The sequence below is a fragment of the Zootoca vivipara genome, chromosome 11, assembly GCF_963506605.1.
Source record: "Zootoca vivipara chromosome 11, rZooViv1.1, whole genome shotgun sequence".
NCBI classification, from domain to species: domain Eukaryota; kingdom Metazoa; phylum Chordata; class Lepidosauria; order Squamata; family Lacertidae; genus Zootoca; species Zootoca vivipara.
The window spans coordinates 4,522,835-4,750,565 of record NC_083286.1 but is presented as its reverse complement, the minus strand read 5'-3'; the positions used below and the strand labels follow the sequence as shown (position 1 = coordinate 4,750,565).

At 42.0% G+C, this 227,731-nt stretch overlaps 2 protein-coding genes across 6 annotated transcripts; one reads left to right on the top strand and one right to left on the bottom strand.

Moving 5' to 3' along the window:
- The first annotated feature begins 11,423 nt into the window (after positions 1 to 11,423).
- Positions 11,424 to 50,365, top strand: LOC118077035 (guanine nucleotide-binding protein subunit alpha-14-like). The gene is made up of 7 exons (XM_035100327.2): positions 11,424 to 11,562; positions 37,389 to 37,573; positions 45,329 to 45,483; positions 47,453 to 47,581; positions 48,019 to 48,148; positions 49,257 to 49,410; positions 50,175 to 50,365. The coding sequence occupies exons 1-7, from the start codon at positions 11,436 to 11,438 to the stop codon at positions 50,363 to 50,365; spliced, it is 1,071 nt and encodes a 356-aa protein (XP_034956218.1). The 5' UTR covers positions 11,424 to 11,435.
- VPS13A (vacuolar protein sorting 13 homolog A) lies at positions 44,569 to 212,380 on the bottom strand. 5 transcript variants are annotated; one of them, XM_035100322.2, is made up of 72 exons: positions 212,039 to 212,380; positions 209,515 to 209,558; positions 208,526 to 208,568; positions 203,512 to 203,607; positions 202,311 to 202,412; positions 200,615 to 200,721; positions 198,715 to 198,774; positions 197,166 to 197,225; positions 193,884 to 193,964; positions 193,382 to 193,439; positions 190,033 to 190,160; positions 187,271 to 187,377; positions 184,795 to 184,966; positions 180,693 to 180,755; positions 178,479 to 178,608; positions 175,430 to 175,524; positions 174,179 to 174,321; positions 168,570 to 168,771; positions 168,366 to 168,480; positions 167,627 to 167,763; positions 163,935 to 164,061; positions 162,892 to 163,009; positions 162,066 to 162,201; positions 157,755 to 157,842; positions 153,299 to 153,468; positions 151,106 to 151,262; positions 148,218 to 148,297; positions 147,337 to 147,396; positions 147,097 to 147,247; positions 143,553 to 143,669; positions 143,342 to 143,445; positions 142,601 to 142,768; positions 136,465 to 136,772; positions 133,686 to 133,833; positions 132,242 to 132,392; positions 129,752 to 129,879; positions 128,573 to 128,745; positions 127,216 to 127,439; positions 123,806 to 124,038; positions 122,724 to 122,816; positions 122,023 to 122,379; positions 117,236 to 117,337; positions 116,091 to 116,249; positions 115,547 to 115,808; positions 113,197 to 113,357; positions 112,772 to 112,875; positions 110,761 to 111,058; positions 109,309 to 109,704; positions 108,273 to 108,377; positions 94,949 to 95,095; positions 92,595 to 92,723; positions 91,612 to 91,745; positions 90,036 to 90,165; positions 89,076 to 89,308; positions 88,297 to 88,450; positions 85,806 to 85,952; positions 83,601 to 83,682; positions 82,787 to 82,856; positions 79,579 to 79,687; positions 77,360 to 77,473; positions 74,666 to 74,811; positions 74,491 to 74,572; positions 74,000 to 74,113; positions 72,422 to 72,497; positions 72,150 to 72,313; positions 70,572 to 70,617; positions 68,837 to 68,960; positions 65,403 to 65,517; positions 56,385 to 56,470; positions 54,459 to 54,582; positions 53,593 to 53,667; positions 44,569 to 53,284 (listed from the first exon to the last, which is right to left on the bottom strand). In XM_035100322.2, exons 1-72 carry the CDS (start codon positions 212,136 to 212,138, stop codon positions 53,234 to 53,236), a joined length of 9,573 nt encoding a protein of 3,190 aa, XP_034956213.1. In that variant the 5' UTR covers positions 212,139 to 212,380; the 3' UTR covers positions 44,569 to 53,233. The 5 variants fall into 5 exon arrangements, with proteins under 5 accessions (XP_034956213.1, XP_034956214.1, XP_034956215.1 ...); XM_035100323.2 differs by having other exon boundaries at positions 128,573 to 128,742; positions 212,039 to 212,379; XM_035100324.2 differs by lacking the exons at positions 190,033 to 190,160; positions 193,382 to 193,439; positions 193,884 to 193,964; ... (6 more) ...; positions 209,515 to 209,558; positions 212,039 to 212,380 and adding an exon at positions 187,726 to 187,825.
- Positions 212,381 to 227,731: the final 15,351 nt, after the last annotated feature.

Here is a 227,731-nt window from a genome sequence, read left to right as displayed (position 1 = left end):
GTGGGAACCACTCTGCAGTTTTAATCTGAAATCTTAGGCAGAGTATTGCACCCAGAGTTCAGAACCTGTTCGCGCTAATGAAATTCCCTCTTGCAAAATGCACCTAGAACAGGGGCAGTTTTGAACACTGATGGTGTGTACTCGATATGTTAACATGGCCTACCAAAGACCAGCCTTAGCTAAAAAAGAACCCTAATGTAGCCAGTTCATGTCTTTGAGATTCCATCACAGTGCCACCATCAAATTATGAAATATGTTGCATATACCTGACTGCTGTATTCTAGACATTCAGATAACCTAGTTTTGTAAGTAATAGCCCTCCCAACACACTCCTATACCCCTCACATCATAGTAGGCATTAAATGTGTACCTTCCATTCTTTGCATAGCCTTATGCTAATTCAGAAATTACACACTTTTCTTCAAATCAAGTTGGCCCTGATCCAGAGCTCTGTGACTATTGGTGTGTACCTGGGTTTTATTATTTTGTTTCCTTTCTGACTGGGACTCGATTAAAATATTTGTTGAAGCAACCCAGAAATGGCAAGAAAATCCCGTAACACTGAGGAATTGCCATATCAGGCTGCGTTATATCCAGAAATCACAGTTTTTCTTTATCCTGAAAGGGAATTATAGCTACATTTTGATCATTTAGTGGCCACTTAAGTATGACCCAGGTGGTGCTGTGGGTTAAACCACTGAGCCTAGGGCTTGCTGATCAGAAGGTTGGCGGTTCGAATCCCTGCGACGGGATGAGCTCCTGTTGCTCGGTCCAAGCTCCTACCAACCTAGCAGTTCGAAAGCACATCAAAGTGCAAGCAGATAAATAGGTACCGCTACAGCGGGAAGGTAAACGGCATTTCCGTGTGCTGCTCTGGTTCGCTAGAAGCGGCTTTGTCATGCTGGCCACATGACCTGGAAGCTGTACGCCGGCTCCCTCGGCCAATAACACGAGATGAGCGCGCAACCCCAGAGTCTGGACCTAATGGTCAGGGGTCCCTATTCCTTTAAGTATGAGTGGTTCCATTAATTTCTTGTGTTAATTGCTTAATGCCAATTGGTCACTCATTTTATAAATAATTTTTAATTAGTTTTTACACATGTTTTCCAGCATAACATCCTTTTAAACAGCATTTTGAAATTTTTGGCTATCACAGCCTAAGACTTCCTTCAACCTCAACTGATGGTTTTCTAAAGTCTTTCTAATTACTGTATACATTTTGTTACTATAATTATTGCTATAAACTCAACTCATTTAAACATTTGGTGGCAGTTTTTACAATGTTACAGGCAGCGCATCTGGTTTGAACAAGCTAATTCTGAAAAATGGGGAAAGGAATACAAGTGAAATAGATAATGAAAGATTTAAAATTCCAGGCAGCTTAAAGATACAGCTGCATCAGAAATTTTCCAAAGGATATGATGTGATTTGTTAATGGTGTCTTTATACCACCATTTTGGAAGTTGGCCTTACGGGACCTGTAGATTTAACAGGTGGGACTCATAACTTTTAACTTAGCAGTATTTTATAAATTGCACTTGTTCTTAATGTCCTTCAAATGCATGTATTGTGTGTGATTTGGGGATTTAAAGTTTTTGATGAACTAATGTTGTATAAACCTCCCCAAATGACTTTGCTAGTTAAAATTACAACATTTTTGGCCATACTTTTGTACTCCAGTATCTTTGTTTCTTTACATTTGCATCTCTTGAAGTACTTTTGGCTTACTGTTCTCCTTAAATGCTTTTTTAATAATAATAATAATAATAATAATAATAATAATAATAATAATAATAATAATAATACAATATTGGAATAAATACATTTATCCCAATGATTACCTTATAGTGCCATGCTTTATCCTCTGTAAAGAACAACATATCCTGAATATATTTGTAACAGCTCAAAGGTTCAAATATTCCTTTCTGCGTTGGAGGACATCTATTCTACATGATTAATAAAAATGGATTGGTTTACACAAAAAACCGTCAAGGTATGTCCATACATGCATAGTTGTGCAGTTAACAGAGAACTAAACTAGAATGCGACACAACGGTTTTCTAGAGAACCTCTTTAAAAAGTAACGGCAGAATAATTTTTTTCTTTGGTGGTGGACTTAATAGAGTGATAGATTTGTATTGTATGCTCAGTAATTGGTTTTTCTTGAAACAGCAACTACCACTTACAGAGATGACTGCTAGCTCAAGTGCAGTAAAAATGCAGCTTCAAGAAGCTGATGGAAATCTACCAGATTTAATGTAAGAGCATTTGCCCTCAAGGGTAATCCATAGCAGTCTATTCAATAAAGTGTAGCATGGACACATGCAGTACATTGAAGTTAGTGGTTTGCAACAGCCAATTTCCTGCCTTCTGGGTAGTTTGTTTAGAGGAGCATTCTGTAGTCCCCATCCCCTGAGGAACCTGGTCATGCGGCAAATAAGCTGACAAGGAACTCGGTAGCACAGCCAGAACCCAGTAGGCAAGCCTCCATTGTCAGTGCCCAATCGGGGACAATTTAGGGCTCCCCATTGTACATTGGCAGTTGAGCCTTCCTGTCCCAGAGACGTGTGATGTTGGGTGTGAAGCAGGTGTGTGTGTGTTTTGGGGAAAACCCTCTAATGCAGGCATGTCAAACCTGCGACCCTCCAGATGTTTTGGCCTACAACTCCCATGATCCCTAGCTAGCAGGACCAGTGGTTGGGGAAGATGGGAATTGGAGTCCAAAACATCTGGAGGGCCGCAGGTTTGACATGCCTGCTCTAATGGTACCCACGCTGGGTGAAATTAGGCCTGCTGCCTGGGGTTCTTCCCTTTTGCTGCAAAGGGTGTGGTTTGTCCATGTATTTTTCCAGAATGGAAATTTTGAAATGTAAAGGGAAAAGAAACTGACTCGCATCTTGCTTTTTTGACAAAAAAGATAAAAATGTTTCTCACAGATGGTCAAATTCTAATCCAGGTTGTATCAGATTTAATAGTATTGGTTAAGGCTCACAGCCAATAAAGCTGAATGTTTGGAAGTTGAGGACAGACAGAAGGAAATTGTATCTTCATACAGTACATCCTTTCAACCTTTTAGAGTTCACGGCTCCCTTGGCCAACCACATTCTTTCTGTGGCTCCCCACTTAACACTGGGGTTCCATGCCATTACACATGTAAGTGGGGATTTCCCCATTCTGCCTCTCTGCCACACCCTTTCCAGCACAATTTTTGGCGCATGTGTTGTCAACAGGAACCCATCAACACCACTGCCTTGTAGGGCTGAGCTGGCACACTCCACATGGGAGCCCCAGCCTGCCTTTCCCAAAATTAGGGTGCACATAGCAGGGGGTGGAGAGGGCAAAACAAGATTAAGATCAGAAGCAGAAATATTACGTTATTGCAGGGAAGGGAAGCAAGAAACACACAGCACAGGACTCATGTGCAGACTTGGAGCCATAGAATCTTAAAGAGTTGGAAGGGACCCAAGGGTCATCTAGTCCAACCTCCTGCAATGCAGGAATCTCGGCTAAAACATCCGTGACAGATGGTCACCCAACCTCTCCAAGGAAGGAGAAACACCTCACAAAGGACACTTACACCCCAGAGGGAAGCTGCAAGGGAGCCTGGACTCAAAAAGGTTTAAACCCACTGATGTACAGTATAATGTTGCAATAGAAAATGATGTAGTAGTAGTATTTTACAGAACCAAATGAGTGTATGACCAATGCACTAATAATGAAAATCAACTGATTCCCTTAAAGCCATCTACCACCTGTTTGTCCATAGCATTTTAATAATTACTGATGGCCTACAAGCAATCCTCACTTAAAATCTTCTAGCATGACACAGCAAGACTTTTTCTCAATCAATATTTTAATCAAACTTGCAACTATTTTTGTTCTGCTTGCAATAAAAATGGTTCAAATGTTACTTAAGACATTACATCAGGTGCCACAAACTGCCTTCTAGAAGGATGAATTTGCATCAGGGGTGGCTAACCTGTGGCCCTCCAGATGTTGGACTACAACTTCCACCATCCCTGGCTATTAGCCATGCTGGCTAGCTGCTGGTGTCACTCCAAAAACATCTGGATGGCCACAGTTCCCTATCCCTGGTTTTTGAGATGACTGCAGTCATCTATTGATGACCTGTTTTCAATTCATTGCAGACTGTTGATTCAAGTTAAGGCCAGTGCTGAACCAAAGGATCCATGCTAGGATAACAGTCACATGGTATTAAGCATGTCCTACTAGAGTTTTGATACGAGTCCTTAAATTGATTTCAGTTGGTAGATGAGAAACCAAATGGCCACATCACCAGCACCTTGGGAAACTCCCCACCGGATAGAAATCATATATCGAACAGATGGAAAGCTCTGCAATCTGAGCAGGCTAAAAGCAAAAAGTAAGGTTACCGTAACTTCCGTCATAGAGCTTCAGTATGCTGATGACAACGTAGTGTGCGCACGCTCAGAGGATGACCTCCAAACCATCCTAAATATCTTTGCAGAAGCTTACAAAAAGCTTGGCCTATCAATCAACATCCAAAAATACAAAGTGCTGCACCAACAATTACAATATAACCCCTCTGCAGCGCCACAAATCCAACTCAGTGGTGTAACATTGGAAAACGTTGATCACTTCTCCTACCTAGGCAGTTACCTTTCCACAAGGGCCAACATTGATGCCGAAATCCAGCATTGCCTGAGCTCTGCGAGTGCGGCTTTCTCCCAATTGAAGTGCAGAGTGTTTGAGGACCGGGATATTCACAGGGATACCAAAATGCTTGTTTACAAAGCTATTATACTACCAACCTTACTATATGCTTGTGAAACATGGACCATTTATAAACGCCGTCTCCAACTCCTCAAAAGATTCCATCAATGGTGTCTCCGAAAAATTTTACACATCACTTGGGAAGACAGGCAAACAAATAACAGTGTACTGAAAGAAGCAAAGATCACCAGTGTTGAAGCAATGATTCTTCAACATCAACTTCGTTGGACTGGTCATGTTGTGCGGGTACCTGATGTTCGTCTTCCAAAGCAACTACTCTATTCCAAACTTAAAAATGGAAAGCGTAATGCTGGTGGTCAACAAAAGAGGTTTAAAGACTATCTCAAGGCAAATCTAAATACTGTAAATGTAGTATAAGCACTGACAACTGGGAAACACTGGCTGCGAGCTTTCCAGTTGGAGAACAGCCTTTACCAAAGGTCTCATGGGCTTTGAAGAAACTCGATCTCAGGATGCAAGGGAGAAACATGCTAAGAGGAAGGCACACTTTGCAAATCCACACCGTGATCAACTCCCTCCTGGAAGGACGTATGAAGGACGTGTGGATCCAGAATTGGCCTCCACAGTCACGGACCCATTGTTAAAACCATGTTTATGGAAGACAATCTTACTCGGATACGAGTGATCGCCAAAGAAGAAGAAGGAGCCATGATTACGTTACTGTCTCTTGAAGAGTTCCCACCTGGCTAATACTGAACTACCTGGCTCATTTTCATGCACTCAGATTGTTCACTTGAAACATTAGGAGTGAATATATACATTTGGCTGCAATCTTATGCACACTGTGAATAAGGTCCATTCAACAGCGGAACTTTAGGACTGCAATCATAACACACCACAGAGTAAGCCCTTTGCACACAACTGGTGTTATTTTCAAGTAAATGCATATAGAAGTGCACTCTTAAGTACAGTCCATAGCATTCCATCATTTGCCTCCAGGAGACACATCACTTCTGACTGGCTGCCTGTGCTCCACCCACCCACCCACCCTGTGCCCCCATCCTGCTTCCTGCTTTCTTCTAGGTGTTCCTTTCCAAAAAGTAACAGGGAGTGTGGGAGGGGGAGTCATGTGTACATTGAAACACAATTACAGCTGATATAAATAAGTCCAGTTACAATAAAGCAGTGATGGAGAACCTCAAACTTGAAGGTCAGATTAGGCCCAGCAAGGGTGGCAGTTTGAGTTGGGATGCCCTTTTCCCAGCCCAGTCCATCTTTCAAATTTAGCCTGCAAGGAGTAGAGGTGATGAGGTATAAAGTAAAAGCCAATGGAGATAATAGGTTGCCTTTCCATTTCTCTTTGCATGTGCGGGCACACACAGAGAGACACAGAGAGAGAGGTTGGGAGATGGGTTTTTAGCTTCTTTGACATGAGAGCCTTTATGCTGAGGCTTAGCTTTTGCCCATGATGTTATCTCATCTAGGTAATTTTTAACTGAATGTTTCTACACCCATAATATAATGTTACTCTCCTTTAAGGGAATCCTGAGAACTCTAGTTCTTGGAAAGTGCAAGAGATCTCCAACTGAGAACCTTGCACTTAACCACTATTCCCAGTATTATATGGGGAAAGCCATGACTCTTTAAATTCCTATACTACTCAGATAATTATTAGCGTGAATATGTCTTAATCTTTGCTGTGTTGTAAAGGTAAAGGTACCCTTGACCGTTAGGTCCAGTCGAGGACAACTCTGGGGTTGCGGCGCTCATCTCGCTTTACTGGCCAAGGAGCCGGGATACAGCTTCCGGGTCATGTGGTCAGCATGACTAAGCTGCTTCTGATGAACCAGAGCAGCGCACGGAAACGCCATTTACCTTCCCACCGGAGCGGTACCTATTTATCTACTTGCACTTGACGTGCTTTCGAACTGCTAGGTGGGCAGGAGCTGGGACCGAGCAACGGGAACTCACTCCATCGCAGGGATTCAAACCACCGACCTTTTGATCGGCAAGCCCTAGGCTCTGTGGTTTAAACCACAGCGCCACCTGCGTCCCCTGCTGTGTTGTAGCATGTATCAAAGTTATGTAATGAAAGGAGAATCTGAGCATAGTAGGAAATTTGTTGTATAAATTGTGGACTTTCCTTTAGTGAAGGACTTGGTGGACAACTTAATAGGGGAAACACCCCCTTCCAAGGCCCTGTGTTTAGGGGGCTCCTGGGTCTGGTGGCCAACCCAGCTGCTCCTGCTTCCCTTGCAAGGTTCTCCACTGGAGACAGTGGAGCTTATCAACACTTTCACCACTAAAACAGAGGTAACAGGAAAAAAATGTAATATGAAGGTAACTGTCACTAAAGTGGTGGCAAAAATTGAGAAGCTGGGACCATCACTTGCCACCATTGCCATGAAGAGGCAGAGGAATGCTAGAGGCAGTGGAAAGGTGAAGGCAACAGGAGGCCTTAACTGTAACACTTTCTAACTAGAATTCACAAGAAAATTCATTGATGAATAAGGCAGTGGTGGGAGAGACTACACTTAGTCCGACTTAGAGGGTTTTTTTTTTACAAAACAAAAAACAAAAGAACACATTGAGCCATAATGTATGTAAATTGATTAAGGCTTGCCAGCTTTGGACTAGCTCCTCTCCTCTGCTTTAAAAGCAGCTTGATATGCAAACTTTGGGTTTTTCCAAACAAGGTCATCCCATTCATACAATGGAACTTTCCCTCCCTCTTCTCTCCCCCCCCCAAAAAAAAATCTGTTCTGGGTTTTACCCCAACTCTCCTGAGGAGATTTGTGGAGAAGGAAGAGAAGGGAAGTTCCCTTGATAAAGCAGAAGCCTTTGTGGAATGGGAGGCATCTGTTAGATGCAAAATGTGTTTATTATCTACATATCCTGAAGACCTTCACCTGCTGATTTTTGCAGAACAAGCTGCTGTTAAAAGGCACAAGTGTAATTCCAAGTACCACCCTGGTCAGTTTGCAGCCCTACCTGCAGCACACACAACCACCATAAAACTTTCTCGCCACCTTCCAAACTTTTGGTACTGCCCTTAGATTCTGTAGCTACTTTTTTGTGGATCAGTGCTACCCTTTAGTCCTTGTCAGGCTAAACAAGGGATAGGGAAGCATGCGGCCTTCCAGATATTGTTAGGCTTACAGTTTTCAACATCCCTGACCATTTGCCATGCCGGCTAGAGCTGGTGGGAGTTGGGAGTCTTAACACCTAGAGAACCACAGGCTCCCATCCCTGCATTAAACTCTATGCTGCTGTCATCTGTTTTCAATGCAAGTTTCCTTTCCATTCCAGTTGTAGTTTTCTCATGCTATCTTATTGACTGTATCTCTGTGTAAGTGGAATGAGTCATTGCCACGGGTTCTACCCTGTTGGGATGACTTTCTTGGGAACCAGCCAGTGGGGAATGGTTTAATCTAGGAGTGGGAAACCTGCGGCCTTCTAAACTTTGTTGGACTACATCCTTGACCATTAGTCAAACTGCCTGAGGCTAATGGGAGTTGGGATCCTATATCATCCAGAGGTCTCCTACCCCTGGCCTGCACAGTCTCTCTCCAAACTACTCTTCCAAACAGTACTGCAACTTCAAAGGCTGGTTTTAATATTTTAAAAACCTTTGAAAGAGTATTATGTGTAATGTATAATTTATCCTCTGGGTGGGAGTCACAGTACCTGAACTAAGAAGAGTTTAGGTATGTTGGTCTTAATGGATTAAAAGGTTACAGGGAAACGTCCCAGAAATACTGTTAATATGCTGGATGCAATCCAAAATATATATATTTGAATATAGGAGCCGGTCTTCCAGTACAATTAACCGAAGTGTTACTGTCATGAAGGCAAACGTTGAAGAGTACACTATGAAGAATGCACCCTGTTTTCTGAAATTCTTTTGAAACCGGACAAGCATCTCCACCCATGAATACTCTATTTAGATGTTGATGCCCTGAATAATTTCATGCTCTTCCTCTTTATAATAATGACTTAATGGCTTTTATTGATTACTACTAGCCAGAATGACAACTGCAATCTCCACATAAAAACTTGAAATCTAAATCTAAAGGGAAATCTAAAGATTATGCATGCCCTTTGCATCATATATCAATTGGGTGCCATGCAAAAACATTCTCTCAGGCCTTTGGCTAATTAAGCAACCAGTAGTCTTTTAAGCGGGGTGTGTGTGTGTGTGTGGTGTTTTTCTTTGTTATTATGTGATATATTGTTTCATTTTTATATTGTAAACCACCCTGTGATCTTCAGATGAAGGGCAATATATAAATACAGGACAAAATAGAAGAAATGAAGCACAGTAGTGATTTGCATAATTGATGGTTGTGATTTTATCCTTCTATCCCATATTGATGCTTAGAGTGGCTAACAGTGTAGATGAAAAGAATCATCATAGCAATTAACAGTATAAAACATAATATATTATCACAGGAAAATCACAATGAAGTCAGGCAGCAGTGAGGTCTACAATTGCACATTAAAAGCCTACTGCAATAAAAATAAAAATACCTCCAGTTTCCGGGGGGTGGGGGTGGGGAATCAAGGAGGGTCACTAATGGATTTCAACAAGGAGACCAGAAACATGGCACCACCACACAGAAGGCCATGCCTCTTATGTTTGCCTGAGACAAAGTAAGTGTCAGTGAGAGCAGGGACTCATTTCACATGTAACCCTAACCATGTCTACTCAGAAGCAAGTGCTATTGAAGTCAAGGGGGCTTACTCCTAGGTAAGTGGAGCTGGAATTGCAGCCTTGGTGCCCAGGCCCTCTTTAAGGTGACTGATTCATAATCATTTAGAGATTTAAATGCCAAAAATAGCATCTTGAATTAGGCCCGGAATCAAATGGGTATGCAATGGAACTAATGAAATATCAGAGTTATGGTTTAGACCTGCATATTGGGCCCTGATTCTGCTGCGCTTGCTCTCCCATCCTGGGCATAACATGTCACTGTTGGCCAAAATATACCAGGCTCTATGAAGATCAAATGATTTTAAAAGTTTTGGTGGAGCAGAGCAGCAGACCACCGAAGTAATTACAGTCAAAGTCAAACCTTGGTTTGCGACCGCCTCCATTTGCGACCGCTTCGGTTTCCGACAACCGCTGACCCGGAAGTGTTTACATCCGCGTTCTGCAGCACTCAGATGCGCAGAAGCGATCTGCACATCGCATGTGTGCGCAGGAGCGCTATCGGCGCTTCGCACACACGCAGAAGCGTGCCCTGGGGAGCGACGAACTTGGGGAGCGACCGGCTCCCCAGAACCAAATTGTGGTTGTAAACGGAGGTATGACTGTATCTTGCCTCTGCATGTTTAAGATATATGCAACATCCTTGGGCGTTCACCATTGATCACTTATCCCTTCCAGCTCTAGGCCAATGGATGTCTTCAGCAGCATCCTTAGAAGATTTTGTTGCTATGAATATTAATATATGAGACAAAGTCCGAGCTAGAAATTTGAGGACTACAACCCTGCAGCTGGTTGTGCCATCCTGTGCCCCATACTTAACATACATAAAAATAAAATAAAACCATGAGATGCCTTACCATTGTGTCTTGCCGAAAGCTTCCAAGTAATAAAGGTTATTGTTACAATGTTCGAGCCCTTAGGCGTTGAGGGCAACATACATGGTTTTTCCCTCTCAGTTTATCCTCACAACCACCCTGTGAGGTGGGTTAGGCTGAGAATGATTGACCCAAAACAAACAGCAAGGCCAAATCCTTCCTCATTTTATTTCCGAACTCCCAACATAACTTGCATTTCTCTAATGAAACTTTAAGAAGACTTAGAGTTTAAGAAACTCACAAAGAATAATAATAATAAAATTATAATGCATCCTATATGCATCATAGGAAACATGATACACAACAGGTCAATGTTATTTCATAAAATTGTAGAACTAGAGTTGGAAGGGACCACAAGGGTCATCTAGTCCAACCCGCTGCAGTGCAGGGATCTCAACTAAAGCATCCAGGACAGATGGCCATCCAACCTCTGCTTAAAAACCTCCAAGGAAGGAGTCTTGTGGGAGTCCGCTCCACTGTCAAACAGCTCTTACCATCAGAAAGTTCTTCCTGTTTAGTTGGAATAGCAATTGCTCAGTTTGTGGGGCACTACAAAACCTGGGTTTTTTTGCTGCAAAGCAACTGCAATGGTTTGGCACAGCTTTGGAGGGGATTCCAGATTTTGGGGTTTGTAGTTTATGTTAAGTATGAACCCCATGTTTGATATATTACCGTAATTACTGCTGTATTAATTAATTATTGTGGGGTGCTGCAAAATGCAGGGTTTTCACGGCAAAACACTACAAAAGAACTGCAAAAATTTGGCAGTTTTGGAGGAGACCCCGAATTTTGGGGTTCATAGTTAATTTTATTGTCGGAATCTCCAAAGAAAGCCCACCCCGCGACCGGTCCTGAGCAGCGCCTCCGGCTCGAGGGCAGGGGGCGGAGCCACCGCCGGGGGCGGGGCTTGGGCTGCGCGGGCGAGCGATAGCGTCTGGCGCAGAAAGCAGCCCGCGCGAAGCCCGTCCGCCTTCGCGCCTTCCTTGCGGCAGCTGCGCGCGCTCTGTGGCTGCCTCAGCCCATAGAAGAAAGTGGCTCCGGGACTCGAGAGCCGGAGCAGGACACGGCGGGCGGGTCGCGGCTCTGGCAGTCGAGAGTCCGGGGTGGGGGGAGTCGTCGTCTTCCTCCTCGGCATGGGCGGGCAGTGCTGCTGCTTATCCTCGGAGGAGAAAGCGAACAGGATGCTGAGCTTGGAGATTGAGCGCCGGCTGCGCCAGGACAAGCGAGACTCGCGCAAGGAGCTCAAGCTGCTGCTGCTGGGTGAGTTTCTGGGCGAGGAAAGCCTCCCGCGCTCTCCAGCCAGGATGCTCAGCCGAGAGCTCTCCGCTTGCAGGGATATTCCAATTTCCGGCTCTGCTTTTCGATGACTTGAGTCAGCGAGAATCGCTCGGCCCAACCCATCTTGCAACAGGTGGAACGATGCTCGAGGCTCTGGGGGTGTGCAGACGACATTTTCAATACCGTTGGCACATTTGCAGTGTTTTTAAAAGTCACTTTAGTGATTCAAAACAATCTGGACTGCAATTCATAAACCTACTTCTTATTCATTTAAGATGTTACCTTTAATGTGCATGCATGGTGTTTTGCATTCTTGCTTGGGTAGGCTCCTACTTTGTAAATTAGATCATCATTCCTCTAAGCTTAGACAGAGACTGAAGTTGCTTCCAGGGGCTCCCCCTCATTTTTATTTTTTCAGGGAGGTGAGATGACATTGGCTGTTAATTGAGCATTCACTCTGATTTGTTTGTGGCAAAGTTTGGCAATGTTCCATCAAGCATCATCCTACACTTTCCAATGTGCTTTCCCATCACTTTCTGCATTGCAAAAACATTCTATCTCTTTTGGAAGCAGGTTAGCTCTGCAGGACCTCCAAATCAACTTTAATTGCACAGCCTGAATTTGCAGATATACGACTGAAGCTCAGCTGAAAACGACTGTCTGGAAGTGAACTTAGTATACTAAGAGGAAGAAACTTGTACTAGGCCACTTAGAACTGTTTATAGCATTACATCTCCTACCTGTTTTGTTTTTAATGCAGATACAGAGAGTGGAATGCAGGAAGCTGCCTCACTAATTGTCTGGGGACAAGCAACAGTCCCTCCCCTGGACTCTATCTGGAATGGCTAAGTAATTCCATAATCTTCAGGGTGGGCCTTGAAGGCCAATTAACTCAGGTTTGAAAGTGAGCTTTAAAAAGTGGGTTAAAGGAATGGGGGCAGAATTTGTGTGTACTAGTTGGGTTTGTTGTTGTTTAGTCATTTAGTCGTGTCCGACTCTTCGTGACCCCATGGACCATAGCACGCCAGGCATTCCTGTCTTCCACTGCTTCTCGCAGTTTGGTCAGACTCATGTTGGTGGCTTAGAGAACACTGACCAACCATCTCGTCCTCTGTCATCTCCTTCTCCTTGTGCCCTCCATCTTTCCCAACATCAGGGTCTTTTCCAGGGAGTCTTCTCTTCTCATGAGGTGGCCAAAGTATTGGAGCCTCAGCTTCACGATCTGTCCTACCAGTGAGCACTCAGGGCTAATTTCCTTCAGAATAGGTTTGATCTTATTGCAGTCCATGGGACTCTCAACAGTCTCCTCCAGCACCATAATTCAAAAGCATCAATTCTTCGGCGATCAGCCTTCTTTATGGTCCAGCTCTCACTTCCATACATCACTACTGGGAAAACCATAGCTTTAACTATATGGACCTTTGTCGGCAAGGTGATGTCTCTGTTTTTAAAGATGCTGTCTAGGTTTGTCATTGCTTTTCTCCCAAGAAGCAGGCGTCTTTTAATTTCGTTACTGCTGTCACCATCTGCAGTGATCAAGGAGCCCAAGTAAGTAAAATCTCTCATTGCCTCAATTTATTCCCCTTCTATTTTCCAGGAGGTGATGGGACCAGTGGCCATGATCTTAGTTTTTTTGATGTTGAGCTTCAGACCATATTTTGCACTCTCCTCTTTCACCCTCATTAAAAGGTTCTTTAATTCCTCCTCACTTTCTGCCATCAAGGTTGTGTCATCAGCATATCTGAGGTTGTTGATATTTCTTCTGGCAATATACAGCCTTGTCGTACTCCTTTCCCTATTTTTGAACCAATCAGTTATTCCATGTCCAGTTCTAACTGTAGCTTCTTGTCCCACATAGAGATTTCTCAGGAGACAGATGAGGTGATCAGGCACTCCCATTTCTTTAAGAACTTGCCATAGTTTGCTGTGGTCGACACAATCAAAGGCTTTTGCATAGTCAATGAAGCAGAAGTAGATGTTTTTATGGAACTCTCTAGCTTTCTCCATAATCCAGCGCATGTTTGCAATTTGGTCTCTGGTTCCTCTGCCTCTTCAAAATCCAGCTTGCACTTCTGGGAGTTCTTGGTCCACATACTGCTTAAGCCTGCCTTGTAGAATTTTAAGCATAACCTTGCTAGCTTGTGAAATGAGTGCAATTGTGCGGTGGTTGGAGCATTCTTTGGCACTGCCCTTCTTTGGGATTGGGATGTAGACTGATCTTCTCCAATCCTCTGGCCACTGCTGAGTTTTCAAAACTTGCTGGCAAATTGAGTGCAACACCTTAACAGCATCATCTTTTAAAATTTTAAATAGTTCAGCTAGAATATCATCACTTCCACTGGCCTTGTTATTAGCAATGCTTTCTAAAGCCCATTTGACTTCACTCTCCAGGATGTCTGGCTCAAGGTCAGCAACCACACTACCTGGGGTGTACGAGACCTCCATATTTTTCTGGTATAATTCCTCTGTGTATTCTTGCCACCTCTTCTTGATGTCTTCTGCTTCTGTTAGGTCCTTTCCACTTTTGTCCTTTATTGTGGTAATCTTTGTACGAAATGTTCCTTTCATATCTCCAATTTTCTTGAACAGATCTCTGGTTTTCTAGTTGGGTAGCTATATGATTTATTCACCACTCTGTTGCCATTTCTAGTTGGGTAGCATTTTTCTTTAAGCCAATATCCTTCCTCTTAATAATAAATTATATCTCAACATCTCTTTAAATTCGTATTCTCAGAGCCTTTTTTGTGGGGAGGGGATAAGCTCTAATTTCGCAGTGACATCTAACAAAACAAAAAGGCTCCCCCTCTTCATTCCTTTCAGTCCACACACAACTTCAATTTTTTTAATATCAAAGTTACATTGTGAATCAAACAATCCTCACTTGTCTCTATTTAAACCTTATATTGGGAGAGGGTTGCCAAATCATAGACCTAAGGACTTCCATAATACAGTGGTACCTCGGTTTATGAACACAATTGGTTCCGGAAGTCTGTTCATAAACTGAAGTGAACTTTCCCATTGAAAGTAATGGAAAGTGGATTAATCTGTTCCAGGCGGTCCGCGGGGTACTTAAACTGAAGCATTCATAAACTGAAGCAAACTTTCCCATTGAAAATAATGGAAAGTGGATTAATCCGTTCCAGATGGGTCCGCGGAGTACTTAAACTGAAGCGTTCATAAACTGAAGCATGGGTGTAATTGGTTCCGGAAGTCTGTTCATAAACTGAAGCGAACTTTCCCATTGAAAGTAATGGAAAATGAATTAATCCGTTCCAGATGGGTCCACGGTGTTCATAAACCAAAAATTCATAAACCGAGGTGTTCATAAACCGAGGTTCCACTGTATAGCAGAGAGCCCACTCTCCTCCATCCACTGTCAACACAAGTAGAATCTTCTCCTGATTTCAACCCTCAGTTCCACACAGCTGGATAATCCACAGTTGTCCACACAATGTCCACATCTCCTCTGGTGCACACCTTTACTTAATGGCAATTGACTCCCAATTATTAGAACCTCCACTCTTGATGGGAGGTTTCAGAAAACAATTTAACCCCATTCATTTTCTTCTCCTTCATCTCTGCCTCTCTCCAGTGTTGAGAGAGCCATTGTGCAGGACCACACCTGGAAGCCTGCATGGACCAGCCTTGACTCGTCACACAAACGTGTGGAGCTCTGCAAGCTTACAGAAGCTACAATCTTAAATGATTCTTTTGGGAAGATACTTGTCAGGGGATTGTTGCAGCTACTCTTGAGTAAAGACACTCCAGTCTGATCTGTTAAGGTTTTATTGTGCATACTGTTTACAGTGCAGAGATAGCAGAAAACATGATCTCCTAGTCACTCGCAGAATCCGGCAAAGGCGCCCTTCTGCTTTGGGGCCAGCATAATAGCTTGGGGACCCCGAAATGCTGCCCCCTAAACCTGCGTTTGGGCGCGTGCCTCAATTTGGGTGCCAGAAGCAGCTGTGCTCCCTCTTCCACCTGTTGGCTAGGGCAGTGCAGCGGCTCTGATACATCGCTGAGCCTTCCTTCCTCCACTAGATGGCTGGGGCGGTGCAAGGACTCGGATGCCTCCCTAAGGCCTCCCTCCATTCTGCTCCATTCCTCATCCCCCCGCCTGACCCACTGCTACCGATACCGCTGTCGCTGGACGAAGTGCTGGTCAGGATGACGGGGGACGAAGTGCTGGTCAGGATGACGGGTCAGGATTCACTTAAGTTAATAAGAGAGCTCTTTTTGTTGTTGCCCCAAATGAATGTGAATTTCATTAGCCGATTTTCATATGCTTTGGAAAAAGGTGGTTGAGATAGAAATTAAATTTCCAAATGCATGTGGCTTGAGCCAAGGTCAGTTAATTAAGGATAATTCTGTGTACATACATGGAAACAACATTGTCAAAGAAAATATAATTGTTAACAGCAGAATCCTTTGCCCACTTACTTGGCAGTAAGTCACATGGCGACTCCCTTCCATGCATAGAGTCAGGGTGGCTGGCTGAAATACGGAAAATGCTTACTGGGAAACAGGGCTGTGCAAAGCTGGTAGACCCAGGCCAGATAGGAAATGTAGGCCTCATTTAAATAATCTTTACCAAAGGGTTCCCCTTTGCGTTTACCAGGGGGATTTGAATAAGTCCCCTCAAATTTGTAGGCCCATGCCAATTGGCTCTCCTTGGTCCCCACTCCAGTCTCGCCTGCTGGGAAACATATGCCATTGAATGCACTGGAATTTGTTTGCAAGTCTATGTTTGTTTGTTTCAGGCATTTATATGCCACTTAATCATTAGCATTTTTAAGTGGCTTAAGTTTGGGCCTTAACTTTGCACATGCGCACACATCATCAGCATCACCAGCATCAGCTTTGTACCAGTCAGGTACTGAAGGGTGACCTTAGAGTCAGTGTTGAATGGAGTATACATAGAATCATAGAGTTGGAAGAGACCACAAGGGCCATCCAGTCCAACCCCCTGCCAAGCAGGAAACACCATAAAAACATTCCTGACATATGGCCGTCAAGCCTCTGCTTAAAGACCTCCAAAGAAGGAGACTCCACCACACTCCTTGGCAGCAAATTCCACTGTCGAACAGCTCTTACTGTCAGGAAGTTCTTCCTAATGTTTGGTGGAATCTTCTTTCTTGTAGCTCGAATCCATTGCTCCGTGTCCGCTTCTCTGGAGCAGCAGAAAACAACCTTTCTCCCTCCTCTATATGACATCATTTTATATACAGTGGCACCTCTACTTACGAATGACTACTTACAAATTTCTCTACTTACGAAGGGGGGGGGGAGGAAAAAACGAAGTTCTTCCTAATGTTTGGTGGAATCTTCTTTCTTGTAGCTCGAATCCATTGCTCCGTGTCCACTTCTCTGGAGGAGAAGAAAACAACCTTTCTCCCTCCTCTATATGGCATCCTTTAATATATTTGAACATGGCTATCATATCACCCCTTAACTTTCTCTTCTCCAGGCTAAACATACCTAGCTCCCTAAGCCGTTCCTCATAAGGCATCGTTTCCAGGCCTTTGACCATTTTGGTTGCCCTCCTCTGGACACTTTCCAGCTTTTCAGTATCCTTCTTGAACTGTGGTGCCCAGAACTGGACACAGTACTCCAGGTGAGGTCTGACCAGAGCAGAATACAGTGGTATTATTACTTCCCTTGATCTAGATCAGGCATCCCCAAACTTCAGCCCTCCAGATGTTTTGGACTACAATTCCCATCTTCCCTGACCACTGGTCCTGTTAGCTAGGGATCATGGGAGTTGTAGGCCAAAACATCTGGAGGGCAGAAGTTTGGGGATGCCTGATCTAGATGATATACTCCTATTGATGCAGCCCAGAATTGCATTGGCTTTTTTAGCTGCTGCATCACACTGTTGACTCATGTCAAGTTTGTGGTCTACCAAGACTCCTAGATCCTTTTCACATGTACTGCTCTCAAGCCAGGTGTCACCCATCCTGTATTTGTCCCTCCCCCCCCCCAGTGTAGTACTTTACATTTCTCTCTGTTAAAATTCATCTTGTTTGCTTTGGCCCAGTTGTCTAATCTGTTAAGGTCATATTGAATGACCTTAGAGATGTAAACATTAATGACCTTAAACATGTAAAGATGCTTTGTTAACAGGGGCAGAGGAAGGTGGGGGCGGGGTGCCCCTGGTGTCACCACTGAGGAGGGTGACAAAATGCTGGACGGCACTCACCACGGGGCCTGCAGCGCGCCAGAGCCATGCGTCTCTCCTGGGAGCGACATGGTGGCTTGGGCACCCGTAGGCTCCACTGCCCCAAAGGGTCTGCCCACTGTCTCCCCCTCAGCTGTAGGGCGGCTGAGCGGGAAGAGGCAGGCAGACACCTTGGAGGCCCCGCGGAGCGTCCTGCCCCGGCTGGCCCCACCCCATGGCACAGGGCATGCGCCTGATCAGCTGCTCTTTGTCAATGGAACTCACTAACTTTTTAATAACACATTGCTTTGTCCTTTTCATTTCTCTCTCTCAATTTAAGACTCTTCATGCAGTCATTTCCTAGTTCTTCAATGTGGTTGCACAATGTATACAATCAGCAGAAATGACAGAACAGTGGGTTTTGGCAAGGCGGTAATAGAACATTATTAGAAGTTTTAGATGTTTCTTAAGCAATTGCTTTTAAATAATTGTTTAGGATTCAAAGCTATAGTACCCACAGTTCAATGTATGCAAAAATGTCCAAGTGAAGTTAGTTGAGGATGTGTACTTTGATTGCTATAAATGGGCGGTGCTCTTCTAATATGTGTCTGAGCTCTCTGAATCCATTTTGCTAGGCAGATTAAGAGGACTGGTAAGGCCACATTCAGCTGAGGACCAGAGACTTCCCTCTCCTGTCTGGTACTGGCTCTCCACGTTTTGGAGAGGAGTCTTTCCTGCCTGAACAGGAGATGCCAGGGGTTGAATCTGGGACCTTCTACATGCACAGCACGTGCTCTGCTGCTGAGCTACACCTCTTGCCAATTGAATCATAGAATTGAAGAGTTGGGAGGGACCCTGAGGATCACCTAGCCCAACCCCCTGCAATGCAAGAATATGCAACTGCCCCATGCGGGAATCGAACCTACAACCTTGGCATTCTCAGCATCATGCTCTAACCAACTGAGCTATTGGTAGAGGCTAAAAAGTTGATCGATCACTCACCCGGCCCACCCAAAAAGGATGAGAAAACTGCCCCTGCCCCAATGTGTGTCCTTAGCATCTGATACTCATTTTCTATCCCTGAAGATGAACTTGCTTGGACAGTTCAATATCCAAGGAGGGAATTCATGGAAGATAAGAGCAGCTTCTGTTCAGTGTTATATAAAAAGGTGCCCGACAGATACTAAAACATAGTACTGCTACTACTGCTACTACTTTTAAAGAACAAAAAACTAGTAGATGCAAGAGGACAGACAAATAGCCAAGAATAGCTACTGTATTCCAAACAAGGAACCATGTATTCTGTATGTAAACAAAAAAGCACTGCCCATATTCACATCCTTTGGAAAACAGACTGCAGGTTACTAACCATCTGTTATACAAGTTTTATGGAAATGAAGTGGATGGTTTTTGGTGAATATTCATTTTAAAGAAAACAAATAGTTTAACACTGGAGTCCTTTTCCAGCTACTGCTATGTTTTAGCCACATTGAAAGCAGGGGGACTTGAGTTATTCCCATCAATTTACTTCATTCATTTCAAAGCAGACTGGGGCCCATATATTAAGAAGAGTCCTGCTAGACCAGGCTAATGGTCCTTCAAGTCCAACCTCCTGCTTTCACAGTGGCCAGTCAGATGCTCATGGGAAACTCACAAACAGGACCCAAGTGCAACAAACATACTCTCATCCCGCAGTTTCCAACAACTTCTGTTCTTATGACACTGTAGACCAGGAGTGGGGAACTCCGGTCTCAGTGGCGGAGGAACCCTCTCCGTCACCTGGGGCAGGACGCCGAGGGGCGGGGGGAACTGCCCGGTGACGCATGCGTGGTGTCCATACAGAGTGTGCACATGCGGCATCCCATACGGACGCTGCACGAGCAGCACCCATACGGACTGCGCATGCCCTTGGCTGCTCTACAGCTGGGGGGAGGCAGGGGCCATCTTGTCACACACATACCAGAGGGGCATCCGGGGCAGACCGCCCCCTCCACCCTCCACTTTGTACACTCCTGCCTAGTCCTGAAATGAAGATGGTCCACCAGGCCTTTCAATATGCCCTGCAAGACTCTTCTCTCCCCACTTCTGTGATTGGCCAGTGAAGCAGGGTGCTGGGACATCGGGGTTGGCAAAACAAAGCATACAATTGCTTCTTCCCCTGCCCCATACTGGTCGCAGAGGAATTGACTGTTTTCCCTGCAGCCGGTATGGAAGTGGATGAGGCTGGCAAAACTGTGCACCTTCCCTGCTCCATGAGCCTGATAAATTTCAATTCAAGCACCTTCTGAGTCAGCTCCATCTTTGTTGGGGTAAATGGTGATAGTGGGCACAGCTGGAGTTGCCTTAAGTGGCCTTCTATCAGACCTGTACATAAGAAAAGAAAGAGAAGAGACACTCTTTTGTTACCAGGTGAGTACCAGTAGTGTGGAAGAGAAAGTGAGTTGGGGAGTGCTTATCTTTCTTTCTTTTTATTACTAGCACTGAACTATTCTTCTGTTTATTGAGTCAGGTGGGACAGGCAATACTGAAAGGATGGGAGGAGAAGTTGAACTACCTGGTGCAGGTGGGCAGAGAGAGAGGGATGAAATACCTCTTGAATTGAGCTGCAGGGAGCAGTAGCCTAAATACTTGTTTTGGGGGTGGAGGTTTGTGAGTGGGGTGTGTATATGGTTTTGTCCCTGCCTACATTTGGGATGTGGGTGGCCCTGTGGTGTAAACCACAGAGCCTAGGGCTTGCCGATCAGAAGGTCGGCGGTTCGAATCCCCGCGACTGGGTGAGCCCCTGTTGCTCGGTCCCAGCTCCTGCCAACCTAGCAGTTCTAAAGCACATCAAAGTGCAAGTAGATAAATAGGTATCGCTACAGCGGGAAGGTAAACGGCATTTCCGTGTGCTGCTCTGGTTTTGCCAGAAGTGGCTTAGTCATGCTGGCCACATCACCCGGAAGCTGTACGTCTGCTCCCTCGGCCAGTAAAGCGAGATGAGCACCACAACCCCAGAGTCGTTTGCGACTGGACTTACCTGTCAGGGGTCCTTTACCTTTACCTTTGGCTTTAGCCCTGCCAAGCATTGGTGTGCAGCTCCTAGGAGTTGATCTATGAGGAATGATGCCCCAGGCTCAAAAGGGATTCTGACTCCTGGTGCAGACAGTAGTGAGCTAGATGGACCAATGGTCTGACTTGGTACAACGCAATTTCCTATGTACCCAAATTGGGATTTCAAATGAAAGCTTAGAGCCAGCATGAAGTAGAAATGCAAAAGGCTATTGTCAGCCAATGGAGGTCAACACTTCTGGTATCTGATGAAATCAAAGAAAGCTCTTCAAGAAAGCTGCTTTTAAGGTGCCACAATGCTCTTCATTATTCATATGATTACAGAACAACTTCCAGGTCAAGTTACATGTACAAAAGCTCTAAAAAGTTCTGATGAGACTTCCTAAATCATGTAAGTGAAGCTGACTTGATGGTTTTCTTCCTTTCTGGGAGCAACTGCATCTTCCTGACTGGATCTTTTGGAATCTTATTTCCATTTCTCAATGCAATTATTTTGAAAATCAATCAAAGCAAGAGCATTTATTTGTCATACAATCCATTGTCATTATGTTTACTTAAAAGTCTTTTATGACTAATACCAACAAGGTATTTTTCAAATCTTGAAAATTGTTGATAGTGATCTGAAGTGGTACAGCTAAAATATTCAGAAGTATAACTACAATCTCTGCAAAGACCAACTGATCTAGAAACCTTTATTTATTTATTTATTATTTCTTCTGTTCTTGCTGTGGCAGGGTATGAATGTGCCAGGCATAAAACATCTAATAGCTGTTTTTCACTTTGTGGCTTTTATGACTATTCTGTGAAAAGTCTGTTGAGACTATATTTTCATATTTTGTGATATGTGCTTGAGAACATTTTCCTTGTTACTTTAAAGGGAGAATGATTGATTTATATTGATACCACCCAGGTTACATAATCTAATATTGATTTCCATAGGAATCAGGCATGGAACATGAAAGCCTTTGTAAGAAGGTAGTAAACTCTCTGGTTGCAATCATTTAATTAAGTAAACTAAAGTTCTCTCATATCCTGTTTCTGCAAAGTGTTGATTGCCAATAGTGATTTAGGAAGTCTATGCTAAATAGTACATCCATAAGGACATAAGTTTGCATTTCAAATATTATGGTATTGTATACCTGTCCTTGGTGACAGAGGGGAAGAATGGAATTTCCATTAACAAAAATGGCTATCCTCTTAGCTCTGTTGTTTTGCATAAATCTTGTTTAAAAGTCAAATGGTCAGTCCTTAACAGATTTAAGGGACTGAGAAAACATTAAAAATGTCAGTGTGAGCAATTTATTTCATTTGTGCTAGCTTCAGTTGGGTGGGCAAGCAAAAGGCTGCAAAACATAATTTTAGGTGCTGATGCTGAATATCAGTAGGCCTATAACTTTAAAACACTACCGTACATGAGCAAAATTAGATGGAGGAATGTTTGCTTCGACTCTTCGCTGGCTCAGCCATACACAGGGCCGTCTTAACCATATCTGGTGCCCTGGTGCCAAGATACCTCCGGCGCCATGGGCGTAGGCAAGGGGGGGCAGGAGGGGGCAGCTGCCCCCCCTAGAAGCAAAAAATTAATGTATTTTACAGACCATAACCAGCACTTTCCCCCTCCAAAAACTGAAGTGGAAAGGGCTTTGCTTTAGCAAGAGCAGCTAAGTCTCCGCTTGCTGGGGGGGGGGGGACACACAGCTGTAACAAAAACACATCAAATAAATAAAGCAAAGTGGCTACCAGTAGTTAAGCAGTTAAGACAATGGAGCAGATATCCCCAGGCAAGTTTGGATAGCTGACCAATTCACCCTATTGTTCTTGAGTGGGAGTTGTTAATGAGCATTCAGGAATCACATTAAGAGTTCTATTGACGATTTAATGAGGGTGCAGAGGATTCAATTTGACTAAGGTGGCTCTGCAAGGCTAAAAGGAAGTGAATAAGAAAGGGGGGGGCTGTAGCTTTGACAGACACAGTGATGTTTATAAAAAGCACAGGTGTTCCAGCCTGCCCCTCCTCCTGCATCTGTATACTGTAAATCAGGGGTGGCCACCTCCCAAGAGACTCTGATCTACTCACAGAGTTAAAAACTGGGAGTGATCTACCCCCTTTTGGGGGGTTCAGGTCAAAGCTGTTGAGTTTTTTTAAGGAAGGGAAGCCCTGTTTTTTTGGGTTTAGGTCAAACTTGTTGAGCTTCTTTTAGGAGGGAGGGAGGCCCATTTTTGTTTAGGGCTTCAGGTCATAGTTCAACTTTTTTTAGGGAGGAGGAAAATTTTGGGTGAGCTTTTTTTAGGGGTGCCAGTGACCTACCAGTGATCTACCACAGACATCCAGTGATCTACTGGTAGATCACAATCTACCTGTTGGACGTGCCTGCTGTAAATCAAGCAGAGAGAAAGCTGCTTACAAGACTCCTCTTGCTGCAGAGTTCCAGCATCACAGCGTCACCCAGAGGCACCCACAAATATGAGTTATCCCTCTCTCTATTTCTTCCTTCCTTCCCTCCCTCTTCCATCCTTAATAAAATACTGGGGGGGCAGATAAGCCCCACATAGAAAGCCCATCAACATGGGGGGGGGGTGACTCTTTCAAATACGGTATTTACCAGTAATTGGGGGGGGGAGGGGAGAGGCACCTAGGCCTCTAGGAGTTGGCTGCTATGCCTAGGAGTAGGACAATTCAAGAAAGCAGAATGATGCATATGCTATGGTAATATATCAATAGAATCATAGAATTGTAGTCGGAAGGGACCACAAGGGTCATCTAGTCCAACCCCCTGCAATTCAGGAATTTTTTCCTAAGGTGGGGCTTGAACCCAAGACATGGTTGAAATATTATGCTGATATGCAGCAACGCCTTGGAGCCGTCGTGGCTGCGGCCGTGCCTTGCCTCGCCCTCGCCCGCGCTGCCACCCCCTCTCGCCTGCCCGACCCTCCCATCCTCTCCAGCCAAGCAGGGTAGCTGCCAACGCTGCCAGCCCCAGAAGCACAAGGTGGCCGCTGCCGCCGCCACAATGTCATTGGGCCCTCTGGCCCTGTGGCCCCACCCACATTCCCACTTCGTGGCCCCTCCCCTCCCGTGCCTTGGCCCCGCCCCTGAACGACCATGGCTTGCCCCCCCTAGTTTTGATCCTGGCTACGCCCCTGTCCGGCGCCCCCCGTGAGTAAGGCAGGCAGGAGGGGCACGCGGGGAGCTGAGAGGCGCGGAGGAGGCAGCCCCAGGGTCCCCGCACGAAGCTCCGGAGGCGCATGGGGAGCGCGAGCCTGGGCTTGCTGCGCCACGCTTCTCAGCTGTTCAGGCAGCCCCCGGCCAGCGCTCCCCGTGCACCTCCGGAGAGCTGCCTGAAGCCGCTCAACAGCAGAGGTGCACAGAGGCAGACACCAGCGTTCAGCGCCCCTTTCACGCCCCTGGTGGCCAGGCGCCCTGGCGCCTTGCGCCACCCAGCCCGGGCCTAGGGACGGCCCTGGCCATACATTCCAATAATTATTTTGCTTAACAACAGCAACAAACACGTAAAAGTAATGACACTTGGAGGGGAAAAAATCCCAACATCTGGTATGGGTTTGGGGGTGCATATATAGAATAAAAATTTGAAGGTGTTTGTTCATGTGTGAGACATTCTTAGGACAGAACTAAAAGGAAGGGCCATAGAGCAGGGGTAGAAGATGTGCCTAGCCTGTGAAAGATTCCAGGTTTGATCCTTGGCATGATCTGGGAGGGCTTGGATTGCATGAGAATTACATAGTGTATTTCTTAATCATTAGCCCAGGGGTCCCCAGACTTACCGGGCTTCGGGCCGGTGTCCGCCGCGCTGGCCGCGCGGCGGGCCAGAGGGGAAGGGGAGTGTGCGCGCAGCGGGCCGGAGGGCGGGGGAGTGCGCGCCCGTGCGCATGCGCACACGCACACGGTCGGAAAAAAATCGCCGAAAATCGCTTGTGCGCATGCGTATGGGCCTCCCCCGACCCGGAAGTGCATCGGAAATGACCTCTTCTGGGTCGGGAGAGGCCCATACGCATGCGCACAAAGGATTTTCGGCGATTTTTTGCCGATTTTGAAGATCGCCGCCGCGCGCCGTAAGAGCGGGCGGCGGCAGCGGGCGGCGGGGGTTGTCGCGGACTGGATTGGGAGGCCAATTGGGGGCCGTAGTTTGGGGACCCCTGCATTAGCCTATATATTATATAATGTGCTAGTGGTGGTAAGAATGACTAAACATGCATAAGTATGTGCCTTAATACATATTATATTTTTTATAGTTTGGAGCCACATCAGGATATATATTTTAAAATACAGTATGATCACATTTTACATGTATTTGATTTACACAATTTCAACCATATGCAGTTGAAATTCTGCACATTAACTGCAGCAAGGAACAAGGAGCAAAAAGCTTAAAAGCTTTTTTAGCTCCAGGTCTGCATGGGTTAAAAGGTAAAGGGGCCCCTGACCATCAGGTCCAGTCGTGTCCGACTCTGGGGTTGTGGCGCTCATCTCGCTCTATAGGCCGAGGGAGCCGGCGTTTGTCCGCAGACAGCTTCCGGGTCATGTGGCCAGCATGACAAAGCTGCTTCTGGCGAACCAGAGCAGCGCACGGAAACGCCATTTACCTTCCCGCCGGTGCGGTCCCTATTTATCTACTTGTACTTTTTCTGCTTGGGTTACCCACTGTGAAAAAATCCATTTAAGATCTCTGCCTTTCTTGGCAGGGCTGGGCAGCACCAAAGGGGTGGTTTGAGTATATGCATTTTTTAGTATACATGGAACCCTTGGAATCGAACCCCTGTGTAAGATGCACTTATTCTCTAACAAGGATGTGAATGCCATCAACAAGACTGCAGTCCACAAGGAGCTAAAAGGGGGGGAAAAGCTTCCACTGGATTGCAGTTGGAGAGTAAACAGATGTTTCAAAACCAAGCTCACTACTCTAACTATACCTAATTTTTCTTTAGGCAAACAATGTTCTCTGGGTGAACATGATACATATGTAAATTCTGTACACCTAGCTCTGTTTAGTCAGCCCAGGAGAGGAATAAAATATTATCTTACCTGTATGAAAACACTATGAAAATTGTTTTCAAAGAACTAATAGGATACATACTAGTGTCGAAATAGCAAGACTTATCCAAAGTATATGGGAAACCAAATGAAGGAGTATGGGTTGCCATCATATAATCACATCACAAGGTTTTATAGAATCATAGAATTGTGGGGTTGGAAGGGATACCAAGGGTCATCTAGTCCAACCCCCTGCAATGCAGGAATCTCAACATGCTGTCCCCATCCAATTTAAAACTATACTGGATCCTGCTTAGCTCTGCAAATGTGCTAGCAATTTTACAGCTGCACTTCACTACCGTGAGTTATGCCTTTCCCCTTTTGCTCCTCCTCAGGGTTTTCTGACTCCCCCCACCAAACCCTCATGGGATTGGTACTTACTCAACTATCCCTGTTAATTGATTGGATCTACATTGGATCTACTGTGTAGATTGGATCTACTCAGCAGGTAGTGCTGTGGGTTAAACCACAGAGCCTAGGGCTTGCCGATCAGAAGGTCGGCGGTTCGAATCCCCACGACGGGGTGAGCTCCCGTTGCTCGGTCCCAGCTCCTGCCAACCTAGCAGTTCAAAAGCACGTCAAAATGCAAGTACAGTCGTACCTCGGGTTGCGAACAGTTCGGGTTACGAACTCCGCACCCCGGAAGTGTTTTCGTCGCGCGTGCGCAAAAATGGTGCTCGGTTTGCAACCTTTTCGGGTTACGAACTGCGACCCGGAACGGATCGTGTTCATAACCCGAGGTACGACTGTAGATAAATAGGTACCTCTCCAGCGGGAAGGTAAACGGCATTTCCATGCCCTGCTCTGGCTTTGCCAGAAGCGGCTTAGTCATGCTGGCCACATGACCTGGAAGCTGTACACCAGATCCCTCGGCCAGTAAAGCGAGATGAGCACCACAACCCAAGAGTCGTCCGCAACTGGACCTAACGGTCAGGGGTCCCTTTACCTTTACCTTACATTGCCCCCAAAGTAGAGCTGCTCTATCAATAGCTACCCTCATGCCATTTCCTGCAACATCGTGGTAGATGTTTTATGCATCCTTAAGATGTTGGTTCTGGAAAGTGGCATGGAGAGAAGAGTCAGCTGAACTCCCTAAGTTCAGAACTAATATATTTGTTAATTCCTTCCAGAGGACTCCAGGGTTGTAAAAGGCAAATGATAAAGCAATAAAAACATGTTTGAAATGCCTTAAGAACAATTCAAATACAGATGCATTCTGGGAAAAATCTCTTCTTAAAAGGCTTGTTGGAAGATGGAGACCTTCAGCTGAAACCAACAAGATAGCAGAGACGGTGCCTGCCTAATATTTAATGGGGAGGATTCCAAAGGGTGGGTGCCACAATGCTAAATACCTGTTTCATATATTGTACAAAACAGACCTCCTGATAAGATGGTAACTACAGAAAGCCCTCACCTGCAGAGCACAGTGGTCCCAAGTAGTATAAGATTTATGCATGAAAACCAGGACCTTGAACTTAGCTTGGTAGCTAATTGGCAGCCAGTGCAATTCTTGTAGTATATTGTTCTCAAAGAAGGGGCTTTATATGATGATTTGGATTAACTCACTCTTTGAAAGAAGGAGTGTTTTGATAGCCTCCCATAATGGATTCAGCTCATCAAGGTCACCTGATACTCTTTCTTTCAAAAGTTAGCTATTGCAAGAGAGTAAATGTTATTGCCGTATCAACTTTTCTCACTATAGCCATTTTATTCTTCCTTCCAGTAGCACCTTAGAGACCAACTAAGTTTGTCATCGACTACGGCAGACCAACACGGCTACCTACCTGTAACTAGAACATTTTATTCTTGTAAGCAGAAAAATAAATGTAATCAATGCTTTTTCTGAGATATAAAAAACCATTCAGGGATGAAGAGGGAGCTATAACATGTTTCCTTGGTAACAAGAAAAGCAGCTGGTTTTTCAGCTCCACTAAGAATGAATATAAGCAGTTGATACAATCTCTCTCTCTCTCTCTCTCTCTCTCTCTCTCTCTCTCTCTCTCTCTCTCTCTCTCTCTCTCTCTCTGTGTGTGTGTGTGTGTGTGTGTGTTGTCAAATACCTACTTTTCTTGTAATTTTGTTATTTTGTTTATCTGTTTGTGACTAATATTTTTATACATGAAATGGTTGAGAGGGACCCAAAACAGATATTTTCACATGAGGGTTTTTCTTTTCAGGGGCGTGGAAGGAAGCCAGTAAATGTTGGTTTCGGATATTATGACCTTTATTAGTTTTTTTTAGTGGTTGTGCATGTGAACTACCTTGATGGCGTTTGTAGCTGAGAAGTGTGGTACAGATGCAATAAACTGTGTGAACAACTGCAAATTGGCATATGCTTTCCAGACAAGGGCCCAGTCATTCCAACATTTCAAGTTCTTCAGAAGCACAGATGGTATCTCTGTTGTGTAGTTAAATGTGCCCAAAGATATTCACTAAGCAGTGATCAACATATGGAGTTTCAAGTTAATGCTGCAGAATATGCCCAAATGGGTATGCACTAATGCGGTTATGCTAACACCATGGTGACATTCCAGCAACTGTGGAATAATGGTGCATGGTTTTATGTTCTAGGCTAGTTAATCTCTCCATTCCTGCAGAACATGTACAGTCAGAAATATAGGTCCCATGGTTTGTTTTTAAAACCCTTGCTTTCTTTGATGGAGGGGGGAAATCCATCTGTACAGCTTCCTGCAGATGTGAACACTGGCAAACTGTGGAAAGCCCCACTTCCTTGTTCCTACGGTAATTGGCTCTCTGAAAGGATTTCTCTCAGAATAATGTGTGCACTTTTTTCACATAGACTGCTCAGGGAGGAAGCCATGAACTCTTATCAGGCTCACTTAGAAATTAATAGTAATAAAAAGCGAAGAAAGGTTAAGGATGCTGGGAATTGTAGCTCTATAAGGGACAAGCTACAGTTCCCGGAATCCTTTACAGAAAGTAATGTGTTTTAAATGCAAGACTTCCTTCCTCCAGCGGCTCTGCTAGCAGAGGGACTCAGGAGCGGTGGTGGTTTCACCAGTGATATATCGCTGGTGAAACTGCCATCCCACTCTGCCCTTGTGCAACGGAGGGGGAGAAACAAGCTATATCGTTGAGGTGCCCGATACAGCTTGTTCCTCCCTCTGCATCTTTAACAGAGCTGTCTTTCCTATTGGGCTTACTGACGCGTTGTGCCAGGGCGCTGGCCTCTCAGGGGCGCCCTAGTGAGTGGGGGAGCTGCATGGCTTTGCCAGCGGCCTCCCCTTTCCCTGCACGCCTGCCAGCACTGCCCCATCAACTATATGGCTGGCGGGCGTGCAGCTTGCCTCTCAAGCCTCCGCGGGAGGAGAGCGATCCCCGCAGAGGCTTGGGAAAAGGTCAACAACTCTGGGAAACCAGGAGGGAGGGATCTTTGCACCACAGTGCCGGATATGCTTAAGAGGGCCCTCATCTTTAAACTGCTCCACTGAGGAGTGTGCAGCTGCCTTTGCCTCAGCCGAGCAGTTAAAGGAGCCCCTAGCCCAGCACTGGCTCCCACAAGCAGGCGGGAACTGTAGCTTGTGCGTGAGCGGCGAAAGCATCGGGGCTGTCTCAGCTGGGGGGGGGACCTTCCCTCCCCCCAACTGAGTGGTGCAAACGAGCTGCATTGTCCCAGCCTGCGAGCCTGGATGAAACCGCCTCAGCTCTTGAGGTGAGAGCTAGGGTAGTTTCACCCGATGTCTCGTGAGCAGAGGCCGGTGCATCTTGTTTCTTCAACATCACGGTATATTGCCAAACAGTGATGTTTGGCTAGCGATACACCATGATGTTGAAAAGCTGATACCGCCCAGCCCTACTGCTCATTAAAACAATTCTGCATCAAAATGTACCGTGGAAGTAAACCGTGCTTCATTGTAGATGATGAACCCGAATCAATGGAAAAGCCTTTATTGTTGCTTTTGGAGATACTCTTGCCTGCTGATGTTAGAGGAAAATGGTGGGGCTTCAAAGCCTGCATGGAGACACCACTATTAGGATTTACATTGTATATTTACATTGCATACTCGGCCCTCCAGATGTTTTGGGACTACCACTCCCATCATCCCTAGCTAACAGGGCCAGTGGTCAGGGATGATGGGAATTGTAGTCCCAAAACAGCTGGAGGGCCAAGTTTGGCCATCACTGGCCTAGTGGGAGGCCGGGCAGGCAGGCGCCACACTGGCCTTTCTTGTGCCAGCTGTGTGCAATGCCTGTGTAGGAGCTGAGTGCCCGGTGCCAAAAGGGACCCTTGCCGCCATGCAGGTCCAGCGGCGCCTGCTGCCTCCACTGTAGCCTCCCAAGGTGAGTAAGGTGCTGGCCTCACATTCACCTTTGGCCACTTTCCATTGGGCTGCTAAGGCTGGAGGCACCTCAATGCGGAGTGGGGGTGGGGGTGGCTCACAAGGGGAGAGGAGAGGAGCCTGAGGGAACACTCCACAAGGGAGGGTGTTCAAAAAGGGATGAGGGGCTGCCAGCTCTGCAGGCAAGGGGTGACATAACTGTGCTTCTGAGGCTCGAAGAGCATTTCCCCACCCCAGAAAGCATGTAGTTGGTCAAAGAAAGCCTTGGGCTCAAGAAGGTTGAAAACCTCTGGCATATGCAGATTGCGAATTCTGCTTGAGGTCATGGTACGGGGGAGCAAAGCCTTTCTTTCAGATTGTGTGTTTTATTAGAAAACAGACAAGCAGAATGATTGAGGGATAATATGTACTGATGCCTAAAGGAACTGGAGTAGGAAACTGTTTTTGTAAGTAATTATCTTTAAAGCAAGCTGTAGTGAAAGTTCTGGGGAGGGCCAAATGTTGTGGTGGTAAGCTGTCTTGGCTTAGTGCTAGAGCACAGGAGTTGTATGCAAAAGGTTTCAGGTTGAATCCCTAGTACTGTATGTAGGACTGGGAAAGATTTCTATCTGAAACCCCAGAGAGGCATGACAAGTCAGTAGAGCTGATTCTGGGCTAGATGGACCGATAGTATCAGGAAGTATTCTATATTCCTATTAGAATCGGCACATCCAGGAAAACGTGAGTTCTCTGTACTTGGCAGATTTGTTAAGATAACTGCAGGTTGATGCAAATTAGCAAAATCCAAATTACGTAGACATTATTCAACTGGTTGTTCATTATTCTGGATTGTATCCAACTAAGTTATGGTTAGAGTAGACCCATTGACTGTAACGGACCTCAGTTTGTCGTGTCCATTAATTTTGTTGAGTCTTCCCATCAAAACATTGGATAAACCCTCTGTTTTTTAATGCCAGCCAAGGTACCCTGGGATTCCAGTTTTATCACTTTGGTCAGAACATAGTAACACACTTTCTTAAACTATTTACATGAACACAGCATATATAGAAACTTTGAATTCAAGTGCTAAAATGAGCTCAGGGCTGTAATCAGTTATCACTGAAGTCTGGCTCTCTGTGAGGTGGTAAACTTGAATTTGAGACATGTTCTGTTTTAGTCTGCAGGTGGTGGTTCACATAATTCAGGCACGTGCAACAGGTAGATCGTGATCTACTGGTAGATCACAGGATGTTCCTGGTAGATCCTGGTAGATCTTTGGCCCCTCAGTGATCTCCCCCCCAAAAAAGGGAGGGACAACTGTGGCTTCCTAAAATAAGCTCAACAACTTTGATCCATGCAACAACAATGGGTAGATCACTGCCAGTTTTTTAATACTGTGAGTAGATCACAGTCTATTTGGAGTTGGACTTCCTGGATCATAATTCTATTCACTTGAAAGCGAGGTGCAGAGAAGGGTTGTAGCCTTGTCTTGTCCATGGTAAGGTAAAGGGGCCCCTGACCATCAGGTCCAGTCGTGTCCGACTCTGGGGTTGCGGCGCTCATCTCGCTCTATAGGCCGAGGGAGCCAGCGTTTGTCCACAGACAGCTTCCGGGTCCTGTGGCCAACATGACTAAGCCACTTCTGGCGAACCAGAGCAGCGCACGGAAACACCGTTTACCTTCCCGCCGGAGCGGTCCCTATTTATCTACTTGCACTTTGATGTGCTTTCGAACTGCTAGGTGGGCAGGAGCTGGGACCGAGCAACGGGAGCTCACCCCATTGCAGGGATTCTATATTATATAGAGCAAGAGAGGGGGCAAAAATAATGAGATATGTGAGCTGTTTCCTGCAGCCCAATCTAAAATGCTACTGCCAGACACATTTTGCTACCTCAGCAAGCGCTGGCCTTCAGCTTCAAGGAGCTTCTCTGATGCTTCTGAGCGAAGGAACAGTAAGTCCCATTAGAAGCTAAATTGCTCAAATTTCTGGATTAACAAGGGGGGGGGGACTTGCTAAGCAGTTGTTGTGTATTGAATAGCAAGCACAACACAGGAGCAGAGTAGCCAGGAAGGAGTTAAGGCTAGGAGTGACTGTTTTAATTAGTTTCACCTGGAGTTTGTAGGCTAGCCCAGTTGGCTACATATATATACACCTAGCAGTAGGCTGGGAGTTGGTCTTTGTCTTTTACTTGTCTGCTGTGAATAAAGAGATTGTTACAACCCCATTGCCTGGACTTATATGCAACAGCAGTCTTAAGGGGAGATAAGAAAGAGGAGAATTAAATTATATATATTTTAAAACACTTTGTAATGTAAACATATAACTAAGCATAGTGAATCTTTTAAAGTTTGTTCAACAACAGATTTCTAGATGACATTTCACTTTATTATTGAATTTTGAAACAGTTTATAGACCACACAGAGATGCATGTTTCTGCAGATAGAAAGCAGATATGAATCTTTTACTTCTCAGTATTTCTCGGCTCCCTCGGCCAGTAAAGCGAGATGAGCGCCGCAACCCCAGAGTCGTTTGCGACTGGACTTAACTGTCAGGGGTCCTTTACCTTTTTGTTTCTGCACTAAGGTATTTTATGACCTCTAGTGGTGGTATGTGGGAAATGCTAAATAGTTTGGTTAATATGTCAGTAGTGATACTGACAAGCATCTTTTATTTTTTCTTCAATTTTTTTTTTTTGCAATAACATGACGGTGAGAGGGGGGATTTCTGGTTCTTCCTCTTCTTCTTTCTTTTTAAAATAAATGTTATTAATTTAGATTTTCAAGATAGCCTACAAAAGAGAACCAAAAAACAAATATAAAACAGATTAAAACCGTCAGCAACAAAAGCAATTATTGTAGCAACAGTAAAAATACAAAAAGCAGTAGATATAAAATCAGTTAAATTAATTCTTTAGATTTAAGGGTGGAGCTGCATGTTTATCTAGCAGAGACATCAGTGGTGAAGGCCTAGGAGCCAATAAAGGTAAAAAGGACCCCTGGCAGTTAAGTCCAGTCACAAACAACTCTGGAGTTGCGGCCCAATACTGAGTTCCAATTCTGCCATGTCATCAACATTACTTTTTAAAAGTGGGTTGCCCACCTTTTCTTCTTCTGTGTGAGGCAGCTTCAGGAAGAGCAGAGCATGTACTGATGGTCTTGTGTGGGCACTTTCTATCTGTACCCATTTCTGGTTCTTTGACAGACACAACTCCAATTAATTGGGGGCAGATGAAACACTGGTGTCCTCTAGCTGCATTACTCTTGAACATCTATTATAATATTCTGTGGTTTTTAATTTTTTTCTGCCCTCAACTGGTCGTCTAATTTCTTAGAAGACGCTTGTGGAAAGAACAAAGTCTGCTGTTTGTAGAACCATAGGCATTATACTAAAAAAGGAGTCATTATTAAAATGAGAACTACAATAGAATTATAGGAATTTTGGGAGCTTTGTTGGATTGTTGCCTTGTCCCAAGTGAGATCATTGGTCCACCTACTGACTGGTAGTGGTAATGCAGAAATCCCAGGCAAATGTCTTTTCCAGCCCCGCCTGGAGATGCCAGAGAATGAACCTGGGCTAGATCATGGCCACCGGTCCCATCACCTCCTGGCAAATAGAAGGGGAAGAAATGGAGGCAGTGAGAGATTTTACTTTCTTGGGCTCCTTGATCACTGCAGATGGTGACAGCAGTCACGAAATTAAAAGACGCCTGCTTCTTGGGAGAAAAGCAATGACAAACCTAGACAGCATCTTAAAAAGCAGAGACATCACCTTGCCGACAAAGGTCCGTATAGTTCAAGCTATGGTTTTCCCAGTAGTGATGTATGGAAGTGAGAGCTGGACCATAAAGAAGGCTGATCGCCGAAGAATTGATGCTTTTGAATTATGGTGCTGGAGGAGACTCTTGAGAGTCCCATGGACTGCTAGAAGATCAAACCTATCCATTCTTAAGGAAATCAGCCCTGAGTGCTCCCTGGAAGGACAGATCGTGAAGCTGAGGCTCCAATACTTTGGCCACCTCATGAGAAGAGAAGAATCCTTGGAAAAGACCCTGATGTTGGGAAAGATTGAGGGCACTAGGAGAAGGGGACGACAGAGGACAAGATGGTTGGACAGTGTTCTCAAAGCTACGAACATGAGTTTGACCAAACTGCGGGAGGCAGTGGAAGACAGGAGTGCCTGGCGTGCTATGGTCCATGGGGTCACGAAGAGTCGGACACGACTAAACGACTAAACAACAACAACAGTCTTATTCCAGAGCAGGTGTTTGACCCTTGAGCTATGACTCCCCCCACCTTGCTTTAAGGTAATGAAGTGCTGTAATGGTTTTATTTATTTATTGTACTTCTGAGTCACCCCATAATAGGTTTTTTGGGGGGGTGACATGCAGTTCAAAGAAATAAAAACAGTTATAAAACATAAACAAATCAGTCAAGTAAAACAATTACAGAACAGTGCCAAAATCAGTAAAAACCATAGGGCAAAACACATGAATCAGTCACCACAGCGACTCAGATAATTAATATAAGAAAATGATGTTTAAAAAGTATCATAAAAAACTGGGAGGATGCCTGGTGCTTAGAAGATAAGCCTCTCAGGGGGCTGCTGAAATGGTTCTCTCCCTTGTGTCCAGCCAGGGGCAGAGGAAGGGGGTTGCGGTGTGTCACAACTGATGTGTGTGTGACAAAATGCTGAGCGGCACTCACCACAGGGCCTGCAGCTCGCCCAAGCCACGCGTCTCTCCTGGGAGTGATGCGGTGGCTTGGGCGCCTGCAGGCTCCGTGCTGCCCAAACGGTCCGCCCGCTGCCTCAACCTCAGCTGTAGGGTGGCTGAGTGGGAGGAGGCAGGCAGACTCCTTGGAGGCTCCGCAGAGTCTCCTGCCCCAGCTCACCCCGCCCTGCGGGTGGTTGGCCCTGCCCCCGCAGGCAGCTGATCCTGTCCCTGGGCGCAGGGCACACACACTGATCAGCTTGCTCTGCCGCTGGGTCCACCCTCCACTTCAGAATAAGGAGGCTCTTAGGGAGGGGGACAACCACTTCATGTTGTTTTTCAGGGCAGGAATGATGACATCAGCTGCTGGAACACCAGGGTAATTTACAAGCTTTCTATGCATTGGCAAGTGAATGAGGTGATATTAAGGCCTTCAAGTTTGGTTTTTGACAGATTAAAAGGTAAAGGGACCCCTGACCATTAGGTCCAGTTGTGACCGACTCTGGGGTTGCGGCGCTCATCTCGCGTTATTGGCCGGGGGAGCCGGCGTACAGCTTCCAGGTCATGTGGCCAGCATGACAAAGCCGCTTCTGGCGAACCAGAGCAGCGCATGGAAACGCCGTTTACCTTCCAGCTGTAGCGGTACCTATTTATCTACTTGCACTTTGACGTGCTTTCGAACTGCTAGGTTGGCAGGAGCTGGGACCAAGCAACAGGAGCTCACCCCGTCACAGGGATTCGAACCGCCGACCTTCTGATCAGCAAGCCCTAGGCTCAGTGGTTTAACCCACAGCGCCACTTGGGTCCCTTTGACAGATTAGCATAGACTAAATCAGAAAATAATAACAAAGCAGAGATTGAATACTACCTTCCTTTCTTTGAGGAGGTTCCTACTTTATACTAGCTTTAAATAGTGGTACTTTTGGGGGAAGAATATCTGCATTTCTAAAGAAGAGCTTACCATGTCAGCTGGTTGAAACTGTGTTAAACTAGTGTCTTGCTAGTTGAAATGATGCAGTCAGAAGTAAGCGCAGCTGAATTCAGCGGAGCTTGATCCCAGGAAGCAATCCATAGGATTGCACTCATGCCAATCCAAGTAAATTAGGCACCAACACTGTGTACTACCACTCTTGGGTGTGTATGAGCATAATGCGTTCGTAAAGCTGCCTGAAGTTTGGTTTCTCATTAGGGAGGGATCTTCATTGGGTCTGCAGGGATTTTCATTTCCATCTGCAGCACTCTATGCCAGTGTTTCTCAACCTTTTTTGGGCCACGGCACACTTGTTCCGTGAAAAAAATCACGAGGCACACCACCATTAAAAAAGTTAAAAAAATTAACTCTGTGCCGCCCTATATTATAATTATGACTGTAAGAAACACTTGCCAAATATTGCTTTCCGGCGGGTCAGCGCTGCCGAGTTCTTAAAAGATCTGGGTTTCTGATCCACCCCACCCGACCCCGCCGTCCCGTATCTTACCCTGTGCGTGTTCTCAGACTTGTGAGAGGACAATTTGGTCTTCATGCCTCCGTGAATTAGCAACAAACTACCTTTTTAATGATGGAGATTGAATATTTTAAAAGTAGCTACTTGAAGTCCGCTCGATTTTCCAAAAAAGAGACACACGTGCGGCACTATTAGCTGCTGGGGGCTGCCATCTTGGCTAAAGGATTCTGGGATGATCCTGTCACGTGAGGCATGGGGAAAATGGAAATAATGAAAGCTGATTGGTCTGTGGAAACTAGAAGGGGCGAAGAGAGTTTGCAGCTGCAAAATCGCCCTTCTCGTCGCCGCACGTCGCGGCACACCAGCCAGCGTCTCGCGGCACACTAGTGTGCCGTGGAACAGCGGTTGAGAAACGCTGCTCTATGCCATAGCTGCCAAGTTTTCCCTTTTCTCACGAGGAAGCCTATTCAGCATAAGGGAATTTCCCTTTTAAAAAGGGATAACTTGGCAGCTATGCTCTATGCCATATTCCATACTGTTGGAGAGGGTCTACTAATCCTCTTGGACAGATTTTTTGGGGGGAGGGGGGGCTGCAGCAGAAGGGGGGTACTGGCAAAAACCACCTCCCTTTCTCTTATGTCAGGAGACATGTCTGTGAGGGGAGCAGCAGCACAGTTAGGAGCCTTCTCTGTAACTGCGGAGCTTTCTCTCTAAATGGGCCTTTCCTAAGGAATCTTATTCCTCAAGATGCACAGGAGGCAGGGCTTAGGAATGTTTAGAAGGCTTTTTAAAAACATGCTTGTTTCTCCAGGCTTTTGGGTGTCAATCAGGTAATTTTATTGGTACTGTGTTCTTTAATCGAGGTTTATGGTGACATATATGCATATTATAATTTTGTTTAATATTGTCTATATGGGTGTTCTATTAACTACTTTTAGGGCTCACTTGATTTATTTACAAATATCCTGCTTACACATACCATTGTGTGCATTACTTGATTTTGATACATCAAGAGAATTTGTTGGTTCTTCTCTTCTGCTGCTGTCAAGCTGGACCTCTCTGTGCTTTGTTGTGTTTAATTAGAAAGATACGCTTTCTTCTTGTGCTTTCTTGCAGGTACAGGAGAAAGCGGAAAGAGTACATTTATTAAGCAGATGAGGATTATTCATGGATCAGGCTATACAGAAGAAGACCGGAAAGGCTTCACAAAATTGATTTATCAAAACATATTTTCCGCTATGCAAACTATGATCAGAGCTATGGATACTTTGCAAATTCCATACTCATCTGAGCATAATAAGGTACTAAACTCTTTATTGGTGTCAATAACACAGAAAATACAGTGGTACCTCAGTTTATGAACACAATTGGTTCCGGAAGTCTGTTCATAAACAGAAGCGTTCATAAACTGAAGCAAACTTTCCCATTGAAAGTAATGGAAAGTGGATTAATCCGTTCCAGGCAGGTCCGCGGAGTACTCAACCTGAAGCGTACTTAACCCGAAGCATGGGTGTAATTGGTTCCGGAAGTCTCTTCATAAACTGAAGCGTTCCAAAACTGAAGCGAACTTTCCCATTGAAAGTAATTTAATCCGTTGCAGATGGGTCCGTGGCGTTCGTAAACCGAAAATTCGTAAACCGAGGTGTTCACCAGAAGCGGCTTAGTCATGCTGGCCACATGACCCAGAAGCTGTACGCTCCCTTGGCCAATAAAGCGAGATGAGCGCCACAGCCCCAGAGTCGTCTGCGACTGGACCTAACATTCAGGGGTCCCTTTACCTTTACTCTTTAAGTGATTACACAGTTGCAACCTAATCTACGTTAGGTTGACAGTAAGAGCTGTTTGACATTGGAACAACCCTTTGGAGTTTGTGGACTCTCCTTCCTTGGAGGTTTCCAAGCAGAGGTTGGATGGCCATCTGTCATGGATGCTTTAGGTGAGAGTCCTGCATTTCAGGGGTTGGGCTAGATGAACTCTACAATTCTATGAAGTTGTTGAAACATAGAAATTTATCAGAATACATCTGATAATACAAAGCACAGGGAAAATGTTGATCAATCTGAACAAATTATTAAAGTGAATGAAAATTGCTATGGTGGCAGTAATGCTCCCTGTGAGACACATTCCAGAATTCCACAACCAACCCTTTCCAGATGGTGGATAATTTCACAATAATTATTAAAACATCGAGAAAAACATTTCAGTTAAAGTGGGCTCAAATTGCAACAAATGAAATGACACCAGTTATTTATTCAACAGCGTAATTGCATGTCCCTTCCCACACAATTCCAAATTCTGCATCTTTCTACTAAAACATAATATTTGTGCCAAAAGCAATGGCAAATACATATCTGTGATTGTTACTTACAAAGTGGTATGGCTGGAACGTAAAGTTAAGATGGATTCTCAAGTTGAGCTGATTTAGATATAGGTAATATATGCAAATCAGCTGACGGGGTGAGCTCCTGTTGCTCGGTCCCAGCTACTGCCAACCTAGCAGTTTGAAAGCACATCAAAGTGCAAGTTGATAAATACCTCTGGCGGGAAGGTAAATGGCGTTTCCATGTGCTGCTCTGGTTTGCCAGAAGTGGCTTAGTCATGCTGGCCACATGACCCAGAAGCTGTATGCTGGCTTCCTTGGCCAGTAAAGCGAGATGAGCACCGCAACCCCAGAGGCGGTCACAACTGGACCTAATGGTCAGGGGTCCCTTTACCTTAATGCAAATCAGCAGACTAGGATTTAAGGCAGAGGTGAGAATTAGGGGGGGGCAGGGGCTCATTCCTTCAGGGATACTGTAGTAATGTGTCTGGGGTCATGTGGTTATTGTAAGCAGGACCAGGAACATTCCTTGCCAATTTATCTCTTTCTGCCACAGCCATTTCTCTTCTGATCTTAAACTTGCTGTGAGATCAGCAGGTTCTTTTTTTCATCTTCCTACGCCTTCCCTCCAATCCATGCCATGATTATCTCCCTTCCCTCCTGTTTTTGAGCAAATGGTGGTTTGCGTTTACCCTGCAAATCAGAATTATATGCCATAATTTATGAGGTCTTTCTTGAGACCTCTTTGCGTGCAAACCTATGTTTATCCACTAAGAGGCATCACACCTTGTGCCTGTTGAAAATGCAGTGTGTCTCTCAAGCAGAGGGTGAATGCAATTAAACGACATTAAAGGCCCATCTAGGAATATGACTTGTGTCCTGTGTGCTTGGTTGTTGTTTTTATAAAAAGAAGTCAGTGAACTGGAACTAAGAAGTTGGTTAAGGAAATAAATAACAATTTGTCATTGGGTGGTTTCACTTTGAAAACCACTCAGATATAATTGTCAAACTAGAACAAGTAAAGGGACTTTGGAGATTTTTTTTTAAATACAAATCCCACCATAAATAGCTTCTAAACATATTGGTGTGGTTCACATTGAATTCAGTCAATTGTATGCAGGGCCGGATTTAGGTTTGATGAGGCCCTCAGCTACTGAAGGTAATGGGGCCCTTTATATGTCCAGCTGTCCTTTGTCAACAACAAATGGTTGCTGTTTTTTTGTGTTAAATATATGCTATATGGTAATTTATGGACCTAATAGGTATCTCAAGCCATTTGCACATAACAAAATACATATTTTATCAAAGTAATTGTTGAACTTATGGTTTGGAAATGTACATCCAGGTTTCTTTTCCCTTAAATTTTTTTGGGGCCCCTAGAGAGTGGGGCCCTAAGCTATAGCTTGTTTAGCTTATACATAAATCCGCCGTATGGCTAAATAATAAAAGTGGAGCGCCTCAGGGGTCCGTCCTCTCCCCCTGTCCCCCATGCTTTTTAACATCTACATGCAGCTGCTGGGAGAGATCATCAGGGGGTTTGGGGTGGGTGTTCATCAGTATGCGGATGATACCCAGCTCTACCTCTCTTTTAAATCAGAACCAGTGAAGGTGGTGAATGTCCTGTGTGAGTGCCTGGAGGTGGTTGGAGGATGGATGGCGGTTAACAGATTGAGGTTGAATCTTTGACAAGACTGAAGTACTGTTTTGGGGGGACAGGGGGTGGGTGGGAGTGGGGGACTCCCTGGTCCTGAATGGGGTAACTGTGCCCCTGAAGGACCAGGTGCACAGCCTGGGAGTCATTTTGGACTCACAGCTGTCCATGGAGGTGTAGGTTAATTCTGTGTCCAGGGCGGCTGTCTACCAGCTCCATCTGGTACGCAGGCTGAGACCCTACCTCCCCGCAGACTGTCTCACCAGAGTAGTGCATGCTCTAGTTATCTCCTGCTTGGACTACTGCAATGCGCTCTATGTGGGGCTACCCTTGAAGGTGACCCGGAAACTGCAATTAATCCAGAATGAGGCAGCCAGGGAGCAGCCGCTGGGACCACATAACACCGGTCCTGAGAGATCTACATCCAGTACGTTTGCTCCCAGTACGTTTCCGAGCACAATTCAAAGTGTTGGTGCTGACCTTTAAAGCCCTAAACGGCCTCGGTCCTGTATACCTGAAGGAGCGCCTCCACTCCCATCGTTCAGCCCAGACACTGAGATCCAGCGCCGAGGGCCTTCTGGCGGTTCCCTCACTGCGAGAAGCAAAGCTACAGGGAACCAGGCAGAGGGCCTTTTCGGTAGTGGCGCCTGCCCTGTGGAACGCCCTCCCATTGGAGGTCAAGGAGATAAACAACTACCTGACATTTAGAAAACACCTAAAGGCAGCCCTGTTTAGGGAAGTTTTTAATCTGATATTTTAATGTATTTTGGTATTTGTTGGAAGCCGCCCAGAGTGGTGGGTGAAACCCAGCCAGATGGGCGGGGTATAAATAATAATTAATGATGATGATGATGATGATGATGATGAAAAAGTGAAGGGCAGCCGCAAGCAAGCTCCTCCTTCCCCTTTTCCCCATGAAGCTGAAGAAGGCTCCTTGATGCAGGAAGAGGGAGAGTTGGAAAATCTGGAGAGGATTCATGGCTCTCCCCAGTGAAGCAGAAGATGGAATGCCCTGTGGGTTTGCCACTGCATGAAGAAGAAATTATAGAAAGAGGGAGAAAGGAGTGGGAAGCTGAGGAAGAGAATCATAGAGTTGCAGAGTTGGAAGGGACCCAACCCCCAGAAATATCCTTTTGCCTTTTCCTTTCCCCTCTCCTGCACATCTCAGAGATCAATTAAAAGTGATGAAGAGATCAGATCTCCTCACCATGTCCCTTTTTATGAAACAGGAGCCTTTGTCATGATTAAACAATTTATATGGCAAGTTCACAAGATAAGCACTTCATGTGTTCTCTCACACTGTATGTTTGGATGAGAGGACAACAGACAGAGGATGGAAATGCAATGTAAAGGAGAGCAAGATATTTGTTCTAAGCCTTGCACATGGCAGGGGCAGGGCAGGAGTGAAGGAAGGCCATAATTTAATGAAGCCTGGAATGATGGTCCAAACCAGACCATTATTTCTGAAACAGAAGCATTAATTAGGGATTCTGTGTGTGCTGCTCTTGGCTTGTGGTAGCAGAAATAAATCAAATATTTGGAAAAGCAAACATCTAATGTGCTGTTCAAGATTCAGAATGTTTGGAAACTGATAGTCAACTATGTGCACAAAATATTGCTACTAAAGAGAAGGTACTGTACATTGTCGTTGATTCAGCATGAAATATTTTCTAGCATTTGGCTTGGGAGGAAGCCTCTGGTATTTTTCTGCAGTCCTGCAATAAAAAGAACTAAATGGCCATCCTTAATGTGTGGTTTACAGATCAGGTGTATCTCTCAGTTTCTAAAAAACTAGAATGGAAAGTGTGATCAAAACAGTTTTCTGTATCTCAGCTAATGTGCATTCAGACAAAATGTTCAGTGCTTAGTTTCTATGGTGATAGCAGTCTGTATATGACTCTTTAAACAGAGGATCCTGATTCCTGATATTTTTCTCCAAGGCAAGAAGCAGATTTAGGTGCTTAGCTCCAAATCTGGGGGAGTTGTGTACAGCTATTAACCAAATGAAAAACAACAAAGCCAGCAGACCCGATGCGAAGTCTTCAAAATGGGCAGAATTGAACTGACAGCTTCACAAGCTCATTGAAAAAATCTGGGAGAGGGAGGAGATCCCAGCAGACTTTAGGGATGCCAAAAGTATCAATCTCTTTAAAAAAAGGTGACAGAATGAATTGCGGAAACTATTGAGGCATCTCTTTATCAGCTGTGGCTGACAGAATTCTTGCAAGGATCTTAGCAAACCACCACCTAACAATTCCTGAATCCCAAAATGCCTTTCAACTTTATAGGGGAACAGTGGACATGATTTTCATCGCTCAACAGCTTCAAGAAAAATGCAGAGAGCAAAACCAACCCCTGTATATGGTGTTTATTGACCTAAGACCTACAATACTAAATCATAATGCCCTGTGGACTGTGGACAAATTGTCTGCCCAGATACGGTAAATTTGTGGACATCCTTTGGCTCCTCCATGATAATATGGCAGCAACAATTGCAGATAACAATGGCTCTCAAAGTGAACCATTCACAGTGGGACCAGGTGTTAAACAAGATTGTGTTATCACCCCAACTCTATTTATTATTTTTATTGCCATGATCCTACACTTTGTTGAAGGGAAACTCCCCACCGGAGTAGAAATCATTGAACAGAGGAAAAGCTCTTTAATCTGAGAAGGCTGAAAGCAAAGCGTAAGGCAGGGGTGCCCAAACTTTTTTCAGAGGGCTAGATTTGATGAAGTGAACATGCGTGAGGACCGACCAGGTTGTTGAGCTCTTTTTAGGATTGAAGTTTTGCTGAGGTTTTTTTTTTAAAGGATTTTACCCCAAGACATATACTGCCATGGGAGCCAGATTAAATCGACTGGCGGGCCGGATTAGGCCCCAGAAACAGACTTTGGACGTGCCTGCCGTAAGGTTACTATAACTTCCATCATAGTTTCAGTATGCTGATGACAACATAGTGTGTGCATACTCAGAGGATGACCTCCAAACCTTCCTAAATATATTTACAGAAGCTTACAAAAAGCTTGGCCTATCACTCAACATCCCCAAAAAACCCAAAGTGCTGCACCAAGCACAAAACAAACCCTCTGCAGTGTGACAAATCCAACTCAATTGTGTAATCATAGCTGCCAAGTTTTCCCTTTTCTCGCGAGGAAGCCTATTCAGCATAAGGGAATTTCCCTTAAAAAAGGGGAGAACTTGGCAGCTATGTGTGTAAAGTTGGAAATTGTTGATCACATCTCCTACCTGGGCAGTTATATTTCCACAAGGACCAATACTGATGCCAAAATCCAGCAATGCCTGAGCTCTGTGAGTGCAGCTTTCCCCCAGTTGAAGTGCAGAGTGTTTGAGGACCGTGGCTCATTCGCAGGGAGACCAAAATGCTTGTTTACAAAGCTATTGCAATACCAACCTTACTGTATGCTTGTGAAACCGTGGACCACTTTTAAATGCCATCTCTAACTCCTTGAAAGATTCCTTCAACAGTGTCTCCAAAATTTTTTTTGCATCACTTGGGAAGACAGGTGAACTAATGCCAGTGTACTGGAAGAAACAAAGATCACCAGCGTCGAAGCAATGATTTCAACATCAACTTTGTTGGACTAGTCATGTTTGAATGCCTGATATCGTCTTCCAAAGCAACTACTCCATTCCGAACTTAAAAATGAAAAGCGTAATGCTGGTCACATATGGATGGCACAGATCACACCATTAACCTAGGCTATTGGCAGCCACAGTAGGTGGTGGTGACTAGAGTAGATTAGACGAATTCCTGGAGGACAGGCCTTTCTATGACTATCATGGCAGATTAATAGAACTGCCCATGTTCAGAGGCAGAATCCCTCTGACAGTTTAGGGTGTGGGTGTGTGAGACAGAGAATAAACACTAGAACAAGACTGTTGTATTTATGCCCTACTTGTGGGTTTCCTGGGGCCAAGTGGCAGACCATGTGCACTGGCGGAGGAACTGGGGGGGGGAGAGTGCACCACTCCTGGCGGCACGATCTCAATGGGGTGCCATCATGGCTGCCCCCCCTGCTGGGCACTGCTGGTGGCGCACCACACCCCCAGGACACATTCCATGCCCCCACCTGCTCTCCGCTCCCCCCAGCCGGAGCTTGAAGCTCCGTCACTGACCATGTGAAAGACCTCTCAGTTGGAAACATAATCCAGCAAGACTGATCTTTCTTTTTATGTTAGGATTGAAGTAGCTGATAGTGTTTCCTGGTATGTTACAGCAGAGCCGTAGCTATGGAGAGGCAGGGCTAGTGAAGACTCCAGAGGGGTGCTATTGAGGCTTTTCTTTCTTTCTCTCTCTCTCTCTCTCTCTCTCTCTCTCTCTCTCTCTCTCTCTCTCTCTCTCTCTCTCTCTCTCTCTCTCTCTCTCTCTGTGTGTGTGTGTGTACACAAATGTGCATGGGGGTGCCAAATTGGGTTTTCGACCCAGGTGAAATAAAGCCTACTTTCATCCTTGTGCCACAGTGGCCAAAATTAAATGCAAAAAAGCATTGTCTAGACCATTGTCCCACTGCAGAATTATTTACTTGTCGTTGCTGTCCATTTTCTAAGCTTGCACAGTTATAGAGTATGTACATACTGATGTACCTACGTACAAGGACCAGTGTATTATTTTTTCCTGCTGCAAGATGAGCTCATCTTCCCCTGACCAAAAGTGAGTAGTTCTCCAGCACTTTCCCACCTAGCTATGTACATCCGTATGCAACCTAATTCAGAAGTGTTTAAAAATAAATAAATAAACCATCCAAATAATGAAGTAGGAACAGCAATGTTATTTATGCATCATAGAAACAATAGAAGAGTTCATTGTTTCCCATTGATTCAGTCATATACAGCGTGCAGGGTATTTTTGTTTCACTCACCCTCACAACAACCCCCCCCCCCCTTTCCCCAAGTGGTATCTTTCTAGTTTCTAGGTCAAAGTCAGTCCATGAAGAATGAAATGAACCTGGCATTTGGGACTGTTGGTTATGCTTCGAATCCCTAGCAGTGTCTAATTTTGCAGTTTCATGTTGACTAAACTGATTCTAAATCAATAACTATCATCCTCCACCCTGCTGCAGGAGGCTGGCCAGATGATTGAAGAACTGAATGCAGACACAGTAACAACACTGGAGAGAAAATTTGTGGAAGCAGTTAAGAGGCTGTGGGAGGATCCAGGAATCCAAGCATGCTACGACAGGCGAAGAGAATACCAGCTGTCAGACTCGGCTAAATAGTATGTATCTTACTGTAATAGATCTTGAGCCTCCTCCACGAAAATAGCTGTTTACTTGGCCGTTTTCCTACGTCATGAAGGCTGAAATTTCAATTCAGTGGAGCAGGGTCAAGATATTAACTGATATGCATGAAATTTATAATCCCTAGTATAGTAAGATAAGACCTTTGGAGCAGGCTTTTTTTTTAAATGAACAGTTTTTTTTAAATGAACAGTTCATTTGCTATCTGGATCATGCTTCACTAAGAAACTATAAAGGGACGCAGGTGGCACTGTGGTCTAAACCACAGAGCCTAGGGCCTGCCGATCAGAAGGTTGGCGGTTGGAATTCCAATACACATGGATCTTGATCACATTTTCAAAGTCTGACACAAGTCTACACAAACACTACTTAAACACCTCAACCCCTTTGCATAACCCCCTTTCTAAACAGCTATTTTCGTGGAGGAGGCTCAAGATATTAACTGATATGCATGGAATTTCAGGTATAGCTATATAATCCCTAGTGTAGTAAGATAAGACCTTTGGAGCTGGCATTTTATTGTTAGGGAGCAAGGGGGTGATTCAACAGTTGAACTTGGCAAGCAAGACATCTTTGGCTCAGCTGAAGGGTATGTATGAATAGTCTTGAATAGTCAAGGGTCTGGCAATTGGGGGCTGTGCAGGATAGTGGAGGTTTTAGGATTTAAATCCTAAGACCAGCAAGCAGAATATGTTAAATAAGATTACTTTCTTATAGTGATGGACTAGTCTGGTATTTTTTGTTTCATTGTTCCAAAATTAAACTCAGTTGAACACATTTCTGCAATACTTTGCATTTTAGTGGATTCAGTTTCTCTGATCAGGTTCATTATTCAATCTTTTACAGCACAATAGTGCTGCAAAGAATTTTATCAGAGAGAGGGCTCTATGGGCTTTCTGTTTGATCTGTGCTGTACCCCAGCTCAAGAAACTGCTTATTGAACCAGACTACTAAAAAGTCCACCACATCCTGCTGTTCTGAGCCCTCTTTAATCCCCCTAGCATTAGGTTCAGTCTGTATGAAATATTTTCCAGTTGCTCCAACCTTACATCAAGCATAAGAATTGCACTCTCCATTTTTTTGAGAACTTTTTAAATCTTAATGCTGATGTCCTATGCTTCCATTATAGCCACCCCATCCATTTGCCCAGCAACTTCATGTACCCTTTCCTCCAGTGGTTTAATTATTTCAGTAAGATCCTCTTTGATTTCTGATTTAAGGTCTTTACTTGCATTATTTGCAATGTGATCTCAGAGAGCAACTCTTCTTCATCTTTGGATTCTGTAGTTTTTGAGTTTAGGGCACCATTATCAGTTCCATCAAACAGATTATCAGGCCTAGTTATTTTCCTGGTCTTAGAATAGTTTCTAAGCTCCTTAGTTTAAAGCAAATGTGAATGCCTTGCATTAAGCCTGAAATTCTTGAGTCTTTTATTCTTTTTTGCTTCAGAAAAGTTCTTTTTTAAAAAACAAGAATGCTTGTAACTAAAGAGAGGAGCTTGGAGACTTAAGTCACAATCTTGGTCTGCACTGTCACCATCGCCACTCCCTCCTCCGCTGGGTTATGATTTTAGTTTTATACAATGAAATAGTATAAAATAGTATACAATTAAAATAAATTGACAAGTTTCTTTTTGATACAGTCAGCTCAAAAGTAAATAGCTTAACTGAAAGTAGGCCACTATTGTTATTCATACATGGCAGGCTGGGGGAGCACTGTGGCTGAAAGTGTCTCATGTAATGGTAGTCGTGCATTAACAGTAGCACTGAGTTTTGAATCTAGAATGTCCGTGTTCTTCCATCTTTTACCTTGTGTGGTCTATTAGCTCTCATTTATTTGTGAATTAATCTTCTACTTAAATAAATATTTGATTTCAGCGTATTTTAATTTGTTTATGACAACATGTAAAACTTTGCTAAATAAGTGTGTTTGTATTGGACTTGGAAGTTACCTTTCAGACTTTGACCGTATTGCTGCACCATCATTTGTGCCAAACGAGCAAGATATTCTCAGAGTGAGAGTGCCAACCACTGGAATTATTGAATATCCTTTTGAGTTGCAAAATGTTACTTTTAGGTAAGTTTGGTTATGCAAAGTTACTAATCGAGGTAAAGCAGTATTGAGTAGCCAGATACAGCAGCACCAAATATGAACCAAATGGGGAAAGTTCATCCTTGACAAGGCTTGGTTGCAGTTATTAACATCATACGTAATTAGATTTCAATCTAAACCTGAAGAGTTTGGTGGCTATAAAAGGCCCTTATGAATGTGGGCTTTTGTGAGCCTCTAACATGGCTTCTGAGTTTGGTCCTGGAGCAACTTTATCAGCTTCTCAGGTTACTGTAAACAGGACCAGTGGTTGGGGAAGATGGGAATTGTAGTCCAAAACATCTGGAGGGCCGAAGTTTGGGGATGCCCGAGTCTTCTTCACAGCAAAGTTGAGCTGGATTTATTTTGTTTGGTTGGTGCCCTGGAAGCTTATTGCACACAGTTACTCCTATTTCTATTTACAGAATGGTAGATGTTGGTGGACAGAGATCAGAAAGAAGGAAATGGATACACTGCTTTGAAAGTGTTACCTCAATAATATTCTTGGTTGCTCTTAGTGAATATGATCAAGTCTTGGCAGAATCCAACAATGAGGTAAAAGAACAGAGTGCTCTAGATTATTTCAATTAGTGCATTTTACTTTGGGAAATTATTTTCTAAATACCTCTCTCCATAGAATGGTCGTCCTCTCCTGTTCGGTGCAAAATATCAGTTTTTGTAGGTGTATCCTGACAAAATTCTGGCACAGAATCCATTGCATTGTATTTCAGATTATTTTATTGCATTTATATCCTGCTTTTCCTCCATGGAGCTCAAAGTGGTGAACATGGTTATATTCCACCCCATTTGCACTTTGTTTGCAGCACTGGAAGAATAGTTAGTGTTATAATTAATTATAATTGTATGGATGGTAATCGGTTTGGGGTAGGGCTTGCCGATCAAAAGGTTGGCGGTTTGAATCCCCGCAACGGGGTGAGCTCCCGTTGCTTGGTCCCAGCTCCTGCCAACCTAGCAGTTCGAAAGCACGTCAAAGTGCAAGTAGATACAGTGATGCCTCGCAAGACCAAATTAATTCGTTCCGCGAGTCGTTTTGTATTGCGATAATTTCGTCTTGCAGTTTTCCAATTTAAACAAATCAAAGCAAAATAATAATAATGCAAACATAGAAAAATTCGTCTTGCGAGTCAACAAAAAGATCGCAAAACGCTTTCGTCTTGCATGTTTTTCGTTGTGCGAGGCATTTGTCTTGCGAGGTACCACTGTAAATAGGTACCGCTCCTGCGGGAAGGTAAACGGCGTTTCCGTGTGCTGCTCTGGTTCACCAGAAACGGCTTAGTCATGCTGCCCACATGACCTGGAAGCTGTATGCCGGCTCCCTGTGGCCAATAAAGCGAGATGAGTGCTGCAACCCCAGAGTCAGTCATGACTGGACCTCATGGTCAGGGGTCCCTTTACCTTTATGAAATAATTATACTTTAATCTGAGCACAGAAATGGGGTGCGCAGGCAGAGTTCCACTCACACATTCCCCCATTATGTGCTCTTGAGAGTCCCCCAAACCCCTGGAGGATATTTTAAGTGTAAGCAGTGAGTGGTATGAAGGTGAAGTTCTGTTACACAAGCAGAAATCAGTGTTGGATACAGCCCAGCACCCACTAATTTCTTTAAGAATACTTTGCTAACATGTCATACTTTTCTTGCAGAATCGGTTGGAAGAAAGCAAGGCTTTATTTCAAACAATAATCACATACCCTTGGTTTCTGAACTCCTCAGTCATCTTGTTCTTAAATAAAAAAGATCTTTTAGAAGAGAAGATTATGCATTCCCATTTAAGCACCTATTTTCCAGAGTTCACAGGTAAACCAATAAGCAATTATTGTAGCTGCTTTGTCAGTTCACTAATGATCAGCACTCTAATGTGAAGTGTTAGCTACCCCAGTTGTCGTCTACACTATAATAGACAACATTTACCTATTATTGCGAGCAAATGATTAAAATTATATGCACATCCATATTCCCAATGTGGGAAGTTAGCATTTGTTACTACACACAAGTCCTACTGTCCAAACGCTTGTTACATACCCAAACATAAGGAATGAGTACCCAAACCTCACTACACACACATCACAGATTCTGATATCCAGACAACCAGACACAGTTGTAGTGCTGTAAACAAATTAGCAGCCTTAAACAAGTGCCTTACTTTTTGTGTTTTGCTGCTTCATGGCAACCAAAAACCATGGCGAGTGGGGGAAAGATCAGACAAATAAGAGAGCATCCTTTTCCCTCCCTCCTTGCCTTTTGCAAGGTTTCAGAGGGTTTTCCTGGTTTTGGTTTTTTTAAAATTTGGGGGTAAACATTCTGTGGCAGGGAACATGGTATAAATTTCAACATAGGAATCAATGGAAATTGTTGACTCGTTATGCAAACACCCACTTAACAAATGATTTACTGAGAACACATTGTGTTTGGATAGCAGGACCTGTGTGTATTTGTATATTTGAATATAGTTAATTGGAATTAACTCTGCATACACTAGTGAAAATAGAAATTTATTTGAAGATTGCAAGGAGTCTCTCTCACTCTGTTTAACAAGGTGTCATTTTTTTGCTTTTGAGCAGGACCAAAGCAAGATGTTAAAGCTGCCAGAGAGTTCATTCTGAAGTTATACCAGGATCAGAATACAGATAAAGAGAAAGTGATTTATTCCCATTTTACATGTGCTACAGACACAGAAAACATTAGATTTGTCTTTGCTGCTGTCAGAGACACAATACTACAGCTGAATCTAAAGGAGTTCAATCTGGCATAAACCATAGGGACCCAGCATTGTATTTAAAACTCCATGTATGTATTTGCAGCAATTGTTTGTGTCCCTGTTGACCATAAAATATTTACTTAACAAAAATGGAAATTTAGATATGATACTTACAGATTTTAAATGTATACACTTTCAACATGTTTTTTATTCGGTTTTGATCTGAGGTGCATAATTTTAGTTTTGAGATGATTTAAGAAAAAAATATCTGCTATTTATTTATAGATACTTCCTGCACCCGCTAATTTAATTGCATTTGATAATCTTTTAGCCAGTGATGTCTTAGTTACAGAAGATTGTATGCTATATAATAATAATAATAATAATTTATTATTTATACCCCGCCCATCTGGCTGGGTTTCCCCAGCCACTCTGGGCGGCTTCCAACAGAAACATTAAAATACACTAATTTCTTAAACATTAAAAACCTCCCCAAACAGGGCTGCCTTCAGATGTCATTTGACTAAGATGCATGACTAAGCTGAATGAAAAATAGCCTATATTTATATAATTCTTTAGGTATTTAAAGCCTCTTTGAAGGCTATGGCATACATCTTATTTTCCTTGAAACACGACAGCTTCTTGTGCAATTTATGATTCATAAGTTAAATGCTAGCTGCCAATATGTTTAATATTTGTTGTTTTCTATCTACTTTGGGGCATAGTTAGTTTTTTAAAAAAATAAAAACAAACTCCCTTCTGCCCTTTGCTGGAGCCTATAAAAAGTAACTGTTTCCGTGACTGAAGGAGGGAAGGGGTGCACTTGTCTCAACTCCAAAATGTATAAAGGCACCCCTGAATGGCATCTCCCATTCACCAGTTCCATTGGGGTGACCATACCTTTTGGTGGCCATTTTTGGCAAAGGCAGTGAGTGTTCATTTCCCATTTTATTTGCTTTCCCTTTATTTTATATTTAATAAATATACAGTAGTTAAGACCTACCACTTGTTTGGCATCATTTACACTATTATTGCTATGTCACGCCGTCATATGAAGTAATACAGCATAAACTGTTTGACAAAAGATAACATGTTGAATACAATGTTTGAAAGAGTGGGAAAATTACATGAACCAACTCAGTATTTGGGACAGCTCATGTGTTTTTCTCTATAGGTCTAGCAGACACAGAGATAGGAATCTAATAAGCACAAACAAAAATAATGTGTAACCAGCCCAGGAGGCATCACGCTCTTTATTGGTCTGTATGGTTGGTCTGCCGCTTAAGGCCACAGCTCAAAGTGTAAAGGCTCAAGTACGATATGACTGTCAGTGAAACCAATGAATGTGGAAAGAGTTCGTTCATGATCTTGAGACACAACACAAGTTATATTTTGGCATATCCAGTAACCATTAATTGAATATACATTTTGTATAGCAAGAAATAAAATGTTATGGGGAAGACTGCAATGTATTCCTGTAAGCACCTCAGCTGGTTACATAATGGAGCAAGCAAGACTTTTATTATATAAATACATACAATTACATTTGGCATGCCATTTACTTTATTTAGCTTTTACAACAAAGCTACAGTTTGAGGAGTTTAAGTACCACCAGCAAATTCAGGAGGGCCAATCTCTTTCACCTCAATCCTCCAAACAGGAGTTTGGAAAGAATATTCTGGAGCAGACATTTACTACATGCATCAAACAAGTCAAATCTGGATTAGACAATACACTTCCATACATTTGCATTCTTTTCCATTTTATGAAGTGATTTCTTCATCTACATGTGCATTTATAGGGATTATTGTATAGCCTAGCAAAATCAAATTAAAAGAAATGTTTATGCAACCCTCCACATACTGAAGTCTTGTTGTTTTCACACAGAACTGAAAAGATCTTATGAATTGTTTTGGGTCTAAATGCTGAAATGGGTTGTATTCCCACATTAGTCATACTCTGAGCAGACCCACTGAAATTAAGAGTCTTGCTTAATTTACGCCCATGAAATTCAGTGGGTATATTCTAAGTTGGATGCAACCCAAAGTTAATGAATGTTCTCAATTTTTTTTAAAAATTAATGACAATGCATTCAGCATGAGCATGGAATTTAAATTCCCCTCACTAAAAATAGTTTTTCATTCAAGAGTGTTTGATGTATTTGATGTATTGAAAGTAAAGATCATGCCATTCAAAGCACTGTTGCAAAAACACACCCCTGCCTAGGTTATCCTTTCAATAATTCATGTTTGTCTGTGTACATCTACCCATCATCATGAGGTACCAGAACACCTTGCTATTTTTTTGCATCATATAAAAAGTGAGTGTTAAAAATAATATTACAGTACCACAAACTGTTTATTTGTATTTAAAAAACTAAATAACCTCATGATATATATATTGGTAAATAAAAAGGCTTCTTGAATAAACAGATCAGCAAGATCATATAAGAGCATTGCTGGTTAAATCAGTCTTTCCCTGAAGAATTTAACTGAATTTCAGTGAATATTAACATGTAATGTGGCAATTATAGCATATTAATTAAAATCCCAATGACAGGAGAAATAAAGCTTAGATGATGGAGGAACCCTGATTATCACATAAAATCACAAGACTAATCTAGACTTTAGTCTTTTTAAATCATGTGACAGAATATGCATGAAAACATCATTTTTACTCCTGATATAAGTAACACTGTATTATTTGTAAATAAAAAGATCAATAAGCCACAATTTGGCAGAGGTTCTCAGCTCTAGAACAGTTTAAACGACACTGACCATGGCAGATTTTTTCTACTCTGGCTATGTAGAAGACTTCAACAATCCCCTTCATAGTCTTAGCAATGTCACATGCTAAGCTTCAATCAAAATGTTCAATTTGGCACACTCTTGTTTTGTCCACCTTGGAATCTTGCACAAATGGTCATAATTTTGGGTGGTTCTCCCTCACTTCTTCCAGTTTTGAGAGAACCCACTATGAAAATTTGAGAGAAAATTTAGACAATGAAAGTAAGTCAACATATTCCTCTAAATATTAATAGCATAGAACATTAGTCTAACTATATGGTCTTATCTACTGAAAGTCAGTGCACATGTTGGCAAATACCATTTTCTGGGGCTGCTGCCAGACTCCCAGCTGGGCTATACTTTCATCAATGTGAACTACTGTCACACATGTTGGCGCCACCCTCACAATCAATATTTAGGTTATCTGAATCTAGGACTATGGTTGTATACTATTTTTAAGTAAACATATTTAGATCAGTAGTATTCAATACTCACCTTAGCATCATCTGGCGTTTTAAAATTAATAATTTTTCCAAATTCTTTGGCATGGAATACAGACTTTACTCGTTCCTACAAAATAAATAGTTTCCTATTAATTTGGCTTTCCAAGGCAAAATTAAATGTAATACTTCTGTTATTTGGATTATAACAAATTATATATTATATTATATTTTATATAATATTATATATTAATTATATATTATTTGTATAAGAAACAGGAGGGGGGAGATTTGAAGCGCCCCTTTATCTGACCATGAAACTTTGCATTAAAAACTTTGCATTAAAAACAACACTCTAGTAAATACAGGTGAAACTTGGAAAATTAGAATATCATCGAAAAGTGCATTTATTTCAGTAACGCAACTTAAAAGGTGAAACCAATATATGAGACAGATGCATGACATGCAAAGCAAGATATGTCAAGCCCTTGTTTGTTGTAATTGTAATTATTTGTTGTTAGGTGGGTCAATTATAAATGGAATGTAATTAATGAAATGTAATAGCAAAGTTTAGTTTGTTTATTTTTGTATTATTGTAACTATTTGTTTTATTACTGTGTAATTTCCAAAAGAAAGCATTTGTAAAAATTAAAAGAAAAAGAAAAAAGAATAAGTTGCCTTACTGAAATAAATGCAATTTTCGACGATATTCTAATTTTCCAAGTTTCACCTGTAGCTTCTGAAGTAAGTTTTCATAGGTGGTAAATTTGACTTGTTATATAACAACAATATAATAAACTAGCAAGTTAAGGAGAACAACATGCCATTTAAGTTGCTGGATTCTATTGGAGACAAATGACTTTTATTTTTAAAATATACTCTGAAGCTAATTCTACAACAAGCTGAAGTCTCTCACGGTACCTTTGCTTCAATGCGCAACCTCCGCCCGTCAACAATGAATGGCTCCTTGGTAAATTCATCATAGGTGTACTGCCATTCACATGTCAACTGTCCAAAGGTACCTCTGGTCACAAATAATATACCACTAAAGAAGAATGCAGAATAAACCATTAAAACAAAGCAAGCAGAAATACAACAATTACTTTTTAAATAAAAATAAATAAAAAGTTGCCTCGTTACAGATCACCCAGTTTGATGGTTTATTAATTCTACAATGAAATACACACATATGGATTTGCACAATGATGCCAGTGGAACCTAATAATATATGTGTGAATATTAATTCAGTCAAAGAAGACAACTACATTCTACTTTAAAGATGCAGAAATCAATATATAATAAGGAACAGCTGGCATATTACCAGGCAGCAGCAATAGTTGAAGTGAACACATACTTTTGTTCAGTCAAGTTCTAATAATTAAGGTCAAATACATACTACAAAAAAACAAGTGTTCCCGCGTCTTCTCTGAATTGAATCTGAAGGCTCAATTATGTTAGTTCCTTGAAAAAGCTTGTAGGGTTTCATGTCTCAATAATATTTTAGTTAGAAAGTAAAGCAAGTTTTGTCAACAACATTGTGGTCAGGATCCAGAGAGGTGCTTTATGAATGGTTAGTAACATTATCCGTCTAATGGTAGCAGGATATTTATGCCATATTATGAAGTGTATCTGAAATTTCCTTCAGTTTCAGAAGCATGATGGGGGAGGGGATGATGTTTGAGAAACATTAAGGCGTAAATTCCCTTGTAAATGTGGAATTAGTTATGTGGAATGGTATCCAATTCTGCCGATCCTGCCAAATTTGCTCTGGAAATCTGAGAAGCCCTAGAGAATATTTGAAGTGGTGTGGGAAACTGCAGTGCGGAATGAGCTTGCACAATATTGGATAGCAACAGTGGCTTGGGGAAAAACCTTAGCTGTATACTTTCAAAGTGACACAGTATTCCCTATGCAGGGGTGCCAACATGAATAAAATATGGGATGCGGGCAGGTAAGCCCCACCCTGCATAATCAATCACACAATGTGGTGCCCCCACGCCCCATGGGAATTGGCTCCTATGTTCTATGTAAGAATAAAACTAATTCACTACCACTAAATATATATTCTGCAGGTTTCAAGGTGCCTGCTCTAATAATCAGAGTGCCTGTTGCTTTCCTATTCTGTTTCGTTGGGCCCACTGAGATGTGAGTACAGGGAGTACTGATGTATTGAGCCCACATCATGAAGGGGGCCCAGACTCTGAGCTTCCATTCATATATTTTTTAGAAGTCTCTAGCCCTCCTGGAAAGTAAGTTATGAAACAAAATGTGCAGGTACCCTTCGAAGTGATTTCTCCGAGATGAGCCAACCTGATGCTCCCACCTTTTAGTGTCGCCAATGAGTGAAGTAAGGGCTGAGAGAGGTGGGAGTGAGTGGTTTGGAAATCAGGTGACTGGAATCCAAAGGAGCTGCTGTTTCTCCCACCCCTTCAGTGCACTCTTCTGTCTCATTTTCCAGCCCTTTGTATCTAAACAGTTTTTTTTCCATCTAAGATCATATACTTAAATGTTATTTTCTGCAAATGGTACTACACAGTAAGTGTTAAAGAATCCACCTCCTCCCTGCAAATGGCAAATATAAAATGTGAAAACGTTGCAAAGAGGCATGTTTTCTGCCATGTCATTCTTGTGCCTTTGAGGAGGCAGTAATTCAACAGGTTAAGTATTTTCTAGTAAGTATTTTCTAGTATGAAAATGCAAGGAAGATTGGAGTTTCTTTCATTTAAATGCTAAGGGAAAATCTAAACACTATCGGAATATTATTATTGAATGAGCAAAAAAAAAAACCCACCAAGTATAACAAAGCATGCTGCTTATAAAGCTTACCAGACATATGGGGAACCTTACCTCTTTGTTACCATTAGTAAATCTGTACTATTAACCATTGCATGTGTAAAGTATCTCAGTTTGGCAAATCTTCCATTTTCAATATTCTAAAAGAGAAAGACAGTTGTATAGAATTCCCTAGAGTATAGAAAGTTCTTTCTGAGGAAAATATTAATGTCTAATATTATTATTAATTTCAGCTTATATTATTAATAACTTCAGCTTATTATAAAACATGTATACATCACATAAATTGAGGACATTTAATATCTGCCATGATTAAGAAGCTCTTTCACACCTGGTAGTACTGTAATAGAGAGTTGACAGAATTGTAAACATCCTTCCACATGATGCTTCATCATCCTGGAATGTGAAAAACCTTTTATCTAAAATTATGAGTTCATAATATTGGGCTATTCAGATGTTTGTAACCTTGAAAGTACTATGCATTTTCAGATTACAGAATGCTGTAATACTAAAAAGAGAAGACCATTCAAATTCAACCTGAATTGTTGCAGAAACCATTTCTTATTGTATTTCTCAGTAAATGGAATACAACTATGTAAATAATCATGGTTTCAGACACAAGAATCCAATCATATATGATGGCTTTAAAGGACTAAACTGTGCTTGAGGCATGCAATCCAGGCTCGTGGATCTTCCTTAATCCGTAGCTGATTCTTTTTAACATGAAGTGAATAAAATAAGCTGCTATTTTAATACCATCCCATGCTAAAATGTTCCTCAACTGTTTATACAGTATTTTCAAAAAGTCTCAAACACAAATGTTACACCATGTTATCAGTCCCCCCCCCACCAATGAGAGAAAGAGAGAGAACAAAAAGCCCCCAATTCATACACTCCCTAAAGTCAAATAGCAATACTTTATAATGCATTAAAATTCAATCATAAATCTATACATAAAATTGGTGGTTTGTTTTTACAGGACAGGCCTGATATATTTCATTATGTTTTCATTATGTTATGTGGATTGTAAGATAATTAAAGTTTATAAAAATGCTAATTTTTCACTGCAAGTTTATTAGAATAAATTCTACAAAACATACAAAACACTGCAAACCATAATATATTCTAAACTAGCCACTGATATAGAACCATTTATTATATAGTAGACAAGGTGAATATGAGGATTCCAATACACTAGTAGGTTTGCTTTGTAGAACTTATTTTTTAATCCAAGTGATCAAATTATTTCACAAATTAAATCTCAGCAATCCTCACAAAACATTATCCACACATTGCATATGGAGGGGGGAGGAGGAGACAGAGATGGCACTGTTGAAATGCACACTTCATGCCTCCCGGCTCACACTCTTAACATGGCTCTAGCTCTCTTTAACTACAGTCATCAGAAATACTTCATTCAGGTTATATGTGAACAGACATTTCAGACTTACAAATTTATGTGCAGTGACAGAACAAAGGAAGTAAAATAGCAAATATTTTAGCTGCTTAGGGAAGTTCAGCGCATCTCTTTTCCCAAGGGAAAAAAGCAGTTACCAGAGAGGTCTTGTTTAAGGAATCTTGGCACTGAATAGGACTGATGAGCACCCTAAAATACCTCATTTCAACTATATGATTCCATTGTGTATAGAAGATTGGATGGGGCAAAAAAAAGTGCATCAGAAACCTGGTGTTAACTGGGTTGAATTATAAAGAGTTCTGCCTCATCATCCAGCTTTTCCTTTGTATTTTTCCTTCCATGTTTTTCACAGCTCTTTGCTGCTTGTTATTACCACTCCTTTCAAATGCCACCTTACTGTCACTTTCATAATTCATTTTGAAACTGAAAGTTCAATACTCAGCAGAGCCCATTATTTGCATGAAGTGCTTAATTTTTGAATGCTTTCATGCATCTTGATTATATCGCTTAATTTACTCAGGCACCCCTCCCCACTAAGCATTCACCCCTCTTTATCCTCCAGTAGCCATTGAACAACATGCCTGCTGCTCTCTTCAAGCAAATGCAGGAATGGCTTACTTGCTTGTAGCACTGAAAGACAAATATTCTTTCCAAGGCAAAAGAGGAAGGACGCAATGACAGCATTATTCTGATTAGTAGTGCCACTAAACCACATCCTGAGGCTACTCCTTACTCCATTAACCACACTTCTTCTGGATTACGTTATTTGAACTGGAATCACAACGGTGCTTTTGGAAAGATGTTCAGAGTAAAGAAAAGTAAGGAGAACAATAGAGAATGGCAGCCACATAGTAGTGCCACCATTGGTTACTACTATATCAAAAGTGGAGACAGGGAATCTGTATAGTGGTTCACCATTTTTAACACACAGATCTCCTTTGATGGATCATTCTTACTGTCTCTTTAAGGCTTTGACATTGATGAAGTTATACACCAAACAATATACAATTTATATATATCCCCAATCACTTATTCTGGATATTATTATTTTTTTGGGGGGGGGTCCTAAATACATATAAACCTTTCATATATTGAACTCTTTATTTATAAAGGCTGTTGTGTTGGCAACATGTATCCCGTAGGAAAAAAGACCAAAATTCATTGAAGGGGTGGAAATGGAAAAGAGCACCTGGGTAAAATCTTCCAGTGTAATTACAATCATCTGTCAGACAGCTGCAAAAAAGGGATTCTGCAAAGTCAGCTACTGCGGAAACCAGGCCGCCAAATGTAAATAGATATGACCCTGAAGAAGGGTGCAGTTGAACCTTCGTTCTCACTGCAGTCAGTCTACTTCACCGTCAATAGTTTTTATCCCTCAACATTTCTCATAACCATTTCCAAGCCTGGACTGCACCATCACTAGGGAGAGACTAGCTTGTTTCTGTTCTGTACAAAGATGCTTACATATTTGCCAATTTCCAAACTAGGTGACAAGATTCTCTTCCCTGAAAATCTGTTCTTGGCCTTTAGGCAAGTTGTCCCCAGTGGGCTACCCTGCCTAGCATTGTCAAGACTGCTCATTTGCTTGCCCTCTGCCTTCAGGCCCAATCTGCATTACTACCTACAACAAGACATGGCAAGCAGAGGTTACTTCCCCTGCTGCTCCTTTTACTTCCTGCATGCTTAAGAGAACAGGGAAACAGGTAACAACAGCATAAAGGAGGAGGGCAATGGGCTTCAGCGGCCAGTAGGGGGTCCCTGCAGGAATGTTCTCCTGATTCTAGCACTGAATGTGCGAATCTAATAGAAATCTTATAATTAAAATATTCTGATATAAATTGGTGTTGGAATTGTAATTCCCATTGTAGGCTCCTACCTCCACAACTCACTCAGGGCGGATCTACACTCATGGTTTTGAATGCTGAAAAGGAGTTAAAGAATGGTTGGGATAACCATATAGCCATATGAAGTTGTTTTCTAATGTTAATACAGTGGTACCTTGGGTTACAGATGCTTCATGTTACAGATGCAGCTAACCCAGAAATAGTACCTTGGGTTAAGAACTTTTGCTTCAGGGTGGTGGCGCAGCGACAGTGGGAGGCCCCATTAGCTAAAGTTGTGCTTCAGGTTAAGAACAGTTTCAAGTTAAGAACGGACCTCAGAATGAAATAAGTTTTTAACCCGAGGTACGACTGTAATGCGCTATTAAAATGTGACACCAGATGGCACTGCAGAGCTATCCCCTTCCAGAAACTGGGTAGACCTTGTGGAAAACGAAGCAAGGAGAAACCAAATGTATTGATGTTTTAGAATAATTTTAATATCATTTTTAAAAAAATTAAAATGTGAGTGTAGTTCCAGCCCCTCCTCTCACACATGTCCGTTGATTTCCTAGGGTCTACTCTGAGTAGAATTTTGGCTATCGCCCTCAATTTTTTGAGAATGAGAAAACTGGCTACAGTGGTACCTCGCAAGACGAATGCCCTGCAAGACGAATTTTTCGCAAGACAAATGCGTCTTGTGATTCTATGGGTGACTCGCAAATCAAATTCATTTTGCAAAAAAATTGTCTTGCGAATAGCGGTTTCCCATAGGAATGCATTGAAATTTAATTAATGCGTTCCTATGGGCAAAAAAAGAAATTTCAAAGCATTCCTATGGGAAACCGCGATTCGCAAAACAAATTTTTTGCAGAACGAATTGACTCGTGGAACGAATTAAATTAGTCTTGCAAGGTACCACTGTATTTATATTTCCCTCACTGTTTCTGGCCTAGTATTTTGTAATGTGTATACTATTTTGTTTTACAACTCCATAGCTGATCTTTATTTTTAAAATGCCCAAATATTCCCCCTTTAAAATATTACTGTCAATTTATACATGGAATTTAGTGGTTCTGACCCAATCAGACTTTGCTCACATTGGATAACCTCTTATACTGAACACACACTTACAGCCAAGCAGCTCATGGATTTGCTTAAAGAGGAAAGCCTCATGCTGTATGATATTTCTGTAGCGTAATTTTATATTAATACATACCATTTAAAATAGTCATATGCCTTTTTGTATTAATCTTTTTATGTGCTTGGTAGTTTAGGAAAACTGGAGTATACATGTGTATAATATTCATACAAGTTTAATAATAAATATATAAGTGCACAAATGGATCATTCTGTGTGTGGATCAATACCCTTGCTTCTTATTATGATTATGGAGTGAGACGGTTGTCAGAAAAAAATATGTGCAGGTAATTCTGACATTCAGATTTCGGAAAACTCCCATCCCTACTCATTGGTCCATAAATCTAAGGGAATAAGCTTTCACAGATGCCCACTTTCTGACTTTGGCTTATCAGCAGCTGAACTACTACAGAGATGACAGTCCATTCCCTAGGGATTACTGCAAAGAAAAAGCATTAATTTCTAAGTCAAAAATTTCTTTTATCTCAGATTCACAAGATAGATAAACCATGCAATGTTTCAATGATATCCTTACAGAAAGCATATTCTTATAGTATCATAATCACATGGTATAACTGAATGGAAAGAAAACATTATTAAGCACCTATAAATAAAACATTTAAGTAGAGTAGCAGCTCCTGTAATAGTGATACCCAACAACAGACACTGTTATGCACAGTCCACCACCGATGCTTCTCTTCACCTACTAGCACAGTGGCAATAAACTCATTTAGGTCTTTTATATGTCTTCAGCTGCCTTAGTCAGGATGACATTGGTTCCCTACTTTACCATTTCCGTGTATTTTCCAATTGTACACTGCTCAGAAGAAATGAAGGGCATCTACTCTCTCTATGCAAATTTCTGAAATTCAGTCAAAAGCCTTTACATGTTCTTATTTTCCTCTGGCAAATTGGTTGATTAGTGCCTGGACTAGTGACTGATCATCAAAATATTTCCAAGCGAGTTTCTCTTCCACTGGCTCTCTTCCACCTTGCAGCACCTTGTGGTTGCATCCCCTTCACTTAAAAGTCCAATAATCAATAGTTTCAATTTGAACCACAGGGTTAGAATTAAAGTCTCATATTTCATTCTATATTTCACAAGATGTTTGAACTAAATGAAAGTTTAAGGCAAAAATGTTAAACTAAGTTTCTGAAAATGAAAGGATGTAAACTATAAATGTGTTTTAAAAAATAAAAGTTGATAAAGCAAGTGACAAATAGGTAAGATAATAAATAATGGTAGGGGTGTTTGAACAGATCAGATCAATCTTTTTTTATATAGACTCATTTATTGTTATTACAGAATATTCATAAACAATTTTCAATATCTAAAAGGAAACTAAAATTTAACAACATCAATAAACACAAATATAGGAAAACACTGAGTACTTACTCTCATCTAAATGGCATTTTGCGCAAAAATGCACAAATGATTTTAAATTTAAAGCATAAAATTAAAATAATGATGTAAATGGAAAATATACTCTTTAAAAACAGTATATATTTTGACTGGGGGGAAATCATAGTTACAAGATTATTGTCAAAGTACTGTCAAAGCAACAGTGTTTAAATAAAGACAATTAAAACAACAATTTCCTTTGTATTTGTGCTTAGACTTCATTAGTGTATATTTTTAAAGGTACATTTAAGACACAATTGTAAAACAGCTACTATAATTTTTGCTTTTCTGCGGCAGTTAAACTTAAAGTGGCAGCATTTAACTTGATAATTCAGCAGAGAAAGTACATATTACTCTAACTGTCATCATCATCATCACTATCACTAATATGACACACAGTCCATTTTCTGCAGGCCTGTCTTTTCTGCCAGCATGGTAAGAGAAGAAAGAAGCAGAAGTGTTAGTTGAAGCTGGAAAGTTTAATTATTTGTTATTTTTAAAAATGCAAAAAAGAAAGATGAGATGTCACTTTTGAATTTTTAGTATGCAGAAGAATAATTTCAGTTAGTACAAATGTAATCCTATATTAACCACTCACTAAAGTTTATTTTTTCTATAAATATATGCAAATCTCAAAACCTATTGCTCAAAAAACTTTGGCACTTACAAAGCACAGTCAAAGCTGAACCATAGCTATCTGTACTATATAAAATCTACTCTATTTGTGTTTTCTATTTTTAGGCCATATAGATTTTATAAATTAAACTATAAAACAGGAAACCTGTGAGTAAGAGAGCTTTATTTACACTGATCTGCACACAGATTTGCTTAATACCTTGGAATGCATAGATAAGTCTCCACAGGCAGAGGAACTCTGCATATGAAAGTTTCTGTACTCATAAATTGCTGGTATCAGACATTATTCAGTTCCAGAACTACAATGTGTAAATCTGGTTTACAATAACTGCTTGGGTTTACCACAGCTGCTTCATCTTATGGTGGAGCACATGTAAGCACTCCATACATAAGCTGATCAAGCCACCTTGTGAGCCAATTTTACAACACTACATAAATAAATTAAGTACTGTGGGATAGGAGAAGATGGTGAAGTCCACCTCATCATTGGCCAGAATCATACCTGCCAAGTTCCTATCGGAGAAATAAGGGACCGGACCGGAAGTAGCAGACCGGAAGTAGCGCTGCCGCAATTTTGGAACTGGGCAGAGCATGCTCAGAAGCAACTTTTGATGCTGCTTTACCCAGTTCCAAAATGGCCGCCATGCCAGAAGTCGCACTGCAGCCATTTTGGAACCGGGCAGAGCTGCATCAAAAGTCGCTTCTGAGCATGCTCCGTCCAGTTCCAAAATGGCTGCCGCGCCAGAATAAACCGGGGGGAAACCAAAAAAATCTGTTTTTTCAGCTGGGAACAGCTGGAAAAATGCGGGTTTCCCGGGGAATATGGGAGACTTGGCAGCTATGGCCAGAATCCCCTTTGTTTCCCAGACTAAAATGAACAGTCAATTGTAATGATCCTAAATTGCTTCTCCCAGTAAATTGTCAGCAGGAAAGGGGTATCAGGACTGAGCCCAAGTGTCCATTTATCCAGTTCTAATATGTGATCACAACAGACTAAATCTAAGAGTACCGGTATATGTACTACTAGGGATGGTGGTGCCAATACCAGAGTTCCCTTCCTGCCAAAATCGCAGGTGAGTTATAGAATGTATTTCTATGTATGTCTCACTGTAGCCTCAAGTACAGTAAATCTACTTAGGGAAACCTTTATCTGAATAAGGAGTGCCTAAACTATTATAAAATCTATTAATTAAGCAAAAATACACCATTCTGACCAATGCTTGCACAACCACTTTCAAATAGTGGGACATGAACCGAGTGATTGAGGGATGTTCTCCATGCACATGGGGAAGCAGTTGCTCAATTACTTGGGAATATCCTCAAATTCCCATTTTTCACTATGAGGCCACAGATTTAACAATTTTGAACTTTCCAAAACTTTACAAAAAGGATCTGGGAGATGTTCTCAATTCAACTGTTCCAATTTATCAAACAAAGATGGAAAATAGTAACTACACAGTGGCTTGGTTCACACATTATGCTAAACCAGACTTAGCAGGTAGGCATGAGTATGTGGGCTCCCAGAGAGAATCTTGCAGCCAATTTGCTCCTTCCACCAGTAGTCTTTGTTCCTCAACATTTCTATACACTTATTTCTCACAACTAATAGCCACTATCATGTTTCAATTTCATGGTAAAATAAACCTCTTTATTTATTCATTTATCTTTTTAAATTGTTCTAGATAAAAACTAGTCAACAATGGCCAATATTCAAAATACTATGAGTTTTATAGACTATAAAAATAATTTTAAAATAAAATAAAAACCTGTATCGAAATAATATTTCAAATAAAGACTTCTATTAATATATAAATTTTCAAAAAGATGAAGCGCATTTCTTTTCATCTCAATATTTATTCTTTGTTGCATCCCTTCTCATTAAGGCATTTGTGTATGTTATATAGTTAAGGCTTTAGAAAACATTTTTTTAAAAAATGTTGTTGCTTTTCCCCACTACTTTGGATCTGTTATCCTACTTACACCCCCTCACACTGGCCATTTCTCAAATCTCTATTTTTATTCAACAATAAAAAATAGCACCTAGGATACCTAACTTGTACAATATCCAAGATCTCTGCAGTAAAAATCCCACACGCTAGGGTTAAAACGAAGTGAAATTAGCTGCAGTGACTGATTTTTTTGTTTTGTTTTTACATTCCTTCAAACCGAAGACTGCTATTTCAGCGGCCTCTCTAAGCTACATTTCTAATGCATATATTGAACTCTAGCAGCTTTCTTAGGTCTATTAAATATATCTGTCTTGCTATCACAGAGAAAATGAGAGGGACAATACAGGCTATTTGGAGCATGCAAAAATGTGCATCTATAGTTCTGTACACAGACACACATGCAACAGATAGAGAGAGAAGGATGCGCCAATAGACTGACTTATTCCCTGTTATTACGAAAGCAGATTATTATTTTCAAAAACTTAAATAAAAAATGTCAAATAATCTTGAAACCAATAGGTAACATGTACTGTTAAAGCAAATTCAAAAAATTGTCTCCACTGACTAACTACTAAAACATTCCTGAATGCATAAATTAGGAATAATTGTTCCTGATACTTTTTTTTAATGTTTAAGTATGAAAGAGGAGTGTATGTGCATGTAAAAAGTGTATTATATTACGTCTCCTTGAAGATTTAGTTTCTTCACCTGTAACATTTGACTTCCAGCACCGTCTCTTAATCTGTATGGTCGAATGACTCCATCCTCACCAAAGAAGCGGGGAGGACGCAAGCTCATAACATCTTCGGAAGCATTTGTAGCTCTGAGGGGGAGGAAAGTTAAGACCTTTGCATTACAGAAATAGAATAAATATTTTTTATGAATATTCTAAAACGTTTTAATAAATTATAAACATCCATATAAAACAAGGTTAAATAGCTAAGCAATACAAACTACTAGTCAGCTGTGACGGGTTTAACAGAGTAACACTGTCCCTGCTGCAGTGAGATCTCTGCTGCTTGCGCTGGTCAGGCCAGGGGGGAAGGCAGGGGAAAGGGTTGCTATGCCACCTCCATGGCTGGCACAGCAAAAAGGCTCAGGTGAGACCTGTTGCCATCACAAGGTGGCAGCAGGGCCAGCTCAGAATCCAGTGGATCCTTTGCCTCCTCCCCATTTCAGAGGTTTCCACTATCTGCCAGTCTTTGGGTGAGCATGCTGAGCCACTGGCTGAGAGAAGCATTATCCCAACCCACTCCAGCCCAACTGATTGCAACTAAAGATAGATAAGATATTATTTATTCTTCAAAATTGTTTCCTGGGGCCAGTGTTCTTTAGTGATTTGTTAATAAATATATTTGAAGAACACTGGCCCCAGGAAAGAATTTTGAAGAATTGTAAAATGACACACTGCCTTGGATAAATAGAACTATATTATTCTCGGTGTTGGCGTCCGCCCTGTGGAACACCCTCCCATCAATGTCAAGGAAATAAACAACTATCTGACTTTTAGAAGACATCTGAAGGGAGCCTTGTTCAGGGAAGTTTTTAATGTTTGATGTTTTATTCTGTTTTTAAACTGTTGGGAGCCACTCAGAGTGGCCGGGGAAACCCAGGTGGATTAATAATAATAATAATAATAATAAGCCATCTCTCTGGGTGGCTCCCAACAGTAGTAGTAGTAGTAGTAAAATTAGGGCTTAGGAGAGACAATGTGACAATGTTTATAGTCTCTATATTATAACCGCTGAAAGTTGAGGACCAATACCCTCTTGACTGAAAATTGGTAATACAGTGGTACCTCTACTTACGAATTTAATGCGTTCCGAACACACATTCGTAAGTTGAAAAAATTTGTAAGTCGAATCCAATAGGAATGCATTGGGAGAAAAAATTCGTAAGTCGAAGCAACCCTATCTAAAAAATCATAAGTAGAAAAAATCCTATCTAAACAGCATCCAAGATGGCGGACGGAGCTCCATTCGTAAGTAGAGGTACCACTGTATACTTTAATAGGAAGTGGCCCCACAAATAAATGTATTTTTACTCAAAAGAAATAACCATTTCAAGGAGAATTCACAGGACTCCAGTCCTGACAGTCAAACAATATGAATGTATTTTAAAAACTATGTTTAGAACTAGCTAATTTCTTTTAAAAGAAAAATCTTGATCAATGCTCATAACGTAGTCTGTGGCAGACAGACTCTCTTCCCCACACTACTTTCCCCACTGAGAGTCTCCTCTCACCCCCTACTCCAGTTTCCACTTACACCAACAACCTTCAGGAAAATAGTAGCTTGGGGAGATATATTAACCAGCAAGGGCACCATTTCTGGAAAATGTATCAATATAAGTAAACAACTAAGGAATAAAAGCGGAATGACGAAACGAAAAAACCACAATGTGTGTGTCAGAGGTTCTTGTGGCTACTCTTGAGTAACGACGCTCCACACCTGCTTGTCTTTAAGGTGTTTTTATTGTGCATTTTATTTATAGTGCAAAGAGTCTGGAAAACATGTTTGCTTAGTCTGAGTCAGAACCTTGCAATGGCTTCTTTCTGTTTCGCGCCCAACGTAACAGCTTGGGAACCCCAAAGCGCCTCCCTCTCGTCCTACGGGGTGCCGTGTGCCTCAATTCAGGCGTCGGGGGGAAGGGCCGTCCTTCTGACTGCTCTCCCGTCATTTCCTCGCCAGCTGCCTCTTTCTCTGCTCGGTGTTGAGGCTCTTTTATGCTGCTAGAGCCTCTTCCCTCCCTCTCTGCTTCCTGTAATCTGATCCGCTACTGGATTTACTGCTCTGAGAGGAACTCGACCTGATGAGGGGGGGCTGTTCCCTATAAGCCCTCCCCCTTACAGTGTGGAAAAACAAAGAACTGTAAAACTAAAATGATGATAAGGTAAATCTAAAGAAAAAAAGGGGGTTCAGAAACTAGTAAAAAATTTACTAGTCAGGAACGCCGGGAGGAACATACTGCCTGCATCTAGACAGGAGGAAAACCTGAGGGAGTCCAGCCTGCTTCCCATAAGTCTTTGCTGCTGTTTAGTGTCTCCCGACAGGGTGAAACCCTTTCCATTGAATATGATGCCCCTCAAACTAAAACTAGCTCCAGTAGGTTCAGGTAGAAAGCACATGGAAGTAAGATCAAACTTAGTAGGTCTCTAAGGTGCTACTGGACAATTTTTTATTTTATTTTATATTTCTAGCTCCAGTAGGTGTATTTCCCTTAGCATGGGTGTACCAAGAGCCAGTGGAGATCTGATTAATCAAACAGTACTTTTCCTTCCTTCCTTCCTAGCAGCAGCAGCATGGAATGCTGGGAAAGAACACTGAGAGCAGGGGGGCCTGAATATCTCTATTATGGGGGAGGCTCTCTCACAACAAAAGAAAATAAAACACACTGGTACAAAATGGTTCATAACAGCAAATTTCGCATAATTCTCTTCGTATGCTATGCTTTTTTTCCCTTTGTAGTTTTTACTGGTATGAACTATGACAATCTGAAGGCACAGTAAGAAAAGATTGGAGTAAGAGGTAAGGGTTGTTGTTTTTTAGTAAAACTTTTTTGAAAAGGCAAAAAGGAATAAAGGAGAGGGAAATACTGTACAGAGAAAAGAAAGAACCTGAGCTCAAAAGACAAATAAATAGTGTACTGTAGAGTAGAAAAAAACACATATGCCTTGGGAAATGACAGGAACTAAAGTGAAGGAGTCCAAAGGGCAGGGCACATGCAACTTAGCTAACCCCAACATGTGCCTGTTTTGGATAAATTACAGAACACAACTGTCTACATGGATGTTTCCTATGCCAAGCTGAGAAACATACAGTAACACACAATTACAATATTTAAAATTATATTATTTCAAGTACTTCTATTCCAAGCTAATAATATGTTAAATATTTAGGGGAAATATTTCAAGCAAAAGTAATACAAGTATTATAAAATGAAATTATCATGGGTGCAACTGCTGATTTTTTAAAAAAGAAGTTGATCTCATTTTATTTAAAGTACCTGTGTTATCAGTGCTGATAATTTTATTAAGGAATGTTTAAATAAAATTACTGATCAAGGGCTGAAATGTGAATAGTATGGCACAGTCACTTTGTGATGGTGGTGATCACAAATAATGGTAATAAATACATTCTTACCTTTTAATTCCCTGAAAGGTGCTGCTAGCCATATCTATTATTCCTCCAGTGGGTCTTGCTACAGCTCCCACTAATCCTTTCCCAACGCCTTTGAAGAAACCTGTTGCTCCTTCTTTCTGGGCTCCTAGAAAACAATGACAGCAGCAAACAACAAAACATGAAATAGAATCACAGAATTGTAGAGTTGGGAAGGACTGTGAGGATCATCCAGCCCAACCCCTTGCAATGCAGGAATATGCAGCCGTCCCATACGGGGATTGAACCTGCAACCTTGGTGTTATCAGCACCACACTCTAACAAATAAATGAACATCTTTTTAAAGAAAGCATCTCTTTATGATTTGCTACAATTAAGGCTGAGGTGTGAGTTATTTCATAAACTTTTCCAGCTTAAAGGAGGGCTGTGGGAGAGGAAGAGTACAGTATAAAAGGTTTCACAAAATGCACGTGTCAGGGAAGGTTCTAGCGGTGAACATTCCCTGACTACCAAACTTGAGAGGCACCAAGGCTCAGACAGCATCCTAGAGCCATTACTGCAATCTGAGACAGACACTCAGGGGGAGGGGGAGGGAGAAGTGTCCAGCGAGGAGATGGCCCGCCCTTTCAAGTTCAAGCCTGAATTGAGAAATTCCAGGGCCTTACCTTCCAAGTTCCGGACTGCAGAATCCGGGACCGGCAGCCATTTCACACCGGAAGTTGCGTCGATGTAACTTCCGGTATCGCTTTGCCTTACTATGGGCACCCAAAATGGCTGCCGCCGGCTTCGAAAATCGCTTGTGCGCATGTCAGGAAGTGCTCCGACGCAACTTCCGGTGACGCTCCACCCATCTATGGGCACCAAAATGGCCGCCGCCAACACCGGAAGTGACGTCTATGCACTTCCGGACATGCGTACATGCGGCTTTTGAAGCTGGCGGCGGCCATTTTTGGTGCCCATAGAAGGGCAAATCGGAAAGAAAAAAAAAGGCCGCCGGCAGGAGAAAATAACGGAGAAAAACGGGAGACGAAGTGATACGGGGGACCACCGGGAAAAGGTAAGTAAAAAGGGGGTTTTCCCGGGGAAAACGGGAGACTTGGCAGCTATGTCCAGGGCATGTAAACGTAAAGGGAGGAGATTCGGAGTCCCACGGTTGTTATGTTGGGGGAGGAGCAGGCAAGGGGCATTGGGGGAATCTGTGTCAGATTGAGCAGACATGTGTTCTTGAAATTAGAATTGCACTGTATATATCAGGCACAAATAAAAGTCTTAAAGACAGAATGGCTGTGGAACTCGTCTCTCAGCAGTAGCCAGAAACGATCCGTGACAGCATGCCTCCTGCATCACTGAGGATATCTGGATCCAAATCATAGTGCAAACAGTACTTCAGTCTGGCCCTGAAGTTAAAGGAATAAGGGGGAAATATTGTCCCAACAGCAGCAGGGAATGTGGTAAGTGCTGGTAATGGTGGAAAAACTTCACCCCTCTCTGTAAGTTCTCCTAAATATTATCAAAATGCACTCCCATCCAATCACAGCCTGCAAACTGGTAGATAGACAGGAGGCTGTTTTGGCTTAGCGCTAATTAAAATTATGACACACCATTATAACAATTGTAAACACACATTATTTTTTCTTTTTTGCTTCATTTGTCAGCAGCAAGTAAAAAGTAGCTTGTTTGTTTTTCACATAAAGTACATCTCAGCAAATAGCAGCTTTAGGTTCAAATAACACAGTACGAACTTAGAGAACGATCATACCTCTTATTGGCTTTGTTACTATTCCTGTTATTCCACTGACAAAACCCTGTAAGTTAAAACAAAATGGTATCTCAATTTTGTTCTCAAAATGGATTTCTCAGTGTGATTTAAGACTGCAAAGTTGATTATATAATAATAATAATTTATTATTTATAACCCCCCCCCCCAAAAAAAATCTGGCTGGGTTTCCCCAGCCGCTCTGGGTGGCTTCCAGCAAAATATTAAAATACAATAATTCATCAAATATTAAAAGCTTCCCTAAACAGGGCTGCCTTCAGAAGTCTTCTAAAAGTCAGATAGTTGTTTATTTCTTCAAAGGTAGCCCCACATAGAGCGTATTGCGGTAGTCCAAGCAGGAGATAACCAGAGCATGCACCACTCTGGCAAGACAGTCCGTGGGCAGGTAGGGTCTCAGCTGGCGTACCAGATGGAGCTGGTAGACAGCTGCCCTGGACACAGAATTGACCTGTGCCTCCATGGACAGCTGTGAGCCCAAAATGACTCCCTGGCTGCACACCTGGTCCTTCGGAGGCACAGTTACCCCATTCAGGACCAGGGAGTCCTCCATACCCACCTGCCCCTTGACCCCAAAAAACAGTACTTCTGTATTGTCAGGATTCAACCTCAATCTGTTAGCCACCATCCATCCTCCAACCACCTCCAGGCACTCACACAGGACCTTCACCGCCTTCGCTGGTTCTGATTTAAAAGAGGTAGAGCTGGGTATCATCCGCATATTGATGAACACCCAGCCTAAACCCCCTGATGATCTCTCCCAGTGACTTCATGTAGATGTTAAAAAGAATGGGGGAGAGGACAGAACCCTAAGGCACCCCACAGGGGTCTAAACACTCATTTGCCAAAGTACTGGAGCAGGCATAGGCAAACTTTGGCCCTCCAGATATTTTGGAACTACTTCTTCTTTGGCGATCACTCGTAGCCGAGTAAGATTGTCTTCCATAAACAAGATGTTGGGTTTTTGGAAAACGCCTGTGCGTGATTTTGTTTTATGTGTGTAGATCAGTGCACGCTGACCAAAACAGTCTTCACAGTAAGGCTCTGTTCCGATGGCATGAAGTAGTCACAACTTTTTTTCCCATCATCCATAGCTAACAGGACCAGTGGTCAGGGATGATGGGAATTGTAGTCGCAAGACATCTGGAGGGCCAGTGTTTGACTATGCCTGTATTGGACCATAAAGACAATGGAGACTGAATTCATAATATAAACTTTCACTTACTCTAAATCATAGCCAATATTTTCAATCTTACCTTAATGAGAGCATGGATCAATAGCAAATGGTGTGGTGGGGCCAGCTCCCCTGACCTCCTGACTGTTGAGTCACTGCTGTTTGCACCTACACTATTTGCATTACACCAAACTCCCCACTGCTGTGCCTCTTCCCTCTTTTGCAAGGGAGCAGCAGCAATGCTGTCAGAAACCCATTGTGTTCCCTTCTGGTGTGAATGAGAATAAAATTTATGCAGCTTGTGACTGCAACTCTGCTATCTGCCAAAGAACTAATGTTGGAACCATTTAACCTATCAATATTAAAATATGTTATGTGATGTTTCTTACAGATACCAAGCCTTTTCCACCACGAGTGATACCCTCTTTCAGGCCAGTAGGCTGTTTATTCATGGCTTCCCTTCGCTTCTGCTGATAGTCTTCATCCATAGTTATTGCTGCTACTCCTTTAGCCATAGCACCAGTTATTCTTGATGCAGCACCAGCTAATCCACCTATTAGCATAAGAGATTTAATGAAAAATATTCAATGTTTTAAAGAGTAAAACATGCTAAGATTACTTTTGCAGCTTTTACCTAGGTGTAAACAAACTGACTGCTTACCAACAGCACCACCAACTAGGGCTTTAAGACCCAGTGCCATTCCTTCTACAAACTCTTCTGGACCCTGGATAGCCCCCTAAGAAGAAGAAAGACAAATATCTTTTAAATATTTTGATTGATAACCTACTGCCAATTCTTTTCTGCCAAGAAGAATAGAATTGTAGAGTTGGAAGGGATCTCTAGGGTCATCTAATCCAACCCCCTGCAATGCAGGAATCTCAGCGAAAGCATCCAGGGCAGATGGCCATCCAACCTTCCAAGGGAGACTGTTCCACTGTTGAACAGCTCTTACTGTCAGAAAGCTCTTCCTGATGTTTTAATTGAATCTTCCATGTGACAGCCCATCAGATATTTGAAGATGGGTATCATATCAATCTCCTCTTTTCCAGGCTAAACATACCTCTTTCAACCTTCCCCCATACGCCTTGGCTTCCAGACCCTTGATCATCTCAGATGCCCTCTGTGGCACACATTACAGCTTATCCATATTCTTCTTAAATTGTAGTGTCCAAAATTGGACACAGCATTCCAGGTGTGATCTGACCAAGGCAGAATAGAGTGGTACAAATACTTCCCTTGATCTGGACACTTCTGTTGATGCAGCCTAGAATAGCATTAGCTTTGTTTTTGCTACTGTATCACACTGTTGACTCATGCTAAGCTTGTGGTACTCCAAGATCCCTAGCTCCTCACTCCTCAAATATTTATAGAGAGTCCAATTTAGCGGTTTGTTGTTTAGTTAAGTCGTGTACGACTCTTTGTGACCCCATGGACCAGAGCATGTCAGGCACTCCTTTTTTAAAAAATTATTTTTATTAAGATTTTTCAACATATAAACAAGAAAAAAGAGAGAAAAAAGAAACAACATTCTCCTATAACATATATCATCTTCAACCATCCAACTTTAAGAAGGAAAAAGTAAAAAAGAATAATTGACAATAAAAATAAGAATAAAGATCAGCATTCCAATATCCTAATTTCATAGTTGTCTAGGTTTGTCATCGCCTTTCTCCCAAGAAGCAGGTGATTCAATACTGCCCTCTCCACATGGATATAAACTGTTTTCCAGTGGAATTTTTTGAAATCAACCTTCAAGTAGAGTATGTTCAATCTTGCATAAGTGAAAGCATGTCTGTATTTTGGAACTGTTGAATTTTGCAAGTATGGTGTCAATGTGTCAAGGAGACTAGGTGAGAAATAATCATACTATGGACAACATTTCCTTATGGTGGCCAAATTATTTTGTCGTTCAATGTCATATAGGCACTGTCCAATTAAATTCTTTGCTTTGCTGAAGCCCAATGCTAATCATTGTTGTGGTGATAAACCAGAGGAATAAAGCTTTTGGATGACAAATTTTAGTCCAGGTGCTTTCATGACAGTCTTGCAATACTCTAAAGGACATCTACCACAAATTAGTTCCTTCCACAGTTATTAGGCCTTCGAAAAAACTCAGCATCTTTCTACACTTTTGGCAGAATTTTATGTGATGTGGCTGTTGGCTTCCACTGTAAGTATTTACACACTAGTACAGCCTGTCTTAGATTGCCTTGAGGAAAAACTAGGTGGAGAACACACCTGGTAAGGTTCATAGAAGAATGCTTCAACTCCTTCAGACAAGTCTCTTATGAATCCAAATGGATTGCCCAAAACATCCAGTCCAAGAATAAGAACATACATTTGCTTAATAGCCTAAAATGCAAATAAACATGTTATAGAAAATATATATTTAAAACATATAATTTCAATCTACAAATGAATCTACAAATAACTCATTTTTGTGAGTCTGTCTACGCAGCTATTTATTATTATTAATTAAATTTGTATACTACCCTTTAGCCTATGCTCCCAGGGTGGTTCACAACAGAAAAATACAAAACGAGAATACAAAATATATAATAAAATGACTACAAACCCCCAAATCCCTCCCACAAGCACGTTTTAAAATCCATAGAACCATCCAAATGCCTGGTTAAAGAGATTTTTGGGGGCCTGGCTGGCACCTAAAGTTATGTAATGAAGGTGCCAAGCAAAATGGTCAATTCATGTTAGGTTCATGATATACTAACCTGCTTTGAATAATGCATAACTACAGCCCACTGCAGTTGCTCTGTAGTACAAAAGTGGTAGTTGAGCTCAAAGAATGCCAATCTAGAACAAGTAAATTACATTTATAAGGCAAAATAAAATATATACTGTATGTAATATTTTAATTAAAATTAACTGAGTGAATATTCTACTTACTTAAGAACAACATCCTGCACATCTGTGAGTGTGGCCCCAATACTCTTTAACAAGAGGTTTAAGGACTGAACTGGAATTAGCTCCTTGCGTGTCTCTCCCTTGTTGCTATCTTCTGGAGGAGTGCTAAGTGAAAAACTTAAGTGCAACTGAAATGAAAGGGGGGGAAAGAAAATATGGAAAACACCAGTAGTATGTGGGATGCTACCTTAGACTTATATCTTACATATAAGTCAGCTTGTTAAGAATGTTTACCTCTGTATTGTACAAAAATATAAACCATAAACTAGTATGGTACAAAGTGTATGACTAGGACTATGGATATGAGGTTTCAAATCCTCATATCCTTGGGGTAAGGATATATATAGCTGGATATATCTCTCACTAGATGTCCTGGGGTGCTTCCATACGAGAGCTGTCGTGCACTTTTGAGGCACTGGTCTTGCAAGATCAGCTGCAGCAATACTAAAACTATTATTATTATTTATTAAATTTGTATGCAGCCCTTCAGATAAAGATCGCAGGGCGATTCGCAACATTAAAATATAAAATGAGAATACAAAATACATAATAAAATAAAAACAAACCAATAACTCCCCTTCCACAAACATATTTAAAAGGCCATAGAATGTTAATCAGCCCAAGGCCTAGTGACAGAAAAATGTTTTCCCCTGGTACCTAAAGACATCTAATGAAGGCACCAGGCGTGCCTCCCTGGGGAGAGCATTCCACAGATGGGAAGCCACCACAGTAAAGGCCTGTTCTTCTGTTGCCACCCTCCACACTTCTCATGGAGGGGGCACACAAAGAAGAGCCTCAGGTGATGATTGCAGGGCGTGGGTTGGTTCATATGGGAAATGGAGGACCTTGAGGTATTGTGGTCCTGAGCCATTTAAAGGCTTTATAGGTTAAAACTAGCACACTGAATTAGGCCTGGAAACTAACTGGCAGCCAGTACAGTCAGGCTAGAATCTGTGTAATATACTCAAACCGACTTGCCTTGGTGAGCAACCTGGCCACTGAATTCTGCTCCAATTGAGGTTTCCAAAGTGTCTTCAGGGGCAGCCCTAATCTAACCCAGAGGTTACCAGACCATAGACAGAAGTTAGGCTACCCTGGCCAGGTAAGAGGCACAGCTGAGCCACCAGTTGAAGCTGATGGAAGGCACTCTGCGTTACCAAGCCCATCCCAAATGACAGCAAAGGATCCAGGAACACCCCCAGGCTGCGTACCCACTCCTTCAGAGGGAGTGTAGCCCCATCAATAGCAGACATCTCCCATCCATCAGGCGGTACAGAACCACCCCCTAACAGTGACTCAGCCTTATGTGGATTGAGCTTTTGTTTGCTGGCTCTCATCCAGTCCTTCACTGAGGCAAGACAATGGTCCAGCACATCCACTGCCTCACCTGCAGATGTAAAGGAGAAGTAGAACTGTGTGCCATCAGCATATTGCCGACATACTCCGAGACTCCATCTAACCCCGCTCAGTGGTTACATGTAGATGGTAAATAGCAAAGGGGATAACATTGAACTCTGAGGAATGTGACATTGAAGGTTCTACAGGACCAAAGAGCATTCCCCAAGCACCATCCACTAGAAACAACCATCCAAGTAGGACTGGAACCACCACAAAGTAGTGCCAGCTACCCCTAACTTGGGCAGCCCCTCCAGAAGGATACAATGGTTGATGATATTGAAAGCTACTGAGAAGTCGAGGATAATTAACAGGGACATATTTCCCCTGTTTCCCTCCAGACAAAACTCATCATACAGTGTGACCAAAGCAATTTCTGTGCGAAAACTGGGCTTAAACCCTGACTGAAATGGATCTAGAAAAATCAGTTTCCTCCATGATCTGGTCCATGATCACCTGCTCAAGAACCTTGCTGAAAAAGGGGAGATTGGCAACTGGCTTACTGGCAACTGAATCTAGTTACTTAGACTTTCCGAATCCAAGGAGGATTTCTTAAGGAGTGGTTTTACCAGTGCTTTTTTAAATCACTGATCAACATTTAAACACAATAGCATTTTAACTCTATTTAAATTATAAAGGTAAAAGTGGGTATTACGAACCAATAATCTCAGGCTTAAAGTGAGATCTTGTATTTATTCAGAAGTGAACCCCTTTCAAAACCCCTGTACTATGTGGGTAGGATTGAAGCCTTCTCTAGCCAACCAGCATTAGAATATGAATCAAAGTAGTCTTAAAAGAGCTAGTTTGGCTTAATGTTTAAACATGCTGTAGGGTGCTCAGAGCTTAATTTTTTTGGGGGGGGGGAGATGAGGTAAAGGGCTAGAAATTCAAATATACACACAAGAGTCGCTCTGTCAAGGAATCAGAATCTGAGTCCGCTCTGTCCAGACTGTCCCTCCTGTCCTTTTGGGGCACGTCTCCCACAGCAGCAACGGGCATTGACTCCAACTTAAAAAGGGGCAGTGTCTGTAGCAACATGTGCAGCACAGATTCCCAGCCTTCTTCCGGTAGAAGGGTTGTGAATGCATTATTGCTCAAAGGAAGGGCTATGGATGTACAAAAATCACTGCAGTTGGGCTGTTTGTAGGTAGAGTATGAATGGGCTGGAAGCTGTGCTCCATTCTGGGGTTTCATGCATTAATATAATCACCTTAATCTTCACTCTTGTTCATTGGCTGCGTATTTAAATATCCAAACATAACAGTTTTGACATACACATACCTTGATTGGAGAAATATGAAAATATTCATATAGGCTGATTTGTGATGTGTCTGTTGATGATATATTCTTCAATTCCTCGTGTACAGATTCTACATCCTTTTTGAAGAGTTCTATCTGTGAAAATAATAATAATAATAATAATAATAATAATAATAATAATAATAATATAGTACTTAGAATCATAGAGTTGGAAGAGACCACAAGGGCCATCCAGTCCAACCCCCTGCCAAGCAGGAAACACCACCAAAGCATTCTTGACATATGCCTGCCAAGCCTCTGCTTAAAGACCTCCAAAGAAGGCGACTCCACCACACTCCTTGGTAGCAAATTCCACTGCCGAACAGTTCTTACTGTCAGGAAGTTCTTCCTAACTTGTGCCCCGCCCATTTGGCTGGGTATCCCCAGCCAGTCTGTGCGGCTTCCAACAAGAGATTAAAAATACATTAAAAGACCAGTCATTAAAAACTTCCCTAAACAGGGACTTCTGGTCTGCTGCAGAGGAAATGGTGGCATGCTCTGTGTCATCTGAGTAAAGGACAACACGGTTCTGGCTGATAGGGCTCCGGGGCAAGTGCCAGGGCTAGGCGCCCCCCCCCAAAACCACGGACGAGTGGGGACCCCAGGGGTCCAGCAGAGTGTCAGAGAACTTGCCGGAACCCCGATCTCACTGCTGCCCTACAGCCGAAGCCACATGCTGTCACCATAAGCAGTGGATTTTCCAATTAGAGGTAAAGATCAAATAAAGCTTTAAAGAGTAAGTTAGGTTTAAATTTATTGATTTGGCAAAACAGAAGCAAAAACGGAAGTCAGCTTCTGTTTTCTGTGGACAGGCTCTGCCAGGGGACTTTTTGTGAATGGGAGAAGAGCACAGTAGTAGCAGCTAATAGACTATTTAGCAACTTTGAAATACAAGAGATTTCCCTTCTTTTGGATACATATTGGATACAATTATGTCTGGTTGCTCTTCAATAAAGTAACTTGGAGATACATGTTGACAGTTGGGCAGAGATACAATTTGACAGACTGAGTGATATCTAGCAGAGCAGCAAAAGACTCCTGTTTGAAAAGAGGTTTGGAAATACAGGAATCAAAACTTTAAACCCTGGAACTTGGAGGCACAAACCCAAGCTAGCAGGAGAACTCTCTACCTATTTCGGGGGAAGAATCTCCCAGAAAGCGAAGAGAACCTGGAACAGCTGGAGTTGGGTTGGATCAAAAGTGCTTACTAAAGACTAGGGATTTTATTGCAATACTATCTACCAGTAATTCCCTGACGCTTTTGGAAGCACACCTCTTGAATCTTTAAATCTGGAATTTGGATCATAATATATCATAACATACTGGATTATTAACATTTTGGAGAAGGACAACCGTGACTTCAAAGAATGGGAACTTTTTACAAACTATTTAAAAAGACATAAAAAGGATTTGGACTCCTTGGCAGGATTTGAATAAACATCCACAATTTATTAGTAGAACACATGATAGATAAGGCAATGATAAGTACAATTTTATAACATGAAGAAAACAATATGTACAAACAAACCAGAGAGGGGAGCTGAGGGAAGCCCTTAGAGGGTGGGAGAGGGAGGGACGAGAAATTGTAATTGGCTATTTATTGGCAATTTGTATTGTTTTAAAAATATTTTTTAAATAAAAATATTTAAAAAAACAAAAAACTAAACAGGGCTGCCTTCAGATGTCTTCTAAAAGTAAGATAGTTGTTTATTTCTTTGACATCTGTTGGGATGGCATTCCACAGGGTGGGTGCCACTACTGAGAAGACCCTCTGCCTGGTTCCCTTTAACTTTGCTTCTCACAGTGAGGGAACTGCCAGAAGGCCCTTGGTGGTGGACCTCAGTGTCCGAGCAGAATGATGGGGTGGAGATGCTCCTTCAGGTAAACTAGGCCAATATTAACTTAAAACCTTTCTTAAAGGTAAAATATACACTACCAGTTTTATGGCAAATGGAATATATAGCTATTCTGTTGATTTTAAAGAACCTTCTGGGTTGATGTCAATGTGTAGAAATATTTCATGTTCTATTTCTTATTTGATGACAGTGTTTGACCTTGTTAATATGTCCAATGTAGCACATGTTCCATATTTCTCATTAAGCACCATTTGGTACAAAATATTCAATACAGTATATGAAAAAATTGAGCCCACACATATTATGGTTTGTTGCTTTTTAACTCCATTGAACAACAATTCGTACCTCTTGCTCTTTGGGCACTTCATCTGCAAGTGTAAAGAAATCAGCCAATGCATAAAGAAAACCAAGATCTAATCGGAGATCCATCTCTTGAATTAGGACCTTAAAATACCTGCAAAAGAGTTTAAAACTGTCACATTGCAGCAGCTTTTTTGTTTTTGTTTTGTTTTGTTTTGTTAGTAATGTCTTTGTCTTTAAAATCCACAAGTTCATAAAAATATATAAAAAAATCTAGTAATGAAAGACATTAAAGTACAAACTTATGCACATTTGGGCAGATATTACTTCCACACTGTTCAATGGGGCTTATTCCTAATATGGAGTACACATGATTATAGGCCAAGTGATTTTAAAAAGTTTGATTGGTACTTACCTGGGTTGGGTAACATCCCTTGTCATGTGACAAGGCAGGAGCCAAGAATTCTGGGAAGTGGACTGTCCTATCTCCAGTTTACACCTTCACCAAGCTCGACAGTCACCAGAGTCTCGTGTGAAGGAAAAGTTAGGAAAGCATACAGCAAAGAAGCACCCACTTCCCACAACTAATGAACCTTAAAACTAACAACTGTAATGCAGATATTACTTTGACCCCTTTGTAGTCCATATTAGGGAGAAGCCCAAGTGCATGCATGACACCCTCACAAATCTACGCTTCAGATAAGCACCAATTGTACTAGTGATACCTCGGTTTTTGAACAGCTTAGTTCCCGAACCACTTGGATCTCGAATGCTGCAAACCCAGTAGTGTTCCAGTTTGCGAACTTTCCTTCAAAAGCCAAACGTGCTCCGTTTTGAGTTCTGAGCTTCCGTTTTTACTGTTGCGCTGCTAATTTGCATCCCCCCATTGTAATTCAAGTCTGTCGTTTGCGATTGCAGTGTCCTGAGGTGATATTTGGAGCTTATTATTTGGTAGTTTTGTTTTTGCTTTTTATTTTGCATTTTTTGTTTTTGAGGCTTTTTCAGTTAATTTTTGTGACTGTGTAGAACCCAGTTCAGCTACTGATTGATTGACTGTGTGACTGTGGAAATGGATAAAAGCCCCCCATCCAAACCTATCTATCATCAGTGCAGGTAAGAAAAAATGTAATTTTAATTTTTATCATCTACAATACTATTTTATTTATTTTATAGTGCAGTACATTGATTACTGCTTTCATTGCATGGATCAATGGTATCATTAGATAGTAAAATCCATGTTAAATTGCTGTTTTAGGGGTTGTTTTTAAAAGTGTGGAATGCATTAATCCATTTTGCATTACTTTCTATGAGAAAGTGCGATTTGGTTCTGGAACACTTTGGTTTTGGAGCAGACTTCCGGAATGCATTAAGTTTGAGAACCAGGGCACCACTGTATGTTTATGGTGTCATGCAGGCACTGGGTTGGGATATACCGCAGCTTTCCCAATTAGAGCAAAAACAAACATTAGAGGACTCTACTTCCAACAAAGACCAACAGGTCTATTTTGTAGGGCCTGGTAAAGGTAACAGAAAGTAGCAGAAGTTGCTGCCAATCTAGTGGAGTGCACTATCAGATTAGCTGGAACAGGGCAACTTTAGGGTGCCATAAATTAAACAAACACAAGCCCTAGTCCACCAAGATAGAGTAGCAGAAATAACCTTCCCCAATGTAAGCATGTGAAAGGATATAAACAGAGCATGGGTATGTGTGATGTCTTTTGTCCTGGCTAAAAGCACTTCTAACATCTAAAGAGTGTTATGCCTTTTCCAGAGGATGGGAAGGATATGGGTAGAAAGTTGGAAGTACAAGTTCCTGCGGTGCCTTATGGCTGCTTACACGTTGGGGTGGGGGGTGGCGATGGCAATTGTGGATTGGTGGACCTGGCACTGTATTGGAGATGATAAATGGACTAAATCATTAGACAAGAGCCAATAAAAACTTTTAAAATCTGTTCCAGGACTCGAGGAGACAATAAGAAGCCCCTTGCATTGCCCAGTTGCTGAGGCTGAGTACTAGGATTTCCTAGGGGAAAACTGTTTCTGAAAAGCCCGCAAATTCATCCACCTCAGAAGAGGAAGAATGAAAAGCACTAAACAATTCCTCTGATGGTGGAGGTAATCCCCACACATTTAGCCGGGATTGTGCCCTAGGTACTTCAGAAGACATTGCAGCCTTTCACAGAGGGAGAGGGGGAACAGAGGTAGATCTTACCGGGTCCCCCAGTTCTTGCTTCTATATCAGTACAGTGTGCCCCTTTCTGCCTGTGCAATGCCTCTTCAGCAGAGTCTACGTGCTCAGACTAGCTTTCCTTGTATCCACGAGAGGGTTCAGGTACCATTACCGCTACCAGCTCCTGCTCTGATGCCATTTATGGGTAGAGCGGAGAAAAAAAATCAATAACATAGCCCTTCAGCAGAGCTAAGGCTATACAGTCATACCTCGGTTTAAGTACCCTTCGGTTTGAGTACTTTCAGTTTAAGTACTCCGCAGACCTGTCTGGAACGGATTAATCCACTTTCCATTACTTTCAGTGGGAAAGTTCGCTTCAGGTTAAGTACAGACTTCCGGAACCAATTGTGTACTTAAACTGAGGTACCACTGTACACGTGTCTGTACTGGGAGGGGAGGGCTGGGAGGCCACAGACCACAGCAAATGTTTTTAGTGGGAAACTGCTGGCAAGCAGTAAAACTACGCTGAGGCTTTTTTCCTGTTTGATTGCTCCCACTCAATAGCAGCAGCAAGGAAAGGGAGCAAAAGAAAAAGAAAAGGAAGAATTTTGGGGGGGCGGGGGATCATGAAGTTTTTTGTGGAAAAATTGACTCCAAAAGAAAAAGAAAAAAAGTGAGGGGAAAGGGTGTGTGTGGAGGGAAGTCAACAGCTACTCTGGAAGGAATGGAGAGGGGCCCTGAAGGAGCTCAGCTGTTAGGCTCAGATAAGCCTAACTGGTGTGAATGAGAGGATTAAAGTCAAGTAGCATGAAGACATTATCCGCAGGTAAGAGAAAATGCCAAAGTAATGAGGAGCCAACCAAAAGCTGACTACTCTCAACAAGGCAGGAGAGAAAATTGGAGATAGGATGAGCTTAGTTTCCAGAATTCTTTGATCCTGCCTTGCCATGTGACAAGAGATATTACCCAACCCAGTGCCTGCACGACACCAGAAATAAATTAACACCAAGTTCCAACTGAATTAATATGGATTAAGTAGAAAGGCAGTCTAGATTTAAGAATGAAACAGGAATATATACTTACTTTATACGTGATATTTGAGAATGCCCAGCAGTTCTCATGACAATACTGACATCAGTAAAAGGTTTGGGTTCTATGAAAATTCCAAACAGAAAACAGAAGTGGGTAAAAATGACTCATACTTATGTAGGATTCAATTTATTTTGACATGTAAACTATAATATATAGAACTGAGTTCATTTGCAAAGGATATAATGGAAGGGTTGGACAAACCAATGGTCTAAGGTACTGTGAACAGTTTAATGAAGTTACATAGAAGTTATTTTCAAATTCCAACTGCATCAATTGTATAGTTTTCAAAATAAGTTCTAGGTTTCCTAAGGGCACTGAGTTCCTTGCTGTTCCCAACCCATCCTATGAGAACATTCTTGCTTGACAATCATACATTGTCTGCAAGTGTTATCTACAGCTAACAGATTTCAGGGAAAGGTGGTGAATGCTTCATAGCCCCAGAACGAGGACCATGGAAAATACAAATGGCAGAAGCTGTGTCTCGCAAAACCACAGATTACGAGTGGAGATCACTTTGCTTCCTAAAGAGACTATATATAGTAATGTCTGACTGGCCTTGTTCTTTGACAAGAACCTATTGTTGTTAAAAAAGAAAAGACAAATGTTTGCATAATATGCTTTCATGAAATGCTGAGACATTTCAACTTCTAGCAAATTTAGGACTATGCAATCCCGTCAACAAAATGTAGTTTATTTTCTACTCTTACTATGAATGACTTCCCCCCAATGAAGATCTCAATGTTTTCTTCTTCTTAATTACAGATGCAGAAAAATAATAACAATGCATTAAACTGTATTAACAAACCTGAATCCAAGGAGATGGACTTGGGAGGTTTAATAGGATAGAACACAAAGGGAAATATGGCTCCAGGAATCTGGTTTTGTATCTGATAAGGGTAATGACAATATGATGCATGTTAGATGTTCATTTGCAAATGCTTATTTTTGTCCTAATTTACAATTATACAGGCTATACCCTAACTTCCTATTAGCTTCTTCATTACATGAAGGCTGCATTCTAAATGTTGAATGTCTGTACATCATTTAACCTATATTATTCTGAATTCTGATATTTGTAAGATGAATTGAATAAAATACTTGGAACTTAATACACTTTACACAAACTTCTATTTTCAAATTTTTGTCATTTGAAAATTAAAAAATGTTTTTATTTTTAAAATGCTGTCAAGAAGCCCAGTTTATACTGATTGTGTTATTTCTGAAATTTATTTTATAAAATTTATATACAGCTTGATTGTAGAAAACCTCAAAGTGGTTTACAGAAAAAATAAAACAGAAAGGTGTTAGACATTTAAACATTCAAAAAAATAAATCAACTAAAAACACAGCATTCTAAATATCTGGGTAGGCCTGTCTAAACAAAAATGTTTTTAGCAGGTGCCAAAAAGAGTACTGTACAGGGAAGGAACCTGGCTAATGTCACAGAGTTCAAAAATGTAAATGCTGCCACACTAAAATATTGATTTCTTACAAATTTCTTACAAATGAGGAATGGATATTATCAAATGCGGAATGGATATTATGTGGCACCTGTAACAGTGCCAGTTCTTCAGACTGAAGTGGTTAAGAGGGCATAATTGCATGGGTTTGATCACAATCAGAGAAGCCCCACTGAAATTAATGGTCATGACCAAGGCTCAAGGACTATCCCTGCATCCAGTCGGGCAACTCATCATGTTGGAAAGTGGGGCAGGCAGACTGGCTAGCCATGGCTGTGAGAGCAGATCCGATTCAGCAAATACTGGGCTGGCTCAGCTCTGCCCTCAGGACACCTCATTTTGAGGTTATGTGCTGGGCCCTGCCAGTAGGGATATCTCCAGATACCTTCTGCATGCATGTTCAGCACATGAATGGGGCTATCTGTACCGCTGGAATGATGGCAGAAGCAGAAGTGAGCAGAGGGATGCCTCTGCTGAATCCCACACCTCATCTCCACAGCCCAGAGTAATTTTGGATTACAGCCCAACATAGCACATTAATTTCAGGTCCTGAAAACAGAATTTTGACTTACTGTGAATTTAATGGGAATGACAGATGACATTCCTCATATACCTCCGGGATGGTGCTTACTCTTTTCCTTATGGGCATTCTATGGGCCTTATGCACTTCTGACTTCTGTGTTTACGACAAGGGAAGGAGTCCTTAACCTCTTTGTGAATGCAGAAGTGTGCCCATGAGAGGAAACCAATATGACTCACACAGAAAGCAGCATGACTCACCCCACCTGCAGAATGAGAGTGTGAATCAGAAGCTCCTGCCTAATAATACCAGGCACTGCAAGAGAAGGTGACATTGGAGTCTGACCAGTAGCCTCCTGTACACTCTTCATGGTCAGAGGCGCAGAAGCAACAGGCAAAGCCATAACCACTTAGGTAGGTTGTTTTATGAGCAACAAGTGTTTAAACAAAATGGTGGCTCTGCTCAGTATTGTAAATGAGGGACCTGCTAAGCTTTGTGCTCTTCAGAAATCAAAGTAAGGGCTCCCAGGGAACTGTGATGAAGTCAAAACGCCCCTTGTGAAGACACATTTCTCCCTCAGACCACAAGGGGAAAACGATGGGGGAAGGAATAAAAAAAGAAATGAAGCATACACACAAACACACACAGGGCAAAGAAGTAATGTACTGAAATAAAATACAACCAAAAAAAGTTAATAACAAAGTAACCGTTAAAAACACCGGCTCATGAAATATGCAATAAGAAAAGTGCAAGACCAAGAAAAGCCAAATATTCGAGAGAGAACAAGAGGCTCCAACCATCACCATCTGCAGGCAGGGTCAGTCTGGTGAGCGGGAGGATTCCTTCCCTTGGGGTAGGAGGCAAATGACTTCCCTGCCTATTCTTTCCAGCAGGAGGCATCCCTATGAGAAATGTCATCCGTCATTCTCAGGTATAAACCCTGAAAGCTACTTTATTATCTTTCTTGTCTCAATTATGATGTTACATTAAAGGGTTTTGAATATTCTTTATTGGTAACCTTGAAACATACTTGTATTCTATAAATCTGGACTCTGAAGGATGACTGATGTTCAGATGTACTGTATTGTACTTTTAAAGCTGGCAAGAAGCTTCTTCTCACAGGGATTTCATTTGGTTGAAGCATTTTCATGTTATTACCAGTAGGTGTCAAGCAGACCTGTCATATTAAAAGGAAAAAGATGTCTAGATCTTAATGCCATTTCTTATAAATCTTTCCAATACCACATGAGTCAGAATCTAGCCAAATATAACCACTTGTGTCAATGATATTTAAGGGACACATTTAAGCAAGTACTCGAGCAGCAGTAGAGAATCATTTTTCTTTCAAGCGCTACTGACACATGACAGAAGTCAACTGGGGTGCTTAGTGGATGTTAGATGTGGTCAAAACCAAAAATACGTGCAGTCTGTAACATGACAGAAGTGTACAACTCTTTCTCTCTCTCTGTCACCTCATCCTTTTAGTACGGTACATCTCGTGCACATATATGTAAAGCAGAAGAGGAAGAAGTACTCAGGGGAGCTTGTCTGGAGAGAATGGGTGGTGACAGAAGAATGCTTTGAATAAAAGCCCTTGTAGAAACAGCAACAGTTCCACTACCTCCTTTGGGAGAATAGATTCAATCTTTTCCTTTAAAGAAAGAGTAGAGCTGGAGGTATTTAACAGAAAAATAATTTGATCACATACATGGCCTTTGGGTGCTCATCCCCTTTTACATGGTGTATGCAATCAAATTATTATTGTTTTCTTAAACATATTTTTTTGTTTGTTAGGCACCTCCAACTCCTTCTTTAAAGGGAGATGGAAGCTAGGGAGGGGTGTGTGAAGAAACTAGCCTACTATATAAAAGTACAATTTACATTAGTTGCTCTGCCCACATTTGCCTCTGGCACCACCCACCACTAACATGCAGCCCTCAAGAGAATGCAAGTCATGGACTAAAAAAGCTTCCCTATCCCAGTTTATGATGATGACATGTCACATTGAACTGAAGTTCCAGGCAAACACAAGTGGTTATGGCACATATCTATCTACCTATAAATGTAAAAAGGGCATGTGGGTGTGTTTCCACTTTTCACTGAAACCGCTTCAAATTTGCACACAACGTGTATCAGAACACACAACTCACCCAAAAGTGCATGCTGGGGAAAAGAAGCCAAAAGAGGTTGCAAAACAGCACCCTCTACCCTGGTACTGCAGCTAGAAAACCTTCGCTCTCCACAGCACCTCGGCTCGCCTTTACAGACTAGGCCGAATGAAGGTGGGGACTCTCCTGGGTGGGTGTTGGGGGGAGGTGACGGAATAGATCATGGGTTGGGACAGGGTGGGGGAAATCACAGGGATGAACTGGGGGGGGGGAGGTCATGGGTCCGGACAGAGTGGGGGAAATCACAGGGATGAGCCAGGGGTGGGGTGGGGTGGGGGAGGAGACGGGATACGTCATGGGGGAAACACAGGGATGAGCCACAGCAACACATGGCCGGGCCAGCTAGTGCCTGATAAAATGCTGGCAATGGGGGCACATATTCATTATACTTCTATCACGAAGGCAGAGGGGGCAACAGTTGGTGGTGGTGGGGCAGTAAGTTACTATAAGCAGAATCCTTCTAAAAATGTGTCTGTTGCAACACACGTGCCCACTTGAGTGCAGCAAAGGCACCAACAGTGCAAATGGACCAAAACACAAATATTCAGAATACGTAGAAGAAACAAATTAAAAAGAAAAGAAGCAGGAACAAAGAACCTACCTCATACTTTCTCAGAGGAAAGGTGGCATTCATTCTTGTGGTGTTCAATAATAAACTTTTACCTATTACTAAAAAGTTCTAAATTTTGCTCTGCCCAGGTGCAGTATCCATGGGTGGAACCCAGCATAGAGCCAATGTAAACGTTTTATCAGCCGAAGGATTTCTCTTTGTACAACAGGATGTTCTCCTCCCCTATTCCCCGCCATGTGCCCCCCTAAATCTGGAGATTTGGGGAATGGGGGGGAGGAAAGGTGGGAAAGTCCCATTGTACAAGCAGAAATCCTTATGCTGACAAGATGCATTGGTAGAATATTGTGGGACAATTTAGAGATCATGAAGGAGAACCACAGCTGCTGAGAACCAGGGGCCAGGGTGCTCATGCCTCCCCCCCCCCAGACACCAGGAGGCAGGTGAAAATTGTAACTCTATGCAGTTACTCTTGGTAGAATTTATCCCTGAGTAAACAAGATCAGGCTATAAGCCTCTGTTGTGGAACAAATTACAGCAGGACACAAAGTCAAGGCAAGGGGCAGAAGATTCAACTAATTTTACTCAGAGTAGACCCATGGAAATTAATGGAACTTTCTTAGGCATGCTCATTAATTTCAATGTGTCTGCTCTGAGTAAAATGTAGTTGAATATGACCCCGTGCTGACAAGTTTCTAGTAAAAGAGCAATATCCAATTATGCCAAGCTTTATGTTATGAATGTATTTTAAATGGACAAACAAAGAAAATTCCCCTTAACATTACCGGAGTATTATCATCCAGCTCCACTATTTTATTTTCTGTGGGTGAGTGCTCACAGTAGTCATTAAATTCTTTCTCCAGCATTTCAGTTTGTTTCAAACTCAGTGGCCTCCATCTTGACTTTTTCTTAGGTTTTGTTTCCCAAATGATATCAGAACTTGCAAACAAAAGAATAGAACAAGTAAACTTCACCCTGCCTGATAGTTATCAAACACAATATATTTTGCAGAAAAAAAATATGAACAAAACTATCACCTGACAAACCAATAAATGTTTCATGATACCCCTGAAATTTATTTAACCTTTAAAATTGAGCTATTTGTTAGAAGCAAAAAGAACTCCAGTTCCAAAACTATCTCTTTAATCTTTAATAAAACTTTTTGGAAGCTCCAAAAATTATTCTGCATTTTTAGAGTACTGAAACTAATACAATTCTAACTTGCCCCAATTGAGGCTTTACTGTATTTATACTGAGCACAATCCAGCCACACTTAAGTATTTTCAAATCCTAATCATTTTGACAGAAGATTTAAGCATGTGTCTAATTCTGTTCCTCTGAAATGAAAGCAATACTGTACTATATGCACTTGCCTGGATGTAAAGTTATATTGAGATCAGAATAGAAAGTCATAGGAATGCACTGTTAAAAATATTTAACTGGCTGAATCATGCCCATATTCTTATGTTATATCATCCAGAAGCAGGTTCATTTGAATCCAAGTGTTTTAAGCATATGTAGTTAAAATGAAAATATTGTGTTTTAAAAATTAAAGCAACACTACCTTGTGATGCCAATGTAGCCTACTTCCTGTTTTAAATAGTTATTTACTAAAGAAATCCCAACATCTTGCAATGATATAATGATTTCTTGTTCTGCCAGTTCAGCTTTTTCACTTTCATATGTTAGTTTGAAAACCTTTTCATCTTGAGTGAACAGAATAATTCGCTGCAAGCCTTCAAAAAATGAAACTAAATAAATAGTTTTGCTTCCCACTTGGATAGGTGTCATCAAGTCCTAAAATGGAAGACAAGCAAATGTTTATTTTCAAGACAACCGTCTCCGGAAAACGCTTTCATTCACCAAGGATTCTGTAGATTACTGATACCATACATTGAAAGACTGCTTGGTTACTGTGATTACCGGTATTTTTCTTTGTATTTTACTATGTTAATTCATTGTGAGGTGCTTTACTTTAATATCTTATTTTCTGAAGTTGGATTTTACTCTTGTAAACTGTATGAAAGCTGGGTATAAAAATATTTGAAACAAATATATTTGCAAGTTTGGATACACTTACAATCTTTTCAAAAATGGTTCTGGCTTATCTCCATCTACTGTTAAGTGTCAGCTGCTGCAAGCCACATCTGACACAGCTATTGGTTATCAGGCCCCAAATCAATCTGCACACAACCAGAATTATGTCACTTGATCCAGATGAGGCCTTAACTATGCATCCAATAAAGAAAGTCTGGTTTCAACCAGCTACAAACAAAGCTCCCAATTAGCTGGGAATCTTTTATAACCTTGTAGGTCACGTTAGAGCTAATCCTGTAGAAGTCACTGCAAACCATCTTACAACAAAAGGTATAGCTCAGATCCAATTTACTCATGGATTTTGTCTGTAGTTGCTGGATCTTTGCTCCTGACTATGGCAAAACATTTAAAAACATTTTGAGTATTAGATCCTTTGACTGTTAATAAGCAACGCTGATTTTAGCGTTATTAATAGTAGCATACATACATCTTTCTGAGTTACTTCCCCACTGCTCTTTCCACATTTCCATTTCAATGCTCTAGACCCTACAGGATCAGCCCATGTGTACAGAACTGCTTTATTTGGGGACAGAACATCTTCCATTGCATTGTGAGAACTGCAACCAAAAACAAGAAAAACATAGTAAATCACAATACTAGAAAGTTAAAGGATATAGGAGGGAACAGTAAATAAGTAGAAATAAAGTTCTGTTGAAGTTAAAAGCACTTAGCTGACAGAGAAGGTCAGAGAGAGCCGGGGGGAAACAACCTAATCCATCAGGAAGGAGAGAAAAACTAAAGAGAACTGTGCCTGCCTCCCAGAATTCTTTGCTCTCCTGCCTCTGTCACATGACGAGGGTTACAACCCAACCCATTCAGGTCCTCAGTTATCAAATTTCTAGACGGCTTGGAGACAGACTACTTGAAGGATGACTTTTTCCTGCATATACCAGCCAGTCCTTGAGATCTTCATTGAAGACACCTCCTCAGGTTACTCTGCCAAGTGATGTGAGTTGGGTAGCAACTATGGACCTTTAGGTACCAAATGAAAATCTTTTTGCTTTCCCAGGTATAATATTAACAATAATATCTATTTTAGTGGTTTTCGATTCTTACACGAAGTTATTTCCTTTGCTTGCTAGATGTTGGCCTAAACTACTCTGTTCATAGAGGTTTTTGCCATTTTAATTTATTTAACATTGGTTTTAGTGTTTTTTTTTAACATTCAAATGTTGCGTTACACTTTGTATTTTAATGGTCTGTAAACTGCCTATATAATTGTTTTCTCGATTATATGGGCAGTATAGAAATGTAACAAATGTTTAATCTTCACTTTTTGAATGGAATTCAAAAACCAGCATGCGTAAAGTGTCTGAGGCTGGGAAAGATTGCTGAATTAGGGTCAGACGTTAAAAGCCATAAGACAGAACCAACTTCTCAAGTATCTTGTGGTCTTCTCTTGCTTTGCTAAATCAAACAAATAACTTATTTAAGATACCCAATTCCTGTTTGGCAGTGAAGCACTAGTAAGATAATACAGGAAAGAATTTGTATTATTGATTACCAGCATTTACTCAGATAAAATCATAGAACTGTATAGCTGGAAGGGACCATTAGGGTCATTAGTTCAATCCCCTGCAATGCAGGAATTTTTTACCCAACATGAGGCTCGAACCAACGACCCTGAGATTAAGAGTTTCATGCTCTACCAAGACCGAGTTATCCAGCCACAACTATGTGACAAAATCCTACAGTGTTCTGTGTTCTATAGAATTAGAAGGAAATCTTGTATATCATGTGAATAAATTCTCTTTATTTGAATTAAGTTTTAATGGGCATTTGTGTAATAAATATATTTCCATACCTCTGACAAATGTAGTACCTGTATCTGACTAGCTTTGTACCATGCCTGTATCCCACCAGGTTCTTGGTAAGTTAAAGATTCAGAGGAAATAAGTGAGACTGGTGGCAGTGGTGTGAGTTTAGGGGAACCACTGGAGAGGGAGCTGCGTTTTGTTATTGTAAAATACATAAACCAACCCCCCTACCTTCACCACTCATACCTTTGCCCGTATTCAACCATTTCTTCTTTGGTATGGTTAATGATCAGGAAAGGAGCTGCACCATCATGATAATTAGAGAATGTAATTGCTGTTGAATGTTCAGCTGGTGTAACATCCACAATAATGCCTCCAAGCTATCAGATATGAAAACAGTGCATTAAAATTGATTTTATTCATTAGTCTAATTTATTATCACAACAATTATGTTAGTTCTAAAAGCTGAATTAGTTTGGCATATTTTGCTCATTTAAAAGTATTCATTTGATTTCTTTATATGGGGCTGGTTGTTTGCCAAGGGAAGGATTTCTGGCAGTGCAATGAAACATCCCCCTTTTCTCTTCTTCGTGATCATCACTGCACCTTCCTTAAAACTGTTCTGGAAGTTTCCCCAACTCTCTGGTGCAGACTTGGAGCAGGTGCACAGGAAGAGGAGAAAGAAGGAGAAGTTCCTTTGCACAAATGAAATGTAACTTATACTAATTGAACTACAGTCGTACCTTGGTTCTCAAACAGAATGCATTCTGGGAGTCTCTTTGACTCCTGAAACTGGTCGAAAACCAAGGCACAGCTTCCAATTGGCTGCAGGAGCATCCTGCAGCCAATCGGAAGCTGTGCTGCATGTTCGGCTTCCAAAAATTGGAACATTCACTTCCAGGTTTCTATAGTTCAGGAGCCAATTTGTTTGGGAGCCAAGGTGTTTGAGATCCAAATTACGCCTGTACTTTGCTGGATTCCACTCCAAGTTAGTAGTTGGATTAAACTCCAAGATAGTTGCACTTAGTTTCCAGTGAAATCAATATGAAAAGATAGGTTATCATGACTAACTTACGTCTCAGTTGTTTCAATGGGACCTAAGTGCAACTAACTTGGGTGGAATTGGTATCAAACTCATGGCAATCCCCTTCATTTCTATGCATTTTGGATAGAGGAAAAGGTAGAACATGCATTTAAAAGTTATGTAGCTAGTAAATTATGCTACTCACCCTGTTGTCTAAATGTAGCAGCAAACAATTTTCTTGCTTATCAAACCGAATAATTTTTGGTGGAATGTCAGAATGTTCTACTCTAACACGTAACTTGCTTTCATTTTTTTCAGGCCAAAAAGGAGTGCACTGGGGAAGAAAAGGATAAATACATACTTTTGTAAAGGATACACATAATGGAAAATAAAGAGCAGCCTCCAAAAATCAACCCTTTATCTTATTCACCTTAATATTAAGTAATTTTAAGGATTGTGATTCTATTACTAAACATCATTTGGACATTGGAGATGAAACAATTATTTAAAAAGTCAACTACACTCTCAGCTTTAGAAATCTGCATGCATCTGTTCTTTAGAAGATGAATAACATTAGTAAGAGTAAAGTAAAAACACTTCTGGTCTACCGCCAGCGCTGATCGGCGAGGAATCGAGCTCCGAGGTTCCTGGCACTGTGAGGGAGGGGGGAACCGCGAGAGCGCCGCAGACCCCCCCATAAAACCCAGATTGAGCTTTATGGGGACATGAGAGCTCGGCTGCGCCCAGAAGTGACTCCTCCGCTTCCCGGCAAGCTCTTTTAAGAGCCTCGAGAGCGAACAAAGTGCAGAGTCGCGGGCGCCATTTCCAAGCAAATCGCTACCCTCACAGAGCGAAGCTCCAAGCCGGCAGTGGAGGAGCAGTGGGTTTTCCCCGAAACAAATGATTTGAAGACATTGGACACCGTGGGTAAGGGAAAGAATTTTTTTAAAAATAATAATAATTGAAAGGAATTGGCCACAGGAGGAGATTAAAACAGGAAGTCAATCTCCCCCATTGAGAGAACGGTGATGCAGTTAATTTGCCTGCAGCCGGAAAGTTTGACAGGAATTTATTAACTTCCAAGGATTGGACTTAAAACTTATGCCATCACAACTTTGCTCATCCAGCTTAATCACCCTCATCTCCCTCAACCCCATCCTCTGTTCTGTGATGTCCATTGTGTCTGGAAGAACCTCCTAGAATGCCTTTGTGAGGCTACCTCTTAAACATTCAAATCTCCCCTCAAACTCCACCTTTCCTTCAAAGCCTTTGGTAAATAGCCGAATAACATGAGGTAGTCAATATGATTCCCTTCAAATGCTGTTGGACTTCAGTTCTCTTCATTCATGACCACTGGTCATGATTGCTAGAGCTGATGGGAGGCACAGCTCAACTTTATCTGAAGCCATGTTAGCTACCTCTGCCCTACAGTAACTAGTGTAAGAACATGTAATAGAAATAATAAATTATTATTCTCTTGTTTACCCCTCCATCATTTTCCTTTCCCTTCCTCTGTTGCCTTCTTTGTGTGCATTTTTAAATTGTGTGTGCTACGGGCAACAGACCCATTCCATCCTTTTTGGAAATCATCATGTACACAAATGGTGCAATAACAACAATAGCTTTGATAAGTATGTGCTTACTTGGAGAAATGTAGTGACTTGGCAAGCACAACTATGATTTAGCTGGTTAAGTACCATTAAATACCACGATTTTGCCCATTTAACTTAGTTCAGTGGAACATAGAAGAACTTAAATTTGACCAGATTGTTTTCATGTTTAGTAGCAATTTTAATTAGTCTGATACTTCTTTCCCCCTCAACCACTGAAATCATAGGAATTGCTGCCAATTACAACCACTTTCCATTTCCACACATTAATTTTGCTCAAGTGAGTACATTTTCAAGAAGGGTCAGGACGGCTTGCAAAGACAATCAGTAGATTGAGCCTATTAACCCTTAGTTAATTTCTGGTATGAAAAGACGAATACATTAATGTCATTATTTAGAGATTAAGAAAGTGGTACCAACACTTTGTTCCAGAATGGTGCTTAAAAGGGAAAAAAAGGGAGGGGGGAGAACAAATGAGCTGAAAATTAACCAAGGCTACAGAATCCTATATTGAAGTTAATGAAGACATGTTGTTGTTTAGTTGTTTAGTCATGTCTGACTCTTCGTGACCCCATGGACCAGAGCACGCCAGGCACTACTGTCTTCCACTGCCTCCCGCAGTTTGGTCAAACTCATGTTAGTAGCTAATGAAGACTAAGACAGCATAAATGTTGCTATTAACATAAGCTACTAATAGGGTACTATATACAGTTTGTAGTGCAACTGTTTCCTTTGCTGTGTATAGCAAAGGAAATAGACAGGCAAAGAAAAAAGCATTTTAAACCTTCTATTATTTTTAAGCTTGCATAGTATAGTTCAGAATCAGACAACTTGAGAATGAGCAACACTTTGTGTCGTGAACTGTGTGTGTGATGGGAAGAAGAAATGATATACAAGTGCCCCAGATACTAGAAGAAATTCAAATTAAAGAAGATCCCAAAAGACTTACCTGCTGGGAAATTATTGGTATCCACTTTTCATTGTCCTCTTCAGCTACTTCTAAAGTATGCATACTTCTGTTTGTGATCATAAAAAAAGGCGTGAAAGTCACTATTCTAGTGATGTTGAAACTGCTGTTATGTATGGTGACACCAACCTGGGAAAGACAAAAAATGTTTAGTGTACATCGGTCTCATTACTATTAAGGGTGCCCCCAAACTGTATGTGTGTAGTTATTGTTGGTTGCACCATCTGTGAACTTTTTTGCAAGAAGAGTTGGGGGATACAATTCACACTGCATTCTACAGATCAATGCAAATTCTGCCATAAACATCCATATGATTAGCTCCCCAACACCACTTGGAGCAAATGAATATATATTTAACCACATGAAACTGCTTCACACCAGCATAACACTGGTCCATCTAGCTCATTATTGTCAGTACTGTCTATACTGTACTGACTAGCAGAAACTTTCCAGGGTTTCAAGCATGATTCTGAGGGAGCACACAAAGGTAATCAGACTAAGAGACCATACAAAGACCAACAACTAGGGAGGAAGAAGTTGCACAAACAAAATACTCAGAAAAACACTCCATCAGGTTAACAAAAAACAAGTGCCTGATATAGAAGAGGCCAGAAAGGCAGCACAAGCTAGAAGTGAGACTGCTTTGGACAAAGACAAGAACAAACTGCCACTCCAGAGATAAGAGACAGATCAACTGCCTTTGAGTGAGGTTTCCTGCCTTTGAGCACTAGGAGGAACAGAAAGCCACTTCCGCGCTTGCGTCGGAGGTGGGATTGTGGGCTGCCCGACTGTACCATCGCGTAGGGGCTGCGAGTTCAGCCCCTGCGCGATGGTGCGCTCCCGCCTGCGTCACACCCCGACCGGCCAATGAGGCTGGGCGGGGCGGGGCCACGCCGTTTAAAGGCCTCCGCAGGCGGGAAAGCTCCCTCTTTCCCTCGCTGTTTGCCGGAGCGAACAATTCACCAATTCCTTTGGCGTTTTTTCTTGTTGTTGCTCTCTACCTTTATTTGAGTCCTTTTTACTCGGGCAGGGTGTTTGCAGGCTGGTTCGCGATCGTCATCGGGAAGCGAGGCACGCTTATTTTCTTCGCCGGGGCAGTTTGCAGCAGCGGCAGGGACCCGCCAGTCAGCTGCTAGCGCCAGTCAGCTGTGCAACCAGCATCGCGTTCAGGTTTTTTCCTCCGGTGCCCCTGGGAAGCACGCCACAGCTGCGAGGATCGCCCGCCTGCCGCTGGCCCGCCTGTCAGCTGTTTCTCCGCGCGACGGTGCGCGGCGCCCACTTTTGGCTTGCCGGGCGGAGGCGGCTGCCTCCCCACAGCGCTTAGTCTTCCTGCCGCTCGAGGCGGATAGGCAGAGTCGGTTCCCGTTCCCCGGCGGCGGTGATTCCTGCAGGGTCGAGGCGGCTGCCTCACTGCAACAGATTTTCAACGCGAAGTTCTCCGTTCTCATCCGGGCGGTCTGGTGAGTTTGCTGCTTCGGCGGCAGCGGTCACGCTATTTTGGTCTTGTCGATTAGCTGGCCTCCCCCCTAGTCGGTTCTCTGGTAGTGATTCCCCTGCGTGATTGGTAGCTCCTTGTTGTGTGAGTGAAAGCTTAGCGGTGTGTGTGTTTGGTCTATAGCGGTGAGGGCACTGGGTTCCAGCAGCGCCATCTTGGTTGTGGGCAAGGACGCCACCATTTTGGGAATCCTTAAGACCCACGTGGCCGGCGCCATTTTGAGTGGTGCAGTTGTATTAGCGGGAGGCTGTGTGCCAGCGCCATTTTGAGTGGCACGGTAGCCATTTTGAGTGTGGCTTGTTGCAAGCGACTGCCTCACAACCGACGCCATTTTGAGTGGGGAACTTTAGTGTAAACAGCAAGTCGCGGTGGCCATTTGAGCCATAAAATAGGCCGGAATTTCGCGCAGCAGGAACAGTATTAGCGCGACTTTATTTCATACTGAGAGGGAAAATAAATAATTAATACAGAAGGGAGTTAGATGCAGAACTCTTGAGAAGCCTTTAGGAGGTTCCTTTATTCGGCAGTCTTTTGGAGTGCGGTTTCTGCTTACCCGATAGGATATAGTTGGCAGTGATTTATTTTATTTACATTGGCACAATTCCCTTTTGGAATAATGGAATAATTGATTAATTTGCACGGTCTGAATTTCATTGCTTACCTAGGTATATTATTTGCTACAGTGGATGCATCGAATTAATTAATTGTGAATTAATTAACTGCCTACCCGTCCCAGGCTTTAATTTACAGGGGTGAATTAATTACCTAACATAATTCTTTTCTACGAATAATTGACTATCAGGTTAGACTGTATAATCACTACCCTTGAATTTATTTGAGGGAATTCCTGAATGTGCTGTGACTAATTGTCTTCTTTATTCCTTGTACTGGTGTATGCTCACATAATTAATTGCGCAGCTTTTATCTAATTAATTGCGTTAGTCAGATTGCTTAGCAGCATTAGATTGGAAGTATTAGCACCATCTGGTATAGTATCAAATTTATAATATTAAATACATATAATATTAAATTACACTATAAGTTAAATAACAATATATATATATATATATATATATATATATATATATATATATATATATATCAATCAATACACGCACGCACACACACACACTCATAAACGTATATACATATATATAAACAAATAACAATAATAATAATAGTAATAATAATAATAAAATAAATAAAGCACATACACACGCACACGCATACACGCACACGGACACACAAGCACATCTAGGACAGAGCAAAAAAAAAAAAAATTAGGCTCAGCACCTTTCCGAGAATGGCTCCTAAGCGTGCGCAGGGTAAGGCCCCCTCCAAGAGCCCTGCGGCCCAGGACAAGACTGAGGCCCTGGTACGAGTGGTCTCCACGCTGCAAAAAACTCAGCTGGACGTGTGCAAGCAGCTGGCGGCCATTGCAAAAACGCTTGCGCCCATGGCTGCCACCACTCAGGAGGATCCTCGCGAGTTGCAGGAAGAGCCAGGTGAGTCACAGGATTTCATCCTCGACACCGGTTTAATGGAAAGCGATTCGCCATGTACCTCTGCTTCTCTATTTTCCACCTCTAGTTCCGACCGGGGTAGCAACGTGAGCCAAGCCCCGCGGACACGAAGGCAGAAGGCGCGCGCTAATGCCTCCAACTCCCAAGGGCAGGGGGAGGGGTCTCATTCTGCAGGTTCTTCCACTCAGTCGTCGGCAGGTCACCGGGCAGACCAGCTTGGGCAAGCCCTGGTGCAGCAGGGGACCGGGGATTCCGAGACGTCCGGGGACGAGGGTACGTCCAGACCTGGAGGAGGTACCGAGAACGAGTCAAGGATCGAGGGAGAGCGTCAAGGAGGGAAAGCCAAGAAGAAGACCGGCAAGCGCAAGAGGAGCAGGGACGACTCGGACGATTCAGGTACGACCTCCGAATCGGATGGCGACATCCCGATGGAGGATTATTGGGGGATTGCGGAAGACCAGTAGGGCCTTCCTCTTTGGATACATAGGCGGAGATCGAGCGCCCATCGCAAGGGTTTTAAAGGGACTTTAGAATGGAGGGACGGCGCCTTAGTGCCAGATTCAAAATATTCCACCAACTCTGACACCGACATTTTCTTGGGTTCGCATTTGTCAAATAAAAAGAGGGAAAAGATTTTGAACGGGGACTTTGTTGACATTTTCACCCTTTTGCCTTTGTCGCATACATTGGGAAAGGGTGAAAAGATGAAGAACTACGGTAGGCGCAGATATAAGACCCCCCGCGCCGACCGTACGTTCGAAAACTGGCTAGATGGCATCCACATCTGGGCGGCGGTCATCTCAGCTGCATACCCCAAGAGGGCCTTGCACTTGTGGGCTTATGTAGCTGACGTTAGGTTGGCAAATAAGATGGCTGGGGAGGCGGCGGCTTTAAGCTACGATGAAGACTTCCGTAGGAACGCGTCTCAGAATCCAAAGACCAGATGGGATCAGCGCAACCAGCATTTTTGGAGTAACCACGTGGTCCCATATGTGGAAAGGAAACAGACGGATCCCCCTAAGTCTGGCAGGTTTGAACCCAGGAGGGACCCGCGCCGCAGGGTCTGCTGGGAATATAATAAGGGCATCTGTCAGCGGCCCAATTGTAAATATACGCATGAATGCGAAAAATGTCTAGGACAGCACCCTGGAGTGTCATGTTTCAAAGGGAGGCAGTCCTTTCGCGGCGGGCGAGGCAATTCACACCAGGGCCCCAGACACGCAAGTGGCGCCCCCCAGGGAACAGGCAGTAATCGGCTCTAATACATCACTCACTCTGGCTTTCTCCCCTATAAAGCTCGGCCCCCTGAAACTCCTTTTAGATCACTATCCCAATAGAAAGGCGGCTAACTACCTCTGGGAGGGGTTCTCCTCCGGTTTTAGAATCCCAGTAAAAAGCCCACCCCTTTCGAGCAACCCCCCCAATCAGAAATCTGTTAGGGAGAGACCCGACATAGCGATTAAGAAAATCAACAAGGAGATTACTGCAGGTCGCGTGGCGGGTCCTTTTGCAGTACCACCCATACCCGAACTCCACATTTCCCCTTTGGGAATAGTCCCTAAGAAAGCGCCAGGCGAATTCAGACTCATTCATAATCTCTCTCATCCGAAGGGCAGATCCGTAAATGATGGCATACCTCAGGAGCTTTGCACGGTGAAATATGCCTCCTTTGACCAGGCAGTGAAGCTTGTAAGGCAATTTGGTAAGGGTGCCTTGTTGGCAAAGTGCGACATCGAATCAGCATTTCGCCTCCTGCCTGTCCACCCGCAAGACTTCAGATGGCTGGGCTTTCGGTTTGACGGGGCATATTTCATCGACAAAGCCATGCCTATGGGTTGTTCCGTGGCATGCTCTGCATTTGAGGCCTTTAGCACGTTCCTGGATTGGGCCCTGCGCTTTAAAACTGGCCTGTCCGGAGTCTCGCATTATTTGGATGACTTTCTCTTCGTGGCTAGGGCAAATAGTCCGGAGTGTGCAGGCCTTATGCAAGCATTTTCGGCCCTTGCTTACGAGCTGGGGGTGCCGTTAGCAGCAGATAAAACGGAAGGGCCCGTCTCACGTTTAACTTATTTAGGCATAGAATTAGACACAGTAGAGCAAACGTCTCGTTTGCCTGCGGACAAAATTAAGGGCCTTAAGGAGACTATTAGACAGCTCATCCCCTGTAAAAAACTTACCCTTAGACAGATCCAATCTCTCCTGGGTCACCTGAATTTCGCGTGCAAGGTAATATCACCAGGCCGCCCCTTCTGCCTGCGATTAGCCAGACTTACGGCAGGTTTAACAAAACCCTTCCACAGGAAGCGTCTCCCTCGAGGCGTTAAGGCTGACCTGGAGTCCTGGCTTACATTTCTTGAAAATTATAATGGGGTATCCCTATGGCAGGACAGCTTGGTTCTGCATTCCGATTTTCAGGTACAGTCAGACGCGGCTGGTTCTTTGGGTTTTGGAGTCTATTTCAAAGGTAAATGGTGTGCGCAGCGTTGGCCGGCCAGCTGGCAGGGCACGGATATTACACGCGATTTAACATTCTTAGAGTTTTTCCCTATAGTTGTAGCAGTGCACCTATGGTCCGTGGAATTCAGGGATCGGCGAGTCTGCTTCAGAACCGACAACCAAGCGGTGGTCAGCGTCCTCGCTCGCCAATCATCAAGATCTCCGAGAGTGTCATCTCTCTTACGCCATTTCGTCCTACTAAGCTTGAAATTCAACATGCATTTCTCAGCCAAATTTGTGCCTGGGCTTAATAATAATATCGCAGATGCTTTGTCTCGCTTCCAGATGGACCGCTTCCGCTCGTTGGCACCAGAGGCACGCCTGTGGCCGGAGCCGTTCCCGGAACATCTATGGAACCTTGGGAGCGCGAAATTCTGAAGGGAGTATTTGCGTCGGTTGCCCCCTCTACCCTTAACTCGTATAAGCGGGCTTGGTCAGATTTCACTAAGTTTAGGCAGAAAGGAACCACGGGTCCTACTCCTGGTCCGCCTTCCCAGGAAGAGGTTATGCAATACATGGTGCATTTGAGGAATCTGGGGCGAGCCGCTAAGACCCTTCAAATTCACACAGCAGCCATAACATTCTTCTCAAAATCACTTTATTTCATAGACCCGTGCGATAACTTCCACTTACGCAGGGCTATGGAGGGCTGGCGTCGGCTCCAGCCTCCAGCCAGTGACAACAGGCGGCCTATCACGTTTGACATGTTGGTCCAGATACACAAGCAATTGAGAATCCTTTGCTGGTCGAAATTCGAGGCGCGCTTATTTTCAGCTGCGTTTTCGATTGCCTACTTTGGGGCTCTCAGAGTAGGGGAGGTGGTCTGCGAGGACCAATCGGATGGTGTCACTCGGGGTATTTTGATAGGGGATGTGTCACTGTCCGACACACAGGTTCTAGTACACATCCGACGTTCAAAGACCGACCAGAAGGGAAAGGGTGCCGTTGTACGCCTCCCTGCGACAGGGGCCGCGGGTCCGTGTCCAGTAAAGGATACCAGGAGGTTCCTTCACCTGCGTCCGGCGGGCCCGGGTCCCTTCCTTATTCACCAGGACAAGGCCAGGCTTACCCGCCAGCAGTTCACCAGGGTCCTGCGCAAGGCCATCGCCTCTTGCGGGTATAACCCCACCGAATTCTCCCCCCACTCCTTCAGGATTGGTGCAGCTACTTCAGCCATGCACCTGGGCCTTTCTTCCGAGAGGATTCAGGACCTGGGAAGGTGGAAATCAAACGCATACAAAAGGTACATTCGTACGTAGCATTCAGCTGATCCCGGGTTGTCACTCTTTGTTTTCCAGGTGGCCGGATAGTGCGCGTTTGGATAGCCGGGCACAGCGTAGTTCACTGGGCCCGCGAAAGGGCGATTGAAGTGGGCCTGGGGCACGGGCTGGGCCTCCCAGCATCGGTGAGAGTGTCCTGGATTGCAAAGAGAGGCATGAAGTGGAACGAGCTGTTGCCGACCCTCGAAAGCCGGGCTGCTTCACTCGGCTACCCTGACCTGCTGGTGCTGCAGCTAGGGGAAAACGACCTTGCCTACCGTAACGCAGTGGACTTGAAGTTGAAAATATTCAGTGATTTTGATACCCTATTGGATTCTTGCCCGGGGATGACGCTGCTTTGGTCATCCCTGCTGGAGAGGCGCATTTGGCGCGATGGACGTTGCCCGATCGCTATGAACAGAACTAGGCGGCGCTTGAATTCTTTTGTGATCCGCAGAGTGTTAGCCTTGAACGGCCGAGTAGTCTCGCACCCAAGCCTAAAACAGAGTGAAGCAGCCCTGTATCGTCATGACGGTGTACATCTGTCGCCTATGGGGAATGATATCTGGCTCGGAAACATAATTACGGGAATCCACGATTGGCTACATGTTAGTGTACATAACTAGGCGAATAAGAGACTAGGACCACAGCCCCCATTAATAACGTTATAATATTAAATAATTAAATAATGTTTATGTTATACCCACGAATTGGCAAGAGGGTACTACATGTGAGCGGATTGGCGGCGAGCCAGGGTGGGCTCGAGTGGCGGTTAGGCGTTGGAAATTTGCATAACAATCAGTGGAGGAGGGGCAAGTACGTCATCAGCCGCCCTATCTTGGAGAGGTAATTCCGTTAAAGGATTCCGGGGGCGAGGCTTGGTCCTGAGCCTGGAGTTGCCTGGGCCGTAAGGCACGCCCCATCGGTGGCCACAGGAGGAGCTCTAGTAGATCTACGTCGCGGGGCTCCTTTCTGGTGGTTAACTTCTCACAGACTTCAACACACAGGTTGGAGTCGGATATAGTCTGTTAGGTTCCAACGCCTAAGCCAATTCCGCTCTACATGCATATTTAATAAAGTTGTGGCCTTAACCACCCAATTAATTAAATCTTAAACCTGGTGTCATGAGTCTTTATTCCGGGGAAGGAGGGCATATAGCCACACAATTCATATTTCTCATTCAATGGTGAGGGGAGAAATTTACCTTTGGACACGTTTTGGTTTAGTATGTTTAACAATTCACTGTCTGTGTCCCTCTGCTGTTCATTTTTCTCTGAAGACTCCTGAATTTCATCCACGTTTTGGGGGTGGGAGGAGTAGTCAGTCTTGTACATATTCAGCCCAAAGGTCTCCGTTTGCCACTCCGTGGACCAGGAGAAAAGGCAGGCAAAAGCCTTAGGCCAAACCACTCAACTCGGTTTGGCACACCGTGGAGCAAGAGTGGGAGGGAAACAGAAGCTACACACTCTCTCCTTGTCACAGCTGCCGACTGGGGGGATGAGGACGAGGGGCAGGCACTCCAGCGCCGCCAAAGCAAACTGGAAGGCAGGCAGGCAGGCAGGCTTCAAAATCAAAGGCCAATACAAGCAGTCAGGCAGGGACATAAAAACAGCAAACCGGGCACAGGTGGCCAAGCTGTTTTTAAATCAGGGCAGGAGAATGCAAACGCCACACCACCAGTCACACAAGTAGCGCACACACCAAAATGAAAGACAGAAATACACTTGTGACCCCAGAAAAATGGCAGTGGCAACAGAAGCAAAGAATAAGAGCGCGCTGGCAGTGGGCCGCTGCGCCTGAAGGCAGGAATGGCAATTGGTACTGCGGCAAGGACACCGGTTCTGGAAAATTTATCAATGTAAGTAAACAACTAAGGAATACAAGAAAGGCGGCATATAAGTGGAACAACCAAATGTAAAAAGCAACGTAAAGGGTTTTGTGTGTGTGTGTGTGGGGGGGGGAAACCACAACACGCGGACAAAGAACTGTAAAACTAAAATGATGAGAAGGTAAATCTAAAGGGGAAAAAAGGGGTTCAGAAACTAGCTGAGTCAGGAGATCCGGGAGAAACGTACTGTCTGTGTCTAGAAAGGAGGAAAAACTGAGGGAGTCCAGCCTGCTTCCCACAAGTCTTTGCTCCTGTCTAGTGCCTCGCAACAGGGCGAACACCCTTTCCATTGGATATGATGCCCCACGAACTAAAACATCTCACCTACCGTGTTTCTCATATTTTAAGGCATCCCTAAAAAATAAGGCATGGCAGTATTTTCATGACCTGGCGAAATATAAGGCATACCCCGAAAATAAGACGTACCAGTACCGGGTTGTGGTGGGAGCAGGTCTGTGCAAAATATGGTACCGTAAGAAAAGGAAGATGCCTCCTCGGAACCGGATGCCGCTGCCACGTGGAGCTCCGTCCGAGTGGGAGCCAGCAAGAGCTGCAGCACGCACAGCAAGAGCTGCAGCAGGAGCCTCAGCGCGAAGCCCGGCTACGGTAGAGCCTCAGCGAAGGCTCAGCAGGAGCCGCGGCGGGCAAAGAAGAAAGGATCGGGACCCTGCTAAGCAGCCCGGGAGCTGGCTGGAGGCGCAGCTCAAAGCGCGCGATCGGTAAGCCCCAGCAGCCAGCAGGAGCCTTAGCGGGCAGCGCGCGAAGCCCGGGAGCTGGCTGGAAGCGCAGCTCAAAGCGCGCGATCTGATAAGCCCCGGCAGCCAGCAGGAGCCTTAGCGGGCAGCGCGCGAAGCCCGGGAGCTGGCTGGAAGCGCAGCTCAAAGCGCGCGATCTGATAAGCCCCGGCAGCCAGCAGGAGCTTAGCAGGCAGCGCGCGAAGCCCGGGAGCTGGCTGGAAGCGCAGCTCGAAGCGCGCGACTCTTAACTGTAAACACAGGTCTTCTTCATCCATAAAAATGCTGTTCCTGATAGCAACGCTGATAAAGTTTCTGGTGCAGACAAGACAGTGATGTGCAGCCTGCAGTGTTAGTTCAAGATAAGGAGGTTAGAGTGCCCAGGAAAGGAATCTCCCAAATGCAAATCCCCTGGGAGGAAGGCAGCACTTAACAGTGCAGATTATCCAGCCTTTGAGCTGTCCTCAAAGGAACGTGACTAACAGGCCAAAAATGGCATCAATAAATTATACCTAGCACGACAGGAAAAGTTTTAATAGCCAAATGCTATTAAATAGCCAAATGCTATCTGCTTCCCACTCCCACTGCCATCACCCAGTGAAACTGTAAAGTAAAAATTGTTTCTGAAAAGGGTGTTTTAGGCAGCAGTCCTATAATTAATTACCTTGGAGTAGATCCTATTAAACTCAGTGGGGGATTCCAGGCAGAGAAATCAGCTTTCTTTTCCTGTTTTATCATATAAACTTTAGTGTAGGTCACAACAGGCAATATGTGAAATGCATGAATGCATTTCTCATCCATTTTTTTTGGGGGGGAGGTAAATGAATAGTATTAGAGCGGGCATTGGGGGGGGGAGCGGCTGCCTTGTTGGTCCCTGCAGCTTCATTTCACAGGGAAAACCTCCTTTTAACGAAAGGCTTCACGGCCATCCCGTACCCGACAAGTTGGTCGTCCCTTCTTTCCCACGGCTGCTCTCCCCCGGGGTAGCTTTGAAATTGGCCCCGTGGCGTTTCAGTGCGGGAGTTTCTGTACAGCCGTCTCCCATAACCGCTAGTCCCCACAATGTCATATTCTCAGCATACACTACCAACAGTTGCTTAACAGAATTTTTCAAGAATGCACAGCTTCCCATTTAAGCACCAATAGAAAGGTCAGATTTTTTTCAAAAGTGCTGAGCATGCAGCAGCTTCTTTTATGCCAGCTATCTACCGGTAGTTGCACTGCCTGATAAATGCCCCCTTCTCCCTTCTCGTATCAGGCATTTAGTGCTGCACTTAGTACCTGAAGGCACCCCCACAAAGCTCCAACTTCCATCATTCCTCCAGCTCTAATCCTTGTCTTTTTCTGGACCCACAACTTGCCTTTTGCCCTGCTTACCTGTTCTAGTTCTCTGCCAAGCTATTGACTTATTTCTGTTGCTTGTTTTGCCTGCTCACCTGATTATGCAGGTCCGTGAGTTTAGGAAGAGGCTATAGCAAATTGGGAGAAAATAGGCTTTTCCATTCCTAAGGTCCTATGTTAAAGGGACCCCTGACCATTAGGTCCAGTCGTGACCGACTCTGGGGTTGCACGCTCATCTCGCATTATTGGCCGAGGGAGCCGGCGTATAGCTTCCAGGTCATGTGGCCAGCATGACAAAGCAGCTTCTGGCAAACCATTTAATTGCATGCAATTGCTCCCCCTCAGTGTGCTTTTGCTTGGTGCAAAAGTACAATATTTATGCATGGTTTGTGCACGCTTTAATTGCATGCATGAAAGTACCGTAAAAGTCTGCCATTTTACTCATCACTGTTTGTCTCTCTCCCCCAGCAACAATCCCCCAGACAAGATGAGTGGAAAAAGAAGGAGTTATTCTGTGGATTACAAGAAGAGAATTGTAGAGGACTCCAAGGGCAAGAATCTTGCGGCTTTCTGCCTGGAGAAGAAAATAGATATGCGACTGGTCCAAAAATGGCGGGCAGATTATGATAAACTCAGTCTACAGGTGCTCATGGGAAATTCTAAGAAGCGCAAGTGTGGTTCTGGACGGCAACCTTTACTTCCTGAGCTGGAAGACATGATCAGTGAGTGGATCGCTGACAGGAGAGCAAAGGCTTTGGTTGTGCGCAGGGCTGATATTAGAGCATTTGCCCTTGAAATGGCACCACAATTTGAAATCTCCCCAGAATTCAAAGCATCACATCGCTGGCTGGATGGCTTCCTTCAGCGATACGACATGTCTCTCAGAAAATCAACAACATTGTTTAAGTTGGAGGATGCTGAAGTTGTTAAGCGAGCACTTGCATTCAAGTCCTTTGTTGATGGAATTGACTTTTCTAAATACCAACCTTGCAACGTGATTGCTATGGATGAAACTGCAGTGTTTATGGGTCAAGGAGCCCAAACGACAATTGAACAGAGGGGTGCCTCCTCAATCTACGTTCCCTCCACTGGTCACGAGAGTACACGCGTTACCTGTGTTTTGGCAATTCGTCTGGATGGACAGAAAGTCACACCTGTTATCATCAGTAAGGGCAAGAAAAATAAGATTGAACGTGTTTCTGGCATTTATGTTCTTGAATCTGAAAAAGCCTGGTGCACACAAGCAGTTATAAGGAGGTGGCTTGAATTAATGCTGCCACTTGTTACGCGAGGTGGCCAAAGAGGTCTGCTAGTCTGGGATTCAGCCAGCACTCATCGTGCTAAAGACATGAAGAAGTTCCTTGCACAGAGAAGAATAGATCAAATAATGATTCCTGCAGGAATGACTGCTTATCTGCAGACTCTTGATATTGCAATAAACAAGCCATTCAAAGACAATTTGCGTGTAGAAATTAACGACTACATTGAAAATAGAATGACAAGAAATCAGCGTGGAAACTTTGTGAAACCTGGCCTGCAAGAGGTTGTGAATTGGGTGAGGAAATCATGGGATAAAATCAGTGACAGTGTTGTTGCCAAGGCACTCCGAGCAGGTTACCTGGATAAGAGCTGCTCATTTACTGAGAGCTGTATTGCTCGACATGAAAGATTGGGGCCAATGGTTCTAAAGGAACTGGAGTCGCAAGACATTCAGGATGGAATTCCGGATATGGAGAGTTATGATGATATTCCAGAAGAAGACGACTTTATTATACTTGAATAAATGTACCGGTAGTTTGCTGTAGAGTTTGGGTTTGGAGAGTTATGAGGATGTTCCAGAAGAAGACAACTTAATTATAACTGAATAAATGTAGTTTGCAGTAGAGTTTGGGTTTGGAGAGTTACCGTATGACGATTGTCCAGAAGAAGACAACTTAATTATAACTGAATAAATGTAGTTTGCTGTAGAGTTTGGGTTTGGAGAACTATGAAGATGTTCCAGAAGAAGACAACTTAATTATAACTGAATAAATGTAGTTTGCTTTACCAAACTTAATTAAAAAATAAGACATCCCTTGAAAATAAGCCATGGTGTGTTTTTTTGAGAAAAAAATTAATATAAGACATGTCTTATAATATGAGAAACACGGTAGTTCATTCAGCTGGCCAATGGTAAGAGAGCTGGTGATGTGCTTAGATGATGCCAATGCTACAATGCTGCAAAGACAGTCAGTAAAGAATGGATGGGAGAGGGACAAACCCAGCTTTTACAATGCCAGCCTTAGTTTGATCTTTGATGGAATAACTTATGGTTTGTTTGCAGACTGTTAAAGAAATCATACATCACACGTCATAACTTAGCATGGCATGTGAACCAGGCAACTGAAGAACAAAGTTGAAATGAAATAGAGGGAGGGACGGAGTCGGTCTGGGTGCAGGTCTTAAGACTGTAAACTTATGCAAGTTTGCCTGGAAGTGCACCTCAACAATTAAACGGGCCTTTCTTTCAATTAAACATGCATAGAATTATGCCTACAAGGTATTTAGCAGTATTAGTTAAACCAACTCACTTGGTATTCATTTTTGTTGCCCTTACATCTAACGAAACCATGACTGCCAACAGTATCCAGAGAAAAGTGATCAGAAAGTTCACTGTCTGTCACCATGAGCTGAACCTGTAAGGAGAACATTTGTTATGCTCACTTCATTACAAATGAAATTTAAAGCAAGGAAAAATACACTGGCTGTCATTTGAAAATGAATAATAGATAGCAGCAACCGGGACCTACATGCTCCTGACTAGTGTTCCAGCCAGCCATGTCCTCTCATTCAGGACATTCAATTTCATCCTCCCTGGTGTTCTGCTGTCACCACAAAAGACACCAGCATTCTGTGAGTGCTGAGCATGGTCAAGTCCTCATTGGGTTGAGTACCCCACCTTGCGCCCTAAGGGTTTTATGTACTTCTGCAAATCTTGGAGTTCCTCTAAGCATTATGATATTTCTCTCTTGTTTCTTGGTGGCTGTCATAATGAGCATCAGAGTTCACTCATAACATACTGTATACGTAATAACTATTGTTTTCCAAATACAAGAACAGTTCAAGAGAATCTTTTCATCTCAAACCCTTCATTATGCATAATAGATAGGTTTTCTTGACTGGGAATAACTATGCATTCATTGACATTATTATCTAGCATCTTCTCTATTAAAATCTTATTGCCAAAATCCCCACTACCCAACTTATAAATATAATAAAGTAATAATATCACTTATTAGTGGAAACAGAGAGCACAATATATCGCTTGAAATATACTGATGTATTCTATCATTAGTTTGCTAATAATGAGATAATAAAAGGAAAAATTAAGCTTTTCCTCCCCCCCCCCCGCACAGGAAAAATTGGGTGCCCTCCAAATGTTGTTTGGACCTCAAATGACATTATCCCTGAGTGCTGGTAAAGCTGACTGGGGCTATGGGATTTGAAGTCAAACATCTAGAAGGCATCATGTTGGCCAGTCCTGGAATACTATTTTGAGAGCTTAACACATTGTATAACTTATTTTAACTCTAGAAATATTTAATTTTCTGAAATTTAAAACATTACCTTGTTATTTTTGTAAAAGTGTTTTGGTTGGAAAGAAAAAAGAAGTGGCATCTTGTAATCAGGTGGATGTTTGCGATGAATGCCATCAGCTTTGTACTGCAACATTCGACCAGTCTTATTTACCATCCAGTATGGACTGTGAATTGCTATAATCACTTGTCCCGTGGCATAGGTTATGTGCACAGCAATGTCCAATTCTGCCTTGTCAACGTCAGTGATGCATGAGAATGTGACGAAACTAATTTCTTGCTGATTCATTCGAGTGTGGTATTCAGCAGTCCAATTTTTACCAAGATAATTAAGTAAATGTAATTGCAGCTTGCTCTGATCTAATACCGCGTTATGAATCTGAGTTGAACATCCATTTTCTAGAGTATTGCAGGTTGTACTCTGTCCCTTTGAAATAAAAGTTCAAAGATGGAAGATATGGTCAATACAGTCCTTAATTCAATAACAATTTCTATTCAAATACAAAACAAATGGGGGAATGATCAATTATTTATCATTAGCTTCAACTATGTTTGAAAAGCCACAATAACAATGATATTGGCAACCATGTCATGTGTTCAGGATTTTCCTTTGGACACCATGCCGTATCTTTAATATTTTCTGGTTGGTATCTATCCTCCCAATTATACAGTCATACCTCGGCTCCCAAACACCTTGGGAGTCGAACGTTCCGGCTCCTGAATAATCAAAAATTGGAAGTGAGTGTTCTGGTTTTCGAATGTTCTTTTGGAAGCCAAACGTCTGGCGGGACTTCCGTGGCTTCCGATTGGCACAACTGTTCTGTTCGACTTCCAAGGTACAACTGTATTTGATGTTGTAGTCTTATGGACCTGTTACTGGAAATAAGCTGCTTTGGAAACATGACTATGAAGGTTTTGAATAAAAGGTTGCATAAATATCTGGTTGGCCTTAGTATTCTTTCTAAGGGTAGGAGTTTAAATAGATACCTTTCTGCTCCTGCAATTTTATTAAACATGTGGGACATATTACAAAAAGGGAAAGATTGCAAATTCTTATTCATAAATAATAAGCTAACAGCAAATATAACCAGTAAAGGGAAGCATAGAGGAACTGGAGAGGATTCTAAAGAGCTGGGTGCCCTATTAAATTCAAATTCATATGTTCCTGCCTGTTATAGGCTGGGGGTGGGGGGTTACCCCACTGTCTTGGATGCCTCCTGCATGCAACCAGGTAAAGCAAATTGTACACTAAAGGTGGATATTAATCAGTTAGAAAGGAGGATTGTTAAGAAAGATTAGGCACTCCAAAGTCAATTTTGTACCCTTAGATGCTAGTAACTGAATTATAGACAAGAGATAGAACATTTTAGGATATCACCAGAATGCTTTATATTTATGGAACATGCACTATGATGTTCCAGACAATAAAATAGTATTTTTATATACTCAGAAGAACTGGAAAACAAAAAATAGAGAAAACTACCTCTAAGGAATAAGCAATCTGATATGGAAGAAGATTGCGGAGAAGAACAGAAGGCCATAAATGAACAACATATGGTAAATCCCATTGATCATCTATACAAACTGAAGATATCAGAGTATCTTGCATTGGAACAATATTGATGATGAGTGGGTGGTTAGGTGATTTTGTAGGCTGACATTTCTTCTGCAACACTTTGCCAAAATTCTTCACCATTTCATCAAAACTAACTCCTTCACTTGATGTATACTCTCCAGAAGTTCCGCCTTCATCAGCTACTGGTCGAAAAAACAGTAGCGCTCTGTAAATAAGCACAGCAATTATTATCCTCATCTCACTTTCCAGTTAAAAAGATTCAATGTGTCACAACGACTCATTTAGATGGCTTGTTTACAAGTTCTGCTGAAGTTAGTTATTATGTCAATGAAATATTCAATAAATAAATAAATAAATATTTACAAGAAATAAATAAAACAATCAAAATCAATTTGAACCACATAGTTGTTTCACAGAACTTTTAGCAGGTTGATTTGACAGGCGTGTAGCACTTGTAGAAGCAGCCATGAAAACTTATCAATTTAAAAGCAATCCATTAACATTAATAAAAGGAATATATCATTGAATGCTAAAATGTATTCTCGACACCTAGAAATTCTTTCAACAAGCTTTTTAGGTTAAGATCTTTCCCAGTGTCCAGTACTTTCCAGAATCAGAATTGTTTTAAGATTTTTTATTGTTTTACTTGTTTACCACCCTGGTCCTATTTGGAGGAAAAGTGTGATATACTGTAACTGTTTTGGTTTTTTTCGTTTAGTCGCGTCCGACTCTTCGTGACTCCATGGACCAGAGCACGCCAGGCACTCGTTTTCCATTGCCTCCCACAATTTGGTCAGACTCATGTTGTTAGCTTTGAGACCACTGTCCAACCATCTCGTCCTCTGTTGTCCCCTTCTCCTTGTGCCCTCCATCTTTCCCAACATCAGGGTCTTTTCCAGGGAGTCTTCCCTTCTCATGAGGTGGCCAAAGTATTGGAGCCTCAGCTTCAGGATCTGTCCTTCCAGTGAGCACTCAGGGCTGATTTCCCTCAGAATGGATAGGTTTGATCTTCTTGCAGTCCATGGGACTCTCAAGAGTCTCCTCCAGCACCATAATTCAAAAGCATCAATTCTTTGGCAAATAAATAAATTTATAAAATAATCTGCCACTTCAAATCTGTGAAAATTTGACTAGTGATGTCCTATAGTGAACTTTGACCACTTTCATACAACTGTTATCAAGGCACAGGCAGTTGTTGTTCTTTCTGCAACGTTGGCTGCTCACACAGGAAAAGGAGGAACACATGCTTTCATAGGAAGGTTACTGTGAGATCATGTGCTTTACTATCTTCCTTCCTGAACTGCTCCAGTAATTCCAATGATTTTGTGCATTAAAATAAGCTCAAGCATCAGGGGAGAATAGTCACAGTGCCGATGTTTAAAGACCGCAATACTGACACCAGCTTGTCAGTAAGCAAGTAAATCCACAAACTCAGGTTCAGATGCAATGCTAACCCAATTCATGTTTTATCCATGCATAAAATGGTAACAGCAGGGCTGGGGGAGAATTGAAGTGGCTGTGATAGTTGCTCTAGAAACGCACACATTTGTTTGACAAGTTAGTTCAACTTTTCCATAGGTATGCATTCAATAGATCGTTTCAATAAATCTGCAAGTGAGTGGGTAATATTAAAGTGGAATCAAACTAGTGAGCATGAGAAACTTCAACCATGTTCTGTTTGGAAAGAATAAACAATTCTGAGGAAAGCAACATACCAACAAACAGTCTATAGAATATTGCTGCAGCAATAGCTATAGAATATTGCTGCAGCAATCTTCTATAGATATTGCTATCTATAGCAATATTGCTGCAGCAATATTATTAAACTATAACTATATATATTTTAAATTAGCTGGGTGGTCAGCATTCATGTAATATGCAATGAAGTGAGAAAAATAAAAAAGAACTTAAAAATCACCTGTAAGAGGTCAAAGGTATGTTAAATTCATCCTCTGGTAGAGCCATTCCTAAACATTTTCCATCTTCAAATATTTTCAAAGGAATTGAAAAATGATTCTTTATCTATATGGAAAAATAACAGTGCCTATTATAAAATGCTAAAATGTCTTTTTTTTTCACACTAATAAGCAAAGACCACCACCAACAGAGGGCCTATTCAACTGTGCAAGAAGGCAAAAGATACTGCTCTCTTGTGTGTGCTACTTTAGTATGTGCGTGTTTCTTGGGTTGAAAGCACCTCTACATCAAAATGTATCTGCACATAGCAAATATATCCTTACTCAGCCAGGCAATAGGATGAAAATGAAACTCTTGATAATCTAGGTGGGGGGAAAACTTTAATTTATGAACTCTGGGACATCATGTTTAGTGAGCAAAGCTTACCTGAATCGGAGAATGCACTGTTATCATCTTGCTCCCCTCAGTGGTGTCAATTTGACAAACTACAGATCTCACAACACCAGAGTCATTGTGTCTTACTCTGTAAAGACTTCGTCCCACTTTTGTCAGAGGAATCTTTTCTGTAGTGGAGTGGTTCTGAGGAGCTAGAAAAAGAAGGTAATACACTGAATTGTATTGAAATGAAACTGCTGAAAATGAACTGGCAAGCAAGCAAGCGGAGGTATCTATTTCTCTGAATTTGACGCACTTTTAGCTTTCATACGTTAGAGGGCAGCAAGCTCCCACTTGATGGAGTTTCATCCAGAAAAAATATAGGTTGAAGTGAATGGACTGAGGTCTAAAGTTTTTTTTAAAAAAAATCATTTTCTTCCTAGCTCTATATTCACACCAGTGCTGACCCAGTGCTTTTAGTGAAATATTCTGTCCTTGTAATTGAAAGGAGGATATTCACACGTGCTGTTGCTATTTTAAAAAATCAAATCTCTGACCACCTGTACTAGAAAGGAGAGCACCCTGCCTTGAAAAATAAAATTTAAAAATATCAACATGTCCATTAAAGGTGGGGTATTGTTGTGGGGAAAGTAGATAACATTTCCTATGTTCACTAATTTGTACTAGATGCTAACACTTAGTCCCTTTCCTGTTGTGTTAAAATTCCCAAAGCAAATTGCCCCTCAACTTCCTAACATACTCCTTCACTTCAATCCAAATCATAGCTGTCAAGTTTTCCCTTTTCTCGTGAGGAAGCCTATTCAGCATAAGTGAATTTCCCTTTTTAAAAAAGGGAGAACTTGACAGCTATGATCCAATTCCAGTCGTGCTTAGAAAAATACAAATCAAAAGATTCAATTACAGATCTCCAAAGTAAAAAAGTATGGTTTTCCCAGTAGTGATGTATGGAAGTGAGAGCTGGACCATAAATAAGGCTGATCGTCGAAGAATTGATGCTTTTGAATTATGGTGCTGGAGGAGACTCTTGAGAGTCCCATGGACTGCTAGAAGATCAAACCTATCCATTCTTAAGGAAATCAGCCCTGAGTGCTCCCTGGAAGGACAGATCGTGAAGCTGAGGCTCCAATACTTTGGCCACCTCATGAGAAGAGAAGAATCCTTGGAAAAGACCCTGATGTTGGGAAAGATTGAGGGCACTAGGAGAAGGGGACGACAGAGGACAAGATGGTTGGACAGTGTTCTCGAAGCTACGAACATGAGTTTGACCAAACTGCGGGAGGCAGTGCAAGACAGGAGTGCCTGGCGTGCTATGGTCCATGGGGTCACGAAGAGTCGGACACGACTAAACGACTAAACAACAACAACAAAAGTAAAATGTAATTTGTTCCCAACATATATATATATGAATGTTCACTGAACTATCTGGGGGAGGATATTCTGTTAATGAACAATATGTTTGGTTGGATTAAAAAAAAATATCCAATGATTTAATATAGAGACAGGCCACATAAGTAGACATAACGTTCTTAAAAAGTTTATCTCAAAATTAAAATGTACATTTTAAAGTAAGCTGTTAGTTATTACTTCATCACTATACCTAATGCAGAGCCATGCAGCTTGAACAAGCTGTGGGTGTAAAGGAAGCATTGGGAACATGCTCCAAGTGTACTCTTGATTTTTCCTTTCTAGTGTAATTTAGCACTTTTTGAATTTGGTGCCTTTCCCTCTCACCACAGAATTCAAAAGCCGCCAAATTCTACCAGTGGTTGGAAAGGAAGAATCAGGAGTGCACTTAAGTGTGTTCCCAATTCTACTTTTAAATTTGGCCCTGGTTATAGGCATGAATAGAGAGGCCCGACAGGCTTAATAAGGTTTGTGGACTGGAATTTCCACTGCTGACCTAACACTAAGCAAAGTTTATTTATTTAGAGACCAAATTATACATACCCACAATGCAGTGCAATCTATTGCAGTACGTTCAAGCTTTAACAAAGAGGAAAAAATCCCTTACGTGCAAATCAAGTACACAATTCACTTACCTTCTGAAAAGGGTACAAGCTTTTCATGGGGGTGTAAAATTGACCTAGAGTACCTTGCTACCCAGAGGTAAGCTACAAGCAAAGTTTCAGCTATGTTCTTTAAATCTATTACAGCAGTCTAATAACAATGTAATCAAACAAACAGGTTACTTAAAACCATAAATAAAAATCTATCTGTACTGCTACAGCACAACACGGTAGATGTGAGCCAATAACCTGACTCACAATGTCTTGTCAAATCCTTCTATCTGTATGTACCAGGGTTTCAACTCTGAATTGAGATCACATGTGGGAACCGCATTCTATCTGGGGTTTAAGTTATACATACTATGCCTACTTACTGATCCAGATGTAGAATACTCTGCTGCTTAGGGTAGTCATTGCTGTAAACTGGTCTTGATCACTTTTAGTTCTGACATACTCCATACTTAGACTTTGCCCATCTTCAAGATGAAATGAATCCCCCTTTGATTCAACATTAAGAACATTGAAGGAGTCACTAGGCAAGACAATGGCGGGGACTCCTAAGGAATTCATTAATACAAAGGGGGCCCGGTCTTTTTTGGAGATTTCTGAAGTTTCTGAAGCTGCTTCTGCAAATGCCTAGCCAAAAAAAAGAGATGTGAAATAATGAATTAACTAATAACCTTAAAAAAAAAAAGAACAACCTGAAGAGCAGATTCATAAGATGGATGATGAAGACAATGGATAGGGTAACTCGCTCATCACGTGACAGAGGAGATTGAGCCTGCCTCCCACAGTTCTGTGCTCCTGCCTCCGTCACGTGATGAGGGAATTACCCAATCCAGTACCTTCATTGTCCACTGCAGTAAATTGAACATATTACTTTATTTAGGTCACAGATGCAAATCAAAGTCTTATTACCGTGCCAAGGTTACTCAACATTAGTAGGCCACATTTGGACAATGTAATGTTCAGCTGATCTTGAGAAAAAATAGTTATTACTGTCTTGTACTCTGGGACTTTGTAGTTTTCTTCTTCGGCAACTGATTCAACTAAAGCTTTCTTGGCTTTCTTCTTCATCTTTAACAGAAAAAAGAGGGGAGGAGAAATTAATATTAGATGTAGAAAGCTGATTATGCCTATAAAACATTTAGAACATTTGCAATATGGGCACAGCAATCCAGACTGTTAGGATGTTGGATACAATAAAGGTGCCCCTCTGCCTTAGAGGTGGGGTGTGTGGGTGTAGGTGTGTGCACATGCGTGCTCTGGTGGCATAAAAGGCTCCACTGTGCACACTGAAAATGTGGGCAGGCAGAAGCTGTTCTCTCCTCCATTGCTATGAGTTTGAAATTAAGTCCATACATAAATTTTCAATTATCTGTGAATCCTAAAGACTAAAGATAGTTAAGGAAAAGTGGAAAAATACATTAAATAATAGTCTGGCTCATAACCTCTGTTCCAATTTATTTATTTACTAGAAAAGCTCAGCATCTTGACAGGTATAGTATGTGTGGAGAGGCAGAACTAATACTGCAGGGCCCCTACTGCATGCAGTGTTTCTACGCTACATGAAAGAGGAAGGACAGAATAAAGCATGATAAATAAATAATTCCTGAGTTGCAGCCTGGCAAATGACATGAAGTAGACTGAAGCAGCAAATTTTCAGCATAACTCTTTCCAGCCTAAAACAAAACTAGGTCAGGTTCCTCAGTACATAGTACTGGATGAAGTTTTAAAACTGCTTTAAAGACAGGCATGCATTTCCATGTTTTACTTCTTAAGTGAGGATATATTTCTACCCAGTGACAACAGGTACAAGACTATTGTTCTCATATTATGAAGAATTTTAAGTATATGTGTTTGCAGGATCACAAATATGAACTTGTTTATGTTTTTATTGTTAAATCACTTTGATATGTTATATTGGAAATGAGTAATACCGGTAAATGGAAATAAATAAATATTTTGAACTATTATAGTAAATGGAGAAAGAAGAACGTCTATTCAAACATTAAAGTCCATCTGTCCTATACTAAAATGAATTTGTACTTCTAAAAGTATACCTTCAATTCTAGAACCCAAGGTCTGAATTCATCAGTGTTTTCAACTTCCAGTGGTTCAAGCAATGGTTCCCAAACACCAAACATCTCATTGTAATAATGTACCTAAAAATACAAAACATAATTAATCTGTACAATGAGTGATATCCATTTGGAGCATGTAATGAAAATGAAAAATATTAAAAATCAATGGACTATTATTGGATGACAATCATTATTCCTATATTATTAATATGTCCAACGGGAGGAAAAACTTTAGAGCAGAGCTTTCAAAATTTTTCATGTTGGTGACACAGCGAGTGGTTGCTGAACAACTCCAAGCACGCCTGGAAGAAGCGGACCATTTGGATCCCTTCCAGTCGGGATTCAGGCCTCATCATGGGACTGAAACTGCCTTGGTCGCACTGGTTGATGATCTCCGGCGGGCTAGGGACAAACGTGAGAGCTGTTTCCTAGTTCTGCTGGATCTCTCAGCGGCTTTTGACACCATCGACCATAACATCCTTCTGGACCGTCTTGAGGGGTTGGGAGCTGGGGGCACTGTCATACAGTGGTTCCGCTCCTTCCTCCTGGGCCGTGTTCAGAAAGTGGGGGGGGGGGATGAGAGCTCAGACCCCTGGGCTATCGCTTGTGGGGTGCCTTAGGGTTCTGTCCTCTCCCCCATGCTTTTTAACATCTATATGCAGCCGCTGCGAGAGATCATCAGGGGGTTTGGGCTGGGTGTCCATCGGTATGTGGATGATACCCAGCTCTACCTCTCTTTCAAATCAGAACCAGTGAAGGCGGTGAAGGTCCTGTGTGAGTGTCTGGAGGTGGTTGGAGGATGGATGGCGGCTAACAGATTGAGGTTGAATCCTGACAAGACAGAAGTACTGTTTGTGGGGGACAGGAGGCGTGCGTGCGTGGAGGACTCCCTGGTCCTGAATGGGGTAACTGTGCCCCCGAAGGACCAGGTGCGCAGCCTGGGAGTCATTTTGGACTCACAGCTGTCCATGGAGGCGCAGATTAATTCTGTATCCAGGGCAGCTGTTTATCAGCTTCATCTGGTACGCAGGCTGAGACCCTACCTGCCCACGGACTGTCTCGCCAGAGTGGTGCATGCTCTAGTTATCTCTCGCTTAGACAACTGCAATGCACTCTATGTGGGTCTACCTTTGAAGGTGACCCGGAAACTACAACTAATCCAGGATACGGCGGCTAGACTGGTGACTGGGAGCAGCCGCCGAGACCACATAACACCGGTCTTGAAAGACATACATTGGTTCCCAGTACATTTCTGAGCACAATTCAAAGTGTTGGTGCTGACCTTTAAAGCCCTAAACGGCCTCGGTCCAGTATACCTGAAGGAATGTCTCCACCTCCATCGTTCTCCCCGGCACTGAGGATCTAGTGCCGAGGGCCTTCTGGCGGTTCCCTCGCTGAGAGAAGCCAAGTTACAGGGAACCAGGCAGAGGGCCTTCTCAGTAGTGGCACCCGCCCTGTGGAACGCCCTCCCACACCAGATGTCAAAGAGAAAAACAACTACCAGACTTTTAGAGGACAACTGAAGGCAGCCCTGTTTAGGGAAGCTTTTAATGTTTAATAAATTATTGTATTTTAATATTTCTGTTGGAAGCTGCCCAGCTTATTATTGTTGTTGTTATTGTTATTATTATACATCATTTTGTGATACAGTAATTCAGTTTTACTAGCAAACTGGACACCATTTCAGACAAAATCACAGCAGACTTTGCTACCAAACTCTGCCATTTTGTCCTTACCCACAAACACTTCAAATTTGGTGATAACCTGTTCCTCTAGATCAGCGGCACAGCAATGGGCACCCGCATGGCCCCACAGTATGCCAACATCTTCATGGCAGATTTAGAACGTTTCCTTAATTCCTACCCACTCAAACCTCTCTTGTACCTGCAATACATTGATGTTATTTTTATTATCTGGACACATGGTCAACAGACCCTGGAAACCTTCCACCAGACATTCAATGACTTTCACCCCACCATCAACCTAACAATGAACCAATCTATGCAAGAAGTACATTTTTTGGACACTACTATAAAAAATTCTGGATGGGCGTATAAACACCACCTTATACCGTAAACCAACTGACAGACAAACATATCTACATGCTTCTAGCTACCATCCCAAACATACCAAACAATCCATTGTATATAGCCAGGCCCTACGTTACAACAGCATCTGTTCCAACTCTACAGAGACTCTCACCTAAGAGATCTACAGCAAACCTTTTTGGAACTAAAATATCCGCCCAATGAAGTTAAACAACAGATCAACAGAGCCAGACTGATACCCAGAGAGAACTTGCTGCAAGACAGACCCAAAAAAGAAAATAACAGAACACCACTAGTAATCACATACAACTTCCAAGTTAAAACAGTACAACGCATCATCAGAGATCTACAACCTCTCCTAGACAAAGACAGTTCTCTTTCTCAAGCTCTGGGAGGAAGACCTTTCATTGCCTACAGACAGCCACCCAATCCTAAACAACTCCTCACCGACAATAATACAACCACCAGACTTAACATGGACACTGGTACCAGAGCCTGCAATAAACCCAATTGCCAATTTTGCTGCCACATACACCCAGACAACACCATTACTGGCCCCAACAACATCAAACATACCATCTCAGGACTATTTAGCTGCTCATCTTCTAACATTGTGAATGCCATCAAATGCCAGCAGTGCCCTTCAGCTCTCTATATTGGACCAACAGGCTAAACCCTACGCCAAAGGATAAATGGACATAAATCTGACATCAGGAATCACAAGACAGAGAAACCAATAGGAGAACACTTCAATCTCCCAGGACATGCTATACAAGATCTCAAAGTAGCTGTCTTATTACAAATAAATCAATTAATTCGAAATAGACTGGAAAGAGAAGTTGCTGAACTGCAACTGATTACTAAACTTAAAACCATGGAGAGACCTGGTCTGAATAAAGACACTGGATTCTTATCTCATTATACATGATAAAGCTATCTTTAGCCATCTCACCCCTTACTTCTTCCTGTAAGGCCAATTGCAGTCCTTAACAGTCATCAACAGGTTTACCACATCTATTAGTCAATCACCCATTCCCACCACCCTTCTGAGTAATACCCCTCCCCACCATCTCACTATATATAAGGGTCTGGTGACTTCTGTTTCAGTGTATCTGAAGAAGTGCACATGCACACGAAAGCTCACACAGTAAGAGCTGTTCGGCAGTGGAATTTGCTGCCAAGGAGTGTGGTGGAGTCTCCTTCTTTGGAGGTCTTTAAGCAGAGGCTTGACAGCCATCTGTCAGGAATGCTTTGATGGTGTTTCCTTTTGATGGGGTTGGACTGGATGGCCCTTGTCATCTCTTCCAACTCTATGATTCTATGAGCTCATGCCAATGACAAACTTAGTTGGTCCCTAAGGTGCTACTGGAAGGAATTTTTTAATTTTTTTTGACTACGTCAGACCAACACGGCTATCTACCTGTAACTAGCAAACTGGAGGTTGAACTAATCCCTTTCCAGCCCAAGGAGAAGCATTGGGAGCGTTTGTGTGACACACCTACACACTGCAGCTGACAAGGTTTGGAAAGCTCTGCTTTAGAGTAACACATCTGGTTTTAATTATATCCCAAAGCATTAAAATATCTTAAGAGTAAGTTAATTCTAAAAAGACATTCAGCATTGGCCATGCCTACAGAAGCTTCCCAACCAGAGGCACCAGCTCATGGAGGCTGAGCTGTTTGGGGGCCCCTCAATGTGCAAAGTGCTGGTGCTCTGGCCCGCACCACCGTGATCATCCTTCTCCTGACGCTTGGGCACACAGCTTGGTGCAGCGCTCAGCCTCTCACTCGTAGGAGCACCACCTTGTCATGGTGAGTGGGCTTCCACGTTTCTATTATCCCTGTGAGCGAAGCCATTGGGAGTCTCATACTCCCAGTAGGGTCACCCAAGGCAGTAAGGTCAAAGGGGAGGAGCTAGAAAGAATGATCCAGTAAGTCCTCAACGGCAGAACAGGCAGAGACAGCAGATAAGAATCTACCAGTCATTGCAATACCCATGCCATCAGAATAGTGCCTTACTGTGAAGACTGTGTGTTGATCAGCATGCACTGAACTCCACACATAGGCATTTTCAGGGGGAAAACCCACACCCTCCCAATATGGCGGAGCACTTTGGTGTATGCCGCAGTGCCCGGCTTTCTCTCGACTGTGCAATGTCACAAGCACCTGTCACATGTGCGTGAGTCACGTGATGATGGGCCCTCAATCTTCAGCGCAAGGTGGTGCCACTGTTCCCAACTAAATCCTACCTGTGAAAGTTGGTGGGCACGTTCACAAAACCACACTATATTTCAAGTTATAACCCCAGCTTGATCCCGCCATGTGTTTTCAAGGAGAGAAGGAAATATGTGAAAGACACTCTAATGCCATGTTGCCCTAATGCACTGAGACATCACAATGACCTATACATCTGCGTGATATCTTGAATCCATTTTTTTTTCCTGGGCAAGGAGGATACATTGCAATGTGATTTCTGAAGACAGAACTACTATATACTGTGCTTTAATAGTATAGTTTATTCAGTAGCCATCTGGTGCCAAAAGGTTACCAAATTTGAAATGTTGTGGGGAAAGCCGAACTCTTACTACCAAAGTAGTTAGGCAGCTCTTACACCCAACATGCAAATACTGTTTCTAACAGTTTCTGCGTAGCGGACACAATCACAAACAGCTTTAAATGTCTGCCTTTTTCTTCCATAACAGAACAAAACTCTACTCACCTCTAATTCAAGACGAGAAGAGAGATTGATCAGACTACTCCAGTTTCGAACTTCTCCAGAAAATGATGACTTTGCTAATAGCATTGGCACTGTTTTGTGGCCAACCCCAGCTTCAAGGGTTATAACAACAGTTTCAATTTTCATTTTCATCGTCTCTCCTGTGGGGACCAACTCAATTACAGAAGCAGGATCTTTATTTTCACTTGACTCTTCAAGAAACCACATTTTTAGATTTTTAATATTCTTCTGATCCCAAATATCTGGAGGTACTGGACTAATGTCTTTCTCTGTAGTCTCATTTGTTGGGAAGAGTGCTGATGTAATGGTTGTTACTGTATTTAAGATAATTGGTGTCACCTAAGTTTAGAAAAAAAATTATCAAATGAAAAACTATGTATTTCTAATTTGACTTAGTGAATCAAAAAATCACTACATATTAGAAGAAATACAAATATAGTATTATTATAGGTATACAAATAGGATCATATGTTTGAAATTGGCAGTGAAAGGAATGAAACACTGTAATACTATCCTCTGAGTAACTTATTTGTTCATTTTTCCAAGGGACTTCTGAGTCTTAGGATGGATTCAAAACTTGTAAAATAAAAAGTGTAAGGACATGTATAAAATGGTCTGTAAAGGAAAAAATACCATTCCCCCCCCCCCCCCCCGGATGAATCCAGACACAATTTTAAATGTACCTTAATTGTGATGGACTTAATTGACAGATCAGCTTTCTGAGGATCTTCACCTGACTGTATCATATCAAAAAAGAGGTCACAGGGCTGCAATATCTGAATATAAATCACAATAAATTGAAAAATATAAATTTGTTGGTTAAAAATGCTTTCTAAATGCACAGTCAACATCATATACATTTCCTATGCAAAACAGCAGTCTGTGAAACAAATGCAGACATCCTGACTTGTAAAACATTTGACAAATTTCTTTAGCTATGGGTAGTTGCCTAGAAGGAAGGGAGATAGAAGCACACAACATGGTGCTGTTCAAGCAAATTCCAGGGCTACATAGGTGGCTTCTGAGCTAGATTGAGAATTGAACATGCAGCACCAAACTCATGGTCTGCGATGTGGGTGCAGATTCAGAACAAGTAAGTGCAATTCCCATCAGCACTGCACAGTATGGACGAGGAAGTATAATCTTATCTATACAGTGGTACCTCTGGTTAAGAACTTAATTCGTCCTGGAGGTCCGTTCTTAACCTGAAACTGTTCTTACCCTGAAGCACCACTTTAGCTAATGGGGGCTCCTGCTGCCGCCATGCCACCAGAGCACGATTTCTGTTCTCATCCTGAAGCAAAGTTCTTAACCTGAGGTACTATTTCTGGGTTAGCGGAGTCTGTAACCTGAAGCGTTTGTAACCTGAGGTACCACTGTACTGTAATCAAATAAGGTTGCACATCTCCATAGAAGTCATAGTGTGCAGGTATTGCCCTTACATGTGACCAGCAGCAGTCAGTGGGGTGGTGGCACTTACCTGACCTCTTATCACTAGCGTCACTGTGGCTTACCAGGCGGGAGAGTGATGAGGTGCAAATGCAGCAGCAGGACGGCAACATTCTCGCCCCTCCTCAACTGCAGTGACAGGAGGTCAGATAAGGACCACTGAACTATGGATCACTATAGAACGTAACTATTGTCTTAAGAGACTCTAATATTACTCATTTATGTTGCATCCTGTTATATACCATAAGCACAGGTTTAATTTACATCTGCATAGCACTGCACATTTCTGCCTTAGCTATCTTATATATAATCTTACCGTAGTAATACTGCCCTTTCTCATATCTGGAAGAAAAGGGCAGGCTTTCACCATTATATCTTTAACAGCAGCTGTCATTTTATACATTTCAGGGCCATATTTCATGGAGACTTCACACTGTGCTGTAGCCACCAGTGCAGGAGCATCACTTCTTGTTAAATCAGCCACAAATACAATCTCAGGATTTTTAATGACGACATGTATTTCCATTGTGGATACCGGTTGTACAGAAACTAAAAATGCAACATTTAGTACAATCAATCCAATTTTACTTCACAACCATCAATCCATCTCTAGTCTTTGCTTTTAAGTAAAAATGATGATAGATTCCAATGTTAATATTTTAAGAGCAGCCCTACTGAATCAGACCAAAGGTCTATCTTGTCCAGCATTCTGTTTCTCCCAGTGGCCAAACAGATGCGAGTGAGTGATCAGTTACCATTAGATCTGGAAAGATCCCCCTCTGCCCAGCAGGGGAGGCTGCACAAGGGCTTCTCCTAAAGAAGCCCTTACAGAGTTTGCCCTCCACCTCATTGCAGGAGCATTTCACCTCTGCTGCCTAAACACTTTGGTGCTGCCCCTAGCTGTACTGACCCCCCCCCCCGGTAAGATAAAAGGTCACTGCACTTACATATCCCAGAAGAGGGGCGGTGTGGTGGATTGCATCTTTGTGTCACATGTTATTTATTCAAAAATTCAACTATTTTATGTGGAAGGCAGGACAGACAGTGATCATCTTTCACTGGTGGTCCAGTGAAAACAACAAAGACCCCATTACTATCCACTCAATGCAGTGAGTGTGTATTGGTGATAGGCGCATAAGATGGACACCAGCAATGGCAGCTGAAATACAACGAATCTTAGGGAATCAGACTATGATGAAATCAAGAGAAGTAACTGACTGTAGCATTAGACCAGGCATCCCCAAACTTTGACCCTCCAGATGTTTTGGACTACAATTCCCATCATCCCTAATCACTGGTCCTGTTAGGTAGGGATCATGGGAGTTGTAGGCCAAAACATCTGGAGGGCCACAGTTTGGGGATGCCTGCATTAGACATTAGACTTGTCTACACCAGCAAACTTTAGAAGGAACTTGGAATATTTGTGAGTTATATCAGGAGATAACCAGGGAATTCTACCTCCCATCCTAAAACTCATACAAGTGCATGGAACTGGTTGACAGGGACTGTAAGCTTAAGAAAAAAGAACTGATCAAATTAGCTAGACAAGTTCAATTTGCCCAAACAGATGAGGCCATTTCTCTTTTACAACTGCAACGGTGAGAGTTTAACATTGATAAAGCAGAAAAAAAGGGCACATGATGTAAACAGTTGGAAATCCTTGGGTCTCGCTCTTATTGAGGTGAACAAAGCCAAATTCTGGAACCTAATCCAAGGAGGCTTTTCAGATAAACCTTTTGAGCCTGTACCTCCCATTACCTGAAATATGGGTGGCCCATTTTAGTGCCATCTTTGGAAGTAAAATGAATACAATTCATTTTACAATTCATTTCCCTCTCTTGGAAATCGTGAAGTGTCCATTTTGCATTATGCTGATGACCTAGTCCTGCTATCTTTGAACAAAACTGGACTCAGAAGGATGCTGGTCAAATTTGGCCAACTGTGTAAAAAAGAACACCTAAACGTTAATTATGCCAAAACTAAGGTTGCCGTATTCAGTAAGAGGGTTACCAAGTCCCAGTGGACATTAGATGGTCACACTCTGAAGCAAGTATAGATTTAAATACCTAGGATTACTTATTGATGAAAAGCTTTCATGTAACCCCCCATCAGGATGCAATCAAGCTATTATCTGCCTACTCGACTGGACAGCTGTACAGGTTCTTCCATTTGAAGGGGTGGCGGTTAATCAATCCAGTCATCAAGCCCTACGTTGCACAAATGCTTTACGGGGTTGAGATTTGGGGAAGCGGTATTAAATCCGAACTAGAAGCTCAACAAATTAATGAGGCAGACAATGGGGCTCCCACCGGGAACACCAGCAGTTCATCTCAGAGCTGAGTTGGGTCTCCCCTTGATGACAGCCAGAATCGATCTAGCCTATCTCAGATACTGGTGCAGACTAAATGCCTTTGAGGACCATATTCTTACCAAGCTCTGCTTACCAAGATCTGTTTTAAAAACAAATCTGTAGTGGTGCTGTAGTTTATCCTTTTTTCCAAAGCCATACTGTCAGGGTAAACTACAGCACCACAACAGATTTGTTTTCATCAAATAAAATACTGTTTTTTCCAGATTATTCTGAAATTACATAGAGGGAAAGAAGTTTGGAAGCCAGGGAGGGGGAAAGGAGCACATGAACAGAGAGCAGGGAACTTTAATGGGATAGAAGAATGGGTCAGCTTCAGGGGTCAATTGCCAGATAAGATATGGTTAGACTATATAGTCAGAAACTTTTTCTAAATTCAATTCAATTTAAATTAACTTCATCACATAATTTAGCTATAAAAAGCAAGAGCTTTAATTTAGCAGCAAAAGACCAGTCCTTTGAAGAAAGAATCATAGAACTGTAGAGTTGGAAGAGACCCAAATGATCATTTATTCTAACCCAGGCATCCCCAAACTGCAGCCCTCCAGATGTTTTGGCCTACAACTCACATGATCCCTATCTAAGAGGACCAGTGGTCAGGGATGATGGGAATTGTAGTTCAAAACATCTGGAGGGCCGAAGTTTGGGGATGCCTGTTCTAACCCCCTGAAATGTAGAAATTACAGCTACGGAATCCCTGACAGATGGCCATCCATCCTCTGATTAAAATCCTCCAATGAAGGAGAGTTCACCACTTTCTGAGGCAGTCTGTTTCACTGTTGAACAACTCTTACCGTCAGAAAGTTCCTCCTAATGTTTAAGATCTTTCTCACTGCTAAGATGTATATCTTGTATCTCATATTATTTTTTATCATACATAAGCCTTGTGGTACTTTACAAATAAAGATTTAGGTTTTCCTCCAAGATATATAAAATGTAAAAGTATAAATACATGAAAATGAAAGGGTTGGGGTGTCATGTAGTGAGTTTAACATATACCAAATTATATTATTAAGTTATAACCGAAGGGAGAAATTCAGATAGGCAGTGATTCTATTAGGACAGACAGAAAAGTAACATTTAAGCTCCTCTCAGGTACGCTCCATTGCCATTCTAAGAGAACGAGGGAGGCATTCATGGTGAGTTCCAGTACCCCTTTTTCTAGAAAAAATAGCACTGCTAACAGGCCTTTGCAGCTGTTTAAATTGATCAGCCAGTCACTTTAATGATTATGTGTTTTGTTTTTAGTAGTGTTTTATGTTTTACTGTTGTACACTGCCCTGATATTTATGATATGGCAGTACAGAAATACTAGGTTTTCAGCCTGCACCTGCAGGGTCCTGGTACTGATCACTTACCTTGTTCCTTCACAGCTAAAGTTTGCTTGAAGTTTTTCTGCGCAGCGGCACTTTCAGCAGTAGCATTTAGAAATACATCCGCAACAGTAAGAAGAAATTCTATGCTAGCACAGACATATGTCTCATTAACAACTGTGTCAAGAACAGTGTTGCCATCTCTCGCCTGCTTATAAGATATATCCATCATGACTTTCTTTTCGGATTCACACTTCATTTCTACCATTCTGAAAGACAAGTTAGTAGAGCAAATACTATAATTAGAAAAGTATTACATTGCCCAATAGTGTTCTTAATGACAACAACCACTTTGGTACTAATAAGTGCTGGAAGTTTGCATTCAACTCAGTTTCTGAGAGGGATTTCCATGGGTTAAGACAGATAGAGTAGGGGATCTCCAGATTCCCAGACTATTCCTGTAAGTTTATTGCTATGCTGACTTCTCTCTCTCTCTCTCTCTCTCTCTCTTAGATGTTTAGATGGATAAATCTTAGGTTTCATCCAGGTTACAACTTTCTGCTCCTCCTCAAATTCCTTCTCTGGACCTAGAGGTGAAAGGAATTTATCTTCTGAGAACAAAGGGGCAAGCATGGCTTCTTTTGTTTCTTCAACTAGATAGCTAGCTTGGGGTATAGAACTCCTTCCCTATCAAGAATCTACTTCCTTTAATAAACATAAGCTTTCTTATTTTATACCAAGTTTCAGTCAAAATACCTGTCAGAGGTGTGTGGCTACTCGCGAGTAAAGACACTCCACTCTGTCTTCCTTTTTAGGGTTTTATTGTGCATACTATTTACAGTGCAAAGAACTCCGCAAACATGACTGCCTAGTCCATGTCAGAACCCCGCAACAGCTTCTTCCGGGTTTTCCTCCAACATAAAAGCCACAACATAAAAGCACCCCAAAGTGCCACCCTCTAGCCCTACGGGTGGCCGCTCGCCTCAATTCTGGTGTTGTGTTCTCTGGCTTTCCCAGCTCCTCCTCCCCAGCTCCTCTCTCATGGCGATGTTGTGGCTCTTTCATTTGCAACCCTGACACCTCCCTGCTTACTTCCTCATTCCTTTCTCCTGACTCACTGTCACTGCTCGGTGAAGAGCTTGTCAGGAGAACCGGTGGGGGCTCCCTGTACGTGTGTCCCCTGGCAATACCTTTCAGCTAAAGGTGTGTTCCAAGCAAAACTTCAATTACGATAACTAAAGTTAATTTCAGCTGCTAAATGCAAACTCTATATGCTAACAATATGAAAGTTGATATGTGTTTTATGTACTATCGCTATAAAGTCATAAATTAAATTTATTACCGGTATTCTTGTACTTGTTTTTCTTTTAATTTAATAAAATAAAATTGAGGAAAAAATTACCTTGGTGTAGCGTTCTGGACTGTCTGTCGTTTATCATCTAAAGTGCAGTTTGTTAATTTGACTGAGGCATTCATTGACCCATCTGACACCATTTTGACAGCCGCTGATATTAACAACAGTTTAAATTCTGCAAGTTTCAAATGACCATCTCGTTCACTCTGATTTGTAGGCTGCTTTGAAAAGAAAATACATAGTTTAATGCATGAATTAAAGAAAATGTTTCTGCAAAAATACAAATTCTGTTACTGCAATCAGATCAAAACTAAATTAGTAAATCATATAATGAGTTGGACTGAAAGAATTGCAACCAGAAGTAGTTTACTTAGTAGTGCTGTTTCACAAACGTTTGTGCAAGTGATTTGCACAACATATATGTGGTTGTACCAAAGTTGTACTTCTTGTTCATACAACGGATACACGCAAAGGCTACATTTGAAAATAAACATTAATGGCCAGGACTTATAATAGGATAGATAATGTGATTGTTTCAATTACAGCTACCCTGGAGATTCAGTTGACTTAATTAGAATAATGAGCCTTCTGAATCAAACGGTATTCACTTTCAGTTTATTTCAATTTTAAAGTAATGCATTTTATAATGCTTTGTTAGCAGTCTCAGGCAGTGAGAAAAGTCAATAAATAAATATGGGGATGAATGTAACTAAGAGCTTTGCAGAGTAGGCCTATTGAAATTAATGAACCTAAGTTAGTCAGGTTCATTAATTTCAAAGGGTATATTTTGCATATGAATAATGTTTAAAACAGATCATGGTAATCAATGAGTAATTCTTACATTGTTACGAGACTGCCTAGAATAGACAGGAATGCTCCCTCTACACGGAAGCAGTGGACATGGGATTAGGCAAAACATACCCTATGCTCCTTTGTAAGTATGCCACAAAAATTTAGAACTTTTAAAAACTCTGAAGAACTGAACTACTCATTTCATGCAAGGTATTCCCAGTAACCCCAAATTATATTCCTGCTCAACTGGCTAAGCAGAAGATTTAACAGTGACATAAAAACCTGATTCACCATGAGGCAACATCTAGCTGCCACTAGACATATTATTTTCCAGGTTTGAATGTGTAGTTATTTCCTCCCAGATCTCTAGCCAGTTGCAGAAAATCTAGGTCCAACCCACCAAGTTTATTTTATAGAAAATTACGTTTTATTTACCTGGCTGGAATTTGGACTGTACAAAACTAGAGTCAGGGAATCAATCCGGAAGTCCAATTTCAGTACTGTTTTAGTCTTAACTGAGGAACGTGCTTCTACAACAGCAGATGTCACTATTCTTATTCCAGCTATAAACATTAGGAACAGAAGACACAATTATAATTACCATAGTAACAAAAAAGAAAAAAGTTATAGTCTCTAATGCACTACATTTTCAAAGAGAATAAACATAACTAGATGAATGTAAATATAACAATCTTGCCATCAATGACCATCACCAGAGCAATAAGTTTGCCAGACTGACAGTTATGAAACACTCTGCTTAAAACATGGTTATTCAGTTAACTGATTTTGTATAGGCTATGGGGTTCTTAAGGTTGTTTTCCTTACACACAACAGGTCCAGCCCATACTGGACTCAGGTGGATTTGGTTCCCCCGGTCTTGAAGGAACTTTTAAGCAGCCCATTTCCAGAAGCATGTTTTACCAAGCTAGATAAATAAGAAATACACAGCACCCACCCACAAGCAAAACATGTGAACATGGCAGAAAGCTTAGGCACATGCAGTATGTGGCCCTGGAGACACACCCTTCAGATAACCCCAAGGGACCCTGACATACTGGACCCAGCTCCAAAGCTGACCAGAAGCAATAGGTAGGGCTATCTAAGAGGAAGAACATTCTGCAGTACTTGCTTCCCAAATGCCACTTCATCAGATGTACACAAAAACATTTTATAATGGTGAGTAAGCATACTAGGTTTAGTCCATGCAGTAGCCCTACAAACCTAATAAAGAAGAGAGTGAGTGGAAAAGGTGTGCAGGTGTTTTGCCACAAACAGAGCATTCAACTCAGACATACTCCTTGCAGATGTCACTGCCATGAGGAAGCAAAACCTAAACTATGTACAGAGGAACAGATAGGGAAGGAGCATCCATGGCAAGGGATGAGAATTAAAATTTTGGAATAATTCCATATTGGTCTGTAAGAGTAAAAAGGTTAGCAAGTGATGATGCCCACCAATCTGCATATGTACTTTTTTGTGAAGTATAGTTATAAGGATGTGGGTACTGTGCTGTTTTGAGAAGTGCTTTAAGGCAGCCCCGTGGTTCCAAGTGGAAGCGCTGCTTCTCCTGCAAGCAAGTGAGCAGCAGTGGAGAGGAGGGTGGGGAGACTCTTCCCACCATCCTGCTGCTTCCACTTGCCTGCTTGCAAAAAAGTATATGAACTATGCTTTTAAAAAGCACATTAATTTCAACTCATCTGCTGGTTGGTGGGCATTAAATCCTGATGCCTTACCTGTGTAATCCTGTTCTCTGCTGGGAGCAGGACACACAGCCAATGCAGGATTAAACGCTGTCCTCCTGCTCATCAGTTGACATCACCAGTGATGTCAGCTGATAGATAGATGGGTGTGGTGGTGGTTTGGCTTTGCAAGCCAAAGTGGAACCCCTGGTGTGCCGAGACTGGCCCATAAGATGGAGGTTCCTCACTCCTGATCTAGGACATCATCAAGGCATAAGTGTTGAATGAACAAAGGTAGAAGCAGCACAAGATGCCCTTATGGCTAATACCACTGCCTCATGGGTGCACCATAACCCAACATCTGCCTTACCCAACACCTGCCAAAGCACAGAACTGGGCTTGAATTAATTGTTAAATTCAATCATTGATGGAAAACCAATCTTATTCAATCAATTACAGGGGGAAAAACATTTCGAGAAGAAATTACTCTAGGGAAATCAACTGAATAAATTACAGCAGGAAAATTAATTAAGCTATCAATCAGCAAGTATAAGCAAGAGGAAACAATCACAGACTAAGCTGAAGTGATGACTCCAGGAAGGGGGGGAAATCCCCTCCCACAAAAGGAGGCAAACACACACAAGCCACGCAAAACAAATCACCTGTCCTGAACACACACAACTAACAAAAAAATAACACAAGGAAAATCAGAAATGCTGGGGAAATAACACAATAACAAAAATTGCACAATAACTCAGTAATGTAATTGAGGTGGCTTCCTGGAATGGACTAGTTAGAAGTTCCTGAGATAAGAGTACATTCCTGCCTTTGAGCACTAGAGAGAGGTAAACACACCTGTGCCCAGTGTGTCAGCATGAGAGAAAGAATGTTTGGATCATTAAAAAAGGAAGAAAACAATGGATTTCAAAATAAACTGTCAAATATGAATATGAGCAGGCTTCTATATATGAAATATAATATAGGTCTGTCAAAATATAGCAAAAAGCATGACGTACCAACTGTAGATGATACTGCTCACCAACCCATTTACAGAATTTTGTCTATGAATTAAATAGTAAAACTATGTAGATCAAGACCTAATGTTGCAAGTGTGTTTTGTGTAAGATGTTCATTTAAATTCACTCAAAACAAAAATGTATAGTTCATGTAACTATTAAATTAAACTAGTAACTTCTTCTATTGGAAAGAGATAATTGAACTGTGGCTTAAGCTTTAAAACACATACCTCCAGAATGTTGGGAAACACTTGCTGTTCCACTATGGATGCTTAGTACATCTTTTTTTTCCGGTACAGGAGGTGGAGGGCCAGAGCTATCCCCTAAATTTTCATTCAGTGTTCTCAAGATAGTTGTTATATCATCCTGACTCAGAATCAGCTTTGAAAAGAAGTTGATTAGTCTTAATTGCAAGTTGAGTATATATAACTGTATTAAATGTTACAGGTCCTCTAGAATCAAAAGGTTTTTTATCTTGTAATAAGGATTATAAATTCATCTTAAGTTAATAATAATAATAATAATAATAATAATAATAATAATAATAATAGCTGCAGGCAAGGAGGGCAGAACAGCATCAGTAGTGCTGCATTTGGAGGAGCAGGGATAGAGCAGGATAGTGACCACTGGACTGGCAGCACCTTGTGTGTGCACTTGCGCATCGCCACCAACCGAGGGCTCCAACATCACCATCCTGCCCCATCTGTGCCCTGGCAAATGCACCTCCGCCACCACTTCATGCATTGCTACTGCATTGGAGTGGGGGGGGGAAATCAAAATTTATTCCATGTTTACATTCAAATGCTTGTGCAGAGAAAATATTTCTTGAATACACAGCAAACTTCAAAATAATAGATAAACTGAAATTGAGGCCTGCCTCTCCTCATTTCTTGGACTTTTCAAACTATACTTTGCCCTCAAAAGTGAGGGGGTGGGGCAGCGGCACGAGGAACAGATCTTGGGCTCATGTATTCCCTTCCTTGACCATGGATAAAACTGAAATGGAGGATTGATTTGAATATTTTATCTCTATGGCTCATTTTCCCTGCAATAAAAGGATTAAGGGAGGAAAGCATACAAATATGAAGCACACATCCAATCTCTCCTTGTAGAATCTGGGACCAAGAATAAGTAAACACTGAAAGATGCTCTAATTATTTATTTTGTGCTATATACAGAAGTGGTCTGGAAGACCTAATATTTTTGCTTATTTAAATTTGTACCCTATATCGAAATCTTGTTTATTAACCATATTTATAATCCACCCTTCACCCAAAGTTCCCAAGGGAACATTAAAACAAACAAAAATTAAAGAGTAATATTAAAACATATATAGCAAACATGAATTCCATGTAAACAAAAACAACAGGAGCAATAAAAATACAATCCACTACACCTCAACATACCATAAATGCCTGGATGACTAAACAACAATGTTCATTAAGCAATTAACAAATGTTGATGAACTTTTAATTGTATTCAAATGTTCTGTTCTATAAACAGATGGAAGGGACTCCTTACATTCACAGAAAGTAACACCTGCAGCCCAGGGTCTAGCAAATCACAAACTATATGCTGCTAAATTACAAGATGCAAGAAATATTGGGATATTTTAATTCCTATTCATATTGACAATAGTTGCAAGAATATACATCTTTGTGACTAAGAACTTACATTCATTGGCTTGAGACGTCCAAGTATTTTAATGTCAGGAATTTCATGATACCAGAGAGCGGCTAAATTGCGTTCAACACCAACTTCAAGATTTAATGGTTGCAGCAGCTGTATTTCATTTTGCAATAAACCACTTATACAACTTGATCTGTAAATGAGAATGAAAAAATATAGTCACAATCCAATTAAAGTTTCTCTTCAACCAGGTATTTGGCTGATTGACATTATAAGGCCATTTAAATGTGTCTGATGGAAAGGGGTTATTGGTTTGTTTTGCTTTTGCTTTATTTTGGATTTTGTGTTTTCATTTTGTATTTTCATTTTGTGAACCACCCTGTGATCTTCAGATGAAGGGTGGTATAAAATAAGATAAAATTATTAAAAAATTAATGTTCACAAGGCTGCATTCAATTTTGTTTTTTAATTATTATTTCCCCCTGTTCTTAGACCGTTTCCATTTTAGCTGTAAGCTCCCATGTGCCTGTCGGGGAAAAGGTGGAATATAAATATAAATATTTAGGACTGCTTTACCTGCAAACGGGCTCAGGATTGCAGCTTTGATGAAATACTTCATTAAGTGTTTTGTACCTGTGTAAACATCCAACTATATACGCTATGTAGGACAATGCTGGATATTCATTTCGAGTGGATATATTTTTCATTGATTTGTTTTATTATTGAAATTTCTATTCCATAGTTCAAACAGAAACACATAATGGTTTTCAGTACTAAATCTACAAGTACATGAAAGCACTGAAGGGAGTCATCTGGAGCTTTGGAGTGTGCTGCCATTAGCATCTTGATTTCTCCTTTTAATCTTCTGCAAGGGAGATGGACGTGCTAATCCAGTGTGCCCGATTCTTGTAATAAACTGAAGTTTTTATTATTTAATTCTTATTATTTATTATTATTAACTTATGTACTTGCTTCATGGAGTATGTATTATTTTATAAACTGTATATAGGCTTCAATAAAGAAAATATTGAAATAGTATTTAAAGAGTAGTTGTTAAGCCTGTTCTAGACAGGGTTTCTCTCTTTTTGAAGCACCAGGTGCATTACCAGTTTTCCTGAATAAATTACTGTCATCTGAGGCAGACTGCCTCATGGTGTGGAGTACACCAGCTTCCACTGGTGGCCTAGCTACAGTCCTATCTGGATAGGTTTCATTCCAGTCAACTAAATTATGGTGCAACCCTACTACCGGTAGCTCTGCTAAGTCAAAGGAAAGCTACCCTTCAGGTAGATACCAACCATACTATTTCCCTTTGGCTAGCAGGGCTGGTAGGGCCACATCCTATTTTAGTTAGGTACCAATAATACTTTTCCAGGCCCTATCTGGAGTTCTTTTGACACTGAGAGCCCATCACAGCTTTGAACTAAGATCTTCATCAAAGGCCCCCTCCAGGTTATGCCACCATCCGAAATGCAGCAGGTGGAGTTACTAAAGGACCATCTCAGTTGTCACCCAGTTGTGGAATGCTTTCTGCAGGAAGGTTTGACAAGTGCTTGTGATTATGTTACTTTAGTGCCTGCCAATTATCAGATGAACAGCCTGCTGTTTTAGATTATTATTCTAATACTGAATCTGATCTGTTAAATGTGAAGCTGTTTTGTTCTGAAGCTGTTTTGTCCTCAATGACTATAATTTCCTTCTGTTTCTGCCTTCGCTTGGAGTGGACCTTAGAGGGTGCATTTTTTTTCTTGTCTTCTACTTCTGAGGCTTATACATAGCTGTGGTAAAGGTAAAGGGGATGTGGGTGGCACTGTGGTCTAAGCCACTGGGTCTCTTGGGCTTGCCGATCAGAAGGTCAGAGGTTCGAATCCGAATGACAGGATGAGCTCCAGTTGTTCTGTCCCAGATTCTGCCAACTTAGTGGTTTAAAAGCAGACCAGGGTTCAGCTTCCCTCCCCGCAGCTCCTGCCTTGATGAGGGAGCCTGTTGTGGGGGTGCTTCACTGCAACTCCTCAAAAAAATGAGCCTGGGGCGACAGCCTCACCCCTCACACTGTGTCCCTGGAGTGGACCACACACATCACTGTAGATTAAATCTAGCACCCTGGTGCTTTTCTTTTCAGTCTATGAAGGAAACAAAGGTTTCACACTTTTCTCAGTAATGCAACTTACACACTTTGGTTTACCTTCACTACTAACTGTACCTTCATACTGTCTGCATTGAAATTGAGTTTATTGGTCCTCATCCAGTCAACCACACCACATCCAAGCACTACTTTAGTACAGTCAAACCTCGGTTTAAGTATGCCTCGGTTTGAGTATTTTCAGTTTAAGTACTCCACGGACCTATCTGGAATGGATTAATCCACTTTCCATTACTTTCATTGGGAAAGTTCGCTTCAGGTTAAGTACGCTTCAGTTTGAGTACTCCATGGACTGTCTGGAATGGATTAATCCACTTTCCATTACTTTCAATGGGAAAGTTCGCTTCAGGTTAAGTACGCTTCAGTTTGAGTACAGACTACCGGAACCAATTGTGTTTGTAAACCGAGGTACCACTGTACCGCTGCCTCATATAAATTAGATTTAAAAGGGAAAGAGTTCAGTGTCATTGCACACTGATGACACCTCATCCTAAACCTCCAGATGACCTCAATAGTTCCATCTAATGGAAGAATCTTCTCTCTTTAAGAACGTTAGCAAAATTAAAACTTTGATTTGTAAGTAGAACAGTGTTTACTTAGTACATTTTCTTCAGTTTTGTTACTTAATTTAGAACAACTTAATTTAGAAGAAATCATTACAAAATCATCTTTATATATTACCTGTACAACTTTAGATCACTCAGTTTCACATGTATACAATCAAGAATAGGTGGGACACTATATCGTAGTGACGTTTTAATGAGAAGGAATTCATTCTTTATGGTGATCAACCCAAAATCAGCAACGATAACATCAGTAGATACTGCCGACTGTGGAATTATGACAACGGGTGCTTTAATATTAATGTCCAGTGCCATTCTGGAACTTTGTTGAGCCAATTCCTTTACACCAGTAGCTGCTTTCTCAGCAGCTTGAACAGTGGCTTCAGTAATTGCTTCCTTTGCTGTCTGAAAATTGTTTACAAAAGCCTAGAAAGGGGACAGGAAATCAGCAACAGATGAGGATAACAGTCACAAGAATACATCATTTATGTATCAGTTTGCTCATTATGCATTACAAATTATCTGTGTTGTTCTCTATGTCTGCCTTTCCCTCTTCCCACACAGTTGAGCAATAAACATGTTTAGAGTAGGAGAGAGAAATTAAAATGCATTATATAGTTCCTTGTTACTTAGACAAATTAACAAAACATAAAAAGGAAAAAAGGTATAACCATGTGGCAACATTATACAAGGTATTGAAATATCATGTTTGTCTCAGAGGCTGACTTCCAATTTTAGTTTTCTATCACCATAGACCCATTTGGTTTAAGTTATAACAAAATTATACCTCTTTTTAAACAAAGAATTATCTAAGCATTGCACAACTAGGAAAGCACACTGATATTGATATACTTAATTTTAATCCCAAAGGTTTTGCTAGACATCAATGTGGCTCAAATGAATATACCGTATTTTTCATTCCATAAGATGCACTTTTTTCCTCCTAAAAAGTAAGAGGACATGTCTGTGGGTTTTATGGAGCGAATGTGTGGTCTCTGGAGCCGAATTGCCAAGGGCTAAAGGCAGATCCTGCTTTCTTTCTTTTTTAAGAAAGAGCTAAAGGCTAACAAGAGGGAATGAGCACATTGAAAGGAACCCGCTCAGCAGCTGATTGCAAGACATCGGGGAGGGAGTTAAGGGAGCTAGCTCCCTTCCCGGCCCCTTGCCTAGGCCTCAATTGTTGTCTGGCTGATTAGAGTATCTGTCTGGAAACTGTAGGAATGGGTTCCTTTCCTTTCCTAGAGAAGCTGCAGAACTGTGAGTTGAACCCCATAAAACAGGATTTTCCCCATTGCATGGAAACTCAGCAACTTTGAGCTGATCCCTTTGCAAAAAAGATGCACAACTCTGAGCTGCCCCCCCTCAAAAAAGGGGCTTTTCCCATTTGTAGAAAAAGCTGCACAACTTTGAGCTTATCCTAATTTTCAAGCAGAAATTTGAAAACAAACCCAACTCTAGTTTGAATAAACCCTTAACTAGTGCTGGGATACAACATAATGTAAGTTATTGAATGTTATTTATTTTATTATTATTTATTAACGTTGTATAGTGCTCTTCACCCGAAGATCATAACAACATAAAAGCAAAATGAAAACACATAATACAGAATAAAACAGAAACAAAAAAAGACCAATAACGCCCCTCCAACAAACACACTTAAAAGGCCATAGAATGTTGATCAGCTAAAGGCCTAGTTATAGAGAAACGCTTTTGCGTGGTGATTCATTACCTATCTTTAGGTGCCAAGCCAAAACATTTTATTGGTCAAAACCGGCACTTTGAATTGAGTTTGGATCTATTTTTTTTGGCAGCCAGTGCAATCAGACCAGAATGAATGTACAGCAATATGCTCAACCCGTCTTGGCCTGCTGAGCAACCTGGCGGTCAAATTCTGTACTAGTTTCTGAACTGTCTTCAAAGGCAGTCCTACATATAATGTGTTGGACTAATCCAGGGGTCAGCAAACTTTTTCAGCAGGGGGCCAGTCCACTGTCCCTCAGAACTTGTGCGGGGCCGGACTATATTTTGTTTTTTAAAAAAATATTTTTATTAAAGAAAAAGATTTTTTTTAAACAATACAAGTTATCAATAACACAACCAATTACATTCTCCCCCCTTTTCCCTCCCCTCCCTCCCTCTCCCACCCTCTAAGGACTTCCCTCAGCTCCCCTCTCTGGTTTGTTTGTACATATTATTCTCTGTATGTTATAAAATTGTACGTATTATTGCCTTATCTATCATGTGTTCTACTAATAAATTGTGGATGTTTATTCAAAACCTGCCAAGGAGTCCAATTCCTTTTGTTCTCTTTTTAAATAGTTTGTAAAAAGTTCCCACTCTTCTTTGAAGTCACGGTTCTCCTTCTCACGTAGTTTTTATGTCAACTTTGCCAACTCTGCATAGCTCATCAGTTTTTCTTGCCATTGTTCTTTCGTTGGGATTTCCTCATTCTTCCATCTTTGTGCTAACAAGACTCTTGCCACTATTGTAGCATACATAAATAAGTTCTTTGTTTTCCTTGGCAGGTCTTGCCCTAGAATCCCTAACAAAAATGCTTCTGGTTCCCCCCCCCCCAATGCCATTTTAAACATCTTTTTCAATTCATTATATATCATCTCCCAATTTTTTTGACTTCTCTTTATTTCCACCACATATGATATAAAGTACCTTCTTTTTCTTTGCATTTCCAATGTATGTTTGACCCGGTTTTGTACATTTTTGCCATTTTTACTGGTGTAATATACCATCTGTAACTCATTTTCATATAGTTCTCTTTCAAAAGAGAACAATCTGTAAATTTCCAATCTACAATATTTCTGAGTCCTCAAATTGTACATTATATCCTATATCTAGCACCCATTTAGTCATAACTGATTTGACCTGGTCTTTCATTTTCCATTCTAGCAGAATGCTGTATGCTTTCTTCAGTAGGTTTCACGTCTTCTTCTATGACCTCCTTTTGAAATCTAGAAATTGTTTAACTAAACCCTTTTTTATCCTCCTTAAACATCTCATTTAATTGTCTGTAATGCAACCAACTCTGAAAATGATCATTAATTTCTTCATAGTCTTTTAATTTCCATTTTCCTTCTTGGTCTTTCAATAAATCTCTGTATGTAAGCCACTTTCCCTTTTTGCCAAGCGGATTGAGTAACGAAGCTTCTATTCTAACAAATCCTTGTATCTTTCCCACACTCTCATTAGTGATTTCCTAATTATATGATTGTAGAGTCCTAATTATATGATTGTAGAGTCCCATGGACTGCAAGAAGATCAAACCTCTCCATTCTGAAGGAAATCAGCCCTGAGTGCTCACTGGAAGGACAGATTGTGAAGCTGAGGCTCCAATACTTTGGCCACCTCATGAGAAGAGAACACTCCCTGGAAAAGACCCTGATGTTGGGAAAGATGGAGGGCACAAGGAGAAGGGGACGACAGAGGACGAGATGGTTGGACAGTGTTCTCAAAGCTACCAACATAAGTCTGACCAAACTGTGGGAGGCAGCGGAAGACAGGAGTGCCTGGCGTGCTCTGGTCCATGGGGTCACGAAGAGTCAGACATGACTACATGACTAAACAACAACAAAGAATCCTTTATGTACTTTCCCTTTCCCATAAGTATGCATGCCATCCATATCTTTTATCATGTCCTTCCAAATCTAATGCTTTTTCCCTTTCCAGTTTTATCCAGTCCCTGATCCAAACCAAAGATGCAGCCTCATAATAGAATTTATAGTCTGGGAGGGCGAAGCCTCCTCTTTCTTTTGTATCTGTAAGTATCTTATGTTGGCCTCCCCCCCCCCCCAACAAATTTGGAAATATCCTTTTGAGGCACTCATTGTTAACCATTACTGGGACTGTCTGAAAAAGAAAGAGCATTTTCGGCAGCACATTCATTTTTATTGCAGCAATTCTTCCTAATAGGGAAAGGTTCATTCTCCTCCATATTTCTAGAATCCTTTTTATCTCACACCAAACTTTTTCATAATTTTACATATTTATATTTCTTGTTGTTAACCATATCCCTAAATATTTTACTTTTTTGTGAATTTCTATCTCAGTACTTTGCACCAAATCTTTTTTCTCTTCTTCTTTTAATTTTTTTAATCCTGCCACTTCCCCAAATTCTTGAATTTTCTCTATCACCTTAGGGAGAGAGTTTTTCGTATCTACTACCGTAATTACTAAATCATCAGTAATTACTAAATTCATTAAATGAATTTAAATTCATTCTTCCCAGTTTTCATCCCTATTATCTTTTTTCTGCTCTTATGTTTCTTGCAAGTACTTCCAGGACCAAGATGAACAACAGCACAGCGGTGATAACAGACATCCTTGCCTAGTTCCTTTTTGTATTTTACATTCCTTCGTTATCATCTGATTTACAATTAATTTTGCATTCTGTTCTGAATATATTGCTTGAATTCTTTATTAAGATTTATCTCCAGTTAATTTCTTCAAAGCAGATTTTTCATAAAATCCCAGGACACATTGTCAAAAGCTTTTTCGGCATCTATAAACATCATTGCCGCTTTTTTTCCTTCATTTTTTACCTCCTTTAATAATGAGATAGGCCTATTGTTTTTTATTTGCATTAGATCAGAGTTTTGTTTTGGAATTACTGTTATGTAAGCTTCCTTCCATGTTCCTGGGATTTCACCTGTCTTTAAAATCTCATTCATCACATCTTTCAATGGATTGACTAATTGTTCACTTAACTTTTTATAATATTTTATTCCATCCGGCCCTGGAGACTTACCGCTTCTTGTCCAATTTATTGCCTCTAAAACTTCTTGAGCTGTTATTTGGGTTTTTAGAGTCACTATTTGTTCCTCTTTTATTTTTGGCAGATTAGTATTTTTTATATATTCCTCTATTTTGAAAATTTCCTTTTTTATACGGATCTAAAAAATATTTCACAAATGCACCTCTTTTTTCCTTCATCTTATATGTAATTTTCCCGTTTATATTTATTTTATTAATGAAATTTGTTTGTTCACTTTTTTCGATTGCCATGCTAACAATTTTCTTGATTTATTGGGATGCTCAAAATATTTCTGCTTCACTCTTGTTATTTTCCAACTTATTTCTTCATTCACTATCATAGAATATTGGGTTTGTAATATTTAAATTGCCTGCTTTACTGACTTTGTTAGCTTTTTTTGACAGTTCCTTCTCCTTTTCTGTGATTTCATCAAAAATTTCATTTTTCATTTTTTTCTTTCAATTTTCTTTTAATTGAATTTTGTTATATAAACAGTCCCCTCACACCGCCTTACTTGCATCCCAGACCATTTGTAATTAAGTTTGACCCTGGAGGTTTATTTCAAAATAATCCCCCAGGGCCTTCTTTACTTTTTCCATAAAATTTTGATCTTCTAAGTAAATCTTCATTCAATCTCCATCTAAATGTAGTTTGGCTTTCTTTTTGAATTTCCATTATCATGAAATTATGACCTGACAATGTTCTGGGATTAATTTCTCTCTCTCTCTCTCTCTCTTTTACTTTGGGTACCAATTCTTTGGAAATCCATAAGACATCTATCCTTGAACTGGTCATGAACTAATCTAACCTAGAGTTTACCAGAGCATACATGACAGACGTTAGACTATCCCTCTCCAGATGGGGCACACCTGGGCCACCAGCAAAGCTGAAGGAAGGCACTCCACACTACTGAGGCCAACTGAGCCTCAAGCAGTAGCAAAGGATCTAGAAATACCCCCAACCTATGTACCTGCTCCTTCAGAGGGAGTGTAACCCCACCAAGAGCAGGCAACCTCCCATCTATCTGGCATAGAGAACCACCCCTTAGCAGTGCCTCAGTCTTATTTGGATTGAGCTTCACAGTCACACAGACATGTTCTCTGCATAGCCACACACCCCAATGACAGTACAAAATTGCACGTATTTATACAAACTTGTGTACACCAATTAGCAGACATGCATAGCTTAATACCCAATTTATAAGGATCAGCTAACAGTCATAGATTAGGAAACTGGACCCATTCCCTCACTTTGTTTATGTCAATAAGAAACAAAAGTAAAATTTGAGAACTTCTCTATTATCTTCTTCACTTGCCAGAGCAAAGAGAGTCAGACACTCTACCACTCCAACTAATGGCATCATTGCACCTACTTTGAAAATAAGTTCCAGAGGTGCATTACTCTTCCACTACACCATTGCTCCCACTATAAGTTAAGTAAAACAATCTCTTCACCTTATTGTATTTTCTAAAATAAAAAGGAAGCTTACCAAAATAGCAGAGACAAATTTGTTGACAAAAACAATCTGAATGCATCCAACAGTTAAGTAAACCTGGCTGTCAACAGCTTCCATATCAGCATACGAAATGTCATATGTAGCATACATGTACGTCACCATTTTGAAACTGAAGACCTCTTTGCCTGTAATATACAGAGCCTTGGAACAGGAAAAAAAGTGTTCAATATTAAGAGTATAATATTTACAAGGTGTGCACAAAATAAAGGTAATGGGCTGCATCCAAAGGTGTTCTTACATTAATGGAAGGAGTCTTTCTGTTCACACAAGGGGTTTGGATAAAGCACAGGTGTCCTTCATTGGAAGTGTCGGTGGAAGAGACAACGTCTGCCAGTTCCCTTTCCCTGCAGCCACCTATGACACCTCTCACCAACCCTCCAGGAGTAGATATTTGGGGAGCATAGGGGGAAAGGTTGGCAAGAACTATGTGGGTCCATTACATAATCCAACCCTACAGCACACTATACAATACAATACATGTGTGGCAGTCACAAAGTAAGTCCTTCCCTGAAGGGCTTCAGTTTAAGTTAACAGACTTCTTTGTCCATACTCTTTGGTATAAAACATACACCCAGAAACCACACCAAGCATGAGGAAAAGCAAGAGATGACTAAAGTCATTATCAATTAAACCAGGCTGAAACCTAATATTTCTATTGCAAGTACGCTGCTTTCTGTACACAGCCTAGCATGCCCTTTAAATGAACACACATACCTTTTTATGCAGTGCTGCCTCATCACAATCCAAAATAACGATATTCTTTAAGTTCGCTGATACTTCAGTTGTTTCTTTCTTCATCATCACCTCACTATCAAGACCTAAATTTAACAGTATTAATTAACAAATCTAATTTGACACAATCTTCAAGGTAATTCCTCTGGGTTCTAGTAACCTTTAAATATTGCAATTGGCATTTTAGTCTTACCTTCAATGCGGATTTCAGATATCCAGTTTTTTTGTTCTCTTATAAAAATGCGTAAACAGGACATGTCTGCACAAACATGGAGATCACAAACATCTTCACACCTTGACTTTTTTGAAGCTATGGGAAAGTTGAAAGCAAAAATGTTATATTTGGAATTCCAATGAGGATCACAGTTGTACAAAGACACAGAGTGCACAAATACAGAGAGGAATACAAACAATTAAAAGTAGTAGATCTACAGATTGGTTTATTTTATTTTCTCATGCAACATTAGAGTTAAAGCAGTATCCTTCAAGTTAACAGAAAACTTTTTGACTAAATATTACCAAGAAATAATGTCTTTATGCCTCCTGCCTCAGGGCATGACTTGACACAGGCAAGGCTACATAAGCAGAGAATGGGCTGTTTATTTTACACGTTTTCTCTAATCCTCAGTACATAGAATCATAGAATCATAGAGTTGGAAGAGACCACAAGGGCCATCCAGTCCAACCCCCTGCCAAGCAGGAAACACCATCAAAGCATTCCTGACAGATGGCTGTCAAGCCTCTGCTTAAAGACCTCCAAAGAAGGAGACTCCACCACACTCCTTGGCAGCAAATTCCACTGTCAAACAGCTCTTACTGTCAGGAAGTTCTTCCTAATGTTTGGTGGAATCTTCTTTCTTGTAGCTCGAATCCATTGCTCCGTGTCCGCTTCTCTGGAGCAGCAGAAAACAACCTTTCTCCCTCCTCTATATGACATCATTTTATATACAGTGGCACCTCTACTTACGAATGACTACTTACAAATTTCTCTACTTACGAAGGGGGGGGGAGGAAAAAACGGCGGCACGCTTACAAATTTTTTGACATCCGAACGCCTGCCCAGCGCTCACCGCCACCGGTGGATCGAGCCCTCGCCACTGCCAGCCTCGCGGGATCGGGCCCTTTCTGTTGTCGCCGCCGCCGCCAGGCCAGCCTTCTGCTGGCCTCGCAGGATCGGGGCCTCACCGCTGCTGCGAGGCCAGCCTTCTGCCAGCCTCGCGGGATTGGGCGTTTGCCGCCGCCGCGAGGCCGCCTCTCCTGCCCTCGGCTTCTCCGCTCGGAGCACAGCCGGAGCCGCCATGCAGAGGAAGCGCCCTCCGCCCCTCAACACCTCCCCAGCCTAGGCGCCCACGCGGTACTGCTGGCCCCACCGGGAGAGGCTCCGCATCGCTGCCGCTGCCCGCACTGTGTCCGTGTGAGCCCAAGTCCCACACGGCCGGCCGCAGGTGCCCTGGCTCGGCCTCCGACGTCACCAGGACTGCAACTCCCATCACCCCGTGGGGCTGCCCCGTGGGGTGATGGGAATTGCAGTCCTGGTTACTGCAGGGCACCCGTGGCCGGCCGTGTGGGACTTGGGCTCGCTCGGACACAGTGCGGGCAGCAGCGATGCGGGGCCTCTCCCGGCGGGGCCAGCAGTACCGCGCGGGCGCCTAGGCTGGGGAGGCGTTGAGGGGAAGAGGGCGCATGTGGTCGGTTAATGGTATTTCTCTGGAGCAGGTTAGCTGTTTCAAATATTTGGGCCAGGAAATCTGATCAAACAGGTCTTTTTTGGCACACAGAGATTATATTGCTACAAATGCATCCAAAGCAGCTATGCTGATTAGATCCTTAAATGCCGAGAAACAGGCACAAACAGTGAAAGTGGCCTTGAGACTTTTTCAAATGAAAGTCCTCCCACTACTTTTGGTGGGCATTGCTTTGGGTTCACGCAGGGATTTTTTAGGACTGGAATCCATCCAATCGCAATTTCTTAGAGCCATCTTCAGGATCCCCACTTCTGTAGCGGGTGCGGTCATGTGATTAGAGGCTGGCTGCCAAGTGTTTTGGTACGTGGCCCTGAAAGCGAAGCTTTGGCTATTGCTTAAGAGCTATGCTTTAAACCCGTGGGTTTGGCCCCCTTGATATTGAGGGATGATTTTCAATCATCCTAGGAAAGGGAGGTCTTAGATGAAGTACAGACTTGTGGACTGTCACACCTTTACTTGGAGTCTATGACATACAGTCAAGCTAGAGCTGTGATTGCTCAGAGATTGGGCCATATTGCTAGACAAGAGGACATAGCCTGCATGAAACCAGGGATGTTCCTGGGGGAGCAGATCTATCAGGTTACACCAGCCCCTTATCTCGCGGTAATCCACTATGTGGAATACCGCAGACTCCTCACTGCGGCCAGACTGAACGTCCTCGAATCTGCGGTATTATGGGGAAGGTACAGGGGAGTTCCATACGATCAGAAAACTTGCCATTGTGCCTTGGGTGAGGTAGAGTCCACCGAACATATCCTCCTGAGCTGCCCTTTCCATGTATATTAAAGACAATGTCTCATAGCCCCATGCCTATCTCAGCTTAGCTGTCTATCCAGAGAAAGTCAGGTTGTACATTTGTTGAATAATCCCACTGGAAAAAGAGCTTTCTTGGTGGCCAAATTTCTTTTCCTAGCTCTCAAGCATCGTAAGAGTAAAATCGACTGCATTGATGCGGGTTTATCTGTATAGCCTTTATTAGTGCTGCCCATGTTTTATTTTAGTTTTTAGATGTCTTAGATGTTTTAACTTTGTACTGAGAATTGTATCTTTTCTGACTGATGGTTGAATAAAGAATGAAAGAATAAAAAAGCATTGGCTTTTTTAGCTGCTACATCTCACTGTTGACTCATGTCAAGTTTGTGGTCTACCAAGACTCCAGTTCTCTAATCTGTTAAAGTCATTTTGAAGTGTGATCCTGTCCTCTGGATCCCAATTTGGTGTCATCTGCAAACTTGATCAGGATGCCCTCAAGCCCATACTAGGATTCCAAAGCTGAGTAAGACAGTGCTGTTGGCATCCATCTGCCTTGAGAGACAATGGAGTGTGCCTCCAGGGGTGAAGTCAAACCACTGTGTTAGCAGCACCGAAATGACCTCTCTGAGGTGCAAGCCTGGGCAGTGTGTATGGAGGTCCTGGGCTGCCCAGATGACGACCCGCCCCCTCAGCTTTGCTGATGTGATACAAAGGAAAGCAGAGCAATGCGTTTGGCACAAGCTTAGCTGCCAGAACTGCCAGAAGGAGGCGTACGAGGTGCCATCCAACTGTTTTAGTTAAGGGCTGTAGATTTGGCAAAATGCAACTTTATACATGCATGAGAGATTTCTTCAAACTAAACTTCCTTCAAGTAACACATGGAAATAAGAAGGAACAAAGTTCTCCTGAAGTGTAGGCAATACACTTCAGTAATGCTTACACTATCAGAGTAACTCATAAAATGCCTCCGTGTGCACTTTATTGATTCTTAAGTACCATGTTTAAAGCACATTCCTCTTCCACCACCACTCTATACAGAAACTCGAGAATTATTTTTAGATTAGGGTTTGGGCAAATGAACATGACTCACAATTTTCATTTGCTGTCATCCAGAGGGATTTGAAAATACAACCATTTAGCCTGAAACACTTTCCTGCATGTACTTTTTAAAAGCCTAGGATGTGAAATGAGGCTGGAAGAAAGTTAGCAATACAAGAGTTTGAGACTAAAAAATCTTACTAAATTTCTTAAGAACTTCCTTCTTCTCTTCTTTTTCCTGGACGATCTCTACTGAACTTGTCTCTTGTTTCGGAAGAAGATTATTTAGGAAATTCATGGTACTCATAAGTGCTTCTGTGTGTAAATGGATATCTATAGAAGAAAAAGTAACCTAACAACAAAATAATATTAGTAAGAATATGTTTTAAATGCACTTTCCTGGACATAGCAAAAATTACAAAAATAAGCCATCATTATTACCTTTATTAGCTGTACCACATTCTTATAAGTAGTTTTCAGCTCTGGGGCATTAATATCTGCCTGTTCTCAGAAGGTAAATAGAGACAGTTAAAATGAGAAAACACTACATACCATACAACCCAGCTCTATACAGAAATACAGATAATGCTGTTATATCTGCTCCTCAGTATTTGTCCGGATACTAACATACTAACATAAATAGTGTCCTGCTAGACTTGATCAAGAGCCCATCTAATCCAGCATTCTGTCTTCAACCATAGTCAGCTACTGTAAAGTCCATAGCAAAAATGAAAGGCAAGAAAAATGGCACCCCTTGTCATTTGCCTTCCAGAGGCACATTGCTAATGAACATGGAAGCCCCATTTAGCTATTCTTCATAAATTTATTTAATCTCACTTTAAATCTATCTAGAACAGTGGTCATCACCACATCTTGTGACATAATTATGCATAAATTAATGTCTTAGGTGAAATGATACTCTCTTCTGTCTGTCCTGTCTTATTACTGATATCTGGAAAGTACTTTGGGAGCCTCCCCCCCTTTGCTGAAGAGTGGGATGAAAATAATTTAAATAAATACATTTCACTAAATGACCTTGAGTTCTAGTGTAAATGGAGAGAAGAAAGTATATCCACATCATACATCAATGGTATCCTCCCCAGTCATTTCCCCCCTAAAGCTGTCCCTTTTTGTACATTTTCCACTACAGCATCCTTTCTGAGATGGAGTGCCTAAACTAATGTTCATTTGCTAAAACAGCAAACAGGATCAGGTCTCTAGGTTTTTAGATAATTAAGATTATTTGTCAATTTAAATAGTATTTAAAACACATCAGTATTATGGTGAAGAAAAAAATTATATCTTCCCTTCAGCACACTTACCTTTACATATTCAATGGCTAGAAGATCATCAACTAAATTATCCAGTGTTGAAATGAGGTAAACTGGCTTATTTTTATCATCTAAAAAAACAAAAATAGTATAGCCAAAATGACATACTCACTGGAGTTACTTATTGTATTTTCAAAGTTATGTTGCCAGATCAATAAATAGTGACAGAACAAGATCTCAATATATGATTTAATCATCATGAGATTTTAAAATCATTTCTATAATTAAGTTTCAGAAGTTAAACTAATTACATTGTTGCAACATAAGTAATATTTTGCTGGCCTAGGATATGCAAATATTTTGAAAATCATTAGGTTTCAACCAAAGCCTAAGGATGTTTCCCAGATGCTTAGAGGACTTAGGCCAACAACATGCTCTTTAGATCCTTGACTCTCCTATCAAAATCTGCTAAGGATGGATTTACAATATGACTATCAGAAGTTGCCAATGCCTCATTAAATACTTGGTAGTTATGGCAGTCCTTAAAGAGGCAGGAGTGGAATTCCTGTTGAAGAAGCCAAGTCTAGATTTCTTGGCTTTGGAGAATTATAACCCAATTTCAAATCTAACATTTCTGAGCAAGGTCTTAAAGCAGATAGTGTTGTGTCAGCTCTGAGCAGTATTGGATGATATTGATTATTTAGTTCCATTCCAGTCTGGATGGAGGATACAAATGGTAGTGGGTGTCCTGGTGGATTACTTATGGAAAGGAATTGATAAGTGGAGTGTGCATCCCCACAACTGGTTCTCTTGTACTAGTCAACAGCCCCCAAAACCACTGACCTAGGTGTCCTGCTGGCCTATCTTCTCCAGGATCAGAGATTGAGGCATAGGACAGGAGTCACTTAATGAGTCCTGTAAGCCCAAGTCCTGCATGAGGACAACTGAGCTTTTCCCTCTCTCCTCTCCCTTGTCCCCTGAAATAGACGGGGACGACGACATTGGGTGAATTCCCACAACAGCACATTGCAGATGTTTCAGTCCCTTCTGTTGGGATACACCCAGGAGGTGCTGCTGGGGTAGAATCATAGAATTGTAGAGTTGGAAGGAACCACAATGGTCATCTAGTCCAATCCCCAAAGATTCTGGGATCTTTTGCCAAACATGGGGCTCAAACCCATGGCCCTGAGATTAAGTACAGTAGTACCTTGGTTCTAGAATGTCTTAGTAGGCGAACAACTTAGAACCCGAACACTGCAAAGCTGGAAGTGTTTCAGTTTGTGAACTTTTTTTGGAAGCCGAACGTGCCACAGTCCCGTTTTTAATGCCACACGCCGGCAGCTGTAACAGGTTATTTGTACCCGTCAGGGCAAGGGAAGAACAGCTCTACCCACCCACTCCGCTCGCACCGCCCAATAATTCTAAGCTTCCTCTCGTTGCCCTTTTGGCCGCCCTCTGCCCCGCCCTGTCAGAGCAAGGGAAAGTGTGCCTGGTTGTGCCTTGTCCCAGGCCAGCCATGGTGCTGAGTGAGGGAAGGCCGGGACAGGCAGCAAGCGAGCGGGCAAGGGATGCTGCCGCTGCCCCCCAGTGCTGGGTCCCTCCGCCACCATCCCCACCGCTGCAGCAGCAACCACCCCCAGCGGCTCCCACTGCCTCTGCCCTCCTCTGGTTCTGGGTGTTGCCTGCAGCTGCCGCTTCAGACCCTGGAGCAAAGTCGAGTAGCAGTGACTGCCGCTGCTTCCCCTCAAAGGACGTGGGACGGTGCGGGCAGGATGCAGGCGCTGCTGCTCCAGTATGAGTTCTTCAGCAAGGAGAATGTGCCCAAGTGGTGGGTGCTACTCATGCCAACCCTGAAGGTGAGAAGGGGGTGCTGGGGGGAGGGATCCAGAAAGGCTGGCTTGGGGGGGGCTGCTTTGGGGGGAGGGAGAAAGAAAGGGCTGGATGGGTGGAGAGCGAGCTGTTTTGATTGGGAGAGATAACTTTTGCCTCCCTTTCCTTCCCCCCACTTAAACTCCCCCCTCCCGTGTCCAGTTAGCCACCTCCTTCTACACACACCCCCTGCACGTGCTTCTCCTCCCTCCAATGACAATGGATAGATCACTGCCAGTTTTTGATACTTGGTGGATCACAGCCTATTTGAAGTTGGACATGCCTGGTTTATTGCTTTCATTTTATGGATCAATGGTCTTGTTAGATAGTAAAATTCATGTTAAATTTCTGTTTTAGGGGTTGTTTTTTAAAGTCTGGAATGGATTAATTCATTTTGCATTACTTTCTATGGGAAAGTGTGCCTTGGTTTTGGAATGCTTTGGTTTTGGAACAGACTTCCGGAACAGATTAAGTTTGAGAACCAAGGTACCACTGTAGTTCAATTCCATCCCTTGACTACTGAGATAACTCATCAGGAGATTGGGCTTGAAGAGTTATCAATATGCAGATGATAGCACAGCTCTATCTCTCTTTTCCACCACCTAGTAATTCTAGGGAGACAGTTGAAACCCTGAACAGATACTGAGGGGGCACTGGAATGAATGAGGCTCAAGCTGAGGCTCAATTTGCATTTGACAAAAGTAATGTGGGTTGGAAAGCTGCCAATCCAAATCAAAGTCTAGATCTGACTCTGAATGGAATAATACTTCTCCTGAAAGGACAGGTGCACAGTCTGGAGGTGGTTCTGAATCTGGTGCTATCTACGCTATTCTGCTTCCAACAGAAACTTGCGCATTTTTTTCTGGCGCTGGTGTGAGCTGCTCCAGCATGCTTTACGTACTATGGAAAGCTGGCATAGAAATAAACTGATAATATTGAAAGTCATCTGCCAATCCATCTATGCCTTACACTGATTCCTCGCCCCCCCCCCAACTCTTTCCAGCAGAAACCTAAATAGCAACCGCAATTAATTAATTAATAATTATTTTAACACAGAGGTAAATACTTACCCATGTATTCTGGACACATTAAGCAAATCTCTTTAAGAAAAGCGGTGGCTGCCATATCATATGTTCTTAGCTTAAGCTCAGTGCCTAAACTATAAATCTCCAAACGCAGAATTGGCTTTTCAATACCTCCAGTAAGACGAGACACTTGAAAGAACACCTATGTATAAACAAAATATGGGGATAAGTCAACCAAACCAACAGACATGCTGAGGGTAGGTAGCTGCTTATAATGAGAAATAACACAAGTTTTTTAGAATATGGTGTAGAAGACAGTTTCAAGAATCCTCCTTGCTTTACACATTCTTACAAAATTGATTTGGAACACCATCCTAGGCATCTTTTATTCCATTATTCTGTTAAGAGTTGTCAATTACATCCAGGGAGAAATATAAAGAAAAAAACTGGGGGGTTTCCATTCTCAGTCCCAGTGTATTGCCCTGCCTCCAAATGTATTTATTTCTTCAATGTTCATATTTTATGAACCAAATTTAAATTTACAGACAATTACTACAAAACAATGCAATCCTCTACATGTCCAGTCAAGAGGACTCCAAAGTAGATATGACTGCAGTAGTGAGATAGGATTTATTATCAGTAACTGCTATGGATCATGTACCAGTACATTTCCAACTACCGTATTTTCCGGCGTATAAGACGACTGGGCGTATAAGACAATCCCCAACTTTTCCAGTTAAAATAGAGTTTGGGATATACTTGCCGTATAAGACTATCCCTCTTCCTACGATTGTCCGTGGGCTGGACATGCCTGCGCTGCCCATATCCAAAATGTCCGCAGTGCCAGAAATCGCTTCTGCGGCTGCGTATAAGACAACCTGGCGTATAAGACGACCCCTGACTTTTGAGAAGATTTTCCTGGGTTAAAAAGTAGTCTTATACACAGGAAATATGCAGGAAAATACTTAGGGGGAAAGTCTTACAAAGATATCTATTATTGTAACACTACCAATATTGAAGAAGCAATGGGTGGTATCCAACTAACTCATCCCACCAGCATAAGGATTTATACAACAAAATATCTCCCCTCCTTCCCCCACAAATGTCCCACAACACCCCCAAATCTGCTCCAGAGGGTTGTGGAACTCCCAGAGCAGATTTAGGGGGTGCACAGGTGCTAATCCTTATGCAGAAGGGATGACTTGGTTGGATTCTACCCAATATACATACTGATAAACCAGTTAAGGTGAGGAGTTTTCAGCTATACATAGGCAGAAGGATTAGTTAGCAGCATTTAACATGCTATCAGTTGTTCTTGCTTGAATTTATATCTCACCCAATAACCCGGTCTCAGGGCGGTTTACAGGATAAAATCAGAATATTAAACCACAAAGTACATAATCAAAATAAAAACAACCCAATAACGCCCTGCAACACATTTTAAAAGGGCACAGGATGTAAATCAGATCAACCAAAGGCCTGGTTAAAAAGGAACAACTTTGCCTGGCATCTAAAGGTGTATAATGAAGGCGCCAGGCGAACCTTCCTTGGGAGAGCATTCCACAGACGGGGAGCCACTGCAGAAAAGGCCCGTTCTCATGTTGTCACCCTCTGGGCCTCTCATGAAGGAGGCACCCAAAGAAGGGCCTCAGAAGATGATCTCAGGGTCCAGGGAGGTTCATATGAAACAAGGTGGTCCTTGAGGTACTGCGCTCCTGAGCTGTTTAAGGCTTTATAGGTCAAAACCAGCACTCTGAATTGGGCCCGGAAACTAATTGGTAGCCAGTGCAGGGGGACCAGGATTGGTGTAATATGCTCAAACCGTCTTGCTCCAGTGAGCAACCTGGCTATTGAATTCGGCACTAGCTGAAGTTTCCAAACTGTCTTCAGAGGCAGACCTATGTACAACACACTGCAGTAATCTAACCTTGAGGTTACCAAAGCATAGACAACAGTGGGAAAGTCCTGTTACACCACTGGCTTCTTTTCCCACACACTCTGGATTCAAATCCTAGGGTTTTTTAATACTATGTTAAAATTAATTGAAATTAATCTACCGTATATTCTGTTTATCAAATTACTGAGATAGCTAATAATAAAAAACTCAGAACCAGTTATTGTTGAAAAGTGAAGCAAAAATGCTAACGATAAAGAATGCAACATAGTTAAGGATAAACACACAGCAGTATGTTAGGATCAGTCATGTAGAGACATACGTAAGGTAAAATAATATGTTACCTCAGGTATTTCAAATCTTAGTTGGAAATCTATCATATTCTTCAATGATTCCCGTCTCACTGCCTTTTTCTTTAAGCTGCCAGGCCTACTTGAGGACCCCAAAGAAGCTTCAAAGAATGACCAGTCTTCTACAGGACTGCTTGGGGCATCAAAATATTCTTCTTCAGATTCTAATAACGATAATAGTTCAAATGGTTATCATTAAATGCTTACACTTAAGCCATAAATAAATTTAATATAATCCAATAATTACATAACTATAATTGCCTTTATAAACTATAAACTTTGATCCCCAGCTGTTGTTGGACTACAACTCCCATCATCCCTAGCTAGCAGGACCAGTGATCATGGATTATAGGAGTTGTAGTCCAACAACAGCTGGAGACGTTTGAGAAACACTGACATACCAGGAACAGTTGATGCAATCAATACCTCATCACAGAAAGTATCTCCAATATAACAGTTCCCAGATTTTGCTGTTGAAGTCACTAATTTATGAAAGAGGTCTAAACACTCCAAATATGTTCCTTCCAAGCAGATCTGTCCTATGTGCTTCCCTGTCAGATGAGAACTACCCTAGTGGTGACACTGTCCCATTAGGACCGGGACGTGCATCTGTTTAAGCCTGGTTTTAAAGTGTCTGAGAGCTAAGTGCACCACCCTAAACTCTAGCAATTTTATGCTGTGTTCCCTTTCTAAGTGGCTCAACTGTCTCTGAGCTGTAAGATGCAGATAATGGGCTTTTCAGCCATGAAGCCTTGTATCAGTAGTGATTACTGCTCTCTGAGGCCCTTTGAATGGAGGCCCTTTGAATGGAATGTTCTATGTGAGATGATCAGTGTCCAACCACTGGATGAGTTTGTTTCAGGAGGGCAGAGAGGAGAAGCAGATTGTAGTGCTAGGCTCTGATCTCCTTCTGGCTTAGAAGAGAAGCCAGAAGGAGATCAGAGCCTAGCACCACAATCCGCTTCTCCTCATTGCCCTCCTGAAACAAAGAGAAGCCATCCTTCCTAGAAGTCTTATTGAATATGATTAGGAAAAATGAGGTGAAAGGAATTGCAGTAGGCGCAAAGCAATATAAGTTAAAAGCCTTTGCGGATGATCTAGTATTGACATTGCAGGATCCAGAGACAAGCACTACGAGAGCGTTGGAATTGATCCAGGAGTTCGGACAGCTGGCAGGATTTAAATTAAATAAAACAAAGACTAAGGTTTTAGGCAAAAACTTAACAACAGACGAAATTAACAAAACACTACAGGTTTGACTTTTGTGAAAAAGGTAAAATACTTAGGGGTGAATATGACAGCAAAGAATATTAACCTGTTTAAAAATAATTATGAAAAAGTTTGGAAAGAGATAAAGCACGATTTAGAAGGATGGTCAAATTTGAAGTTGTCTATGATGGGCCGTATTTCTGTTATAAAAATGAATGTATTGCCAAAAATGTTATTTTTATTCCAAGCATTACCTATTGTTGACAATGTTGCATGTTTCAAAGAATGGCAAAAGATATTGTCAAAATTTATCTGGCAAGGGAAAAAAACTAGAATCAAATATAAACTTTTAACGGATGCTAAAGAAAGAGGAGGTTTTTCCCTACCAGATTTGAAGTTATATTTTGAAGAAGAAGCCTTTTGCTGGCTAAGAGAATGGTTTGTCTTAGAAAATGATGACATACTTGACTTGGAAGGTCATGATAATGCGTTTGGTTGGCATGCATACTTATGGTATGATAAGGTCAAGGTTCATAGAGGTTTTAAAAATCATATCATTAGAAAAACTCTGTATAACGTGTGGAACAGGTATAAAGATTTGCTAGAACCAAAAACACCCAGATGGATTTCACCGGCAGAAGCTAAAACTCAAAAAAGACTGAACATGTCAACAAAATGGTTGAGATATAGGGATATCCTATTGGAAGACGGTGACCAAATAAAGCTAAAACCATATGAGGTGTTGAAGAGTAAAGTAAGCGACTGGTTTCAATATTATCAAATCAATGAAATGTTTAAAATGGACAAAAAGTTGGTTTTCAAATGCAAAAGTCTAAATTAGAAACAGAATTGTTAGATTCAAAAAGTAAAAATTTATCAAAAATGTATAATGTATTGTTGGAATGGCATACAAAAGACGAGCAAACAAAATGTGTGATGATAAAATGGGCAAATGATGTAGGGCACAACATCATGGTGGAGGATTGGGAAAGGTTATGGAAGCAAAATATGAAATTTACCGCGTGTACAGTTTTAAAAGAAAATTTAATGAAAATGATGTATAGATGGTACCTGACTCCGGTAAAGCTAGCTAAGATTTATCATAAACAAGACAATAAATGCTGGAAATGTAAAAAAACAAGAAGGTACTTTCTTCCACATGTGGTGGACGTGCCCCCAAGTGAGAGACTTCTGGGAAAAGATTTATAATGAATTGAAAAAAGTGTTGAAAAACACTTTCGTTAAGAAACCAGAGGCCTTCTTACTTGGGATAACGGGGGGTGATATCCCTAAAAAAGATGTTGTTGCTTTTCTGTATGCCACAACAGCAGCAAGAATATTATTGGCAAAGAACTGGAAGAATGAAGAATTGCCAACTGTGGATGAATGGCAGAAGAAGTTGATAGAATATATGGAACTGTCTGAGTTGACGGGGAGACTTCGGGATCGGAGTGAAGAAGCAGCGGAAGAAGATTGGAAGAAATTTAAAATCTATTTGAAAAATAAGCATGTACAGTCGTACCTCGGGTTGCGAACACCTCGGGTTGCGAACAACTCGGGTTACGAACTGCGCAAACCCGGAAGTGTTTTCGGCGCGCGCGCTTTGCACATGCGCAAAACGGCGGTTCGGGCCTTTTTCGGGTTACGAACTGCGACCCGGAACGGATCGCGTTCGTAACCCGAGGCACCACTGTAATAGACTGAATTAATGGAAGTGAGGGAGATACAAGGAGGTTGTAGATAATATAAGGGATTGAAAATAAGTATTATTAGAAGATAAGGATATTCTAATTAAGAAGCAAGATATAGATTGAGTGTTTAAAGGATAAGATGCAATAGATATAGTAATAAGGTAATATTGAAGTAAATTTAGAGGTTATATAAGATTCAGAACTTACTAAATATGAAATGTAAAGAAGCGCAGCAGGAGGTGGAAGAGGAAGTCAATAGATTAGAAACAAGGGTTATAAGTAAGAATTTTTGTTTTTGTATTTTTGTATTTTTTGTACTTTGTATTTTTTGTATTTCTTGTATTTTTTGTGTTTTGTGAGTTTTGTATTTTTGCATGTTTGAAAATCTTTAATAAATACATTTTTTTAAAAGAAGAAGAAGAAGAGAAGCCATCCTAACTGTTGTGTGTGTGTGCCCACGAGATGGACCATACAGAAAGCTATCATAGCAAGCCACTGAGTAAAGGTCATGAGGCCTACTGTTCTTAGAGGAAGAATAGCTAGGACCACACCCTAGATGTTGCTGATCCTGTCAGACATGGGTGCCATGGAACTATGTCTACAGTAGCCCATAGGTTCCGAGTCTGGCATAAAGGAAAGAGATGGATTTTTCTGACATTTCTAGCACATTGAACAGCACTAAGGTAACATCTACTGTAAGTGGACAGATAGGAATATCTTTAACTCCTTGCAGCACAGGCTCTGCATCAACATACACAAATTGATGGCAGTCTTCACCAGCATATTCTAATAGGATAAAAAGAGGATTGAAGAAAAAACTGTAAAGGATCACAGAACAGATAAAAGGCACAGCAACTAAACAACTGCAATACAGATGTTTACTGGGAAAGAGCTCTACTTTAAAGCCTTGTTGATTAGAAGGTCTTCAGTGGTTGCTGAAAAGGCAACAGAGATGGTGCCTGTCTTCAGATTTGACTTAACTGAATTTAAGTACAACTGATTTTGGTTGAATGCAACCTCTTATCTATTTTTTAAAGATCTTTTAAATATACAATAGAAAATGAATTATAAAATATAGATTAATATCATGGGGCTGGCAGTGACTGACTTCCCCACATTCTCCTTCTCATGTCAACTCCCCTCCCTGAAAAACTTCTCCCAATGGTTGGAGGATCTTGTTGAATGGGATAAGCTATTATGTATGGCACAGGAGACAAAGAGAGAATTCCTGAAAATAGGGCAGAGGCAACTTCTTTGAGCAGGTGCTGATAACTGATGGATCCTTCCAGTTGGATGACTCCACAGCTTGATTTTTTTCTTTTTTATAAGCACTTCTGAGCTACACTCCTCTGGTTCACAAGTTCAATTTTTGTGAGATTTTGACTCTAATTCTCCACACACACACCAAATTGCACCAGATCTGTTTGTCTGGTTTAGGTCCTAGCAAACAAACTGCCTGAAAATTTAAGTATGCAGATAATAAATATTAGGATATCATGAACAATTTCTGAACTTACATTAGCCAAAAACAAAATGAAGAAAATATTTACCACTTGATCCAGCTACTGAAAGAGATTCTAGAAATGGAAGTACAGAGGTTGACATTTGTGGTGTTGTCATCACTGGTGATACCTGAAGCTAAAACAGAAAGCAAGATGTAAGTCTTATTTACTGTGGGAGCTGGTGGGGGCAAGGGGGGGGGGGTTCTTGGTTTGGTTTGTTCTTGTTTTTATTATGTATTTTGTGTTTTTATCTTGTATTTTCATGCTATGAAGTACCCTGAGATCTACGATGGAAGGGCAGTATACAAATTTAATAAATAATAATAAAAATAATAATTTAAATGTACAAAATGACTATTATTTGGTTAATATATTTTATTTATTTGACAAATTTAAGTGTCATCTTTATTGATTGTTCAAGGCAGCTACGGTAACAATAATCCTAAAATACAAAAATAAAAACCATAAATATAGACAATGAAAATTAAATAAAAACCATCAACAGGAAATACTAACAATGAAACAAGTCACAAAAAACATAAATTTACTTTCTGTTTAATGCCATTGGCCTTCCTAAACAGGAAGGTATTCGCCAGTGGAAAGCCAAAAGGGGAAGCTGGAATCAATCTCTTTGGGGAGGGATTTCCACAAACAACATGACTACCACAAATGCAATGCTCTATCCTTTATCTGGGAGTAATATAATAGATGAGATGGAACAGACAAGAGAGCTTCCAGAGTTTACCTTTGTGATCAGGCAGCTTTGAACAATAGAAGACAGTCCTTCTGATATCTTGGTCCCAAACTGTCAAACGCTTTAAAAGGTCATTAGAACTGCTCTCAAACAAATGGAGAGCCAGTGTAAAAGGGAGTTACATGCTCCCAATAGGCAGCTTTAATTAACAACCTCTATGCTATGCGGGTGGCGCTGTGGGTTAAACCACAGAGCCTAGGGCTTGCCGATCAGAAGGTCGGTGGTTCAAATCCCCACGACGGGGTGAGCTCCCGTTACTCGGTCCCAGCTCCTGCCAACCTAGCAATTCGAAAGCACATCAAAGTGCAAGTAGATAAATAGGTACCGCTACAGTGGGAAGGGAAGGTAAACAGTGTTTCTGTGTGCTGCTCTAGTTCGCCAGAAGCGGCTTTGTCATGCTGGCCACATGACCTGGAAGCTGTACGCCAGCTCCCTTGGCCAATAACGCAAGATGAGCGCCGCAACCCCAGAATTGGTCACGACTGGACCCAATGGTCAGGGGTCCCTTTACCTTTACCTTGTTAGCATTTGTCGCCCGGGCCAGTTGTGAGACTGCCCAGGGCAGGGACAAAGCCAGTGCACACATGCCCGGGTACTTCCGGTGGTGCAATCAAATCTGTGATTGTTCCCCAACGTGAAGAACAACACACACAAGCCATTGGATGAGGCTAAACTGCTTTATTGTGGCAAAATGCAGAGTCTGTCTCTGTTTGCCCAGCTCAGACATTCAGAGCTGTTTAGCATGGCTGCCTCTCTCTAGCATAGCAGGCAGTGAAGAAAGAACAAAGGAAACAACAGTCCCACTTCAGGAACACAACAGTAGACGAACATCCTGTCTACGTCACTTCCACTCTGTGGAATGAAAAACACATGCAGTCATGTGATAAACAACTATCCTATGACTGCAGATGGGGAATGAATCAGCCAACATACCTATGTTTTTACTGATGAATTAAATTTCCAGTCCAACCCCCTGCCAAGCAGGAAACACCATCAAGGCATTCTTGACATATGCCTGTCAAGCCTCTGATTAAAGACCTCCAAAGGAGGAGACTCTAACACACTCCTTGGTAGCAAATTCCACTGCCGAACAGCTCTTACTGTTAGTAAGTTCTTCCTAATGTTTAGGTGGAATCTTCTTTCTTGTAGTTTGAATCCATTGCTCCGTGTCCGCTTCTCTGGAGCAGCAGAAAACAACCTTTCTCCCTCCTCTATATGACATCCTTTTATATATTTGAACATGGCTATCATATCACCCCTTAAACTTCTCTTCTCCAGGCTAAACATACCCAGCTCCCTAAGCCGTTCCTCATAAGGCATCGTTTCCAGGCCTTTGACCATTTTGGTTGCCCTCCTCTGGACACGTTCCAGCTTGTCAGTATCCTTCTTGAACTGTGGTGCCCAGAACTGGACACAGTACTCCAGGTGAGGTCTGACCAGAGTAGAATACAGTGGTACTATTACTTCTCTCAATCTAGATGCTATACTCCTATTGATGCAGCCCAGAATTGCATTGGCTTTTTTAGCTGCTACATCACATGTCAAATTTGTGGTCTACCAAGACTCCTAGATCCTTTTCACATGTACTGCTCTCAAGCCAGGTGTCTCCCATCATGTATTTGTGCCTTTCATTTATTTTTTTTGCCCAAGTGTAGTACTTTACATTTCTCCCTGTTAAAATTCATCTTGTTTGCTTTGGCCCAATTGTCTAATCTGTTAAGGTCATGTTGAAGTGTGAGCCTGTCCTCAGGGGTATTAGGCACCCCTCCCAATTTGGTGTCATCTGCAAACTTGCTCAGGATGCCCTCAAGCCCATCATCCAAGTCATTTATAAAGATGTTGAATAAGACTGGGCCCAAGACAGAACCTTGTGGCACCCCACTAGTCACTACTCTCCAGGATGAAGAGGAGCCATTGATGAGCACCCTTCGGGTTCGGTCAGTCAGCCAGTTACAAATCCACTTAATGGTAGCATTGTCTAGCCCACATTTTACCAGCTTATTTACAAGAATATCATGGGGCACCTTGTCAAAGGCCTTGCTGAAATCAAGATAGGCTACATCCACAGCATTCCCTTCATCTACCACGCTTGTAATTCTGTCAAAAAATGAGATCAGATTAGTGTGACATGACCTTTTTTTTAGAAACCCATGCTGACTTTTGTGATCACAGAGTTTCTTTCTAGGTGCTCACCGACCGTTTGCTTAATGATCTGCTCTAGAATCTTTCCTGGTATTGATGTCAGGCTGACTGGGCGGTAATTGTTTGGGTCCTCTCTTTTCCCCTTTTTGAAAATAGGGACAACATTTTCCCTCCTCCAGTCTGCTGGAACTTCGCCTGTTCTCCAGGAATTTTCAAAGATTTTTGCCAGTTGTTCTGAAATCACCTCTGCCAGTTCTTTTAATACTCTTGGATGTAGTTCATCTGGCCCTGGAGACTTGAATACATCTAAACTAGCCAAGTACTCTTGTACTACCTCCTTACTTGTTCGGGGCTGTGTTTCCATATTCTTCAGGTCGGGCATTGTTTTCTTTTTTGGAGAAGACTGAGGCAAAGAAGGCATTGAGGAGTTCTGCCCTTTCTCTGTCCCCTGTTTGCATTTCACCATCTTCTCCTCTAAGTGACCCCACTGTTTCCTTGTTCTTCCTTTTGCTACGGACATTTCCATAAAAGACCTTTTTGTTGCTTTTAACCTCTCTAGCAAGCCTGAGTTCATTCTGTGCTTTAGCTTTTCTGACTTTGTCTCTACATGTGCTGGCTATATGTTTGAATTCCTCTCTGGTGATTTCCCCCTTTTTCCATTTTCCATTTTTTGTACATATCCCTTTTAAATCTTAACTCAGTTAAAAAGTTCTTTAGATAGCCACCCTGGCTTCTTTAGGCACCTTCCATGTTTCCACCTCATTGGTATTGCCTGAAGTTGTGCTTTTAATATCTCCCTTTTAACAAACTCCCAACCATCATGAACTCCCTTCCCTTTTAGTATTGCTGTCCATGGGATCTCACCCAGCGTTTCCCTAAGTTTTCTGAAGTCGGGTTTCTTAAAGTCTATAATTTGAGTCTTAGTATGCTTGGTTGCTCCTTTCCGCTGAATAATAAACTCCAGAAGAGCATGATCACTCCCACCTAATGATCCTGCCACTTCTACCCCACTAACCAGATCATCACTATTGGCTAGGACCAGACCTAAAATGGCTGATCCTCTTGTTGCTTCTCCCACTTTCTGGACAATGAAATTGTCTGCAAGGCCAGTGAGGAATCTGTTCAACCTTATGCTCTTGGCTGAGTTTGACATCCAAGAAATATCAGGATAGTTGAAATCCCCCATTACTACTATCTCACTTCCTTTTGAATGCTTGGTCTTCTGTTCCAGGAAGGCATCATCTGTGTAGATACAGAACGACAGGTAGATCTAGCCAGATCCCCAAGATTCCTAATTAGTGAAACTAGAAGATACTTGACTGCCCAAAGGCCATACATAGCCAATATTGAAATACCAAAACAGCGAAGGGCTTTTACCTTGGCCCGCTGTCAGCAATTCAGGAAGGCCGCTATAGGAAGATTACCTTTACCAAATGTTTCTACCAGTTCAATAAAACACTTGCCTTGGAAGGTTGTGTAGTAACAGTAGTTTCAGGAGCTTCTGGTAAAGGAATACTATCAATAAGATCCAGAATACTTTTCAATTTCTCATCTGAGATATTGAAAGACAGTAATGGCAGTTCACCAAACATTTTGTACCTATAACACAAAGAGACAAAGCAATTAGAAAACAAGGGTGGCCATGTACAAGGGAATTAATCCATTTGATAAATTAAATCCAGTCCCTCAACACAAGTGGTTCCAGGTTGGCATATATGATTTTTAAAAAGAACAATTAACATTGAAACAGGTGTGCCAACTTGAATAAAATATTGGGGGGGGGCAGGTAAGCCTCACCCCGCATAACTGATCACATGACACGACACACACATACCATTTGAATGGCAATGCCTATTAACATTGGGGGGGCTGGCCCCCTCAAATGTTTTTTGGGGGGCAAAAGGACCTCGGTCCTACCTATGCATTAAAATAAATATCTGAAAGACATAATAAAAATGGAACATACCAAAGACTTGCACTGATCAGCTCTGCCAAGGTTTAAATGTTATTTTATTTGCATTTGTTTAAAACTTACATCCTGTCTTTGAAGGAATTCAGGGCAGCAGTTTCAAAGAGACTGTTGTCAGGCAAAACAGTTTTTGACAATGTCCCTCAACAAATACTTCTGAGTAAACTTAGGAGAATATTCTCTTCTAGAGAATAGCTCTTAAAGAACAGGAAGCTGAAAATAAATGGTCTGTTCTCAAAGTGAAGAACAATGGAAGCAGTGGCTGTGCTCCCTAACAAGCCAGCAATATGAAAATTCACATAACAGCAACAAAGTCATACTTGGGCATTCTTGCATCTGTTACAACCATTGCTCTGCTCAGTTCCATTTTCACATCCAGAGGCTGTATGATATGCTGAGATGAGGATCGTAAGTTTCGAGCTTCCTCCCAGTTTTCATCTAAAGATAGAAAAGATGTCTATTACAATGTTTGAGACTCACTTTCATGCACATTTTTCCTACAGCCTGCATACACCAAAGCACGTGTTATTTTAAAGAGATGAAGGAACACTTCACAAATTTATTTGTTAATTAATTCTAGTAGTATTGTTTTGTTACTGTGAAGTCAAACTGCATGGGTGCATCTAGATGCGCAAGTGGTGTGCATATCATTGAAGTTGATTTTCTTGATCCTTGTGATAATTACAAACTGATAATTATCTGCTGATATGCATTTAAGACTATAGGAGCCTGTTTTATGAATTCTATTCTTGATGGTGATCTATATTCTTCCCTTAAAAGGCTATGTAAAACAGCTGGGAATGTAGTAAACTTATCTAGAGATCAGGTGGTGTTCAGGTAGGCTGATGAAAGGGTCAACCATGGTTAAGTTGTAATTAATCTAACACTGTATATTGTAAACCTTTTCCCCCCATTGAACCAATGTATTGTATTTTTCCTGCACACATTATCCCCCCCCCCCCAATTTCCTCAAGATTCTTATATGTTTTTTGTTCCTCTTTGATATTTAAGCATACATCTTTAGTAAACTAAGATGCAATCACTGGTCTTTTGCGCATGTAATTAAAGTATTTCCCCCCAAATGAAGTTTAGGCTATTGGGTCCTGTTTGGTCACCATCCTCTTGCTCACTGGGTGATGTAAATTATCTCTCTCATTTTCACTTTCATGCACACACTACTATTTGTTTTTTAAATGCCAAATAAATATAAAGCATCAGAAATTTTAAAAATCAGATAAAACCCGACAACATGCACTGAACAATAGTGATCATACTGTTGGAATCAGACTAACTGTAACTTATGCTAAACCTGTCATACTTTTTAATGTGTGTGTGTGTAGCATTGATTTATATGAATAATTACCATGTCTGCTATAAAGAAGTTGTATGCTGCTGAGCTGAATGTCAAACTTATCATATGCTCTTGACATAATATCTTCAAGAGTGTTTTCACCAATTTTGATAATCTCAGACCGACTTTTACTTGTCATCTTAAAAAGAAAACAGTCATAATCAGTTGTTAGTATTTCAAATATGCATCTTTAAGTATTTATTGAAATAAAGCTTACTTTTAAACTGTCCCCCAAGGAAAAAAAACCCTGTTAAGACTTTTCCAGACTTCTTGACAATCTAATGAGATATCCTGTACTGATAATTAAAGAAAGAATATCAGAAGGAAAATTTAGGAAATACAGTGGTACCTCAAGTTAAGAACTTTATTCGTTCTGGAGGTCCGTTCTTAACCTGAAACTGTTCTTAACCTGAGGTACCACTTTAGCTAATGGGGCCTCCCGCTGCCACATGATTTCTGTTCTCATCCTGAAGCAAAGTTCTTAACCCGAGGTACTATTTCCGGGTTAGTGGAGTCTGTAACCTGAAGTGCCTGTAACCTGAAGCATCTGTAACTAGAGGTACCACTGTACAATGAACCATTAAGTAATAGTACAGTTGGTTCTTAACTTAACTGTAGATTTGGGAGGGATAGCTGGGCTATCGGGTTGGACTTACACTCCACCCTGCTGACAAGGCAGGAAGAAAATATTCTTCAGGGATGTGGTTGGCTCTCAATCAGTTTTACGGACTTGTGAAACTTGATAGTCATTCGAGCAACACAGTAAGGATAAGTAAAATAATAGTAAACTCACATCCCAATAAGGAAAAACTAATGAAAAACTGTGAACTATAGGAAAAACATCTAAACAATCCAATACTAACTTATAGGCCATTGCACCACACCAGGGTGAGGTCCCAATAGTCCAGTGACCCCTCCCAAATCTACAGTTCAGGTAAGAACCAACTGTACTATTTCAGGAGGGTGTCACTGGGCTATCAGGTTGGGACGTACCACAGCATACCCAACTAGGGCAGGTCCTAACTGCAATGGGGAGTACTAAGGTGGAAGAACTTGCTACAGATTCATAAAGCTGAAGGCAACCTCTGCTGAAGCATAAACCTCCATCATGAATGTGGTCAGAGATGGCAAAGTGGCTGCCTGACAGATATCAATCAAAGGGTTGTCAGCAGAGAAAGCTGCCTAACTAGCTGCTGCCCTAGTGGAATGAGCTGTAATAGAAGATGGTGGAGGAAGTTTCAAAGCTCCACATGCCATCACACTACAAGCTTTAAACCACCTAGATAAGATGGAAGAGCAAACCTTTTTGACCAAGGAAGTGGGATTAAAGGAAGCAAACAAGGAGTCAGTTAATCTACACTCTTTTGTTCTGGCTATGTACACCTCGAAGGTCCACCACAAATCTAACAAGTGCCAGGCCTTTTCCAATGGGTGAGAAGGGCTGGGATAAAACATAAAGAGAATCTCGACAGAACTTTGGGAAGGAAGAAGGGATCAGTTCTCAAAATCACCCTGGCCTTAAGGAAAACACATACAGGAAATGCTTTTCTGAGGAATGCCTCCAACTCAGATACTCTAAGAACAGCACTAACAGCTATTAGAAAGATAACTTTAAGGATAAGACTGCATCGTCCACCTGATAAATCTACTATTCAGGTAAGACCAATCATCCTATTTATTACGGTGGACGATGAAGTCTTCGGACTGGGACATACCACAGTGATTCCCAACTGGGCAGGACCTAACTGCAGTTGAGCTAACTACAAAACCCGATGAAGAATTGTGCAGCCAAAGGCCACATCACTTGAGAATAAAAGATCTAGCTTGTAATGCCTAGTGAAAGTACTTGCCGATGCCCAAGTAGTTGCTTTGCCCTACCATGCTGTCCGCACCCAAAAAAAAAGAGTAAAAAAAGCTAATAATTCAACAAAAGAACGCTTACAGCAGAAAATGCTGGGTGGAATTAATCAGCGTGGCAAAATCCAAAGACCAGACATTATTTTGGAAACTGGCGGCCTCTGGCACCCACAAGATCAACTCTCCCCTAACCTCACAAATTCCACCTAATCTCTGGGTATCATTTTTTCAAGCTCTGTATGAGGATGTTAAACCCCCACCCCAGATGGCAAAATGGCCCCCAGTTTCAGTAACTGAAGCGAAAGCCTATATCAACCAACTGAAAACGGCCAAAGCCCCGGGCCTAGATGGCATAACACCAGAAATAATTAAAGCACAAGCGGACTGGTGGGCACCATTTTTAGCCGTCCTCTTCACACACATAGACGACACTGCCTGTATCCCTAGGGACTGGGGAACAGCCATAATAGTTCCATTCTTCAAAAAGGGTAACAGAAGGGACCCAGCGAACTACAGGCCAATTAGCTTATTAAGCGTGAGCAGTAAGCTCTATGCAAAGCACCTACTTAACAAGTAGAGATGGAAGACGTCCTGGCAATCAAACAAGCGGGCTTCAGACCTGGCAGGTCCACAACAGATCATTGTCTAATGCTACAACATCGTATAGAAAAGTACAAATCAAGAGGGCAGGCCTCACTTTACGCCGCCTTCGTAGACCTAAAAGCAGCCTTTGATACAGTATCCAGAACCAGACTTTGGGACAGACTGCAGGACACCACAATTGATTAAACGGCTTCTGCTATTAATTCAGGCACTGCATGCAAACACGGCCCTCAGACTTAGGTGCAGCCACCTAGGACATCTAACAGATCCCATTAAAACCTATAAGGTTGTCAGAAAAGGAGGCCTTCTGGCCCCACTACTATTCAATTTCTATTTAAATAATTTAGTAGCTGCATTAAATGAATTAGAATTCCATCCACCGAAGCTCGCAAACCGGCACATTTCGGTCTTACTATATGCCGATGACGCAGTAATCCTATCCAGAACCCTTATTGGACTCAAACGGGCACTAAGGAAGCTTGCTACATACTGCGAAACCAAATGCCTTAAAATCAATTACCAAAAATACAAGATAATAGCCTTTGGGGGGGAAATCACAGCTCAGAAGCTGGGAACTTCAAGGCCACAAATTAGAACAAGTTACAAATTACAGATACGGTACCTCGGAATGGTGGTACAGGCCTCAGGATCCAACAACCTTCACATAAATTCTATCGGGAGCTCAGCCGGAAAAAACCACAAACTACATCCTCAATTTTTTTAGAACACAAGGGGTTTTTTTTTTGTTCCTGTGGCCCTTAAGCTATTTAAGGCCAAAACGCTGGCTCAGCTCCTCTACGGAGCCTTTCTGGGCCCACCCTCCTCTTCCTTCTCTCCCTTGGAGCACGTACAATCCAAATTTCTCAGAGCCCTCCTACACGTCCCCAGATGCGTTTCGAACGCATGGGTCAGACTTGAAACGGGAATGATAAGAGTGGAGGCTTTAATCAGCCTATCATCAATTTACAAATGGCTGACATTAAATCTGCTCCCCCGAGGAATAGCTCCATTGATCCATAGCTCCATTCAAAATTCTGTTGGAGCTGCAATTTTGCTTGTTATTGCTAGATGATGATGATGATTCATTATTTATACCCTGCCCATCTGGCTGGGTTTCCCCAGCCACTCTGGGTGGCTTCCAACAGATATTAAAATACTATTAAACATATCGGGTACAATAAAAGACAAGTCATAATTAGGAGATGAATAAGAAGTTAAGTAGTTGATATTTCTGAGAATTTTACCTTTAAGTTACCAAGATCCAAAAGTAACTTATTTGATGTTGGTTCATAGAATCCACCTTGTGGTACAATGATATAAGAAGCCATAAGATTTATTCTTAAATCTAGAACCTTCTGTGTTTCTATAATATACACTAAGCCTAGAAAACCACAAGAAAAGCATGAGAATTAAGAAGGATCACAAGAACACTGCATCCAAACTGATTTATGAGTGAATAAATTTAAGCAAAACAAAGATATTCTATACCAGATGGAGAACTTGATCTGACTGGTGGGCCACACCTCCCCCATCCCTGCAGACCAAGTTTGACAGGTGGGTGGGGCAAAGGCAGGTCACCAATCAGGAAACTGCATATTTACCTGCTCCACACTTGATGTCATATATGACACTAGGCATAAGGCGGTGTGTGTGGCTTAGCCAAAACAGTGTCATCCACTGAAGGGGAGACCTGGAAGGTTTAACTAGGCTGATGGGCTGGAAGTGTCTCCTCACCATTCTACACAGTTCAACAGTATTACATGAGTTTCAGATGCAAACCGATATTAAGGATATTTGAGACATAAGGCCAATTCACATAGCCTTAAAAATTCCATAAAGAACTTAGCCATGTTAAGATAATCTCCACATAGTTAAAACTACATGTGTACACTACACAGTACAAAGTTGGCACTAGTGCTCATTGTGCTATGAATACACAGAATTCAGTCTTTCAAAAACTTATTCCAAGTGTTTGATGTTTACCTGTTGCTGTCTTTTCACGAAATTCTTCTAGCTTTGTTAAAGTTGCTGATGTTAGTTGCTCTAAATGAACATCACTTGGAGGTCGAAAGAAATCTACTATGCTGTTCACAGTCATCTGAAAAGGTAGGAAAGGTCAGGAAAATGTATTGCTAATGTAATATATAATTTAATTTTTGGAAACTTCTAGAACGCATTTCTACTTACTGCATCATATTTTATTTCCAAAGGCTGTGACTCTATTCTTAGTTTTTGATTGGCAGTCTCATCTAAGGGATTGGTCTCAAACATAATGGTGAAGAGTGATGCATTGTGCTCTGAATGGACTGTGTGAGATGACAGTAAGCAGGGTACTGTTTTTTCCTGAGCCATGCCTTCAACTTCAAATGCACTTACACTAGATTCAAATCTGTGTAAAACACATTATGAAAATTACATGAGCATATATGGTATACATACAGTAGTACCAACAAAAGGGCTTTTTTCCAATAAACTGTAAAGGTAAAGGACCCCTGACAGTTAAGTCCAATTGCAGATGACTCTGGGTTATATTGCCCTTAAAAAGTAAATAAAAGTAAATAAAAGGCTATGTGATATTCCCATGCCATGATTTGATGAGTAGATAGTAACATATAAAAGTGTGATTGGAAACCACGATAACAGATGTTAAAGACACAAAAAGAGGAATATATCTCCATGATATACTGCTGAAACAAGGTATGTGTTCAGCAAGGAGGCTAAAGCATTTGTGGGAAACAAGACTTGGAAATGAAAATGCAGGATGAATCTTGGGAGTAAGCTGTTGGGGGGGGGCACATTTGCCTATAAAACTATATCAAGCAGCATCAAGCATCAAGGAAACAATGCTGAAGATAATGCAGAAATGGTACTTAACCTCACATGAAAAGGACGATTGGTCTTACCTGAAGCAGAGATTTAGTAGCTTGCGGATTATCCTAGTGGGTTGGGTTACAACCCTCTTCGCATGACAGAGCAGGAGAGCAAAGAACTCTGGGAGACACGCACAATCCCCTCAGTTTTTTCAGTTTCGACAAGCAGCATCAGACATTGCACATATCTGGAAAGGAATCTGTACGTATCTGCCTACCTCACTACCGGCTCAGCTCAAATAAAATAAAATAATGGAAAGAGTTAACACTAGCAATGCAATACAAAAGGAAAGAAGCAAGGAACTGCAGACCACTATAGGGATGGGCACCTTTTGAATCATCAGCAACCTACTAAATCTCCACTTCAGGTAAGACCAGTCGTCCTATTTACAGTGGTTGCTGATGATCCGAATGGGTCGGGACATACCACAGCTTTCCCCAACTGCAGTTATAGTATCTAAAGCACTTGATGAAGGACCGTGTGGCCAAAAGCAGCATCAGCCAAAGCGAACAGGTCCATTCTCCAATGCCTGGTGAATGTACTTGGTGAAGACTAAGTAGCTGCGTTACAAATATCTATTAATGAAGTATTAGCAGCAAAAGTAGCCGAAGCTGCTGCTGACCTAATAGAATGAGGCAATATATGTGTTGGTTGTGGTAACTTAAGTGACTCGTATGCTAGAGAAAAACAAGCCCAAATCCGCCTCACACGGGTGAAGCTTGTAACTTTCTTTCCCATACTTGATAGATGTAAGGATACAAATAAGTAGTCAGTGGATCTAAGGTCCTTTGTTATCTGAATGTACACCTTCACTACACGACAAACATCCAAGGAATGCCATGCTTTCTCCTTCAGATGCTTAGGATCTGGGCAAAAGGTTGGTAGCACCAATTCCTGCTGGACATGGAAATGTGAAAGTACCTTTGGCAGAAATGAAGGGTCTGTTCAGGAGACCACCTTATCTTTGTGGAAGATGCATAGATGGTTTGCCACTAACAAGGCAGATAACTCTGATACACAACATGTAGAGGTGATGGCCACCAAGAACAGTACTTTGAAGCACTCCTGAATCAGAAGGAAGACCTGCCTGTTGAGCATCCATTCCCTCGCAATATGCTCTGCTGGGATACTGAGAATATTCCTTTCTGCCCAACTTAATAGGAGCGATGATTCTCTCTGCAGGCATGCCAATTTTGTTCTACCTTGATGATAGATGTGACATTGCAGTGGAGTTGTTGGTGCACAGCAGCACATGATCGATGCTCAGGAACTGAACAAAATGGACCAATGCTAACCAGGCTGCTCTCAGCTCCAATCACCTGCTCTACTGTTTTCACAGCCTCTGCATTAAGTGCCTTTGGCAATGCACAACCCAACCCTGCAAACTGGCATCTGTTGTGATCACAGTTCCTTGGTGAACTTCACCAAGTGAAAAGGAGTTCCCTTCTGAAGATTTGATTCCACTGTCCACCATCACATGGACAAATTGAGTAGTGGAGGAAACTTGAGCACCTTGTGATGGTTGTGTGTAATTACTCATTGATAGGGAAGCAAAAACCATTGAAAGAGATGGGCATGATGTCCCATGGCGTGATCTGGGAAGCTAACATACAGAGACCCAAAATTGTCAACAGACGCTTGATGTCATGTCCTTGGACGATCTCAGCAGAGATGACACCGCCTTGAGCTTGATGATGCGCTCTGGAGACAGAGCCACCAACCCCTGAACTGTGTCCAGCTTGGCTCCCAGATGGATAATCTGCCATGATGGAACAAGGCAGCTTTTTCCCTTGTTTATCAAGAATCCATGTGACTGAAGGGCCATCATCATTGCCTGGAGATGATCCTGAGCTCCTTGTAGTGTTCTTGCCCTCACAAGAAGGTCATCCATGTACACATTAATCCCTTGAAAGGGCAAATGTGCCACTAGCGCGACCAACACTTTGAACAAGATTCTTGGCAAGGAAGCCAAGCCAAAGGGAAGAGCGAGGAATTGGAAATGAAGATTGCCTAAAGCGAACCTCAGGAACTGCTATTGATAGGAATGCATTGGAATGGCAGGCAGGCATCCTGGAGATCTATGTGAGATAATCACCCACATGGAGGACTTCTCTGATGGAACTGAGAGATTCTATTTGAACTTCTTGTAAACCACTCAGCGATTGAGGAATTTGAGATCCAGCACTGGCCTTCACTTCTTGTGGCCTTTTTTTGGGGGGGGGGGGGTTCAGTAAGGTCCTTGAACTTGCTGTTCTGCTGAGACTGGACCATTGGCTCCCATGTTCAGTAGGTCAAACTTGAAAGTCCAAACTGCTTCCCAATGCTCTGGATGCTTTGGAAGTGGTGATGGAATTAAGCGGGACGGGGGAATCACAATAAGTTCTATGCTGTAACCCTGCAAAATGGTCTCTAGAACCCTCTGGTTCATAATTGACTGTTGCCAAGCAGGGAAAAATTTCTTCAGTCGACCCCCCACCTGGCTATCCAGTCATTGGTTTTGTGTTTTTTTGTGTTTGGGGAACCAGCAGAACTGGAGAAACACTGGGAGCCCTGTCTACTTTTGAATCGAAGTTTGAACCCCTGTGGCCTAAACCTGAAGTCCCTTTGCCAATTTTGATTGCAGAAGGTGCGGAAGGACTGAGGCTGTTGAGAATATGGGAAGAAACACCTGGCATATCTCCTATTCTCCTTCTGACTAATCACCTTTTTCATCTTTAGATTCAATAAGCACATCCTTCAATGCCCCATCCTCAAACTGGTGTCCTGTCCCCCCACAAAGGAAACAGTGGCCAAATTGACTTTAGATGCCGCATCCGCCTGCCAATTTTTTAACTATAAGGCACGGCATGCCACAATTTGAGGTGAAATTGCCCTTGAAGAAAACGGAGTCATCCATAAAGGCTTGTGCCTTCAGTAATTTATTTAAGGTCTGCCGGAGCCTTAAAGTGTATTGTGGTGGATTCTGTAGTAAATCCTCCAACCAAATCATGTATGCCCTTGCGCAAGAGGAAGCTGTGCAAACCACCCACATAAACAATGCTGTGGTGTCATGCACCTTATGCAAGGCAAAATCCAAATGCCTATCCGTCATATCCTCAGTTGAACATCCCCTTCCTCAGGCAATAAATTACAAGGACAGAATGACAACTGGGTGGCCTGCAGATGAAGTCTTAAGATATGCCATAACATCTGGCTCCAGACAATAAAGCTTATCTGCCAAAGGGGTGCTCCTTCTAGACCAGTGATGGTGAACCTTTTAGAGACCGAGTGACCAAACTGCAACCCAAAACCTGAAAACCCATGTGAAGTTCTGAGGAAATAGAAGCAATGAGAGCATCCTTACTCTGATCAATCATACCAGCAGGTAAGTTAAGGCTTGCAGAGTCTTGAGATAGGTGGCAGGCTGTGTGACATCCCCTGCCCCAGTTGACTAACTGAAAACCCCATTCTATGACTCCGGTCTGAGTGTTACCACATGGTGGCAGCAATACTTCACAATCCACTTTTTTTGAGTCTGGGCAGGTACTTTCCCAACAATAGGACCAAGCGGAGTATTAGATCTTAACAGCATTCCAGAAGCACGATGTTGCCTGATATGCAAACCTTTAATAACCCATCTCTGCCACTTAAGCAATTCTGCAGATGGATCCATGTGCTTTGCCTTTTTTGGTGCCACATTAACAGGGTAATGCACAGCCTCCATGGATTCCATTACAGAGCAAGCTATTTAAGAGTGCAGTTGGCCCAAACACTCCTGTGCACTCTGAAAAACAGCACGTAGGGAGGTCAATAGGCAGGAGCGCTGACAGCAGCTGCGGACTGCCGAGGTAACGCCAAATACTGTATTGGCCTGAATATAAGTCACATTTCCCCCCCAAAATCAGACTGTATAAGTGCAGCTTATATTCACGACCTTACACTGCTGGTAAAGTGGCGGGGCAATGGAATGCAGCCCACCCGCCACTCTCAAGCTTCCGCTGGAAAGAAGGGAGAAGGCAGCCAGCAAAGCAGCATGGCTCCCCCCACAGAAAGCAGCCTGTGTATTGTCTCCCCACCCCCCCTTACAATTTTAAAGATGCAGCTTAATTGCAGGTGCGGCTTGTATTCTGGTGAATATGGTACTGCAGAAACAGGCAGGAAGTCCTTCAGGTGACTCAAATGTGCATGCAGCGCAGTGGCAGCTGGCAACTCAGGAGGAGAAAAGCAGCTTGTGGTGTAGTGGAAGCAGCTGGTACTGCAATGGTAAACCAATGGCTGTTGAGAGGCCAAATGCTGAATACGCAGCTGTGCTGCACAGCAGAGTGCGCTGGTCTGAAATAGGCCAATCAGAAGACTGCGGCAACCATTGGTGGTGGGAATTGATCCAAGGCACAAACGGCCAAATCAAGAAAAAATAATAATTCATCCAATAAGGAAAAATAATAAATAGTAAAATAATAAACCCTTGCTAGCAGCAGAGGAAAAAGGAAGCAAAGGAACAAAAGGAAACAAAAAGTAATAGCGAAGTGGCAAAGTGAGTTTCTTTTTTTACCTCAACAGAGGGAAGCAAACAAGAACAGAATTAGAAATCAACACACACAATCATGAAACAGTTAAGGAGAATAAGAGGGAACCAGGAAGAGAAATTGAAAGGAAAGGAACTTAGCTGTGAAGAACAGAGAGAGCCTGGAGAAAATGTTCTGCTCCATCAGGCAGGAGAGAAAAAAACTGTGGAGACGTTGCTCTCCTGGCTTCCATCATGTAAAAAGGGTAGTAACCCAACCCATTGGGATCATCATCAGCCACTGTAAATTAGTAACATTTCCCAAGTGCCATGCACTCTATAGCTCGTTATTAAACTAGAAAATTTCAAAATTCTGTTTTCAAATCAGAAGTATCAGCTAATTATGTTTCAAGGAATAAATATGAATGCCACAAATGTCTACCTTATTGCTTCAGCACCAGGTCGTTGAGTTACTGCTGTACGCAGATCTATCAGTGCAACTTTTAGCAGCTCAGGTTTCTGATTGTTTTCCCTTATTGACACAGTCATGCTTAACAGTTTTACATAAAGTTTGATGGCTTCATACTGTAGAAATTAACAAATATATATCGTGATTAGCAAAATATATCTATAAAATACAAACTTGAATACAATTTTATAATATGAAATTCAGGGCTCCTGACAGTAGGCTTGAACCAAAATAGGTTCCCTAACTGCCATTCCTAATTGCAGTGGCCTTTTTGGAGGGGGGTTTGAGGGGAGGTGAATGAAAACCTCTTCTTTTTTAACAGTTATAAAGGAACTCTGGGCGGAAGAAATATGGCAGTGGCAGAGTTCTGGTTGCCCCTTTGCTAGAGAAGCAGGGCTTCTAGAGTTAAAGGGGTACAGAAGAAAGAAGAGCTGCTATTTCGACAAGCACCTGCTTGCTCGTTTGTCCCCCCATTGTCCCCCCCCCAAAAAAAAATTCCCCTACATTGCCACATACCCTGGAATCACACCCTGGTTTCAGGATTTTGCCCACAAAAAATTCAGACAAGACTAAAATTGGACAAAAATAGTCTGACCCTGCAAGATATATATATATGTGGTCAACATGTAAGATGTTTCATATTGATACCTGACTAATAAAATCAATTATATGAGCTTTTGAACTAACAGAAAGTAAAGGAAAAAAATCCACCCTTTCTCTCAAACACACACACAAGGGAAAAGGATAGGCAGGGAAACCAAAAGAAACTCATTATGAGATCCAGTTCCAACTGCATTTTTTTGCATGTATTTTAATGTAAAAACACTGAACTGGATTTAAAAAACTCAGCTCACAATTCAAAAATTCATTGCACAGGAAGAGTTAGATGTATGACATGTATGTAATACTGTCAGACTAGCATATGACTGTAACTGCATCTAACATGAGACTTTGAGGACTAAAAAATATTCAAATTGTATTCAGAATTTAAGGCGTGCAAAATGTGTTTTTAAAACATGGCATTCCAAATTTTATATGACACTCGCTGGCACGGCCACGCGTTGCTGTGGTTCTTTCCTGTGATTCCCCCCACTCTGTCCTACATCTTACTTGCATACTGATCATGTGACTCTGAAAGCTTGAAAATCATTGTTCTTCTTTTGTAAAATACCATGACTTTAGATAAAGTCAAATGCTATACTATACAAACCAAATAATACCTACCGTTTTGGGCAATGTTGGATCAACAGCTGTTTCACTATAGCCGATTGCTGCATATAATTTATTCTTTTCTTGTGGGGTCATAAGCTGTTCAATGCCTACCATTTCAAAAAATTATTATTAGTAGTTTTTATTAAAGATTTTATTATGTTACAAAACAAATAAACAAGGAAAGGTACATATATGCCTACCATTTCAAAAAATTATTATTAGTAGTTTTTATTAAAGATTTTATTATGTTACAAAACAAATAAACAAGGAAAGGTACATATAGTGTATCAATTTTTGATTCATAGTGTCTTTTTCACAGTTCGTTTACATTTGGTATGAGACACTATAGTCGTAGACATCATGCAGTTAATGCATTCCGTATAAAAAAACCCTCAATTCTCATAATGCATCATGGCATACCTGACACACTACATAGGTTTTTTAATTATTATAATTTAATAAAAGTTGTAAACTGATGCTGCTTTGCCTTTTCATAGAGGCAATGTCATAAGACTGAAGACTTGATCTCAGAGCAAGTTCATTCAGCCACCAATTCAAAACCCTGCATTATCAAGGGTACAACATAATGGATGAATCCAAATGTACTTTACAGTGAATGGAAGAGCCTCCTTTCATCAGAGGAAGAGAACCTTTGGATGCAACCCAATGTGTCTGTCAGTCAGACTTGTATTCTTTGTAGTGAATCATCAGTACAAGATAAATCAAAAAAAAGTTAAAGTATCTTAATTTTCAGAAGGAATGGATAATAGAGAGGTTCCTTTGGAGTGCTGATTTCTTGCTTTCAAGCAATAGGAGGAATACTATCCCACTTCAAGGTGCCCTACTGCCCAAAATAAAACTGCAAATAATCAAAATTTAAAATTGTGATGTTTCCTAAACTATTTAGATTTTTAAAATCACCTTTGAAAATAATCAGATTGACCTTCACCCAAATTCTGAAATCAATGGAGGACTTTATTCCTTTAAAAATGTATAAAGGGCAATAGAGTGTAACTGCAATTTTTGCAAGGGTTACATTCCTGGAGGAAAGGCAAACTTGTGCAGTCAGAAGAACCCCAGGAACTGTCCCCACTGTCCAAGATCTCATGAGACTGAGGCTGCCTGAGATCCTGTGAGATGCTGCAGGAGCCTCCCAGAGACCTCACACAACTGCTCAGTAAGCAAGCTGTTTCCGTGGTTTTCTTTGCAAGATCTCTCAAGAGCCTCCAAGCTTAGTAACCAAGGATCACCCCCCCCTTCTATTTTTTTTTGTGGTCTGCATAAAGCTGTGATTGTGTAAGTCAGTGTAAATTGTGATTGCCCTGTACACAATATAGAGGACAATGTTTAGCAGCAAAAACATTTATCACTGATTCTATCAGATGACCTCTACAGCTTCCAATAAAAGGGGAGATGCCATAAGTGGCTTCCACATTTAAGCTCTAAGTATTTAAATTAGTTACATTGTTTGATAATATAGCCATCTAAGAATCATTTATGCTGCCTACCCCTTTTGGCAAACACAAATATTTTGCTCTTATATCTAATAGATCAGCCTTCCTGTTTAGAATAAATTTCAAATTTAGATAGCAATATTCTTACACCTACTTCAGATAATGAAATAAGAGCCGAATTGTCTGCATAATTTAACTGCCAACTGGGGGATGGGGCCAAGAAAGCTACTGAAAGCCTTCATTTTTGTGGAGATTAAACAATAGTGAGCCAAAAAGCAGTCTTCTATTACACCCTGTATATAAATACTGAAGATACAAGACAGTCTTAAAGTTCAGTTCAAATTTTAACACCAGCAATAGAATACAGCTAGAATTTGTCCTTTTCTTTCTGTTTCTTCTACTAAAACACTTATATACCACTATGTCATAAAAAACAAACATTAATTAACCATTGTGGAAGAATGTAAATTTACTGGTAAATTTAAGGCCTGGTGGAACAGAAACATTTTCAGCAGGCATTTAAAAACTGGCACAGAATGCATCTGCTGAATCCCAGCTGGTAGAGTATTCTACAGAGCACAGGGCTGATGACACTAAAGGCTCAGTTAGTTTCTTGTTGTTGTCAAATGAGCCTCACCAACACAGGGAATGAGCAACAACACTCCTGCAGATGATCTAAGTGATCAAGGGATATAAGGGATAAGACACCATGGACCTAAGTTGTTCAGAGCTTTCAACCTTGAACCTGTTTCAGTAGTAGATGGGCAGCCAGTGCGGCTGTTTTAACAATGATTTAACATGCTTTCGATCCAAAGTCCCCATAAGCAGTCTGGCTGCTACATTTTGTACTAGCTAGCATCCAAACCATACCCAAAGGCAGCCCAAATAGAGTGCATTACAGTAGCCCAGCCTCAAAGTTACCAATGCTTCTATCCCTTAACCAAGAGATCTTTTGTACCAATTTTCATACTGAGTACAAATCACCTCAAATTTGTAAGGAATTAAAATGCACTAAATATTCAGGGGGAATTCAGTAAATAAGCAGAAATTCAGCAAATACAACTTGCCTATTTCAGATATAGCTAATGACTTTCTGACAGATAATTGATTTGAGTTTATATCCATCATGGAAAAAAGCAGTCTGAATTAAAAAGGTAGAAATCCAACAATTTCAGCTTTACTTATAGGAAGGCTGGTACTGATACAGAAGTCGAAGGTCTTGTATTATCTTAGGAAATTGAAATTCCAAGATAAAAAACCCCCTTCATTTAAGAGTTAAATCTCTTAACATAAAGAACTCATTACGTTCTTAATAGTTGCTGCAGCACAATTGGATGGTCCCTGGATCTCCAGTCTACAAAAGTACCGGTAGTTCTCTGCAGGGTTTGGCAGCTAGCTGGTTTTTTTAAAAAACAAAACAAAAACCAGGGTATTCCCCATAGGAGCATTGCAAGATATGATCTCCAGACTCTTTGATGGCATTTATACACTATTTGAAGACTTGTCAGTTTCAGCAGGCCTCTGGCCTGTTGACTGCATATTATTCCCAACCTGTGCAATTTGGGAACATGCACAATATTGCTAAATCAAAATAGACATATACATACCTTTGGGTTCTTGTGTGGATTCCTTGCCTTTTCCTCCAGTCCAACCCCACATCCAACTGAACCAGCCACCAGAGTCTTCATCATCTTGTTTAGCCCCTGCTTTGAAAATCTTTAATCCAGCCTTAGTTGCCTATTATGCAAAACAACACAATCTTATTTAACATTTAACATTTAATATCTTTATTCAATAGAGCCAATGTTTCTTTCTTGGGGAAAAAGTAGGAGAACTCATCACAAAATAAATAAATAAATGGCTAGACAGACAGATCACGGGTGCAGTACAGTGCCCCCCCCGCCCCCCCGGGCAGTGGCTAAATGTAAGAAATGATTACGGCAATAAACTCAAGCAGACAATGATCTGGGTTAGAAATGGCCACAACTTTATTGATTAGAGATGTAGATGGATTTTTGGATTAGGCATTCGGTGTATATCTGTTCCAGCCCCCCCAAAAATTATTTTTTAAAAGATAAGGGAACTCAGTTCCCCCAAGATCCTGCTAAAAAAAACTTGCTTCCTAGTAAACATGGCTAGGCTGGCATTGAGACTTCAGATTCATAGTATGCACCTTCCACTAGGTGTCTGGTCCCTTGCTTCTTTCACCTTTGCTCAAGATGGCAATTTCACTTGTTGTGAATCCACAAGAGCCAACACACACACAAGTGCTACTTCAGAGGGTTCCCCCCTTTTTTCTTTCTTTACTACCTCCTTACTTTGCTTTCTCTACATCCTATCCTCTCCTCAGAACCAACAATCCTAGATTGACTCTGAGTTACTTGACAGCGAGTCCCACTGAAGTGAATGGGATTTACTTCTGAGTAGACATGGTGAGGATTGCAGTGCCCCATCAGAAGCTCCTCCTCCCCCTTTTCCAACCAATGTTTTGCCTCAAGCCTTAACACAACTCTCTCCCATTTTCGAGGCAATCCTAACTTTTAAATGAGCTGCTTTAAAGGGGAAGTGAAGCAATTTGGAAGTGTCCTCGCAGTGCAGAAAAGCCTGTTTTGCTGTCTTGAGAAGTACAGAGGAGGAGAGAAAGCTAGGGGTGGAGTTGGAAGCGGTTTGAGAATACTACTGTGGGATGCTCACAGAACCACAGATTTGGAAGGGATCTCTGAGTGTCATCTAGTCCAACCTCCTGCAATGGAAGTACCTCAACTCAAGCAGCCTCAAATAAAAAGAACATAAACATCACCCCCTCCATTTACCCCTATTGTGACACAGAAGGTATTCCCCCAAGCCGCATCACACCAATCTCTCCCTTTTTATCAAAGGAAGGGGAGGCAAGAAAACAAAGAGCTAGCCTCCTTTGTTATTATTTTTAAGGTTCATTGTTGATATGGAGGGATCAGGAAATCTATTTAGGGGGAACCAGCAACATACAGGACGTGGGTGGCACTGTGGGTTAAACCACAGAGCCTAGGGCTTGCCGATCAGCAGGTCGGCTGTTTGAATCCCCGTGATGGGGTGAGCTCCAGTTGCTCAGTCCCAGCTCCTGCCAACCTAGCAGTTCGAAAGCACGTCAAAGTGCAAGTAGATAAATAGGTACCACTCAGCGGGAAGGTAAATGGCATTTCCGTGTGCTGCTCTGGTTCGTCAGAAGCGGCTTTGTCATGCTGGCACATGACCTAGAAGCTGTACGCTGGCTCCCTTGGCCAATAATGCGAGATGAGCACCGCAACCCAGGAGTCGGTCACGGCTGGACCTAATGGTTAGGGGTCCTTTTACCTTTCCCTAGCAACATAACACCACCAAAAAAAACAACATAAAACACTGTCCCCCATTTCTTTTTTTGCTGGTGTGGGGTGAATAGGGCAAGTGTATAGAAATCAGGCAAGGTGTGTGAAGATCTGTATCAGAATGTGGGAGCTCTGGAGCAGCAAGTGCAACCCTATGTTATTGCTTGGTAATTTAAATTATATTGGGACTACTATCTTGGCAACATATTAATAAGTAACTATAACTTGAAAATTTAATTGTTGAATCTATAGACATCCCAAAAGGAGATGCCAAGAGTGAGGTACAGTATATACTAGAACTTATTTGAAATGTATATACAGAAATTATTCAACGGAAGTTTAATTTGAGCTTGCTGTTGTTGAATATTTTTTACGTATTAACCCAAGCTAGGAGCAAACAGAAGCTTTTTACCCTCAAAGATGTTAAGCAACTAACTCGTGGTTTCCATAAAATCAAATTCATTTTAGAGCCGTTACCTCAAATTCTGCCTGTTGTCTTGCCAGAGTGATGTTGAATATGTCCAAGGTCTTCTCTAGTTGCTATAAAGGGGGTTGAAAGTAACATAAAATGTCACTACACAGAGTAATGGCAAGACGACTCCTCCATAATTATTTATGAATAGAGAAATGTTATGATAGATCTCTCCCACCACCACCCTGGTCAGTTAGAGGAAGTTGTGAGAGAAAGTTGTGAAACAGTTGAGTTACAATTTATCAAGGTTAAATGATATTTGTATTATCATGGATACTACTGTGAATAGTTACATATATTTAAACTTTAATGTAGCAATTACACACTGTACTTTTCATTTCATTTCCCTCTAATCTCACTGTTTACAATTCCTCCCTCAACCTGCCAAGGTAACACTTCTTGCATAGTCTACACAAGCTTATGCCATAATAAATTCATTAGTATTTAAATTACCACCAAACCCTTTGCTGAAAAGGCACCATAGTAAAACACAAATTTCAGGAGTACTGAAGGGAATGACACAGGGGATATAGGAAAGAGGCTGGGTGGCTTTAGGTAGGTCCTATCACAGGAGACCAGAAATCAAATTACAGAATGCTATAGAGAAAAGTAAAGAATCGGAGCCCAGTAGAGTCCTCCTTTATATATTAATCCTTCATTTCTGTACTAGTACAATTCAAACTTAATGACTAAATATAAATGGTGACTTGAAATTAGGAGTAGGCAAAATAGGGGCTATGAAAATAGAAAGATGCTTTGGGGAAAGTAAAGGAAGATTAGGGCTTTAGGGGTCAGAATGGAAGTATAAATAAATGAAATAAGACACACAGAAGAAGTCTGGAAGTATGGCAGGCTGCCTCATAAGAAATTTGATGGACATTAATTTCAATGAAATCAAGAGAGATGCTGCCACTTTGATCTTGACTATCCTCTCTGGAGAAACACTTCCCCCTTCACTGTATCCAAGAGGGCGCTGAGGAGGATGATATTTTCAGCACTTCTTGAAAGGTTGGCGCTTTCACTAGGAGATTGAGGCACCATTTCTTCTGTCCTATTTTTGAGCACAACGAAGAATATGGAGTAGACCCCACGAAGACGCTGGTGTGAAGGAACTGGAACCATAGCTCCCATGGAATGAAGATAGTGAATCGAAGACCAAACAGCTTGAAGACAAAGTTTGTATTTTGGTAGTGAGGAAGGGATAAAACGATTGGGAGGAACCAAAATGAAGTCTATTAGGTAACCTTCTGAAACAATTTCCTTAACCCAGCAGTCAGAGACAGACTTTTGCCAGGTGGGAAGAAAGCTAGAAAGATGAACCGCCAACAACATATGCCACTGGGTTCATTGGTTGGTTGTCTGCATTTGAGGAAGCCTGGAACCGCTGGAACCCTTGCCTCCCTTGAAAACGTTGACAAAACGTTGTCTATTTAGGTTCAAAAGGGGAGAAAGGACTGAGATTGAGAAGTATTTGGTGAGAAACAACTGGCTGGTCACTTGTAATCTCTCTGGGTTAGCAAAACTTTCCATTTTTCCTTTGATTCAACAAGGACAACTTTCAATCCCCAAAAAGGTAACCGCCAGAAAAGGGAATGGTAGAAAGGTTCACCTTAGACTCTGCATCCGCATTCCAGCTCTAGCCACAAGGTATGACTAGCCGCTACCTGAGACGCCACCGCTCTAGCTGAAAATTGAATGGATCCATAGGGGCATCATCCATAAAGGCTTGAGCCTTTAGTAGCTTAATCAGAATTTGGTGTTGATTGCAATAAGTCCTCAAGCCACACAACGCATGCTTAGTCACATGACGAAGCAACACAGGAAGCTCTTAAGGAAAGGGCAGCTGCTTCATGAATTTACATGGAGCGAACTCCATCCTCCTGTCAGTCACGTCCCGGATTTGAGCATCTCCCTCCTGGGAGATCAGATGACGAGATGAAAGATTTAACACCAGTCAGTCTATGGCAAGGATCTTAATATATGCCATGAATTCAGGATCCATATCATATAACTCATCAGCCAGGGCATTATTCTTTTTAGAATATATAGGCGTGTCAAGCTCAGACTTAACCACCACCTTCAATACTGATGACACCAACATAAAGTTAGCTGAGGTGTGGCTATTAGTACAGACACCTCACCCTATGGTTTTGAGGCTAACATTTTATAAGACTGAGTTGATAATTCCAATGTGTACATTATCTTACGTTTCAGGATGGGGGAACTAGCCTCTTGGAACAATCTTAAAGAAAAGGATTTATATTGAACAAAACCATCACTCTAATCATCATCAACTTCTGCTTCTAGCAAAGAGGCTGGAGAGGAAGGAAAAGAAAACTCATCCTTAGCCTCTTTTCCCATAGAGATGAAGGGGTTAGGGGAAGAGATCCTAAGATCCAACTCCAACTGCCCCCCCCCCCCGGGTGGCAGAATGGGTTCCTTTAAAAAAAAAACTTAGGCTGCTTCTTCGGAAGTAAGTTAAATGCAATTCAGAGGACAGTTAAGCAATTAGGGCTTTCTTTAACTGCTCAATCAATGAGGCTGGAAAGGTTTGAGAAATGGGGGTGGGGGTGGGGCACCTTAAGTGGCTGGAGAGGGAACATGACACTCTTGTCCCTGTTCTGCCAAAAAACCTAAGAATTCTGGCTCAGAATCCAATAAAGCATCAATCTGTCCCTAGCCAGCAGGTGGCAGTATAGTCTTAGCATTTGACAGAGTGGAAGAACTTTTAGGAGCTGAGGCTTGCTTTGTATTGCAAGCCTGGGGCTGAGATAAAATTATGGAAGAAAGACGCTTCTTTGGAAGGTCTGGGGGAGCAGTTTTAGCAAATCTCCCAGATTAGAGGACACTATGCTCATTTTTGCTTTGCTTTTTTGGAGGTGGGCTCCTTCAGCCACAAGTGTTCTTCATGTGCTATTAGAACAGCAAAGAGGCAGAGGTGCACGCACGCACCACAACGCACCACAACGCAACACACACACACACACACAGAGAGAGAGAGAGAGACAAACAGCCTCTGATTTTCACCAAATAAACACTCAACTCCGTTTGCCATATGTGGACCGGGAGGAGGAATATATATGTTCAGCCCAAAGGTCTCCGTTTGCCACTCCGTGGACCAGGAGAAAAGGCAGGCAAAAGCCTTACGCCAAAGCACTCAACTCGGTTTGGCACACCGTGGAGCAGGAGTGGGAGGGAAACAGAAGCTACACACTCTCTCCTTGTCACAGCTGCCGACTGGGGGGATGAGGACGAGGGGCAGGCACTCCATCGCCGCCAAAGCAAACTGGAAGGCAGGCAGGCAGGCAGGGTTCAAGATCAAAGGCCAATACAAGCAGTCAGGCAGGGACGTAACAGGAACGCTCATGCCTTTGCCGGTGTAAAAACAGCAAACCGGGAGCAGGTAGCCAAGTTGTTTTTAAATCAGGGCAGGAGAATGCAAATGCCACATCACCAGTCACACAAGTAGCGCACACACCAAAATGAAAGACAGAAATACACTTGTGACCCCAGAAAAATGGCAGTGGCAACAGAAGCAAAGAATAAGAGCGCGCTGGCAGTGGGCCGCTGCGCCTGAAGGCAGGAATGGCAATTGGTACTGCGGCAAGGACACCGGTTCTGGAAAATTTATCAATGTAAGTAAACAACTAAGGAATAAAAGAAAGGTGGCAGATAAGCGGAACAACCAAACGTAAAAAGCAACAGAAAGGGTTTTTTGTGGGGGGGGGCACAACGCGCAGACAAAGAACTGTAAAACTAAAACGATGAGAAGGTAAATCTAAAGGAATAAAAGGGGGTTCAGAAACTAGTAAAAAACTTAACTGAGTCAGGAGAGCCCGGAGGAACGTACTGCCTGCGTCTAGAGAGGCGGAAAAACTGAGGGAGTCCAGCCTGCTTCCCTCAAGTTTTGCTCCTGTCTAGTGTCTCGCGACAGGGTGAACACCCTTTCCATTGGATATGATGCCCCACGAACTAAAATGGTGTACCATAATATGTAAATAAATATACAACACCAGCATTTAGAAAACTGTCAGAAAAGCAGACAGAATTTTTCGTGTTTATTATAAAAGTTAATCTCCAAATTAACAGTAATTTCAAAGTACTAACTTCCAGCATGTTCAAACATTCCTCAGCAGGCTTCTTTGATGTTATTTTTGTTTTGTACAGATCTCTATAGCTCTTCACTTTATTCCTATGGTAACGAATATGTTCCCAAGACCACATTTGTAACTTCGGTTGGACATTTACTTCAAGAATGCCAAGTATACTGTACTTCCACCTAATGGGGAAAAAGAAAACATTTTGGGAAAGCACAATATGAAAAATGATTTTTCCTTTTAAAACACATCTTATTATGAGTCTTAAGTTGGTGCAAAAGAACCCAGTTATTGATTTTCCTCCAAAGCACACAAAAGTTTAATATGCTCTTATGGGATGCTTATGGAATTATCCCCTACCAATTTTTTGGAACTTTTACCACAACAGCTCCAATATTTCAGCAGAATCCATATTTGTCCAGCTTTCCATTTTTGGAATGTGTAACATTTCACAGAATCACTAGCTGGCCCGGCCACGCATTGCTGTGGTTCTTTCCCCTGGTTCATCCCTGTGACTGCCCCCAGCCTGTCCCGACCCATGAGCTATTGAGTCCCCTCCCCCCCCACAGCACATCCCTGTGACTGGCCCCACTCTGTCCTGACTCATGAGCTATCGAGCCCCCTCCCCCCCACCCCTATCTGAGCCCTCTGTTGTCTATGGGGAGTGTTGGCGCCTCTCCGTTTCTCCATACCTTGGCCCCCACCCTTGGAGAAGGAACTGCCAGCTTCTGGGTTCTGTTTCCCAGCATGCACTTTTGTCTGAGCCCTCTGTTGTCCCCAGGGAGTGTTGCTCCCTCCCCTCTGTATTTCCATACTTGGGCCCCCACCCTTGGAGAAGGAACTGTCAGTTTCTGGGTTCTATTTCCCTGTATTTACTTTTGTCTGAGCCCTCTGTTGTCCCCGGGAAATGTTGGCTTCAGCTGATGCTGCCTTTGGCCGCATAGTACTTCAACAGGTGCTTTAGTCATCTTAACTGCAGTTGGGCAAAGCTGTGGTATGTCCCAACTCATTCGGGTCATCAGCAACCATCTCAAATAGGACAATTGGTCTTACCTTTTGAAGCGTAGATTTGAGAGAGGTTGCTGATGATACAAATGGTACCCATCTCTACTGTGATGTGCAGTAATATGGGAAGGAGGGGGATTTACTATATATTTTTGTTTAGACTGCACATTTTGAGCCGGGAGTGGGGGGGGGGGGGTAGGCATATGCACACATTTTCCTTTCTGTCTAAGATTGATGTCTGATGCTGCTTGGCGAATCTGAAAAAACTGAGGGGACTGCACCTTCCTCCCAGAAGTCTTTGCTCTCCTGCCTCTGTCACGTGATGAGGGGTAATACCCAACCCATTTGTATCATCAGCAACTTCTCAAAGCTACACTTCAGGGAGCAGACTCCCCTTGATCATCTTTGTTGCCCCCTGCAGCACACGTTCCAGCTTGTAAATATCCTTCTTAAATTGTGGTGCCCAGAATTGGACGTAAGTTAGAATAGAATGGCACTATTACTTCTCTTAATTTGGACACAATACTTTTGTTGATGCAGCCTACAATACCATTTGCTTTTTTTTGCTGCCTCATCATACTAACTGCCTCATGTTAAGCTTGTGGATACCCCTAGATCCTTTTCACATGTACTACTGGCAAGTCAGGTGTCCCCCATCTTATATTTGTGCAGCTGGTTCTACCTGCCTAAATGCAGAACCTTACATTTGTCCCTACTGAAATTCATTTTGTTAGTTTGGCCCCAGTTCTCCAATCTGCTAAGGTCATTTTGAACCCCAATCTTGTCTTCTGTGGCATTAGCTACCCCTCCCGGCTTATTGCCATCTGCATCCCGTCAACAGGCCCAAGACAGAACCCTAAGGCACCCCACTTGTCACTTTATTTCAGGTTGATGTGGAACCAATAATGAGTACTCTTTGAGTTTGGTCCGCCAACCAGTTACAAATTCAGAAAAGCCATAGTAAAAAAGAAAGTGGCTCTAGGTGATACTTTTTGTTTCTTCCACAGAATAGAGGCCTTCTGAAGACAGGCAGTGTTAACTTTTTTTAAAGCCTCCAAAAGAAAAGCAGTAGAACAGAAATGAGGGACATATGCTCATCACTAATCACAGAGTTGTACCAGATTAAGTAATATGCTCATCTCCATGCTCAAAACAGACCTACTAAAAAAAAACGAACCTGAGTTATTCATGACTAACTTATGTCCACTGATTTTAAAGACTTTACTCCAAGTATTACACTGGACAGCACTTATCTTGTTTAACAGTCTGAAATCTGTTGTAATTACGTTGTGCATACATTTCAATACACATCTTAAAGACATATGAATTAATATGTACAAGAGATGAGCTAAAACCCTCCTGGAAAATATATTTGAAAATGAATTCATGTCTGATTTTTTTTCTCAAAAAGAACAGTGTAATAAAAAAAACCTCACAGGTAATTTTTAGAAGCAAGCTATGAAAAAAATTGGATATGTTACCATTTCTTGACATTGTTGTGAACAGGAACATCTGGCCTATATTTCCTGTATGGTAAATTTCGAGTCATCATATCAATTGATTCAAGGAGCTCCATAATACTGAAATACTGCAGGAAAAAAAATGTTACACTTAGGAGTTTTCTTACAAAAAAATTATAACAGAATCTTAAAAACATTATTTTTAGTACAAGCTATTTGTTAGCAGAACTTTCTTTTTTAAACTGCCAATAATGTATTTAATGGAGAAATGCAGGTATACAAGTAGGATTCTGCATTAACCATCATCTTGCCAAAAAAGAAAATCACACTAAACATGACAAATGCGTGAGTGAAAGCATGTTCTGCTCTAGAGACACAGATTAACTGATCATAGATTAACTACTGGGTGAAACAGAATTTTGTTATTTTTACTGAGTAAATGGAAATTTGCAGAAAATCTCATTTTTCTCACTCACTCAGTGAAGGAAGACACGTGAATGCTCATAATCAAGTGTTTATATCCCAAAATGAGCAGTTAATCCTGTACTGCAAATTGTCCATTCAAAAGGACGACTGCTGTAGAAGCAAAGACAGAGAAGGAAAACCTTTAATGTCAGACACTGTCCTAAGTATCTTGCCAGAAGGAATTGAGCCAAACCATTATTTGTTTTAAATATAAATTATTATTGATTTTCAACATTACATTAACATAACATAGAAATTTCCCCATTTGACCCAGAGAATTGTTGACAAGGCTCTTGTTCTGACTTGGTGATGTTCCCAATGAATAACAATATCTCCAACTGATACTAGCACTATATAGTCTTTACCAATGAGCTGAAGTGCATGCTGAAACTTCTTTCTGATAAGAAGCCAGGCAAAAGAAGAAACTTCCTCAACAGCTTCATCCTATCCCAAAAGCCAAGACGTGCAGCAGATGAGCCATAGAGCTTACTTCACCAGCTTAGGAGGGTCATATGTGAGGGGATGTGAGGGATATACACCCAATGCCTAGGCCAAATCCAGCCTACATCTGGAATCAATAGTTGTGGCCAATTCTTAAACCCCAGAATGTCCTGTCCTGTTTGTTCCCCTTCTTGGCTCAGGCCTTGCTCTGGGGGTGGGGGTCACTGTGAGTAGGTCTACAATATACTGTATTTTTCCTGCATATTGCTCTGATATCCAGCAGGTGGCAACAAGTTGCCTCTAAACTTTATTACAGTATATTTTAAGTACTATTTTAGGCATAGGGAGGAAAGACCTAAGGCAGCTGATAGACTTCATTCAATGCCCTGCTGTGCTCCTTGCCAGCAGGGCACGCATGAGGGCAGACAAATGTTCTTGCACTCCTTCCTTTCCAAAAAATTATTTTCCTTCTCATTGAGAACTAGATGGGGGTAGTTTTTTGCCATTGCTTGGGGAGGAGGGCATGTCAGAGAACTGAGAAGTTGCTGGATCGACCCCTAGCATAAGGGTGAGATCCGCAGTAGTTTCTGTGGTACTGGAGAAGGGGCATTCGACACTGGATCTCCCTCTCTGAGGGTGGAACACTCTCTCTGCCCTTGGAAAGGATGGTCCAATGCTTCCTACAGTCCCTGGGATAGCCTCTCATGGACCATAAGATTACATAGTTTATTTCATTGTTTGTTACTATTTAGTATATTGAATAATTTATCAATGCAGCCAGGTTTTTGAATACTGAGCTGAGTTGGCTGTATAATTAGATTCAGTCTCTTTTGATATATGTGATTTATGCATTCAATGTATTATTGCTCTCATTGTATAATATGGTATTATGTACACAGAAATGAATGAAATGTGTTGGCCTGACAATTCAGTTAAATTAAATTTATTTATTTATTTATGCAATTCATTTTTATGCCACCCTTTATCAAAAGATTCTAGGGCAGTGTACAACATGAGGAACACAAATCTGGTAATTCTTTCTCTATATAATTTGTACTGTCTGTCTGAGCCACTAGTAGGTGGAAGAGGCACATGGAATGAGCCTGAATTTGGAATTCAGCCCTTGCAGAAATCCACCTGAATTTGACTGGGTCAACCAAGGAGGAGGATAGGAGAGGGAGGTGCTTCCATGACCTGAAGTGGAGGGCCTCTCCTTGCACCATCTCTGGCCCCCAGGAAGACATTTTGTAGCAGATGATGGCAATAGAGAGGGTGGGAAGAAAGATAAATGGGGTAGGGTGGGAAGAGAGAGATTCTTTTGGAGGGAAGCTATGGATGGGAGAGGCAGAGGGGAGACAGTCCAACTCTTTTGTGGTTTGGAAGCGTGGAAGAAAACACACTACAGTTGTGGGGAGGGAAACTGGGGCAGCGAGAGGGGGTGGGAAGCAATGCAAGCAGGGGGACACCATCTACGGTACATATAAAGATCAGCTGTAGGGGTGTGTGTGTGTGTGTGTGTGTGTGTGTGTGTACATTATCATCATTATATTATTGTTATTACAGTTGTACCTCTGGTTACAAACTTAATTCGTTCCGGGGGTCCATTCTTAGCCTGAAACCGTTCTTAACCTGAGGTATTGGGGCCTCCCGCTGCCGCGCAATTTCTGTTCTCATCCTGAGGTAAAGTTCTTAACTCTAGGTACTACTTCCGCGTTAGCGGAGTCTGTAACCTGAAGTGTTTGTAACCTGAGGTACCACTGTATTTTAGAAAGTTCATCTGCAACAGGGAAAGTTTTCAAATGTCAAATTATAATGTGCTTCCGGGTCAATGAGAAAAATGAAGTTTATTTCAATTCAAATCATTTCTGGAAAGTTACCTGTGGTTTATTAAGTTCAATGGCTATATCCTGAAGATTCACATCTAGATCTAGTTTTGGTGCAGAAAAGTCAACATCAGATCGTGGATTCATACGGAGCTTGGCTTTAGCTGATATTGGACGGAATACTACAACAAAAACAACAAAAAACAGAATTTTAGAACAAGGCAGTCAAAAGAGAAGTGGATCATGTCAAAAAAATTATTATTTAACTAGCTGACCCGGCCACACGTTGCTGTGGGTTTTTTTTGGGGGGGGAGTATTGATGTCATTTGTGTTTTGAATAGTAATGGTTGCATAACTTGTTTTTGGTTACTGTTTTGATGTAAAATAAAAAAAAAATCCTTCAGTAGCACCTTAAAGACCAACTAAGTTTATATTTTGGTATGAGCTTTCGTGTGCATGCACACTTCTTCAGATACGGTATCTGAAGAAGTGTGCATGCACACGAAAGCTCATACCAAAATAAAAACTTAGTTGGTCTTTGAGGTGCTACTGAAGGATTTTTTTTATTTTGCTTCGACTCAGACCAACACGGCTACCTACCTGTTTTGATGTAATATGCTTTTGCGGATGTATGAACTTTGTCCTTGGATCTGTTTTATTATTATTATTATTATTATTATTATTATTATTATTATTATTATTATTATTATTTTATGATTGTTTGCTGTGCCTGACTTTGGGTCCTTGTTTCCCAGGAAAGGAGGAGGATGTGTCCGTTCCCCCCAGGACTATGTGTCCCCCCCCCCGTTGTTGTGTCTCATCCCTGTGATTACTCCCATCCTGTAGCGACCCATGAGGTATCCTGTCCCCCCCTACCCCCACCCTGTGGCTCCCCCCACCCTACGTCAGCCCATGACCTATTCGGGCCCCTCCTCCCCCCATCCCCCACCCAGGGCTCCACTCGGGATAGTATTTAAAGTAGAGTAGAGGCCTAGTTTGTAGGCTGTAGAGCTGAGGCCTAGTCTGTAAAGTGGAGCCGAGGCCTAGTCCGTAGGCTGTAAAATAGAGCCAAGGCCTAGTCTGTAAAGTAGAGGCAAGGCCCAGTCTGTCGGCCTTGGCTTGGGCTAGTATTTAAATGTGAGCCGAGGCCTCCGCCCTGTATCTCCATTCCTTGGCCCCGGCCTGACTCTGTGGGTTGTCTGGTAATGGCACCTTGGTGGTTTCAGTTGCTCGGTTGATGATGTCATTATTTGGCGCCGTACTTCAGAGCTTTTGCTGGTGACAGTGCGCGATATGCCCTTCTATTGGATGCTGCTGGAGTCTTCAGAGCTTCTGCTGGTGATGTATAATTTCGGCACCACTTTTTTGTATTTAATCATTATTTTAGGTGTGAAAGGTGAAAAATTATGCCAGATCCCTCCCTGATGGGCATGGAACATTGTGTCCTAATTTGATGCAATTCGGTTCAGCGGTTATGGAGGAAGGCTGTGACATCTGCGCACGCAGTGTGAACACATATAAAAAAAAAATTACGCTAGATCCCTCCCTGATGGGCAAGGTACACTTTGCCCTAATTTGATGCAATTCGGTTCTGTTGTGGAATGAGGGAACCTATGAATGAGCCAGCATCCCTGAGGCAACCTCCCCAGCTGTCAGTGTGGTATAAGATGGAATGTGGTGGTTCAACAGACCTCATCAACGAAACACAATATGGCCTTGAGACAGTCACTAGCTTTCCTAACTTTCAGTCAAACCTATTGGTTTAAACTTTATATAAGGATAAAGTAGGCTCACTTATGTTGGCCAGAGAGCTCCCTTGAAGAAGTGCAGCACATTAATAGGAATCTGAAATTTTTGCCAAACTACTGCAAATTACCTAGGAACTAAGAATAACCCTTGATTTACCTTCTGACCACCTGGGCTATATACCTCACTATCTACTTAAAGAACTTACTATTGTTGTTATTGTTATTATTGAGGATGATGATGTAAGAACAGGAAGCTCATAGTGGAGAAAGTGGAGGGGCGGAGGGCGCTTCCTCCGCATGGCTGCTCCGGTTGCACTCCGAGCAGAGAAGCAGAGGGCAGGAGAGGCGGCCTCGCGGCGGCGGCAAGCACCCAATCCCGCGAGGTTGGCAGAAGGCCGGCCTCGCAGCGGTGGTGAGGCCCCGATCCTGCGAGGCCTGCAGAAGGCCAGCCTTGCAGCAGCAGCGAGGGCTCGATCCACCGGTGGCGGTGAGCGCAGGGCAGCTGTTCGGATGTCGAAAATTTCGTAAGCCTGCCGCCATTTTTTTACCTTTCCCCCCCCCTTCGTAAGTAGAAAAAATTGTAAGTAGAGTCATTCGTAAGTAGAGGTGCCACTGTACATTGTCAGCAGTAGGCTGATGACACTCAGCTCTATTTCTCCTTTACATCTGCAGGTGAGGCAGTAGAAGTGCTAGACCAGTGTCTTGACTCAGTACTGTACTGAGTAAGAACCAACGAACTGAAGCTCAAAGACTGAGGCACTGTTAGTGGGTGGTTTCCAAGACCAGATGGGTGAGAGGTCACACTTCCTCTGAAGGAGCAGGTTCGTAGCTTGGGAGTACTCCTGGATACTTTGCTGTTGCTCAAGGCTCAGGTGGCCTCAGTGGCTCGGAGTGCCTTTCACCAGCTCTAGTAACCTCAAGGTTAGTTTACTACAATGCGTTACACATAGGGCTGCCTCTGAAGACAGTTCGGAAACTTCAGCTAGTGCAGAATTCAGTGGCCAGGTTGCTCACCGGAGCAAGATTGTTTGAGCATATTACACCGATCCTGGTCCCACTGCACTGGCTACCAATTAGTTTCCAGGCCCAATTAAAAGCGCTGGTTTTGACCTATAAAGCCTTAAACGGCTCAGGAGCACAATGCCTCAAGGACCACCTTGTTCCATATGAACCTGCCCTGACCCTGAAATCATCTTCTGAGGCCCTTCTTCGTGTGCCTCCTCCTCAAGAGGTCCGGAGGGTGGCAATATGAGAACAGGCTTTCTCTGCAACGGATCCCCATCTGTGGAATGCTCTCCCTAGGAAAGTTTGCCTGGTGCCTTCATTATACACCTTTAGGCACCAGGCAAAAATGTTCCTTTTTAACCAGGCCTTTGGTTGATTTGATTGACATCCAATGCCCTTTTAAATTTCGTTTTCTTTTTTTGGGGGGGGGGTGTTATTGGGTTGTTGTTTTATTTAGACTATATATATTGTGGTTTCATATTTTGATTTTGTTCTGTGAACTGCCCTGAGACCTCTGGATATAGGGCAGTATATAAATTCAGTAATGAATATAAATAAATAAATATACACATGATCAGAAGGGCCAGAGCTAGAGAACTACACAATCAAAGAAACCATATGTGGAATTACAGATACTATGAAGAACTTACCAAAACTGTAGCCTTCTGGAATCATGTTAGTGCTCGCAACTCCATTTTTTAAGTTACTCTTTTGTAGGAGAAAGGGGAAATAGAAATGAAGTGTAAAAATGGAATATTAACACCCAAGAGCAGAATGCCTCAAGTCAAGCTCAGCAGCTATATAAAAATATTCCCAAGATACAAGGTCTGATTGTCTAATCAAAGTCTCTCTCTCTCTCTCTCTCTCTCTCTCTCACACACACACACACACACACACACATCACATGAAGGACAGCACATAAATGCCTTAAATAAATAAAATCACATGTATTTAGATGAAAATTCTACTAAGTTCAGTAGGGCTTATTTCCAAGTAAATTAGGAAAGGACTGCAATATTAAGACAGTAGAAAGAACAATACATTTTGAGTCAGAAGACTTCAAATCCACACATTCAACAAAATGCAATCCCTACTGAGTAAACCTTATCTTGAAACAATTTATGGCATTAATATCATACTTTTTTCACTCACCAAAGATTCTTTAAAACCACCCTGATAAAACATTTCAGACTTCACATTCCAATATGCAAAAAAGTTGTCCAATCGAAGAAGCTGAAATGAAACATTTAAGCAGAATCAACTGAATTGTCACCTTCAATACTTTTCCATGCAATACACAGGATCCATATACCATATTCTTCCGTGTATAAGACACCCCCATGTATAAGACACCCCCTATTTGGGGGAACTCCAAATTAAGAAAACACCCCTCAGCACTACCCGTGTATAAGATGAGCCCCAATTTTAAACCTAATTTTTTTGGTTAAAAAACCCCTAGTCTTATACATGGAAAAATATGGTATATTATACCGCTTCTGCACACATGCCACATTTGGGGGGATTAATGCCATTAATTAAAACATATAGGTTTTTTAAACATGGTACCCTCAGGATTTGATCACAGACACATTTAATTAAAAACAAATCCTGTCAAAATCAATTAAAATAAGAATATTTTAATTGACTGGTTTCAGGATCAGTGCTTTTCTTTTTCTCCCAGAATACCACCATATTGCAGTTTGGCCAGGTTCTATTAATATGCAAAAGTAGCTCAAGTATTCAGTACAAATTAGTTACCAGATACACACTCTAGACATCAATTCACTGCAACGACTTTTCTTTATGAGTTACTATGGCAGTTTTACAAAATTCTCCATTATGCTCTTGCAGTTTTTAATGTATGTGGGGGAAGCTGATACTGTCTGTGAATTTTGCCTGTTTTTTTGTGTGCCTCTGCTTTTTAGAGGTTGGGTATTTCACTCCCTAATGCTGTATCTCATATGGGATTCAGCTCTCATGGCTGTGTTGTGCTATCATATTACAAGGTCAGGGGGTGGTGTGTTTTTATACCTTTAAACTACTTAGAAGCTCAGTTTGGCATTCAGCTGTATATAAAGTAGTAAACAAACATAGCAACAACAACAACCTTGTAACAACTGAACTTTACAGATACTTGCCCCAACAAGGACTGTACAGCAGTATCTTAACCAGGATGTAACCAAGGCATGCAAAATATCTGCCTTCAACATCTAGAATAGGTTAAACACTTATTCCTTGATGAGCCATTCACTGAATCAACAAAACCTCCATCTCATTTGGAGTATGTCTCAGCTTGTTTACCCGCAATCAGTCTGTCATTGACCTCTAACATAAATTACATTAAAAACCCTTCTAAAATATTTTTAAGTGGCCACAAAACCAGCCATTCTGGTTGCACCTTAACTCCTTCCAAAATTTTAAAATTTTGAAAAGTCATATGTAAAATATCTAACTTACAGAAAACACTTTATGCTTGATTTTTGGTAATTTATGATTGTGTGAGGGCGGGGAACAACTGTTAAAGCAGGGGTAAATAAAAATGGATTAAGCCAAAGCAGTTGATATCAGGGCAGAGTGTTGAAAAGTGTTGCTGAAGGAATGAGATACTGACAGAAAGCTGACTGAAAGATGACTGCAAACAGGTGACTTTGAGGAATCATAGAATCATAGAGTTGGAAGAGACCACAAGGGCCATCCAGTCTAACCCCCTGCCAAGCAGGAAACACCATCAAAGCATTCTTGACATATGCCTGTCAAGTCTCCGCTTAAAGACCTCTGATTAAAGACCTCCAAAGAAGGAGACTCCACCACACTCCTTGGCAGCAAATTCCACTATCTAACAGCTCTTACTGTCAGGAAGTTGTTCCTAATGTTTAGGTGGAATCTTCTTTTTTGTAGCTTGAATCCATTGCTCCGTGTCCGCTTTTCTGGAGCAGCAGAAAACAATCTGTCTCCCTCTTCTATATGACATCCTTTTATATATTTGAACATTGCTATCATGGCTTAACCTTCTCTTCTCCAGGCTAAACATACCCAGCTCCCTAAGCCGTTCCTCATAAGGCATTGTTTCCAGGCCTTTGACCATTTTGGTTGCCCTCCTCTGGACACGTTCCAGCTTGTCTGTATCCTTCTTGAACTTTGGTGCCCAGAATTGGACACAGTATTCCAGGTGAGGTCTGACCAGAGCGGAATATAGTGGTACTATTACTTCCCTTGATCTAGATGCTATACTCCTATTGATGGAGCCCAGAATTGCATTGGCTTTTTTAGCTGCTGCATCACACTGTTGACTCATGTCAAGTTTGTGGAATGAAAAAAGTTTGTGGAATGAAAAACACATGCAGTCATATGATAAACAACTATCCTATGACTGCAGATGGGGAATGAATCTGCCAACATACCTATGTTTTTACTGATGAATTAAATTTCCAGTCCAACCCCCTGCCAAGCAGGAAACACCATCAAAGTATTCTTGACATATGCCTGTCAAGCCTCTGATTAAAGACCTCCAAAGAAGGAGACTCCAACACACTCCTTGGTAGCAAATTCCACTGCCGAACAGCTCTTACTGTCAGGAAGTCCTTCCTAATGTTTAGGTGGAATCTTCTTTCTTGTAGTTTGAATCCATTGCTCCGTGTCCGCTTCTCTGGAGCAGCAGAAAACAACCTTTCTCCCTCCTCTATATGACATCCTTTTATATATTTGAACATGGCTATCATATCACCCCTTAAACTTCTCTTCTCCAGGCTAAACATACCCAGCTCCCTAAGCCGTTCCTCATAAGGCATCGTTTCCAGGCCTTTGACCATTTTGGTTGCCCTCCTCTGGACACGTTCCAGCTTGTCAGTATCCTTCTTGAACTGTGGTGCCCAGAACTGGACACAGTACTCCAGGTGAGGTCTGACCAGAGTAGAATACAGTGGTACTATTACTTCTCTCAATCTAGATGCTATACTCCTATTGATGCAGCCCAGAATTGCATTGGCTTTTTTAGCTGCTACATCACATGTCAAATTCATGGTCTACCAAGACTCCTAGATCCCTTTCACATGTACTGCTCTCAAACCAGGTGTCACCCATCCTGTATTTGTGCCTTTCATTTTTTTTGCCCACCAGATAAGATCATACCCAACCAGCGAATGGATTCCGACCGATGCAAATAAACTTTATGCTTGACTTTTGGTAATTTAAAATTACCAGTATGCAATACAACAGACAGGATAAGAAAAACAAAACAATAGCTACTGAAAATTTGAAATGTGAGTAACAGAAGTTTTTATGGAAAGTTTGCATTGCAACAAAATGTGATTTGCCATACAGCAACTGATCTTAATTTAGAAAGGTTGTCAATATCCAACTGCAACAAGCAATATGCAATTTATATTACATTCTGAACACACATTTATACGGGAAGCATTCCAAGCTATGACTTACCTTATAAAACAATTTAGTAGATGCATCCTGTATACATGGATTCCAGTTTTGATCTGAAGTCTAGAAGACAAAAAGGAAATTATGAAATAATTATCTCTTGAATTCTAATTTTTGTATAAACACATTTTTAAAAAATCACGTGGCTAATACTGTACAAAAATCAAATGAGCTTGAAAAATTCCCCTACAATAAAGCACAATATTAAATTTTCAAGAAAATGTAATCCCCCCTCCCCTGCCAGCTAACAGGCTAGTGGGCTTATGAGTTGTATCACATCACACTGCATTGCAGGGGGTTGGATCAGATGAACTCTGTGGTTCCTTCCAACTCTACAATTCTATGATTCTATGAACACAGTCTGGTCCAGTTCTTGATGAAGTGTTCCCCTCTCCCTTCCTGCACTACCAAAGATGAGTTTGCAAAGCTTCCACTTTTGATAAACCACAGCTTATCATGTCACCTAGGCTGACAAACTGTGATAAGCATTCATTATGGTTAGATAAAAACAAGTCAGCTTCAGAACCCATGGTCTGAAATTGTCTTATTTTAGACTAACCATAGTTAATGCGAATTACACTTCATCAGTCGGTGACACAGCAAGCTATGGTTAACTGAAAGTGGAATCAAAACCTTCCAAACTTGTCCTCCTGATTGTATGGGGGGGCATGAGAGTCAAAAAGAAAGCAATTCTCATTCACATCTTGTTAAACTATAGTTGAGTGCAGAGGTGGGAAACCTCAGGCCAGGGACTGAATGTGGCCCTGCAGTCTCCTTTAGCTCACCATACTACAGCCTTACTGGGATGCTGTACTCAATCTCCTGCCCGGCTATCATTTAGACACAACTATGTAACTGTGCATAGAACAAGTCTAGTGTACAAAGGTAAAATTTAAATTAGCTGCTCCACCCTCTTCTGCCTCTTGCCCCATCTATTTTAGCAGAATGTGGCCAGCAGAATGCATCTCAGTCTCCATTTGGCTACTACTATCTGTGAAATCCCTGGTGAGTAACACTGCAGTTCTTCCACTCCCTAGACAAGCCCATTCCATTATGCTATCTTTTCAAAAAAGCATTCTATGATTGCCCCAAAGCTGTAAAAATGTATTTCCTAAGGGGAACTATCAAAAAACAAAATATCTGTATTAATAGTGGGTTTTACCATTTGTTATGACATTCCATTTTCTGAAGAATTTAACTGCAAATTTAATCATTATTGCATGTTCCAAAAAAATCTACCTTTGAGTGTAAAGGTAAAGGCACTCCTGACCATTAGGTCCAGTCATGACTGACTCTGGGGTTGCGGCGCTCATCTCGCTCTATTGGCTGAGGGAACTGGCATACAGCTTCCAGGTCATGTGGCGAGCATGACTAAGCCGCTTCTGGCGAACCAGAGCAGCACATGGACCCTTCCCGCTATAGCAGTACCTATTTAACTACTTGCACTTTGACGTGTTTTCAAACTGCTAGGTTGGCAGTTCCTTTGAGTGTAGAACATGATTTTTTTAAAATAAAAAATAGGGTTATGCAGCAGTAGTTGAAAGTTATGTACCTGTAAACTAAGATTTTGAAGTGAGACACCAAATGACAACGGAATACCTTTATTTGTAATCTGAAAATAAACAAAAAAGGTTATTCACCAAAACAGACACGATTTGCAACTTGGGTAAGATAACTTTAAGATTTGTCACTATTTATCTAATAAAAAAAAACAGACTTCCAAGGGCACAAGGCAAAGATGCCCACCATCACCTCTATTGTTTGTTTTAGTATTGAAGTACCGTGTTTCCCTTATTTTAAGATGTAGCCATAATATAAGCCATAGCAGGATTTCTAGGCAATTGCACGATATAAGTCATACCCCGAAAATAAGACATAGTGATAGAACTTTCATCCACTACCGGTAGCAATAACCCCCCTCCCGCCAGCCAACTCCCCCCCTTAAAAATCTCCCCCCCTTTTGCTGTCACTCAACAGAAAATCTTATAAAAATGCACCCAAGAGCCGTAGCTGCTGGCTGCCGCAGCCTCATAATTTCCCTTCCCCTCAAAAACGGGTATGAAACATCTCAAATTCTATGCTATTCTTTAATTTTTTGTAAAGCTGTATTTGTGACCTAGTTAAAAGTTTAACTTTTGCAAGAAGATGTTCAATGTTTTAGTTACTTCTGGGGAAAACCGATACGCTCTAAAACAGAGCTTTCCCAACTTTTCATGATGGCGACACACTTTTTAGACATGCATTATTTCGTGACAAAGTAATTCAGTTTTACTAGCAAATGTTAAACTAACCCCTTTCCAGCCCTGGGAGAAGTGCGGGGAGTGTTTTGGCAACACACCTACACACTGCAGCCCAAACACTAGTGTGTTGCAACACAAAGTTTGGAAAGCACTAGGGTCCACTGTACTGAAATAATTCAGACCTGGATCTTGTGAGAGAATAATTATGTTCACACAAGCCAACTGGATTTCTGGATTTTTAGGGGGGCGGGATTTTTGTTTGCTGCAACATGTGACTATAAAAAGAGTTCCCTCTCAATACCAACTCCAAGAAGGGAATATGGGGCAGAGAAGCCAATGGTAGAGAAGACCAAGTGGAACTGAGAAGACCAATTCCAAGAAGTCAACTGGGAAATGGATTGCAAGTGAAAGAAAGAATGACAATTCAGAGAAGACTTAAAAGAAGCAGAAATCTGAAGAGGCAACAGGTATCTGCAGGCCTCACCTTTTTCCTGTTATTGCTTGTTACATGATTCTTATCCTGGGTCTGTGGTCTATGTGTATGTGTGAGCATACTCTATCCTCTGTGTATTTTAGGGTTAGTATACTATGTAGGGCAATATCTTCACTCCAACTTCTATTTCCTTTTTCCCCAGGATCAAGCTCCACAAGGGAAAAGAACATCTTGCTGTGCAAATATTTTTAGATAATAAAGCTTTTAACATTCATTTTTGGTCTAGTTATTTGTCCTTGCAAATGAAGATCCGAGATTGTGGTCTGGTTTTTCATCCAGGTATCCTTACAATCCTTTTTGCAAAAAAAGATTCCTAAAATGTGTGTCTCGGGCCTGATCCACTTGCCACAGACAGCAAGGCTGTTGTTTATACAGTAGTTCATTTTCAAGTTCCATCCACAAACTGGCTCGTAATATGACAACAGGGCCTTACCTATTTTGATTTGGGTACAGTGCCTAGCAAAAATAATAGATTAATAGAGCAGCTTCATGCTTTTTCTTCTCCAAATATCCCAAAGCATAAAAAATTAACATACTATTTGGACCTCTCCTGGAGAGTTCCAAACTGCAACCATGCACAGTCACATGCAGAAAGCTAACAGTCATTCCCTGCAGCAGTGCAACCTTCACAGTTTCTTTGTAGGCTTGCAAGTTCGATAACAAATTATCTGTAACCACATCTTGAATTATTTATAGATATTCCATACACAAATACTTACATCATCCTCATAGCGAATATGGATGTTAGAAATTTTCAGCTGAAGATTTTTGATGACCTGAGTAATTAGCTTTTCTATGAAAGTGTCTTGCTTCTCTTCTGTTTTTTCTAAATCAAAGCACAACTAATTAATACCTAATATGATTAAGCATAAAGAGTGGCATCCAGTGTTAGTGATACTCAGAGTACCCATTGAAATCAATACACATTGGTCTACTTTGAGTATGGCTAACATTGGATATTCTCTACAGAGACTTAACCAATGTTGACTGATTAGCAAAGTGATGTACTTAAATTCCATATACAGTGGTACCTCGGTTCAAGTACACAATTGGTTCCTGAAGTCTGTACTTAACCTGAAGCGTACTTAACCTGAAGTGAACTTTCCCATGAAAGTATTGGAAAGTGGATTAATCCATTCCAGACGGTCCGCAGAGTACTTAACCTGAAGCGAACTTTCCCATTGAAAGTAATGGAAAGTGGAGTAATCCGTTCCAGACGGGTCCGCGGGGTACTTAAACTGAAAGTACTCAAACTGAAGCATACTTATACAGTGGTACCTCAGTTTATGAACACAATTGGTTCCGGAAGTCTGTTCATAAACTGAAGCGTTCATAAACTGAAGCGAACTTTCCCATTGAAAGTAATGGAAAGTGGATTAATCTGTTCCAGACAGTCCGCGGAGTACTTAAACTGAAGCGTTCATAAACTGAAGCGAACTTTCCCATTGAAAGTAATGGAAAATGGATTAATCCGTTCCAGACGGGTCCGCGGAGTACTCAACCTGAAGCGTACTTAACCCAAAGCATGGGTGTAATTGGTTCCGGAAGTATGTTCATAAACTGAAGCGTTCATAAACTGAAGCGAACTTTCCCACTGAAAGTAATGGATGGTGAATTAATCCGTTCCATATGGGTCCGCGACGTTCGTAAACCGAAAATTCATAAACCGAGGTGTTCGTAAACAGAGGTTCCACTGCACCGAGGTATGACTTTTAACCAGAGACATAATAGGAGTAATATTAGGACATTAAATTGTAGGTGTGATTTGGGCTCTTCTTGTTGTTGTTCTGTTGGGTGCCTCCTTATGTTTTAAGGCAGGAATAAATAATTCCGTGCCTGTAATATATAATAATGATAATGATGATAATAATAATAATTTATTATTTATACCCCGCCCATCTGCAACTTTTAGGCTGCAACTCCTCTCATCCCCAACTATTTGAAATCTTATTGTTACGGAAATAATTCACAAAATGGGAAACCAATCTAATGGGTTGTGCCTCTTAGGAGATTTAGCAAAGTGTAGCCAAACCGTGGCACTTCTCTTTAGCAACAGCATGCACAATAATTAAAAAATAATGTTGGTTAACCAAAGACTCAGAATGTGACTCTTCTAAAATAAATCACAGTTGAGTAATAAATAACCACAACATAAAATCAACTATTCACAAAACATCAGCTTCAACTCTTTCGATTTTACCAGAAAGTCTTTTAAAATGTATTACCCTCATCCCTCAGCACTTTCACTGAAAAGTAAATCTTACCACTCTTACAGCACAATACTATACATCTCTGTTGAGAAGTGTGTCCCATCAATGGGACTTTCTTCCAGGTGAGTGGGTACAGAACTGCAGCTTTAGATGTTTGGCAACTTCTACTCCCACAATTAAAAACTGGTATATTCTTTTTCCTTACCTATGTCAGCAATCTTTTGCTTTGCATCTTCTATTCTTTGAAGTTCTCTCTGCTTTGCTTCTAGTTGTTGCTTTAGTTCTTTTTCTGCATCATATTTAATACCTGACAAAATGGATGAATTAATACTTCACATTTTAAGATCACAATAAAGCCAAGTTGTGATGAAACAGGCAACTAATTTATTAAACAAGTCAAAGCAATGAGATTTAAGACATGTTCACATATTAGTGCAGAATCCAGTTTAATAGCATTTCTCAATCACAAAGTATCTGTATCTTGTGCTGTATCTTATCCTGTGTTTGTGCTTTAGGGTCCACACTCTTAAGAGTAAGGGGAAACCTACCAAAAGCCACTGTGTTCCTATTCTTTGAAAACAAAACATTTCATTTCTTTTTTAATGAGGATTGTGACTTTGGAAAAGCTACTTGAAAGTCATTTCTGTGCCTGCATGCAATGGTAAAACAGGTTTGGGGAACCTGTGGCCCTCCATACGTTGTTGTACTACAACCCCCTTCATTCCTCATCATTGGCCATGCTAGCTGGGGTTGATAAGAACTGGAGTCCAACAATGGCTCAATCTGCATATTACACTAAGGGCTTAGCCTGAACATGCTGGATCCTGAGAAGATTGCAGCTGCTTTGCCCTTCACAGGCTTTTGAAGTAAGTAAAGCAGTTAAGATAAGATTTAATGTAACACAGTTGCCTCATGATTAAGGCCTCTCTTGCTTAACCACAAGCTTTAGCCAAGGCTTGTCCTATGGTTACCAGTCATGGTTAAAGAGGAAAGATGCCCCTCCCTGCCAGCTACTCCTAGTTGCAAACCTATCCTAATGCTCTTAGTACACAGACACTGGCACCTCCTATAATAATTAGTGACCATACCAGAGTAAGGAAGAACCACTCCACAGAGCTGGACAGGGGTGGAACCTGCTCTTTAATGAACCATATAGCTAGGCATAGTAAGATAGCTCAGGCATTAGTAATGGACACCAGACACTTGACAACAGTGAACATTACCTGCCAAATTGTTTATTTTTGTGTAACTATATGTAACATGGGAAGGCTGGCAGCATTTTCAACTCACTGGGGAAAATTTGTTTTGTCGACTAAAACTATTGCATGAATAAAAACAAAAAGAAATTCAATCAAATAAACATGATTTTATCTTACAGAGATACATAAAGAAACAAATCTACTTACTGGCTGTAGGCACAATAAGTAAGAAAACTTCATCTAAAACAGCTTCAACTGGTTGAGTATAAAGATTTTTCCATGGAATTTGCAAATTCAGTTGACCTATGAATACAAAGGAACACATACTCTTACTGCAAATATTTGTATTATGTTTAATCATATGTAATTATATTTAAAAACAAAATTAACCCTGTTTCCGGTCAATTGTTAAGCCAATACAACATCTCCAAATGCATATTTAAACAAGGAATATAACATCCTACTATTACAATGCTTTACACAATCAGGGCCTCACTGCACATTAGCACTAACAACATAACTTGAAGTTGACTCTTAAAAAAAGGAAACAGCAAGGGCTGAGTGTTAACAGTCACCTTAAGACAGCTGTGGAAAACCTCTGACTCACAGACACACACCAAGCTTCCCCAGTTGGCCCGCAAAGTCATTTTGGTCAAGTCACACCCACCTGCCCTACACCTGTCATCATATAAGGGGTTTGTACTGATACAGAACTAAAACAAAACAGAGAAATCACTTTAGTAGGGCCTTGCTGTCTGTGAAGTGCTTTGATGTCCCTGACTACAGAAAAATCATCTGAGATCATATATGATGTCATGTGACTGACATGTGGGTGGCCCTACCCACATGTTAATTTTGGCCTGCAAGACAGGTCATTATAATGAACTGACTAGTGGAGAGAAAAGATTCCCCACCCCTGCCTGAAGGAATCCTAAGGGTCAAGATGTACAACCCAGATCTCATCTGTCATGTCACTAGCATGTCACGCAGATGGTTCACATCACCTGCTATTTTTATTCATCCTGTTTTACTCAGTAGACAGGATGATGCTTCTGAATGCAAAGAAGTTGTGCAAATAAATGTTTGTCCTGTTCTAATGAAGATTCTGCAGGTTGCATCATTCCTTCCTCCGCACTTCTATCACCCCACAGTCTTCCCACTGCATTCCAACTGCAGACATGAAGTCTGAATCACCAATTCATAGTCAGAAGTCTAAAAAGATTAATATTCATATTCTAATTAGGTTTGTAAAAGATAAAAAGCCACAGTCTAAAGCTGCTTTAACCATACTGGAAACCAAACAGCTGGTTTTTTTAAAAAGCAAACAATATCTGATAGGATTTTCATAATAATAATAATAATAATAATAATAATAATAATAATAATAATAATAATAATATTTTATTTATATCCCACACATCTGGCTGGGTTTGCCCAGCCACTCTGGGTGGCTTCCAAAGGAATATTAAGCAGAATAAAACATCAAACATTAAAAACTTCCCTAAACAGGGCTGCCTTCAGACGTCTTCTAAAAGTCAGATAGTTGTTTATTTCTTTGACATCTGATGTAATAAATGCAAACAAATAATACCCCAAATGAAGAAAGCAAGAAAAAGAAAGAAAGAAAGAAACAGAAAAGGTATAAAGAAACAATCTGGATATTTGAACCAGAATTCAATCTCTTTTTTATATATATAATAGAAACGATGTATTTCAAAGATAAATGTAACAGAATAAGAAAACCAAGAAGATACATCCTCTTTTCTGTAAATTAAGTGTCATTTGTAAATTGCCAGTTATAAACCAATTTACTATGAGTCATCATGTACTGCAAGTTGCCCAAAAACGTCAAATTATTCTGGAAGTAAGAAAATAGCTATTTTAAAATGAAATGTGATTTTTTTTCATGTTTATGTATATACAGTAGTACCTCGGGTTACGAACACGATCCGTTCCAAATCGCGGTTCGTAACCCGAAGAGGTCGCAAACCGAGTGCGCGCTTCTGCGCATGCGCAAAGCGCGCGCGCCGCTTCTGCGCATGCGCGGGACGTGCGCGCGCCGAAAACACTTCCGGGTTCACGGAGTTCGTAACCCAGTGTTCGCAACCCGAGCGGGTCGTAAACTGAGGTACGACTTATATACTTTTAGGTCCAAAGCTGTATCAATGAAAAGCAACATTTACTGAACGAGAATAATTGAATGCTTAACCTACAATGAAACTGTATGAAAATGAGACATTTAGTAGTCCACAACAAATAAACTACGCTGCATATTAAAATGCTATTCAATAATTATTTGTAGAGCTGACACCAAAATAAGGAAGTCTTACAATGCAATTCTATCAGTATTTAGATTTACATATTCTATCAGGCTACAGAGCCTCATAAGAACTCCAATGTTAAGAAATTGTGCCTGGATTTTTTTTTCCTTCTCTGTTCTCCTCAGTTCTTCCTTGTGTATTGCAGCCCAAGAGAAGGAACTGTATTTGTCTTTTTATTTTTATTTTTCTGTAACTCACTCTGGGTGCATTGTCAGTTAAAAAGCAGTATAAAAGGTAAAGGTAAAGGGACCCCTGAACATTAGGTCCAGTCATGACCGACTCTGGGGTTGTGGCACTCATCTCGTGTTATTGGCCGAGGGAGCCGGCGTACAGCTTCGAGGTCATGTGGCCAGCATGACAAAGCCGCTTCTGACGAACCAGAGCAGCACACGGAAATGCCGTTTACCTTCCTGCTTGGAGTGGTACCTATTTATCTACTTGCACTTTGAGGTGCTTTCGAACTGCTAGGTTGGCAGGAGCTGGGACCGAGCAACGGGAGCTCACCCCGTCGCAGGGATTCGAACCGCCGACCTTCAAATCAGCAAGCCCTAGGCCAGGGGTCCCCAAGCTAAGGCCCGGGGGCCGGATGTGGCCCAATCGGCTTCTAAATCCGGCCCGCGGACGGTCCGGGAATCATCATGTTTTTACATGAGTGGAATGTGTCCTTTTATTTAAAATGCATCTCTGGGTTATTTGTGGGGCCTGCCTGGTGTTTTTACATGAGTAGAATGGGTACTTTTATTTAAAATGCATCTCTGGGTTATTTGTGGGGCATAGGAATTCGTTCATATTTTTTTTCAAAATATAGTCCGGCCCCCCACAAGGTCTGAGGGACAGTGGACCGGCCCCCTGCTGAAAGTTTGCTGACCCCTGCCCTAGGCTCTGTGGTTTAACCCACAGCGCCACCTGGGTCCCTAAAAAAAAAGCAGTATACAAATGCTTTAAACAAAATAAATAAATATTTACTCAGAATTTTTTTTTTTGCCAAGAGAAGGGGGACCTTAATGGCTTGGTGGGGCAAATCTTTATCTCCCCCCACCCCAAATGCAACTCTGAACATTGGGGAGACCACCCACCTGTCAATCATCTGACATCATAAAGAGACTTCAGGTGACTGTCAGGTAGGTTGTCCCACCCACCTGTTCAAACTGCCCATAGGGATGGGAGGCGATAGAAACCAAGTACAGTGATGCCTCGCAAGACGAAATTAATTTATTCCACGAGTCGTTTTGTATTGCGAAAATTTCGTTTTGCAGTTTTCCGATTTAAACAAATCAAAGCAAAAAGAAGCAAAAGAAATTGTCTTGCGAAGCACAGCCATAGAAATATTAGTCTTGCGAGTCAACAAAAAGATCGCAAAACGCTTTCGTCTTGCCAGGTACCACTGTACAACTGAATTCCTGCCACATCAGCTGCTGCAGTGTTTCTCAACCTTTTTTGGGCCACGGCACACTTGTTCCGTGAAAAAAATCACGAGGCACACCACCATTAAAAAAGTTAAAAAATTTAACTCTGTGCCACCCTATATTATAATTATGACTGTAAGAAACACTTGCCAAATATTGCTTTCCGGCGGGTGAGCGCTAGGTATTGGCGGCCGCCAGGCACGTGACAATGCAAATCGCCCTTCTCGTCGCCGCACGTCGCGGCACACCAGCCAGTGTCTCGCGGCACACTAGTGTGTCGCGGAACAGCGGTTGAGAAACGCTGAGCTGCTGTACATAGTTCATTCCTTTTTGCAGGGTTCAAGTGTACCAGTGAGTTCCCCACAGGAAACTCGCTTGTGCACCTGAACCAATCAGGATTGAACTCCCTACATATAAACTGATGCAGCAGGAGTTCAATCCTGGTATCTGTAGCAGTAGCCAATCCAGCTGTCTCGCTATCATACCGGACTTTGCATATGACATCAGATGTAGGGAAGGTATGTGTGGTTAAAATGGCCTGGCAGGCCAAATTTGGCCTGTGAGCCAGAGGTACCCTAACCCTGTTCTAATGTGTTCAATGAGCTTATTTCCAGGTAAACTGGAGTAGGATACAGAATAGACCAATTAATCATATGGATTTTAGTTGATTTAATATGCTTAAAATTTGCATGTGAATGAAAAACATGCTTTCTGTGTGGAAGAGAAGGTGACATCTGGCATCTACTGTTTTTATAAGAACTTGTGTTAAGAACAATCATTTTTTTACTTTTTTAATCTGTTTCCTCTTTAATTAGGGGCACATTCAACTAAGACTGCCTCCCTCCATTCCTCTTATAATAATAATAATAATTTATTATTTATACCCCGCCCATCTGGCCGGGTTCCCCCAGCCACTCTGGGCGGCTTCCAACAAAACACTAAAACACAGAAATCCATCAAACATTAAAAGCTTCCCTAAACAGGGCTGCCTTGAGATGCCTTCTAAAGGTCTGGTAATTGTTGTTCTCTTTGACCTCTAGTGGGAGGGCATTCCACAGGGTGGGTGCCACTACCGAGAAGGCCCTCTGCCTGGTTCCCTGTAACTTGGCTTCTCGTAGTGAGGGAACCGCCAGAAGGCCCTCGGCGCTGGACCTCAGTGTCCGGGCAGAACGATGGGGGTGGAGACGCTCCTTCAGGTATACTGGACTGAGGCCGTTTAGGGCTTTAAAGGTCAACACCAACTTATCTGAGATAACGTCCTACTAAAGTCAATAGGATTTACTTCAAAGTAGACATGCATGGTATTGCATGGTAAATGTTCAAATCCTAAATATATGAAAATCTAATAAGTCAACAATTAACTGCTTACCCAAAGTGTCTTACAATAGTAAAATACAGGACAATAAACTAAAATCAACTCAACTCCAAATCTTTAGAAATACAATTTTAAATATAATTGTTTATTGCAACAAAATATGATAGAATTCAACTTACCGATATGCCCTGCCTTAACTTTAAATGGTACATCAAACTGATACTGTAAAGATAATTTTTATTTAAAAAAAGTTATTTCAGCAACAAAATTAACAGTACAAACCATACACATATACAGTATTTTACTGCTTTTCAACTTTGAGGATAAATAATTAAATATCATGCAGTTATAAGCAGCAAGTGAGACAACTTTCTGGTACCAACTACGCTGGCCAAATATTGTGAGCCCAAGAGCCTGGGTACGATGTGACAATACAGAATTCTGACTGTGTTTTACATTATTGGGCCTCATGTTTTATCTGTATTGCTTTTTATATTATGTTCTATACAGCAGGTTGGCTCAGGACCTAGTTATGCATTGAGTAGACCCACTGAAATCAGTGGGACTTACTTAGTCATGACCAATATTAGCTCCATGGATTTTATGGATTTATTCTAATTATGACTAAGTCTCAACCTACCCCAATGTTTTTGCTAGCTTTAAAATTGTGAGAATTTCTGTTCAATTACTTGTATTAAGGCCTAATGATATAAACATATATAAATATATTCAATCCTTTGTAGATTTACTCAGAGCTAAGTCTCACCAAGCTAAGTTTCTCAAGTAAATGTGCATAGACTTAAAACCTTACATTTTCCTCAGCAACACACATCCAGTGCTAAGACAGTAGGTCAGGAAATAGAAAAGGTTTAGAAAGGGCAGCAAGCTGAAGAGATTTTGAATTACATGCATAAATTACTTGTCCAATGGCAACACAGTTTGTACTGTGTTATAGTTCATTTACTATAGAACAGGGACAGGGGATCTATAGTCCTCCAGATGCTCTTGGACCACAACTCCATAATCATTGGTCATTGGCCATACTGGCTGGTGATGATGGGAATTGGAATCCAACAACATCTGGAGGATCACAGGTTCCCTATGCCTACTACAAAGTTAACACTTGACAACAGTACATAGTTAAAAGTTTTGTTTGCTCTGAACTTACCAGTGCATTTTCTTTAATTTCAAGATTCTTAAGTGCTACAGCTCCTGTTATGAAATATACATATATATATATAATTGTAATTAGCAAACTACTTTAACATATGAATCTTTTTAATAGCAGGCAACTGACAAATTACCTGTTAGGAACTGCCCACCACATAACATCCATCTTCCCAGGATTCAATGTCAGTTAACTTGCCCTTGACCAGGCATCAGGTTTTGCACAGCCTCTCCTGATTTGGATGTTACAAAGACGCAGAGCTGGGTATCATCAAAGTACTGATGACACCTCACCCCAAAGCTCCAAATGACTGCTACCAAAATCTTCATACAGATGATACCCTGCAGCACCACACAACACAACTGCTGGAGGACTGAGAGATAATCACCTAACACTGTGCTCTGAAACTGACCCTGGAGATCAGAACCACTATAAAACAACAACCCCCAATATCCATCTCACATAGCCAGTTCAAAAAGATACCATGGTCATTGGTATCAAAAGCCGCTGAAAGGTCTAGTTAGTAAGAATAATAGGGTCACACTCCTGCTGTCCTCTTGTTAAGGTCAGGGGGAACAAGGCAATTTCAGTCCCATAGCCAGGCCTGAACCCCAACTGGAATGGGTCAAGATAATCAGTTTCATCCAAGAGTATTTGGTTACCCCTGTGTCACAACCCTCTTAATCACCTTTCCCAGAAAGGGGGTACAGTATTTGAAACCAGGTGGTAGTTGTCACAAGCCAATGGCTCCAGGGTAGGCTTTTTCAGGATGTCAACTCACTGCCTCTTTAAAGATAGCCAGGATCTCTCCTTCCCACAAAGATGTATTTACTACACCATGGATCCACCCAGTCATACTCCCTCAGAAACTATAGACAGTAATAACAGATAAGGGATGAGGAAAACACATGGTTGGCTGCATTATTGCAAGCACCTTGTCAGCATCATCAAGTTAAGTTCCAGTTAAAGACTCTGCAAACGTGCAATTCTCAAAGAAGAAAAATCCACAAGTGTGGGGTCACCATTAAAAGGGCCCTAATCTTGCAAACCTGATCAACTTTAATGGTAGCCCAGACTGCATGGCCTCTCAAGGCTGATCTTTGGGCCTAAGCAGGTTGAAATAGGTATAAAGGTAAAGGGACCCCTGCCCATTAGGTCCAGTCATGACGACCCTGGGGTTGCGGCGCTCATCTCGTGGTGTTGGCTGAGGGAGCCGGTGTACAGCTTCCAGGACATGTGGCCAGCATGACAAAGCCACTTCAGGCAAACCAGAGCAGCGCATGGAAACGCCATTTGGGTATAGCCATTCTTAAAATAAACTTGTCTCAAGCCATTCAGAACATTAAAGGTGAACACCAGCACTTTAATCTAAACCTGGAACCAAATAAATATCTAAGTCTGCACAAGATTTCCAGTGGCTGAATTTTACACCAGCTGAAGTTTCTGAACTGTTATTAAAGAAAGTCCTACACAAAAAACATTATGGTAGCCTAGTCTAGAATATAACCAGAGCAGGTGCAACTGAGGCCAGTTTCTTGTTTACCTCTTACATTATTGTTTACCTCTTACATTATGAGCCCAGATCCTGTGCCAATTAAATGTGCTAACCAAACTGATGCTCCTTGTCACTCTTACCGTACCTGTTTTCAGTAATACAGTGAAGCAGCATGGCAGCTGCCTCTTCAAAAATGCTGTGTGTCACAAAATGCAGAATGATCACACAAAAACACACTAATTTCTACCGTATATATAGTATTCCACTTTTAAAAAGAAAGCAAATAGTACTGAAACTAAGCCGTTCTTTATATGATCAGTCTCTGGGTGGAATGCTGCCTGGTAACTTTAGGAATGCCACTCTGAGTTCCTTGAAAAGCAGAAAGGGTGTATATGAAATAAACTGCAGAGAGATTAGGGCAGATGGGATGCAAATGAAACTTTTTTTAAAGCGCTGCCCAAAAATACATCGAATGCTTTGCTTCCACAAAGTGAGCGATCAGATATACTGATACACAGGGGGGGGGGGGGGGGACGTGCAGTGCCAACGGCAAAAGCAGTTACGTTGGGTGGGTTTTTGTTTGTTTCCGCTCCACCCCAACTCCAGAACTCGACCCAACCGAGCTGGGCTGGGCGGCGACAGGAGCAGGCCCATAACGTGCTCCAGGGCTCTTCGCCACCAAAACTTCCGACACGGGAGCAGGAGCTGCGGCCGGTGAGGCGAGGAGGGCGAGGCGCGCGAAGGAGAGGCGCACGTGACAGGGCCTGGCGCTGCCCCGGAGCGCCAGACAGACAGGCGGGCCCTGAGAGGGCAGCGCCAGCCGCCTGTGGGACGTGGGAGGCAGCCGAAACTCCCTTCGGGGCCGCCCCAGCGAGGATGGCCGGCCTGGGCTCCATCACGCAGCAGCAGCAGCAGCACCGACCGCCCACACGGAGAGAGGCGACCCCGGGTGGTGGCGGGACCCCTCGGAGGGCGAGGGGTCAGGCAAGGGCGGCCTCGGACAGGGGGCCGGCCTCGCCCCTCACTCACCTCCCCAGATGCCGAGCGAGAGTTGGGAGCAGTCCAGGTTCACCACATAGTCGCCCAGGAAGCGGTTCAGAACGTCCACGACCACCGACTCGAACACCATCCTCGGAAGCGGCTCCTGGCGAGCCTCGCCCCCACGCCCGCCTGCCTCTTCTTCGGGCTCTCCCGCCGCGCCGGCCGAACACGGGTCTCAGCCCCCCCGCTGGCTCAGCGCGCTGTACAGTAGAGCCAGACTCGCCCTGCCCTGCCGCGCAGGCGCACCAGGGGACGCTTGGGCGCTACCGAGGGCCGTCCATGAGGAAAGCGCTTGCTCGCTCTGTTCCCGCCTCTCCCGTCGCCCAGCAAGGGAGCGGCGAGGCACCGCTAAAGATAGGCTGGCGGCGGCGGCGGCGCGCGCGGGGCCTACCTCCCCCTTTCCGTCAGGGAGGCGGCGTTCTTCGTCGCGCGAGACTCTGGCGTCGGTTAAACTGTCCCCTCCTCCCGCCGCCAGCTGCCCCCGAGGCAGAAGGACGGGGCCCGTCAGTCCATGGCCGCCCTCCGTGTATGCCTTGTCCTTCCTCACGTTCCCCGTGCCATTAACGGATGGCCGCGTGTCAACATAATTCTGCCCCGAAGGAGTTGGAGAAAGCCCACCGGCGCACAAGCACAGCTCCCCGGTCCGAAGCAGCGGTGGAAGCCGCCCTAGAGATCCATGGGCTGCAGCAGGACACGACCCACGAACGCTTTAAAGCGGAGCAGGCGCTTCAAGCAAGGGGAGTGCAAAATGCACCGAAAGGGGTGCCGTCTGGGGCACAACCCTTTAATTCCCGGGTGTGTCGATGTCACGTCAAGATTTCTAAAGCCCTGTGGGTGTTATTTACACGTTTCTATATATTTAAAAAGAAAGTATTTATATAGGATTGTAGAGTTGGAAGGGAGCCGGGGGTCATTCTAGTCCAACCCCCTGCAATGCAGGAATCTCAACTAGATCATACATGACAGACAGACATGGGGGGGGGTCAGCCAAAGTTGTGGAGCTTTTTCTTCTGAAAAGGAAGGCAATAGGGGGGAGAGGCTTTGCGGGGAGCAGGGTGGAAGAACCTCAGTTAATTAAATGCTTTTCAATAATATCTGTGGATCACATAGACCTCTTGGCTACACCCAGGCTGACAGATGGCCATCCACCTGCACAACATTTAGCATGGTAAGTCTACATTTGATGAAGAAGTATATAAACTGCTTTCGGAAAACCAAACAAATTTTACCTTCTGAGAATGTCAGGTAATACTGTACTAAGTAATTATAACATAACTGCAAGTACTTGGCAATCATTTTTAATTATTTTGATGCAATTTTACACAATTTAACTTACCAAGCAAAACTAAATTATATCCAAAATATCTTTTCAATTCCCAAGTCATGTCACAACCCATCATTTTTGGAATTTGAAAGTTGAAAAATTCAGCATATCCTTTGGGCATAGCTAAAAGTTCCTATGTCCATAAATAGCTGCGTTCAAAACACACACATAGACCATCAGAATATATTATTTTGCTAATGGCAGGAACAATACCAACTGCAGTGTGTTCCTTGAAGTGTTTATTTGTATAGCTGCCAGAGATGAGGTTTACATTCAAATGCATGTGCTGACCAACATGGTTTGATAATTGATTCGATTTAAATTGTATTTTATTACATGGTTATACAACTGTTCTTCAACTTTTGAAAAAATATATGAAGAGTACTTTTCAGAGATCTGGCAGGATCAGGAAGAACATTGAACAGAGAATTAGCCTCAAATTCCATTATTAGAATGCAAATTATTTCCCTCCAACTGGACCAGGCCCATTTTTACCATATATAGTTATAAGATTCAGGACTACGACATGGTTCACCAATTACTATTGGGTGTGAAATTCTGCATCAACCTGCCCTGACACCCACCCACCCTTACTTCCCCTTAAAATTGTGTTTCTCTACAGAAGACTGTAAATATAGGTTTAAAAATATAAGGACAATGCTTAGTAAAATCTCAGAAATGAGAGTGGGGGCTAAGCAAGATTTCAGGTAAACACACCGATTGACATCTAATGTTAAGTCATTTGTTCTTTAACAAATCACACGTTAACCATAACTTGTCCCACATGATTTCAGATTGTGGTTTGTTTGTAGTAAACAAGCATAGTTAAACTTCTGGCCAATTTGAACACTCAAACGATGGTTTAATAAACCATGACTTAGTGCTTTGTGTGAAACAAACCAGTTGCCGGTTTATCACTATGTCCCTACCCTATGACTAACCGAAACATAATATATAGTGCACTAAACAGTAAACATGTAAGGCTAAGTTATACAGTTTGCCTAAGTTATACAGATCCCATAAACACATTTTTGCTAGCTTTGTGCAGAATTTAGATGTGTTTTTAAGGCACATAATATTGTTATAGCTTGGGGGGGGGGAGGTAAAGGTAAAGGGACCCCTGACAGTTAAGGCCAGTCGCGAACAACTCTGGGGTTGCAGCGTTCATCTCTCATTACTTGCCGAGGGAGCCGGCGTTTATCCGCAGACAGTTTTTCTGGGTCATGTGGCCAGCATGACTAAGCCGCTTCTGGCAAAACCAGAGCAGCGCACGGAAACGCCGTTTACCTTCCCACCACAGCGGTACCTATTTATCTACTTGCACTGGTGTGCTTTCGAACTGCTAGGTTGGCAGTAGCTGGGACCGAGCAACAGGAGCTCACCCCGTCGCGGGGATTCAAACTGCCAACCTTCCGATTGGCAAGCCCAAGAGGCTCAGTGGTTTAGACCACAGTGCCACCCATGTCCCGGGGGGAGACCCACCCCCAAACCCTAGAAATGAATAAATGGCAGGATTTTGTTTATTTGGGAAGTGAAGGGAGAAATACATGTTGCAGAGGAATTCCTGGGCTAGCCTATGCAAAACGACCTGGCCAAGCGAGGGCCATTAAGAAACCATTGAGGGCCATTGGCAATGCAAGAGAACTGTCCTCCCCCCTTGCCCAGAGGCAAGGGTGCCAACTTGAATAAAGTATTAGGGGGCAGGTAAGTCTTGCCCAGCAGTGTAGTGTGGATTGCCAACACCTGAGGTGGGCACATCCACGCTGGTGGGGAGGGGCGGAGGGTGAATGGAGCCTGCTGCACCAGCCCTGAAGGCCTAGCCTGGGCACAGCTTGGCTTGTGTCTCCATGGTTCTGGCTTTAATGAGGGAGTCTGTAGTGGGGCACCCGGTTGCGCCCCCTCAGAAATCTCTGCCTGGGGCCATGGGCCCCCTGACTCCCCCACGCTATGCTCCTGACCCCTCCCCCATAATCAGTCACAAGACACAACACATGCGCACCATTTGAATGGCAATGCACATGAGCTGCCCCAAGCAAACGGAAGAGGGGAGCAGCCCATACGCACAAAACGCACGGCGCTCCACGCATCTCCATTGAAGAGGCAGCCCAGCAAGCCTCAACGCCCACCGCTCTCAATCCCACCGCCAATTAAAATTTATTTTGTTTGAAAGTGCTTCCATTTTAGAATTAAAACACCCAAACCACTGTCCCAATGAAACTTGGTTGAAGTTTTCCCATGCTGATTGAAGTTTTCCCATGCATAAAGAAAGGCATTCTGCCAAAATCATTAAGACACCTAAGCTCTTATCAGCGTAAGTAAAAGATACACCCCATTAACAAGTCAATGAAGTACTGAACATTGATTTTAAAACTACAGTCAAAGTTTTACGATCTAATTTATATTTATTTAAGATGCTCAAAGATGATCAGGAGATTGATTTCCACTCTTAGTACATAGATCTAGAACTAGGAGGCAAAATACCAGTTCTTTTGACAGCGTAACATACGGTATACAGGTAGATTGTTTTTAGGAACGGAAAATATTCAGAGTTCAGAATTTGGGGTAAGCATATTTCTAATTTCCCATAGACTGCAAGAAGATAAAACCTATCCATTCTAAAGGAATTCAGCCCTGAGTGCTCACTGGAAGCACAGATCCTGAAGCTGAGGCTCCATTACTTTGGCCACCTCATGAGAAGAGAAGACTCCCTGGAAAAGACCCTGATGTTGGGAAAGATGGAGGGCACAAGGAGAAGGGGACGACAGAGGATGAGATGGTTGGATAGTGTTCTCGAAGCTACGAACATAAGTCTAACCAACCTGCAGGAGACAGTGGAAGATAGGAGTGCCTGGCGTGCTCTGGTCCATGGGGTCACGAAGAGTCGGACACGACTAAATGACTAAACAACAACATATTTCTAATAGATGACCTTTCGGTATAGTTACTCTGTAGCTTGCTGAAATTTATTTCTTAGGTGTTTTTGTAATACAATACCCTTTTGGTGAAAGACTTTATTACTCCCCTGCCAAGAAAGTACTAATAATAATAATAAAAGCTGACATTTCTAGATTTCCACATGAATTAGAGTGGATATCATTTTCCTCTTTTCTTCTGCTGTACTGCATACTTCCAGGTAATCATATACCCAGCAACATTTCTCCAATGAAAATAGGGACATCCTATGGAAAAGTGGGACAGTCCAGGACCAAATCAGAAACCGGGACAGCATCTCTAAATCAGGGATGTCCCTGAAAAATAGGGACTCTTGGAGGGTCTGCTATACCTATTTATAGTTTTAAAATAATTCATGGTATCCTGCTCTGCAAAAATAATCTATGCTTCCTGTGTGCTATTTTTTGTATTTGGCAAAAGGAAATGGAAAATCTTTTTAAATATAGAGGTCTAGTTTTCACTTTATGTAAGGAGACTCAACCCCACAGCTACATGGGCATGTGGGTAAGGCAAATTCAGTGCTTAGCTTAGTGTGGGGGCGAAAAAAGGCTTTATTTCACCTGGGTCAATGACCCAGTTTGGCACCCCCCACACACATTTGTGTACACACATACATAGGCTAGAAGCCTCAATGGTGTTCCTCTGGAGGCTTCACCTGGTGGCAAAAAAGTTGCCAGCTAGACTCCCCAGTACCCCAGCAGCTATGGCTCTGCTTAGTGAGTGTGTTACCGGTATGTGCATATACCTGCCAATTTAGAATAACACTTTTGGCCCATGAAATATTATGCAATAAGAAATTGTTGAAGCTACCCCAGGACTCTTTGTTGTCTTTGGCTACTCCCTATGCTGAGGCCTCGCTTGGGCGGTTTTGGGGTGCTCCATCATTACTGAGGTTTTTTTTTTCTTCTGCTGCTCCAAGCCTTTAGGTTTCCCCAAGCTTATTGATATCTCCCTCATTTGTGTAGATAGTGCCATGTTGGCCACATAAAGAATGGTGCTTGAATAATTCATATTTACTTATAGTAAAAAAAAAAAAAGGTAAAGGACCCCTGGATGGTTAAGTCCAGTCAAAGGCGACTATGGGGTTGTGGTGCTCATCTTGCTTTTAGGCCGAGGGAGCTGGCGTTTGTCCACAGACAGCTTTCCAGGTCATGTGGCCAGCAGGACTAAACCGCTACTGGTGCAACAGGACACCGCAACGGAAACCAGAGCACACGGAAATGCCGTTTACCTTCCCGCCACAGTGGTACCTATATTTATCTACAGTGGAACCTCGGTTTATGAACACCTCGGTTTACAAATTTTTGGTTTACGAATGCCGCGGACCCATCCGGAACGGATTAATTCACTTTCCATTACTTTCAATGGGAAAGTTCGCTTCAATTTATGAACGCTTCAGTTTATGAACAGACTTCCGGAACCAATTACACCCATGCTTTGGGTTAAGTACGCTTCAGGTTGAGTACTCCGCGGACCCGTCTGGAACGGATTAATCCACTTTCCATGGGAAAGTTCGCTTCAGTTTATGAACAGACTTCCGGAACCAATTGTGTTCCTAAACTGAGGTACCACTGTACTTGCACTGGTATGCTTTCGAACTACTAGGTTGGCAGGAGCTGGGCCAGAGCAACGGGAGCTCACCCCATTGCGGGGATTTGAACTGCCAACTTTCTGATAGTATTGTGTGTGTGTAGACTAACCTAACCAGCCTTAAAATGTGATAATTCAGAGAGCACAAAGTGAAATATACACACATTGCTGTATGAATGAATACATCACTGAACTGGTGAATTGGTTATGGCAGAGCTTTCCAAACTGTCGTGACACATTAGTGTGTCGGCTGCAGTGTGTAGGTGTGTCGCATGAACGCTCCTCGTACTTCTCCCAAGACTGGAAAGGGGTTATTTTAACCTCTGGTTTGCTAGTCAAACTGAATTACTGTGTTGTGAGATTATGCATGTCTAAAAAGTGTGTGTCACCAACATGAAAAGTTTGGAAAGCTCTGGGTTATTTATGGTATTGAAATAACCATGAATATCATTAGCAAGTGAGAGATAATACTCCTGTAAACCATTGCATATTATCACACCAATTCTTGTGATCGCCATGTTGCAAAAGGTGCCAGTATAATCATTGTAATTGCTGCAGTTTAAAAATCCTGTTAATACGACAGTATTAAAATTATTTGACTTTTGTTAACTTGGTAGATGAAAATTTGGTGAAAGAAAATATCATAAAACTGAAGAATAGAATTATTCTACATGTGAACTGTCAGTAGGTTTTATTAATTTGTTACTGCAGTTATTTATACTAAATTCTGAGCACTCTTTTCTACTTCCAGTGGCTTTTAAAAATATTTGCTCTTTTTTATATGGCCAGCAGATGGCAGTGGATGGTGTCGAGGAGTACAGTATTCTTTATTTTGAACCTCTTCCCATCAGAGCAATAAATAAATAAATAAATAAATTACAATGCACTTGTTTTGAATATTGAGATCAACAACAAAAAATAACATTTGCACCAGTCATGAAAACATAAGGAAATCTATTTTAAAGCTTTATGAAAGTTGAAAGTTACACAGTGTCCATACATTTTGAGGCAGTGGGAAGAAGAGTTCCCAGTTTTTAATGGAAATTTTGAATTCTGAAATGAAATTTTGGGCAAAAAATAAATATATATCACAATTCTTTCTTCTCAACTTGAACTTACTTTACAGCTGCAATTTTGCACTCGTCTACCTGAGAGTAAGCCTCGTTGAAATCAGTGGGAGATTGAAGCATGGATAGAGTTGACAGGGATTGCGCTAAGGTTGCAATAGTGAGCATACTTAAACAGGCATAATCCCAAAGCTTGTGTTATCAGTTACTTATCCTGTGACTGAACAGAATTGAATTAATGGTAGTATCTGCCCCATTAATAGTTGTGTTTAAGAGGGAATTTCAGCAGGTGCAACTTGCCATGCAAGGTGCCTTAAAGGTGCAGGAGCTCAAACTTATTTTTCACCTGCTCATGCTAGTTTTGTTATTAAAAGAATATATTCAGCATTTTCAGGTTGCTTAACCCTTGGCTAAGGGTGTGTTGCTACCATAGCTGCCAAGTATCCCATTTCCGCCGGGAAAACCCCTTTTTTCTTACCGTTTCCCGGCGGTCTCCCGTTTAGTGAAAAATCCCGGTATTGTCCCTTAAATCGGCTTCTGCCCGGCGGCCATTTTTCTGGTGCCGCTTTGCCCTTCTATGGGCACCAGAAAATGGTGGCGCCGGCGCCGGAAGTTGCTTCCGCACATGACCGGAAGTTGCGTGACGCGACTTCCGGTGGCGATTTGCCCTTCTATGGGCATCAGAAAATGGCGGCGCCGGCGCCGGAAGTCGCTTTTACGTGTTTCTGGTCATGCGCGGAAGCGACTTCCGGCGCTGGCGCCGCCATTTTCTGGTGCCCATAGAAGGGCGAAGCGCCACCGGAAGTTGCGTCACGCAACTTCCGGTCAAGCGCGCGCTGCCGATCCCGGATCTTTACATCCCGAACTTGGCAGGTATGGTTGCTACCATGGTTTAGCCTTAGAAAGCAACGTCTCTCAGAATGTGCAGTTAAATCTCCTCAATAAATTAAAACTCCTAAAAAAGCAACAACAGCCTGCCCTGCCCAGTACACCTAAGTTTAGGGAGGTTAGCATGGCTTTCAGACAGACAGACAGGGCTCAACCACCCTGCATTTTAGAAACTCTGCAGATTGAGTGATCGTACATTAGATCTAAGTCAATGAATTTCAATGGGTCTGCTCTGAGTGTGACTTAGTGGGATATCATAGACCCATAGAACAGTAGAGTTGGAAGGGACCCTGAGGGTCATCTAATTCAACCCCCTGCAATGCAGGAATATGCAGCTTCCCTTATGGGGATTGAACCTGCAAACTTGGCAATATGAGCACCACGCTCTAACCAACTGAGCTATCCTGTCCATTAACATAACATAAGAGAAGCCCTGCTGGATCAGGCCCATCTATCTAGTCATAGAATAAGAGATTAATAGAATTGGAATGGACCCTAAGGGTCATCTAGTCCAACCCACTGCAATACAGGAATCTCAGCTAAAGCATCCATGACAGATGGCCCTCCAACGTCTGTTTAAAAACCTCCAAGGAAGGAGAGTGCACCACCTCCTGAGGGAACCTGTTGCACTGCTGAATGGCTTTTACTGTCAGAAAGTTTTTCTGAATGTTTAGTCAGAATCTCCATTCTCGTAACCTAAAGCCATTTGTTTGAGTCCTACCTTCCAGAGCAGGAGAAAACAAGCATGCTCCCTCTTCCATGTGACAGTCCTTAAGATATTTGAAGATGGCTATCATATCTCCCCTCAATCTCCTCTTTTCCAGGCTAAACATACCCAACTCCTTCAACCGTTCCTCATAAGGCTTGGGTTCCAGACCCTTGATCATTTTGGTTGCCCTCCGCACACGTTCCAGCTTGAGAACCTCCTTAAATTGTGGTGCCCAGAACTGGACACAGTATTGCAGGTGTGGTCTGACCAAGGCAGATTAGAGTGGAACTATTGCTTTGCTTGAACTGGACACTATAGATCTGCTGATGCAGCTTAGAATAGTATTAGCTTTTTTTGCTGCTGCATCACACTGTTAACTCAAGTTAAGCTTGTCGTCCACCACGACCCCATGATCCTTTTCACATGTACTGCTAGTAAGCCTCCATCCTATATTTAAGCATCTGGTTCTTCCTGCCCAAGTGCAGAACCTTACATTTGTCCCTATTGAAATTTATTTTGTTAGATTGCACCCAATTCTCCAATCTGTTACGGTCAGTTTGAATTCTGATTCTGTCTTCTGCGGCATTGGCTACCCCCCCCCCCAGTTTGGTGTCATATGCAAATTTGATGAGCACCCCCTCAATTTCTTCATCCAAGTCATTTATAAAGATGTTGAACAAAATGGGCCCAGAACAGAACTCTGAAGCACCCCAATTGTCATTTCCCCCCAGGATGATGAGGAACCATCAATGACTACTCTTTAGGTTCGGTCAGTTAACCAGTTACCTACAAATCCACCTAACAGTTACCTCATTCAACCCACATTTTGCCAGCTACCTCAAGAGAATATCATGGGGTACTTTGTCAAAAGCCTTACTGAAATCAAGATACACTATGTCCACAGTAGTTCCCTGATCCGCCAAGTTTGTAATTCTATCAAAAAAAGAAATCAGATATCATCAACTGTAATTGCTTAATGTAATACTAATATTGTATGTAAATAAAAATGTCAAGTAACCATATTTGTCTACTACCTTAAAAAAATCAAAACTAAACAATAGTACAATATTTTTATTAGGACCAACTGAAATATCACAAGATAGTAAACAAGCTTTGAGTTCTCAGGAATTCACAATATGTAGACAAATTAATCAATAGATTCTGGAGAATTTGGTGGGCGTGATGGAGAAGCCCAGTCTGCAGATTGTAACTACTTTAGCTGCTGAGGTGATTTGCAGATTTTTGATCCAGTCCTATACAGTATATGTTTCCTCAAAGGTTGGTCATATTTATTTCAATGAGGATGATTCTCAAGTTGTGTGCACAGGATCTTAATAAGATTCACATAATCCCAGTACCAAAATATTTCAGTAGCTGGAAGTTGTGCTTGGATGAAAAATCAATTGACATCCTTCCTTTAATATTTGGAAATCAATTCAGCAGTGCTTCAAATCTGCTTGTAACACCTGTTGAAAGATTGAAGTCCCTTGTAAGGCAAATAAAGCAGAAATAAAGAAAAACCTAGTGCTCCTAATGTACACAAATCTGAAGGTGGTGAACTCCATAGTGTAGCCTAAATCTGACCCAAACTTGGTCAGATTTCCTAATGGCTGGAGGACAAGTTTTTTTTCTCATAACTTAAGGTTGCAATCCTATGCACGTTTCACTGACAAAAAGACCTAATGAACTCAGTGGTGTTTTCTGCTAGGTAGATAGGCATAGGATTAAACTAATAATTGCCCAGTTTCGTTGAATTGGTGTGCCTATAGTAGGGAGTGTCAATATCCAAACTAGTTGGGGCCCAACATACCATTTCCTCACACCAGAGGGGGGGCGCTGCTCACGCCACCCTCCCCGAGCCAGCCCTGGCTGCTTTGCAAGGCTGGGATCCTCACAAAGCAGCTCGGGGAGGGTGGCGTGAGCAGGACGCCCTTCGCCCTTCGAGCCCAGCCTCGCCCCCTTCTCACATTGCCCTCCCTGGAATCCTGGATCTGAACCTCGCAAAGCAGAGCTGGCTCAGGGAGGGTGACAGCATCACAAGACCTTCTCGCGCCAACCTCCCGAAGCCACCCTGCCAAATGGCACAGAGGGTGGCTGGGCTGGGTGGGCGGTGGGCTCCTTTTGCCCTCTGCGCCATGCCCCCCCCCCCCGGTGCATGCTCCCTGGGCGCCGCTGAAGCCTGCTCTGCTGCTGCACAAAGCAACCCTATTCACACACAGGTTGAGTTTTTTGTTGTGCTCCTAGAAAAGGGATTTTATATATAAATAAAATCACTGAAACACAATGATATGGCAATACAGGAAAAATTCTGCATAATGAGATTGCTTCATTTCCCCTCTGTGCATTGTAAAAGTGGAGCCCTTTCTCAGCATGATGAGATGAAACATGGGCATTGAGGAGAGATTGTTTCCTTTGTGGCCAGCTCTCTGCAGAATGGTGCAAGTGGAGCAAGTTTGGCTTCATGGGCATCATGTCAGTCTCAGGGGCCAAGTAAAGAGGCTGTCAGGCCACATTAGGCCCTTGGACTGGAAGTTCCTCTTGCCTACTGTACGTGAAGTTGGGAATAACTCCTATTTCTCAAATACATTGAATGTCTAGTTTTGTATTTTTTTGAGTACAAACTCTGACAGCTCTTTATCATATGCCCTTACAGTAATTTTATGCTCTGAAAAAAACACTGTCACCAGTACCTGTAGGTGAAAAGAAGTGTGTCTAATCATAAGGCGGCTGCCTCTTCCTTTTGAAAAATAAATCATTACAAGTGGCTTTATTGTTGTAATAAAAGAGTGAGTGCTCTCTTCCATCAGAAAAAAAGAGCAAGTTGTATTTCCCATAGTCTGTGTATGCTGTTAAATGTAATTTAATGTCTGATGTTTTGTCAGCTGACCCAGGTCCTTCGAAAAAGTGGAGATTGCTACTTTTGCTATGATGAGTGCATAGCATCCACTCGTTTTCTTGAGGTTTTCTATCGCATTGTTCAGTGAAGGAGAAAAACCCGAACCTGGTAATTGAGACTGAATGTCAAGTAGTGTCAAGACTCCTCAGTTCATAGTGCCAATAACCCTTCGTATGATTGCATTTTTATCTGTGCAGCTGCTGTGGTCTTGGACTTTGTTCATGATATTAAACACTAACGTAATTCTGACATTAAGAAGCAGGTATGAAACTAATGAATAGGGTTAATGTTGTATACCTGTTCAAGGAATTAAAAAATAAATTACTGGTATGTGTGTCTTTAGGGATGGGTCCCCAATATGGCTCTTTTGGCCCTTCCCTCCCTTTGTGGAAGCCTTACAGCTGAGTTCTGAGGCTTCTCAGAAGTATCAGGAACTGCTAAATAGGCTGAGGTGACTATCCATAAGCAGTTGGCCTGGTTTCAGCACATGAATTTTCTACTTTGTGTCCTGAGCTGTTTTGGTCTCTATAGGTCACATTACTTATTAAATTCGTTACTCTCCTTATTCTATCCTTCTGTTTGTCCTTCCACTGTGGAAGGACGTGTGGATCCAGAATTGGCCTGCACAGTCACTTACGGACTCATGGGCGTACCCACCACGGGGCAGGAGGGGCAGCTGCCCCTCCTAGAAGCAGGGCCGGCGCAGCCGTGGGCGAGAGCGGCGCTGCCGGCGGGGCTGGTGGGCAGAGGCGGAGCACAGCCCAGCGGAGTGCAAGTTTGGCGTTCCCACCCGCTGCACCGTGCCCTCCAGCTTCCCGTCACACTCTCTGGTTCCCCGCCGTGCTTGGCCTTGCCGGAGGGCGCAACGGGGAGCTGGAGGGAGGGTGCAGTGGGCGGGAACGCCCATGATCAGGGTTGAAGATGTGTGTCCCTATTCCTATCGGCAGAGCATATATTTACCAGTTTCCTATCGCCCCCACCCCTTTCCCTGCCTTTGCGCGAGGCTCCCCGCGCCTCGTGTTGCAGCGGCGACGCCTCGCACGGCCGGCACGTTGAGATTGCCCAGTGGGCTGATGGATCAGTGGGCAGAACGGCGGCTGGGTGAGATGTGGCCGAGGCGGAGCAGCTTGGGGAGGGGGCAGGAAGTGAGTTCCAGCGGGGTCGCCAAATCTCTACCTCAGAAAGTAAGGGAAGACGCAAGGGACTAGCGCCCTGAGTTCCTTTTAGGTTCTCTCTCTAACAGCTTTTCTAACGGCGTCTTCGATGAACCCTCGTTCTCCCCCGCAGTCCTTCCTCCTCCTCTTCCTCTCTCACACATGCTGGGTGGAGTTGGAAGCCAAAGCTGACCCCCAATTTTATATAGGGGCTGGTTTGCTGCAGAGAATGAAGAGGGCTCTCTGCACACGCTTGAAGGTCCCTTTAAAAAAATTATTTCCGCACGTGTTAAGGCTGTGCTTCCTGCGCTCTCACAAAGAGCTCGTGTTGCAGGGTGTGGCTGAAAGGGCCATCTCAATTTGCAGGCTTGTAGGAACACGGGTAGCTGCCCTGTGTCATTAGCTCAGGTCATTTACACGTATACATCAATATTGTCGACTCTACACTGACTGGCAACATGCTCCGGGGTTCAGACAGGGGACATTCCTAGCCTTACCTGCTCTACCACTGAACTATGGCCCTTCCAATTGGAAGTTGTTGGCATTATATATCAGATGTCTGGTTTTGGACACTGACCTGGAAGGGCATTTGTCCTAAAAGGCAGGATATAACCCATATGTGTATGTAAAGGGGGGGAAAGGTAAAGGACCCCTGGGCGATTAGCACTTAGCCCAGCATCACTCCCCCCACCCACCCAATGCATCAACTTAGTTATGTGACCCCTGAGCTAAGGAGATAAGTAACTCTACAACCTTTAGAAGACATCTGAAGGCAGCCCAGCCTAGGCAATTAAATTAGAGACAGGATGGGGGGTGGGGAGAGAAGAGGTCATTTTAAAGAGGCCAGCCTGCCCTACCAAAAAACATGGAGTTTTTGCCCTTCCCACAATGCTACACGGGAATATGAGTTTAATACTTGGTGTTCTTAAATACACGACACAAGAACAACCCAAAAATCCCCCCTCCCCAACCCATTTTAAAAGGGCATTGAGTGTCAACCAGCCAAAGGCCTGGTTAAAAAGGAACATTTTGCCTGGGGCCTAAAGGTGTATAATGAAGGCGCCAGGCGAACCTCCCTGGGGAAAGCATTCCACAAATGGGGAGCCACTGCAGAAAATGCCCGTTCTCATGTTGTCACCCTCTGGACCGCTTGTGGAGGAGGTACACGAAGAAGGGTCTCGGAAGATGATCTCAGGGTCCAGCTAGGTTCATACGTAGAGAGACGGTCCTTGAGGTACTGTGGTCCTGAGTTGTTTAAGGCTTTATAGTTCAAAACCAGCACTTTGAATTGAACCTGGAAACTAATTTGTAGCTAGTGCAGTCGGACCAGGATTGGTGTGATATGCTCAAAACATATTGTGCCAGTGAGCAACCTGACCACTGAATTCTGCACTAGCTGAATTTTCCGAACCGTCTTCAGAGGCAGCCCTATGTATAACATGTTACAGCAGGAGTGCCAGCTTGGCCCCGTGACAGTGGGTGCCTGGGACCTTGGGTGCCATGCAGTATGCATGGCCCTGGCACTGAAATTTGTGTGTGCCCGGCCCCTTCATTAGGAATTTTGTGGGTGCTCAGACACTCAGTGCCCCAAAGAGATTGCACCTATGCGTTGCAATAAACATGTAGTTAAACATTGTTACCAGAAATGTTAGGGGTTTTGGTACAAACAATAGGAAAAAGGTTCACATTGAACTGAAGAAACTGTAGGCTGATAGAGCCTTCTTACTCACCTACCTATCTCAGATAAAGATAGGCTTTACACAGAATGGGTGTGAGATGTTTGTGCCAGTGGATCTTTAAAAAGTAATAATAATCAAAACCAAAGGGTGTGATCAAAAGTTTCCAGCTTACAGTTTTAGCAGTCAGCATACTAAGTGCAGCATTAACTATGATAAATATATATGGTCCTAATATAAATTCCCCTGCAATCGTTCACAATTGTTTTCATTATCTAATCAAGTGGTGGGCACAACTTTTGGCCCTCTGCATGTTGCTGAACTGCAATGCCCAACAATCCCAGCCAGCAGGGCCAATTGCTGGGCATGATGGGAGTTGTATCTGAAGAAGTGTGCATGCACACAAAAGAAAAGCTCATACCTACAAACAAACTTAGTTGGTCTCTAAGGTGCTACTAGACTATTTTTTATTTTTTTTAATGATTTCGACTGCGTCAGACCAACACGGCTACCTATCTGAATCTAGAACATTTGGAGGGCCAAAGTTTCCCCACCCCGATCTGATCTCTTTCACCTATGAAGACTTTATTCTGAGTGAGGACTTCAGTGACGCTCTTGTTCCAGTCATCTTCCTGATATGCTTGACTTCTAACAAGAACGTATTTCCAACCCTCTAGAGATACCTCTCTTTCTGTATACATACACTCCAATATAGAGAAAAATGTGACTATATTTAATATTATATTTTATATTTTTATTCTTTATGCACACTGCTCATTTTGTTTCCTGACTTCACAGAAAAGATTTTATAACATTATGTCTTTGTTGTGTGACTGGGGGAAGGAGAATGATGTACCTCTAATGTTTAGCAAACTGAGAAACTTTTGATTTATTTATATTCAGCATTACAGAAGTCTTCCTAGTTGTGAAAGTTTGGTATTTAGTGAAATCTGTTGTGAAATATATGGAGGGAGAGCTACTCTGGAGCGACATTCCCCCCCCCCATTATTGCTAGTACACAAAATATAACCATGACAAGTTTAGTCTTCATTTCTTCCATGGAGACGATAGCTGGAATTTAGTAATTTCTTGCTAACTGGCTATCTTTTCCTATCTCCTCTATAGATAAGGTGTGTGTGTGTGTGTGTGTGTGTGTGTGTGTGTGTGTGTGTGTACAATATCATAATAGTTAAATGCACACTTACTTTGGAACCATGATGATAATATTAAATGTTTAACAATAACACTGGAGATGCACAGGAAAGAAACAATGAACACTGACACTAGTTCAATTATCTAGATAGCGATTAAAGTAGGATCTCAAATTCTTACTAAAGAACAAGTAAAAGATTATGTCAAAATTGAAGAAGACTTCAGCAGCTAAAAGCTATTCAAACCCAATTGAGCATGAGTGAGGCTGCTGAA

Bases quoted from the DNA above. Each gene is read 5' to 3' on its own strand.
- LOC118077035 (XM_035100327.2), top strand. From the start codon at position 11,436: ATGGGCGGGCAGTGCTGCTGCTTATCCTCGGAGGAGAAAGCGAACAGG. The intron at 47,582-48,018 runs GTAAGTTTGGTT...TTCTATTTACAG, and splicing joins TTGCAAAATGTTACTTTTAG to AATGGTAGATGTTGGTGGAC. The intron at 48,149-49,256 runs GTAAAAGAACAG...CTTTTCTTGCAG, and splicing joins TGGCAGAATCCAACAATGAG to AATCGGTTGGAAGAAAGCAA.
- VPS13A (XM_035100322.2), bottom strand. From the start codon at position 212,138: ATGGTGTTCGAGTCGGTGGTCGTGGACGTTCTGAACCGCTTCCTGGGC. The intron at 90,166-91,611 runs GTATGAGTGGTG...TTTTGGTTGCAG, and splicing joins ATGGTTGAATACGGGCAAAG to TTCTCACAATGCAATGGAAG. The intron at 79,688-82,786 runs GTAAGTATATAT...ACTCTTTTGCAG, and splicing joins TCTCAAATATCACGTATAAA to GTATTTTAAGGTCCTAATTC.